The following is a 270,119-nucleotide window of genomic DNA, read 5'->3' as shown; positions in this document are numbered from 1 at the left end:
TTGCCCTGCGGCCAGTCCTGGCAGTGCCAGGCTCACGTGGACCCCGAGGTTCTCAGAGGGTCCTGGCAGTCAAGGTTCTCGGAGGGTCCTGGCAGTGCCAGGCTCACGTGGAACCCGAGGTTCTCGGAGGGTCCCGGCAGTCAAGGTTCTCGGAGGGTCCTGGCAGTGCCGGGCTCACGTGGACCCCGAGGTTCTCAGAGGGTCCTAGCAGTGCCGGGCTCACGTGGAACCCCGAGGTTCTCAGAGGGTCCTGGCAGTGCCGGGCTCACGTGCCGGGCTCACGTGGAGCCCCGAGGTTCTCAGAGGGTCCTAGCAGTGCCGGGCTCACGTGCCGGGCTCACGTGGAGCCCCGAGGTTCTCGGAGGGTCCTGAAACCTGAGCTTGGTCCGCACGGCTCCCCTCCATGGTGGGGCTGGCAGTGGCCCCAGACGTACCCCCCCTCTTCAGTGCCTTGCTGTCCCTGTGTGGGGTCAGACCTGATACCCCCAGGAGGGGCCTCTCGAGGAAGAACTTCTCCCAACTTTCTTTGAAATGGTCACCAATGCCCTAGAAGCTCGTCACCAAGAATACAGGGATGTGACAATAACAAGCAGGTCCCGGCTCCCTGCAAGCTGTCCCCGGTGCCTCCTTAGTCATTCGCAGCCTGGGGACAGGACAGGACACACCTTTGACCTGAGGTTTGCATCGGCGCAGGTGTGCAGGGGGGATAGTTGTGGGTGGACCTCCCCCTCCGCCAGCTGGTCCGTAGACCGAGTCACTGCCACTCCAGGTGCCCTTCCCCCCACAGCCAAGGTCAGGGGTCCTCGGCTCATTGGGATGTGGTCAGTGCTGAATTCGCTGAGGGAATCGGACCTTGGCTGGGGCCCCGAGCGCTCACCAGCCCCCCACCCCGCAGACCCTCCTCCCCACGCAGTTTGCCCTCAATGACGAAGACACACGCTTTTATCAGGTTAGACGCCCCCCCACCGTGGGAGATAGGAGCCATTTGGGGGGGCGGTGTCTCCGTAGGTGTGGTCTGCAGGGTAACCTTCCTCCCAGAGGGTCCCTCCGCAGGGAGCGTGCCGTCCTGGCCCTCGGAGCCCTTCCCGGTCCAGGCTTCTCCGCTGGACAGCCGCCCCCGCCCCCCACTGCCCCGCGCTGTCCTGCCCCCGGCCTGACTCCCTGGATGTTACAGACCTCCGGGCGGCTCTGCTGCGGCCAGCAGCCTTTGAAGTCTCCCTTCTTTTGAACAAAACAGACCAGAAAAAAGAGAAAGGAAAATGCAACCGAGAGGCTGGGTGATGAGAGACCCTGAGAGTGACCACCGGGCTGCTGGCCGGACGGGAGGAAGGCAGAGAGAGAGGCCCTGAGAGTGACCACCGGGCTGCTGACCGGACGGGAGGAAGGCAGAGAGAGAGGCCCTGAGAGTGACCACCGGGCTGCTGGCCGGACGGGAGGAAGGCAGACAGAGAGGCCCTGAGAGTGACCACTGGGCTGCTGGCCGGACGGGGAGGAAGGCAGACAGAGAGGCCCTGAGAGTGACCACCAGGCTGCTGGCCGGACGGGAGGAAGGCAGACAGAGAGGCCCTGAGAGTGACCACCGGGCTGCTGGCCGGACGGGGAGGAAGGCAGACAGAGAGGCCCTGAGAGTGACCACCAGGCTGCTGGCCGGACGGGAGGAAGGCAGACAGAGAGGCCCTGAGAGTGACCACCGGGCTGCTGGCCAGACGGGGAGGAAGGCAGAGAGAGAGGCCCTGAGAGTGACCACCAGGCTGCTGGCCGGACGGGAGGAAGGCAGATAGAGAGGCCCTGAGAGTGACCACCGGGCTGCTGGCCGGACGGGAGGAAGGCAGAGAGAGAGGCTCGGGATGTGTCCCCACAGCGTGTCCTCGGGGGATTTTTTTCACGGTTGTTTAGGTCTTTTTTTTTTCTTTCTGTTTTCTTAATTTTGATTTAATTTCCAGTCTCTTTCCTTAGATTTGTGCTCGCTGGGAAAAGATTCCGATACGGCTTCCAGGTGCCTTGTACACTCCGGGGCGGAGGGGGCGGGGTCTGTCTGCTTTGGGAGGGCTGTTTCCCCACATGTACAGACCACCTGCTGCGGAGGGCACTTCCCTGTGTGCACAGCTCCTGGCACCGGAGAGGCAGATGGCAGGGGAGGGGGCAGGAAGGGGAGACCCTCGTGTCCAGCGTGAGCAGCTGTTTTCTAGACAAGGGCAGGCTGTGGTCCCAGGCTTCCCAGGGAGGGGCGTTTTCAGGGCTTGAGTTTTCTCGTGAACGGCTGATGCTTCAGGCAGGTCCCCGAGTCAAGCCTGTGCCCCTGAGTGCCCAGCGCAGCCCTGGGGAAGCAGGCGGTCAACAAGGCTGCCTGCCCTCAGTCCTTGCGGAAGGGCAGACCGGTGGGGACCGGCCCCTGTCTGCAGACCCCCCGAACCCAGCCCAGATTCCTCGTGCAGTTTGGTTTGGTCATCTGCAGATAGATGGCCGTCCGGGCTGTGTCGTGGGCTCGGCAATACCAGGAGGGGACAGCCTCCATGGGACAGTTTTGAGAGCAGGGTCGTCGTGGACTTGCCGCGGGGATGACGGGTCTAACACCTGCATCCCTGCGGCCCAGGCGAGGAGGGCCGGGGACCCGTCCAGGCAGAGGCAGTGCCCACGGAGGGGAGGGCGGGACAAGTCCCGGGTCGTCCAGAGACAGGGCAGCACCCCCGGGACAAAACCTGGGGCAGGGAGCTGGGGTGGGGGGGTCCCCCAGCAGGCTGTGCTGCCGAGATGCGGGCAGGAGCTTTGGATCCGGGGTACCTTGGGGGGCCCTGTGTCTGGCACAGGGCATCTGGAGCTCCCAGGCTGTGGGTGGTGAGCCCCCTCCAAACACCAACGTGTGAGTCGAACGGGATCCGTGTTGAGAGAGGAGCACAGGGCCCGGGAGCTGGGGGACCCCCTGAGCTGGTGGGAGGACCCCTCGGGTCTCTCTGCCCACACTGCGTCCCCACTCCCGAGCCTGCCAGCCCGCTCTCTCAGGAGCCCTGGAGTGAGTGCTGTCTGGGCCCTGCTGGGCACGACACCCACGTACAGGGACACTTGAGGCCCCCGTTGGACCTGCGGGATTGGGGTCAGCTCTGCTGGGAGGCACGGAAGGAGGCAGGCCTCGGGGGCATTTCCAGAGGGGCCCAGTCCTGCTCTGACATGAGGCACAGTGATCCGGAACCTTCAGCCCACTGTCCGGTGCAGAGCTGTTGAGTTGTGGCCGTGCTGAGGTCAAGGTCTTGGGAGGCCAGTGCCCGTAGGACAAACAGGTCTCCAGACGTCCAGCCCGGGCCTGACCTCCAGAGGTGCCTCTCCATCGTAGAAACACGGCGTCTCCGTGAGATCCTGACCCTGCAGCAGGCCTGCGGTGGGTACGACGCTGACGCTGTCCCTGTTTCGCTGACGGGGAAGCCGAGGCCTGAGGGTTAAGCCACCTGTGCCAGGATCGTGGGGCCCGGGGCCCAGCACAGCCTCACACACCTCAGCGGCCCCCACGCGGAGCTGGACCTGCCGCCGACCAGTCCGGGTCTCCACTTCCCTCCCTCCCCCTCTGGCTGCGCCCAGCCCAGCAGCCCGGAGCCTTGGGCCCCAGCCCAGCACCGGGTCACACTGGCCTCCCTGTCCCACAGTCCTCCGCCCGCCGCGCCGGCCTCTGCTGCACCAACTGCCACACGACCACCACCACGCTGTGGAGGCGCAACGCCGACGGGGAGCCCGTCTGCAACGCCTGCGGGCTCTACACGAAGCTGCACGGGGTGAGTGCAGGGAGGGCAGGTGGGGGGAGAGTGCAGGGAGGGCAGGTGGGGGGTGAGTGCAGGGAGGGTGGTGGGGGGTGAGTGCAGGGAGGGCAGGTGGGGGGTGAGTGCAGGGAGGGCAGGTGGGGGGAGAGTGCAGGGAGGGCAGGTGGGGGGTGAGTGCAGGGAGGGCAGGTGGGGGGAGAGTGCAGGGAGGGCAGGTGGGGGGTGAGTGCAGGGAGGGCAGGTGGGGGGAGAGTGCAGGGAGGGCAGGTGGGGGGAGAGTGCAGGGAGAGCAGGTGGGGGGAGAGTGCAGGGAGGGCAGGTGGGGGGAGAGTGCAGGGGGGCGGTGGGGGGGAGTGGAGGGGGGCAGTGGGGGGGAGAGTGCAGGGGGGGCGGTGGGGGGGAGAGTGGAGGGGGGCGGGTGTGGGGAGAGTGGAGGGGGGCAGGTGGGGGGAGAGTGGAGGGAGGGGTGTGGGGAGAGTGGAGGGGGGCAGGTGGGGGGAGAGTGGAGGGAGGGCGGGTGGGGAGAGTGGAGGGGGGCAGGTGGGGGGTGAGTGGAGGGAGGGGTGTGGGGAGAGTGGAGGGGGGCAGGTGGGGGGAGAGTGGAGGGAGGGCGGGTGGGGAGAGTGGAGGGGGGCAGGTGGGGGGAGAGTGGAGGGAGGGCGAGTGGGGGGGAGCGTCACACACGCCACCCCACACGCTGTTACTGACAGACCCGTGCTGCAGAGGGGCCCCGAGGTTCATCACGGTGCTGTGGCTTGCCCACCGCCATTCAGACGGGGGTCAGAGGTTGGACATGTAGTCTGGCCTCTGCACCCCCAGGGTCCCCCCTCCAGTCCTGACAGCTCTGGGAGGTTGGGGTGAGACAGCTCCTCCACCCGCCTGGAGGAAAGCTCCAAGCCCAGGGGCCGGCAGTCTCCCCACCCGGCTGTGAGGACACGTGGGCTCTAGGAATGGCCAGCTCAGGGCTGGGGTCAGGGCAGGTGGCCGTGCAGGGGCCCCGGGGGTGAGCAGGGAGAGGGAGCCGCCACCTACCCCTGCCCCTCTCTGACAGGTGCCCCGGCCCCTGGCGATGAAGAAAGAAAGCATCCAGACCCGGAAACGGAAGCCTAAGAATGTCACCAAGGCCAAGGGCTCCTCAGGTGCAGGGCAGGGCCCACCAGGGTGCTGGGGGGGGCCTGGAACCCCCCAACCACTGGAATCACCCCCAGACCCTTCGGTGGGGCTCGTAACCTCCCTGTGGAGTCATGTTGAGCGTCTGACATTCCACCATTAGAGATTTACATGTTTGGCGCAAACGTTGTGCCCTGGACTACCAGTGCCCGCACTCTGTCCCGGGACAGCTCTGGTTGGAGGAGGGGCCTGAGCTCACCAGCGGTGAGGCAGGAGGGGCTGAAGAAGCCATAGCAGGCCCTGGCCGGTTGGCTCAGTGGTAGAGCGTCGGCCTGGCGTGCGGGGGACCCGGGTTCAATTCCCGGCCGGGGCACATGGGAGAAGCACCCATCTGCTTCTCCCCCCCTCCCCCCCTTCTTCCTCTCTGTCTCTCTCTTCCCCTCCCGCAGCCAAGGCTCCATTGGAGCAAAGATGGCCCGGGCGCTGGGGATGGCTCCTTGGCCTCTGCCCCAGGCGCTAGAGTGGCTCTGGTCTCGGCAGAGCGACGCCCCGGAAGGGCAGAGCATTGCCCCCTGGTGGGCGTGCCAGGTGGATCCCGGTCGGGCGCATGCGGGAGTCTGTCTGACTGTCTCTCCTCGTTTCCAGCTTCAGGAAAAAAAAAAAAAAAGCCATAGCAGCCCCCTCGCCCACCCGCCTGCCGTGTGAGAGCTTCTGTAAACACCCCACCTTCCCTCCCAGGGTCCACAGGGAACGCCACCGCCTCGCGGCCATCCTCTGTCCCCAACCCTGAGAGCTCCGCGGCCACTTTGAAACCCAAGCCCAGCCTGGCGTCCCCGACCTGCCCTGGGCCCAGTGTCACCCCCCAGGTAAGGCGGGCGGGGTGGGCTGGGTGCCCAGAGCTGCTTCCCAGGGGGCACCAGTCTCAGGAAGCCCAGACTCCCTGGCCAGGTCAGAGTCCCTGCAGGCCTCTCCTGGGAGCTCAGGGCTGGTCACACTGTCGGTCAAGGGTACCGAGAGCTGACCTGTGACAGGTGGGCGGATAGCCAACCCCGCATGTGTTATCACAGCGACACTCACGAGGGGTCCCCCCCACCCCGTTCCAGGAGTGAGGAGACTCCTCAGGGTGAGGTCACCCAGCTGTCCCCACGGTGAGGCCACTATGTGCCCGCATTCTCTCACACACGTGTACCCTGCCCTCCCTGCAGGCCTCCGGCCAGACGGACGACCCCCTGGCCCCCAGCCACCTGGAGTTCAAATTCGAGCCGGAGGACTTTGCCTTCCCTTCCATGGCCCTGGGCCCCCAAGCTGGCCTCGGAGGGGCCCTGCGCCAGGAGGCCTGGTGTGCGCTGGCCTTGGCCTAGGTCCCCGGTCACCCTCTGGACCCACCTCATTGCCTGTGTCACTCCAGCACTGGGGAGTCCACCGCCAGAAGAGACAGGAGCCGCCAGCAGTCTCGAGGCACGGGGCACCCCTCAGCGGTCAGGCCCCGGCACGGGAGGAAGGCTGCGGGGCCAGGGGCTCGAGCCCCCCACACCCAGCGAGGGGCCCCCGATGCCGCACGAGGCTCTACGCCACCCCGGCACTCCCACCGAGACTGGCCAGAGGCGCCCGCTGCCACCTTGAGTTCTGCTGTCGACCCTTGCCCTGGCCATGTTTCCAGGTTGCAACTTTTGGGGAAAAAAAGAACCTTTTGTTGTAAAACCAGGACCACAAGTGGACGGCCAAGGCCAGGCCAAAGCGACTGAACAACGGTGTGGAGGACTTTCCCCGTCTGAGCGCGGGACGAGGACGGACGGGGACCCGTGCACAGGACGCCACCCCCAGCGGCAGCCGTCCACCTCACCGTCCTCGCGGGCCTGTGCGTCTGGATGGTTTTCCCTGAGGGTCAGATAAAGGGCCTTGTCCTGATCGAGCCTGTGCGCGTGAGCCTCTCTGATGGGCAGAGGGAGGCACCTGAGCTCCCTTCTGACCCACAGGCTGCTGGTGGGGCGTGCACACATCCCGCTTGTCCCCGCGGTCACTAGCCATACCCCCTTTCTCCGGCGGAAACCCCTCACAGGTCAGACGGCAGAGTAGGTGGTCCTGCTGGCTGGACACAGCTCTGCCCTTGGGAGTTGATGGACAGCCACTCACACAGCCTGAGGGCGGGGAGGCAATAGGGAGTGGAGGGGCTTGGGGCGCGCCCTGCCCAGAGGCCACCGTCACTTCCACCGGGTTGCTGCCTGTCACCCGTAAGACCTCCTAGTTTTCCAGGGATGTCAGAAACTGGTTTTTGTTTTTGTTTTTTTATTAATGTAAAGCCTTCCCATTGAAAGTTATCCCCCCCCCCAACTCCCAGCTTGATCCAAAACTCGTTTAAACATGGTGAGCCCCCGGAGAGCTGCGTGCCCACTGCCACTGGGCCACTCTGTCCCCCCGGGCACCGGCGTGCAGAAGGGGTCCGCTCACCTGCAGCTGTCCCAGTCTCTTGTTGTTGTTTTTTGTTTTAAGACAAATGAGGCCCTAAGAAAATATGTAAAATAAAGACCCTGGATTTACCTTCCTCTCCCCCTCACCTGCGGTTTCCCGGCCTTGCAGCAACCAGCCCAACATGCAAACCGTCCCTTTCAGAAATGCGTCGTGGGGGGGGGCAGTCTGCTGGACCCCGCTGGCCACGGTGGGGCACGCCAGGGGCCCCTCGGGGCGTCTGAAGACCAAATGCTGCTCACAAACAGAATGAATGCCTTAGAGGTGGCCACCAGCCTTCTCCCTCCTCTGTGAATTGGGGGGACCCCTCCCCCCATGTGCAGAGCTGCTGCAGGACCCCCCCCCACACACACACACCAGAAGCCAGTTCATCGCAACATCTCGGGGCCGGACCAGGGATGGCCGGGACCTGGGAACCTGCATGCTCACCAGCGCCCAGGGGTCCCTGTAGGGGCCACAGAGGGAACCCCTTGGGGCCGGGCCTGTCCGGGAGTTCACAACCAGGACTTTCCGCAGTGGACCGGACAGCGAGGGGGCCAGGCCCCGGCTGTGGGGCTGTGCCCGGGTGCAGCTGCCCGGTGGCCGGATGGGGGACCTCTATTGCAGAGAGCTGGCTGCCTCCTCGTCCTTGTGTCCATGGGCTTCTTGTTCACGGTGGGGAAACTGAGGCACAGGAAGGTGAAGGGCTCACCCAGCGCCCCTTCCCCCTTCAAGGGAAGCTCCGTGCTGCCCACCCCGTGGCTTGCCCTTCCCCCTCTGACACGAGGCACCGGGCCACAGCGAGCGGAGCCCACGGGAGGCCCCTGGCGTGGAGGGCACAGCACAGCGTCTTCACCACACAGTGTCACCATCGGGGAGCCCGGTGGCTTCCGTCAGCACCTCAGTTTCTCCATCTGAGGGTGGGGGAGGGTGCCACGTGCCCGCGTCTGGGTCTGTAGCTCACACGTATGTCTGCCGTGGGGCTGGGAGTCCCCCCAGTATTGGCGAGAGTGGTTGGCGCTGACCAACCCGAGGAGGCTTCCTGGAGGCGACCACTGCGAGGTAGGCAAATGGGGCAGGGTCCCCCGCAGATGGAGGAGGTGAATTTGCCCAAGAGGGAAGAAGCCATCTCTCCCACCTTTTTCTGTCATTTTTAAGGATGTGTCCGGGATGAGGGAGGTTGAGTCCCCCCCATCCCTGGCAATGGGCGTGGCTGCTAAATTTAAACCTTTCTCTCTGAGTGCCTCTGAGTCCGGAAGCTGTCAGGACCTGCAGCCTTAATATAGCCGGCGGGCACCCCCTTCCTGCAGCTCTTCCTCCCGCCCCCCAAGGCTCTGCCTGCTGGTCACAAACAACAGGATGCGGGAGGCTGGCAGGCCCGGGTGGCCGGGACCCTTTATCAGTGACGGGGCGGAAAGGGGAGCCCGCCTGGGCCCCGCATCCCCTCCCAGCCGCCCAGGGAGCCCCTAGGGGCACCCCAACCTGCAACCGTCCCTGCCCGTCCCAGACAGTGTCCACCCAGTCCACCCTGGGCTGCGGCGTCCTGGGGAAGGAGAAAACCCTGCTGGGGAAGCCGACACATGGAACACAAGGGGAATAGAAGAGGGGGCGCCCAGGACCCCCGCCGGGGGTTCTCAAACCAGAACAATTCACAGGGCGCCCTTCTCCCCGCCGGGCGGGCCCCTCTCCACTGGTCACTTCAGTCCAGGTGCAGGGCAGCGGCCGGCCGACCGTGTCCCAGGGACAGTCCTGCCAGCTCGCGTCTCAAAGCAAAGGTAGTGCCTCCCCAACACGCACGCGTGTGCACACATACACGTGTGCGCGCACATGCACACGCATGCACGCACATACATGCACACGCGCGCACACACACGTCGGTTCTTTTTTTTTTTTTAATCACCTATGCAGCTTTTTATTTTTTATTTATTTATTTTTTTCAGAGACAGAGAGAGGGACAGATAGGGACAGAGGACAGACAGACAGGAATGGAGAGAGATGAGAAACACCAATCATTAGTTTTTCGTTGCGACACCTTAGTTGTTCATTGATTGCTTTCTCATATGTGCCTTGACCGCGGGCCTTCAGCAGACTGAGTGACCCCTTGCTGGAGCCAGTGACCTTGGGTTCAAGCTGGTGAGCTTTTGCACAAACCAGATGAGCCTGCGCTCAAGCTGGCGACCTCGGGGTCTCGAACCTGGGTCCTCCGCATCCCAGTCCGGCGCTCTATCCACTGCGCCACCGGCTGGTCAGGCTCACACGTCGGTCCTGGACGGTCAGCAGAGGCTCCCGCTGGCCGTGCCTGTCTGCCCTCTGGCCGCAGTGCCCAGCGACGCATTGGCTGGACACGGGACGCGGGTTTCCCCCCTGGGCCCTCGGACGAGCACCACCCCGCACGCCTGCACCGGCCTGGCCAGGCCGGACCCCAGAGCATCCAGGGGGCCGGGGGGAGGGTCGGTTTCCTTTCACTACAACAAGGCCCTCATCAGAGCCACGCACGCGGAGCTCCAGACCAGAAGACCCGTCACAGCAGACACCGTTGTTCTGCCACCAGACACAGGGGACAGACCCAGGGAGCGGTGTCTTCACACCCCTCACGGCTCTTCCCTCTGCCACAAGCCTGGGGGCGGTTCATGGCGACTCCCAGGGGCTGCTGTGTGGACAGGGACCCAGAAAGAGGCTGACGAGCGTCCCTCGGGGCCCAGCCCCCGTGTGGACCCGTCTGGGCAGACAGGAGGCCAGAGGGCCCGGGGCCCCCGAGGTTGGGAGGCGGCGGTGCCCTGTCCCTCACCCACATGCGTCTCGGCAGGGCCGAGCGGAGAGGGAGCCCGCAGGCCCCCTCGGAGTCAGGGTGGGGGTGGCTGGGCCTCAGTGGCCGCGTGGAGGCCATCACGGGCAGCCCCCCCTGCCGTGCCAGCGAGGCCCGCCAAGACGTTGACATGGACGGCTCCAGCCGACTTATTTATTATCTGATAAAGGGCTCTCGGCTGCTGGACGGCGTCTGGCCGCGCCGGGGCCGGGGGAGGGAGGAGGGTGGGCGGGAGACGGGAGGAGGCCAGGCCAGGCCTCCGCACTGGACTCCAGGGCAGGACGCACGGAGGAATCTGGGCTCTTCCTCCCTCGGCCAACGGCCTTTCTTCTCCGCTGCCCACTGAGCCGGCTGGCCGAGCTGCCCAGCTTCCCACACGGAGCCGTCCCGGGGGCCTCCCTGCCTGGGTGTCACACCGCGGCCGCCGGGACCTGTGCCCCCTCGCAGTGCCAGACCCCACTCATCCCTGGTCCCAGGAAAACCCCCGGTTGGGGCCTCCTCTCCACACCCACCCCTCCCACCCAATCACTGCTTGGCCCATCCCCCCTCCGCTTGGCCCGGAGCTCGGAGCTCGGACTTTCCATGATGCAAATCTAGGGTCTGCGTCTCCTTTGCTTCCAAAGGCTCTGGCCCCCCTGCCGTCCCACCAACCGCTCAGCGGGCCCCCCGCTGTGGCTGCCCGTGACCTCGGGGCTCCCCCTTCCCGTGCCCTCAGGGCTCCCCCTGCCCGTGACCTCCGGGCTCCCCCTGCCCGCGACCTCGGGGCTCCCCCTGCCCGTGACCTCGGGGCTCCCCCTGCCCGCGACCTCGGGGCTCCCCCTGCCCGTGACCTCGGGGCTCCCCCTGCCTGTGACCTCGGGGCTCCCTCTCCCTGTACCTACACTTACTCTCCACTACAAGGGACACTTGCCAGCCTCCAAACACATCCCAAGCTGTTCCCTCTGACCTGTGACACCCTTCCTGGGCTGGGCCTGACCGGTGACGCAACACTGGGAGGGGGGTTGAGACCCTCTGAGGCCGACGCCCCCCCCGGGGTCTTCCTCAGGCAGCACTGGGGGGGGGTTGCGACCCTCTGAGGCCGACGCCCCCCCCGGGGTCTTCCTCAGGCAGCACTGAGAGGGGGGGTTGCGACCCTCTGAGGCCGACGCCCCCCCCCCCGGGGTCTTCCTCAGGCAGCGCTGAGGGGGGGGGTTGAGACCCTCTGAGGCCGACCCCCCCCCGGGGTCTTCCTCAGGCAGCACTGGGAGGGGTTGAGACCCTCTGACGCCAACGCCCCCCCCCCGGGTCTTCCTCAGGCAGCACTGGGGGGGGTTGAGACCCTCTGAGGCCGACGCCCCCCCCCGGGGTCTTCCTCAGGCAGCGCTGAGAGGGGGCCACACAGACTCCCTGCAGGCCCAGCCCCTCGTCCCCCTGGGGACGTCGTCCCCCTGCATGACAGACACACGTAGCTGCCCAAGGAGAGGGCGTCCGTCCAGTGACCAGGGGAACATGTCCAGTGAGCCTTTTCCGAGATCAGCGCTCCAAGGGCGTCACACCATTCCAGCTTAGTCTGAAAGGTTTCTCCCTAAACCTTCTCGGGAGCCGGCTTTTATCACCAAGAAGGAGACGGCCAAGGGTCTCCACGGCCTGCCCCTGCCCACCGGCCTCAGCGCCTCCTCGTGAAAGGCGGGCCTTGCAGGGGAGGGGCAGGCTTGGGGGTGAGGGTGGGGCTCCAGGACAGGTGGGGGCCGCCTGGGGCTACCAGGTGACCTGGACACAACCTGATAGGTCCCTCCCCACGGGAGGGGCTTCAGGTGACCGTCACTGTCCCTTCTGCTTGGACTTTAGGAGGCCAGGGAAAGGCAATGCGGGTCCCCATTGGGAGGGCACACCCAGGCTGCCTGCACCCCCCCTGGGGGCAGGGACACCGTTTCCCCACAGGGGGCCACCTCAGCTGAAAGGTCACCTGTTCAAGCAGCCCCCCCACGTCTCCCCTGCACCCTTGGCCTGCCTGGCACCTGTCCAGCGATAACCACGGATTGGGACGCTCACGTAACCCTCCCTCGTGCCCACCAGGAAACACCTTCCCCGAGGGCAGGGCCGCGTCCTGTGTCCCCGTGACAGGCTGGTGCCTGGCTGACACGCAGGGGTGGGGACTAAGTCATGAACGAGCCATCAATCTGTTCCTGGCTGACCTGTGGGTGGGGAGGTGTGACCAGCCCCTCCCGGGACCACCCACTCCCCCCTGATGCCTGTCCCCTTGCTATGGGGGTGGTGGTGGGGACAGAGGGGGTGAGGTGAGGTCCCCAGAGGAGGGATGACTCATGAAGGCCGTGCTCTCAGAACTGGGAGAGAGAGGGAGCAGGGAACCCCTCTGGGCCGTTTCCAGCGGCACCTCCACCCCCCAGCAGATCTTGCAAGAGTGGAGGGAGCCTGTGGCTCTGAGGTTGTCCTGGCCGGCGGCACGGACGGCAGCCCTCACCCCCCACGGCAGTGCGACCCTGTGCAGTCAGTCGGGACAGGACCCAGGAAGGGGATGTCCAGCTGCTGCGCCCCTCGCCCCAGACCACGTGCCTCCCCATCGGAGCAGGACCCAGGCCAGCTCAGACGACAGAGACCCAGGCATGTCCTGGGCCAGGGGTCTATCTAGACAGGGCAGGATGTCCCCACATCTAGGAAAAGGAAGGGGGCCATTGGAGGGGCCTTCAGACCCCAGCACCCCCAGAGTGGCCACCCAGCGGGGCAGCACGGGGCCTGTGCACGCTGGCCAGGCTGAGTCTGCCGGATTCTGGTTTCTAGAAATTCGGAGCTGACTGCGTGTGGGGAGGGACGGGAGGCCCCACGCGTGGTCTGGGAGCTTCGGGGAGGGACGGGAGGCCCCACGCGTGGTCTGGGAGCTTCGGGGAGGGACGGGAGGCCCCACGCGTGGTCTGGGAGCTTCGGGGAGGGACGGGAGGCCCCACGCGTGGTCTGGGAGCTTCGGGGAGGGACGGGAGGCCCCACGCGTGGTCTGGGAGCTTCGGGGAGGGACGGGAGGCCCCACGCGTGGTCTGGGAGCTTCGGGGAGGGACGGGAGGCCCCACGCGTGGTCTGGGAGCTTCGGGGAGGGACGGGAGGCCCCACGCGTGGTCTGAGAGCTTCGCGTCTGATCTCTGAACTCATTTTTTCTGAGCCAGTCTCTGGCGTGCAGAACGGGCCAAGTTGTTCAACATAAACATTTTAGAGATTACACAACTGTCACGCCCTGTTCTGGCATGTTCTGTTGTTTGATACGCAGAGAACCTCAGAGCCTGGCCGTGGGCAGGCCCCTTGCTCCTGACCTCCCGGAGGCTCTGGTGTCCAGGCACGGGGTAGATCAAGGTAGACCTGCAGTAGGCCAGGTGCCCGGAGGGGGCAGGGGCGGGAGAGACCCAGATGGACAGAGGCAGGCAGAGAGAGACAGACAGAGGACCGAGTGTGACTTTGAGCCCCTGACCGCACTCCACCTTCGGTCTGAGAGCCAGAGCCTCCCCTTTCCTGGGGGCCTGTCCTGGGGTCTACATGTTTCCTCTCACCCTGAGATGCCTGCTGGACAAGGCCCCCAGGTGGAGGGGGAGAGGGCGCAACGCTGGGTCCAGCGAGGACCGAGGGGCAGCTGGTGGGGGTGCGGGCTGATTGGCCAGTGCCCCCCGTGGAAGACGGGCAGGTGCAGGGAGGCCGGCCGGGTGTGAGCGACACACAGCCGCAGGCGGTAGGGAAACCAGACGGGGCTTCTTCTAAAGAATTGGAAGGAAGTACCAGAAACCCTTGTTGCTGGGTTGAGTAGGACCGCTGACCCTGGGTTGAGTAGGACCGCTGACCCTGGGCCAGGACAGGCTGTGTTCCCCACACGGGAGCTTCCTTGGAGCAATTTCAAAATAGGGAGAAGTCAGGGAGGGGCCGCCACACCCCCGGGCGGGCAGTCCAGCCCGGAAGCCCCCGGCATTCCCACTGATGGGTGTGCCACCCTGGCACGTGTCCCTTGCCCTCTGTCCCCTCTCGGGCAGAGCTCAGAGGTCACCGGCCAGCTTGAGGTCACCAACATGGTCTGCCCCTGGGGCTGAGTGTGTGTGGCCTTGACCTGTCTAATAAACTGCTGGGCCTGGGCCTGGACCGGACGGAGGGTGGTGTCCCCGAGGAGAATGGGCGACGGTCCCCAGCTTGAATGTGGTACCCACCGGCCCATCGTCACCCTCGGGGTCAAGGGCTGGGGAGAAAGGGGTAGGTGGTTCTGGGTACGATGAGTGGTGCGATTTCTTCAGCTAAGCTGGACGGAACCACAGTGAATGGCTGCGGGGGGGGGGCCGGTGTGGGGAGGCCCCCCCCTCAGGAACCACCTGCCTTGGTTCCGGAAGGACCAGGTAGGGGACCATCGCCCCCACCGCGAGTCCCTCAGAGTCCCTCGGGGCAGAGCCTGGGGCACGAGGGAGAATGCAATGACTTGTCCTGATGCTTTGAAACCAAACACAGAAAATGTTTATCCCGGCCTGACCCGGCAGTGTGGCGCAGTGGATAGAGCGTCGGCCTGGGACGCAGAGGATCCAGGTTCAAAACCCCGAGGTCCCCGGCTTGAGCACGGAGTCTCTGGCTTGAGAGTGAGACCATCGACATAACCCCAACGTCGCTGGCTTGGCTTGAGCAAGGGGTCACTGGCTCTGCTGTAGCCCCCCAGTCAAGGCACATAGGAGAAAGCAATCAATAAACAACTAAGGTGTCACAACAAAGAATTGATGCTTCTCATCTCTCTCCTCCCTGTCTATCCGTATCTGTCCCTCTCTCTGTCTCTCTCTGTCACAAAACAATAAAGAAAGAAAGAAAGTGCTTAACCCAGAGCCTCCCTCAGTCCCTGGCCCTCCAGGCAGATGCGTGCCGCCGTCTGGAGCTGACGGACGCTGCTCCCTGCTCCTCGGTGGGCCGGCATTCTTCCCCGACTCTCCGGCAGGACCTTCTGGGGAAAGAGCTCTCAGGGCACGGCAGCCTGGCCAGCAACCCTCCAAACTAGCCTGTTAGGTCCAGCCGCTTCCTGCCCGTACTTGGGAGCACCCCCCCTCGGTCAGGTTCTGAGCGTGTCCTGCGCTGCGGCCCCGGGGCTGCGCAGCGCCTGCAGGAGCTCACAGCCACCCGCACATAAATCTCCCCTGTTTATTTTATGAATGAGAGGGGACATTTAAATACTCCCATAAAGCCTCTCGAACGCACTCTCGGGCCGAGAGACACTCAGAGTCACGCCAGCCCCTCTGGGAGGGTCCTCGGGGAATTCAATTCCAGGCCCGGGCGCAGGCGGCGGCCGGGGGTCTCTGAGCAGTGGACAGGGTCCCCAAACCCACGCATCGGGGCCACACAGGGCGGGTCTGCCGCTGTTGGGGAGAGAACATGGGGGTGGCACTTAGGGCTTCGCGGCCTGACCGGGTCCAGGCCTGAGTCCCAGGTGCCTCCGAGCGGGTCAGCCTGCTGTGCCCGGTTTCCCGTCGGCAGAGAGCCCGCGAGCTGGCTGTGCAGGACGTCAGTGCAGACCCCCGGCCCTGGAGGCAGCCCTGGCCGCCTGGTCTCTCCCCCCGTCTGTGTCCTCGAAGACCTTCACAGGGACCACCCAGTGCTCCGGCCACCGGAGAAAACACAGGCTGAAAACCCCGCCTCCCGGTCCCTGCCTCTCATCCACCGAGCGACCCGCCTTGGTCAACAGGCCCGGCCTGGCTCTGGGCCGAAGAAGGAGCTCCCTCCCGGGCCCTCGCTGTGTGCCCGCAGAACGGGGTGCCGCCCTTGGGAAGCCAGGAGGAGGGAGGCTGCTCACAGATCCCGGAGATGCCCGGGCCCACCCCACCCTCCCCTCCTGCCCCCTCGCATGGCTCCTACCCAGGGTGGAGCCTCCCACTCTCCTGGGGGGCTCAGCCGCTGCTCCGTCCCTGTCCCCAGCCCTCACATGCTGCCTGCCGCCTCCCTAACCACATGGGGGCTGCCTGCCGGCCTCCCTCCCACCCCCACCCCCCCGATCCCGCCTGCTCTCAGCTCAGGGGTTCAGCGGAGACTGGTCCAGAGAGAAGCCTGGCCCTCTCCCCTCTCCCATCCTGCAGGGATAGACAGAGGCTGGCCCCGTGGGCTCCCTGCTCCCCGGGGGACCCAGACCAGCTCAGGGATTCAGCGGAGAGACTGGTCCAGTGAGGGCCTGGCCTTCTCCCCTCTCCCATCCTGCAGGGATAGACAGAGGCTGACCCCGTGGGCTCCCTGCTCCCCGGGGGACCCACACCAGCTCAGGGGTTCAGCGGAGACTGGTCCAGAGAGAGGCCTGGCCCTCTCCCCTCTCCCATCCTGCAGGGATAGACAGAGGCTGACCTCGTGGGCTCCCTGCTCCCCGGGGGACCCACACCAGCTCAGGCTCCTTCCTCAGAGAGATGTCCATCCGTCTGTCCAGAAAAACCTCTGCAGGACAGACAATGGGCACTAAAAATACCCGCAGGCCGGCAGGATTTCCCAGGAACGTCTGTAAGCTCTGTCCACGGAAGTTATAAATACTAAATCACGCTAATTCGGAGCCATTCATCATCGGGGGGACAGCCGCGTCCTTTGTGGGGACAAGGGATGTTTTTCCAGATTTGTAATTTATGGCTCTTTACAGTTAAATCCAGCTCAGAGCAAAAAAAGAAGAAGAAGAAGAAGAAAAAGAAGAAGAAGAAGAAGAAGAAGAAGAAGAAGAAGAAGAAGAAGAAGAAGAGAAGAAGAAAAGAAAGAAAGAAAGAAAGAAAGAAAGAAAGAAAGAAAGAAAGAAAGAAAGAAAGAAAGAAAGAAAGAAAGAAAGAAAGAAAGAAAACAGCGCAGGGTCTCCCCTGGACCCCCCGGGAGCCAGGGGTCTGGAACAGCTGTCACCCCGCCCTGCCTCCGTCAGCACCCCAGTACAGGCAGCCGGACTCATGAGTCCCCCGACCTTGATGTCCCCCAAACAACCCCCATCGGTCCTGGGTCTGCCTCCCAAGTGACCCTGAAGCCTCTCCCACCTTCTTGGCCCACCCTGCCCGCTGCTGCTCGCTCTGTCCCCCCCCCAGGGCTCCGGGGCTCCCCAGATCCGTACTCTCGGCCCTCCCGGCAGTGGCCACTCACAGGCTGTCCCCTGCCATCCCCAGTGACAGCTCACTCCCACCTGTGTGGAGTTGTCTACACAGTTCGGGACACGGGCTGTCGACAACAGTCCACACGTGGCCTGGACCCTTGCCGGCCAGGCCTCAGGGTGGGACGGGGAAGAGCCCGCTGAGCTGAGCGGTGGGGAAAGGGGTGGCCCGCCCCGGGCGGGGCAGACAGGAGTGGATGGCCTTGGGGACGGCTGCCCCAGGCCGGCGCGCGGGGATCCCAGTGCAAAGGTCCCTGTGGGAAAAAGAAAAACAGCCATAAACCAAAGGGCAGGGTTTCCCTGAGAGGAGGCTCAGGTGGCCGGCGGAGCCCACTGGGGGCAGACGTGGGTGCTGGGAGCCTCCTGCAGGGCCCAGAGCACGGGTGCTGGGGGGGCAGGAGGTGCACCGGCCCCACGGCTGGGCCCCTCTCTCCCAGCTGCCCTGAGAGGTGGCTCACCGCGGGCCCCCTCTTTCGAGAGCAGATGGGGCCAACGTGAGCCCGGCCCCGCCTCCCGGGGTGCCTGGAGACAGGCAGGACACCCCTTGTCGGTGGGTGGGGTAGGGCGGGGTGGGGTGGGGTCCCGTTACGCCGGAGATGCTCATGCACCTTCGCTCGGTCACGCCTGAGTGACCACGTGGACGAGTGTGCTGAGTGTGACCCAGCCTGTGGTCCGCGCCCGGTGCCGTCTGCAGGAGGCAGATTGCGGTTCGGGAGCCAGAGGGCCACACCCGACTCCAAGGAGCAGGTGGGACGAGACCTAGTGCCCACTTCCTGGAGGGTTGGGGAGGAGGGAGAGAGCCCCCCTCGGTCCCTCACGACGCTCAGTGGGGGAGGAGGGGACAGCACCTCGCTGATCCCAACCCCCAGCCGACCGAGCCCCTGTGACTAGTCTTCACCCCAACGAGGAGGTTGAGCCAGTATTTGGAAACAGGGCCTCTCTGGACAGAACCCCAGGCTCCCGGACCCCCAGGCGCTGCCCCTGCCAGTGACAGGACGGGTGTTCCAGGCAGCCACTGGGCGGACACTCCAGAGTGCTGGTCACCCAGCCGGGGTGAGGCTGTGCCCATCTCCGCTGCCAGACAGAGGTGTCTGCTGATGCCCACGGTGTGTGTGGGGGGGGGGGGACAGGAACGGGACCTGGGGGGGAGCCAGCAGCCCGGGGGGGGGGGGGGGAGACTCACATTTTCCGATGAAAACATGGCCGGGCGGCTGGGGGCCTGGCTGATAAGGACGGGGAGCCACTTAATCCCCTCCTGGGTCTGCCTTTTTGAGCGGTGGTCAGAGGGGAAGGAAGGGAGGAGTTGGATGTGCCCAGAGAGGTCCCTGCCAGGAGCCACTAGAGCAGGGGTCCCCAAACTACGGCCCGCGGGCCGCATGCAGCCCCCTGAGGCCATTTATCCGGCCCCCGCTGCACTTCTGGAAGGGGCACCTCTTTCATTGGTGGTCAGTAAGAGGAGCATAGTTCCCATTGAAATACTGGTCAGTTTGTTGATTTAAATTTACTTGTTCTTTATTTTATTTTATTTTATTTATTTATTTATTTATTTTTGTATTTTTCTGAAGCTGGAAACGGGGAGAGACAGACAGACTCCCACATGCACCCGACCAGGATCCACCCGGCACGCCCACCAGGGGCGATGCTCTGCCCCTCCGGGGCGTCGCTCTGTTGCAACCAGAGCCATCCTCAGTGCCCGGGCCATCTTTGCTCCAATGGAGCCTTGGCTGCAGGAGGGGAAGAGAGAGACAGAGAGGAAGGGGGGGGGGGTGGAGAAGCAAATGGGCGCTTCTCCTATGTGCCCTGGCCGGGAATCGAACCCAGGTCCCCCGCACGCCAGGCCGACGCTCTACCGCTGAGCCAACCAGCCAGGGCTTGTTCTTTATTTTAAATATTGTATTTGTTCCCGTTTTGTTTTTTTACTATAAAATAAGATATGTGCAGTGTGCATAGGGATTTGTTCATAGTTTTTTTTATAGTACGGCCCTCCAACAGTCTGAGGGACAGTGAACTGGCCCCCTGTGTAAAAAGTTTGGGGACCCCTGCACTAGAGCATGTGTGCCACTCCCTCTGAGGGGACAGTGGCTCCCCCAGGGCCCTGGCTGGCCCCAGGCTCCAGAAAGCGGGCCCTGTTGTCCCCACACACACTGAGATGGACAGAGGGGCTCACGGCAGGGACGGACGATGCTTGAAGGGGTGAATGACTGGAGACGCTCACGCCGGGGCCTCCAGGGAAACACCTGCTCTGCTCCCACATTTCATCAACAAGACCTGCATTCCGGGCCCCGGCGTGTACCTCATCCACAGGCCAGCAACTGGACAGTGGTGTGTCCAGATCACTGGCCCTGGCTGCACGGATCCCCCCAGACAACCGGGGTGAGACCTGGATGGACGAGCCCAGACCTACACAGGCCGTGTCCTTGGGAGGGGCGGGTGCAGGCTGCTGAGGAACAGGGACCCACGGCCACCACACAAGTTCAATCCGCAGCTCCGAGCAACCCCAGCTGCGTGGCCTTGGGCAAGTCTCTCAGCCTCTCTGGACCTTGGGTGATCACAGCCCTGCTTGTCACTCCAGAGGTCGGAAGCCCTCCAAGGCTGTCAGTGGGGCGGGGGCTCGGACACGCAGGGGCCTGACCACATGGGGACGTCTCGTGGATGGTCCACTTGGCGTCAAAACCAAGCTACCAGACGGCGTTCATCGACCTCCACACCTCAGGTCTGCGTTCCTGCTGAGTTCTGCGAAGACCCCGTGGAGGAGGCAGAGCCCCCCCCCCCTTGGAGCAGTATTGGAGGGGGCAGGACAGGAGGAAATGTGGAGAACAGCAGACTGGCCGAGCACTGGCCGGGGGGCGGGGAGGGCCAGACGTGTCAAGTAGGGGCTGCGGTGGGTTTGAGGATTCAAGGGACACAGTATGCTGTTCACAGGGACCCTCTGCGGTGGTGTTGGGAACAGACTGCAGGGAGACAGCTGGGGATGACCAGGGACAGCAGTGCACCCCTCCCACTGACCACCAAGCACCAGGAGCCAGGTGGGCACAGCCTAAGGCCTCCTTCCCTCTTCCCTCCTTCATTCATCCTCTCCTCCATTGGTTCAGTCCAGCCCTGGGCTACACGGGCACAGAGGGGAGAGGGGTCCTGTCCCGTGTCCCCAGGGCTCACGGGCACAGAGGGGAGAGGGGTCCGTCCCGTCTCCCCGGGGCTCACGGGCACAGAGGGCAGAGGGGTCCGTCCCATCTCCTCAGGGCTCACGGGCACAGAGAGCAGAGGGGTCCCGTCCCGTGTCCTCAGGGCTCACGGGCACAGAGGGGAGAGGGGTCCGTCCCGTGTCCTCAGGGCTCACGGGCACAGAGGGGAGAGGGGTCCCGTCCCGTGTCCTCAGGGCTCACGGGCACAGAGGGGAGAGGGGTCCCGTCCCGTGTCCTCAGGGCTCACGGGCACAGAGGGGAGAGGGGTCCGTCCCGTGTCCTCAGGGCTCACGGGCACAGAGGGGAGAGGGGTCCGTCCCGTGTCCTCAGGGCTCACGGGCACAGAGGGGAGAGGGGTTTCGTCCCGTGTCCTCAGGGCTCACGGGCACAGAGGGCAGAGGGGTCCGTCCCGTCTCCTCAGGGCTCACGGGCACAGAGGGGAGAGGGGTCTGTCCCGTGTCCTCAGGGCTCACGGGCACAGAGGGGAGAGGGGTCCCGTCCCGTGTCCTCAGGGCTCACGGGCACAGAGGGGAGAGGGGTCCCGTCCCGTGTCCTCAGGGCTCACGGGCACAGAGGGCAGAGGGGTCCGTCCCGTCTCTTCAGGGCTCACGGGCACAGAGAGCAGAGGGGTCCCATCCCGTGTCCTCAGGGCTCACGGGCACAGAGGGGAGAGGGGTCCGTCCCGTGTCCTCAGGGCTCACGGGCACAGAGGGGAGAGGGGTTTCGTCCCGTGTCCTCAGGGCTCACGGGCACAGAGGGCAGAGGGGTCCGTCCCGTGTCCTCAGGGCTCACGGGCACAGAGGGCAGAGGGGTCCGTCCCGTGTCCCCAGGGCTCACGGGCACAGAGGGGAGAGGGGTCCCGTCCCGTGTCCTCAGGGCTCACGGGCACAGAGGGCAGAGGGGTCCGTCCCGTGTCCCCAGGGCTCACGGGCACAGAGGGGAGAGGGGTCCCGTGTTCTCAGGGCTCACGGGCACAGAGGGGAGAGGGGTCCCGTCTCCTCAGGGCTCACGGGCACAGAGGGCAGAGGGGTCCGTCCCGTGTCCCCAGGGCTCACGGGCACAGAGGGGAGAGGGGTCCCGTGTTCTCAGGGCTCACGGGCACAGAGGGGAGAGGGGTCCCGTCTCCTCAGGGCTCACGGGCACAGAGGGCAGAGGGGTCCGTCCCGTGTCCCCAGGGCTCACGGGCACAGAGGGGAGAGGGGTCCCGTGTTCTCAGGGCTCACGGGCACAGAGGGGAGAGGGGTCCCGTGTCCTCAGGGCTCACGAGCACAGAGGGGAGAGGGGTCCCGTCCCGTGTCCTCAGGGCTCACGGGCACAGAGGGCAGAGGGGTCCGTCCCGTGTCCCCAGGGCTCACGGGCACAGAGGGGAGAGGGGTCCCGTGTTCTCAGGGCTCACGGGCACAGAGGGGAGAGGGGTCCCGTCTCCTCAGGGCTCACGGGCACAGAGGGGAGAGGGGTTTGTCCCGTCTCCTCAGGGCTCACGGGCACAGAGGGCAGAGGGGTCCGTCCCGTCTCCTCAGGCCTCACGGGCACAGAGGGCAGAGGGGTCCGTCCCGTGTCCTCAGGGCTCACGGGCACAGAGGGGAGAGGGTCCGTCCCCAGGGCTCACGTGCACACAGGTACTGCTCCTGCTTCTCTTACGCTGCCCCCCGTAAATATGGGGTCCCGGTGTTTCCAAGCGCCCAGTGCACCTGCTCCTGCACACCCCACCGGTCCCCTCAGATTCCCGGGCTCTGAGCTCCAGGGGTGTAGCTGCCCTTGGGGGGAACTGTGGGCATCACCAACACCCCCACACACACCTGCTCCCAGACCCAGCGCACAGCCGGTGACCCGTGACACTTAGGAAAACCAGAGCTGACAGCCCAGACCCGCTGGGCTGGTGGCCGACTGGGACGTGTGCTCAGGTGTCCCGACACCCAGGGCTTCACACGGACACGGACACAGGACACATCTTCTGAGGCTCGTGGCGGGGTGGTCCCCTTGGGCTCTGAAGTCGTCAGCGGGACAGGCACCCAGCAGCTCACGGACGCTCACGGACCAGCTCAGACCCCGCCCAGGTGTGCACCCCGCCCAGACACCCTCTCGGGCACGGGCACAGACCTCACAGCACCGTGCGTCCTAAGAAGCATCTCCAAGCCTGTCCGCCAAGCCCCGGGGGCGCCTGCGTGGCAAACCGGACTCAGCCGACAGGCAGGGCCCGCCTTCCGGGGACCTGGAGGGGCTCTCCCCCCCCCCCCCAGAGGCCCCTTCAGTTCTGCCTTTGATCTTCCCTGAAGCTCTGTGGGTTCTGCTCCCCGTCGGCATGACATTGACAATTGTTTATTAGTTCTGAAATAGCTGAAATTCACGTCAAACATTCGCATGTTAGAAAAATGTTTATGAAGTGCTATCGCCGTTTATGTAACTGCGTGTTTGGGAGGGTGACAGGGGGGCTGTGACGGACCACACAGCCTCGGCCCTCGGCTCCAGCCAGCCAGGCAGGGTCCCCGAGCCTCAGACCCCCGCCCCGGGACCCCCGCCCCGGGACCCCCTGCTCCCCGGAGCTCCCACCGGCTCCCCAGGTCAGCGACCTGTCCCCCAGGCCACCTGGCCACTCCCCAGCACTGGGTTCAGGAAGGGAGGTGTCCACACACCTTCACCTCTAAAGTAAAAGCCAAGGAGCCCCCTCCTCCCTGTGGGGACATTAATAAAGGTTCGGAGAGTGACTCCCACCGGGTGGACTCCAGCCCCCATCTGGGGGGGGGGCACACAGTCCTGCTCACCTCCCTGGAATGTGGACGTGTCCACTCATCCCACTAGAAAGCTTTCTCCAGAGGTGGACACCCGGCTCCCTCCCTGGTGCTCTGGTGGGTGCTGAGGCCGGGGTAGAGCTGGTGGCCCTCGGGAAGAGAGCTCAGACCTGGAGGGGGGGGTCCAGGTGGTGGCACCAGAAACGCCCCCCGGTTCACTCCTGCCCCCCTGCTGAGGCCAGGCTGACCTGCAGGTGCCCCTGTGCGGCCCGGGCAGGGCCTCAGGGACAGGACAGTGTGGTTTCTGCCCTCCTGGCTTGTCCTTCCCAGCAAGACAGAAGAGAGGCAATAGGCCCCTCGCAGACATTTCAGATGCATTATTCGTGGCAGGAATGCCCAGGGGCGCAGGGAGGAGGAGGGTGCAGCCAGCCGGATGCGTGGGTAAACAACCGCGTCCTTCTGCCCGCGGCCCCGGGCTCTGCCCAGCTGAGAAGGTGACAGTGTGGGGGTGAACCGGGGCGTCCCCAGGCGCCTGGAGTCCCAGTTCTAGGAGAGAGGGCGGTGGCGGCTGCGGCAGAACCTGGACGTCTGGGGGCCGGAGCGCGCCCCGCCGGGCGAGGGGAGGCCCTGCGCTGGGACCTGGGGTCACGGGGTTGTGCGTCCCACGGAACACTCCAGATCAGGCGGGCTGAGCCAACACCTGCCGCTCGCTCGCTCGCTCGGTCTGTAGACGCTCGATTCAAGTCGTCCTGTAAGAAGCTCCACAGCAGGGGGGAGGAAAGGGGTATTCGAGCCGAGCAAGACGCCCCAAGTAATTGAACACAGACACCCAGACCCACCTGCCCGCTGCCACAGACTCACCTCTCGCCGCAGCCGCGGGTGGGAACCGCCCGCGTCCGTCGTGGACGCATCGACGGAGGAACTGTGGTCCGTCCCGACCCTGGAACGCTCCCTGGCCCTTCGGCTGGAGGGAGGTATGGACAGAGGTTGCCATAGGGACGAGCCTGGGGGGGGAGGGAATGTGGAGTGAGAGGAGCCTGGGGCGGGGGAGGGAATGTGGAGTGAGAGGAGCCTGGGGGGGGGAATGTGGAGTGAGAGGAGCCTGGGGGGGGAGGGAATGTGGAGTGAGACGAGCCTGGGGGGGGAGGGAATGTGGAGTGAGAGGAGCCTGGGGCGGGGGAGGGAATGTGGAGTGAGAGGAGCCTGGGGGGGGGAATGTGGAGTGAGAGGAGCCTGGGGGGGGAGGGAATGTGGAGTGAGAGGAGCCTGGGGCGGGGGGAGGGAATGTGGAGTGAGAGGAGCCTGGGGGGGGAGGGAATGTGGAGTGAGAGGAGCCTGGGGGGGGGAATGTGGAGTGAGAGGAGCCTGGGGGGGGAGGGAATGTGGAGTGAGAGGAGCCTGGGGCAGGGGGAGGGAATGTGGAGTGAGAGGAGCCTGGGGAGGGAGGGAATGTGGAGTGAGAGGAGCCTGGGGGGGGAGGGAATGTGGAGTGAGAGGAGCCTGGGGGGGGAGGGAATGTGGAGTGAGAGGAGCCTGGGGGGGAGGGAATGTGGAGTGAGAGGAGCCTGGGGGGGATGTGGAGTGAGAGGAGCCTGGGGCGGGGGGAGGGAATGTGGAGTGAGAGGAGCCTGGGGGGGGGAATGTGGAGTGAGAGGAGCCTGGGGGGGGAGGGAATGTGGAGTGAGAGGAGCCTGGGGGGGGAGGGAATGTGGAGTGAGAGGAGCCTGGGGCGGGGGGAATGTGGAGTGAGAGGAGCCTGGGGGGGGAGGGAATGTGGAGTGAGAGGAGCCTGGGGGGGAGGGAATGTGGAGTGAGAGGAGCCTGGGGGGGGAGGGAATGTGGAGTGAGAGGAGCCTGGGGCGGGGGAGGGAATGTGGAGTGAGAGGAGCCTGGGGGGGGAATGTGGAGTGAGAGGAGCCTGGGGGGGAGGGAATGTGGAGTGAGAGGAGCCTGGGGGGGGGAGGGAATGTGGAGTGAGAGGAGCCTGGGGCGGGGGGAATGTGGAGTGAGAGGAGCCTGGGGGGGGAGGGAATGTGGAGTGAGAGGAGCCTGGGGGGGGGAATGTGGAGTGAGAGGAGCCTGGGGCGGGGGGGAATGTGGAGTGAGAGGAGCCTGGGGGGGGGGGAATGTGGAGTGAGAGGAGCCTGGGGGGGGGGAATGTGGAGTGAGAGGAGCCTGGGGGGGGCGGGAATGTGGAGTGAGAGGAGCCTGGGGGGGGAGGGAATGTGGAGTGAGAGGAGCCTGGGGGGGGAGGGAATGTGGAGTGAGAGGAGCCTGGGGCGGGGGGAATGTGGAGTGAGAGGAGCCTGGGGGGGGCGGGAATGTGGAGTGAGAGGAGCCTGGGGGGGGAGGGAATGTGGAGTGAGAGGAGCCTGGGGCGGGGGGAATGTGGAGTGAGAGGAGCCTGGGGGGGGAGGGAATGTGGAGTGAGAGGAGCCTGGGGGGGGAGGGAATGTGGAGTGAGAGGAGCCTGGGGGGGGAATGTGGAGTGAGAGGAGCCTGGGGGGGGAGGGAATGTGGAGTGAGAGGAGCCTGGGGCAGGGGGGATGTGGAGTGAGAGGAGCCTGGGGGGGGGAGGGAATGTGGAGTGAGAGGAGTCTGGGGCGGGGGGAGGGAATGTGGAGTGAGAGGAGTCTGGGGGGGGGAATGTGGAGTGAGAGGAGCCTGGGGCAGGGGGGATGTGGAGTGAGAGGAGCCTGGGGGGGGAGGGAATGTGGAGTGAGAGGAGCCTGGGGGGGGGAGGGAATGTGGAGTGAGAGGAGCCTGGGGGGGAGGGAATGTGGAGTGAGAGGAGCCTGGGGCGGGGGGAATGTGGAGTGAGAGGAGCCTGGGGGGGGGAGGGAATGTGGAGTGAGAGGAGCCCCGGGGGGGGAGGGAATGTGGAGTGAGAGGAGCCTGGGGCGGGGGGGAATGTGGAGTGAGAGGAGCCTGGGGGGGGAGGGAATGTGGAGTGAGAGGAGCCTGGGGGGGGAATGTGGAGTGAGAGGAGCCTGGGGGGGGGGAATGTGGAGTGAGAGGAGCCTGGGGGGGGAGGGAATGTGGAGTGAGAGGAGCCTGGGGGGGAGGGAATGTGGAGTGAGAGGAGCCTGGGGGGGGAGGGAATGTGGAGTGAGAGGAGCCTGGGGGGGGGAAATGTGGAGTGAGAGGAGCCTGGGGCAGGGGGGATGTGGAGTGAGAGGAGCCTGGGGGGGGGGAGGGAATGTGGAGTGAGAGGAGCCTGGGGGGGGAATGTGGAGTGAGAGGAGCCTGGGGGGGGGGAATGTGGAGTGAGAGGAGCCTGGGGGGGGAGGGAATGTGGAGTGAGAGGAGCCTGGGGGGGGAGGGAATGTGGAGTGAGAGGAGCCTGGGGCGGGGGGAATGTGGAGTGAGAGGAGCCTGGGGGGGGGAATGTGGAGTGAGAGGAGCCTGGGGGGGGGAGGGAATGTGGAGTGAGAGGAGCCTGGGGGGGGAGGGAATGTGGAGTGAGAGGAGCCTGGGGCGGGGGGAATGTGGAGTGAGAGGAGCCTGGGGGGGGAGGGAATGTGGAGTGAGAGGAGCCTGGGGGGGGGAGGGAATGTGGAGTGAGAGGAGCCCCTGGCGGGGGGAGGGAATGTGGAGTGAGAGGAGCCTGGGGGGGGAGGGAATGTGGAGTGAGAGGAGCCTGTGGCGGGGGGAGGGAATGTGGAGTGAGAGGAGCCGGACACTGGAGACCCGTGGGGTAGGGTTCTGTTTGTAGGAAAGCTCTAGATCTGGTAAATTTATCAAGACCAAAGCAGATCGGGGTGGCCAGGGGCTGGGAGAGGTGGAGGGGGGCACGGAGTGAGTGCTTCATGGTTACGGGCCCCCTTTTAGAAGGATGAGAATGTTCAGGAACAAGATGGAGGGGGTGGTTGCACACCATGGTGAGTGTGCTCCATGCAACCTAATTGTTCACTTTTAAATGGTTTCATTTTATTTATTTAATTTTTTTATTTTTTTAGGTGAGAGGAGGCAAGATAGAGAGACAGACTCCTCCTGCACGTGCTCCAACTAGGACCCACCCTGCTTCCCCATCTGGGGCTGATGCTCAAGTATGGAGCTATTTTTAGCACCTGAGGCTTATGTGCTCCAAGGGATCTATCCTCAGTGCCCAGGGCCATGCTTAAACCAATCGAGCCACTGGCTGCAGGGGTGGGAAGAGAGAGAAGAGAAGGAGGGAGAGGGAGAGGGGGAGAGGCAGAGGGTCACTTCTCTTATGTGACCCGACTAGGAATCGAACCCGGGATGTCCATATGCCAGGTGGACGCTCTATCCACTGAGCCACTGACCAGGGCTATGGTTTCATTTTAGATTGTAGGAATTTCACCTTAATTAAAACACAAAGGCCCTGGCCGGTTGGCTCAGCGGTAGAGCGTCAGCCTGGCGTGCGGAAGTCCCGGGTTCGATTCCCGGCCAGGGCACACAGGAGAGGCGCCCATCTGCTTCTCCACCCCTCCCCCTCTCCTTCCTCTCTGTCTCTCTCTTCCCCTCCCCCAGCCAAGGCTCCATTGGAGCAAAGATGGCCCGGGCGCTGGGGATGGCTCCTTGGCCTCTGCCCCAGGCGCTAGAGTGGCTCGGGTGGCAACAGAGCGACGCCCCGGAGGGGCAGAGCATCGCCCCCTGGTGGGCAGAGCGTCGCCCCCTGGTGGGCGTGCCAGGTGGATCCCGGTCGGGCGCATGCGGGAGTCTGTCTGACTGTCTCTCCCCATTTCCAGCTTCAGAAAAATACAAAAAAAAGAAAAAAAAAAAAAAAGAAAAACACAAGAACACCCGAGCAAAGTATTGGTAAGAACCTACCCCTGGGTGGGCAGGGCCCCCGGGGAACACACAGGGGCGGCCTTCCCACTCTGGCTCGGGGTGGGGGGGGGGCTGAGAACAGAAGTCATGCACCCCTTCGACCGCAGAGCCCCACGTGGAACAAAGCCACCCAGGGAAGGGACAGCCACAGGCAGACAAGAAAAGCCGTTCGCCCAGCAAGCCCCTCCCTGGTCCTCTGGGGCTCACAAGCACCCCGGCAGGTAGCTCCCGGGGAGAACAAGGTCCCCGTCTGAGGGCTGGGGACCCCAGGGAGCCACCCGCACTCCTGTCTGCTCATCCGCAGTATCGCCTAACTTCATTCCTTTGCAACTGAGCCAGAAAATAAAGACAAGTTCTGCTCTGCAGCGGCCCGTTCCCATCTGACCAGAGGCACAGGCAGCCCAGAGCGCCTCCTCCTGGGAAGGGCTGGTTGACAGCAAAGTCGTCAGAGCATCTGGCCTGCAGCCAGGTGCCCCGGGCTTGCTGGAGGCTGGGTGCTGCCCGCCGTGGCCGGGGCCCAGGATGCACGCGTGTCCCCCTCTCCCGAGACTGAGACTGCTTGGACAGCCAGCACCCCTCCTCCTGAGACTGTGTCTTCCAAACTCTGCCCAGAGAGGCGGCCCCCAGCTGGCCCACAGGGTCACAGAGGGGCTTCCGAGGCCACCACGTCCATCAGAGACGGGCGGCCACCTCCCCGCCTGTCCTTCCAGGATGCAAGACCACCAGTGACAGATACTCTGTCTCCCTCCCCGTGTCCTCGCTGTTTAACCTCTTTTTTTTTTTTTTTTTTTTTTGGTCATAAAATTCTGACTTTTAATATTTTCAACTCTCATTTCTCATAAAACAACAATATTAGTATTTCTCGAGAGACACGAGGACCATTACGGTATCTTTACGATGTGTGTGGGATCCGCGGTGCATGCCCCGTGCCTTTCTGACATCAGCGTCCTGGCCGGGAGGCAGCGGGGACAACATCTGGGTCTGACACCATCTCCCCGCGCGCGCAGGAAGACACGGTTTTATTATCTGTGATGTGCCGACAGACAGCCCGGCTCGGGCTGGGTCGCTCCCATCGCGGACAGCTCCTCGCCCGCCCCGCCCCGCCCCCACGACCGACCGGGGACCGAGTCACCCCCACCCACCGGACAGACCATCCACGATGAGAATCCCGCTGTCAAGTTCCCGTGGCTCGCGGAAGCCGGAGGCTGTTCTCGGCAGGCACGCAGGATCTGGGAGCGCTGCCATCGGCGGTTGGAGCTGTTTATATCTGAGAACGAGTAAGCAGAAAAACAAGTTTTCAACTTCTCCGGAGTCAGGCAAGGAAGCCCAGAACTCTGGCCTGGCTCCGGCGGGGTCCCGAGGTGAGAGGCTCGCTGCCCAGTGACCAGGACACCTTCCGGGACGGCCTCGCTCACGGAGTCCACGTCCCCTCTAGCCGACAGCTGTTGACCCCCCCCCAAAAAAATGGCAACAACAACAAAAGAGTCTAAAAGTGCCCACTTGGGAGGACGTGGAGGGCTGGGCACAGACCAGCGTCCACGGGTAGATCTCTCATCTAGTCCTTACGCCCACCACGGACAGTCACCCCAGTGACCCTTATTGTCCCCAAAAAGAAACTGAGGTGGGATGTGCCCTAGGACCCGCTGGTTTCCCCTCGGGCTCTTCTGCCCCCAGCTCGGGAGCCCCCGCCCCACGGCCAGCAAGGGCTATTTCAGGAAGGTGTGAAAGATTCAACGCAACCCCCATCTGGACCCCAGCACGTTACTTCGTGGACACGGACAAACTGACTCTGAAGTCTCTGTGGAGGCGGAAGACCCAGAACAGCCAGCTGAGTGTGGAGGAGAAGGACAGAGGCGGGGTCTGCCGCCACCCGCCCTCAAGACGTCAGAGATCCAGACAATGCGGTGCTGACGGAAGAACAGACACACAGGTCTACGGAGCGGAACCCAGAGCCCAGAAACAGACCCCCGAACATACGGTGGACTGACTTTGACAATGGAGAAAGGACAGTCTCCTCCGTCAACGGTGTTGGACCACCGGGCATCCCCGGGCAAGGTAATGAGTCGACACACAGACCTCACCCTTCACAGAGTTAACTCAGGGTGGATCACGGACAGAAATGTGAAACGCAAGCTAGGAGACTCCTAGCAGATAACACGGGAGAAAACCCAGCTGACCTGGGGTTCGGTGGCGACTCTTCAGAAGCAACACCAAAGGCACCGCCCACGAAGGAGAAAATGGGTGAGCTGAACTTACTTAAAAGTTAAAAACTTCCGCTCTACGAAGGACAATATAGAGAGAACGAGAAGACCAGCCTCAGAGGGGAGAGATATTCACAAAAGACACATCTTTTTGATAACAGAACTGTTTTTTTTTTCCAAATATACACAAAGAATTCTTAAAATCAGTAAGAAAACAAACAACCCCATTAAAAATGGGCCAAAGACCCTCACAGACGGCTCACCGAAGTCCACAGGCGGCAGATAAGCAAGTGTGAAGATGCCCCCCGCCCTGCGTCATCGGGGAACTGCACATGTGACAGTGAAGAGACACCACTGCGCACCGATCAGAACGGCCAAAACCCAGAGCACTGACAACACCAAGTGCTGGCGAGAACATGGAGCAGCCGGGACTCTCGGTCGCTGCTGGTGGGAACGCAGACGGGCGGCCACTTTGGAAGACAGTCGGTGCTTTCTTACAAAACAAAGCAGACTCCTACGGTCCAGCAATGGTGCTCCCCGGTATTTACTTGAAGGAGTTGAAAACCGATGTCCACACAGAAACCTGCACACGGACGTTCACCACAGCTCTGTTCACAACCGACAGCATTTGGAAGCTGGAGAGACATCCTCCAACCGTGGTCCATCCAGACAGTGGAAGATCCTTCGGCACGAAAATAATCCCTCCCTGAGCGTGAACCCCATGCTCCCCACCCCCTAGTCCTGTCTTTCATTAAAACTTGAATTTTTTTTTAATTCATTGTGGGTTTTTCTATTGATTTTAGTCTTTGAAACTATTGCATTAGAATATTGGATTTTTTTTTTTTTTTTTTGTATTTTTCCAAAGTTAGAAGCGGGGAGACAGACAGATCTGCATGCACCTGACCGGGATCCAACCCAGCATGCCCACCAGGGGGAGATGCTCTGTCCATCTGGGGCGTCACTCTGCCACAATCAGAGCCATTCTAGCGCCTGAGGTAGAGGCCATGGAGCCATCCTCAGCGCCCGGGCCAACTTTGCTCCAATGGAGCCTCGGCTGCGGGAGGGGAAGAGAGAGACAGAGAGGAAGGAGAGGGGGAGGAGTGGAGAAGCAGATGGGCGCTTCTCCTGTGTGCCCTGGCCGGGAATCAAACCCAGGACTTCCACACGCTGGGCCGACGCTCTACCGCTGAGCCAACCGGCCAGGGCAGAATATTGGCAATTCTTTACCTACCAAATGAGCATCCACCATAGACCCCAGCGGTTGCACCTTGGACACATATCTGCAGAGACGGGACCTCCACCCACACAAAACCCTGTTCACGAATGTTGGCCACACGTTACGCGGACTCCCCTTCGGTGGGGGATGGATAAAGATGCCATGGTCCGTCTACACCGTGGAGCTCGGCTCAGCAGCCGCAAGGAAGAAGCTAGCGAACAGACACGCAACCACCGGGGAGACCTCGGGGCGTGAGGCTGAGTGGAAGAGCCAGCCCTGGACAGTCACAGGCGGTATGAGCCCACGTCTAGAATACTCTTGGAATGACGAATTTCAGAAATGGAGACAGAGCGGCAGCTGCCAGGCTTCGGGCCAGGGAGCACCGGAAGGTGGTGTGGTTACAAAAGGGCAAGGTGAAGGCCACAGAAGGGTGTTGGGAACATTCTCTGTCCCGACCTTGTTGGGAGCAAACAGAGCCGTGCAGAACTTCGTGCGCACACGTCAATGCACGTAACATGCCACCGTGGGCAGCACTTTTTGTGAAGAGGGCACACAGGACCTCACCGTGTAACTTCTTAGAGCTGCATGTGACTCCACAATTATCTCTATAAAAATGTGAATGGAGCCCTGGCTGGTCAGCTCAGTGGTAGCGCGTCGGCCCGGCATATGGAAGTCCCAGGTTCGATTCCCAGCCAGGGCACACAGGAGAAGCTCCCATCTGCTTCTCCACCCTTCCCCCTCTCCTTCCTCTCTGTCTCTCTCTCTTCCCCTCCCGCAGCCAAGGTTCCATTGGAGCAAAGTTGGCCCGGGCGCTGAGGATGGTTCCGTGGCCTCTGCCTCAGGCGCTAGAATGGCTCTGGTTGCAACAGAGCAACGCCCCAGATGGGCAGAGCATCGGCCCCTGGTGGGCATGCCGGGTGGATCCCAGTCAGGCGCATGAGGATCTGTCTGTCTGCCTCCCGCTTCTCACTTAAGAAAAATACAAAAAAATTAAAAATGTGGATGGAAGCACCCCCACACACACACAGGGTGTCACCGTATTCATCTTGACTACTGGGTTTTTGGTGCCGCCTCCAATTCTGCGCCCACCGTCCTGGCGCTGATCTCAGCCCAGGTAGATTTGCTCCTGGCCCCCTCCTCCTCTCCTCTGGCCTGGTCCCTTACTGTCTCCCTCAAGAGCCCAGCCCTCAGGCCAGGGCTGACCCCTTCTCCTCGGTCTGCCCCCACAGCCCAGGTTCTAGCAAGGACCCCCGCGACCCCGCCCTCAGCAGGCGCAGGACCCGCCACCTTGAAGACGGTGGACAGCTCTCATCGGCCAAGCAATGAAATCACCGAAGCCGTTGGCCGTGCCTCAGACAGTTAAACAGAGAGTTGCCACGTGACCCATCACGGTCACTCCTGGGTGTACACCCGAGAGAGCCGAGCGCAGGCGTTCCCCCGAAGACGTGCACGCACATGCTCGTGAGCCAGCGCCGCTCACAGCCGCCCAAAGGTGGGAACCACCCAAGGGTCCGTCAACCGGGGACGGCTGCACACGAGGTGCTCCCCCCAGACGACGGAGCGTGTCACTCAGCCTTCACAGGGGAGGGGCCACAGACTCACGCCGCCACGTGGATGACCCTCACCAGCACCTCGCTCGCTCAGGGAACAAAAGCCAGGCACGAACCACCGTGTGTCAGGAACCCACGTGCACAAAACGGCCACGAAGGGGCTGAGTGGTTGCCGTGGGCTGCGCGTTCATCGGGGGCCGCAGCCAATGAGTGGGGGGCTCCCTTGGGGACGACGACGCGTCCCCCGAATCAGACAGCGGGGATGCTTGCACACACACACACGTGAGTGGACCGAGCTCCGTGGACCATCCGCGATAGGATGGTTGAAATGCACGGGTCGGTGGCTCCGCCCGAGGAGGGCCCAGCTGGAAACGCAGGCAGATCTGAGCCGGGGAGGGATGGGGGGAGGCCCCCGTGAGAGGGGACCTGGGCCCGGCCTGTCCGGGACGTTTCAGTGCTCGGAGGTGGGCCATCCTTGCCCTGCTGTGTTTGTTATCAAAGTCGTTCTAAGAAGAGGGTCCCTAGTGCTGAGGCCACGTGGAGGGACCGTTGAGAGTGCCCCACCCTCACCCTGAGGACATCTCTGGGCCCCCCTCTCCCTCCCACTGCCCAGGCCAGGCCCCCCACACACACACACTTAGCTGCAGCTGGGTGCGCCTCTCCAGGGAAGGTGGGTACAGAGGCCCCGACATCGCAGGAGGCAGCCTCGCCCCTGGGGGCCCCCCCTCTGCAAGGCCGTATTAATAGGTGACCCATTTATCTGGGAGACAAGCTGCAGGGCTGGCCTGGCCGCTGCCCACCCCCCCCACCCCCCCATCTATCAATCCAGTAACACAAACAGCGGCAGGACAGGCCCAGCTTCCAAAGGTGTTTCAGCAGATGCCTTTGAAGGCTTATCTCCCGCCCCTCCCGGCCCAGGATAAAAGCGGAGGCCTCGCCCCTGGTCCCAGGAGACAGGCGCTGGGGGGTGGGGGGTGGCAGGGACCCCTCCCCAGGCTCCAAGCCCCAGCCCCTCACACCTGGGTGGCATGCATGGGGTGGGGCGGCTGCCTGCTCCAGAGAGGAACCCTGAGCTGGGTTCTGGAGCTGCCCCTGAACCCCTGCGGCTCCTGCAGGTGCCACCCAGCCCTCTCGGGCCTGGGTCTCTCGCTGAAGACGAAGCACGGGGCAGCCCCCCGACCCTGGGCTCTGCTGGGTCTGGGGTCTCATTCAGGCGGCTGCTGTGAGCCTGGCCGGGTGCCGCCTTCAGGGTGGGTGCTGCCTGGTCAGCGTGTCCATTTCCCAGCACCCAGCTCCCCGGGTTTCCACAGTCACAGGATGCATGTGTGCGTGCAAGAGATAATCTCGCTTAATCCTCACAGCAACTCTGCAGAGCAGGAGCCTTTGTCTTGGGGTTACAGGTGAGCAAACTGGGGCTCAGAGAGCGCCCGCTATGTGTGTCTGATTCCGCCAGCCAGGCTCCCAAACAGGAGGTCAAAATGCGTGTCCTGGTGACGACCACGCCCGTGCCCTGGTGCCGTGGGACCTCATGGGCTGGTCCCATGCCTTCCCCCACCACGTGGCACGCGGTGAACACCCGTCGCACATGCGAGTGCGTGAATGAGGATCACAGGTTCAGGGTCCGCCCGTGTCTGGGGTGGAGGGCATGCACGTGACTGGGGAGCCCCGCAGACCCCGTACATCAGGCCACGCCCACACTCGCCACATCCACAGCCCCCCCATACATCAGGCCACGCCCACACTCGCCACATCCACAGCCCCCCCCATACATCAGGCCATGCTCACACTCGCCACATCCACAGCCCCCCGCCCCGTAATCAGGCCACGCCCACACTCGCCACATCCACAGCCCCCCCCCCCGTACATCAGGCCACGCCCACACTCGACACAGCCCCCCCCACATCAGGCCACGCCCACACTCGCCACATCCGTCCCCTCGTGCAGCGCGCACACACAGACACAGCAGACACGTTCCCCATAGCACACAGACACCTCTCACAGAGAGCCCAGCCAGGCCGGGGCGGGCACTGTGCAGGGGACATCGGTAAAGTGCCAAGGCCTGGCTGACCACGGCCTCCCCCTGAGAACTCAGGGCAGGGGCCTCACGGGAGCAGGAAGCTGCTCTGGGGACCTCACCGGGGCACCTGGCCTGTAGCCCAGTCCTCCTTGGAGCCCTGGGAGCTCCTGTGCTGAGTGGGGGGCGGGCCGGGGTGGGGGGGCACGGCCGGAGGAGCTTGGGGTAGGGAGGAAGGAAGTGGGGGGGTTGGGACAGGGCGCACAGGGTGGGGGCACGTGCAGAGGGCCCTGGAGTGGAGGGTAGCAGGGAGCAGGGGCAGCAGCGTGGAGTGGCCGCAGCCCTCAGAGGCCAGCTCTGTCCTGCGTGTGTGCAGCTGCGAGGTCACCATGCGGAGAACAAACACACAGCCACCGCGCCCAGCCCCTCCCACACCTCTGGGCCCAGCCGCACCGGGCGGGCGCCCCCAAACGGCCCCGAGACCCTGAGATGCTCAGCCACCAGCCTGCCTGCTGTCTTGGGCGAGGGGCAGAGGGGGCAGTGCTGGGCAGGGCGCCCCCTAGGCCCCCTGGGGCCACTTCCCACAGCACCAGAGCAGCTCCGAGCCACCGTCCACTGAGCTCTCACGGGGACAGAACCCGCACTCAGTACCCTCGGTCTGCAGACAGGAAACCAGGGCCAGCAAGGTGAGGCCAGGGGGCCCCTGCTGCCCGGGCTGCGCCCCAGGGTGACCAGACCAGCGGTCAGCTCCCTCCCGCTCGCCCCCACCCCAGCGCCCTTCCCCGCGTCCCAGGCCCCGCTTCTCCTTGTTAACTGGCCAGAGGCCCGGGCCACGCGGTATTCCGGGGAAACAATCCCATCTCTATGTGGGCTCAGACCTGACCCGTTTTGCCACTTTCTGCGCGATGGCAGAACCCGTCGGACGGCTTTGGGCCGTCTCTGCCTCCTTTCCGCTCCCGGCAAGGAGGGCCTGGAACCTGCTGAGCCGGTTTGGCCAAAATTGTGTCTCTGCTGCCTGTGCGAGTTCACACACTGCTCCTCCTCGCTGGCTCGCAGGCGGGATGGTCCGCAGAGGTCAGCACCGGCGAGGGGCCCTGTGAGTACCTGGGGCTCCCCCGTCGGAGGCCGGGGAGGGGCCGGCGTCGCTGTGCAGGTGCTCGCTGCCCTCGCGAGGTGCCCAGGCCCCTGCTCGGCTGGGCTGGCGGAGGGTAAGGCAGACGGGCGGGAGGCGGGGTGGCCAGGCTGGAGAGAGGGGCACCCTCACCTGCTCTGGGGCACCCGGTCCAGGGAGCTGAGGTGCAGAGGGGCCCAGCGGGTCTCCCAGGCAGGGGCTGGGTGCAGAGGCGAGGCTGGGGGTGAGGGTTGGGGACACCAGGAACGGGCCGCTGGCCGGAGGCACACCATCCTGGACCTGCCCAGCAGCTGGGCCCTCATGGGGCACAGGGTGCAGCCTCAGGGGCGGGGGGGAGGGGAGGCATGCACGGTGCATGGTCCACGGCTCAGTGTTGGCACTGTGGGGTGTGGAGGCAGCCCTCGGCGTGGTGTCTCTGGGGAGGCGGTGACACATGGCTCGCGGGGGACACATGGCTCGCGGGGGACACATGGCTTGCGGGGGACACCGGTCCAGCTCAGCCCCCCCAGCCAGTCCCCTCAGGGATGCAGCGGAAACCCACCCTCTGGAAGTCGATGTGCAAGGCCCACGGTTCCCTGAGCCACAGAGCAGCCTCAGCCCAGCCGGGAGCACCCCCGCCCTGCTCCTCTGTACATGTGGGCACACGCATGTAGGGTGCAGAGCTATGTGTGCACGTGTGCATGCATGCACATGCGTGTGCAGCTCTTCCTGGGCCTGGGCAGTGCTGTGTGTGTGGCAGGGGAGGTGACTTGAATGTAGCACGTGTGTGCACATCACTCGTGCACTGGGGGTGCGCGCTAACGTGTGTTAGTATGTTGTCAGGATCCTGCTGCGTCCATATGTGAGTGTGGGCATCACATGTGTGCACGTGTGTCGTGGTTCTGTTTGTCTGGCGGATGTTAGAAACCTCCCCGGCAGTGACACATCTCTGGACGTGACCTGCCGCCCTGAACTTGCCCGGGAGGTCACTAGGAAGCCTCATTTCTGCCCTGGCTGTGCCTCTTGTGAGCTGGTGACCATGACAGGTGACATCACCGGAAGATTCAGCTTCCTCATCTATAAACAGGGTTGCCACGGCCACCCCATGGGGGAGCGTGAGACCCAGTGAGTCACTGCACGGGAAGAGCCAGCAGGTGCCTGGCATGTGGGGGCTCCCAGGCTCGCCCCTGACCACCTGTGGGTCAAATGGCCGCTGCCGCACCCACCCCGTTTGGGGAGTCCCGATAGCCTCCAACAGGTGTCAGAGGCCCTCCCTGTCCGCCTCCTGTAGCAGGGGGCGGGGCTCTCCACCTCTGCCGGCTTTCAGGACAAGGACACTGAGGCTGGGCCGGGTGACTGACCGGCCATCACCTCAGAGGTGCTCACAACGGGTGGACAGAGGCACTGAGGCTGGAATCTGTGGGGTGGGCTAGTGAGCCCCTTTTCAGAAGGCCGTGCGTGTGCTGAGCCTGGGCGCACAGTAGGCGCTCTGTAAACTCTCCTGCGACGAATGTTCCGTGGGCTCTGGTGGTGTGCCCGCCCACACGGGTCCGGCGGGAGGTGGGGGAGGCAGGTCTGGGCGCAGACAGCGTGTCAGGGGAGCTCTCCACACCCGGTTCCCACAGAGCAGCGTCGGGGTCGTCCAGGCACCCCTGCAAACGCGTAGAGCCTGGTGCCACACTGGCACAGTGGGCGCTACGGAAACAGCAGCCACTGCTGCGGTTACTGTGGCAGCAGCATGCTATTTAGTAGGTAGGCGGACAGACAGACAGACAGACCGATGGCAGAGAAGGAGCAGAGTTGCGGTCTGGCACCAAGGGTCTGCCAGAGCAGGCTTGCCCCGACCAGGGGAGGTGGCAAGGGGGTGAGGAGCCCAGTGGCCCCAGCTGGCCCAGGAGCAGGGCAAGAAGCCACACCCCTGAGGCTCTGTTGCTCAACCAGACCTTCCTTGCCTGCCTGGTCCAGACGGGGGGGGGGGGGGGCCCACAGCTGGGGCCTCGGTGTCCCCCCCCCCGTGTGGACCACGGTGACATCATTGGGAACAGTGCTAGCCTCTTGCTCAGACTGAGAGCCCACACGGGCCTCTCCCGGGCCCATGGCACCACGGGTTCCCTCAGGCGCCTCCTTTATGGGCGTGGGCCCAGCCCACAAGCCACGGCCAGGCCACCGCGGGCACTGGAGAGGAGAGCTGCCTGTCGGGCGGGTCTGGGTAGAATTTCAGGCGCTGCGGCTCGGCCCCTCCTCGGTCCTCCTCCCCGGCCCTCCTCCCCGGCCCTCCTCCTCGGCCCTCCTCCCCGGCCCTCCTCCCCGGCCCCTCCTCGGCCCTCCTCCCCGGTCCTCCTCCCCGGCCCTCCTCCCCGGCCCCTCCTCGGCCCTCCTCCCCGGTCCTCCTCCCCGGCCCTCCTCCCCGGCCCTCCTCCTCGGCCCTCCTCCTCGGCCCTCCTCCCCGGCCCTCCTCCTCGGCCCTCCTCCTCGGCCCTCCTCCTCCTCCTCGGCCCTCCTCCCCGGCCCTCCTCCTCCCCGGCCCTCCCCCTCCCCGGCCCTCCTCCCCGGCCCTCCTCCCCGGCCCTCCTCCCTGGCCCTCCTCCCTGGCCCTCCTCCCCGGCCCTCCTCCTCCCCGGCCCTCCTCCCCGGCCCCCCTCCCCGGCCCTCCTCCCCGGCCCTCCTCCCCGGCCCCCCTCCCCGGCCCTCCTCCTCCCCGGCCCCCCTCCCCGGCCCTCCTCCTCCCCGGCCCTCCTCCCCGGCCCTCCTCCTCCCCGGCCCTCCTCCCCGGCCCTCCTCCTCCCCGGCCCTCCTCCCCGGCCCTCCTCCTCCCCGGCCCTCCTCCCCGGCCCTCCTCCTCCCCGGCCCTCCTCCTCGGCCCTCCTCCTCCTCGGCCCTCCTCCTCGGCCCTCCTCCCCGGCCCTCCTCCCCGGCCCTCCTCCTCCCCGGCCCTCCTCCTCGGCCCTCCTCCTCCTCGGCCCTCCTCCTCGGCCCTCCTCCTCCCCGGCCCCCCTCCCCGGCCCCCCTCCTCGGCCCTCCTCCTCGGCCCTCCTCCTCCCCGGCCCTCCTCCTCCTCGGCCCTCCTCCTCGGCCCTCCTCCTCCCCGGCCCCCCTCCCCGGCCCCCCTCCTCGGCCCTCCTCCTCGGCCCTCCTCCTCCCCGGCCCTCCTCCTCCTCGGCCCTCCTCCTCGGCCCTCCTCCTCCCCGGCCCCCCTCCCCGGCCCCCCTCCTCGGCCCTCCTCCTCGGCCCTCCTCCTCCCCGGCCCTCCTCCTCCTCGGCCCTCCTCCTCGGCCCTCCTCCTCCCCGGCCCTCCTCCCCGGCCCTCCTCCTCGGCCCTCCTCCTCCTCGGCCCTCCTCCTCCTCGGCCCTCCTCCCCGGCCCTCCTCCTCGGCCCTCCTCCCCGGCCCTCCTCCCCGGCCCTCCTCCTCGGCCCTCCTCCCCGGCCCTCCTCCCCGGCCCTCCTCCCCGGCCCTCCTCCTCGGCCCTCCTCCCCGGCGCTCCTCCCCGGCCCTCCTCCCCGGCCCTCCTCCCTGGCCCTCCTCCCCGGCCCCCCTCCCCGGCCCCCTCCTCCCCGGCCCTCCTCCCCGGCCCTCCTCCCCGGCCCTCCTCCTCGGCCCTCCTCCCTGGCCCTCCTCCCCGGCCCCCCTCCCCGGCCCCCTCCTCCCCGGCCCTCCTCCCCGGCCCTCCTCCTCCTCGGCCCTCCTCCTCCCTGGCCCTCCTCCTCCCCGGCCCTCCTCCTCCCCGGCCCTCCTCCTCCCCGGCCCTCCTCCTCGGCCCTCCTCCCCGGCGCTCCTCCCTGGCCCTCCTCCCCGGCCCCCCTCCCCGGCCCCCTCCTCCCCGGCCCTCCTCCCCGGCCCTCCTCCTCCTCGGCCCTCCTCCTCGGCCCTCCTCCTCCTCGGCCCTCCTCCTCGGCCCTCCTCCTCCCCGGCCCCCCTCCCCGGCCCTCCTCCTCGGCCCTCCTCCTCGGCCCTCCTCCCCGGCCCTCCTCCCCGGCCCTCCTCCCCGGCCCTCCTCCCCGGCCCTCCTCCTCGGCCCTCCTCCCCGGCCCTCCTCCTCGGCCCTCCTCGCTGCCGGCTGGCCAGCAGAGGCCTGAGCCCATGGAGGCCCCAGTCTGAAGTCTGACCTTCCGGGGCCCCAGGACAGTCAGCACTGCAGGACCACCGGGACGCATCCTACTCCATGCAAGGCTGCGTCCACAGCCCACTGGGCAGCCGGGAAGGGTGACGTGTTCTCTTTGGGCCTCAGTTTCCCCGTGTGGAGAGGGGGTTCCTACCGTGTGGTCAGGGTTAGCCAGACCGCCGCGGTAGTAACAATGTGGACGGCACCCAGGAAATGGGCCGGATGGCCACTTACGCCCTGTCCACTCAAGCCCCAGCCTCCCCCAGCCTCCAGAACTCAGCACCCTGCCTCCCTCAAGACGGGGACCCTGCCCAGCCCCCCGCACTTCCAGAGCCCTCACCACCTCACGCTCAGCCACAGTCGGGCACCCCACCCCCACCCCGGTGCTCAGAGATGTCCCACAGCCCAGGCGGGTCTGATAAACAAGTTTGGGGAGCCCCATCTTCCCGCCCCTCCACCCTCCACCACACCCCCGCTGCCCTGCCCAGCCGGCTCCTCAGACCCTGCAGGGCACGATGGGACCCCGACCTGCCCTCCACGTCCAGAAGTCCAGGCTCCTCGGTACTCCGACGCTCAACCGGCTGAGCGCCAGGCTGTTTCCGGACAGGCGGCTCCAGCCCCATGCTCACCACCCATGGCTTTTCTTGGGGTCACGAGGCCTGCTCCCCTCAGGCAGAGCGGCCATTACCCCCACCCCTGGGCACCTGCCAGCCCCACTGTCGAGAGCCCGGAGCCTCCTGCATCCGAGGTGCTCAGCGGGCTGGCTTTCGGGGGTCTGCTCCGATCTTCCGTGTCACACAGTAGTGGCAGCAGGGGCTGGGTCTGGGGTCCGTCATTTCTCTGGCCACAGATACACAGCCGCTGGCATGTGAGGGTTTCCAGTTTGGGGGCTGCTGCAAAGGACGTCTTCAGGGCAACCTGTGGAAGGCCAGTGAGACCCTGTCCCCTTTGGTGGCCATGACGAGATGTCAGGCACAACCTTGTGCGATGGGCCGGGGGGGGGGGGGGTTCTGAGCAGAGGTCTCCAGGGCCTGCAGCATGCCACACAGCGTGTGTCCTGGGGGCAGGCAGAGGCGGGGAGCCAGGTGCAGCAGCCCCAGAGATGCGCCAGGGTCCCACGGCAGCGGTGGTCCCGTGGGGGCGTGGGCCTGGTGGGCGTGGCAGAAAAGGAGAGCTGGGATTCTGGGCGGTGAGTAGAAGTCCAGCCAACAGCGGCTCCTGAGGGGTCCGTGCGGGAGGCCAGCAGGAGAGGGCTCAGGAGTTACAGGAGACTGGCCGTCGGTTTGCTGGGGTCCAGCGGTGCCCCGTGGTCTCCTCGGGCTAAGGACCAGGAGGGGCTGCCCCCGCTGGACTGGAGGCCAGACACAGAATGAAAGAGGGTTGGGGTCTGGACCCAGGCGGGCAGGACGGGACTCACTCCATTCATTGTGAGACTCAGGGCTCCAGAGAACTGGCGGCAGCAGACCTCACCCCTGCAGCAGCGGTGCAGGGGGCTTGGGGCGGCCTCAGGAAATGCGGACCCAGGGTCAAAGTTAGCACCCCGAGTCCTCAGACCCGAGGTGGGCATGGGGCGTGCCGGGCCTCAGCACCCCTGACGCACACACATCCACACAGAACACGTGCACGCACACCCAGCACACAAAACACGTGCACGCATGCACACACACAGAACACGTGCACACACACACATACACACAGAACACGTGCACGCAGGCACATACACACAGAACACGCGCACGCACACCCAGCACACAGAACACGTGCACGGACGCACATACACAGAACACGTGCACGCACACACATACACACAGAACACGTGCACGCATACACATACACACAGAACACGTGCACGAACACGCATACACACAGAACACGTGCACGCACACGCACACACAGAGAACACGTGCACGCACGCACACACACACAGAACACGTGCACGCACGTACATACACACAGAACACGTGTGCGCACACCCAGCACACAGAACATGTGCACGCATGCACACACACACAGAACACGTGCACACACACCCAGCACACAGAACACGTGCACGCACACACACACAGAACACGTGCACGCACACACATACACACAGAACACGTGCACGCACGCACATACACACAGAACACGTGCACGCACGCACACACACAGAACACGTGCACGCACACACATACACACAGAACACGTGCACGCACGCACACACACAGAACACGTGCACGCACACACACACACACAGAACACGTGCACGCACACCCATACACACAGAACACGTGCACACACACACATGCACACAGAACATGTGCACGCACACCCATACACACAGAACACACGCACGCACGCACGCACACACAGAACACGTGCACACATGCACATACACACAGAACACGTGCACGCACGCACATACACACAGAACACGTGCATGCATGCACACACACAGAGAACACGTGCACGCACACCCAGCACACAGAACACGTGCACACACGCACATACACACAGAACACGTGCACGCACACACATGCACACAGAACACGTGCATGCACACCCAGCACACTGCCAGCCTGAGTGAGTGCCCCCCCTCCCCTGCACTGAGGCCTGAGCCCTGGGGGCCCGGGGGGCCCAGCAGCCAGCAGCGCCCCGACCCCTCACAGAAGGAACTGGAAGAGAGACTTCTGCAGAAGGGCTCTGCATGTTGCAACCAGCTAATGGGTTCACAGAGCAGGTCATGGGCGCCCCAAGCCACTGCCAGCCCGGCCCAGCGGAGGCTCCTGACCGGTGGCCCAGCCTCTCGCAGGCCTGGGGCCAGTCTGCAACCGCAGACTGCAGATGGGGGGGTAGGAGCTGGGAAAGAGGGGGACCTGCTTTGCGGTGAGGCCAGAATTAGGTGGTGGCGATGAAGTGGACAGGCCCCATCCCCTCTGTCCACTCCAAGTTCCCCTAGAGAATGCACGCTGAGAGCAGGACAGTGAAGGTGACCCCACTGGGTCCTCAGTGCGGACATGACCCAGTAGGGCTAGTGTGGGGTGGCCCACAGGACAGGACATCCCCACCAACACCCACAGGGCCAGCGCTCATCTCCTCTCCGGACAGTGGCCTGTGACCAGAGCCTGCAGCCCCCCAGGCCCCTTCTCAAGCCAATGCACCCCCTCTCCCCCCTTCCTGCTCCACAGGCTGGAAGCAGAGGGACGGTAGGATTGGGGTCCATCCTGCACCCCGAGCGGAGGACCTGGGCCAAGGCCATGGAGAGCTTCATGGAATCCCTAAACAGACTGAGGGACCTCCACGAGAAGGAGGTCCTGGGTGCGTGGCGTGGGGCAGGGCCTGGGAGTGGGGGGTGGCTGTGGAGAGGGACAGGAGGTGCCCGGGCTCTGGGTGCATGGCGTGGGGCAGGGCATGGGGGGGTGGCTGAGGAGAGGGACAGGAGGTGCCCCGGGCTCTGGGTGCGTGGCGTGGGGCAGAGCATGGGGGTGGCTGTGGAGAGGGACAGGAGGTGCCCCGGGCTCTGGGTGCATGGCGTGGGGCAGGGCATGGGAGTGGGGGTGGCTGTGGAGAGGGACAGGAGGTGCCCCGGGCTCTGGGTGCGTGGTGTGGGGCAGGGCATGGGAGTGGGGGTGGCTGTGGAGAGGGACAGGAGGTGCCCCGGGCTCTGGGTGCGTGGTGTGGGGCAGGGCATGGGAGTGGGGGTGGCTGTGGAGAGGGACAGGAGGTGCCCGGGCTCTGGGTGCGTGGCGTGGGGCAGGGCATGGGGGTGGGGGGTGGCTGAGGAGAGAGACAGGAGGTGCCCGGGCTCTGGGTGGGTGGTGTGGGGCAGGGCATGGGAGTGGGGGTGGCTGTGGAGAGGGACAGGAGGTGCCCCGGGCTCTGGGTGCGTGGTGTGGGGCAGGGCATGGGAGTGGGGGTGGCTGTGGAGAGGGACAGGAGGTGCCCGGGCTCTGGGTGCGTGGCGTGGGGCAGGGCATGGGAGTGGGGGGTGCTGTGGAGAGGGACAGGAGGTGCCCCGGGCTCTGGGTGCGTGGCATGGGGCATGGGAGTGGGGGGTGGCTGTGGAGAGGGACAGGGGGTGCCCCGGGCTCTGGGTGCGTGGTGTGGGGCAGGGCATGGGGGTGGGGGGTGGCTGTGGAGAGGGACAGGAGGTGCCCTGGGCTCTGGGTGTGTGGTGTGGGGCAGGGCATGGGAGTGGGGGGTGGCTGTGGAGAGGGACAGGAGGTGCCCGGGCTCTGGGTGGGTGGTGTGGGGCAGGGCATGGGAATGGGGGGTGCTGTGGAGAGGGACAGGAGGTGCCCCGGGCTCTGGGTGCGTGGCATGGGGCATGGGAGTGGAGGGTGGCTGTGGAGAGGGACAGGGGGTGCCCCGGGCTCTGGGTGCGTGGCGTGGGGCAGGGCATGGGGGTGGGGGGTGCTGTGGAGAGGGACAGGAGGTGCCCCGGGCTCTGGGTGCGTGGCATGGGGCATGGGAGTGGGGGGTGCTGTGGAGAGGGACAGGGGGTGCCCCGGGCTCTGGGTGCGTGGTTTGGGGCAGGGCATGGGAGTGGGGGTGGCTGTGGAGAGGGACAGGAGGTGCCCCGGGTTCTGGGTGCATGGTGTGGGGCAGGGCATGGGGGGTGGGGTGGCTGTGGAGAGGGACAGGAGGTGCCCCGGGTTCTGGGTGCGTGGTGTGGGGCAGGGCATGGGAGTGGGGGTGGCTGTGGAGAGGGACAGGAGGTGCCCCGGGTTCTGGGTGCGTGGTGTGGGGCAGGGCATGGGGGGTGGGGTGGCTGAGGAGAGGGACAGGAGGTGCCCCGGGCTCTGGGTGCGTGGTGTGGGGCAGGGCATGGGAGTGGGGGTGGCTGTGGAGAGGGACAGGAGGTGCCCGGGCTCTGGGTGCGTGGTGTGGGGCATGGGAGTGGGGGGTGGCTGTGGAGAGGGACAGGGGGTGCCCCGGGCTCTGGGTGCGTGGCGTGGGGCATGGGAGTGGGGGGTGGCTGTGGAGAGGGACAGGAGGTGCCCCGGGTTCTGGGTGCGTGGTGTGGGGCAGGGCATGGGGGGTGGGGTGGCTGAGGAGAGGGACAGGAGGTGCCCCGGGCTCTGGGTGCGTGGTGTGGGGCAGGGCATGGGGGTGGGGGTGGCTGTGGAGAGGGACAGGAGGTTCCCCGGGCTCTGGGTGCGTGGTGTGGGGCAGGGCATGGGAGTGGGGGTGGCTGTGGAGAGGGACAGGAGGTGCCCGGGCTCTGGGTGCATGGTGTGGGGCAGGGCATGGGAGTGGGGGTGGCTGTGGAGAGGGACAGGAGGTGCCCGGGCTCTGGGTGCGTGGTGTGGGGCATGGGAGTGGGGGTGGCTGTGGAGAGGGACAGGGGGTGCCCCGGGCTCTGGGTGCGTGGCGTGGGGCATGGGAGTGGGGGGTGGCTGTGGAGAGGGACAGGAGGTGCCCGGGCTCTGGGTGCGTGGCGTGGGGCAGGGCATGGGAATGGGGGGTGCTGTGGAGAGGGACAGGAGGTGCCCCGGGCTCTGGGTGCGTGGCGTGAGGCAGGGCATGGGGGGAGGGTTTGGCTGTGGAGAGGGACAGGAGGTGCCCCGGGCTCTGCTGCATGGTCTGACCCTCCGCCCGTCCTCCACCCCCCCAGGCCTGCAGAACAAGCTTCTAGAACTGAACTCGGAGCGGTGCCGGTGAGTCAGGACGGCCTGGCCTGGTGGGAGCAGGTGTGAAGGACGGTGGCTGGCCGGCCGCTCCCTCTGTTCTCCCGAATGCCAGGGTGCCCCCTCCCCCCTCGGATGCATGGGGGGCAGAGCAGAACCCTCACCCGGGCTCATCCTCCCACAGGGATGCCCAGAGGGTGGAGGAGCTCTGTGCCAAGAACCACCAGCTCAGGGAGCAGCAGAGGGCTCTGAAGGACAACGTCCGGGTGCTGGAGAACCGGTGAGCCCAGGAGACGGCCACCTGCTGCCGAGCTCACGGTGGGGGTGGGGCAGCAGCTCCAGGGACGAGCTGACACTGGACAGCCCCACCCCCGCCCCCTGCACTGCAGGACTTCTCAGAGCCTTAAGTCAACTGCATTTCCCAGGGTCCTCTGCAGCCTCAGTGGGTAGGAGATGGGGCGGGGCTCCCACAGTTTGGGAGAGGCGAGGGTACATCCCGGGAGGGTCTCTGCCCCTCTGTGGACCTCAGCCTCCCTCCTCAAAGCGGACCCTTGCCTCCCCCACCCCCGCAGGCTGCGGGCCGGCCTGTGTGACCGCTGCACCGTCACCCAGGAGCTGGCCAGGAAGAAGCAGCAGGAGTTTGAGAGCTCCCTCCTCCAGAACTTACAACATGTCTTCATCCTCAGTGAGCCCCACCCTGCTGCCCCTTCCTGTGGGGGCCAGTGACCTCCCCAGGGCCTTCGCGGCCTGACACGGGGTCACGGGGAGAGGGGAGAAAGCAGCCCTTCTGTCGGTGGGCACCCCACACCCCAATGTACAAATGTACAATTTACAAATCCCCCTGTTGGCCTCAGCACGTCCCTCATCTGTCTGTGCCCTGGGCTGGGATGTCCCTGTCCTCTTAGGGCCTCAACAGCTTCCTCCCTGCAATGAGGAGAAGCCCCCTGAAGCCCCCTTTTCCTTTGGGGGGGGTGCCCCAGGGAAAGCTCCTGGGAGGAGGGTCCCCACCCCTTTCCACAGCCTCAAGACTGACACTGCACACTCTGTCACATCCAACCACCCATTTGGGACAACAGGCGTTCATGGGGGCACCTGCCCTGTGCCAGGCCCGACCTGGGGGGGCCAGCACAAAGCAGGAGGCTTGTCCCGGGGGCTGTGAGGACCCCTCTGCCGTCTGTTTGTGGACCCCCTCCTCCAGCCCCACGCTAATCAGTGCCTTCTGCAGCCAACGAGATGACCCGGCTGCAGGAGGAGAATGAGTCCCTGAAGGAGGAGGTGACGAGACTGCGGGGCCTGGGGTGAGTGGGGACGGCGTCCGGGACCTGAACACCCCGGTCCTGCACACTCTGCCCACGGCGGGCACCTGGCACGTGCCCGTGGGGCACCAGGGGGGTGAGCACGGGGACCCAGGACCCCGTGGGGGACTGGCCCAGGCCTGGGGCGGGGATATCCCAGGCCATGCACCACGTGGCTGGTTCCCAGCCTTGGGTAATGAGTACAGGTGTCCTGTGAGCAGACAGGAGCCCAGTGGACCCCCGAGAAACAGGGCTGAGTCCTCAGCGCCCACTTAGGGGACCCCCCCAGGGATGCTGGTATTTGCGAGGAGCGGGGAGGACTGCTCAGCCCCTCCAGTGTGAGCCCTGGTGGTGGGGTCTCGGGCGGTGTCCAAAGAGCTCTTTCGAGATCACCTGGGTGGCTCACCCCCCAGAAGGGCACCCACCCTGGCCTTTCTGATCGTCTCTTGGGGGCACTGCCCTCGCCCCTCCCCTCGGGAGACAGGCCCAGACCCCAGGGCAGGGAAGGCGCCTTGGGCCCCGCCTCGCCCCCACTGCTCGCCTCCCCGGGTGCCCGGAAGGCCGTCACGGAGAAGCTCCCGGGAGGCTGCGAGGAGTCCGAGGACCACCCCCCAGGTGCGGGTCCCCGGGGAGCAGGTGCTGGGGGGGCGGCAGAGAAGAGGGGGCCAGACACCACAGGACGGAGGAGTCCTCCGGGCAAGGGGGCAGAGCCGCTGCCCAGCCTGTCCCATCCCCTGCTCTTCCTCCCGCAGAAAAGCTGGGGTACAGGACGTCTCCAGTGGCCAAACTCTCCCCAGGTGCCAACCTACCCGAGCCTCGGGCCCCGGACATGGTGAGGGCGGGGTCCCCGGTCGAGGCCGGTCCACTGTAGCCCCAGCCCCGCTGGTCCCCTGTCTGTCCTCTGTGAGGCCAGTCCACGGTAGCCCCAGCCCCGCTGGTCCCCTGTCTGTCCTCTGTGAGGCCGGTCCACTGTAGCCCCAGCCCCGCTGGTCCCTGTCTGTCCTCTGTGAGGCCGGTCCACTGTAGCCCCAGCACCGCTGGTCCCCTGTCTGTCCTCTGTGAGGCCGGTCCACTGTAGCCCCAGCACCGCTGGTCCCCTGTCTGTCCTCTGTGAGGCCGGTCCACTGTAGCCCCAGCACCGCTGGTCCCCTGTCTGTCCTCTGTGAGGCCAGTCCACTGTAGCCCCAGCACCGCTGGTCCCCTGTCTGTCCTCTGTGAGGCTGGTCCACTGTAGCCCCAGCCCCGCTGGTCCCCTGTCTGTCCTCTGTGAGGCCGGTCCACTGTAGCCCCAGCCCCGCTGGCCCCTGTCTGTCCTCTGTGAGGCCGGTCCACTGTAGCCCCAGCCCTGCTGGTCCCTGTCTGTCCTCTGTGAGGCCAGTCCACTGTAGCCCCAGCCCCGCTGGTCCCCCGTCTGTCCTCTGTGAGGCCAGTCCACTGTAGCCCCAGCCCCGCTGGTCCCCTGTCTGTCCTCTGTGAGGCCAGTCCACTGTAGCCCCAGCCCTGCTGGTCCCTGTCTGTCCTCTGTGAGGCCAGTCCACTGTAGCCCCAGCCCCGCTGGTCCCCTGTCTGTCCTCTGTGAGGCCGGTCCACTGTAGCCCCAGCCCCGCTGGTCCCCTGTCTGTCCTCTGTGAGGCCAGTCCACTGTAGCCCCAGCCCGGTGGTCCCCTGTCTGTCCTCTGTGAGGCCAGTCCACTGTAGCCCCAGCACCGCTGGCCCCTGTCTGTCCTCTGTGAGGCCGGTCCACGGTAGCCCCAGCCCCGCTGGTCCCCTGTCGGTCCTCTGTGCCGCACGGGGACCCCTGAGCTCCCCCTGACGCGGGCGCAGGCAAGGCTCAGAGTGGGGGCGTGACCTGCCCGAGGTCACACAGAGCGCGAGGGCTGACCGCCGTCCACTCTGTGCAGAGCCCGCAGCGAATCTCCAACCAGCTGCACGGGACCATCGCCGTGGTGCGGCCGGGGGCCTGGGTCTGCTCTGCTGACCGGGCCACCCCCAACGGGACGCCCCCTGCCGGGAGCAGCCCGCCCAGCCCGCCTCACGAGCTTGGCCTCCCCCTGAACAGGTGGGGTCCCCCCGCCCCCGCCCGCCCCCGCCACCACCAGATGTGGCCTCGGCTGCACATCCATCTCCCCTCGAGTCCCACGTTGGGGGGAAGGGTCCGGCAGCCCTCCCGTGACCCCCTGAGGGTCCTCCCAAGCTCCAGCCCTCCCGTGACCCCCTGAGGGTCCTCCCAAGCTCCAGCCCTCCCGTGACCCCCTGAGGGTCCTCCCGAGCTCCAGCCCTCCCGTGACCCCTTGAGGGTCCCCCCAAGCTCCAGCCGCCCCGTGACCCCTTGAGGGTCCCCCCGAGCTCCAGCCGCCCCGTGACCCCTTGAGGGTCCTCCCGAGCTCCAGCCCTCCCGTGACCCCCTGAGGGTCCTCCCGAGCTCCAGCCCTCCCGTGACCCCTTGAGGGTCCCCCCAAGCTCCAGCTGCCCCTGGGCTTCTCTCTCTCGGGCGCCCTGCCCTCGCAGTTCCCCCGGGAACCCCTCCTGAACAGCCAGGAGGGGGCAGGGGACAAGCGGGTAGGAGACGGGGCCGCACACCCTGGGTGAGGGCAAGCAGCTGACCCCCAGGACAGGGAGAGGCCTCAGACCCCAGGGTCCAGCTGACCACTGGCCAGGCCGCATGGCTTGGCCTCCAGTGCTGGGGACCAGGAAGCCACCATCTCCCCTCTCTGCCCTGCGGCCTGGGCAGCTCTTCTCCCCTCCCTGGGCCCTGGGTCCTCTCCTGTGAAGAGGGGGTGACCTGTGGGCCCCGGTCGTTGGTTTCTTCCTCTCCCGCCTTCTACAGCTTCCTGCGAGCCTCCCGGCCCCCCTCCCTGACCTACGAGTCCCTGAAGCACCCCCTCCAGGCCGACCCCCACCTGTCCCTGAAGCTCCGGAGCCCCCACAGAAGCCCGCGGGTCCCTGCCGCGGCCCCCGGCCGCCCCCGGCACCAAGGCCTGAAGGCTGGAGAGGAAGACGCCTGGGAGGAGCCCTTGGACCTGCTGGGCCTGCCGGGCGCCCTGGTGGACATGCGGGATCCGCGGCTGGAGGGGGCACTGAGCCTGCTCCTGGCCCAGCAGCTGCAGGCGCGGGGACAGGCGGGGGGTGCCAAGCGAAGGGGCCCCCCCAGACCGGGGGAGATGCTGCCTTCCCCTCCGGTCGGCTCGGACTCTGAGGGACCAGAGGGTGAGGCGGTCAGGGCGGCTCTGCCCGGGAGGCGGCACCCACGGCCCACAGGCCCAGGCAGCCCCAGGGGGAAGGAGGCCACAGCCACCCAGGACCACATTCCAGACAAGCCCCTGGACCTGTCAGAGCGGGGCCGGAGCAGGGACGCCCCCAAGCCCACGGGCCACCCGGGGCCGCTCAGCCCCCAGACGGCCCACACTCCCAGTCCTGAGCCACCCGGGGGAGCGGAGACACCTGCTCCGGCTGGACCTTGGGGGCGCAGCAACGACAGCCAGGGGGCCAGAGCACCAGAGGCGGAAGAGCCCCCCACTCCCGAGGTGAGGCCCAGCCCTGTCGGCCTCCGTGTCCCCAGGGAGAAAGCCTGGCTGCCCACCTCCCACCAGCAGGACACGGCCGCCCCTCCAGCGGCCGCCCCTCCAGCCGCCGCCCAGCCAGCGCCCCACGGCTGTGCCCATGGCTGGGTGGGGAGCCAGGCCGTCTCTTCAAAGGAACCCAAGTCACTTACAGAACTTGCCTTTCTCCCAGAACCCCCCACCTCCTCTCCTAGGGCCCCAGCCCAGCCTCCCGTCTCCGGGCAGGACAGGAGATGGGTCCAGAGAGAGGTCAAAACCGTCCCCACACCCACAGAGGCCTGATGCTGATATCCACCCAGGTGAGTGGGGCCACAGAAAGGGAGGGGAGTGCGGTGGTCAGCATCGGGTGGGGGTAACTGTCTCAGGGCCTGACGGGCCAAACCCCAGGGTCCGGGGCTCAGTCCCCCACAGGTAGACCTAGGAAGGAGTTAGGGTCAAGGCAGGCACATCTCTGACCACCGGCAGAGAAGGAAAGGGTCCTAGGAATGAGGGCCTAGGTGGGGGGCAGCAGGTGAGCTCCCCATTACATGGTGCCCAAGCCTGGGGGCATCGCAGCCGGCGGAAGACAGGGCCAGGGGTCGGCCCGAGGGCAGGCTGCTTGACCCTCTGGGCCTCAGTGTCCCCCTCTGCAGAGCTGCTGTCACTCGTCCTAGTCTGGCAGGTCCGTGAGACCCCCGCTTCCACGAGCCTCCCTGGCCACCAGCCCGGCCTGACCCACACCCTGTGTCCTGCAGAGCTCAGCAAGGTCGAGGGGCAGCGGCCAGCGCCAGACGAGCCGGATGAGCTGGACGCCTCGGACAGTGAGGTGGGTGGGCCCCAGGCTCAGGTGGGGCCCTCTGAACCAGGGCAGCCCCAGGCTTAGGGGGAGGGTCCCGGCCCTGACCGCACCCCGCACCCCTCAGGTGGGCCTGAGCCCCGAGGCAGAGGCCACACCAGGAGAGAGGCCCAGGTGTTTCTGCAGCAAGGAGCCCAGGCACAGCCCGCCGCAGAAGAGGAAGCGGACCTTGTCCTCTGACCTGTGGGACAAAGGTACATGGCCAGGGGCCGTGGGACGGGGGTGTTGCTGCAGCCCCAACGGCCCTACCCCACCTTTCTGGCCACCCGGGAAACGTGTCCTCAAACTGACCGGAACCCAGACCTCGGAGCTCTCCTGGGGCAGGCCCCGTAAGAGGGGGGCCCAGGGTTGGGCCTGGGTGATTCCTGACCCACTTCCTCCTGATGGCTAGCCCTGGCCTGTCCCTCCACCTGGAGGGATGGGGACTCCTGGCCCCTGCTGGCCCCTTTCAAAGAGGAGCGGGGGAGGGGGGAGTGCCGGCCAGGGAGGACGGGGTGTGTTCCCACCGGAGAAGTGGGGGTGCTCCAGTGTTTGCCGAGGGTGGCGCCTGTGGGCCCGACTCCTCCCAGCAGGGCAGCAGGATCAGGGGCCCCGGCCCGAGGGTATCAGGACACCCCCAACTTCCTGCTCCGGCCACAGAGGCAGCTCAGACCGGGCCTCCAAATGCCCGCCCAAGAGAGCCTCTGAATGCCTGAGCTAATCAGGGATACCGCCCAGGTGTTTGTCCAAGCAGGTCCGCTGCTGGGCGGGCTGGGCTGTGGCCACCACAATGCACCATTGTTGCCAGGAAGGTGACCGAGGCCTGTGTTTGCTCGGGCACCCCGTGGGGGAGGCCAGTGCACCTGTCTGGTTTTGAGGCACTTCCTGCTGAGCACTATTTGGAAACTGTGCGGCGGGCGTGGCCCACAGGGGTGTGCAGGTGTTTGCTCCACCCTGCCCTCTGAGCCGCTACCCCCCTAGCCTGTTCCTCCCACCTGGGCCGCCAGCGCAGGCAGGAGCTCCCCAGCAGACACCGGCAACCCTCATCCCAATGCCACACTGGTGGCCCCTGAGAACAGTGCCTCTGCCCAGTTTGTGGCCAGCACCGCTAATGTGCCAGACAAGGGCACCACATGGCTCAGCACCACGGGCAGCACCCTTCCAGCTTGTGCCTGTGGAGACAGCAGCCCCAGGTCACCACTGCCTCTGGGCCTCAAGAACCCTGCCTCCCATGATGGATCTTGTAGTCTTGTAGGTGGGGAAACTGAGGCACAGAGAGGTGAGGGAACTTGCCCAGGTCACAAAGTTGGTACGTGAGGTCAGGATTCCAACCTGGTTCTCACCCAGGTCTAATCCTGGTTCTGCATCAGAGACAGACCTGGGGCCCAGCACACTGGCAGGTCCTCCCTGCAACAGTCTCAGGGACCTGACGCCCTGGCCGGTGGGCCCTGCCTGAAGGCAGGCCCATGGAAGCACCCAGCCAAGAGTCTCAAGGATTCTGAGAGCATGTCCCAAAATGTGCCGGGCGCTCTCCAAAGCAGCGAGGGAGACTCCAGCGCTGGGTCAGCTTCAGGGTCACGCTCCAGGGGAGGGGCTCCAATCTCCCACCAAACCCCCAAGGGTTCACCGTCCAATCAGGTCACGGCGGCTCCAGTGCCCGTTGATGTCAGGACAAGTCCCCGCTGCCAGTGTGGGCTCTCAAATGCCCAGGCCCTCAAGCAAGGCCTTGGGAGAGACACCTGTCGTTTCATGGAAGGACACACACCACCACCGCCATGCATCTCAGCCTAACTTCAGCCCATTCCCCCCCACAGCCTCCAAGAAGCCGTCCTGAGGGAGAAGGACCCCCCAGGGGAGCCCTTGATGACAGCCGAGAGGCCCAGGACCTCAGGACCCCGAGAACAGCTGCTATTGCTGGGAGGAGACCTATCATGCTATGCCCAGGGCACCACGGCCTGCCCACCATCTGCCCAATGCCAGGACCGTCCACACCACCAGCCCAGCCTAGCTCAGGGGAAAGGGAACTGGGTCCTGGCCACATCGAGAGGTGCTGAGAAGGCCGAGAGGGAGTCCTTAGCCGGCCTTTCAAACCATTCCATCTCCACCTCTCCTGAGACTGACCTGCTGGACTCGCCACCCCTGCCCTCTCCATGGTACCTGCTCCCTCGTGGGGTGCAGGGGTTCCAAGGCACAGGAAGCAGGAATCCCCAAACCCCAGCCCAGCCCCACCCCTGTGCAGCACATGGACTGCCCTTACTGGGCAACGCCCCCAGCCCCCTCCCACCCTCCCAGACTCCAAGGGCATCCTGAACTCCAAGGGCCCCGGGCTCAGACCAGCCTTTTCAGGACCAGCACGGAGCTGCAAGCGGCGGCGGTCTTGAGCGCCCCCTTGTGGAACCCCGCAATCAGGCGCTGGGCTTTGAGGGCGCAGGAAGGCCAAGGACACACACACGGAGGGAAGGCTGGCCCGCGGGTGGGCAGGCCCATGGTGCAGCACCTTCACAGTGAGGGTCCCCCCCACCCGGGCGCTGGGAGAATAAAGGTGCAAAGAAGGATGGCGTGTGTGGCTACTGGGGTTGGGGACAGCTGGGCTGACCTCCGCCTGGGCAGGTGACTTAAAGGCCTCCAGGGTCAGAAAGATGGCTCCCTTACAGGAGGGCAGGAGCAAAAACGAGCAGAGCGTTTCAGGGAAAGGACTCCCTCTGGGGACATCCAGGAGACAGAATGGATAGTGTGCACAGTCCCCCCCACACACACATACACACAGCCCCTTCTCACTGGCACCCCAAGTCCCTGGCCCCACATCTGCCACTGACTGGTCACCTCGGCAGGGCAGCCCACCCAGGATCCCAGCTTCAGCATTCAGGTTATTGTGCCTCCTTGGCTGTCGTCACTGAGGCCTCCGGGAAAGGAGTTTAAACAGGCTCCTGGGCCCATCCCAGAGCCACCCGATCAGGGCTTGAGAAGCTCTGTGGGGCGATTTCCCTACACAGGAAGTTTGAGGACTGTCCCTTCCAGGACAAAGGCAGGACACGGGGCAATGACTGGACTGGGTGAGGCCTGGGGCAAACTGGGGTGCAGGCCTGGCACACGTGCACATGAAACCTCCCAGCTCAGGGTGGCTCTGAGTCTCCCCAAATCAAATAAAACAGGGCCTGTGTGCTCCATTCACACCCGACTTGCCGGTCTTGGTTGTGAAGGCTCAAGGGCAATGTGGAAGGGCACAGGGAAAGAGGGTAGACTGGGCACAGGCCAGCCTGCCTGTGCTGGCAAATGGTCACTAGGAGGGGACATGCCGAGCTGAAAGGTGGGCTAGCGGCCTGAAGGGGTGCGGGCCATGACTGTTCACACACCTGGTGACCAGAAACATGCCCCCCCACTGCCCCGCCTCCTCCACTCCGACGGGAGCTCTCGAGCCACCAGGCCCGTGTCAGGCAACAGCCAGCACATGCAGAAGAGCTCACTGAGCTACATAAACAGCAAATTGCCTGGCTTCCTGCAGGGGCAGACCAGCACTGGTGATGTCCCCTGCAGGCGACTTCATTCCGACAAAGCCTGAGGTTGAAATAGCTGTCCCCGCTGGAAGAATAAGTAAGCCCAGGGGGGGGGGGGGGAGCGGAGCTGCGGGGTTCCAGAGGGCAGCCCCTGAGCATGAAGCCACGGGCGCTAAAGTCAGGGGACCCAGGTACAGAAGAGGAACCGGAGGTCCAGGTCACTTGGCGGCTGAGGGCAGGACAGGGCTGCCCAAACCGCCTGCCATTCCAGACGCTTCTCCCCTCAGGCCCTCGGTCTCTTGTTCAGTCAACGGGAGAGGTCAGGTGGCACCGCCGGCCATGCATGCTGGGGAGCCTCGAAAGGACAAAGAGATGGCAGTCTGCACACTGAAGGGCCTCCCACACGGCAGGTGGCCCAGCGTCAGCTCCCGCGCGGGCACACACCCCGCGGGGAAGTGCGCTGGAGCCTAAGGACGCAGGCTCGACGGAGACTGACCACGGACGCCGCAGCCCAGCAAGAACCCAGCTTCCGAGCCGGGGACTCGAGCTGTCGCTCAGCTCCGGGTCAGGCCCTGCAGGGGCGCGGGCGAAGGAGACGCGCTGCTCCCGGTCCCTCCTGGAGCAACACAGAATCCGCCTCTAAGACCCAGGGGAGCCGCCCTCAACCCCCCCGCCCCGCCACCTCCGAACTCCGCCCCTTAACACCCCCCGAGCCCTGCGGCCCGCCCACGGTGCCGCGCTGACCAATGGGCGGCCGCGACGGCGACTTATTTGCATGAGGGCGCACCGCGGCCAATAGGCGGCGAGCGTAGGCGCCTGCGCGCGCGCGGGCGGCGGCGGCGGCGGCGGCGGGCGGCCCGCGGGCTCAGTCCGAGGATGGCCGCGGCGGCGGCGGGTGGAGCCCCGGGCCCGTCCCCCGGCCCCGGGCCCGCAGCCAGGGCCCCGGCGTCAACGCTGCGGAGGCGCGGGGACTCGCGGCGCCGCCAGGCCGCGCTCTTCTTTCTCAACAACATCTCCCTGGACGGGCGGCCCCCGAACCTGGGCCGGGTCGGCGAGAACCCCCAGCTGCCGCCGCCGCCGCCCTCCGAGGCCCGCGAGCCGCCCGCGCCGCCGCCGCCGCCGCCCCCGGGGCCCGAATCTGCGCCCCCCGCCGCGCCGGGAGCCGCGGGCCGGGCCTCGGCGCCCCAGGGTTTGCTCAGCCCCGCGCCGGCGCCCGCCGGCCTCGGCCTGGACGCGCAGCGCCAGAGGTGAGTGGGCGGGGCCCGGGGACCGGGGGCCCCTCGGCCGGGGACGTGGGGAGCAGGGTCCCCCTGCGGGTCCCGTCCGCCCATGACACCGGCTTGGGACGCCGTCAGCCAGGACTTGGGGAGCAAGAGGTGACCCTGATCCCTGCGACCCCCCCAGATGCAGAGCTGGGACGTCCTGGGCTCCGTCAGGGCCCGGCACCTGGGGCTCTCTCTGTCCACCGCTTGGACATGGGCTTTTCTCCGGCCTTGTCCGTCCCGAGACAGAGGGTCATGGCTCCCTTCATCCTGCCAGCCCCTGGGTGTGGGGTAAGGTGCTCTCAGCCTTGTCCATGCCCGTAACGGGGTTCCCGCAGCCTTCATGGGCCCCCAGATTACAAAGCCCTGTCAGCTCTGGACACACCCCCTCCTGGGCCACTGTTATCAGTGCCACGGACACCAGACTCCCAAAGGCCCCTCCCTGTCACCCTGTGGACCGGGGGCGACCCTGCACTGTGACATCTAGCCCCAGAGTCCTCTGCTCCAGGGCCACACCACCATCCCCTGCACCACCGTTACCTGTCCCTGGTGCCCTGGTACCTCCCCGTTCCCTCTGAGCTTTGCGTCCCTGGCTCTGTCCCATCCCAGGTGGGCAGTTACTCCTCTGCCCTGATTCCATCTCTTGGACTCCTCAGCCCATCCCAGCAGCCCCTGCCCACAGCCCCCGGGGAGGGGGGTAGATCCAGAGACCCTGCCTCCTTGGTCCCTACCTCTGGACCCTGGGGGACCCCTGCCCACAGCCCCCGGGGAGGGGGGTAGATCCAGAGACCCTGCCTCCTTGGTCCCTACCTCTGGACCCTGGGGGACCCCTGCCCACAGCCCCCGGGGAGGGGGGTAGATCCAGAGACCCTGCCTCCTTGGTCCCTACCTCTGGACCCTGGGGGACCCCTGCCCACAGCCCCCAGGGAGGGGGGTAGATCCAGAGACCCTGCCTCCTTGGTCCCTACCTCTGGACCCTGGGGGACCCCTGCCCACAGCCCCCGGGGAGGGGGGTAGATCCAGAGACCCTGCCTCCTTGGTCCCTACCTCTGGACCCTGGGGGACCCCTGCCAACAGCCCTCACCCTGAGGAGTGACATGTTCCTCGGCTCCTGGGCTCCCCTGTTTGGCACAGTCCCTTCTCCAAGACCACTGCTTGGCCTTGAGTCTGCAGGACAGAGGTACCAGGCAGGTGGGCAGAGGCTGAGGCCAGCCCCGGAGGTATGTGGGAGGAGCTGAGTGAGTGCAGAGCCCTGCAGAGGTGCCAGCTGTCCCCTGGAGTCCAAAGGTGGAGGTCATCCCGGCTGCCCTGAGGCCACCTCCAGCCCCGGTCCTCAGGCAGATCAGGGAGATGGGGCTCTCCAGAGGGTCTTTGGGCCGGGAGGGCTGCATCCAGAACACTTTGCGCACCTCCTCTCGAGGTGTGAGGGCTGGACAGGTCGTGTGTCGTTTTAGGTGTCTGTTCAGCAAACAGTTTGGGTGCCCATGTTGTGGGCCGTATCCTGAGCTGTGCTGGCAGGAGAGGCGCCACCACCTTTTTCTGAAGAGGGCGTGTGGAGGGCTGAGCTTGGGGACATGGGGACAGGGACAGGGACAGGGACACAGGGATGTGGTTAGAGCCGGTGCCTCGGGCCTTCCCGCCACACCCACTGCAGTCCTGCGTCCCTCCACCCTGGCCTCTCCTACTTGGCCTTCACACACCCACACAGATGCCCTTTCTGCCCTCCAGGGCTGCACCTGCCTGTGCAGAATGTGTCCCTCCTCGAGCTCTGCTGCCCAGCTCAGGCCTTGCCCTTGTGCCTGGGGGTCACTGCCCCTTGCCTGACAGATGGCAGGCCCCCAGGATGGGGACTGTCCGTGTCTCTCTGCTCCCCAGGCCTAGGCGGAGTTGCCACTGAGTGCGGGAAGGTGGCTGCTAGCTGCTAGCTTTAGACTTCAAGGATCCGTTGTTTTTTAGGAATGGAGAGAATTCTGTGGTTCTCTCCCCAGACATGGTGTCACGAGTGCGATGGTTTGGCCCAGGCTTTGGGAACAGACCTGGGTGGGCTCCTGGCTCCTCCATTCAGAGGCTGTGTGACCTTGATGTTCCTTGAGCAGATGGCACAGGCTCTCTAAGCCTTTGTTTGCTCCTCCGTGAAATGGACTTGTGTTAAGCACTACCTGCCTGAGGGGCTACTGTGAGCTCTGATTGGTGTCCAGGGCTCAGCAAGGGTGGCAGTGGCCGGGGCCAGGTGCGCGGAGACCCCGGTGACAACCAGGTTACGCAGGGAGAGTTCACAGCTCGGTCCCCTGCAGGGAGTTTGTGTCTCACATTTAGGGCTCAGTCTAGAGCAGCTTTTCCTGCTCAGTGAATGAGTCATTGGGACCCTTGTACTCCCAGGACTTTTCATTTCAGTGCTTAATATGCATGAGCAGTCTGGGTTCTGGGCTGTTAGCTGGGTCAGTACAGGCTTTCAGGAGCTCCCTGGGCCCCTCCTGCAGCATTATGTCATGATGTGCCCTTCCCCTCCCCTCCCTTTCTCTCCCCTCCCCTCCCTTTCTCTCCCCTCCCCACCCTTTCTCCCCTCTCCCCTCTCCATCCCTTCTCCCCTCTCCCTTCCCCTCCCCTCCCCTCCCCTCCCCTCCCTTTCTCTCCCCTCTCCCTTCCCCTCCCCTCCCCTCCCTTTCTCTCTTCTCCCCTCCCCTCACCTCACCTTTCCTCTCCTCTCCTCTTCTCTCTCCTGTGGGGCTGCCTAACAGAGCCCTGCACTGGACAGCTTGCAGCGCCCAGGGTCTCCTCTGTGGTCTAAGAGGTCTCAAGTCAAGTCAGGGTATGGGCAGAGCCATGCTCCCTCCAGGGGCTCCAGGGGTTCAAAGTCATTGGCACTTGCCCCTGTCAGGTACTGGATATAGAAGACTGGTCACTTCAGTGGGGGCCACCTGGTCTCAGATAATCTGACCCCATGTACAACAGCCCCTTCCCTGGACCCCTCACTCAGTCTAGGTGGTCTTGAGACCTCAGACAGGAGCCCCTCTGTGGCTGGTGTTTCTGCAGTTACAAAGTAAAGGAAGTTTATCGGACACTACAATGTCTAAACAGTGGTTTCTCTTCCTGGCCCTGAGTGCACTGCGTTCAGAAAGGGAGCCCTGAGAACTAGTGCAGGAGCCGTCGTGTGGGGAGCGGGCTGGGGGTGTCTCGGCTCCCCTCCCCCACTCTGTCCCTCCGTCTCCCCACCGTAAACTGAGATAATAGTGCTGCCCACCTGGTCGAGCTGTATCTGTGCAACACTCACAAGAAGGGAAGGTAGAAGGAAGTCACATATAAACATCTGTGAAACCAACTGGGCACAGATTTTCAGCACGGTTGACGTGGACGGCACTGTCCCTGCAGTGACCCGGAGTTAACTGGAGGAGCGAGCAGTGACCCGGAGTTAACTGGAGGAGCGAGCTGGGCAGGGGCCCGGGGGGACAGGGCGTGTGAGTGCTGCCCGTGTCACAGGGCTAGCCTCCAGCGGCCCCAGGCCTCCAGCCAGTGCCTCCTGGGGACGCTGCTGCCCCAGGTTCTACAAATGAGATCCCAGGCGTGCAGGAACGCCAGGCACCGCTGGGGAAATTACCCGAGGAAATGAGTCTGAGAGGCCTCTCAGGGCTGCTCCCTGGGCCTCTGAGCCCAGCCCTGCAGGGCGGGACTCACCACCTCTCCAGGAGTGGTCCGCTCTCCACCGGCAGCTTCCTCTCCTGGTACACATCCTGACGTCCACCTGCACCTCCTCTCAGGGCTGCCCCCTGGGCCTCTGAGCCCAGCCCTGCAGGACGGGACTCACCACCTCTCCAGGGGTGGTCCGCTCTCCACCAGGCAGCTTCCTCTCCTGGTGCAGGTCCTGACGTCCACCTGCACCTCCTCTCAGGGCAGGGCCTGCCTGTCACCCTCCGGGGCCCCTGCCCTGGGCTCAGGATGCTGATTGTCTGCTCAACAGGCCACCCCTGCTGCTCCTTCCCTCAGCACCCCCCCATCCTGGCCAGGACGGCTGCTGCAGCCGCGCCCCCTGGCCCGGTTCCTCCCGTCCGTGTCCTGAGCCCCGCTGTCCATGTCCTGAGCACTGTGCGTCCCTTTCCAGAAGGCGAGTCGCCTCCCACCGCTGCTCCCTCGAGCTCCTGGAAGACGCTGTGGGCTGTGCCTCGGTTCAAAGGTAAAGGTCCCGCCTGCCACCGCTGGAGCTCAAGGCCCCGCACACTCCAGCAGGCACTCGCCTTGGGGGCCAGAGAGCGTCTGGAGGGATGAGTGACCTGTTTCTCACCTGCAGGACCAAGCACATACCCGGGTCTCCCAGACACAAGGGCCTGAAGAAGACTCACTTCATCAAGAACATGCGACAGTATGACACCAAGAACAGCAGGTACTGGCCAGCATGGGGCTGCCCCCCGTGTCCCCCCTGGAACGTGGGGAAAGGCCATCCTTCCGCTGCGCGCTTCTGTGCAGGGGCAGCTGGTAGGTCGTTCGACTCAGGACAAACTGCCTTCTGACACTCTCAGGCCCCCAGCTCTCCAGGTGGCTAAGGGGGGGCTCCCTGCATGGACAGCCCTCTAGGCACATGTCTCTGCCTCGTGTGCCCTCAGAGCCTGACCTCCAGCCTCCACCTGCCACGTGAGGCCAGGCGAGACCCTTTCTGGGCAGCATGTCACATGCGGGGCCCAGTGAGAGCCGGGACAGCCAGACCACTGGCCCTGGCTTCGGGCCTCCTGGCCTGAGAGTGCCCTGGACGTGGGGGTCACCTGAGTCTGGGTGGGAATCCTCTCCTGGAAACACGTGCTGCCGTTCTGACCCCGCCCTCCCCACAGGATTGTGCTGATCTGCGCCAAGCGGTCCCTGTGTGCGGCCTTCTCGGTCCTGCCGTATGGAGAAGGCCTGCGGGTCAGGTGCGTGGCTGGGGGGGCACGGGCTCGGCCGCCCCACAAGGGGGTCAGTCAGCACATCCGCGTCCCCTGAAGCGTCCCAGAAGCACGCCCATGTCCTGTTCTTCGGGTCCAGGGAGGAGGGAGAACCCTTACAGCAGGCGGCCTTCACGTGTCCCTGGTGACGTTAGTGGTGTTCTTCCCAGGAGAGTGCTGTGCCCTCTGTCCAGCCAGAGGGCTGTGGCACGTGCTCTCATGTCAGGTGGGCGTCGTGGGTACAGGGGTAGGCGACCCGCTCGAGGGGCAGAGGGGGGACCCAGCAGCTCTCCTGTGCCCTGTGTTGCAGTGACCTGAGGGTGGACAGCCAGAAGCAGAGACACCCGTCTGGCGGCGTGTCCGTCGCTTCCGAGATGGTCTTTGAGTTGGAAGGTGTGGAGCTGGGAGCAGACGGAAAGGCAAGAGCTGACGGCAGCACACACGGTCACGGCGGGCGGGCAGGCGGGCGGTGGGGCGGGCACAGAGCTCAGTGACGGCAGCACACACGGTCACGGCGGGCAGACGGGTGGGGGGCGGGCACAGAGCTCAGTGACGGCAGCACACACGGTCACGGGCGGGCGGGCAGTGGGGCGGGCACAGAGCTCATTGACGACAGCACACATGGTCACGGCGGGCGGGCGGTGGGGCGGGCACAGAGCTCAGTGACGACAGCACACATGGTCACGGCGGGCGGGCGGTGGGGCGGGCACAGAGCTCAGTGACGACAGCACCCACGGTCACGGCGGGCGGGGGGCGGGCACAGAGCTCAGTGACAACAGCACACACGGTCACGGCGGGCGGTGGGGCGGGCACAGAGCTCAGTGACGACAGCACACGGTCACGGCGGGCAGTGGGACGGGCACAGAGCTCATAGTGACGACAGCACACACGGTCACGGTGGGCGGGCAGACGGGCGAGGGGCGGGCACAGAGCTCATAGTGACGACAGCACCCACGGTCACGGCGGGCGGGCGGGCGGGCGGGCACAGAGCTCATAGTGACGACAGCACCCACGGTCACGGCGGGTGGTGGGGCGGGCACAGAGCTCATAGTGACGACAGCACCCACGGTCACGGCGGGCAGTGGGGCGGGCACAGAGCTCAGTGACGACAGCACACACGGTCACGGCGGGCAGGTAGGCAGTGGGGCGGGCACAGAGCTCATGGAGAAAATGACATGTAAGGGTGTGCGTCACTTGAGTCTTCTGAAACGCACACGGCCCTGGACGAGTGCCCCTCGGCCCTGGTGGCTGGAGGTCAAGGGCATCAAAGGCAGGGAGAACCTTCCTGTGCTGCAGATCCAGGTAAGGGCTGCTGGGGTGACGTTCTAGAATGTTCTTGTCACTGAGAACACACACGTCCAGTGAGCAGCACAGCTCCGGCCCGAGCGGGCTGCGGAGGGGGTGTCTGTGTGGGCTCCCGCAGCAGCAAGGAGAAGAGGACTGAGCCGAGCTCGTGCACCTCCAGGTCGTGTCTTATGCCAAGTTCCTGTACCCTACCAACGCACTGCTGACGCAGAAGACGGACGGCCACGGCCCGACGCCCCAGCCCCGGGCCAGCGTGCCCCGCGCTCCGCCGGCATCACGACACAAACCTGCCGCTGCCAAGGCAGCGTCCACCGGCACGGAGCTAGGTACCCTGCCCGGGAGCATGGGCACAGGGCAGGCAGCCACCCTGACCAGGAACACGGGCACAGGGCGGGCAGCCACCCTGACCAGGAGCACAGGCACAGGGCGGGCAGCCACCCTGACCAGAAGCATGGGCACAGGGCGGGCAGCCACCCCAGCTGGCCAGTGACCCCAGTGGCAGCAGAACAGTGAGTCACATCTGAGCCATAGCGGTCAGTCTAGACAGGGCCGTGGCCTTTCAGAACAGGAGGGACTCGCGGTGGAGCAGACACCCAGCCAGGCAGTGGTGAGAGGCTCTGTGCAGAAAGGGGTCTGGGGGCAGAGGGCAGGGCTCTGTGCACAAAGGGGTCTGGGGGCAAAGGGCAGGGGCCCATCCTCATCAGGATGTCCTTCTTTCCCTCCTGGTCTGGAGCCCCTTTCAGACCCACTCCTCCTGGATGAGGCCCCAGCCCTGGCTGCTTCCTGGGCACTAGACAGGTTCTGCTGAGCTTGGGTTGGTGAAAACCAAGGACCAGAGCTCGGGGCTCATGGTGGGTCTGTGCTGCCTTCCGCCTGCAGGGAGCGACACAGGGGACCCCCTGGAGTACAACCCGAACCTGCTGGACGACCCGCAGTGGCCCTGCGGCAAGCACAAGCGGGTCCTCATCTTCGCATCCTACATGGTAGGTGCACCCCCACTGCTGCCCCGTGGGTGCTGGGGCACAGGACGTAGGCCAGCGGACCAGCACTGGGGAGCCCCGCAGCGCCAGGGCAGGGCCAGCATGCCTCCCCCAGGACACCAGCAGCACTGTGGGGAGGGGTGTGCAGCAGGCCAGAGAGCCGGGCTGGCTGCCCCGCCCTGAGGTCAGCCCTCGCCATCAGCCCGCGTGCCCGGCAGCCTGGTCCCACTGAGCACCCACGGCTCTGCTGCCCTCTGTCGTGAGACGTGGCGTTCCCACAGACCTTGTGCTGCTCTGAAGGCGTGATGCGTTCACCTGCGCAGGCCAGGCCGCGTGACGCTGCCTCGCAGTGGCCCGGCCCACCCTGCTGCCCTCTGTGTTGCAGACCACAGTGATTGAGTACGTGAAGCCCTCTGACCTCAAGAAGGACATGAATGAGACCTTCCGGGAAAAGTTTCCACACGTCAGACTAACGCTGAGCAAAATTAGGAGGTGAGAGAGGGCCAAGGCCGCCCCAGGGACACCCCCAAAACCCACTTCTATTGTGTGTCATCCTGTGCGGTCCTGTTGACTTCTCTTCCCATCTCCTGTGGATTCCTGAGCAGGACAGACCTGTGACCAGGCCACTGACACCGCACACAAGGACCCTCGTGCACACGGCACGTACGCCTCTGCCCGTCAGGCCAGCTCTTTGCTCCTAGCAGCTGCCCACACCCACCACGCCCTCCTCACTGATGCCCGTGGCAGCCCGTGAGGCAGGCCCCACTGTTCCCCATGCAGCAGATGAGGAGTTCGGGGCTAAGGCGGCTTGCCCAGGGCCCAAAGTGAGCCAGTGCTGGAGCTCTGGCCTGTCACGGCCCCTTGTCATGGCCTGTCGCTGGGTCCTGCCCTGTAGATCCCACCACCACCCCCAGGCCAGCAGCTCCAGGGCTACATGGGTGGTCCAGATACCACCTCAACGCCTGTGCGCAGTGGTGTCCTTCCCACACAGCCACCCGCACGCCCCTTTGCTGCCATAGGAGAGCAGGGACTCTGTCCTCTGCCGGTAGCCAGTGTGGGCCACCCCTTATGGCTCGGGGGTGCCATGGGTCGCAGCCAAGGGGTGAGTGGAGCCCAAGACCGGCATGCTGCTTGTCCACCAAGCTGTGGGGCCTGGCACTGGAGAAACAGCTGTCCCAGCGGCAAAGGCGCGTCCCTGTGTCACGGAGTGGGTGGTTGGCTCTCTGCCCCTGGAGCCCCTGACTTCCCTGTGAACCCACAGCTTAAAGCGGGAAATGAGGAACCTGTCTGAGGAGTGCAGCCTGGAGCCGGTGACCGTGTCCATGGCCTACGTGTACTTCGAGAAGCTTGTCCTGCAAGGCAAGCTCAACAAGCAGAACCGCAAGCTGTGTGCGGGCGCCTGCGTGCTGCTCGCCGCCAAGATCAGCAGCGACCTCCGCAAGAACGAAGTGAAGCAGCTCATCGATGTGAGTGCGCTTGCCCCGCCCTGCCCCGCCCCGCCCCGCCCCGCCCCGCCGCCTCTCAGGCCCCGCCCCTGCCTCCCAGCCCCACCCGGTCTCCTAGGCCCCGCCCCTATCCTCTCAACCCCGCCCACCACTTCAGGCCCCGCCCCTGCCTCAACCCCACCTCGCTGTCCTCTGGGCCTCGCCCCTCCACCTTCCAGGCCCTAGCTGGCCACCACTGCATTCCAGCCCACCCCCACCCCTACCAGAGTCACCCCAGCCAACCCTTGTAAGGCTGGGCACCACTCCTGATGGTGGGCATTGATCACCGCTTAACCTGGGTGAGGCCTACCACCACTACCAGACGGGCTGACTTGGATGGGAACCAGAGCAGGGGACCCCCTCACCCTTCTCTCTTCTTCAACACAGAAATTAGAAGAAAGGTTTCGATTCAACAGACGGGATCTGATTGGGTTTGAGTTCACAGTGCTTGTGGCCTTGGAGCTTGCTCTCTATCTTCCTGAGAGCCAGGTGTTACCTCATTACAGACGCCTCACGCAGCAGTTCTAGTTGAGGACAGTCCCCGGCACCCATCCGCTTCATGCACCCACACTGGTGGGCCCACAGCGCTGTTCCCAGGCAGGGGCCCTCCTGGCTGGGACGCGCTGGCCCTGCCTTCACACGCTTGCTTCCTCGGGGGCCACGGCGTTCATTCCATGGGGCACCGCGCCACCACGTCTGAGAAGTGCTGCGTTACTGCATGAACAGAATGTGGGCTTGGTTCCCTCGTTTCACGTGCCTGAGACTGGTCTGGCATCAGGACCCTTGACCTACGTCCAGATGCTGCTAAACACAGGCTGCTGGCGTTAACGTATGGAAGCATTCACCGTGTCGGCGTTTCTGATGTGGAAACAGTGCTGTGGAACACCCCCACACCCATGGCCTGGCTCCCGCCCAGCCCAGCGGTCCACCCCCTGCCCACATTCACAAGCAGAGCTCCGGCACCCGGTGAGGGCAAGGCTCCTGGTTTCTTTTGGTCAGTTTTTACTCTTGGACCTGTCCTCCCAACATCACGTCACTGTGAAGTCCTTATGTCCGAGTGTTGCACAGCCCAACAGGCCTTCCTGCCAACACTGGCCCCCCCGTGCAGGGACCGTGCTTTACCTCACCAGGAAACCCTGCTGGCCCACGGCACTCTGGACCTTCAGGTCCCACCGCACTGCTGGCTCTTGATCTTACTAAGCAATATTGTGACAGAACAACCTGTTTATTGTCATTTGGGAGTGTTCTGTTAGGTCCTTTTCTTCGGGATAAAAGCTGGTCAAAGAAGTGTGCATAAGTTATGACTTGAAAGCACACTTGATCCTCAAGCTGGGAGGAGACTGACCACTTCACAGCCCAGCACCCCATGGCACCAGCTCCCTGAGATCAGCTCAATGCCGGTTTCTTCCCAGGCCGGCTCAGCTGGTGCCCCATCGCACTCCACAGACCCCTGCTGGCGGAGGCTCACTCCTGTGCTGGCCTGTGCCAGCGTGTCAGCAGAGCCCGTGTTCAGCTTTTCCAGATTTGTGTCATCCTTGCACAAATTGTGACGTCCAGCTCTCCAGCATGCTGGCCCACCAAAAACACTGCAAGAACCAAGGACTGGTGAGTCAGCTGGTCTGAAAAATTGCCGTGTTGCCTGGGTCCTTCATCTGCTTCCCTGTGCTACAAACCTGTCCCTGCATCCTCTCCATGTGGACTGGTGCTTTTGCAGAAAGGCCAGTTCTGTCATCACTGCACCCAACCACCAGCAATTCAGCCTAGACCCCAGCAGAGGTGCAGGCCTGCTGCCTATAGGCCTGTTCCTTCTTCCACTCACGTGGGCTAAGGGAGACTGCAGGATGGAGGACCAAACCCACCTCCCAACCTTCATGTGGTGTGCCTCCCTCTCCAGTGTCCCCCTAAACCCAGCATGCATCCAAAGTGGAACAGAGTGTATAAGCTGCTAGGCCCTGGGCAACTTCTGAAAAGCTCCTGTCCCCTCACCGTAGCATCTCAAGGACATTTCTGTGTTACAAGCACTGTAAGGGACAGACTTTAAAAATACATGTCCTGGTTTACAACTTAGCCTCAAGGGACTTACTCTCTTCGGGAATTTCTATAGCTGTTAGATGAGCTGATAAATACAGTAATTTAAGTTTTGCATATTTATGTAGTAAGATTTAGCTGTTTTCCAATCTCATCTATAACCTTCCCGTCCATGTGTCCTTTTTAGTTATGTCCAGAGCTGCCACTGTGTGGTACTCAAAAACCGCTGCAGCAAAGCAAGTATTTAAGCCAAACCTCAGTGTGAACCCCATTCTCCAGAACACGCCTGCCATCTGAGGGGTGTCCAAGGCCTGGTGCCACTCCCTCAGAACCCGGTAGCAGTTGTGGACTTTAAATGTGCAGTAAGCAACTCTCTGACCTCAATACCAAGTCACGTGTCACTTGTATTGTTTGTATTTGTGCTTTGAAATAAAATTTGGTTTTGCAACATCTCATACATCATGTCCTTTCTGCTGGCTGGCCCCTCCTGGTCATCCATTCACAGCCAGTGTCAGCCCTGACTATGCAGCACCCCGAGGAACAGAATGAACCAACACAGAGTTTTCACCATTTATTTATGACAAATTTCTCATCTGTGATGCTCTCCAGTCAGAAGTTCCTACACAAAAGGAAGAACAATATTAAAGCCTCATCTTGGAGAGGTCCCGGCCTCCGTGCCCAAATACAAGCCCTCTTACTTTGAGACGATGCTGTCGACCTTGGCCAGGCGGAGAATGGAGTCGTCTGACTCGCCCTGGGAAAAAGGACATGGGACTGTGTGCCCTGCTGCCCCAGCTGGCAGGAGCTCCCCCAGGGACGGCCGAGCGCCAGCGGTGGGCACTCCACGCCTCCCTGGACAGGGGATAGCCTTGTAGGTGGGGGGTGGGCGCCTGTGATGACTGGGAAGCTCCAAGGTAAAGGGTGGTCAGAGTATTTTCCAAGGGTGGTCCTGCCTTGGACCTTTAAATACCCTTTTCACCTCCCCCCCAAAAAACGAGCAGCCAGCCAGCCAGCCAGCACAATCCGGTCCCATCAGCTCAAACCTATTGTGCCCACAAGCGGACTCAGGCCTGAGAAAAGGTAGAAGGCGCCGTTCCTCCCCCCCCCCCCCCCAATCAAACACCCCATCAAAGAGCCAAGGCTGGGGACACTCACCATCCTGCGAATAGCCCCGCAGATAGCATAGGTTTTAAACTGGCCGTTGAACCTGCCAGTCACTTTGTCAACCTATTGATGGAGAATGAGAATCGCCGGACATACACTCGAGCGCCTTCAGCTTTAAAATCCTGGGGTGTAACCCCCCCACCCCCACCCCACCCCGGACCAGCCCACAACCGGGCTCCCTCGGCTCCGAGGCTTCCTCCCCAGTGCAAACCCTCGCCGCCCGGCTCACCTCGGCCACGTTCATCTGGATGGACGCGTGGTCCTTGGCGCCGATGATGCGGTTGCTGGCGGAGCTGGAGGGGGAGAGCGGGGAGTGGGGTGAGCGGGAGGGATGGGGGCGAGGGGGTGGGGAGATGAGCACGGGCAGGGGGCGACGCTCACCATTTCCGCGGCACGTACAGGTCCACGAACTCGCCGGCGTCGTTCTGCATGTTGACGGCGCGCCTGCGAGACCCCGCGCGGCGCCGTGAGGACGAGCCGTGTCCGCACGCCCGTCCCCGACCCTGGCCCCCACGCCGCGGCCTCACCGCGACCTCGCGCGCCCGCCCCGGCCCCCGCCCGGAGTCCCCGCAGAGCCGGCACCCGGCCACGCGGCCTACCTGCTGCCACCACCACGAGGGCGTCCACGGAAAGAGAGCGCCGCGTGCCCCGGCAGCTCTATTGGTGGGCGGGGCGGGGCCCCGGCGAGTACTTCCGGGTCCCGGCGCGCCGCAGTGAGTCTGCGCAGAGCCCGCCTGCCCGCCCTGGTGCACTTCCGTTTCCGGCCGGCTGACCGGCTGGCTGGCGGGCGGGGCCGGGAGCGGGTCTGGGGGTGGTCGGTGGCTGGTGGGTGCCCGCGTCGGGGTCGGGCTGGCCCTGGGGAGCCGGCGGACGGCGCGCACTGGACACCTACGCCCCGAGCTGCTTGGTAGCCCGGAGAAGACAGCGCCTCGGGGGGTGCTCGTCGGAATGTCCGAGCGCAGACCCTGTCCTGGGAACGGACCCCGCGGAAATAGCCGAGGAGGAACCCTACTGGGGTGCCGTGGGGGTGATGAGAGCAGGCTGTGGACAGAGCCGGACCCGAGGGCAGGGGCGCAGGGAGGGGGCAGCGGGGCTGGTGCCGGGGTCCTCCCTGGGCCAGCCTCCCGGGAAGCCGAGGCCCCAACGGGCAGGAGCTGGGCCGGACCTGGTGTGACCCACAGCCCTTGCGCTGCACCGCCCGACCGCTCCCACCACCCCCCGCTCCGGTCCCCGAGAGCCCCCGTGGTAGAGAGGCGCCTGTGCCGGGCCCCCTTCTGGTGCCAAGACCCCTTAGTAAGAAAATGGAAAGGTCCCCGGCTGCAAAGCTGACTTCCCGGAGTCCCTGCCCCAGGCCCCTGGGAGTGTCCAGGGCGATCAGCTAAAACATCCGCTTGGGACTTATCTCCCAGATGAAACAAAAGACGCCTTGAGCCTGGGCTTGAGACCATGTACGCCCCGATAGGTCCTGCCGCCCCGATAGGGGGTACCCTAGGCAGCGCCCCAGAAACACCCCTCCTCGTCCTCGGCTACCCTCCCCTCCCCTCCCCCACCCACGTCCCCGTTCAGGCTGCCTGGGCAGGTGACAGTGGTCAGTAGCATCAGGTTGGTGTGTGTGGCCCCCTGTCCATTCTCAGCACCGTCTGCGGGCTCGCCTCACAGACAGGAGGCGCTCAAATGTGTGCCAGTGTGTCCGCTGCAGACTTCCAGGAGAGGCTCCCTCCTCCTCCCAGATCAGCTGTTTCTGGGTCAGGCAGGGTCAGGTCGGCCCCAGAAAGCATTGTGTGTGGAAGGGAACAGCTCCAAACGCGGAAACTTCCTTCCAGGCCTGGGCGGGGACCCAGGGTGAGCAGTGGGTCAGGGCCAAGGGACAGGCTTCCACCCACGCAGACCCGGACAGGAGCTGCGGCCGCTGTCCCCTGCCACCGGCCCTCCTTTCTCTTGGGAAGAGGGCTGGCTCTGGACAGAGTCCCACCCGAGGGCATTGTGAGGAGGTGAGGACACTCAGGCTTCAGTGAGCCACCCACCAAGCAGGTCCTGGGGCTGTTGCCTCTTAATGGTTATTAGGAACTAGCCTGTGGTCTTAAGGGACAGGACAGCAGGCGGTCACTGCCCTCCCCAGTGTGGGTGAGGCCTAACCGAGGGGAGCCTGGGGCCGTCAGCGGCATTACTCACTGGCCGTGGGAGCCTGGGAGCGCCCAGCCAGCGTCCTGTTGTGTTCTCTTTTACTTCAGTTCAAATATTTTACTTTGTTTTGTCATTTTATTTATTGTACTTGGTTAGGGTTTTTATTTCTTCTTCTTTTTCCATCAAAATATCATCTGCATCATAAAGAGTGCCAGGTGTAGGTGCCCCACTCCCTGGATATCCACGTCCATGTCCACCAGGCGGACAGGGTTCACTCCTGACCGCTGGCGTTGGGTCAGGGTCTGGATGGGTCAGTCCCCTTCCCCACTCAGCTCCCAAAGACCTGTCCCAGCTTACAGGTAAGGGTGCCCCAGGGCCGGGCTCCAAGTCCACGTGGATGGCCAGCCAGTGGATGACCAGCCAACGGAGACCCCCGCCTGGGCCACGCCCAGCGGAAAGACACTGTGAGGTGGGAAACACCAAGACCTTCTGGCTGCACCCTTCCCCCGGGGGACTGAGCCAAGTAGCAGGAAAGGAGGCACTTCCGTCCTAGGAGCGCACAGTGCGTCCAGCTGGCCTGTCCCAGCACAGCACCAAGGGCTCGCCTTGCTGGCCAGAGGCCAAGACAGTCCAGCCAGACCTGGTGGAGCTTCTGGTCCAAGGGGAGAAGGCTGCAGAGCATAACAGGCTCAGGCTGACCTCTACCCCAAGGCCAGCCTGGGCCCCAAGCTGACCTTGGACCCCAGACACAGACCTAACCCGGGTCCTGGCCCCAGGCTGACCCCTCACACGGTGCAGAAGAAGCCCTGACCCCCTGACCCTTCTCTCTCAACCTCAGCTTCCCCATCAGGAGGTTGAAGCTGTTCCCCCCTGATTGTGGGTGCAGCTGGAAGGTTAGCAGGAAAGGGGCAGCTGGGAGCTTTCCCGGGGAGACGAGCTGGGAGAGGCTGTGTCGTGTCTGCACCAGAGGACAGTGTCACAGGAGAGACCCAGGCCCGGCCTTTGACTGCTGCTTGCCCCAGTGGAACCAGGTCCGATGGTCTGTCTGTCTGGGAGGTGACCTGGGATGCTTCTCAGGCCCTGGTCCTGCCCATGGAGGAGTACACAGCGCTGCTGGTCAGCAAGTGGCCACCGCGCCAGGTGAGGGAACCCCAGGACACAGGGCTCATAGGAATGAGGTGTCCAGGGGCCCCGGGGAGGGTCGTGACTGCAGGCCTGGCCCTGGCACCTGGTGAGGAAGTAGTTAATGAGCCCGTTTTACAGAGCAGAAACTGAGGCTGAGAGAGAGGAAGTCGCTCCCCAGAATCACAGTGCTGGGGGCGGGGGGAGATGCAGGAGAGGATCCCATGTCCAGTGCTGAGCTGCGAGGAGGGTTAAGGGTGGAACTTCAGGCTGGCACATTCAGAAGCAGAGGTTTGGCAGCCCCATCACGTCCCCTCCCATCCCTGGTGACTCTCAGAACAGAGACTAGAGGGGTAGGCGGCCCCATTCCTCAGGCTACAGGGTGGTGGTGACAAAGCCTGCTCTCTGGGCCCCATCCAAGCACCAAGCCAGCTGGGTGTCAGCAGCTGCTGAAACACACCCAGAGGCAAAGGTTTGCACCCAAATTCCTGCCCCAGGTGAGCGGGCCTGGCCGGGCTTGTCTGGCTGGCCCCACCCTGCCCAGCTCCTCTGGCTCCAGGTGGCCTCTCCCCTCCCCACCAGCTCTGCAGGTGCTGGGACTCGCAGGCTCTGGGACATCCACACGGCCCAGCCCGCAGTGCCATTGCTCCTCCACCTGGGGTGGCCTTACGCAGATAGCTGTGGGCAGATGGCGGTGTGGCACCAGGCCCCTGTCCCCAAGGTGCTCACAGCCTGGGGCAGAGGACAGTACACACCTCAGGAGAGTCTAGGGCAGCAGGTCTCACCCGGGGGCAGTTCCCTCAGGATACACAGCAATGCTCAGCTGTCACAGCTCAGGAAGGGGACAGTGGGTGGAGGCCAGGGATGGTGTGCAACACCCCACAGTGTCCAGGACAGCCCTGCAGGGAGGCATCAGCCCAGAGGGCCAGTGGTGCCTGCTCTGAGGCTTCGGAGGGGATGACCCAGCTGAAGGCCTCTCCGAGGAGGCGACATTGTCATGCAGTGACCAGCCCTGAGAGGGAGACTGGGAGTGGCGGTGGGGCAGGTGGGGCCTGGTGCCTCTGCACCACCCCCTCCCCCAGCGTCCAGCTCCCAGCAGCCTCTGCCACGTTGGCCCCCACCCCCTGGGGTGAGGGGCACAGCACATTCCTGGTGCAGACAGGAAAGGCAGGCTGTGTCAGCCCCCTGCGGTACCAGATGGCCCCAATTCCTGGAACCAGAGCCCAAGGACCTGGCTGAGGACACTCAGGGTCAGCCTTTGGTCTAGTCTAGAGCATGTGGGTGCATGTCCAGCCACCAGCAAAGCTTTCTGGATGGGGGAGGAGTGCCTTGCAGATAAGGCCGGGACTTACCAGCCCTGGATGGTCATCCGTCCACAGGGTCACAGCCTCTCTGACCCTCGGTCACCCTGTCCGTCCATACCCTGCTCTGGGAGCATCGCAGTAAGAGGCGCACTGTGTCAGGCGCTGGCCCAGCCCAGGCAGGAGGGCACTGGGTGTTGGGCACAGAGCAGCGGGTGGCCAACGAGCCCAAGTCAGATAGATGGTGGAGGCAAGGCGGAAACAACAGCCCACTTGCTCGGGGACCCAGGGAGGCTGTGCCTCTGACTGGAGGTCACACAGTGAGCCTGGGGGAGCTGGGAGCTCTCAGATTTTAGACCCCAGACCCTCCCCCCCCACACACACACACACACACCAGGCCTGGGAGAAGCCCTCCATGTCTCTACATGTTTACATTCCCCTAGGAAGTATCTCCCCAGAAGAGTCTGGGACGATGTTTTGTAAATGTTGAAACTTGAGGCAAACAGAAGCCTGGAGCTGAGCCCACACCCACCCCCCAGGGGGTGGTGAATCCTGGAGGGGGTCACCCGGCAGGATGGGAGGCCCCCCAGGCCAGCCCAGCCTAGCTGAACCTCCCTGCCTTCCCCCACTTTTCTGGTATTCTCGAGCCTTTTATGAAATTGGGGCGACTGTAGATAGAAGTGATTAGGGTGTTACTTGTATTGGAAGCACTGGTGACAGGGGTACCCCCAGTCAGGCCTCCTGGGACATGGGTGGCTTTCACTGTCAGGATTCAGGTAACCAGGGGCCTGGTGGGCGGAGCTCCCCAAAGACAGGGCGGGAGAGGGCCATGACTCAGCCATTTCTGCATCCAGACCCCACAGAGGGCACCTGGCGCTCCAGGCTGAGTCAGTCCCCTGTTTAGGGCTGGCTGTCTTGGGTTCCCTGTGGCCCTAAACACAGGCCCACGCCTCCCCCGGTTGGTCTGGTCGTTTGGTCTGGTCGGTCACAGGAGGCAGGGACCAGCTGGTGAGCATCAGCTAGCTGTATGGGTGGTCCCCCCCAGGCACCCTGAGATGACCATCTCCACCTGAAGGCCCTAGGGCACCGCTCACTTCCGCCTAAGGCCCCACTCGGCATCCACAATCCCGTCCCAGGTGGGGATCAGCCCGCTGAGCCTCCCTCTCCACACCTGGGAGAGGTCAGTGGCCCAGGCGCACCCCAAATGCCAAGTCCCCGGGCGGCCTCCTGCAGGAACCAGCCTCCCTCAGCGTGTGTGTGTGTGTGTGTGTGTGTGTGCGCGCGTGTGTGTGTGCGTGTGTGTGTGTGTGCGTGTGTGTGTGTGCGTGTGTGTGTCAGAGAGAGTGTGTGTGTGTGTGTGCGTGTGTGTGTCAGAGAGTGTGTGTGTGTGTGTGTCAGAGAGTGTGTGTGTGCGTGTGCGTGTCAGAGTGTGTGTGCGTGTGCGTGTGTGTGTCAGAGAGTGTGTGTGTGTGTGCGTGTGTGTGTGTGTGTCAGAGAGTGTGTGTGTGCGTGTGTGTGTCAGAGAGTGTGTGTGTGTGTGTGTGCGTGTGTGTGTGTCGGAGCAGGTGCGGCAGCTCTGCCTCTTGATGGCTGACTAATAGTCCACTCCACGCGCCCGCCCTCTCACCCGCGTTGGGCCTTGATGCTGCTTCCACTCTGGTTGTTAGAGAGAGTACTTACTGCGTGAAGTGATCGTCAGGTTCTGTGCAGACACACATTCACACCTCTCCTGGGCAAGCCTGGCAGGAAGTGGCCCTGTGACCGTGATGCTGCCCTCGTCAGGGACAAGTCCCTTTTCCAAACGCTAGGAGACACAGGTGCACAGAGGCCAGACGTGGGGGTTGGGGGGCCCCAGGCCTGCCCAAGGGGCAGAGCGTTGCTAAGGCAGGGCAGCAGTGGGGACAGACAGACAGACAGAGACAGCAGGAGAGACGAGAGAGAGAATCGGAGCAGAAGGAGAGACGGAGGGTGGGGTGGGGTGGGGTGGGGGCTGGGGCAATGTGGCATACGGGGGGAGTGGAGGCCCAGCCAGAGCCCTGGGCCAGGACCCTGGTGCTGCTCTGAGGAAGGAGCCACGGCCAGGCTGGACCAGGAGGGGAGGCGACGTGCTGAGGGCTAGTGGTCTGGCTCGTTCCGGTGCAACGCAGGGGCTGCTGGACTCCGGCCAGTGGAGAGCAGGAGGCCCACACCTACTGAGCGTGTGCGTGGTTCGTGTGGTGCCGGGAGGGGCAGGCTGACCTCGAGTTGCAGCTTGTGACCACGACAGCCCAAACAGGGTCAGGCCCCAGGAGCTGCAGGCCCAGAGCTGGCCAGGGGGACAGGGCTAATCTGGCCCTCGAAGGCACTGGGGCCCAGGAGGCCGGGGCGGGGGGGCAGACAGAGGCCCTGCAGGCGGGCCTCGCTCACCCAAAGCCCATCCCTGCCCTTCCTGGGAGATCAGATTCCTCCTGGGCTTGGAGGCCTTCTGGCCATATAAGGCTGTCTGTGGGCACCTCTTGGAGAAGCTGCAGAGCCTCTACCCTGCCCCCCATGAGAACCAGAGCTTGGCCAGGCCCCCAAGGACCAGGCGGGGGAAGGGGCCTGCAGGAGCCTGGGTCCTGTGGGGGAGGAGAGAGCTGCACGCCAGACCTAGGCTAGAGCTGGAGTGGGGGGAGGGGGTCCCCAGGGCTGGGGTATGGAGCAGGGAGTGGTGAGGACCGGGTGGGGGGGGTACCGCTGTGGACACACAGTGACATGTGGGGGACTGTCCCATGTGTTCCTGACAGATCTGGAATCAGGAGGCCTGGGCCCTGACTTCACACCCCAGCAAGGTGCTGGCAGGTGACCTGAGGGGTTCCCCTCGAGGGTGGGGTCTGGGGCCGTGGTGGGACCAGCCCTCTCTTTGCTCTGGCAGAGGCGTTGTGGAGATGGGAGGCTCTCTGGGGGGGGGGGGTGCCTGTCGGTGGCCAGACAAAGGGGTATGGACCCAAAAAGGGGGTCTACAGGAGGTAACCTCCCGGGGTAAGCCGATCGTAAGTCCCTCGATGGGCAGGTGTGGCGGGTAGTCGCTCCACTGGCTTTAAAGGTTTCTCTTTGCCTTAAGCCAGCCCCATCCATGGGCCCTGTGCACATGGGTTAACACACTGAAATGCCCCTTTGACCCCTTGTTCTAAAGCGTGAGCCTCGCTTAGAGCCCATGCTCTAAACCAGGGATCCCCAAACTATGGCCCGTGGGCCACATGCAGCCCCCTGAGGCCATTTATCTGGCCCCCACCGCACTTCCGGAAGGGGCACCTCTTTCATTGGTGGTCGGTGGAGGAGCATAGTTCCCATTGAAATACTGGTCAGTTTGTTGATTTAAATTTACTTGTTATTTTAAATACTGTATTTGCTCTCATTTTGTGTTTTTACTTTAAAATAAGATATGTGCCGTGTGCATAGGGATTTGTTCATAGTTTTTTTTATAGTCTGGCCCTCCAACGGTCTGAGGGACAGTGAACTGGCCCCCTGTGTAAAAAGATTGGGGACCCCTGCTCTAAACCAATGGTTTTCAGCCGCTGGTCCACAGACCGGTGCTGCAAAAGAGTTAACCGCTAGTGGACCGTCAGCAATCTGGTAGGGATGGGCTTTGGGTGAGCGAGGCCTGCCTGCAGGGCCTCTGTCTGTCCCCCGCCCCGGCCTCCTGGGCCCCAGTGCCTTCGAGGGCCAGATTAGCCCTGACCCCTGGCCAGCTTTGGGCCTGCAGCTCCTGGGGCCTGATCCTGTTTGTGCTGTCGTGGTCACAAGCTGCGACCCTGGACCAGTGGTTCAAAAAGTACTGCTCTGGCCTGACCAGGCACTGACGCAGTGGACAGAGCATCGGACTGGGACGCAGAGGACCCAGGTTCGAAACTCCAAGGTTGCCAGATTGAGTGTAGGCTCATAGACATGACCCTGTGGTCGCTGGCTTGAAGCCCAAGGTCACTGGCTTGAACAAGGGGTCACTGGCTCTGCTGTAGCCCCCCTTCCATCAAGGCATATATGAGAAAGCAAGCAATGAACAACTAAGGTGCCGCAACAAAGAATTGATGCTTCTCATCTTTCTTCCTGTCTGTCTGTCCTCTCTCTCTCTCTCTCTGTCTAAAAAAAAAAAAAAAAAAGCACCACTCTGAACCACCCTCTGCTCCCACCCCCCCACCTGGCTTTCTCCCACCTCCCTGCAAGTTCGATGCCACAGGCATAAAAGAAGCCGCAAAACTGTCATTTCTGGGAAGCATTTGAGATCCTGTTTCCTGGCCGTGTCATCAGTTTGGCTCGAATTGAAAAGTTCTCTACAGGTTTGGACATTTCCTACGTCACGGTGGGGGGGGGGGGGCAGAGGTTCTATTGTGTTCAGGGTGGGGGTAGCCAGGCTCACTCTCAGGGAGAGGGGGCGGGGAGGGCCAGAGGATCCTAGGGAGCAGACTGACCGGAAGGGGGGTGCATAGCTGGGCTGCAGGGAGAGGGGCCTGGCTTTCATCTGAAGACAAGCAGGAGCCCTGTTTGCCGGGGGGGGGGGGGGAGAGGCGCCCCGGCTGGGCAGGCCCTCAGCCCCAGGAGCTGTTATCGTAAGGGTTCCCGCAAGGGACAGCCTCTGACAATGGGGACTTCTGATTGCTGCCACCTCACGGCCCACTTTACAAAACTGGAGTCCCCACGTCAGCCAGGGGAGGAGAAAGCTCTCGTACTCTCGGCTGAGGACACTGAGGCCGTGGGAGAAGGGCATCTCAGCTGGACCCTGCCCTCGGGACTCCCGGAGCCCAGATGGATGGACATCAGTCTGGTCACGCCATGGAGAGCCCCGTACTTCTGGGCATCTCAGGGGCCCAGCTGGCCCGCCCACGGTGCTTGTTGGGAAGCAAGCTGGGGAAGGTCGTTTGGGGAAACCTTTGCGGAGAGCCCAGGACCTGGGCAGGGCCGGCCAGCCCCAGCCTCTGGCCCCTGGGCACACCTAAGCCTGTCTGTGCCCCTCTGTGTGCAGACCAGACCACCTCCCTCCCATCAGGGTGCCTGAGGCTCAGGTCTGCAGTGGGCACCCTGGGGAGCGTGGCCTATGAGCTGGGCACACAGGGGTCAGAGGCCGGGCCTTGGCCGGACAGTGCGTGGGTCGAGCCCAGCAGTGGCCTAGTTGGGGGCTGCAGCAGGGACAGGAAGACACCAGTTCTTTCAGAGCAACAAGGGGCCTGTCCCTGGTCCCTCCTCATGCTAAAAGCACAGGGACAGCAGCCCTCAGGCAAGGGGGACAGACAGATGGCAGCCCGCTGGGTGCTCCTGGCCTGGGGAGGGGTCCCGCTGCTGCTCTGAGCCTCCTGCTGGTCCTCTGCCCACTGGCCCTGCCCCCGAGCCCCCAGGTGCTGGGCTGCCTCCCACAGTGCACTGGGCCTGCTGAGGCTCATGGGAGGGCTCCAGGCTTAGCACGGCCAACAGAAGCCACAGAAGCCAGAGCTCTGTCCTGCTGGGTTGACAGCCTCCTGACGAGGCTGCCTCCAGCTGCGAGTTCTCAGGGCGCCCAGCTGGTGCGGCCCTCCTCCCACAGACTGGGCTCGCCTCTCAGCAGCCACCCAATCAGCCCTGGGGCCTCCTCCCAGCTTCTGTGCCCCACGCCTGGTGGAGAGATGTGCTCACCCTCTGGGTTCCCTGGAAGGGCAGCAGGAAGGGGGACGGCCCCCACTGCTTTAGACCACAGCACTAGCTCCCTGCCCTCTGTTCCTGAGAGAAACATGCGCCGGCAAGCTGCAGGCCCCCCACTCAGGCTGTGCTGCAGGCCCCCCACTCAGACCGTGTGCAGAGCCCCGGGTGCAGGCCCCCCACTCAGGCCGTGCTGCAGGGCCCCGGGTGCAGGCCCCCCACTCAGGCCGTGCTGCAGGGCCCCGGGTGCAGGCCCCCCACTCAGGCCGTGCTGCAGGCCCCCGGGTGCGGGCCCCCCACTCAGGCCGTGCTGCAGGGCCCCGGGTGCAGGCCCCCACTCAGGCCGTGCTGCAGGCCCCCGGGTGCAGGCCCCCACTCAGGCCGTGCTGCAGGGCCCCGGGTGCAGGCCCCCACTCAGGCCGTGCTGCAGGCCCCCCACTCATGCCGTGCTGCAGGCCCCCAGGTGCAGGCCCCCCACTCAGGCCGTGCTGCAGGGCCCCGGGTGCAGGCCCCCCACTCAGGCCGTGCTGCAGGGCCCCGGGTGCAGGCCCCCCACTCAGGCCGTGCTGCAGGGCCCCGGGTGCAGGCCCCCCACTCAGGCCGTGCTGCAGGGCCCCGGGTGCAGGCCCCCCACTCAGGCCGTGCTGCAGGGCCCCGGGTGCAGGCCCCCCCCTCAGGCCGTGCTGCAGGGCCCTGGGTGCAGGCCCCCCACTCATGCCGTGCTGCAGGCCCCCGGGTGCAGGCCCGCAGAGTCACTTGTTGCCAGTGGCAAGCACAGGGAGGCAGTGAGTGTGGAGCAAGTGGACAGACGCCCCATGCAGCTGCTTCCTGGAGAGCCTCTGGTGGAGACAGGTGCGCCTGTGCCTGGCCCGCAGGTCCCCACACCTGCCCCGCACACAGATGGGGCAGCAGGGGCTCCCAGGGATGGTCTGCAGTGGGGTAAGGGGGAAGCAGATGGGACTCCTTGGGGCACCCACATGCCAGGACTGGGTGTGCCCACCCCCACCAGGAATTCAGGACAGAACACTGGGCTGCACGATTTGAGAAGGGTGCCCAGTAATGTGGGGGAAGGCAGTAAACGACGGGCCAGCTCCCTCCCCCTTGCTAACTTTTGCTCTTGACTGGCCCCTGGGCCTGTTGGCCTCAGTTTCCCCATTTTTAAGTAGGAAAGGTGGCTGGGTGGCCCAGGAGTCTGAGGAAGGCAGGAGACACACTCGCTGGGCCACCTGGAGATGACTTGGGCAGCAGGGATGGCAGTGGGCAGAGATGGGCCTCCCCTCCCCTGTCCAGCTCACCTCCCTCAAACCCTCCTCTCGTTCTTCATACTGTCCCCTGCCTGGCATATGGGGGGGCTGGTGCGGCCCTCCTCCCACAGACTGGGCTCGCCCAGTCTTAGAGGATGGGTACCAAATTCTCCTCGGGCCCCCACTGCACCCCACTGGCCATCACTTGCTCCCTGGGCAGCTGTCTGTGGTTACCCCTCCTCCAGCTGGGTGCTCTGGCTGACTCAGCGCATTCTCGGGCAGCCGCCCCCCCTGCCCGCCTGCTCCGTGCCCTTGGGCAGCAGAAGCCCGGCCTCTAGGGGGCTCTAAGGGTGCCCACCCACCACCTCGGTCCCCCCACCCCTGACTCCTCCAGGGGGGACCTTGAGGGGGGCCTGCCTAGATCAAGGGGAGGGTTCCCAGTCTCCAGCCCCGGAATGCCAGGGCTCCCAGCCGTCCAGGGGATGCCGGGGGCCGGAGTGTACGCTGTGGTGGGCGGGACGTGTGTGGTGGGGTCCACCTCAGGGTAGGAGGGCTGGGCGGGTCAGATCCCCCACCCGGTGCTGCTACCGCTCAGAGGCCGCTATCCTCTGCAAGAAGAGATCGTAAATCAGCTTCCGAGCCGGTCTGTCTGGTGACGCCGGATTCCTCCGCGTCTCCTGCTCCTGCCCACCCTCTGAGCCGGCCCTCCCCCACGCGGCCGCATCTTCTCCCCCTCCTCCCCCAGGTGAAAGAACTAAAAGTGCAGTTAGAGCCTTATGGAGTTAGGGAGGGAGGGAGGGTCATCCCCATCCCCAACTCCGAAGAGCGAGAAAGGCCGCCCAGCCCCGAGAGGTTCAGGGTTTGCGGGAGGCCGGGGGCAGCCAGGAGGACGCAGACAGTGGTGCGAGCTCCCCCGAGCAGCTGCTGGTGCGGGACCCCCGCCAGGACCAGCTGGACGAGGCCCCACGAGCTCGTCCCGCCCCCAGGACTGTCCAGGGGGGTCCCGTGTGGGACAGAGACCGCACTGGCCTGGTTCAGAGGAAGGGGGTGAGGGGGGAGAAGCTGCCAGCCCGGCAGCTGCGGGGCCCCACCCCCACCCGCCTCGGGCTTCCCTCGAGGCTGATTTGGGCCAGAAGCCTCCCAAACCCAGAAACAGCTGGGACAGAACCGGAGCTCTAGGTTTCGTCCCATTTCCTGGGCGTCCTCCAGCTGGGACCTTGCAGGGGAGTGGCCCCGAGCAGGAGGGCTCGGCCTGGAGGGTGAACTGGGGTCCACGTTGCCCCCCAAGCGCAGGCACCGCCTGGCTCAAGGGTGGGCTCACCTCCCCACACAGCAGGTGCTCAATACGAGTCCTCCACGGTCAGTCTTCCTGGCACCCCCCCCCCTCAGACCTTGAACACTGGGCCCCACAGTGGGCACGGGGTCCAGTCCCCCCTGGTCCATTTCCCCGTTTTAGAGTATTTTTAAACCAAACCGGAGAAAGGGTCATTTATGACTCTGACCTGGTCGCCCCAGGGAAGCGGGGGATCCCCAATTCGGGTTTCCCTGATCCCCTGAGATGGTATTCCCTCCGGGCCCCCACCCACGGCCACTCACACGGGCGGAGTGCACCTTCTCGCACACCTGCAGGACTGGGCAGACACGGGGGCGCTGTGAGGGGAATAAGACCAAAAACCGGCCTGGGGAGGGGGCGAGGCTATGTGGGGGTCTCCGGAGGGCACCCCGTCCAAGTCGGGGGTGGGGTAGCCCCAATGCCCAGGACCCCGCGCGGCGGTCGCTCAGGACGACGTGGGTTCTGAGGGGACAGGGGAGGATGCTCTGGGTCGTTGATGGACAGAACCCCAGGCCGGACGCCGGGCAAATGTGCCCGACTCCCGGCCGCCGTGCCTGCGCCCGAGCCGCCGGGGGCGCTCGGCCGCCGAGAGGTGCCCGAAGTTATGAAAACAAAGAGGGAGCCTCTAGGCTGGGACCAGCCGGGCGAGCGCGCCGAGGGCCGGGGGTGGCCAAGGGGCGCGGGGGTGCCTCCGGGGACCCGAGCCACGCCCTGAGGCGGCTCCGTGTTCCCACGGCCTGGCCCGGGGCCAGCAGGTGCCCCTCCCGGAGGCTGGCCGGTCGGGGTCCGAAGGGTTAAAGCCGCCGGCCGCCTCTCCCCCTCCCCCACCCCCTCCCCGTCCCCGGGGCGCGGGGCTCGGGCGCCCGGACGGGCTGGGCGGGGCCTGACGTCCGCGGGCGGAGCGAGCCGGCCGGCCCCGCGCTCACACCCCGCGGGACTCCCGCAGCGCACAGTCCCCGAGCGCGGAGAGCGCGGCCGGGACCTGGGAGATGGCGAGGTCGCGCCCCGCGCGGCTGCCGCCGCTGCTGCTGGTCGGGCTGGCGCTCCTGGGCGCGGCGCGCGCGGCGGCGGACGGCGACTTCAGCCTGCACCCGCCCTACTTCAATCTGGCCGAGGGCGCCCGCATCGCCGCCTCCGCCACCTGCGGCGAGGAGGCCCCGGCGCGCGGCGCCCCGCGCCCCACCGAGGACCTCTACTGCAAGCTGGTGGGCGGCCCCGTGGCCGGCGGGGACCCCAACCAGACCATCCAGGTGAGTGCGGGCGGGGGGAAGGCAGGTCGCCGCGGGCGGGGCGGGGCGGGACCGGAGGACGCGGTCCTGGGGCCCCGCGCCTGGCGTACCCGGGCTCGGACTCCGCAACTCCAGCCCGACTCGGCCCGGAGCGTCCCGGGCCGGGGGGAGCTTAGGTACCGACCAGAGCCCCTGCGTCGCGCCCCGCCTCTCCGGTTCCACATTTCGGGGAACGGAACAGGATCCCGGCTCTGCCGTTCAGGCTCCTGGGGAGCTGCGCGTCCCCACCCCCCGGGGAAGGCGGGACGCAGCGTTCCCGGCCGGGACTGCGGGCGGTGGGCGAGGAAGGGCTGGTGCCCAGCCCCCGGCGGCCCCAAGTCCCGGGATGCGAGCGAGGTGGGACTTGGCCGCCGCCGCCAACTGCCTGCGGGCAGGGGGCGGACCCGCTCCGCCTTCCCGCAGGACGAGCTAGAACCTGCCGCTGGCGTCCGGGTCGGACCGCGATGGGGCGGGAGGGGCCAGACACTGGAGGCTCCCCCTGCAAAGGGTGAAGCCATCCCCACGGGGGTGGGGGTGGGGGTGGGGGTGGGGGGGCGTGCAGGGACTTGGCGGGGCCTGCCAGGTGGGTGAGGGCGGCAAACACCGTTTTTACTTTTTTGAAACTGGGAATGGAAACTAGGGAGCTGCAATCAGGGGCGGCAACTCCACCCCACCCACAGGTGGTGAAGTCCTGCGTGGCTGTCTCCCTGGGGACAGGTGTTTTCAACTCCTGAGGGCTCTTTGGGGGCATGCCCTCCCAAGCCATGAACCTATAGGGGGGGGGAATGGACTAGATGGCTCACACACGGACCCCCCCCCCCCACACACACACACAGCCTGGGCTAGGTCCATCTTTCCTCTCCTGGGCTCCTGTAAGCTGAGCAGCCTCCTCTCGGGAGGAGAAGGTTCCAGGCCACCACCTTCCTGGTCGGAGAGGCTGGGGGAGGGGGGAGGGGAGGGGGAGGGGTGGGAAGCAGTTGGATGGTTGACTAGCTGGGGTGGGTGATCAGGGAGCCTCACCCTTCTACCCTGCCTTCTTCCGACCACCCTTGGCCCTCCAGTGACCGGAGTCCCTGAGTGGACCCAGGTGTGAGAGCCATTCCGAGACAGGGCGCTCTGGGGTTCACCTGCCTGCTCCCCTCTAAACCCCGCACAGTTTGAGGGCTAGGAGGTCTCAAGCCCACCCACCTTTCAGATGGGGAAACTAAGGCCTGAAAAATTGCAGACACGGGTGGAAGCCTCACAGCCAGACCCCGTCTGGCTGGAGTGAGCCGTGGAAACCCTGCACCTGCTCTGGCCCTTGGCACACCTGTTTGACATCAGAGGGTCACAGTCTAGGGAAGGAGCCTGTATGGGGGTTTCCAAGGCTGCCCCAGGGGCCCTGGCGGAGCCCCCACGCCCTTCCTCGCTGCTCCTGTGAGCTGAGATTTTACCCCTCAGACTGTGGAGGCCCCAGGCCACCTCTGAACCCCAGACGACCACTCCTCCTCTCTGCTCACCCATGCTTCCTGGCCCCAGATGCCAGGCCCTTAAGGAGGGCCAGCTGCATGCCTCCCTGCAGGGAGGGGCCCTTCGTTTTCCCTCCTAGGAGCAGCAGCCTGGGAGCTGCGTGGTGTTCTTCCCAGAGCCTTAGTCTCCTTGTCTGTCAAATGGGTCTGGTGTGAGGCCTTGTCTCACCTGGATCTGGAGGCTGGGAAGCCCTGTGTCCTAGGAGCAGCGGCCTGGGAGCTGCGTGGTGTTCTTCCCAGAGCCTTAGTCTCCTGGTCTGTCAAATGGGTATGGTGTGAGGCCTGGTCTCACCTGGATCTGGAGGCTGGGAAGCCATGTGTCGCACAGTGACTGCTTGGCCACCAGCGGCAGCCCTGGTGTTATGTGCCAGGGAGCTGACCCTGAATGAAAAGTGCCAGCCTGCTCACCCAGCCCAGGGTCTCTAGCAGGAGAGACCAAAGTGTGCCCTGGAAGCCTTGGAGCACATGGTGATTGACAGCCCTGCTGTGAGGCTTCTGGGGTGAGGCGTGAGCTGGACAGCCATGTGACCTTGGGAAAGTCCCCGGACTGTCTAGCACCTCCGTAGTCCTCTCCTCTGGGGGGCAGTGGGTCTGCTCAGAGCCCTGGTCCCCGAGTGGGCTGGTGTTGGGGCCTGGCCTGCCAACCCCGTCTGGAAGCAAGTGGCTGTGCGCAGGGGGTGCCGGAGGAAGGGGAAGCCCACCTTCTCTCTGTCCGTCTGGAGAGCCGGGTCCTGTGGCCGCCTGGGGGTGGGGTCGTAGAGGATGTGGGACACCAGACTACAGGCTCACACTTCCCAGGGGGAGTCCCTGGGGGGGGACAGACAGAAGCTGGTGGGGGAAGGGAGCATCCTAGTAAGGCCTGGGTCAGGTGGTCCCATGCTGGGGGTGGGGCGCCTAGCCTCAGGTGTGCACGAGAGGAACTCAGAGCTGGTCTTGGGACCCACAGGGGAAGCTGGGGGCTAGGCTGCTGGTGTGACTCACTGGGAGGGGAAGTCTTATCACCGCTCCCTGTTTCCTCATTCTGTTCCCAGCAGGACCCTCTACAGCAAAGGCGTGGGGGGTGTGTGTGTGTAGATTCCCCTGTCCACTGTGAGCCCAGGCCAGGCAGAGGGGCCAGCAGGGAGGCCTCTGTCACTGTGTGCCCCCCCCCCCGCCCCTGCTGTGGCCACATGAGGACAACTACTAGGGTCACTGCTCCCTGACTCCCTGGGTGGGCCTGAACAGAAGCTTCCCTGGGCTTTCTCAACCCAGCCCCCACGTGGTCCTCACAGGCCAGGAGGGTCTTGACCACAGGCCTCCTTCTCTGGACGGCCACCCCTCCAGCCAGAGGGTCGTGCCCACCTCCTCCGAGAAACCTCCCCACCAGCCAGGCCCCTGACAGCCCGCACCAAATGAGCAGTGCTTTTGGGGGGACACCCCTGAGCCCCAGCTCTGCTCCCCACCCTGAGAACTCCCACAGGCCCCGGGAGCTGGAGCCCCCGATTTCAAGCGAGGGGTCACCACGTGAGCTTGGCGGTACGGCCCACACGGGGCCTGCCCCTTCTCTGGGCGTCCTCCATGGCTCTGTCCCCTAGAGGCGGCAGCTCTGGGTGGCGGGCTCAGGAACACAGTTAAGAACAAGACAGGTATGTCTCTCCCCCACACACACACCTCCCCCACTGCAGTCTCAGCCTGGGGAGGCAGTAAATACAGTCGCTCAGAGGCAGACAATTCTAGGTCTGGAGATAGAATAAATAAAGTAAGGTGATGCCCGGGGGTGGGGGTGGGGGTCAGGCCAGCATCCTGGGTGGTCTACCAGGACGCTGCAGAGGAGGGGATATCTGAGCTGAGACAGAAGAGATCAGAGTGCAAAGGTCCCTGCACCAGGGTCTAGGGGCCTCTCTGCTGCCTGCTGGTCTGGTCTCCCAGGGGCAGGGTGGGAGCCTGGGGCAGACCTGTCCAGGGGGGGCAGGAGGAGTAGGGGTGGGGCATCCTACACTCCCACCTCCAACTGCTAGGATGAGGTCTGCTCCCACCCCCAGGCCCCGCCCCCAGGAGGCCGGGAGGGGTCCAGGGGCTGCCTTTCCCAGACAAGGCCTCTCGGCCTCAATCAGTGCCAAGCCCCAGAGGGCCGCCTTTGTGTGCCCAGGGATGGCAGGTCTGGTTTCCTCTGGGGTAGGGGGTGGGGCTTTACTGGGCCAGCAGCCAGGGCCCAGCCCTGCCCCCTCCCCCTACCCCAGCTCCCAGCACCTGCTCCTCCCCGACAGGGAGTGCAGGCCCTGGCCAGGATGCTGCTGGGAGTCCTCTGAACCCCCAGAGGACAGGCCCCCTGGCAGGTGTCTGGGCCAGGGCAGAAGCAGCTGCCAGGCCCGGGGTGGGATCGTTCGTCCTGGGGCAGCTGAAGCAGGTGTCGGCGTTACCCCCACTCTTCGGATGAGGACACTGAGGCTTAGCAGCTGTCGTGACTTGGCTGGGTCCCAGGGCTCGGAAGCAACTGAGCCAGGAGGTCCGGGCCTTGCTTGCTGGCTGCCCACATGCCTCCACTCTGAGGCCTGTCCCCGCAGGCCACCGGAATGGCTTAGTTCCGTCTCTCCCGAGACCCTAATCCAGATGGCCCCTGGGTGGGAGCTTGGCAGGGGTATTGTGGGAGGTGGGCTGGCTTTCCTGATGTTCCTGGCCCCTGGGACCCTGTGCCTCCAGCTGAACCGGCCTTCTGTTTGTAGGGGGCATGTGAGTTGCTCCTTGAATGGCCCCTGTCCCCCTCCCCAGCTCCAGCTCCAGTGGCTCCCTTTCTTTTTACTCTGTGGCTCTTCCTGCCCCAGGGCCTTTGCACAGGCTGCCCCCCTGCCAAGAGCACACACCTTCTGATGGCGTATGCCAGCCACCTCCTTAGAGAGGCCACCTTGATTTTCCCACCTAAAGTGGGTACCCTCTCCTTTCCCCCTCCTAGATCCTCTATAAAGGGTATGACCACTTCTCAGAGGGGCTCTATCCTGAGTCACGAGTGCGGGGTAGCTACAGCAGATGAGTGAATGGTCCCCAGATTGGGGTGGACAGTGTGATGGGTGGGAGGACGGCTGGAGGGGACAAGGGATCCCAGCCCTTCTCGACCATCTGACCGCCCCCCACCCCCTCCCTGCAGGGCCAGTACTGTGACATCTGCACAGCCGGGAACACCAACAAGGCGCACCCCGTGAGCAACGCCGTCGACGGCACGGAGCGCTGGTGGCAGAGCCCGCCGCTGTCCCGCGGCCTGGAGTACAACCAGGTCAACGTCACCCTGGACCTGGGCCAGGTAGGTAGAGGCCCTGTTTGTCCAGCAGAGCCCCCACCTCTGCATTCCTGGCCCCAGGGCCTCGAAGGTGAGGGCCTCACCTGAGCTCCGGCCCCCTGGGAGTCTGGGCACAGGCTGTCCCTTGGTGTCCGGCTCAGTGCAGACAGAGGTGTGGCAGTGGGCACCTCGTCAGTGGTGTTGCCACTTCCCTGTGGCGTGGGTGCTGACGGAGAGGTAGGGTTGGGGGGGGGTGAGGCTGTGGGCAGCGGGGAGGCAGCCAAACTCGAGCCCTGGTGTTGACTCTGAGGAATTCCACCTCGGGCAGCCAGGCTCTGGCTTGCTGGTGTGGGAGGGGCCCCAGGAATGTGGAGGAGGTGGTGGAAGTGGACATTCCTAGGATACCTGTGCTGCAGAGGCCTCCAGGCCCGTGGGGTGCGAGGTGCCCCGGGGGTGAGGTGTGCTCGCTCAGGACCGCCTGTGCAGCAGGAGGGCGAGGCCAGGTGTTTCCAAGGGACGGAAGAGTCCCCCCTTGGTGGACCCTGCTGGGTCAGACTCAGGTCCAGCGAGCATGCGTCCGCTCACTGTGTGGCTTTGCCCAGGTGCCTTGGCCTTGGGCGTCCTGGTCTGTGAAATGGGCCAGCAATCCTTTTGCCTCCTGGGACGGGAAGGGGGTCCATGAGGCTGGGGCTGTCTGGAGTTTGGGGCGACCAGGTTGATTTTGCCGGACCTCACCCTGGAGGGGGTGGGGAAGGAGTCGGGTCCAGAGGCTAGAGTCCAGGCCGGCTTTGCCCACGGTGATCCTGAGGCTGCCACAGGAGACTTGGAGTGTCTCCCAGGAGCTGCTGGGAGGGCGGCCCCACGGGCAGGGGCATGGTGGAGGCCTGCAGGCCAGGCCAGTGGCCAGGTGGGCAGCATAGGGGGAGGCCCCGGGTTGGCTGCTGTGTCCGAGCGAGAAGCAGCCGGAGGGGAGGAGAGAGGGACGGGGCCGGGCGGGTCCTCAGGAGAGGGCTACCCCTCGTGGGCTCTCTCTGCCCGGAGGTCCTAGGGCTGGTGACGCTGGTGCCCAGCCTGGGTCTGGCCGGGGCTTGACCCTGTTTCCTTTCCGCTCTCTTGTGAGGTTTCCAGTGCGTCTGGGCGCTCTCTCATCTCCGGTCACCTCAGGGGGACCTCAAAGCCCTCTGTGACCTGGGGTCCCCTTCTCTCTGTTACCGCCGGTGGGGAAGGGGAGTCGCCCCACGCAGGGTCAGGCAGAGGGAACGCGTGCTGAGCTGGTGGGTTCTCCTTGCTGCTGCTGCTCCTCCCTCTCCCCTCCCTGGGGGACAGGCCTGGCCAGGCTGGGGGAGGGGCCAGGCCCTAGCTGGGGACATAGTGGCCCAGTCTCCATGGAAACCCCCAGAGTGGCCTCGGGGCAGGTGGGTGCAGGGCCCACGCCCCCCCCCTCCCACGAGGTGCAGCAGTGGGGCTGAAGTGGAGCTCCATGACCCCTGGGCTGCCGTCTCCATGATTGTGAACCTGGCGGGAGACCTGGAGGCAGGCGGCTGGTTCACCTGCTCTGTAGACTGATCCTGGGCCAGGGAGGGGGTCACGTCGGCACATCCTGCCTCTCCAAGCCTCAGTTTCCCCAACTATAAAATGACCCGAAGGGGAAAGGGGCCGTTTCCAGGTCTGTTTGGGGAGAGGAACCCACCCATCCACCTATGGTGGTTCCTTCCCCACCCCTCCCCCTCCCCCACCCCTTCCCCTCCCCTCCCCCACCCTTCACCCTCCCCCTCTCCCCCACTTACCCACCCTCTCTCCATCTACCTGGTCCTCCCTCCTGTTTTCTCTTCCCCACTCCAATGGGCCGAGGGGCTGCTGACCTCGGTCAGGGTGGGGCACAGGCACAGGGACTTGCCCACTCACATGCCCTGAAGTTGGACCGGGTCATGTAGACCCAGGTTCCAGCCCCATGGACGAGAAGATCTCAGAACTACCGGAAACTTGGCAAATGGAGGTCATTGTCCCTCCTCCCTGAGTCACTGAGCGGCAACTGGGTCTCTAGGGTACCACTTGCTAGGGTTGGGGACAAAGGCCACATCCTGTCCTCAGTGTCCGGTCTGGACCCGGGGGGCTGGAGCCCTGGGGAGGCATTGGGAGGTATGGTCCTGGAGCTGTCCACCTGAGCTCTCACAGGGACCCTGAGGTCTAGTGACCGCAGCGGCCGGTGCCCACAGTCAGATGGAGGACGTTCCCCGCAGCGGGACCCCCACCCCCCAGCACACACCCTGGTGCAGATGAGAGGCAGGCAGGGGGGCCTGGCTGAGCTAACCCGGCCCAGGGGTCCTGACCCCCGGACTGGGGTTCTCCCGCCTTGGGCAGTCCCTCGGAGGTGAGTGTCCAGGGCGGGGCTGTGGCTTCCGTCAGGAAGTGGGTCTGAGCGGGCAGTGTCGCTGGGCACTCCCGGTGGCAGACTGCCAGCTGCCTTTGTTCTGGGATCTGGAGCGGACGCCCTGGAGAGGGGGCGGGGGGAGCCAGCACTGGGCATCGGGGAGCCTTCCCACCCCCGGGAAGACTGAGGAAGGGGCTGTGGGCGGCATCAGGGCTCCCTGGTGCCTGGTGGGTGGTCCAGGGCTGGTCCTCACACACACACACACACACACACACACACCCGCTGTCCACAGTTCCGTCTGAATCCCGTCCTGATCTTTCCCGTGCGGAGGGTGTTGGTGGAGAAACCCAGGCTCCAGGCGCCAAGTCTTGGCTGAGAGGGCGTGGAGAGGCCCGGGCCTCGGCACCCTGCCCTGCTCACTGCCTGGACCTTGGCCAGGGACCCTCAGGCCTGAGAGAGCCGTCGCTGGTCTGAGCCTCGCTGGAGGCCAGCCTCGGAAGGGGTTCTCTCCCGGATGGGGCCCGGAGGGTTCCGTGGCTGGTGTCCGAGGGGCAGTGTCCCGAGTCCCGGTGCTGTCCTGCCCGAGGTCCTCCCAGGGGCCATCTGCTCCTTGCCGGCCTTCTGTCTCCTCTCCCTGGACCCAGGGCAGGGGGGCTGCTCCTTCTGACCTCGCAGGCTCAGACCACACAGCAGGGCAGGTCCTGACCCAAGTGCCCTGCTCCCTCCCGAGGGTTCTGCCATGGGGCCTCAGGCCCTCTGTCCCTCTGTCCCTCTGCCCCTCTGCCCCTCTGCCCCTCAGGCCCTCTGTCCCTCTGTCCCTCTGTCCCTCTGCCTCTCTGCCTCTCTCCCCTCTGTCCCTCTGTCCCTCTGTCCCTCTGCCCCTCTGCCCCTCAGGCCCTCTGTCCCTCTGTCCCTCTGTCCCTCTGTCCCTCTGCCTCTCTGCCTCTCTGCCCCTCTGTCCCTCTGTCCCTCTGTCCCTCTGCCTCTCTGCCTCTCTGCCCCTCTGTCCCTCTGCCCCTCTGTCCCTCTGCCCAGTGGTTTTAACGACCTGGACAGCTGAGTTGAGGCCAGTGAGGTCCTCCGTCCCCAGATAGCTCCCCGGTGGCCCTTACCTGTGGCCGCAGCCCATATTCCCCAGATCTGGCTTCAGGTGAGCAGTGCTGGTGCCCTGTGGTGGGGGGCAGGTCCAGCCAGGGCTGCAGGGACACAGGCTGGGGGCCCGGTGGGGTGGGGGGTAGCACTGAGGGAAACCGAGCCAGCCTGACAGGCTGTGAAGCCAAAAGTGTGTGTTGGGGGCTGGAAATGCCGGGTGAGGGGTCCGTACACCAGAAGGTAAGGCTGCTGACATTGGAGGGTGAGCGAGCCCCCTGGGCACCTGGGGACACTGAATATCCGTGTGGAGGGGCCAAAATCTCAGGCTGGTCTCTGGAGGAGACGCAGGGCTTGGCCCCAGCGGGGCCATCAGAACTCCGTGCCTCAGTTTCCTCTTTTGTACACGGGGGGGGGGAGGTGAAGACACCTGGACACCTGTTTGAGGGCTTTGCACCTCAGCAAGCCCCCCCCCACACACAAATACTTTGGCTGGACCCTCAATCCGGGCAGCACGTCCTCAGAGGCCGGCCGGCTCCGTGCTCCCTGGGCAGCTTCCTGGTCCTGGCATGCCCGCTGGCCGGCGCTGCCCAGGCCCGGTTGGGCACTTGGCCACATGGCCAGCCCCCCAGTCGGGTCAGCAGGGTTATTCAAGGGGAGCGGCAGGAAGTTCGGCCGAGGCTGACCGGGCTCTGGTTACAGAGTCCAGCAGCCAGGACAGGTGTAGAGGCCAGACCAGACACAGCCCCTTAAGCTGGGCTCCTTGAGGAGGACAGTGGAGTGGCGGGGGTGGGGGGGCCCTGGGGGGCCAGTGGAGGCCCCTCCTGTTCTGGCCCAGGCCCCTCGTTCCCCGTGAGACTCGAGGGAACCCTGCCTCTGCTCCTCGGAGGACACGGGGCACAGCATGCCTGGCCCCGGGCACCCTGTCCCCACCACAGGCGCCCTCGGCAGCCGCTGCGGACCCGCCTGGGCCACGTGTCTCTGCTCCCTCTGGGTGCACAGAGGCCTCCCACTGCCTCATGCGGGACCCGCCAGGCCTGGTGACCCCCAAAGCTCCCGCTTTCCATCTGTCTTTAAACAAGCCCCACAAGTGTTGACCTCCCGCCGTACTGCTTACCAGAGACTAAACTGTTTGGGTTTGGGGTGCCCCCGGGATGAACTCCACTTCCTGTGGCCTGGGGCTGACCATCTGGCCTGACCTGGGCCACTGCAGGGGGGAGAGGAGGGGGGCGGGGAGCCCTGGGCTGGGGCTGAGACAGATGCCCACAGGGCAGGGGGCCCGAGACAGCCCCCGGCAGGTTGGGGGGGCGACTCTGAGTCCCTCCCCCGGCCCAGCTCTGGGCATTTGCCCTGCACACTAGCTGGTGAGCTCGTGCACACCCACCCTGCTCTGCACACCTGTTCGTCGGGTGCCCGCCCAGCAGAGCCAGGCCCCTGGGGCGTCTGCCTGTCCTCCCTGCCTTTCCATGTTTTATTTTTCTAGTCCCTGCCTCCCTGCAGCTGGGTCCTCCCTGATCCTGGCTGTGGAGGGTCACGCGTATTTACTCAGTTGGGGGCCTGAGTCGACAGGCCTGCCCTGCCCTGCCCTGCTGGCCTGCTGCGATGGTTATCTTTGTCCAGGCTTTCATAAGGGGTCTCTGCGGAGAGGGCGGGCATGCTGGGGGCTGGGCCAGGTGCACTCAGCACTCTGGGGTGGGGGGCCCAGAAAGCCGGTCGTCCCAGCCCCAGCCGTCCAGGTGGGGAGTCCCGGAGGCCTGGGTGCCTCCTGTTCATCCCGAGGGGAATGGCCTGGGCGCTCACCCGGACGGACGCAGGGTCTAGGAGGGGCTTCCTGCCTCCGCCCGGCCACAGCCCGGGACCCCGGCCCAGCCCTGGGAATCGGCACCGGGCCCTGCTTCCGGCAGAGCCGGGGCTGAGTCACAGGCCGCCCGGTGATTCACCAAGCCCGCCAGCGGGTGGGGGCTGGGCCCTCGCTTCTCCTAGGAAGGGCAGGCCGGCCCAGCCTGGGTCTCCCAGGCCCCGAGATGGGCCAGGGCAGAGGTGGGTGGGGCGTGCTGGCCAGACCACCTTGCACTCTGGGGGTTCCAGCCGCGGCCCTGCCCTTGGTGACGTGGGGACCTGAGCCCAGGAGGCTGCGGGCAGCTCTCACCCTCTGCACTCCTCCCGCGGGTTTCAGAGACCCGGCTGGCAAGTTGTCCAGATCACAGCCCGGGCACTGCGCGCTCCCCACCCCCACCCCGGCCTCGTGTGGTGTGGCTTCAGGTGTCCTATGCAGCATCCCGGACAGGTGACCCCGGCTTCTGCTTAGCCACCTCGGGGACAGGTGGCATCTTCCCGTGCAAGGCTCTGGGAGCTGTCACACCGTCTCGAAAGGCATTGTGCCCTGACCCCTGGTCTTTGCACCTGTGCTGGGTTTGTCTTTCTGCTGCCCCTGTGCCCAGGGAGGGGATGGGACAGGACTGCCCCCCCAGGGACACATGACCGTTAGTGACTGGAACCCACCCCGGGCCTCCTGCTCTGGCCCTGGCCCCCATCAGGCATCGGCCATGGCAGGGAGGGTGCGGATGCCCTCCTGGGGGGGCCTTGGCCCTCCGCAGCCAAGCTGGGCGTGGGGGCCAGGGGGCGGGGGGCCAGTGACCGAGAGGCGGTCCGGCTGCTGTCCTGGAGACATGCCGGCCCCAAAATAGCCAGATTGTTAAAAATAACCCGGGAGGCTTTTGTTTGGCTTTTGCTTTAAAAGACGTTCTTTCCTTCTGCAGAGGGCCCTGTAGCCGCGGGAAAGGTCAGCGGCATTGGCAGCGGAGCCGATGGCTGGTGGGGGCAGGGCCGGGTCCGAGGAGGCCGTGCCCAGTGTGGCCCTGGGAGCCGCACCCGGTCGGGGACAGATGGGGCACGCCAGGCTCGTGCCTTTTCTCCCCTCTAGCCTGGGCCTGGGCCTCGGGGCCATGCGGCCAGGGCCCCCGTGTGACAGGTAGATGACCAGGTGGACAGGCGGCAGGGGTGGAGTCTTGAATAGCGTCCCAGCATGCCAGGCGTGGAGGGAAGGTTCCTGTGACGTCCTTGTCTTGCCTGATCAGTGTCTTCGAATCAATATTTGTGCAAGTGCCCTCAGCTGGGAAAAATGCAGCCAGCCGCCCACAGGGGTGGGTGGGAGGTGGGGGGGGCAGAGCTGGCGAGAGGGGGGTGCAGCTGGTGCCTCACTCAGGGAAAGGCGGGGGTGGGCCCCAGGGGGCTCCGAGGGGGCCTTCCGTCTCCTGGGGCCTTTGGTGGGGGGCGTGCCGCCCCCCAGAGCAGCCTGTGTGGGTGACACACACCCCCTGGTTCCCCCGGGGCTCCCCGGAATGCCTGAAGGTTGGCCAAGGTGCCGGCCGGGCGCAGGGTCCGTCCTTCAGGGTCTCACGCCCCTCCCCCAACTGAGCAGCATGGGAAAGATGACCTCAGAGCCTGGACTTGGGTGAAGAGGCTACTTGGCTTGGTGTGGGCCCATCCCTGCAAACGTCAGCCCTTCCGGGAAGGGCATGGGCTCGGGACAGGCGTGTCTCTGGGGCCCGGGGACCCTGCCCCCGCCCCCCGCTGGCATTCTTAGCAGGCGAGGCGTTGAGGGGTCCACCGTCCCCCCGTGCGGTCACCATGGCAGCCTGAGGCTTTCAAGGGCTGGAGGGGTGAGGTGGTCTGGGGCCCTGATCCCAGGCCCTGAGTGGGTGGCACAGGTGCCCCCTATGAGTGGCATGTTCACCAGCGTGTCTGCCTTGTGTCTGGGCCCCCCACGCCTGAGTACAGCCTGGGGGGGCCCCTGCCCCCCTGCCCCCCTGCCCGGTTTCCCTGGAGCCCGCACACCACTCAGAGCCCAGCCCGGACAAGAACTGTCCAGCTTTGTTGTTTCCTTGGCTTTGGAGTCGAGGGGCAGGGCTTGCCTGCCCTCCGAGCTGCCTGGGAACCACTGTCCTTCCCTGGGGTGGTGGGGGCTGGGCCCAGTCCAGAGTGAGTGCCCCCGGGGGGCAGGTGGGGGCGCAGAGGGTCGGTGAGCGGCTGGGAGGGTGGAGCTTCCTTGCACACCTGCCCCCTGGGGGGCCTCAGTGCCTTGGGGCTGGTCAAGAGTGGGGGACCGGTTTGGAGTTGACTCTGAGAATGACGAGGATGAGGTGACACATCCCAGGAGGGGGTGTCACCTGCCGGCTGTGCCAGGAGGCCAGGCTTGTTTGGGAGCAGGGGGCAGTTAGTGTCTGGCCACTGGGGCTGTAGCGATGGTGTGGGTGGAAGGGAGTGAGTTCTTGTCTTCCCCTTGCCCAGCCCCACGGCCTGAAGACAGGCTGCCCCCTCCCACACGCCCGGTCTGACCCCCCAGCCCCACCCCCGCCAGGCCTGTCTCAGCTCAGAGCCTGAAGACCCAGGTGGCTATTGGGAGGGGTGGGGAGGCAGGCGGGTCTGGGCCATGGGCCAGCACGCCCCCAGACCCAGGGGGGGAGGCCTCGGAGATGGCAGTGACCCCGGTGTAGGTGTCAGCGGCCGTGGGCAGGTCAGCAAGCCCAGGGGCAGCCATGCGGGTCCGTCTGGCCCTCACAGGAGAACCCACAGATGCCCACTGCACCGTGGGGTGGGCATGGCCCTCTGGGTACGAGGGGGGGCTTCAGGGGCATCAACTCCCCCCCCCTGCAGGTTTTCCATGTGGCCTATGTGCTCATCAAGTTTGCCAACTCCCCCCGGCCGGACCTCTGGGTGCTGGAGCGGTCGACGGACTTCGGCCACACCTATCAGCCGTGGCAGTACTTTGCCTGTGAGTCTCCTGGCTGGCACATCTCGGGGTGGCTGTTATCACCCGGCTCGGGTAGGACTGCGGGGGGAGGGGAGGCGCGTCCCAAAGGCAGGTGGTGGTGAGCGGCTCCTGTCCCTGACGGGGGACATGGCTGGGTCTAGGGGCAGGTGGCACCTGGAGTCCCTGTTCTGTCCATGGCGCCCTCTGGACAGATGTCACGCTCTGGCAGCTCCTGAGGTGACAAAGGCAGCCAGCTTAGCCGCCTAGTCCTGAGAGCGAGGGAGCCCTGCACCCACGCTCAGTGCCCGGCCCCGCCGGGGGCCACCCAGACCAAGCGTGTTGAGGCGATGCCCCGACCGAGCAGGCCCGAGTCACCTGTCCCCGCTGCACCCAAGAGTGAGGGCAGGGCCGTCCCCTCCGGCCAGTACGACAGTTCCCCGAGCAGGAGGGTGAGGGCCATCCCGGGGGCCCCTGTGCTCTGCAGGCGGGACAGCTCGTGTGGCGTGGCCAGTTCCGAGACCCCAGCTTGGGCCTGGCTGGGTGGCCCCGGCCCCCCACGGCGCACTCCGGGGAGGCTGCCCCGTCAGCCAGCCTGCCGCTCGCTCGTCACTACCCAGCTCTGCGGCCGGGGCTGGGTCCACCTCACACAAGGCCGTGAGGCCACGGGAAGTCCAGGCGGGCGGTCAGGGCACGGCCGTGGGACCCGGCACCCTCACCTTCCTGCCTGTCCCCCCGCAGCCTCCAGGAGGGACTGCCTCGAGCGTTTCGGGGTGCAGACGCTGGAGCGCATCACGCGGGACGACGACGTCATCTGCACCACCGAGTACTCCCGGATCGTGCCCCTGGAGAACGGCGAGGTGGGCAGGGGGCGGCGGGGGCGGGAGGGGGTTCCCGGCCGGCGTGAGGGCGGCGGGCGGTCAGGCGCCGGCCTGACCTCCGTCCCGCCTGCAGGTGGTGGTGTCGCTGGTGAACGGGCGCCCGGGGGCCATGAACTTCTCCTACTCGCCCTTGCTGCGCGACTTCACCAAAGCCACCAACATCCGCCTGCGCTTCCTGCGCACCAACACGCTGCTGGGTCACCTGATGGGCAAGGCGCTGCGCGACCCCACCGTCACGCGCCGGGTGAGCGAGCCTGCCGCCTCCACGCGGTCACACGGGCAGGGCGGGGCCGCGCAGGGTGGGTGTGCCGACCACGCGGGGGGTCTCGGCGGGCTCTGGCACTCACGCGTGGCGCGGGGGGGCGGGTGCAGTACTATTACAGCATCAAGGACATCAGCATTGGCGGCCGCTGCGTCTGCCACGGTCACGCGGATGTCTGTGACGCCAAAGACCCCACAGACCCCTTCAGGTGAGACTTGCAGCTCCCCGTCCAGCCCGGGGCGGAGACCTGGTTCTGCTGCCCGCTGTGTCCCGGGCCCCTGGGACCTGCACTGGTCACCACCCCATGGCCTCAGTTTCCCCTTGGACATGGTGAGGTGGCGGAGCAGCACCTGGTACCCTGCTGCCAGCAGAGGTGGGGTTTTTGTCCGGACCCCAAGCCCAGGGCCCCAGGGAGGGGAGTCACTGAGGGAGACACTCAGCCCGAGCCTGCACGTCCCTGTCCTCTGGGCTGGGTGCTGTGCCCACCCACCTTCCCCCAGGACACAAATGACATGACCCAGTCCCTGCGGCCTCCACAGGCATGGACCAAGGCCTGGGAGGGGAAGCTGAGGGTGCCCCTGAGGCTCCCCCCAGTTACCCCACACAGCACAGGCAGCACCTGGGGGCCACTGAGTTGGCCAGAGAGGTCGGCCTGGGCATCAGCGCCATGTGCCCCTTACCTTCCTTGCCTCCGAATCATGCAGTCCCCATCCACACGCTGGGGTTTAGGGCCTGCTTTGTACCTTCTGCGGGGGCTGCATTGCTTTGTCCACGCCCCAGCTTGTACGGGGGGCCCGGGAAGCCCAGACAGCAGAGGCTCACCTCCGTCTCACGGTCCAGGCTCAGCCCCACCCCATCCACTGTGGCAGGCGGGTCTGAAGGAGGAAGGGCTGTGGTCACCCTAGCTGCGGGCAGGCGGCTGCCCGCTGAGGCCCTCGGGACCCACAGGGCTGTCCAGGCCAGGCGCTGCCTCGGACAAGGGTTCCTGCCTGCCAGGCCCAGGCGGAGTCACTGCTTTGGGAAACTCAGTGCCAGGCAGGGAAGGCGTGAGGGCCGGGAGGGGTGCCACTGGGTAGCCAGGCCGGTCTCGGAGGAGAGGCAGGTCGGCTCCACCCTGACTCGCCCGCACCTGGGCGTGGATGAGCTCTGCTCACCCCGCGGGGCACAGGGCTGCACGCGGTCCCCAGAGCCACAGACACCCGCACGCACCCGCGTCCCCAGTGTCCCCACGCGTCAGCCTGTCCAGTCCTCCTGCGTCTCCCGCCCACCACCTCCGCCTCTCCTCCAGGGGGGCCGCTGGTGCCTGCCCCACACCGCTCTCCTCGTGCTGCGTGTCCTCAGAAACGGCTGCTTGGCCGTGCTCTCGGGTGTGACGTGAGCTGCCTGCACACCCTGGTGGGGGGTCACGCCTCTCAATACTGCAGACACCATGTCAGGTCCCTTCGTGTCTCTAGACGCTCAGAGAGGTCCCCCACACACACCCCGCCCCCCCCAGTCCCACGCACGGTTGCCGGTGTGTCTGCTGGAAGTTTCCGCGACCCTTCCGGGCGGGCGCCCTGTGGATCCACCCTGTGGCGTCGGGGACAGGGGTGGGCGTGTTTTCTCTGGCTCAGAGACGCCTGCTCTGGGACTCGGAGACTCCGACTCTCTGTTAGTTCACGGCCGGCCTTGGCGTCGGCTGGCGTCCCCGTTGTCTGTCCCTTCTCTCTCTCTCTGGAATTTGGGCTGTGGCGCCCCCGCGTCCCAGGATGTCTGGATCCCCACCCCTGTCTTCCAGCCCGTCTCCCCGAGAGGGTTCTTCCCTTCCGCCGGGTCTGACCTGCTCCACGGCCCACCCGCTGACTCTTACACACAGTCCTTTTGTTTTTCGTTTATAGAATGAGCTCTGACAGGTTCCTTTTGTCACCTCTGCCCGTTTCTCATAGCATCCTGAGCTTTATGACGTTTTGGATTCTTTAGGTTATCTTCTTTGACTTTTTTTTTTTTTTTTTTTTTTTTTGACAGAGTCAGAGGGACAGATTGAGACAGACAGACAGGAAGGGAGAGAGAAGATGAGAAGCATTAATTGTCCACTGATTGCTTTCTCATATGTGCCTTGACGGGGGTGGGGGGGGGCTATAGCAGAGCGAGTGACCCCTGGCTCAAGCCAGTGACCTTGGGTTCAAGCCAGCAACCATGAGGTCATGTCTGTGATCCCACATTCAAGCCAGATGAGCCCGCGCTCAAGCTGGCGACCTCGGAGTCCCAGTCCGGCCCTCTTTCCACCGTACCACCGCCTGGTCGGGCTGGCTGTTCTTCTTCTACGGTTTCTACCCGGTTGCTCTGTGAGGTTCTTGGGGTCACAGTCTGTGTCTGTTGCCATGGCTGACCCCGCTCCTTAGGTGACACCCATGTGCCCAGGACCGGGAAGGAGCCTCCAGGGGGGGCTTTGTGAGGGCTTTTACCCACCGTGCCCGGGAAACACCAGCCTGACTTTCTGTGTGAAGGTCTTAGTTTAGAGGGGCCCTGACCAAGGCTACCAGCAGCTGCAGGCCTGGGACGGCCCACCTGTGGAAGGTCATGGCGTCTCCTCTCCTGCGGGCCCCCCCCCCCGATGTCCCCTGTCCCGGGCTCTGAGGGACAGCATGTTGACTTCCAAGGCCCGTGAACCCCACTCCTGGTGGGGGGACAGATGCTAGAGCTGCAGGTTTGGGGCTCTGTGTCTTATCTTCCTGTCTGGTTCTGGGGTCAGGCACAGCACTGGCCCGGGACCCGGGCACACTGAGCCCGGCATGGGGCCCATTCCTGCCCCCGCCCTGGCTGACACGCAGTCTGGGCTGGGTTGGGGCTTTGGCATGGGTGTCTGTGGTAGGTGGCTGCAGCCTCAGCTCCCAGCTGCGGCCAGCTGTCCCCCTGCCCACTGAGTCAACCAGGAGCTGCTCTCCAGGACAGCGGGCAGGGCTCCAGCCCTCCCGACGGGTGTCCACCCCTGGCTGGGAGAGGAAGCAGTTCTTGGCCACCTGCCCCTGGGGAGGTGCCCTGGACGCATGGGGGCATCTGGCTGAGCTCAGGGCTGCCCGCTGAGCGAGACCTGGTCTTCAGGTCCTGACCCCGGTGGGGACGGCCCAGCGCCAGGGCCCAGGGCTCCAGGCGGACCTGCAGGCAGGGGCCACGGCGCTGGTCATCCAGGGCCCCGCCCCCAGCCCCCGCAGCTCCCGCCCCCGCGGCCTCTGCTTCCGGGTCCCCCTGCGTCTGCGGTGGGTCTGAGCGCCCGGGCCCCTCTCCCCACAGGCTGCACTGCGCCTGCCAGCACAACACGTGTGGCAGCTCCTGTGAGCGCTGCTGCCCCGGCTTCAACCAGCAGCCGTGGAGGCCCGCCACGCCGGACAGTGCCAACGAGTGCCAGTGTGAGTGCCCGCACACGCTCACGCTCACACGCACGTGTGCTCCTGCACGCTTACCCACAGGCGGCGCTCACACGTGCTCACGTGCACACACAACGCTCATGGAGAGTCACACACACGGACATACATGCGTGCACATGCACGGTCACATGTGCTTGCTCAGCACGCACGCACACATACGTGTGCTGTGGGCACACTCGAGCGATAGAACACGCTCTGCTTCCTGAGCCAGCCCACATTGGGGGTCGTCTGTGGGATGTGGTCTGGGGCCCCAGCCTGGCGGGGTCGTGGAGGGGTGTTTGGCTGACAGCTGGGTGTCTGCCTTTCCCTCCAGCCTGCAACTGCCACGGTCACGCGGAAGACTGCTACTATGACCCCGAGGTGGACCAGCACCACGTCAGCCAGGACCGGGACCGCGTCTACCAGGGTGGGGGTGTGTGTGTCAACTGCCAGGTGGGCCTGGGCTTTGGGGCTCTGAGGAGACCTTGGCACTATTGAGGTGGGTGGGGCCGGGGGACTGTTGGGTGACTTTCTGGGTGGGAATGTCCTGGACTCAGTGGTCCTGTGCGTCCCCCCCCCCCCCCAGCATCACACCACCGGCATCAACTGTGAGCTCTGCCTGCCCGGCTTCTACCGCGCCCCCGACCACCCCCTGGACTCGCCCCACACCTGCCGTCGTGAGTGGGGAACGGCCTGGGTGGGGCGTCCTGGGAACGGGTGACCAGGAGCAGGGTTGGCCTGGGCACGGTGTCCTCGAGTCCTTCCGACCACTCCGAGAGGCCCAGCCATGGCCCCCCACCCTGCTGCCATCCTGGGCCCGACAGCCCTGGGCTCAGGGTCTCACGACTTCCCGGCCCCCCGTCCAGGCTGCGACTGTGAGTCCGACTTCACAGACGGGACCTGTGAGGACCTGACCGGCCGCTGCTACTGCCGGCCCAACTTCACGGGGGAGCGGTGTGAGGCGTGTGCAGCAGGCTTCACCGACTTCCCGCACTGCTACCGTGAGGGCGCCGGCCCAGGGGTGGGGGCCCCGGGGGGGGGGACCCGGGAGCCTTGCTGCCTCTCCTCTGCACTGAGCCCACCGGGATGACACACCCGTCTCCTTTCCCAGCCGCGTCCTCCTCCGGCAACAGCACCGGGGCCCAGGCTCTGCCAGCCGGACAGATCGTCAGTGAGTATCTCTGCGCGGTCCCCCCCAATCCTGCCCCGGGGCCCCCCTGGAGCAGTGGGGTCAGGGGTGGGCCACACGGAGGCCCAGCAGAGAAACGGGATTTTCATCTGAGTGACGTTCATTTTGGTTCTTTTCATTTGATGCAAACCGTACACATTCACGCTAGAAAAACTGTCAAAACTCTACGTAAGCGTGACGGCGAAGGAGGAAGTTACCCAGCAATCATCCCTTTACAAGTGATCCCTCTTCCCTTCCCCCCAAACCTCCGTGGGGATGCACACACGCTGGCTCCCACACACACACGGCCATGTGCTCCGCGGGCCGGTTCATAATCGCATTTTTTCCACCCGCCACGATCCTGTAAACATGTCCCTTCTCGTCCTGCCTTTGCTAGAACGATGGAGCATCTATTTAACCCAGATCCCCATTGCTGGAGATTTAGGTGCTTTCCAATTTTCTTTCTTTTCTTTTTAAATAATGCTCCAATACACATCCTTACAGTTCCAACTTCCTGTCATTCCTTAGTTCTTCTGTAGGAAGATTTCCCAGAGGAAGAGTCCAGCCAGGCCCGACGGGCTCGGGCTGAACCACTCGGGGCCGTGGGCCCGCCGACTCCCTCTCCAGAATAAAACACGATCTACCAGCGTCGGCCGCCACGCTTTAAAGCCAGTCACTGTTCCCAGGGCGCAACGAGGTTTATTCATGTCGGCTTGATTTCTCTCTGGTCCCCTAGGGGGACACGCTTCTCCTCTTGAGTGTTTCTGGAGTTGGTCACTGACATGTCAGAGTCTCTGGTCAGCAGGTGTCTTCCCTTTGTCATGGGACAGGTGGTGGCTCTTGTAAATAACACTTTTCTTTTTAAAAATTTATTGATTTTAGGCCCTGGCCGGTTGGCTCAGTGGTATAGTGTCAGCCTGGCGTGCAGGAGTCCCGGGTTCGATTCCTGGCCAGGGCACACAGGAGAAGCGCCCATCTGCTTCTCCACCCCTCTCCCTCTCCTTCCTCTCTGTCTCTCTCTTCCCCTCCCGCAGCCAAGGCTCCATTGGAGCAAAGTTGGCCCAGGCGCTGAGGATGGCTCTGTGGCCTCTGCCTCAGGCGCTAGAATGGCTCTGGTTGCAACAGAGTGACGCCCCAGATGGGCAGAGCATTGCCCCTTGGTGGGCATGCCGGGTGGATCCCGGTCAGGCGCATGTGGGAGTCTGTCTGCCTCCCCGTTTCCAACTTCAGAAAAATACAAAAAAAAAGAATATAGATCTGCTCCTGTATGTGCCCTGACTGACCAGGGATCAAACCAGCAACCTCTGTGCTTCAGGCAGATGCAATAATAACGCTTTTTCGAGCTAATGTTTCCATTTTCTTTGAATAAATGCCCCCAAAGTGGAATGCCTGAATCATAGGGCAGCTCTATTTTTTTTTTAACTTTTTGAGGGCCCTCCACACGGCTTTCCCCAGTGAAGGCACCAGTCTGCATTCCCACCAGCGGTGCACGAAGGTTCTCTTTCCACACCCTCGTCAGCACTTGTTGTTGGTGGATGTATTGATAAGAGCCACCCTGGCACGTGGGAGGTGATATCTCATTGTGGTTTTTAATTTGCATTTCTCTGACGATCAGTGGTGACGTTGAGCAATCTTTTCACATGTCTCTTGGCCATCTTGTATGTCCTCTTTGGAGAAGTGTCCATTCAGGTTCTCTGACCATTTTTAAAAGATTGGGTTTTTTTGGCTTTTTGTGTTTTATGTTGAGTTGTATGAGCTCTTTGTGTAGTTCGGATATTAACCCCTTGTGGAATGTACCACTTGCAAATATCTGCTCCAACTGAGTGGGTTCTCATGCAAGCCGTATTTCAGTTTTAATCCGATCTGTGACTTAGACGATTGATTCCGTTAAGGCCTAACCTAGCAGGGACCCGCTGGTCGGAACACCAGTGCTCCCAGTCATGAGGCTGGGCGGAAGAGTTCTTGTTTTTCTGTGTTGCCTTGTTTTGGTTTTGTGATTCACCCTGTAAAATACTTGGCGAGTGATTCATACTGGGGTTACACTCCGTATCAGTTCTTAAGATCACGGGAACTTACGAAAAGTTTGACGAAAACTCACTTATCACACCATCTGGTCCCGATGACTGCTTTTTCAGCGGAGATCTGAGATTTATGGTTTCGTGTCGTGTGGAATGTTATATGTACGGGCAGAAAGCTATACACACACAGCTTTCTGTCCTAATTTTTAAATTTCCTTTCACCCCTATTATTGTCTATTTTGGGGGGTTTTTTTTTCCCCTCTTTCTTTTCTTCCTTCATTTGACCTAATGGAAGTGCATTGAATTGATTGGTGCTTTCAAAGGACAGCCCAAGGATACAGTATTAAGATTGCTGGTTTGTTTGTTTTTTTCTCTTGCTTCACATAGGGGAGAAGGTTTGCTTCCTTATATAGAAATTTTTGAACTAAAGCCTTTGATGCCTTCTATCTCCTTCCTGGTGGTTGATTTTTATTTTGGATCGCTTCTTGAATTAATCATTACTTCCCGTCTCTGTTAGTTGTCAACAAAAAGGTTTGAAGTGGTGGTTCTCAAAAAGAGGTGATTTTTGATCCACAGGAAAATGTCTGTCTTTTTGGTTGTTATAACTGGGGAGTGCTGTTGGCATCCACCGAGTGGAGGGAGGCCAAGCGTATGCCAACTACCCTACCTACAGTGCGCATGACAGCCCCGCCCCTGCCATAGTTGTCCGGCCCAGAGTGTCGGCGGTACCCAGGTGGAGAAACCTGGGCTGATGCTATCAGTGTGCCTCAGAGTGCAGCTTTGGCTAGGCGTGTTCCTCAGAGTGGATTGTTGCATTTTCACTTAACTGCATTTTAGTTTTTATTTCCTTTCGACCCGAGTTCTGTAGGCGCGTGCTTGTCGTTCTCAGTGGTTTGATTTCCTTTCCGCCCTTGCTTTGTGGGTTCAGGCCTCGTCTTACCAAACATCATGGTCATTTTCGGTAGCCTGGCAAGTCCTGGTGTTGGTCTTGGGAATCTGACGTCTTCTCTGTTTCTCACCCTTTAAGGTTGTTCCGTGAACGTTTGACGAGACCGTGTGTTGTCTGTTGTTGGGTATGGATTTCGGTGTGTGCGCCCATTCCAGCCGAGTTTTTGTGACATTCTGAGGACAGAAACACTCAGTCATTTTCTGTAGGACTGTGGTTTTGCCAGACTCTTTGCAATTTTAATCGTTTACTTTTCTGCACCTAAGACCATGCTCTTAGGGACTTGGGATTGCCACCTCTCGTTCTGCCACACACCACCGTGTCCCCCCAAACATCGGCTTTCCCGTTTGGGGATTCTTATGGTCGTTTATTTAATTTTAAATTTTAAAAAATACTTTCAACACATTCAAGTGGACACTCAATGTTATGTTGGTCTTGGGTGGAACAGCACATTTGTGGTTTGACATTTATACACCTTAAGAGGCGATCTCCCCATAGTGCCAACCTGGCTCTTCCTTGTCTTCTAGTTGATACGAATACAAAGTACAAGTGGGAGGAAGTGAGTTTGTGGAGAAGGGAGGTTTTCCGGCGGGGAGGGCCTGGTCTGCAGGCCTCTGAGGCTCCGCCCCGCCCCCAGACTGTGACTGCAATGCCGCCGGGACTCAGGGCAACGCCTGCCGCAAGGACCCGCAGGTGGGACGCTGCGTGTGCAAACACAACTTCCAAGGAACCCACTGCGAGCTCTGCGCCCCAGGGTTCTACGGCCTGGGCTGCCAGCGTGAGTCCAGCCCCGTCCCCGTCCCTGTCCCTGTCTTCGTCACACAGACACTGGGAGCCCAGCCCTGCTCTGACCACTGGCGCCCCCTCCCCACAGCATGCCAGTGTTCCAGCCCCGGAGTGGTGGATGGTGACTGTGACCGTGACGCAGGCCAGTGCGCGTGCCGGGCAGGCTTCGAGGGGGCCGCGTGTGACCGCTGTGCCCCTGGGTACTTCCACTTCCCCCTCTGCCAGTGTGAGCAGGGCCTCCCCCGTGGGCACGGTGGTCGTGGGCTCGGGGCCTTGTCTGCTCAGCTCAGCACCCCTGTGGCCTCTCTGCCCCACAGTGTGTGGCTGCAGCCCCGCGGGGACCCTGCCCACGGGCTGTGACGAGGCTGGCCGCTGCCCGTGCCGGCCTGAGTTTGACGGCCCCCACTGTGACCGCTGTCGCCCCGGGCACCATGGCTACCCCAACTGCCGTGGTGAGCAGAGCGGGGCAAGGCTGCGGCCCGGTAGAGGGGAGAGCGGGGCTCCTGTCTGTGCCCACGGCCTGACCCCGTGTCCCTTGCAGCCTGCAGCTGTGACCCCCACGGGGCCCTGGACCAGCTGTGTGGGACCGGCGGGTCGTGCCGCTGCCGTCCTGGCTACGCAGGCGCCACGTGCCGGGAGTGCAGCCCCGGCTTCCACAGCTTCCCCGCCTGTGCCCGTGAGTGTCCCCGTGGGGGACAGGGAGGGGCAGCGTGTCCCACGGCACGCCCACACCCTGCCTCCTCCCCCAGCCTGCCAGTGCTCCGCCGACGGCTCCCTGCACGCAGCCTGCGACCCCCGCAGCGGGCAGTGCAGCTGCCGGCCCCGCGTGACAGGACTGCGGTGTGACGTGTGTGTGCCCGGCACCTACAACTTCCCCCACTGCGAAGGTGAGGTGGGCGTGGGGGCGTGTCCCGTGCGTGCGTGTCCCGTGCGTGCGTGGGGCGTGTCCCGTGCGTGCCTGCCTGCGTGGGGGCGTGTCCCGTGCGTGCCTGCGTGCGTGCCTGCTTGCAGCTTGTGCCCTGCACACCTTCCCGGGCCGGGTGTTCTGGCCACTGTCCCAGCTCTCTGTGCCCATGCGTGTGTCTGCGTGGCTGTCCTCACACATGTTTGTGTGTGTCCGTGTGCTGGGCGTGTGTCCACGCGCATCACCGTGTGGTTGTTCCTGGACATGTCTCCACGTGCTGTGCATCTGTGCGTGCTCACATGGCTGTGCACACCCAGTGTGTGTTCACACGTGTGTTCGTGTGCTTTTTGCATGTTCATAACTGTGTGCTGGGGAGGGGGAGGGCACACACCCTCAGGGGGTGGTTACCAGAGGTGGAGGTGCAGGTCTTCATGTTTGGTGACACGTGTGGGTGGGAGCCGTGGGTTCTTGGCCAGGCCTGGGTCACTGGCCGAGGAATGACCATAGCCTGATGTCTCCACAGCTGGCTCTTGCCATCCTGCTGGCCTGGCCCCAGCTGATCCCTTCCTTCCTGAGGTGAGCCCAGGTCAGCCCAGGTGGGGTTGAGACCACTGCTTCCCCGGCTAATCGGTTGCAATGGCCACCTCAGGGCTCACTGTTCCCCCGGCTGGTCGTCTGTCCCTACTCCAGGGGCGTTACAGAGATGGGTTAGGGCTCCAGGGCTGAGGGTTTGTGGGTGGGAACGTAGGGGCCACTCTGACCCTCAGTCTCATCCTCCCCCAGGCACAGGCCCCCTGTACGTGCCGGGCTCACGTGGAGGGGCCAAGTTGTGATCGCTGTAAACCCGGGTTCTGGGGGCTCAGCCCCAGCAACCCCGAGGGTTGCACGCGTGAGTCTGCCCAGAGGGGGGTGATGGGGGCTGGAGGAGATCCCTGTGAGGGGCAGGGAGGAGAAGGCTGGCTCACAATGCCCAGGCCCTCCTGGCCCCTCCACAGCTCTCAGGCCTGCTCTGCCCCTCCCCCAGGCTGCAGCTGCGACCCCAGGGGCACGCTGGGCGGAGCTGCTGAGTGCCTGCTGGTGAGTCGAGGGCCAGGCTGCTGGGGGCCTGGGGACAAGCACATTGGGGGCCCCCCCATCACACCTAATCCTACCTTCTCCCTCAACCTCCAGGGCAACGGCCAATGCTTCTGCAAGCCCCACGTGTGCGGCCAGACCTGTGCGGCGTGCAAGGATGGCTTCTTCGGGCTGGACCAGGCCAACTACTTTGGCTGCCGCAGTAAATGCCCTGTTACCAGGCCCTCAGACCATGCCCTGGGGGGCGGGCGGGGCGGGCTGAGGCCCAGGGAGGGACGGATAAGTCCAAGGCTAGCAGGAGAGGCCCAGGTGCTGGACTGGCACCCACTGAGCTGCTCCTGGATGCCCAGCCGGGCCCTGATGGGGAGGTGGGGGCAAGCTCTGCCCTCAGGCCCCCTCCCCACAGTCCTGCGCCAGGGCAGACATCAATAATCAATCCCCGTTCCCTTGCCCCCGAGCCTGGACTCGGAACCTCCCTTGTCCAGAGTCCCACGGTCTCAGCCACTGTTGTTCCTGACAGGGCGGATGGAGGCCCAGGGGCCGGTCTGTGAGCCGAGAGCAGGGTCCTGGGCCGGGGCTGTGGGGAGCCCCCTCTGGGGGGGGCGGCCTGGGCAGCACTGACCTCGCTCCCTCCTGTACAGGCTGCCGGTGTGACGTGGGCGGCGCGCTGGGCCAGGGCTGTGAGCCGAGAACAGGAGCCTGCCGCTGCCGCCCCAACACCCAGGGCTCCACCTGCAGCGAGTAGGTGCCCCGCTCCAGCTGGGGGGGGGAGCAGGGGGCCAGGGGGGGGGGAGCTGGCCCCTGGGCTGGGTCTGATGCCCCAACACCCAGGGCTCCACCTGCAGCGAGTAGGTGCCCCGCTCCAGCTGGGGTGGGGGGAGCAGGGGCCTGGGGGGGGAAGCCGGCCCCTGGGCTGCCGCCCCAACACCCAGGGCTCCACCTGCAGCGAGTAGGTGCCCCACTCCAGCTGGGGGGGGGAGCAGGGGGCCAGGGGGGGGGGAGCTGGCCCCTGGGCTGGGTCTGATGCCCCAACACCCAGGGCTCCACCTGCAGCGAGTAGGTGCCCCGCTCCAGCTGGGGGGGGGAGCAGGGGGCCAGGGGGGGGGGAGCTGGCCCCTGGGCTGGGTCTGATGCCCCAACACCCAGGGCTCCACCTGCAGCGAGTAGGTGCCCCACTCCAGCTGGGGGGGGGAGCAGGGGGCCAGGGGGGGGGGGAGCTGGCCCCTGGGCTGGGTCTGATGCCCCAACACCCAGGGCTCCACCTGCAGCGAGTAGGTGCCCCGCTCCAGCTGGGGTGGGGGGAGCAGGGGCCTGGGGGGGGAAGCCGGCCCCTGGGCTGCCGCCCCAACACCCAGGGCTCCACCTGCAGCGAGTAGGTGCCCCGCTCCAGCTGGGGTGGGGGGAGCAGGGGCCCGGAGTGGGGGGGAAGCCGGCCCCTGGGCTGGGTCTGATGCCCCAACACCCAGGGCTCCACCTGCAGCGAGTAGGTGCCCCGCTCCAGCTGGGGTGGGGGGAGCAGGGGCCTGGGGGGGGAAGCCGTCCTCTGGGCTGCCGCCCCAACACCCAGGGCTCCACCTGCAGCGAGTAGGTGCCCCGCTCCAGCTGGGGTGGGGGGAGCAGGGGCCGGGGGGAAGCCGTCCTCTGGGCTGACGCCCCAACACCCAGGGCTCCACCTGCAGCGAGTAGGTGCCCCGTTCCAGCTGGGGTGGGGGGAGCAGGGGCCCCGGGGGGGGGGAGCCGTCCTCTGGGCTGACGCCCCAACACCCAGGGCTCCACCTGCAGCGAGTAGGTGCCCCGCTCCAGCTGGGGTGGGGGGAGCAGGGGCCTGGGGTGGGGGGGAAGCCGGCCCCTGGGCTGACGCCCCAACACCCAGGGCTCCACCTGCAGCGAGTAGGTGCCCCGCTCCAGCTGGGGTGGGAGGAGCAGGGGCCCGAGGGGGGGGGAAGCCGGCCCCTGGGCTGGCGTTGACGCCCCTGCCCGGCCAGGCCGGCGCCGAACCACTACCTCCCGGACCTGCACCGCCTGCGCCTGGAGCTGGAGGAGGCGGCCACGCCCGAGGGCCACACCGTGCGCTTTGGGTTCAACCCCCTGGAGTTTGAGCACTTCAGCTGGAGGGGCTACGCCCAGATGTCCCCCATCCAGGTGGGCGTGGAGCTGCCCGTGCCCGGCGGGGGGGGGGGGGAGCAGGCCTCTGAAGCCACAGGACCGGGCTAGTGGTGACTCCGGCCGTGAAGGGGTGACCCCGGTTTCCCACGCCACGCCCCCACCAGCCCAGAATTGTAGCCAGGCTGAACGTGACCTCCCCTGACCTCTTCTGGCTCATCTTCCGATACGTCAACCGTGGGCCCACGGCCGTGAGCGGAAGGGTCTCTGTGCGGGAAGAGGGCAAGTTTGCCACCTGTGCCAACTGTGAGTGCCCTGGGGGGGCTGCTCCTCCGCCCCTTCCCCCTGACCTCGGCCCACCCCACCCCCTGCACCCCTCACACCTCCTTCCCACCCGGCCCCAGCCCCGCATTGGGGCCGTGCATTGGTGGGGACGCCAGCCCGTTCTGGGGCCCTGGCATTGGTGGGGACGCCAGCCCGTTCTGGGGCCCTGGGGCGGGTGGCGTGGGGTGGGCGGGGGGCCTGTGGGGCGTGTGCAGTCTCACTGTCCCTCCCCTCCCCCAGGCACGGAGCAGAGCCAGCCGGTGGCCTTCCCGCCCAGCACTGAGCCCGCCTTCGTCACCGTGCCCCAGAGGGGCTTAGGGGAGCCCTTCGTGCTGAACCCCGGCACCTGGGCCCTGCTCGTGGAGGCGGAAGGGGTGCTCCTGGTGAGGCGGGGGCCGAGCGGGGTGGCGGGGGCCGAGCGGGGCGGGCAGGGCCGCAGCATGGACCTGCACCCTCTCGCCTCCAGGACTACGTGGTTCTGCTGCCCAGCGCCTACTACGAGGCGGCCCTCCTGCAGCTGCGAGTGACCGAGGCCTGCACCTTCCGGCCAGCTGCCCAGAGCTCTGGGGAGAAGTGAGGGCCGGCCCGTCAGGGGTGGGGGCCTGACCCTCCCTGTGCTCAAGCCACTGGCCCTGTGCTGACCACAGACTGTGTCGCCCTCCCAACACACACAGCTGCCTCCTCTACACCCACCTGCCTCTGGACGGCTTCTCCTCCACCCCTGGGCCCGGGGCCCTGTGTCTCCGTGACAACAGTCTCCCCCGGCCCTGCCCCACGGAGCAGCTGAGTGCCTCCCACCCCCCGCTGGCTGTGTGCCAGGGCAGTGACGTGAGTCCCCTCCCCACGGAGGGGCGGGCAGGGGTCAAGGCCTGGGGGCGGGGTCCGTGTGGCGGTGACAGGGACACAGGCAGTGGGAGGGACTCGTGTGCTGAGGGTGTGACCTTGGGAGTCAGGATGTCCTGGGGCCCCAGGCCTTCAGCTCACGGTGAGCGCGTGGAGGGTCATCTGTTCACTCTGAGGTGCGGGCCAGACCTCCGGGGCACCGTGCTCAATGAGGAGGCCGGCGGGTCTCGGGTGGGCAGGGGACGCTCTGAGCGAGCAGAGGTCAGAGGGTCAAGCAGGTTCTGTGTCCTGGGAGGACACTGCCCCGTGCAGTAGGGAGCTGGGAAGGACAGGTGTCCAGGCAGCACGTGGGGTCCCGTTCTCCAGGTGGGGGCTGGGGCGGGCCTCTGAGTGCCTGTCCCCGCAGGTGGACGTCCAGCTGCAGGTAGCGGTACCCAGGCCGGGCCGCTATGCCCTCGTGGTGGAGTATGCCAACGCGGGGGCCCGCCAGGAGCTGGGCGTGGCCGCACACACCCGCCAGCGGCCCCCCCAGCACGGGAGGCTCACCCTGCACCCCTGCCTGTACAGGTGTGCCGGAGGAGACGGACAGACTCAACTCTGGGGTCCGTCCGGGTGGGAGGGTTCGGGCCCCAGGGGTGCCCACCTGCTGACCGCCCCGCCCTGCCCCGCCCCGCCCCCAGCACCCTGTGCCGCGGCACCCCTCTGGATGACCAGCACCACCTGGCGGTCTTCCACCTGGACACAGAGGCCAGCATCCGGCTCTCCGCCCAGCAGGCGCACTTCTTCCTGGTGAGGCCCTGACCCCTCACCTGCGCACCCCGCTCCGCCTGACCCCCGTGGCGCCAGATCTTTCAGACGGTTTTGAACCTACATAGAGAAGCAGAGAGAAGGGTTCAGTGAGCCCCGGTTCCCCCCCAGCACGGGACCTCTCTCGGTTCTTCCGGGACCCCTCACCTGCTGCGTTAGTGCCTCCCCGTGGGCAGATAATGTCTGTTCACCAACGACATCCGTGGCCACCTGAGGGCAGGTGCGCCGTGTTGGCGTAGGCGGGGAAGGGAAGAGGGAGTCTTCACAGAAGCCCGTGTCTGGGTAGAATTCACCAGAGCATTCCACCCCGGAGTTGGGGAGGGGTCCGTGCCCTGGGGGCCCTGGAGCTTAAGGCTCAGCCTCGTTGGTCAACTCATCGTGATTAGGTCACTGTCAACCCTCGACACTCGCCACCTCAGTCCTTCTCGTGGGGCCCGGAACCAGGCGTCAGGGCCTGGTCAACACGAGACAGACGTGTGTGGCGTGGCCCTGGGCGAAGTATTGTACCGTCCTCTGCACTGCGCTTCCCCGGGCTGCGAGAAGTTAACTAGAGCGACACAGGCTCCATTTTTATAGCTGCAGCCAGTCCTGAGGAGAGGCCGCCCGCCCGCCCGCGAGGGTGGCCTCGTGCCCGGGCGTCAGGGCTGCGGACCCCACCCTGGGCTTTTCTGTGTTGCTGACGGATACGGGCCCTGCGGCTGCGCCTGGTCTGTCTGTGGGGGGCCCTGCGGTTGTGGTTGTGTCCAGCTGTCCACACGGGAGAGCACCCACAGCTCACAGGACGCCCCGGGGGCCTCCTGGGCAGCCTACCCTCCGGCTGACAGCACCCTGACACTGCCTCTTCCGGAACTTTCCGTAATGACTCACACAGGGCGCACTTCTGCTGGCCCCGTGTGGGAGACGGCTGTGTGGGTCACTGCCGCCAGGTCTCATGTTGTCACGCATGCATCGCGGTGGGTGGCACGGGGCAGAAATGCCCGTTGTGAACCCACCCTGGGAGCTTGGGGAGAAGGCAGCCGGTCAACCCGCAGATGGCCTTGGGGGGGGGCGGGGGAGAGGAGTGGCCTTGGGGGGGACAGCTGGGAGGTGCCCCGGGCCCTAGACACTGCAGTGGAGGGCGGCTGTGCAGCTGGAGGTGGGCCCAGGAGAGCCAGGCAGGCAGTGCAGAGAGCAGGACTCGGAGGGAGAGCCAGGCAGGGACTCGGTGCAGACAGCAGGACTCGATGGACTGCATCCGCGCCCCCCCACCTGCGCCTGTCCCTCTGCCCACAGCACAGCGTCACCCTGGTGCCCGCGGAGATGTTCAGCCTGGAGTTTGTGGAGCCCCAGGTCCGCTGTGTCAGCAGCCACGGGGCCTTTGGCCCCAGCAGGTAGTGGGGCCGCGCGGGGCGGGGTGGCCGGTGCGGCCCGCTGGCCAGGAAGGCGGAGTGGCCGGTGCGGCCCGCTGGCCGGGACAGAGGCTCATCGCCCCCGCGCCCCCGCAGCGCCGCCTGCCTGCCCTCCCGCTTCCCGAAGCCGCCGCAGCCCATCGTCCTCAGGGACTGCCAGGTGCTTCCGCTGCCGCCCGGCCTCCCCCTGACCCACTCGCAGGAGCTCGCGCCGGGCGCACCCCCGTCCGGACCCCAGCCACGACCCCCCACCGCCGTGGACACGGAGGCCGAGCCCACCTTGCTGCAGCACCCCCAGGCGAGGGCCCGGGGGCACGGGCGTGAGCAGGGCGGGGCTTGCGAGAGGGCCCCCCCAGCGCCCCCACACCCCTGCCTGCTCACGGAGCCTCTTCCACCTTGCAGGGGACAGTGGTCTTCACCACCCACGTGCCCGCCCTGGGCCGCTACGCCTTTCTGCTGCACGGCTACCAGCCTGCCCACCCCACCTTCACCGTGGAGGTCCTCATCAACGGGGGCCGCGTCTGGCAGGGTGAGTGGCCATGGGACCTGGCCAGGGGACAGAGCCCTGGACCAGGAGCCGGTCAGGGGCCCCTCGTCCACACACGGCCCTGTCATGGGGCCGCCCCACGACGTGGACAGACGGAATGCTGGTTGTGTGGCTCCCGTGGCCCGTGGCAGGGCACCTGTCACCTGGCTGTGAGGGACAGGTCCACACACGCCCCCTCCTGCCGTCAGTTCTCAACCAGGTGTCCGCGGGCTCATCCGGACTCTGCCCCTCACACCCGTTTCTGAGTGAGGGGCCACCCCCCACACACTGGTGACCGAGGGTCCACTGTGGTGACGCTCACGTCCTGTGGGGGCCTCGTCTCTCCCGCGTGGGGACTCCTCGGCCGTGCCCGGCTCAGGAAGAGGCCTTGGGGCCAGCATGGCCTCTGCGTGTTGGGGGCTGACTCGCCTTTCCAACCCCTCCAGGCCAGGCCAATGCCACCTTCTGCCCCCACGGCTACGGCTGCCGTATCCTGGTGGTGTGTGAGGGCCAGACCGTCCTGGATGTGACCGACAGCGAGCTCACTGTGACCGTGCGTGTGCCCGAGGGCCGCTGGCTCTGGCTGGTGAGTCCCGAGCCTGGTGTCCCTGCATGTGGTCCTGCACCTGCTTAGCGACCAGCCCTCCCCACACCTGTCACTCCACTGTCCATCCCCCAGCCAGGGTGTGTCCCCTGCCTGCCACGGCCCAGCCCCGTGCTGGGCGCCAGGGGCTGCAGCCTCGTAGGACCTCCAGGTCTGCCTCGTAAGACTCTGGGGGGTGGGGTGTCGAAGAGCTAGGACAATGCCCACCAACCCCCAGGTCCCTGCTGGTCAGAGTGGGCTTCCTGGAGGAGGTGGGACCTAGAGGCATGGAGAGGGAGGGGCCCTGGGAGACTGGGTCCCTCCTCACACTCCCCAAGCTTCCGTTGAGCCATAGAGGCTGGGCTCCCCTCTGAACAGCCCAGGTGGGGACCCAGCACCTGCCAGTTTTGCCAGAGAGGGCCCGAGGCTGGGGTGTGATGCCACCGCGTCTTAGCTGCCCGGCCAGACCGTGGCCAGTTGCAGAGACGCCCTGAGGATGAGCTCCAGCCGGCAGGCTCCAGCATACTCCCCTGACCCCGGGCGGGCCCTCTGCTGGGCCCACGGGAGGTGACCAGATCCTGGTGCCCTAGGAGTACGTGCTGGTCGTCCCTGAGGACGTCTACAGCCCCAGCTACCTCCGGGAGGAGCCCCTGGACAAGTCCTATGACTTCATCAGCCAGTGCGCCACCCACGGCTACCACATCAGGTGGGCAAGGCTCGGGGCAGGGTAGTGGGGGTGGGGGGACAGAGACGGGGGAGCTGGCCTCATCACTTGCCCCCCGACCCCAGCCCCACCAGCTCGTCCCAGTTCTGCCGAGATGCCGCCACCTCCCTCTCTCTCTTCTACAACAACGGGGCTCGGCCTTGCGGCTGCCACGAAGTGGGCGCCACCGGCCCCACATGTGAGCCCTTCGGGGGCCAGTGTCCCTGCCGCGCCCACGTCATTGGCCGAGACTGCTCCCGCTGTGCCACCGGCTACTGGGGCTTCCCCGACTGCAGGCGTGAGTATCTCGGTCGACGGCGGCGTTGCCAACTGGAGGGGTGCCGCCTGAGCTTGGGGGGGGGCTTCCTAGTAGAGGGGGGCCCACCAAGAAGTATGGACAGTGGTCAGGAGAACATTCTGGAGCCTGGAGGACCAGCCCGGCCACCTCCAGTCTGCGGGACCTCGGGCAGCTTCTGGCCCAGGCCTTGGCAGGGTCGTCTGTAAGTCTCCAGGGACGAGATGGTGATTCTGGCCCCACGTCAGAGACCAGAGACGCTGCCTGCGACTCGGGCCCAGAGCTGGGTGGAACCCGGCCGGGAGGTGGGGCGGGGTGGGGCGTCCCTGACGGTGCCCCCAGGGCTGCGGCCGGGGGCCCCCTGCATGGGACAGAGGGGCCAGCATCCCCGTGCGTGCTCCCCGCAGCCTGCGACTGCAGCGGCCGCCTGTGTGACGAGCTCTCGGGCCGCTGCATCTGCCCGCCCCGCACCGTCCTGCCCGACTGCCTCGTCTGCCAGCCCCAGACCTTCGGCTGCCACCCCCTGGTGGGCTGCGAGGAGTGCGACTGCTCGGGCCCCGGCGTGCAGGAGCTCACCGACCCCACCTGTGACAAGGACAGCGGCCAGTGCAAGTGAGAGCCGGGGGCAGGGGCAGGTGCCACGCACCCTCGAGCTGGTCCTGGGCTCCGAGCTGGCACTTCTGGACCCACAGGGTCCTGATCCCAATCCCCCCCTCATGATCGCTCCTGGGGTTCGACAGGACCCTCTCTCTCAGCTCTGGGGGGCAGGGCGGGGGGCTGTTCACCATCTCTCACGTTCGCGTGAGGGGTCTGGGTGGAGGGGAGGCCCAGCCAGCTTCTGAACCCCCTCTGGCAGGTGCAGACCCCACGTGGCCGGGCGCCGCTGTGACACGTGTGCTCCCGGCTTCTACGGCTACCCCAGCTGCCATCCCTGCGACTGCCACCAAGCCGGCTCTGCGCCTGGCGTGTGCGACCCCCTCACGGGCCAGTGCCACTGCAAGGTGAGGGTCGGCCGGCACCCTGCCCGCCCCTCGCCCCGTCTCCTCCACTGCGGGTCGTCCTCCGGGCGGCTGGGGCTTCCTGCAGGTGTTGGGGAGAGGCGCCTGTTGGCGAGGGAGGGGTGGCAGCGAGCCAAGGTGGCGGAGGGCCCGCTCACAGCCGGCCAGCGGCCTCACCCTGTGCTCCTCCCCCAGGAGAACGTCCAGGGACCCAGATGTGACCAGTGTCGCCTCGGGACCTTCTCCCTGGACGCTGCCAACCCCAAAGGCTGCACCCGGTGCTTCTGCTTTGGGGCCACCGAGCGCTGCCGGAGCTCCATCCACGCCCGCCAGGAGGTGCACGAGGCTGCAGAGGCCACGGGGAGGGGGCGCGCTGCTGCCCAGCCAGCGGGGTCTGCCGCAAGGGGGGCCCCATGACATGCGGGGTGCTCACCGAGTGTCCCACCCATGTGGCCCGCAGTTCGTGGACATGGAGGGCTGGACGCTGGTGAGCAGTGACCGGCAGGTGGTGCCCCACCAGCTGCGGGCAGACGCGGACCTGCTCCACGCAGACCTGCGGGACCTGCCCGAGGGCTTCCCTGAGCTGTCCTGGCAGGCGCCACCCTCCTACCTGGGGGACCGGGTGAGCGGGCTCGTCGGGGCTCAGGAGGATGCCCATGCCCAGGAGGGTGGCATGCGGGTGCCAGGAGCACAGCCAGGCCCAGCCCTGGCGGTGCTCCAGAAACTCCCCAGGTGACTCTGGGCTCGAGGACAGGGTCTGGCCCGGTCACAGTCCTCTGTCCGGTCTCCAGGTGTCATCCTACGGGGGAACCCTCCGCTATGAACTGCACTCAGAGAGCCAGCGGGGGGACGTGTTCATCCCCACTGACAGCAAGCCAGACGTGGTACTGCAGGTGACCGACGCGGTGGGCGCAGCTGGGTGGACAGGTGGGAGTGGCCGAACCAGGACGAGGAGCAACCCTGACCACACACATTGTTTGCCCCCCTCCCCCCCAGGGTAACCAGATGAGCATCATGTTCCTGGAGCCTGTGTACCCAGAGCCTGGGCATGTGCACCGCGGGCAGCTGCAGCTGGTGGAGGTGAGCAGAGCTGGCCGTGAGCCCGCACCCCTTTGGACCCCGCTGTGGTCCAGGAAAGGCCAGAATGGGGCCAGGACTGCTGGGCCCACACTCGCCACACCTCACTTCTCCGGTGGCCCTTGGGGCAGGGCTCCCACACTGCTGGCTTTCAATCCCTGCTCCCTGTGGCTCCTGCTGCGACTTGCCCGAGCATGTGCCTTTGCCCCGTTTCCCTTTGGATGGTTTGTGGTCTTGATCTTTTTATTTTTTTTTATTTTTCTATTTTTTATTTATTTATTTTTTTTTTGTATTTTTCTGAAGCTGGAAACGGGAGAGACAGTCAGACAGATGCCTGCATGTGCCCGACCGGGATCCACCCGGCATGCCCACCAGGGGCACGCTCTGCCCACCAGGGGGCGATGCTCTGCCCCTCCGGGGTGTCGCTCTGCTGCGACCAGAGCCACTCTAGCGCCTGGGGCAGAGGCCAAGGAGCCATTCCCAGCGCCCGGGCCATCTTTGCTCCAATGGAGCCTTGGCTGCGGGAGGGGAAGAGAGAGACAGAGAGGAAGGAGGGGGTGGGGGGTGGAGAAGCAAATGGGCGCTTCTCCTGTGTGCCCTGGCCGGGAATCGAACCCGGGTCCCCCGCACGCCAGGCCAACGCTCTACCGCTGAGCCAACCGGCCAGGGCGGTCTTGATCTTTTTAGAGGAGTTCTGTGTCATTCCTGACACACAGGCCACACCCCGCTTTGGAGAAGTGGCCGTCTCCTCCCAGTCTGTCGCTCACTGGTCCTTCTCTAAGGTGTCTTCTGATCGACAGGCGGTTCTTACGTTTTGTGTACCCCAATTTCCAAACCTTTCATTTGCAGTTAGTGTTTCCCTGTCTCCTCTAAAAGAAAGCATCTCTCCGCGATCAGGAAGCATTCCCATTTTCTTCTAAAAGCTTTTAAACTGTCTTTGCGTGTCTGAGATCTGAACGGACCCGGAGTTGGTGTTTGTGCACGGTGTGAGGAAGGGATCCAGGTGGTTCCAGCTCAGTATAATCCTCTCCTGCTCCGTGTGACCTGAGCGCCCGCCCCCACGGGAGGGTCTGTCCTGAGCCCCTGTCTGCCCCACTGAGGACCTGTGGTGGCCCCGCAGGGCAACTTCCGGCACACAGAGACCCACAGCGCCGTGTCCCGCGAGGAGCTCATGATGGTCCTGGCTGGCCTGCAGCAGCTGCAGATTCGTGCCCCCTTCTCCAAGATCTCCTCGGCCATCTCCCTGCGCAGGGTGGCACTGGAGGTGGCCAGCGAGATGGGCAGGGGGCCTCCGGCCAGCAATGTGGAGCTGTGCATGTGCCCTGCCAATTACCTCGGGGACTCATGCCAGGTGAGGTGGGAGAGGGAGAGGGGGCGGGCACGAGGCCACAAGGCTGCCGCCCAGCATCTGTCCACCCCACCCACACCCCTCCGTGGCCCCCAGCATCCACTCATCGCCCTTGGTGTCACCCCATTCTTCTCTCCTGCCCACTGGGTGTCACCCTCCCAGCAGCCTGACCTTCCCATGTCAGGCTGAGCCATCCACTTGCTTACCTGCCTTAATCCAGTCAACCCATGCCCCTGCCGGCCCTTGAGCCACTCACTGCCCCGTCCACCCGCTGGTCTGCCCGAGTCTGACCTACAAGCAGGCCCCTGGCCCTGCCTCCTTTCCTGACCGCTGATGCCCCTACCCCCAGGAATGTGCGCCTGGCTATTACCGGGACAGCAAAGGTCTCTTTTTGGGTCGCTGCCTCCCCTGCCAATGCCATGGTCACTCAGACGTCTGCATCCCTGGCATGGGCATCTGCATGGTGAGTGGGACCTGGTGGAGAGGGAGGGCAGCCACTGGGGACATGTGTTACTCAGTAGTGGTTACGGCACAGAGGTCTGGGACGGTGCCTTGGGCAGAGTCCCCCCCAGGGCTGGGGGTGGGAAGTGGGGCCCCCGCCGTCAGTGCTGACCTGACCCGTCCACCCCAGAGCTGCCAGCACAACACGGAGGGTGAGCACTGCGAGCGCTGCCAGGCCGGCTTCGTGCGCAATGGGTTGGAGGACCCTTCGGTCCCCTGCGTCAGCTGCCCCTGCCCGGTTTCGGTGCCTTCTAACAAGTAAGCAGGTGGAGTCAGCACTGACCTCTGGAGGCCGGGACAGCTGGCAGGGGGCGGGGACCCCGACCCCTGGGGTCTGTCCCAGTCTGGACACGGGGTGCTCAGGCAGAGTGGGCAGGGGCGTGACAACCACCTCCGTTTTTGCAGCTTCGCCATGGGCTGCGTCTTTTCGGGCGGCCTCACCCAGTGTCTCTGCAAACCCGGCTACGCGGGGGCCTCCTGTGAGCGGTGAGCGTGGGGGGAGCCGGCGTGAGTGCTGCGTGGGCAGGGCCAGCACGCATGCGCATGCCGGCTGTGGGGACCCGAGCGCAGCCACGTGGGCTACTGACCCCGCCTCGCCCTCGCCGCAGGTGCGCCCCCGGCTTCTTCGGGAACCCGCTGGTGCTGGGCAGCTCCTGCCAGCCCTGCAACTGCAGCGGCAACGGGGACCCCAACCTGCTCTTCAATGACTGCGACCCCCTGACGGGCGCCTGCCGCAGCTGCCTGCGCCACACCACCGGGCCCCACTGCGAGTCTTGCGCCCCCGGATTCTACGGCAACGCTCTCCTGCCCGGCAACTGCACCCGTAGGCCCCGGGGGAGGGGTGTTCCGGCGTGGGGGCGGGGGTGCTGGGTGCCCCCCGGGAGCAGGCTGTGTCTAATTCCAGGCCCAGAAGGAAGAGGGTGGACCCGGCCAGCCCCCACCCCCACTGTCAGACCAAGGGCAGCTTTGGGACTGTCCTCTATGAAGGCGACCCTGGTTTCTGGCAGCCTGGGCGGCGTGGGGGAGGGCAAGGTGGGGCAGTGAGTGGGCTGCTGTGTGGTCAGGGCAGGAGGTGCTGGCAGCCCAGAGCCGGGCAGAGGCTGAAGGGTTCCTTCGGGGGCAGGTAGGGATCCTGGGGGAACCGGAGCGCAGGAAGCAACTGTGGGGGCGGGGGCTGGGATTGGGGGAGGGCTGCTGTCACAGCCCCACCTTCTACAGGGTGCGACTGCTCCTCATGTGGGACAGAGTCCTGTGACCCCCACAGCGGGAGGTGCTTGTGCAAGGCTGGTGTGACTGGGCCTCGCTGTGACCGCTGTCAGGTAGGGCCGCCTGGAGGGGGCGGGCCTTGGTGGGTAGAGGAGGGGCCTCTGGGCTGGCAGGGCGGGGCCTCTGGGCTAGTGGGGCGGGCCTTGGTGGGTAGAGGAGGGGCCTCTGGGCTGGCAGGGCGGGGCCTCTGGGCTAGTGGGGCGGGGCCTCTGGGCTGGCAGGGCGGGGCCTCTGGGTTAGCAGGGCGGGGCCTTGGGTGCCACCAGGGAAACTTATGGTTGAAAGAGTGGAGGCAGCTGGGTCTCGAGAACTGGGCAGAGCTCTGACCACACCTATGCCCACAGGAAGGACACTTTGGCTTCGAGGGCTGCAGGGGTTGCCACCCATGTGCCTGTGGACCAGCCTCCAAGGGCTCTGACTGCCACCCCCAGAGTGGACAATGCCACTGCCAGCCTGGGACCGGGGGGCCTCAGTGCCGAGAGTGTGCCCCTGGCCACTGGGGGCTCCCTGAGCGCGGCTGCAGGCGTGAGTGCTGTGGGCGGGGCACTGTGGGGTGGCGCACCTCAAGGTAGCAAGTGTCTGGGGACCCTCTGCCGGCCACTCACCCCATCCTACCCTTCGCCCCTCAGGCTGCCAGTGCCAGGGGGGCCACTGTGACGTGCACACGGGCCGCTGCACGTGCCCCCCTGGGCTCAGTGGGGAGCGCTGTGACACCTGTAGCCACCAGCACCAGGTGCCGGTGCCTGGCGGGCCTGGGAACCACGGCGTCCACTGTGAAGGTGCGTCCCCACACTCACCCCTGCTCCTCTGACCACACCGCCTCACCCCGGCGCTGACCTCAACTCCCAGAGGAGTCCTGTGGCCCCAGCTCTCCCTCGCACTGTTCCCAGGGTCCCCACACCGGTCCGTAGATTGACCCTAACACCCTCCCCGTGCTGACCTCTGACCCTCACCCACCTAGTCACCTGAGCCCAGCTCAACATGCCCATGTTAGCTTCAGGACCCCACGGCCCCCTCCCTGCTCCCGCGGCAACCCCACGCCCTGCGCTGAGCACCTGCCCTGCCCGCAGTGTGCGACCACTGTGTGGTCCTGCTGCTGGACGACCTGGAGAGGGCCGGCGCCCTGCTGCCCGCCATCCGGGAGCAGCTCCACGGAATCAACACCAGCTCCGTGGCCTGGGCCCGGCTGCGCAGGCTGAACGCCTCCATCGCTGACCTGAAGGTACCGAGGGGCGGCCCCCCGGGCCTTCCCGCCCCAGGTGGCAAGCCCTCAGTGTCCCCTCCCCTCCCCCTCTCCCCAGAGCCAGCTCCGGAGCCCCACGGGCCCCAGCCACCAGACGGCACGGCAGCTGGAGACATTGGAGAGACAGAGCGAGAGCCTGAGGCAGGACACGCAGCAGCTGGACAGCCAGGCAGGACCCCGAGACCCCCTAGGGGGCCCTTTCCCATAGGTCCTCCTCCCTGGGCCCCAAACCGTCCAGTTTCACTCTGACCCTCTGCTCAGGCCCAAGGCTGCTTCCTAGGCCCCCTCCAGCCAGCAGAGGCTGTGAGCTGATGGGTACCATGTCCACAACAGGCTGCCGGGGCCCGAGGCCAGGCTGGACAGCTGCTGGACAGCACAGAGACCACACTGGGCTGGGCACAGACGCTGCTGGCAACCATCCAGGCTCTGAACCGAACCCTGAGCGGTAGAGGCTGGCCCAGACGGGTGGGGGGACAGGGTCTGGATGTTTCAGGGCAGAGTCAGAGGGAGACGGGGGTGGACCCTGGAGGACGGGTCAGGGCTCCCCTTGGGGACACTCTGCCTCACTGGACAAACTCGCTGACAAGCACCTTCTGTCTAAACTGAAGTGTGTCCAGAGGGGCTGGCCAGGAGAGGAGACCAACGCAGTGGTCTGAGCAGAGGGACCGGGGCCGTGGGGCGGGGGCTATGGAGGCGAGGTGGTGTGGGCAGGAGGACCAGGAGGGGCCGGAGCCGCCCAGGGTCTGCCGGAGAGGCTCGGGGGGGGGCTCCTCGGCCTGGAAGCCGGTGGGTCGAGGTCTGCCCCGGGCCTGACGGCGCCCCCTCAAATCCTCAGAGCTCATGACGGCCCACCTGTCGCCCGCCAACGCCTCGGTCCCCTCAGGAGAGCAGCTGCGGGGGATGCTGGCCAAGGCAGAGCGACTGCTCGGGGAGATGCGGGCCCGCCGCCTGGGGGCCCCGCGGGCCGTGGCGGAGGCCGAGCTGAGCGAGGCCCAGAGACGTGAGTGGCGTCAGCCCACGGGGCCGGGCGGGGGAAGCCCCAGGACTCGGCCCCAGGGCGGAGGTCAGCGTGGGGTGGCCGGGTGGCTACCGGGAGCCAGTGCCCAAGTGACCGTGCCTGTACTGCACTCTGCCAGTCCTGGCCCGTGTGCAGGAGCAGCTGACCAGCCGCTGGGAGGGGAACCAGGCGCTGGTTGCCCAGACCCGAGACCAGCTGGCCCAGCACGAAGCCGGCCTCATGGACCTGCGAGAAGCCCTGAACCGGGCGGTGGCCACCACCAGGGAGGCCGAGGAGCTCAACAGCCGCAACCTGGAGCGCTTGGAAGAGGCCCTGGTGTGGCCCCGCCCCTCCCATGTCCCCCCTCCCGTCCCCCCCACCCCTCCTCTCCAGTGCCCTCCCCGCCCCTCCTCCCTCCCCTCTCCTCCCCTCTCCCCTCCCCTCCCCCGCTCACCTTCCCTCCCCTGTAACCCCCCCCCACCCAGTCACCCCCCTTCATCTCACATGCCTCTTTGTTTTTATCCTCTCCTGCTCGCCTCTCATCCCCTCCAGCGTGGGAAGCAGGAGCTGTCCCGTGACAATGCCACTCTGAGGGACACTCTGCAAGCCGCCAGAGACGCCCTGGCCCGGGTGTCTGAGCTTCTGCAGGGCATGGACCGGGCCAAGGAGGTGAGCCCGCTGCCCCTCCCGGGCCTGCACCCCAGACGGGCTGGGACGCTCACTTGCACGCAGAGCGTGGCCCTTGGGGTCCCGGATCCAGAGCCGTGAGTAGGGGGTGGGGAGGAGGGTCCCACTGAGCCTCTCTACCCCCAGGAGTACGAGCACCTGGCCGCCAGCCTGGACGGGGCCTGGACACCCTTGCTGGAGAAGATACGTGCCTTCTCCCCAATCAACGGCAAGGTGGACCTGGTGGAGGCCGCGGAAGCCCACGCGGCCCAGCTGGACCAGCTGGCCCACAACCTCTCCAGGTACAGGGCCCAACAAGGGGCGCCCCCAGGATGCAGCCGGGGCCCTACCGGGGCAGTCGAGGCCTCAAGGGGACACAGTTGGTCCAGTGGGTCCCGGAGGGAGAAGCCATGGTCCTCCCTGGAGACGGAGCCCCACAGACAAGCTGGCCAGCTGCTGTGATGGTGGGAGGCCCGTGTCCACCTGGGCCCCCTACTAACACACACCCTCGGGCCCCCCGTGCCTCCCCCCCCCACACAGCATCATCCGTGACGTCAACCAGGACCGCTTCATCCAGCGGGCCATCGAGGCCGCCAACGCCTACAGCAGCATCCTGAGGGCCGTGCAGGCTGCGGAGCAGGCCGCGGGCCAGGCGCTGCAGGAGGCAGGCCGCACGTGGGCGGTGAGGCCCCGGCCCCCCCCCGCGGCCCCTGCGGAGCCCCCGGCCCCCCCCCCCGCGGCCCCTGCGGAGCCCCCGGCCCCCCCCCCCCCCGCGGCCCCTGCGGAGCCCCCGGCCCCCCCCCCGCGGCCCCTGCGGAGCCCTTGGCCCCCCCCCCCCCCCCCCCCCCCCCCCCCCCCCCCCCCGCTCCCGTCGGGCGGGTGTGACCTGTGTCCTGTTCCCGTGTCTGCAGATGGTGGTGCAGCAGGGCCTGGCGCCCCGAGCCCGGGCGCTACGGGCCAACAGCAGTGCCCTGGAGGAGGCTGTTCTTGGGGAGCAGCAGAGGCTGGGCCGCGGTGAGTGCCCGGGTCTCTCTGGGCGACCTTCAGCCTCTGGCACGGGTGGGGTTTGGGCATTGTCATGGTGCTGGCTGCCCTGTGGAAACCCTGCTCCCCACTGGCTGGGCGTGTCCGTCCGTCCGTCCCCATCCCCCCTGGGAGCCCTGCACAGGCCCCCTGCCCCCCGCTTGGCTTTGTGAGGGAGCCCTGGGACTGTGGGGCGCCCAGGTCAGAGGACACGGGACCAGCTGACGGTTCTTCCCGCTGTCCTAGTGGGAGGGCTGTGTGTGTGACCGGTTGTCGGATGAGGAAGGGTGGGTGGGGGGTGGGGAGGGTCCCTCTGTTGCTAGACTCGGAGTTTCTGTGGTTTCATCCATAAAATGGGGAGCATTAAGTTTTGCTGTGGGTCCGGGAGGTGGCCCCAAGACTCGGGGTGCTCCGGTGCCTCCTCCTGAGCCGAGGGCCCTGGTGTCTGTGTGACTCCATCTGTCTGTGTGCATGTCAGCCTTGGTCTGCCCTGGTCAGGAGAGCCCAAGTGGGCTGCACCTGTGCACAGGGGGCAGGGGCCCCTCGAGACTGAGGCTGCCTCCTCCACAGTGTGGGCCACCCTCCAGGGCACCGGGACCCAACTCCGTGATGCCCGGGCCAAGAAGGAGCAGCTGGTAGCCCGAGTCCAGGAGGTGCAGGCCATGCTGGCTATGGACACAGGTGGGCTGAGCCTCCTCCCTGCCCTTGTCCTCACCGCTTGTCCCAGATGTGAGTGGACACTGGCCCTGCAGGAGGTCACTCCAGCCAGTGCTGTCCAGGAGGGACATATCCATGCCTGTGCCATCCAAAATGGTGCCCAGGGCAGCTCCAGGGAAACTCGAAGTGGGCGGCCCTGGCCCTGGGGACCCGCCACCGGTCAGGAGACAAACACCAAACAGACCCACGCAGCATATGAGGATCAGAAGGGCCCAGAAGTGTTCTGGAGGGAAATAATGGAGGGGCCGGGGGGTGTGCAGCCGGGACACGGGCACTGGGAGAGGGCGCAGTCTGTAGGCAAGCAGAGAGGTGGATGTGAACACAAGGGGACCAGTGTGACAAGCCAAGGGGCGGCCTCGGGGTGGCAGAGGGAGCCCAGTCGGGCTTGGAGCCGAGGAGCAACACGTCTGACCCAGGTTTGGAGGACTCGCTGTGGCTGTGCCCTCCAGAGTAAAACATCACCGTGACCATGGCCCTGGGGGGTGCGGGGGCGCTGGCGGGGCCATGGGAGATATGGTGGTGGCCCGGGGGTGGCAGCGGCAGCTGAGCTGAGGCATCAGGGTGACCCTGCTCTGGCCCAAGAGGCTGGCGTGGCAGAAGCCATCTGACGGGGGATGGAGGGGGCTTGGTGGTGTCCCTGATGGGAGGCGAGGCCAGAACGGCTTTGACTTGACCCTGCTGAGCCTGCCCTCTGCCCGCCACAGACGAGACGAGCAAGAAGATCGCTCACGCCAAGGCCGTGGCCACCGAAGCACAGGACACGGCCGCCCGTGTGCAGTCCCGGCTTCGGGACATGCAGAGGAACCTGGAGCTGTGGCAGGGCCAGTACACGGCCCTGCAGAGCAAGGACCTGGGCCAGGTGGTGCTCGATGCGGGCCGCTCAGGTGGGCCCCCGGCCTGGGCAGCACCCCCGAGAGCGGGCGGGCCAGTGGTGGGGAGGCCGAGGTCCTCAGGGGACGCCCGTGCACCCTCCTCCTCCCCCCCCCTGCAGTGTCCACCCTGGAGAAGACCCTGCCTCAGCTGCTGGCAAAGCTGAACCTCTTGGAGAACCGTGGGGCGCACAACGCCAGCCTGGCCCTGTCCGCCAGCATCGGCCGCGTGCGGGAGCTCATTGCTCAGGCCCGGGGAGCCGCCAGCAAGGTGGGCGCGAGGCCCAAGGGGAAGGAGGAGCCTCCGGGAGGCCGGGTGCGGACGCTGATGGGCCGTGCACCCTCCCACACAGGTCAAGGTGTCCATGAAGTTCAACGGCCGCTCAGGGGTGCAACTGCGCGCCCCACGGGACCTCACGGACCTCGCTGCCTACACCGCCCTCAAGTTCTACCTCCAGAGCCCAGAGCCGAGGCCCAGCCGGGTCTCCGAGGATCAGTTTGTGTTGTACATGGGCAGTCGCCAGGTACTGGGCGGGCTGGGCCGGCTGGGTGGAGGCGGGTATCAGGTTGGCGTGGGGGCGCCATGTTGGGTCCCTGTCCTACTGAGTTCCCCACCCCGCCCCTACAGGCCACTGGCGACTACATGGGTGTGGCTCTACGTAACCAGACGGTGCACTGGGTGTACCGCCTCGGAAGTGCAGGCCCCACCACCCTCAGCATCGATGAAAACATTGGGGAGCAATTTGCAGCCATCAGCATTGACAGGTGGGAGACCAGCCCCTCACCCGGTGCTTACCCACCCACTCCCATCTCCCCCCTGGGCAGGGTTGAATGTCCACTCCCAACACCTTGGCTCCGCCCTCAGGACCCTGCAGTTTGGCCACATGTCCGTCACAGTGGAGAAGCAGATGATGCATGAGACCAAGGGCGACACCGTGGCCCCCGGGGCGGAGGGGTTGCTCAATCTGCAGCCCCAGGACTTTGTCTTCTATGTGGGAGGCTACCCCAGAAACTTCACGGTGAGCCTGTCCAGGTCTGGGCGCGCAGCCGTTCCCCCTGCGCTTTGTTTGGTCCCAGCGACTCCTGCGGGGTGCCTGGCTTCGGTCTGTCTCCCACCCCTGTACTCTGAGGTCTGGCTCTTGGGTTTTTCCCCGGGTGGGGAGGCGCTGTAACTCTGTGCTGTGCCCACAGCCTCCAGAACCCCTCCGCTTCCCCCGCTACCGGGGCTGCATTGAGATGGACACGCTCAATGAGCAGGTGATCAGTCTCTACAACTTCGAGAGGACCTTCCAGCTCAACACAGCGGACGACAAGCCTTGTGCGCGGTATGTGCAGCCTGGGGCCCGCCCCTCCCTCACCCCGACTTGGCCCACCCACCCTCCACTTGACCCTGCGACCTCTGACCTGCAGCTCCAAATCCACTGGAGACCCGTGGCTCACGGACGGCTCCTACCTGGAAGGCTCCGGCTTTGCCCGCATCAGGGTGGAAAGTCAGATCAGCAATACCAAGCGCTTCGAACAGGAGCTGCGGCTGGTGTCCTCCAATGGGATCCTCTTCTTCCTGCAGCACGAGGCAGGCCTGCTGGCCCCGCCCCCACCTGGCCCCTCCCACAGTCCCGCCCTGGCCCCGCCCCAAGCTGGCTCCTCCCAAAGTCCCACCCCCTGAGCTGGTCCCACCTATAGGGCAGGCCCTACGCTCCCGGGCTCCACTTCCACACTGTAAGCCCCGCCCTCTATGGCCCCGCCCACAGCGCTGGCCCCGCCTTTACAACCCCACCCATGGTATAAGCCCCGCCTCCTAGGCTCCGCCCATCGTGCTGACCGCGCCCACGCCCGCAGGGCCAGTTCCTGTGCCTGGCGGTGTTGGGTGGTCGTCTCCTGCTCCTCTACGACTTTGGCGAGGGCCTGAAGGAAGCAGTCCCGCTGCAGCCCCCGCCGCCCCTGACCGCGGCCAGCAAGGCTGTAAGGATGGAGAGGAAGGGTTGAGACGGACGAGGCTGGCCAGCAGGAACACCACAGACCCTAAAGCCCCTCCCCCCCACCCATGTCTTGGCGTCCAGATCCAGGTGTTCCTGCTGGGGGGCAACCGCAAGCGCGTGCTGGTGCGCGTGGAGAGGGCCACCGTGTTCAGCGTGGAGCAGGAGAACGTACTGGACCAGGCCGAAGCCTACTACCTGGGGGGTGCGCCACCGGACCAGCTACCCCCGAGGTGAGCACCTGCGGGGCAGGCATGAGGGGTGGGGCCCAGACTGTCTCAGCCACGCCCTCCCTCCCTCCCCAATGCGGGTGTCCCAATACTGCTTGTGCCGCAGCCTGCGGCAGCTTTTTCCCTCCGGAGGCTCAGTGCGCGGTTGCGTCAAGGGCATCAAAGCTCTGGGCAAGTATGTGGATCTCAAGCGGCTGAACACCACGGGCATCAGCGCCGGCTGCACCGCAGACCTGCTGGTGAGCACACCCCTACCACACACACACACACACACACACACACTCCTGCACGCCCCAGCCAGCAGCCCCCTCTCCAGCCAGCCTGCTGGAGTCCTCGCTGTGACCTCCTCAGGTGGGACGGGCCTTGACTTTCCACGGCCATGGCTTCCTGCCCGTGGCGCTCCCGGACGTGGCGCCCCTCACCAGCAGCGTGTACTCCGGCTTCGGCTTCCGCAGCACCCAGGACAGCGGTCTGCTCTACCACAGAGCGTCCCAGGTGAGCCCCACCCAACCTCGTCTGACCTGCTGGCTTGCTCCCCACGTCTGACAGTCTGTCCCGCCCTGGATCTGACCTCCCTCCAGCCCTCCCCGGAGTCTGATCTCCTGCAGCAGCGGTGTGAAGGCCTGTGGGGTTGGAGGGAGTTCAAGTCCGAGCCCCTGGCTTGGCCTGCTGACCTGACCACTGTCCCCAGGATGGGCCATGCGAAGTGTCCCTGCAGCAGGGCCATGTGACGCTCCGGTTTGTGAAGACCGAGGTGAAAACGCCAGAACGCTTTGCTGATGGTGTCCCTCATTACGTCACTTTCTACAGCAATGCCACTGGGTGAGCCTGGAACAGGGTGGGCTGTAGCTGAGTGGGGGTCCCGTGGGGGACTTTGAGGGCAACCTGGTGCATGTGAGGGGGGGGCAGGGTGAAGAGACACTGTTCTCTCTACAGGGTCTGGCTCTATGTGGACGATCAGCTACAGCAGACAAAGTCCCACCGGCGGCCGCCCAGGCCCCAGCCCCAGCCCGGGGAGCCCCCCCAGCTCTTCCTGGGAGGCTTCCCTGAGCCCAGCAGCTTCCGGAACTTCACTGGCTGTATGAGCAACGTCTTTGTGCAGCGGTGAGCTGAGCAGGGTCGGGGGGTGGCTGCTGACCCCACCGCCCGGGGGCCTCCGGCTGCTGACCCCACCGCCCGGGGGCCTCCGGCTGCTGGCCCCACTGCCCGGGGGCCTTCGGCTGCTGGCCCCACCGCCCGGGGGCCTCCGGCTGCTGACCCCACCGCCCGGGGGCCTCCGGCTGCTGGCCCCACCGCCCGGGGGCCTCCGGCTGCTGGCCCCACCGCCCGGGGGCCTCCGGCTGCTGACCCCACCGCCCGGGGGCCTCCGGCTGCTGACCGTCCTCCCCTGCCCTGCACAGGCTGGTGGGGCCCCAGCGTGTGTTTGACCTGCAGCGGAGTGAAGGCGGCGTCAACGTGAGCTCAGGCTGTGCCTGGGCCCCAGACACCCAGACACCAGCGGAGACCCCTGCGCCTCTAGGACTACAGGCCAGAGTGGCTCAGAGGGTGGGCACTGGGGGTATTGTGGGGCGGGCGGAGCTGGGGCGGGCGGAGCTGGGGCGGGCGGAGCTGGGGTGGGCAGAAGATGGCCTCCAAGCACCCTTACGTCCCATCTAAACCCACAGACCTCCCGGTACAGCCGGCAGCCCAGCGAGGACCCTTCCTGCACACTGCCCAGGCCCCTCAAGGTCGACCAAGATGCCTACCAGTTTGGGGGTCCCCTGTCCAGTTACCTGGAGTTTACAGGCATCCCAGCATCCCCTAGACACTGGTAAGGCCTGACCAGGCGGGATGGGCGCAGAGGGGCCATCCCCAGCTAATGTCCACCCTGCTTCTAGGTCCCACCTGTCGATGCTGGTCAGCCCTCGCACCCGGAGGGGACTGCTGCTCCTGGCTGTGCCCCGGACGGCAGGCAGCCCCTCCCTGGCTGTCTTCCTGAGCCACAGATACATCGTGGCGCAGACACACGGCCCCGGGCCTGAGCTCCGCGTTCAGAGCCGCCAGCGTCTGCGGGCTAACCAGTGGCACGAGGTGAGGGACTGAGGAGAGAAGGGACGGACGGAGACGGGGCCCTGGGAGCCCCCACCCTGATGTCCCTCTTGCTGCCCCAGGTGCTCGTGCGATGGGAGAAGGCTCGGATCCAGCTGACGATGGACCGAGTCTCGGTGTGGAGCCTGGAGGAGCCGGACCAGCAGCACCAGGGGGTGGAGGGCCCCCAGCCCCACACTCTCTTTGTGGGTGGTCTTCCTGCTGACGGCCCCAAGCTCCCGGTGAGAACCGCTTCGCCCCAGCCTCCCCTACCTGGTCCCCAGCCCAGCTCACCATCCCCCGGGACCTGACCCCACGTCCCCTTCTCTGTGTCCCCACAGTCCTTCGTCAGCAGCTCCTGGTTCGGCGGTTGTGTGAAGAGGTTGAGGCTGGACGGGTCGCCCCTGACAAAACCCAGCCGCACAGTGGGGGTCACACCGTGCTTGTCAGGGCCCCTGGAGAAGGGCCTGTTCTTTGCTGGCAGCAGGGGAGCGGTCACTCTAGGTCTGTCTGCTGTGCCCCACTCCCCACACCTGCCCTGGGCTTGTGGGGTGGGAGCCATGCCCAGGGAGGAAGGGCCTGGGGCCTGGGCGGGGCCCTTCGCCCCTCACAGTGCCTCCCCGCAGACACCGTGGGGACCGCCTTGCCCAGCGTGAGCCTCACCCTGGAGGTGCGGCCCCGGAGGGCCACAGGACTCATCTTCCACCTGGGGCGGCCTCAACCCCAGGCACCCCCCTACCTACAGCTGCAGCTGCTGGAGAAGCAGGTTAGTTGGGTGGGCGCTGTGACCCAAGGGCTGAGTTGGGGTTGGCAGAGCCATCCTGACGCCTGCCCCCCACCCCAGGTCCTGCTGTGGGCAGACGATGGTGCCGGCAAGTTCTTCACGCTGGTGACGCTCTCGCGGGCGCTGTGTGATGGGCAGTGGCACCAACTCGAAGGTGAGCTGGGCCCCCTCCCCCATGACCAGACACGCCCACCAGGCCCCACCCGTTTCTGCAAAGCAGAGACCAGGAAGGCCTTGGGAGGACAGTGACAGAGACCAGTGTGGCAGAGCCCCCAGCCCTGCGGCTGGTGAGAGGGCCCCCCCAAGCCCAGCCACAAGGAGCCTGTGCCCTACAGTGACCAAACGTGGGAACACCCTCTGGCTGAAGGTGGACCACCAGAGCAACCAGACCCTGGGTCCCGTGCTGGAGGCCTCAGACAGCACCCCGATGCCTCTGCACCTGGGAGGCCTGCCCGGTGAGTGTGACCTCGACCCGGGAGTGGGAGGGTCTCCCTGCTCTTGTCCCACCCTCCCGTGGTGGGACGCCAGTTGGAAGGCAGTCGGTGCTCCAACCCGTCTCCCTTCGTCTTCCCTGGCACCCCAGAACCCCAGGACGCCCAGGCCGGGCCCCCAGGCTACCATGGCTGCATGAGGTATCTCAATGTGAACCGGTCCTTTGTCACCTTGCCTCACTCTGCGGGTGTCCAGGGGGCAGTGGGGAGCAGCTGTCCAGCCACATAGCACAGCCACCCTCTGGGACCCTAGTCCTGCAGGACGGCCACACCGAGTCCGTGGGCACGCGGCCTGGGCGGGCAGGGTGTTGCCACCTCTCAGGAGCGCCGGCACCAAACAGCATCCTGATGCCCCCTTGGCCAGTCTGAGATGGGTGTGTGTGGCCTTATCTAGACTCTACCTGCCGTGGGCAACCTCACTCCTGGAAATGTTTAAGTTATGTCTGACTTTTTAAATGAAAGGGTAAAATAAAATGGGGTTTTTATACCTTTTATCTTTTATAATTGTGATTTTTCCTTCCACCAGTTTTTCATAGTTTAATAGTTTGAGTATAAATCACTGGTCCCTTCTCTTAAAACAAAAATTAAGAAGGAGCTTATCTGACTGTTGACTTTAAGTTCAAAGAGGAAAACCATGTGACTGTGACGGGCACATCTCCCCAATCAGAGCGCCCAGCACTGCCCGAGGTCCAGCCCACAGGGGACAGCCCACAGGGGACAGGCCCTCACAGCACCTCCTGGGACAGAGCGCCCAGCCCACAGGGGACAGGCCCTCACAGCACCTCCCGGGTCACAGCGCCCAGCCCACAGGGGACAGGCCCTCACAGCACCTCCCGGGTCACAGCGCCCAGCCCACAGGGGACAGGCCCTCACAGCACCTCCTGGGACAGAGCGCCCAGCCCACAGGGGACAGGCCCTCACAGCACCTCCCGGGTCACAGCGCCCAGCCCACAGGGGACAGGCCCTCACAGCACCTCCCGGGTCACAGCGCCCAGCCCACAGGGGACAGCCCACAGGGGACAGGCCCTCACAGCACCTCCTGGGACAGAGCGCCCAGCCCACAGGGGACAGGCCCTCACAGCACCTCCTGGGACAGAGCGCCCAGCCCACAGGGGACAGGCCCTCACAGCACCTCCCGGGACAGAGCGCCCAGCCCACAGGGGACAGCCCCTCACAGCACCTCCTGGGACAGAGCGCCCAGCCCACAGGGGACAGGCCCTCACAGCACCTCCCGGGTCACAGCGCCCAGCCCACAGGGGACAGGCCCTCACAGCACCTCCTGGGACAGAGCGCCCAGCCCACAGGGGACAGGCCCTCACAGCACCTCCCGGGTCACAGCGCCCAGCCCACAGGGGACAGGCCCTCACAGCACCTCCTGGGACAGAGCGCCCAGCCCACAGGGGACAGGCCCTCACAGCACCTCCTGGGACAGAGCGCCCAGCCCACAGGGGACAGGCCCTCACAGCACCTCCTGGGACAGAGCGCCCAGCCCACAGGGGACAGGCCATCACAGCACCTCCTGGGTCAGAAAAATGAGAGTTGACAGATAAAAGAAAAGAATTTTATTTATTAGCAAGTTGGAACAGAGGTAGAGGGCGTGCGACGGACCACAATGCACTGCTCGTGCGCACAGCCGAGAACCCCGCCCCGTCGAGACAGCAAATAACTTAATCTAAGCTCATGTCCTCCTCTTCGTCCTTCTTGTCCTTCCCATCACCCTCCTTCTGCTCCGGCCTGGCGCTGTTCTGCATTGCTTTGGCAAATGCTTCCACATCTGCAACAACGCATGGACAGCCGTGAGGCCGCTGTCCTGAGCCCCGGCCTGCCAGGGCGGACACGAGGCTGTGGGGAGGCCTCCCTTTGACTGCAGGAGGGAAGCAGGTCCCGCCATGGCTGCGGGTGGAGGAGCAGGTACTCACCACCCTTGTTTGCAGCCTCCACAGCCTCCGCGGGGAGCCCAAACTGGCACATGAGGGGACCCAGCTGTCCCGAGGCCAAGGCCGCACTGAACATGCCCAAAGCCTGCAAGGAAGGAAAAGCCAGGCGCCTCTGAGCAAGGGTGGGGGTGGGGGCCCCGGGGCACGGCCCAGAGCCACTCCCGGCAGCGTCACCACGGGCTGGGCGCGTGGCGTTACCTGCTGGAACTGGGGGGAGGTCAGCGTGTTCTGGATCTCGTCTGCGGTCTGTGGGAGAGACTCCCCGGAGGGCAGGTAGGGCAGCAGGCGCTCCTGGACGTCCGCGTTGGCCAGGATGGGGGCCATGATCTCGGGCGTCAGGACACTGGCCAGGTCAACTAGGGTGCAAGCACATGCATCCGGGGCATCAGGCCGGCCCTGACACCCACTGGAGGGGGACACAGCCGTGACATGCTAGCCATGGCGTGGAGACGAGGGCAGAGCGACACACGTGCAGGGCGGCAGCGTGGCCATGCCTGGGGCCAGTGCGAGCGGGCAGGGGCAGCAGGCACCTTCACCCCCGGAGCCGAGCCCACGTTACCTTGCTGGCCGCCTCCCGGCCCGGCCGGCACGTTCATAGTGGCTAGGATGCTCTGGAGGTCGCTCAGCTGGATGGGCTGGGCTGGGCTGGCTGCCGTGCTGGCTCCATTACCTGAACTGGGCGCCGGGCTCGGGCTGGTGGCCGCGGCAGCTGCCGGAGCAGAAGGGGCAGGGGTGGCGCGGGCGGAAGAGGTGGTGGAGGACGGCGTGACCGCGGCCGACTGGCTCCGGGAGCTGGAGGAGCAGAGAAGCTGGAGCCACGGGCGCCCACACCACCCCTGTCCATGAAAGGACGCTCCCCAGACGCTCCCCAAACCCTCGTTTGATCTGGATCTCCGAAGTCCAGTCCCCTCGAGGATGGGAACTCCCGGTGACACCAAGGAGTGCAGTGTGGGCGGGGGCAAGGCTCACCTGGATGAAGAGCTGCTGGCCGGAGGCCCTCCACTCCCCAGTAAGCTGGCCAGGCCTGGCCCAGTCAGGGCCCCCAGCCCACCTACGAGAGAGCAAGGGGCACGCTCAGATTCTGCACCCCCTGGAGGGCCCCCTGCCCCACCAAAGGAGCAGAGAGGCCCGGCACTCCAGCGGAAGGCCAAGGGGAGGCGAGCTGGGCAGTGGTGCCCAGACCCAGGGCTCTGGAAGCCAGCTCTGTGAAGCCCGATGGCCTCCGTCCCGCCTGTTACTCAGGATCAGGGCAGCAGCAGTACAAACCCAGGAGAAAGAAGCAAGTGCTGCCTGGCTGTCCAAGAGACACCCCCAACCCCCAGGTGGTGGCTGGGCGGCAGGCACGGAGCACACGTCCTCAGCAGCCCAGCTCCGGGTCACAGTGGGGCCTGCCTGGGGCCCTGGAGGGCCTCAAACACCCAGCTCACTCAAAGCAGAAGGCATGTGCCCCCCCTCAGGGACAGTGGCGGGCGGTGGGGTGGGGGACACACTCACAGAGACCTCAGAGCCAGCTAGGAGCTTAAGGGGACAGACTAGAACACAGAAGGGCCCCAGCGGGAGGCGGGGACTTAGGAGGAAAGCCCCAGGGTGCAGGCGCACGTTACCCAGTCCTCCGAGGCCGGCGGGCCCGATGAGCTGCATGAGCTGGCTGTGGCTCATGTTCCCCAGCAGGCTCTGCAGGCCCCCCTCACCTGCAAGACAGGGGTGCTCAGGCTGGGGCCTGCGGCTGGCGGCCCGCCCCCCAGGAGGAGCTGCACTGCCCGGGGGCCCACCCTGAGTGCCGCCTGACCCAGCCAGCCAGGCGGGGGGGCCCTGGGCCGTCCCTCCACGTGGGGAAGGGGGTGGGGGGCTGACTCAGGAATGGCGAGGGGGCCTCTAAGTCGGACTCCGTGTCTCCACCTGGACAGCGGGCCTGCGCCTACCGCCCAGTGCAGACAGCTCGTGGCCTCCACTCCCGCTGGTCCCCAGCGCCCCGGGCATCGGAGGGTTGTTCAGGTACTCGTTCACTTTCCGGCAGTGCTCCTCGTCCTGGTCTGTCTTGGGCTCCTGTTGGAGGTGAGGACCACAGCCGCAGCTGAGCGGCCTGCCCACCACCGCCCTGGCTTACAGCGGAGGGACCTGAGGCTCTGACAGGTCAAGTCCCCTGCCCACGATCACACAGCAGCACGGAGGGAACGCAGCAGTCCCATAGACGGACAAAAGCACTCAGAGCACTCCCCACACCGGGACGAGGCCCCCCTGCAGGACCCCACACGTCGCCCGGCCCTCAAACCCACAAACCCTCCCTCCATCTCTATCACAGCCCCGCCCAGTGTGCCCTCCATCTCTATCACAGCCCCGCCCAGTGTGCCCTCCATCTCTATCACAGCCCCGCCCAGTGTGCCCTCCATCTCTATCACAGCACCGCCCAGTGTGCCCTCCATCTCTATCACAGCCCCGCCCAGTGTGCCCTCCATCTCTATCACAGCACCGCCCAGTGTGCCCTCCATCTCTATCACAGCACCGCCCAGTGTGCCCTCCATCTCTATCACAGCACCGCCCGGAGGTCCTCCTGGCCCGGGCCGTGCAGGTGTGCCCTCCATCTCTATCACAGCACCGCCCGGAGGTCCTCCTGGCCCGGGCCATGCAGGTGTGCCCTCCATCTCTATCACAGCACCGCCCAGTGTGCCCTCCATCTCTATCACAGCACCGCCCGGAGGTCCTCCTGGCCCGGGCCATGCAGGTGTGCCCTCCATCTCTATCACAGCACCGCCCAGTGTGCCCTCCATCTCTATCACAGCACCGCCCAGTGTGCCCTCCATCTCTATCACAGCACCGCCCAGTGTGCCCTCCATCTCTATCACAGCACCGCCCGGAGGTCCGCCTGCCCCGGGCCGCCCGGGTGTGTTGGCAGTCATCAGGCAGTGTCACCCTGTCAGTGCCTAGCCGCCCCAAGACTCATCTGTCCAACAGTCACCGAGCATGTGCTGGGACAGATACAAAGGGAGGGGAACCATCAAATGAGCAAAACTGGGAAGAAGAGCAAGGCCAGTGGGTGGTGAACATCTGACAAGACTTCTTGGCAAAACTGGAGGAACAAGCTCGACCCCAACGGCGAACCTCAGCCCCCCGCTGAGCCTGCAGGGAAGCCCCGCTGGGCAGAGGCGAACAGTTGGGCCCCAAGAGGAAACCCTTTCCTGCCAGCTGCAGAAAGTGCTGGGGGCCGGCGGCAGGGTCTGCCCCGGGAGAGGACAGGGCGACACCTGTCACAACTGCACACGCACGCACACACACACACACACACGCACGCACACACACACACACGTGCACGCATGCTCACGCACACACACGCACACAATGCACGCGCAAGCCACGCCCACAGACACACAGACCACCCTCACACGCTAGTGCCTGACACAAGGGCACTCTTCACCACACTGTAGCCAGGATCTGACACAGCCAGTGGCCAGCTGCCGGCAGAAAGCACAGCCCAGGCTGGTTTGACAGAAAGGCACCCACAGCTGTGGGCATGAGGGAGCCTGGTGCACTGACCCCACTGGGGGAAGGCAGGGCTCCGAAAAACTTGGCAAGGACACTGCATTTCTGCAAACCGTACAGCAGAGACTACACGCGGTCAACCCTGCTTCTGCCCGGGGGTGGGGTCCTCGTGACCCTCGTGGGGGCACTGGGAGACCAGCAACCAGAACCACGTTCCCTCCGAAACACTGAGACGGGGCCTAGCCTGGAAACCACCATCTGTCTGCCAAGGAATTCTACACCTGGGAGGCACGCAGGGCCCAGCCACAAGTGCCCGACTCTGAAAGCAGCCCCTCCACACCCCGCACCCAAGGGCACGTGGCATCCTGAGGCTCCACAGGCGCACGTTAGGCCAGCACCAGCTGGCTGCGACAGCCAGTTCCACCACACGGTGAGGTGTCTAACCTCGTTTCAGGACAAAATGTACACAAAGCCTCCCCGCACCTGCATCCAGAAGAAGAGCCGCTTGGACCCGGCCTTGAACTTGAGCACATAGACCCTGCCGCTGGGGCACTGCGGCACGCGCTTGAACTCACAGTCGTCAGGGAAGATGATCAAATCCTGCAGAGCCACGGGGGGGGGGGGGGCCGTCAGCACCACGGGATCCCATCACGGTGTCCCAGAACCATCCAGGAAGACACACCGGACCCCAGGTCTCAGTGTGGGGCGGGGAGCAGAGGGCCCAGGTCTCTGCAAGGTGGATGAGACAGGTCAGGGGCACCCCGCCAGGGAGGTGTGGGCCAGGGGCAGAGGACATGGGCTTCCCACTCCTGAAGGACGTTTTAATAGAAACACTTTGGGAACTCTGACCTACTCCTGAACTGACCAAGAACACTGGGTAGGACTGGTGGAAAAAGCTGTCTGGTGGGCTGGGACAGATCTGGACTTTTACCCGGCTACTCAGACTCTGAGCACCTCATCCTCAGAGTGCAAAGCATACAGTCAGGAGAGAAACCTAGACAACTGGGGGGACTGCGAAGACCCATGGGCCTAGGGCAGCAGACTGGCAACCCTACAGCACCAGCCCACACCCTCCAAGGCCACTGGGGCTGGACCACCGCGCTGTCCCCCAGAGGGCAAGCCCAGCAGCAGCTCCGGTGCGGCCTCGGGAGGAGGAGCCGCGGACACTCACGTCTTCCACATTCCCCGACGTCCTGTCCTTCCAGCAGAAGTGAATGAGGGAGTCATCCGTCTGCTGGATGTACACGAGCCCTTTCCTTTTATCTGGGGTGACGGTCGTCCCTTTTAACGACATCTTTCCTGCCCGGAACTCCACCAGATACTTGTTGGAGGACCCACGGGAGCCTGGCACCAGGCTTGGAAACAGAGCGCCTGAAGTCGTCATCCTGAAAGCGAGGCGGGCGGGCAGACCGGTCAACTCCCGGCTCCGGTCCAGGGAAAGCGCCCCGCTCGCTGACCCCCCGGGGGCCGGGCGTCCGGAGAGCCCGAAAGCCGCCCGACACCTGCTCGGAACCGGGGGGCGGGGGTGGTCGGGGCCTGCGGGGCCGGAGCAGCGGGGCCGGCGCGCGGCTTCTCACGTTTCCCGGGGAGCGGGATCGCGCGCGCACCCACGGGGGCCCCGCACCCACGCGGGCCCGCTCCCTGCGCTTGCTGTAAACTTGGTTCTCAGTCTGCGGCCCCCCGGGGGCCTCACGCTCGGCTGAGCGGAAACAGCGCCGTCCTCGGACGGGACGCAGGACTGTGGGCTCAGGCGCGATCTCCGCCAGACACGGGCCCGGGCGGCAGGTGTGCCGCCCCAAACACAAACCGGCCCGGCGGGCGGCCCACCCCCGTCCGCGCACCTGACGGCCCCACGCCCTCGGCTCCGCGCGGGGCGGCCCGGAGTCCGAGGGCCCCCGAGAGGCCTCTCCCCGGCCCCGCGCACGGTCCCCCGGCCCCCCGGGAGCGCCGGCCCCGCTCTCGGACCCCGGGTCCCAGGCCCCCCGGTGCCTTCCGCCCGCGGGCCCCTCTGTCCCGAACTCCAGCCCCGCTGAGCTCCGCGGACCCGGCGCCCGGCCTGAGGGGCCCCCCACGGTGCAGGGCCCGCCCCCGCTGCCCCCGTGCCCGTCCCCGCCCCCGGCCGCCCCACTCACCTGGTCCGTGCGGGGAGACTCAGCCGAGAGGCGCAGTCCGGGTTCGCTCTTCCTCCTCGGCGCCTGCCGGACCCCGCCGGAAGCCCCCGCTCGCCCCGCCCCACCCGCCGCTCTCGCCGCCGATTGGACCCCATCAGACGCGAGGTTGACCCTGACCCGCGCGCGATTGGCGAGAAAGGCTGTCCATCGTCCACCCCGGCCCGCCCCCACGCCGGGAGCTCTTTTCCGGCGGAAGCGCGGGCCGACGGCCCTCGGGCCAGAGCGTCCCCTATTGTTGCTGTGTCATAGGGGTGCGGCGGCGGCCCCTGGCGGCGACGGCCGGAAGGGCGGGGCGGGGCGCCAGGTCCCGGGACGTAGGGGAGAGAGTCACGGGGACAAGGGACTGAGGACGCGGAGGAAGGCGTCGCGTCCTCCCGGCGATGTCGGAGCGCAGCCCGGACTCGGCGCGTGGCCCGCGGTGCCCCAGCCGCACCGGTCACCGTCGGGCCCCCCGCGTCCCCCGTCCGCGGCCGCAGCTCCCAGGGCTCCCGTGTGGGGGCCAGACCAGCCAGGGGCCGCTGTCCTCCCTGAAGTCCCCCGCTGCCCCTGTCGTTAAGGTGACCGATCGTCCTCCTTTAGGGAGTATAGTCCTTCTTTTTCAAGTTCCGTCCTCCCTCGAAAAGTGTCCTCCTTTTTGTTATTGGAAGACTCATCTGTAAATATCCGTTGCGTGTGATGTGACATGTTTGTATCTAAAGGAGTACTTTTTTCTTAGTTATTACTAAAAATTAATAGGCATGTAAGCATAATGACAATATAAAGTGTTACAAATGTTTTTATTATGCATTGATCATATTACAGTGCATTCTTGTTGCAATGAATCAAATGTTTCTTTTATTGACGGTATTGTTTTCTTCCATTTATTTTTGTCCTCCTTTTCATTGTGAGAAAGTTGGTCACCTTACTGTGGTCTCCAGCCGCGCCCCTGCTGGCTCCACCTGCTGCTCCGTGACTTACTGTCTGTGCATCCGCAGAAGGTGCTTTTGGCCTTTTTATAAAAGGCAGGAAAGTGGAAAGTGTTTCCATTCACTCTTATCTTTTATTTTTTTTTTAATTTTTTTATTTGTTCATTTTAGAAAGGAGAGAGAGGGAGAGAGAGAGAAGAGAGAGAGAGACAGAGAGAGAGAAGGGGGGAGGAGCAGGAAGCATCAACTCCCATACGTGCTTTGACCAGGCAAGTCCAGGGTTTCGAACTGGCGACCTCAGCATTTCCAGGTCGATGCTTTATCCACTGCGCCACCACAGGTCAGGCGTTTTCACTCTTATCTTTAAGATGCCGGTTCACTGGGCTCCTTGTAGCACCGTGACCTACGAGGTACGGCACCCTCCTCCATTCCACTGTCTCGGGATCTCGGGTCACATTCTTGTTTTCAAAAACATAGCTGTTTTCCATTTAAAATGTCATTTATATTTGTAAGTAATGGATTTGTTCTTTTTAAGTAGTTTGTATATTTTATTTTTTCATTTAAATTTCTCATGTGGCCCTGGCTGGTTGGCTCAGTGGTAGAGCATCGGCCTGGCGTGCAGGTGTCCCGGGTTTGATTCCTGGCCAGGGCACATAGGAGAGGAGCCATCTGCTTCTCCACCCCTCCCCCTCTCCTTCCTCTTTGTCTCTCTCTTCCCCTCCCACAGCCAAGGCTCCATTGGAGCAAAGATGGCCCGGGCGCTGAGGATGGCTCCATGGCCTCTGCCTCAGGCACTAGAATGGCTCTGGTCGCAACAGAGCGACGCCCCAGACGGGCAGAGCATCACCCCCTGGTGGGCATGCCGGGTGGATCCCGGTCGGGCGCATGCGGGAGTCTGACTGCCTCCCGTTTCCAACTTGGAAAAGAAAAAAATTTTCTTGTGGTAATTTTTTTTTTTTTTTTTACAGAGACAGAGAGTCAGAGAGAGGGATAGACAGGGACAGACAGACAGAAACAGAGAGAGATGAGAAGTATCAATCATCAGTTTTTCGTTGTGGCACCTTAGTAGTTCATTGCTTTCTCATATGTGCCTTGACTGCGGGCCTTCAGCAGACCGAGTGACCCCTTGCTGGAGCCAGCAACCTTGGGCCCAAGCTGGTGGGCTTTGCTCAAACCAGATGAACCCATGCTCAAGCTGGCGACCTCGGGGTCTTGAACCTGGGTCCTCTGCATCCCAGTCTGACACTCTATCCACTGCACCACCGCCTGGTCAGGCTCATGTGGTAAATATTGATAATAACCCATTTATATCAATATATAGTATTGGCTCTTTTCTGACTGGCTTGTGTCACTGAGCATAATGTCTTCGCTGTTCCCCCTGCGCACAGGAGGCTGGGGACACGAGTGCCACTAGGAGCACTTTCCCAGAGCAGCTGTCCCGACAGGAGACTCTTGCCAGGAGTGGCGGTGGGCTCCTGGGGGCCTCCTGCTGGCCGGGCAGCATTGCCCTCGTCCTGTTCTGATTTCCTGACCTTGTGACCCAACCAGGACCCAGCAGTAGGTGGCCTGTCCTCTGCATCGTCAGTAAATGCCTCCCAGTGGGACGTCTCCACGCCCCTCAGACTGCCAGTGGCCTTTCTCCAGTGCCAGCCGGGGTCTGACCAGACCTTGTGTTTGGTCCATCTGCGGGCTCACCCTTCCTCAAGTACAAGCAGCACGAGCCTTGGGGATAGTCTGAGAGGGGACTGTGGCCAGGACAGCCTGGTGCCCTGCCTGGGCCACTCCGATCCCACGGGGACGGCTGGGACGGCTCCATCTGCGTGTGCTGCTCAGAGCCCGTGGACGTGCAGAGAAGCCGCGGGAGCTGAGCGCCCAGGTGGCGCCAGGGACCAGGACCAGCTCCACTGCCACGTCCTCGGAGCAGGGCCACAGCCTGGGAGAAGCCCCAGGAGCTGGGGACGCCCTGATGTGACCCCGTCTCGGGAGCAGGGCCACAGCCCGGGAGAAGCCCCAGGAGCTGGGGACGCCCTGACCGTGACCCCGTCTCGGGAGCAGGGCCACAGCCCGGGAGAAGCCCCAGGAGCTGGGGACGCCCTGACCGTGACCCCGTCTCGGGAGCAGGGCCACAGCCCGGGAGAAGCCCCAGGAGCTGGGGACGCCCTGACGTGACCCCGTCTGGGAGGGCAGCACCGGTTCTGACACAGCTGTCCTGACCCAGCCACCCAGACGCGACGTCCGGCCCCAACACCAGGCGGCCTATTAATCTAGGCAGCACCAGGGGGCCCCTAACATTATTTTACTTTCCCCATAAAGCCTGCCACGTGGGGTCGGGCCGTCTGTGCACAGTGGACTGTCCAGGGGCCCTCGGGAGGACAGACACTCCATGGACCGTGGCTGCGTTCAGGACTCTGTCCGAGTGCGTGGCTTCCAGCAGCCAGAGCTACAGAATCAAGTCTTCAAAGCAAGTCTTCGCTTTCAAAAGTGTTTTAATTACAAACGTGATTTTGAAGCCTGAACACACATGATGACACACTCACAGGAACTCACTGCTCCGTACACCTGCATGTGCACACGCATGTGCACAGTGTGCCCGTGTGTGTGCGGGTGCGTGTGCACCTGCCCAGCAGATTGTCTTCCATTCAGGGAGCAGAGCCGTGATCTGTGGTATTTCTACGGAGAGAGAACAGTCACCTGACAAGGAGGTGTGCTGAGACGGACACACACCTGTGTTGTTAGTAATGCTAATTCGCCTGTAAGTGGCCTCCGCTCTGACCCCCCGTGTGCACCAGGTGTGCCCACCTGCAACCCTGTGCTTCAGACATGCATGCGGGGAAGGCAAGGACACAGTGCTGTGGGGACGGGCCACGTGGTCTAATGAGGGACGCTCACTTTGTGGCGTGTGGGCTTGGCCTGCAGTGACGGTGGAGCCCCGGGGAGGAGGAGCAGGCCAGAGGCGGGGCTCCCGCGAGGCTGGGAGCCACCTGGGGACTTTGGTCAACAATTCGCAGTGTTTCTGGCTGCCCTGGGTTGTCGTGGCGAAGCTTCCTTTCGGGCGTATACAGCTGGCGATTAATGCGTGTCTAGCTCTTCAGCAAACCCTACAAGTAGTTTTAACTTAAATATTTTGAAAGTCATCTTTACATTATTGAAGATTGGCAAAAAATACGGAATCTGACAACTACTCATCTCACCAACCTGCCGCTCTGAAGATGCTCGCTCGTGCTGCAGAGACAGAGTCCGGGCCGCACCGAGCTCCCTGTCTGGACCCACCTTTCCATTCCTGGTTCCCACTGACATGGCTCTCAGCTGCCCCTGGACACTGCTTTGTAGGGAGGAGCACGGCCCCTCCGGCCCCTTCCTCTAGTTACAAACGTAGCCTTGAGGGTGCTGTCACCTAGACACGCCCAGCTCACCCTGTCGCATCACCGGAACTGAAGAACTTTCCTTCCAAACCTTAGTGAAACACGATGACCCCAAGGGAAGCTTTATGAAGAGACCGCAACAGCAGTACACGTTTGGCAATCGGAAGTTCATTAGGATCAAGTCCTCAGCCAGGACGGCACCTTCTCTGCGGACGCGGTCCTGGGGAGGCGGGCTCTGCCCAAAGCGCGGAGGAGCCGCGGGACGAGCTCCCGCCTGGCCGGCGTCCGGTCCTGGGGCGGCTCCCAGCCCTCAGTAGATGTCGGGGCAGCCCGAGAAGTCCCGCTCAAAGTAGCCCCCTGTGTACAGCCAGTCGGGGGTCCCCGTGTGTGGGTTCCTGCCCTGGCGAAACCACCTGCAACACAGAGGGCGTCAGGGCAGGGCCTGGCCCGGGGCGCACGGAGCCCGGGGCGCACGGAGCCCGCGACGGGCCTCAGTCAGCACGGCAGCGCCGTCCCTGGCCCGGGGCGCACGGAGCCCGCGACGGGCCTCAGTCAGCACGGCAGCGCCGTCCCTGGCGGTGGGACTTCACCCCAGGCTCCGGAATCCCGTCCGCACTCAGACGCTCACCCCGCAAACATCCTGGACGTCAGCCTCTCTTCCCTACAAAGCCTCACGGATTCAGAGAAAACACGCAGGCTGGCGGTCACCAGAGAGGGCGCTGAGCCCGAGGCTGCCCTGAGCCCACGGGTGAGAACACAGCGCTGCTTCCGTCCTTTCAACAGGCCGCTGTGCCCGTTCTGTGAACTGGGGAGGGGCAGGGTCCAGGGCAGAGAGAGGGGCACGGTGGCCCCCACTGCGTCCTAAAAGCCAACTCGGACACCGTCACCAGTTCCCAGCCGGCTCCCAGGGCCACAGCCACCACCCTCGGCCTCTGTGTGCCGAGTGAGAAGCACCCGTTGTGATACCGCACGGTGACAACTAAGGACGCTGCTGTTTCACCAGGAGCAGCTCGGGGGACTCACAACATAGAACTGTCTTCTCAGGACAAAAAAAATCTCATCATTTTCACAATGTATCTTTTAAATTGACTACTTAAAAAAAAATGAAGGAACATTATTTACAAGCTATCTTTTTCTAGAACAAAGCAAATCACACATATCAACTATGAAGAGCATAATATGAAATGAAACTGGAAGCCCAGCCATCCGGAGCAGTTTTCAAAAGGACAGCCACACGAAAGGCACATCCTGACTTCACTGGGCCCTGCAGACACCAACGAGGACGCATCTCACTTCGTGGAAAAAATATACCAATAAATAGTTCAAAACCACCCAGTTTTCTAAGACCAAAACTTTAACTTACATGTATTTTTTAAATTATGCTTAAGTGTTACAGCACTTAGCTGACAGAACCCTTATCAGAGGGACTGTTGCCACATGGTGACAGAGCAGCAAACAGCACTGCTGCCTGGTGGCTCCCTGGGGGTCGCGGCATCTGCGTCCCCCGCGAGGGCCCCCGCCCCAGCGGTCACGGGCAGTGCCGCAGCGTGGGGGGGTGGCAGCCTGCGCCCCACAGGGGTGTGGCCGTGGCCTCTGGGGCCCTGTGTCACGTGAGGGGTGTGGGGACAGCAGCACCAGGGGCTTCAGACGCCCAGCGCCTCCTCTCTGAGCCGTGTGTTCCCTCGGGAGCTTGGTCCCAGCCACATTTCCTTTCTAAATTTGCCCCATTAGAGAAAGGGCTCAGAGCCACTGCAGGGACCAGGACAGGAGGTCAAGGCTCAGATGGCCTGCCTCTCCCCTCGGCCCCCGTGTGCTGGGCACAGCTGCTGCCACCTCGTCACAGGAGGATGGCCTCTGCTCAGCTGCAGGGGCGTGCGTGGGTGGCCGTCCCCCGGGGTCCCCCGGGGCCCCTCGCCTCGCGGCCTCACCTCGTCTGCCACGCGGCGTCCTCCTTGGCGCGCTCCCGCCGGGCTTCCCGCTGCTTCTCCTCCAGCCGCTCCTTCTCCTGGCTCGCCAGGTCTAGGCCAAGCACACGGGTCAGGTGAGGGTCAGGGTGGACCCCACGGACAGTGGACTGTCACCGAACCCAGACGGCCCAGCCCGCGGCATCGAGGGGCAGCGAGGGGCATCGAGGGGCATCGAGGGGCAGCGAAGGGCAGCGAGGGGCAGCGAAGGGCAGCGAGGGGCAGCGAGGGACATCGAAGGGCAGCGAGGGGCATCGAGGGGCATCAAGGGGCAGCGAGGGGCATCGAGGGGCAGCGAGGGGCATGGAGGGGCAGCGAGGGGCATGGAGGGGCATGGAGGGGCAGCGAAGGGCAGTGAGGGGCATCGAGGGGCATCGAGGGGCAGCGAAGGGCATCGAGGGGCATCGAGGGGCAGCTAGGGGCATCGAGGGGCAGCAAAGGGCAGCGAAGGGCATCGAGGGGCAGTGAGGGGCAGCGAGGGGCATCGAGGGGCAGCTAGGGGCAGCGAGGGGCATCGAAGGGCAGCGGGGCCCCAACACAGCCCCGGCCCCCGGCACGTGTGAACCCCAGGGCTGTGTCACCGCAGGAGCCGAGCCTGGTCTCACCCCGGAGCACGTCCCTCCCACGGGAGCAGGACTGGAGGTGCCTTCAGCCTCAGCCCTCAGGGGGGGGGCTGTGCTGTCCCAGGGACTGAGGTGGCTCCTGACCGTGAGGCCCCTCACCTCCCGCCCTACTGACCGCGCGTGGTCACCTAGTGTGTGCTGCCCGGTGCTGGGCATGGCACTGTCTCGTCACACCTGCAGCAGGACCCCCCTCACGGGCGGCCCATTAGACTCGAATGAACAACACATCCAGTTTTTGAAATGCAACCCTGGTATCTGTGGAACCCAGTAATACAAACATGGGGACTTGACTTCTGTATGTATTCTTTTTCACTGCGTTTTTCTAGTAACTTAACTTTGTTCTAACAAAAGGATTGGTCTGCAACAGGCTAGAAGTCTGAGAACCTGCCCTGCTCTGTGCCGGGGGACCTGACCTTACCCTGTGCCTGGGAGATCTGACCCCCACTCTGTGCCTGGGAGATCTGACCCCCACTCTGTGCCTGGGGACCCAACCTTACCCTGTGCCGGGGGACCTGACCTTACCCTGTGCCTGGGAGATCTGACCCCACTCTGTGCCAGGGGACCTGACCCCCGCCCTGTGCTGAGGGACCTGACCTGCTCTCTGTGCCTGGGAGATCTGACCCCCACTCTGTGCTGGGAGATCTGACCCCCACTCTGTGCCAGGGGACCTGACCTTATCCTGTGCCTGGGAGATCTGACCCCCACTCTGTGCCAGGGGACCTGACCCCCGCCCTGTGCTGAGGGACCTGACCTTACCCTGTGCCTGGGAAATCTGACCCCCACCCTGTGCTGAGGGACTCGACACCTGTCCTGCCTTCCAGGCCCTGGCATTCCCTCTGCTCGTCTCCGGGAGCTACTCCAGAGCCCCCGGCACTGAGGCACGCACCCATGTTGCCGTCCTCCATGGCCCGGATGTCGGGGCGCAGGCGGCAGTCCGTGGGAGCCAGGGTCTTCTCCGTGTCTACCTGCAGCTCATTGAGACTAACGGTGAAACTGGTGAAGTTATACATCTGAGGGACAGACAGAAACCCGTCACTACCACGGACATCTTTTCTGCACAGCACCCTGCTCTGAAGCCACAGACAAGAAATGCTCTCTGAGCCCAGTCTAGTGTCCCCGCTCCGTGGAGACGCTCCCCTCAACGTCTGGCCTCGGTCGCCTCCGGGCCCCCCACTTGACACCGGGCTTGTAGATCTGTCTCCCCAACACCCCTGGGATGAGTGGTTTGTTTCCTTTATTCTATACGTGCTCTGCCAGGTTGTAAGACAGAATAATAAAAAGTTACGTTATATATTTATCCTGTATATAACTCGTAATGTGAAAAACATAACTTCTTATATTTATTATATGATTGTTTTTATATCATTGTATGTAGTAGATTTATTATATGTAATACAAATGGCAAGTTTAATGTTCAAAAATAAATATCAAAATGCATTTAAGCATTTTTTGTTTGTTTGTTTGTTTTTTGGGGTTTTTTTTTGTATTTTTCTGAAGCTGGAAACGGGGAGAGACAGACAGACTCCCACATGTGCCCGACCGGGATCCACCCGGCACGCCCACCAGGGGGTGATGCTCTGCCCCTCCAGGGCGTCACTCTGTTGCGACCAGAGCCACTCTAGCGCCTGGGGCAGAGGTCAAGGAGCCATCCTCAGAGCCCGGGCCATCTTTGCTCCAATGGAGCCTCGGCTGCGGGAGGGGAAGAGAGAGACAGAGAGGAAGGAGGGGTGGGGGTGGAGAGGCAGATGGGCGCTTCTCCTGTGTGCCCTGGCCGGGAATCGAACCCGGGACCCCTTGCATGCCAGGCCGACCCTCTACCACTGAGCCAGGCGGCCAGGGTGCACTTAAGCACTTAAATTTTAAGACCAGTCAGGAAAATCATCTTTGCAAACACTCTGGAAACCCCTGAGTGAGATGCAGTGGGTGTCGGCTCGTCCGGCGGGGTCGCTCAGCGGGTCAGAGCGCTGCCCCATATGTCAAGGTTGGGGGTTTGATTCCCGGCCGGGGTACATAAAGACTCAAGCAATAAATGCCTAAGTAAGTGGAACAGTTTGATCTCTCTCCCTCTCCCCCCCCTCTTTAAAATCAATATAAATCAATAAAATTTTTTCAGAAATGAGGCGGGCAGGCGGTGTTGCCAGGAGGAGCTAGGTGTGGCTGGGTGTGGCTCTGGGCACAGGTGCTGGAGGCTGGCACAACCGATACTGTCTGATTAGGTGACGGGGACCCTGGCTGCTCTGGGACCAGGGGCTGAGCTGGCTGCGAACATGGGGTCAGCCGTGAGCAGCCCAGACTCGAGGGGGGCTGTGTGCAGGGGGCACGGACCTGGGCAGAGTTGGGGGGCCGCATGTTGACCCTCCAGAGCAGCTTGCTGCCGGGAATGACCTGCACGGTCTCCTGAGCCTCGGGCACGGCGTCCACCACGTCCCTGTCGGCGTCCTTAGAGCCGTCATCCTGAAATACAGAGCATGCTGGCCGCTCGCGGGAGGGAGACTGAGGCTTCCAGACCCTGGGCGGAGCCCCTGAGCAGAGGACACCCTGTCTGCGACCTGGCTGCCCTCAGCCTCAGGAGGGCCTGGCCTCCTGCTCTGCCGTGGTCACCCCACCTTGCGGGGGCTCCCGTACTGGGCCCCCCCAAACAGGGTGTGAAGCCAGGGGGGGGGCACGGCTCTCCTACTGGGAGTGCAGGCCCTGAAGGACGCACTGCCGAGTGGGACCACCACCAGCTGGCACCGTGTGGAAGCACACTGTCCAAGCTCAGGGTGACTGACGCTCCCTCTGAGAGGGGCCTGCCCTCCATGCTGCCCTCAGTCCAGACGTGGTCCAGACTGGATGTCAGGGTGTCGCAGCACGCCCAGACCACACCCTGCCTGGAGACCGCACCTCCATAAAAAGATAGGATGCCTCCGTTTACTTTCAAAGTCAAGGGGGCCTAGGGGGGGGGAGGGCAGGGGCTGCTCATGCGGCCTTGCAGGGGAGCGTGTCCGCGTGACAGGCCAGCTCAAGGACCGGCCGCCTGGCTGCAGGCTACTCGGTGGGACAGGACTCTGTCCCTGCAGGCCACCCAGGAACAATGGAGCAGTGACCACATCAAAGGCCTCTCAGGTGGCCTCGCTCGCGTGCTGGCCTGTGCAGGCTCTGAACCCCGCATTGTTACAAAAGGCTTCACAGTGCACAGGGGATCGCGGTGAGCACCCCGGGGGCCCTGGAGGCGGGGCGCACGAATCCGCCCTTTCGCACTGCGCAGCGGAAGAAGGCCGGGCTCCTCTTTGAACTACCGCTCCGGTTTTCAGCGCAGCGTGGCCTTCAGGTCAGTGGGACTGCAAAGCTCCAGGGAGAGGCCCCTCGGACAACTGACCGCGGGGCACGCTGACACTCAGACTAAGCACGCAGACAGGACACGCACCGGCTTTCTTAGCAGGGCTAGCTAATGAGGGCCAGGAAGACAGGAGGTTTCCTGGGAGGCATCCAGAACACGGCGTGTTCGGAAGGAAAGAGAGGTGCCCTGGTCCTACCCGGCTCTCGGGGCGGGGCCGACACTGACCCCGCCCCCGCACTGCGGGGTGCGGATAAACCACGCCCACCCGGAGACCGCAGCCGGGGCACCGTCTGCGCAGGGGTCCGGACGCAGCCTCACCGCAGGTGCGTCTCTCGGGGGCTCGCTCCTCCGCTCCCGCTTCCGGAAGGACTCGAAGGCCGCGGGCTCGATGCCCCACAGACACTCTGTCCACTTGCCATAGATGATGAACAGCTTCTTCTTGCTGGAACGAGGGGGTTTAATAACCCCGTTAACAGCCACTACAAACTGCCCGTCTGGCCTGTCTCCCCGTCCCTCTCTGGCCGCGTCTGCGCATAAATGCATGGCCCGACTGACCGCTCACCACCCAAGACATGACACCCAAAGCCTATCTTCTATCTCCTGTTGTGCTCAACAATGAAATGTTTCCTCTAAATGAAGAAGATTTAGAAGCGAGTCTGATGTCTGTTACCACGAACGCGGCCACAGGTTTGACGGCACCTTCTGCAAAGTGCCCGGGCACCGTCAGGGCCATGACGCCTGGGACCTACCTTTTATCTTGAATGTAGCCTTCCACCTTGTGAAGCTCTTTCCCAAACAGCCCGCAGGGTTTGAAGTGCAGCACACACTTGTCTCCGGTTCTGCAGGAAAAGCAGACACAGGCCTGTGGTAGGGCGGGGCCTGTGGTAGGGCGGGGCCTGTGGTAGGGCGGGGCCGCGCAGGGGAGGCGAGGAGGGAGGCCAGCGGAGAGAGAGAACAAGCTCCCACACTCAGTGCCCGGGGTGGGACGGCGGCCAAGGCCACGGGAAGGTCCCCACACTGCCCAGTGGTGGTGGCTGCACACTCCAGCACGCTGACTACAAATCACTTCAGTGTCCACTTTAAACAGTAGCCATTATGGCACGTAGATTTCATCTCACGAAAGCCATGACCAAGCAGAGCTGGTCGGTCATGAACACCCAGGAAGAAGGAACAACAGACCGCACAGTGGACAGGGAAGAGGATGGTCACTGGGTTGTCACCTGGACCCACACCCGTCTTTAGTGCTGTTTAAAATTTCAAATAAGTGAATTTAGGATTAGAAAGAAAAGAACTATCAACACGGAGCATGGACGGTGCCTCATGCTGAGGACTGGGTCCCCGGGGGCCCGGGGGCCAGGAGGGCTGCTGCCCAGGGCAGCTCAAAGAGCACAGTGAGGGTCCCCGCCGCCTGGTGTGACCGCCACGTGGCACCTGGTGCGTCACCTGTGGTTGAGGATCTCCACCGTCCCGTACTGCTCTATCCAGAGCTTGCCAATAATGACATTATGCACACAGCAGGTAGGGTTGGTCCAGGTGTAGGCCTCCTTGTGTCTGTCAAACAGGCCAGAAAACATGCCAGTCAGAGCCAGCAAAGCAGACGGAAGGCGTGCCTGTGTGTGCCCACCACCCAAGAAGCAAAGGCACATAGACACTGACACAAGGCACTGTAATTGCCTCACAACCCAAGGGGGGGATTTGCTTTGAACTCCTTCCAAAAGCGGCTACTTATTTAGCATTCGTTTGAAATGTATCTCTTCTTTCCTTTGTAGCAACAACAAAGCTTTCTACTTGAATGTCAATAAACACTGAGACAAAGAGAGCTCTCCTCCCTCGTCCTCTTTGTCCTCTCCAGGACAGCCACGGCCTCCAAGGGGATGAGGGTGGCCTGCGGTTACAGCACTGCACCTTCCTTTTCTCCCGGCCTGATCCCAAGAGAAAAGGTCCCACAGCTGTGAGCACATGCAGGACTTCTGCCCCGGGAGGGAGGCTGTGTCCAAGAGCCACACCTAGTGGCGGTGCAGACGAGTCGTGACAAATATCTGCCATTTCCCAGGTGGCACCCAAACACATGACTCATGAAGGTGTTGCAACCTCTGGCCCTCCTTGCTGGTGCCAGGAAGGCCAGAGGCCCGGGCAGGTGTGTCTCCAGGAGGGGCGGCTCCCCCAGGGCCCCGTGGGCTGTGGCCACCAGCCAGGCTGGGCCACGGGGACACAGGGCCCATCCACGGCCCCCCACAGGGCTGCCTTCCCGCCCATGGCCTGGACCACTCCACAGTGGCTCTGCAGCGGCCAGGAGGTGTGGAGACTCCACTTCTGCTCCGAGGTGTCTCTGACCAACACTGGATCGGGGACATTTACATTTAGAGTGGGTGGGGGCAAGGCAGCCTCAAAGGCGGCCCCTCAAGTGTCTCCCCTCCTGTAATTCACTCTAAGCTCAGCCAGGGCTGTGTGACCAGCAGCACAGGTGGCGGGAAGGCCATAGTGGGGTCACTTCTGGGGTTAGGTCATAAAACACTGTGGCTTCCCTCTGGATGGCTTCTCCCCTTGAGGGTGCCGCCTGCCCATGGCGGGCCTGCCCCTGTGGGAGCCCGAGCCGAGCCCCTGCGCTGGTCCCCGTGGCTCAGACACACGTGCGCGGCAAACGCGGGCCGTCCCGAGCAGCTGAGCACGGTGCTGTGCAGAAGGGGCAGCTGCTATGACCAGACCAGAGCCCGTCCAGGCCGCAGAGGACGATGCAGAACCCTCTGGGGAGCACGTCAGGGCCGTCGCCTGGCTGAGGGACCTGGCAGAGGGCGTTCCCGCTGCCGAGAGGCCACCACCTCCGCAGACGGGGCCACCGCGGAGGCGGTCAGGGCAGACAGGGGGCCACCGCGGAGGCGGTCAGGGCAGGGGGCTCCCTCCCTGCTTTGGAGGAGGTGGTCAGGGCAGGGGGCTCCCTCCCTGCTTTGGAGGCGGTCAGGGAAGACGGGACCACCGCGGAGGCGGTCAGGGCAGAGGGCTCCCTCCCTGCTTTGGAGGAGGTGGTCAGGGCAGGGGGCTCCCTCCCTGCTTTGGAGGCGGTCAGGGCAGACAGGGGGCCACCGCGGAGGCGGTCAGGGCAGAGGGCTCCCTCCCTGCTTTGGAGGCGGTCAGGGCAGACAGGGGGCCACCGCGGAGGCGGTCAGGGCAGACAGGGGGCCACCGCGGAGGTGGTCAGGGCAGAGGGCTCCCTCCCTGCTTTGGAGGCAGCGAGGCGGGCGCACCTGAGCAGCTCCAGAGTGATGGTGCCCCGCGGCTCTGCCTCCACGCTCTTCCCCCAGAACTTCAGCTTCGGGTAGATGGAGCCGTGGAACAGGAAGTCCTGACAGAGGCCTTCGGAGTGAAACGCGCTCACAGGCGGGTGGTGGCTGACCTGCTCGGAGATGAACCTGAACCCCAGGTCCTCCCTGGGCACGAACAGGGGGAGAGGGGAGCCTGTGAGTGACAGCACAGCCCAGCAAGCCTGCTCAGCCTGCCGGCCAGCTCCATGGCTCGGGGGCCACACACGTGCGACTGCAGGGTCCCCGTGTGCGGGAGGCACTGGGAAGGGAGAGTCACTCCATGTGACCACCTGTGCCACACACGACACGTTCGTCCAACACTGACAACACACGCAGCCACACACACACACACGCGCACACACATGAAATGTGCTTCCACGGGGCCTCCGAGCACACAGGTCTGTAAGCGTCTCCCAGGACCAGTGACTCAGAGCCCCGTCCTCAAGGAGCACCCGCCCCCCGGCCCTGAGAGTGGCGGCTCCCAGCCTTTCGGAGAGGGGGGGCTCCACGCCAGCTCCCAAGGCTCCTGGACACTTATGACGAGATGCCTCACGTGCCCTAAGACATTTCTGCCCAGGAAACAGGGTTTTTAGTACCCTCTCTTGTTCAATAAAAATGTCATCTTTTAATTCTTCTGGAACTGTGAATACACCCACAGTTGTACTCACTGAAAATTATAAAAGTTAATCCACATAATTACTAATTTAACTGGAATCTGAATTTGCAACTGTTACAGAGGAAGGAAAGTTGAAAGAATTAGATTTTAAGAGGTTGCCTGCCGAGGTGTGTGACCTGCGGGATGAACACTGTGAGGAAAGCGGGCTGTTTCGCTTTCAGGAGCCGTCAAGGAGCTCGGGCAGAGCTCGGAGCCCAGACAAGGCCGCCTGGGTCCTGCACGCACCGTGAGCCGTGGGCACGGCACCCGGAGACCAGACTGAGACGTGACAACGAGCACAGTGGCGCCCAGGAAGAGCGTGAGCTCTGCTGTCCGTCTGCAAGACTGTGGTCCAGAGGTCGGAGGGTGAGCAGTGTCACACGCCCACTCAGCACCTGCACTGTCCTCGTCCCTTGAACCCATGCGACTTACTTCCCGCCAGCTACAACTTTGTTCACGCTACATTTTGATCTCCCTTTTCAAGGCACTTTAATGATGCTTTTGAATGAACTAAGAGCTGACCCCTGGCCAGCCTCTGATGAGGCCAGAGCCCCGACTGCGGCACTCATGCCTGTGGACGGGGCGGACACCTGCCCAGCAGAGGTGTCAGGAGGACAGCGCTAACGGACACAAAACAAAGATCTGCCAAGCAGTGACTCTGGGGCCAGTCCTCCCGCATCGGGGCCTCCGTTTCCTCATTCCTCAGAGGGAGGCAGGGGCTGCTCCCTGTCCTCCCCTCCGGTGACACACTGTGACCCAGTCACTGCTCCTCCCTCTGTCATCGCACAGCAGCCCCAGGCCGCATACACCGTGCTCCCGCCTAACGTGTCCAGCTTTCTCCATGTGGTGAGACGCCCGGACCAGCTGCGTGGTGCCAGCCATGCCAGGGAGCACGAGCCCAGAGGGCGCCTCCCCCGCCGCGTGCCAGCGACCAGCAGAAGGGCCAGGCGCAGGCGGCCTCCGCAACTCGAGCACAGGCCCCACCCTGCTGTGGGAGCGCGGGACCCGCGGCCTGCGGGGCTCCTGCACTCGGCACAGCGCCGCCCGGGATGCTCGGGTAAGTGGGCGAGCCTGCTCACCAGGACCCTCCATGCCAGCTCAGAGCTCAGAGCACGTTCCCAGACACCCCTCTCCACCTGAGCCCAACACACCAGCTTGTTTCCCACCCGCAGCGATCGACACGACACTCCCTGGACACCACCGTCCTCCCGCCTACGTGTCCTTAGTGAACCCGCCACCCAAGGGTCTGTCCTCACAGGCTGGTCCCGCTGCAGGAAGACACACGCCCGCCCCGGCGCCCGCGGGCCTGGCCTCACCTGACCAGCTCGTAGGTCTCTCCCAGGAGCGGGTTGAAGGGCTTGCCGGTCCTCTCCCACTGCGAAGCCACCGCCGACACCGCGAAGGCCGCCACGCACTGCGGACGACACACAGGCGCGAGCGAGTCCCCCAGGCCCGCCAGGCCGAGCTGGGGACGGTCCAGTCTTCCTCTGGCAGCGTGTCTGAGGTCACATCACCCCCGCAAAGTGCCTCCTGTCACCCACCACGTCCTCAAGGCCACGGGAGTGGGAGTCCCGCTGCCATCCAAGGCCAGCTCATCCTTCCTGGTGGCCCCACAGCAAGGGGGGAGGGCCGTCCCGCACGCGCACACACAGGCGCACACGCACACGCACAGGCGCACACGCACACGGGCGCACACGCACACGCACGCACACAGGTGGTGAAGCTGACCAGACCGGGAGGACCCAGGCACCAGCCCATGCACGCCTGTGGAGAACACCCCCCCGCACAAACGCCCTGCGGCTGGCAGGACAGCGACCAGGTGACCGTGAGCGGTGCTGGCCCTTCTCCATGGGGCGGTGCCTGTCCCCCTCCAGTCAGCTGGGGTCACGTCACTCGGAGCTGCGGTCCGGCCCCCCAGCCAGCACAGGGCCCCGCCCACCTGCATCCTCTCCAGGGGCTGGGGCTGGCGGGCGGCTCTGTGGATGAGGTAGACATGTTCCATGTACTCCGTGATCCGCTGCAGGAAGCTCAGGGGCTCGTTGAAAGCGATGGGCATCGTGATCTTGGACAGCTCCTGCAGGGACCCGCGAGCTCGTCACGGGCAGCCTTCCCAGGAAGCACAGCCCCGCCCGCCCGCTCTGACGGTCACCTCTTGGAGGGCAGAGGCCTGCAGGGGCGAGCTCTGAACTCCCCCCGGGCTGTGAGCTGCCTGGGAAGGGAATCCTGCCCCCGCCCAGCGAGTCCAGCTCGTCTCCCCCAGGACAGCTCCCAGTCCCTCTGCCTCTCCACACCCACCGCCCATGCTGGACCACATCGCACACCCGGATGGCAGGAGCCCTGCGCTGGCCCCCCCGTGGCCCCCCCACTGCAGGTGTTCCTGATGCTCCTCCAGCTCCATGGCCCAAAAGCGCCACTGAACGAGCCACTAGCTTCCCATCACCTCCCGGAGAACTAGGAACCCTCAGCCCAGCAAGTGACACCTCCCAACACGTGGCTTCAAGTGGCTTTGCCCAAAAGTCTTTCAAAGTCGGCAAAGGAGTCTCGCTCTGATGCCTGTTCACAGCCACACAGAGGGGACAATATCGTGGAGACAAGAGGTGACCGAGAGAGGTGCGCAGAACACCTGCGTGGTGAGTGGGGTCAGCTCAGCAGGGACAAGCACACCCAGCGCCAGGGGCTGCGTCTCAACGCCAGCGTCTACCCAGGCCACCAGGGCACACGGTGCACACAGGGCACCAGGGCACACGGGGCACCAGGGCACATGGGACACCAGGGCATACAGGGCACCAGGCCACCAGGGCACACAAGGCACACAGGGCACACAGGGCACCAGGGCACACGGGGCACACAGGGCACCAGGCCACCAGGGCAACAGGGCACACAGGGCACCAGGGCACACAGGGCACCAGGGCAACAGGGCACACAGGGCACCAGGGCACACAGGGCACACAGGGCACCAGGGCACACAGGGCACACAGGGCACCAGGCCACACGGGGCACACGGGGCACACAGGGCACCAGGCCACACGGGGCACACAGGCCACACGGGGCACCAGGCCACATGGGGCACACGGGGCACATGGGGCACACAGTGCCTGCTCAGGTCACAGCAGTGCTGCTGTGGACTGCTCTGCCGGTCACTGCCCACGGTCCCCATGGGAGATGGCGGTTGGGAAGGTCCTGAAGGGTATGCGGGGCGCACGCTGCTGTTTTGCAACTTTTTTTTTTTTTTTTTTTCTGAAGCTGGAAACAGGGAGAGACAGTCAGACAGACTCCCGCATGCGCCCGACCAGGATCCACCCGGCACGCCCACCAGGGGCGACGCTCTGCCCACCAGGGGGCGATGCTCTGCCCATCCTGGGCGTCGCCATGTTGCGACCAGAGCCACTCTAGCACTTGAGGCAGAGGCCACAGAGCCATCCCCAGCGCCCGGGCCATCTTTGCTCCAATGGAGCCTTGGCTGCGGGAGGGGAAGAGAGAGACAGAGAGGAAGGAGAGGGGGAGGGGTGGAGAAGCAAATGGGCGCTTCTCCTATGTGCCCTGGCCGGGAATCGAACCCGTGTTTTGCAACTTTCTATACAGTCTAAACTTTCCCCAAAATAAACACTTGCAAACACCGTGGACTTTCCCCTGGGGAGGGACTGAGTGGAGCAGGGTGACAGGCAGTCAGCACGAGGAAGCACCTGAGAAACAGGGCGCACGTCCCCATGGATTGCTGTGCGGGGCCGTCACCAGATGCGGCCTAGAGCGAGCCTCCTGTGCCTGGCAGCACCCTCCTGGCAGCACAGTGAGGAGTCTCCATCAGTGGGCAAGGACAGGAAAAGGCCTGTGACCTCTGGCCACCAGTTCCCTCTCTCCCGTGACAGATCTGAGCGTCTGAGCTCTGCCTGCAGCCCACATGGGCGGCTGCCACGGCTCACCCGCTGTGTGCGTCCAGGAACCCAAACTCCCCATTTCACGCCGACTGCGGGAAGGCAGCCTTCCGGGAGTGCGTCACCGCATGCTGAGGGAACGACTGGCTCGGCCTTCGGAGCCGTCTCCCTGTCCTCCAGTGGCCTCCCCCCACCCTCACGCCTGTCCAGGTCCACACCTTCGCTCCCCGCTGTCCGCCAGCGTGCAGGGTGAGCCCGCAGGGAGGTGCCAATTGCGCCCAGATGCCCACACTCACCAGGCCGATGCACTTCCTCAGAATCCCCCACACGCTGAAGTCGCTCCTGGTGAACATCGGGGCTGGCAGGGACATCCTGAAACGCAGTGACCACGGGAACGTGTTACAACCCGACATGAGGTTCATTCAGAATGGGTGGTTTTGCTCAACCACCATTTTTCTCTAATCCTATCTAAACCAGCAGTCTTCTGCTCCGGGATCCTGGGGAGAAAGACCAGCCCGCTGGCTTCGTTCCGAAGAAAGGTTCCTGTGTGGACTTGCAGGAGGGCCTCCGGGAGAGAATGACCATGACCACACAGATGACTGTTTCACAGAGCTGGGGACAGCTCATCTCGTCCCCAAGGGGCAGTGGTGTGCCTGTGGCCTGGAGCACAGCAGGACCATGGACAGAGGCTGGGCCATGAGGACCCCAAGAGGGAACCCAGCTAAGAAAACCTTTTCAGAACCAGCTGTTCAACCCTTTCAGCACGTGTTTCCTGAGGCACCCTCAGCCCAGACGACCTCCCCACGAGGAGGGGGCCCCCACAGCCAGGTTTACAGCTGACTCGAGGGGGCCTGGTCTCCCTCCTGGGAACTTGCTGGGATGAGACCTGGCTCCGTCTGGGAGGGAGGGATGTCAAGTGGGACAAAGGTCTGGACGTGGAGGAGGCACGACGTCCTGACTGAAGACTGAGCCATTGGGTCCCCGCACTGCCCCGCGCCCCTGAGTGCCCTCGGCACCGCCCTGCGCCCCAGAGTCCCCTAGGCACTGCCCTGCACCCCAGAGTGCCCTCGGCACTGCCCTGCGCCCCAGAGTCCCCTCGGCACTGCCCTGCGCCCCAGAGTCCCCTAGGCACCGCCCTGCGCCCCAGAGTCCCCTAGGCACCGCCCTGCACCCCAGAGTCCCCTAGGCACCGCCCTGCACCCCAGAGTCCCCTAGGCACTGCCCTGCGCCCCAGAGTGCCCTCGGCACTGCCCTGCGCCCCAGAGTGCCCTCGGCACTGCCCTGCGCCCCAGAGTCCCCTAGGCACTGCCCTGCGCCCCAGAGTCTCCTAGGCACTGCCCTGTGCCCCTGAATCCCCCTCAGCACTGCCCTGTGCCCCAGAATCCCCTCGGCACTGCCCCGCGCCCCAGAGTCCCCTCGGCACTGCCCCGCGCCCCAGAGTCCCCTCGGCACTGCCCCGCGCCCCAGAGTCCCCTCGGCACTGCCCCGCGCCCCAGAGTCCCCTAGGCACTGCCCCGCGCCCCAGAGTCCCCTCGGCACTGCCCCGTGCCCCAGAGTCCCCTAGGCACTGCCCCGCGCCCCTGAGTGCCCCCGGCACCGCCCCGCGCCCCTGAGTGCCCCCGGCACCACCCCGCGCCCCTGAGTGCCCCCGGCATTTCCCTGCGCCCCTGAATCCCCCTCAGCACCGCCCCGCGCCCCTGAGTGCCCCCGGCACCGCCCCGCGCCCCTGAGTGCCCCCGGCATTTCCCTGCGCCCCAGAGTGCCCTTGGCACTGCCCTGTGGCATCCGGAGTCAGGTGAGCTGCTCTCCAGTGTCTCTGAGTTCAGACGGGGGGACCAAGCTGGCCGCCCCCGCTCCACACGCTGGCTGGGACGAGACTGTGGGCTCCTGCCCAGGTGGAACCCTGAGCCTCCCTTCAGGGTGTCACCTCAGGGCCGCTGGGTTAGGGCATGCTGCTTGTTTTCAGGGACGAGAGGAAGTAGAGAGAAAGCTCTCATTTACAGAGCAGTGACCCCCGGGCTGGACAGCGAGAGGCGAGGAGGGAGAGGAGATGGCGCAGCCGGGGGGGGGGGAGGAGGGAGGAGGCAGGAGGGGCTGACGTGGGGCCTTCAGGGCCCAAGGCCCCTGCGTGGGGACCAGGGACAGCGGGAGGGCTAGAGTGGGGGCCAGGTGCTGGCCCCTCTGCCTGGGGGGGCCCTTAGAGTTCATCGTCCACACTGAGTCCTTCTGGGGGGAGGGGGTGCTGCCAGTGACGCCCGGGGGGGGCACGAGAACATCCGCTCGAGTCCTGAACAAGGGCTGGCAGTGGCCCCTTCAGACCTGTCCTCTAAAGACAGATGCCTGCAGTGGGCAGGAAGGGGTGTGGACAGGCACGGGGTGACAGGAGGCACGGGTGACAGGAGGCACGGGTGACAGGAGGCCCGAGGTGACAGGAGGCACGGGTGACAGGAGGCACGGGGTGACAGGAGGCCCGGGGTGACAGGAGGCCCGAGGTGACAGGAGGCACGGGTGACAGGAGGCACGGGGTGACAGGAGGCACGGGTGACAGGAGGCCCGGGGTGACAGGAGGCCCGGGGTGACAGGAGGCACGGGGTGACAGGAGGCCCGGGGTGACAGGAGGCACGGGTGACAGGAGGCCCGAGGTGACAGGAGGCACGGGTGACAGGAGGCACGGGTGACAGGAGGCCCGGGTGACAGGAGGCACAGGGTGACAGGAGGCCCGGGGTGACAGGAGGCACGGGTGACAGGAGGCACGGGATGACAGGAGGCACGGGTGACAGGAGGCCCGAGGTGACAGGAGGCACGGGTGACAGGAGGCACGGGATGACAGGAGGCCCGAGGTGACAGGAGGCACGGGTGACAGGAGGCACGGGTGACAGGAGGCACGGGGTGACAGGAGGCCCGGGGTGACAGGAGGCATGGGTGACAGGAGGCACGGGTGACAGGAGGCACGGGGTGACAGGAGGCCCGGGTGACAGGAGGCACAGGTGACAGGAGGCCCGGGACGGCGTGGGCTGGGCTGGGCGGGCAGCAGGTGGAAGAGCCGGAAGGACAGGCGTGTGTGGCACAGCTGCGTAACGGGCTGGGCCGGGAGGAGGAGGCGGCAGGGCTGGCTGGTTGGTGCCCGGCCCCCTTGGCACACAGGAGGTGTGGCAACACCTACCCAGCAAACGGCCGAACAAGGAGGGGCTCAAGCCCCCCAGGGAGGTGGGGGGCGTACCTGGGCCTAACGCTCAGGGCAGGTCGCGGTGAAGGTGGGGGCTCCCTGGAGCCGAGACGCAACCCAGGGCGGGGTGGACGAAGGCTGGCCGCCCACCGCCACCGTCTCCCGAGCCCCAGCTGATGGGTGTCCTCCCCTCTGTGGGTGAGCTCCCGGGGCACAGCCAGCAGACTCCTGCTTGTGGGGGAATGCCAGGGAAGAGGCAGGACCGTGGCCGCTGCTCTGACCGGAGGCCCCCCTGCAGTGCGCTGCCCTGGGCACAGCGCCAGGCCGCCGTGGCACTTGGAACTCGCAGCACTGGGGCAGGGTGCCCACAGGCATTGTACGGACGACGGGACCAGGGGTCCCACAGCGCCATCACGGATCTCTCAAGCCAAGCAGAGTGGATCGCAGCTCAAAGTCTGGCCGCAGGGGGCGCTGGGTGGGGTCCAGAGGAGACGGCCCACAGGACACGCAGGACCGGGGGCTGGGGACCACCACAGACACACAGGAAGTCTGAGACACGTGCGGGACAACATACCTGTGCTTCTGAACCCCATTCTCCTGAGGGGGCCTCTGCCCAGCCTGCCCAATGCCGTTGCTTTTGCCGGCGCCTCCGGTGACTCTCGGATTCGCCTCGGAAAACTCCCCAGAAGAGTTATCAGAGTCAAAGCCTGCAGAGAACGACAGGATGGTCACATTCGCAGGATGACAGGACGGTCACGTTCGCAGGCTGGGGGATAAAAGCCTGCCTCCAAGAAGTCTGCAGCCAAAGACCCGGAGCTCTCGACTGTTTCTAACGGACGCGTCCGGAGTGGCTAGCTCGGCCCCCCAGCACTGAGGGGAAGGCAGAAGCAGGACGCTGTGGGGAGCTTCCCAGGCGAGACTCCCCCCCACTCGGAGTTCACACACTCCAGGGCGCTCTGCGGGGCGTGCTGGACCAGGGGCGATGCCGTCATGCCCAGTGCCCCTCTCCCTGGGTTTCCAATGAGAATAAGCCAACAACCTGGGCTGCCTGCCCCCTCCTCCTCCGGGGGCAGAGGCCGCTGGGGACTGATATGCACCCCAGAGCGTGCTGACAGGGCTCCGGAGCAAAGCTTGTCCCGGGGACAGGGGCAGACAGACAGCCTTCTGCTGTGCAGCATGTCACTCTGGCAGGAACGCAGAAGTGGCCCCTCTGGCTGCACGGGCAGGACCACCACTGGAAGTCTGGCCGTGGCAGGACCTCGAGCTGCGGCTCTCACAGCCCTCTGCACACAGAGGGACACACGGGCCAGAGCCTCCTGAGTCCTGGCCACCAGCAGCCACCCCGCAAGAAGAACGACGACATCCCTGAGGCTGACTGTGAGGATGGCGGGTGGAGAGTGACCAGGTTTCGCGTGGTCACCGCGATGAGGGAAGGGGCCACTCTAAGCTCAGTGACTCGGCCCGGCCTGCCCCCTGCCCCCACACAAGCACACCTGGCCACGGGCTGGGTCCAGGCAGGCACACCACGCAGCCTTCCAACTACAGGCTGCGGGCCACGCCTAAAGTGGCCGTGGGTGACAGGAAAGTAACTGAACCTTGAGCATTTATCCCCACAGCAACTCTGAAAGACTGAACACCTCGCTGTCCTTCGTCATTACGTCCTGTGGTGCGAAGCTGAGCTTTCCTCCGTGTCTGGGAGCTAGGCCTGGGAGCACGCCTTCCTGACCACCGTCCCATCCCCCAGGACAAGTCTGAGGCCTCTGCGCTGGCATGGCGTGGGGGCCTCCTGCTCCGGGGACCGGGGAGCAAGGGTCCTGCTCTGCATGCTCACCTGTGACGGCGTCGAAGAACTCCTCGTCCCCGTTCATCCTCCGCAGCCAGGCGCCCCGCCCGATCGGCAGGCCCCTACGGAGTCATCGGGTCATCGTGCTGGGTCTGCACAGACAGGAGGGTGGCACACGGGAAGCTCGAAGGGTGAAAATCCAACAGGCAGTGAGCTCTGAGGGGGAGAAACATTCGCATTCAGAAGTTCTGTGGAGGCCCTGGCTGGTTGGCTCAGCGGTAGAGCGTCGGCCTGGCGTGCGGGGGACCCGGGTTCGATTCCCGGCCAGGGCACATAGGAGAAGCGCCCATTTGCTTCTCCACCCCCTCCCCCTCCTTCCTCTCTGTCTCCCTCTTCCCCTCCCGCAGCCAAGGCTCCATTGGAGCAAAGATGGCCCAGGTGCTGGGGATGGCTCCTTGGCCTCTGCCCCAGGCACTGGAGTGGCTCTGGTCGTGGCAGAGCGATGCCCCGGAGGGGCAGAGCATCGCCCCCTGGTGGGCAGAGCGTCGCCCCTGGTGGGCGTGCCGGGTGGATCCCAGTCGGGCGCATGCGGGAGTCTGTCTGACTGTCTCTCCCTGTTTCCAGCTTCAGAAAAATACAAAAAAAACCCCAGAAGTTCTGTGGTTTAGGAATGTTTCTCAAATACCCATTCGTCGTTTTTGAAGCCAAATCCCATCTGAGCAGAGGAGTAAAAACGATCTCATGACAAATGCATATTTTGGAAAATCTACACGAGAGGAAACATTTATAATACAGAGACCCATCAACGAACAGATCAATAAGTAGTCATTATTTGAAGTTATTTTTATTTTAAAATCATCATCCACAGTTGCACAGAAAACAATGAGATGGTGGATCTGGGACAGTCCCGGGAACAGGTAAACTTCAGTCCACGCGGCGGAGGCTCGAGCGCGGCTCGGGAACTGCGCTGAAGGTCACTGCGCGTCTCTCTCAGGAGAAGGCGGGTGGTTACACACGGAGAAATCGTGCTAGAATGTTTGTTTTACATCAACACAAAGCCAACCCTCAATTCTGGAGAAGCTGCCGTGTGAGTTAGCTGAAATCGACTGAAATCTCCTCCGGATGACTCTGGCTCGGCATTAGCTCGTGCGTGCTGACCTGTCTCATCACGAGGTGCAGCGCTTTACAAAGATCAGCCTTGTCCCCAGAGGTCCGGCTTTTATGGAAGTGGGCGGAGCCTGTCTTTAACTGTATCAGCAAGCTCAGACGGGCCCCAGGGTGCTGCCCCCGTGCTGAGAGGAGCAAGGGCAGGGACTCGCCCTGCCCTTGGAGTGGCCGTGCAGCCCTGCCTGTAACAAGGGGCCAGTCTGAACACCACCCTGTGGGCCCGACTGAAACACGAGACACATCCCTGTCCTGAGTCCGCAAGGACATTGAACAACAAAGGAGCCGGTTACCACGGAGGTGCATCCCATTGTTCTGGAAACCAGGAAACTGGGGGATCCCTCGAGCCCCTGCCCTGACTGCCCTGTGCGGGCTGCCTGCACCACGGGGTGGCCAGGTGACCGGGACAGAACACGTCACTCACACAGGTGACGACAGTGAGGGAGCGGGGTGGGGGCGCAGTGGTGCCCAGCACTGATGAGCTGACCCGCAGGCCGGCACGGGCGCCCCACAGCGCAGCGGCACTTGCTCCCCATTTCTTCACGGGGGCACCAGCCCGGGACGCCCCACCATGCCGGCCAGCTTGCTCTGAGGTGCCTGCTCCAACGGCGCCGGCCAGGACCTGGGCTCAGAACACAAAACGTCCACCGCCACTTCTCTGAATACCAGCACTCAATCAACAAATCCATCTTTACGTTTTTCTCAGAAAAGCAGACCTAGTCACTGAGGAGCAAGTCGACTGGCTGAGAGCCTGACAGCCCGTGGGGTCAGCGCCATGGCCAGCTCCCTGAAGAGCAGAGCTGTGTGTTATTTCTGTTCTCTAAAAAAGACGGGCGCGGCCACCTAGACGCCTCTTCACAGAGCACCAGAAGTTCACCAGATAGTACAAAAACTCTGCGTCCACTCTGGAGGTTAAATATAAATTCCACATTCAAGTTTGTTCAAAATAATATAAATTCTACATAATAACTTAAAAATGAATTAGCAGCCCTGGCTGGATAGCGCGGCTGGTTAGAGCATCACCCCGAAGCACAGAGGTTAGACCCCTGGCCAGAGCATCACCCCGAAGACAGAGGTTAGACCCCTGGCCAGAGCATCACCCCAAGACAGAGGTTAGATCCCTGGTCAGAGCATCACCCCGAAGCACAGAGGTTAGATCCCTGGTCAGAGCATCACCCCGAAGCACAGAGGTTAGATCCCTGGTCAGAGCATCACCCCAAGACAGAGGTTAGATCCCTGGTCAGAGCATCACCCCGAAGACAGAGGTTAGACCCCTGGTCAGAGCATCACCCCAAGACAGAGGTTAGACCCCTGGCCAGAGCATCACCCCAAGACAGAGGTTAGATCCCTGGTCAGAGCATCACCCCGAAGCACAGAGGTTAGATCCCTGGTCAGAGCATCACCCCAAGACAGAGGTTAGATCCCTGGTCAGAGCATCACCCCGAAGACAGAGGTTAGACCCCTGGTCAGAGCATCACCCCAAGACAGAGGTTAGATCCCTGGTCAGAGCATCACCTCAAGACAGAGGTTAGATCCCCCCTGGTCAGAGCATCACCCCGAAGCACAGAGGTTAGACCCCTGGTTAGAGCATCACCCCAAAGCACAGAGGTTAGACCCCTGGTTAGAGCATCACCCCAAGACAGAGGTTAGATCCCTGGTTAGAGCATCACCCCAAGACAGAGGTTAGACCCCTGGTTAGAGCATCACCCCAAGACAGAGGTTAGATCCCTGGTTAGAGCATCACCCCGAAGCACAGAGGTGAGATCCCTGGTCAGAGCATCACCCTGAAGCACAGAGGTGAGATCCCTGGTCAGAGCATCACCCCAAGACAGAGGTTAGACCCCTGGTTAGAGCATCACCCCAAGACAGAGGTTAGATCCCTGGTTAGAGCATCACCCCGAAGCACAGAGGTGAGATCCCTGGTCAGAGCATCACCCTGAAGCACAGAGGTGAGATCCCTGGTTAGAGCATCACCCCGAAGACAGAGGTTAGATCCCTGGTCAGACATCACCCCAAGACAGAGGTGAGATCCCTGGTCAGAGCATCACCCCAAGACAGAGGTTAGATCCCTGGTTAGAGCATCACCCCAAAGCACAGAGGTGAGATCCCTGGCCAGAGCATCACCCCAAGACAGAGGTTAGATCCCTGGTTAGAGCATCACCCCGAAGCACAGAGGTGAGATCCCTGGTCAGAGCATCACCCCAAAGCACAGAGGTTAGATCCCTGGTTAGAGCATCACCCCAAGACAGAGGTTAGATCCCTGGTTAGAGCATCACCCTGAAGCACAGAGGTGAGATCCCTGGTCAGAGCATCACCCCAAAGCACAGAGGTTAGATCCCTGGTTAGAGCATCACCCCGAAGACAGAGGTGAGATCCCTGGTCAGAGCATCACCCCAAGACAGAGGTTAGATCCCTGGTTAGAGCATCACCCCGAAGCACAGAGGTTAGATCCCTGGTCAGAGCATCACCCCGAAGACAGAGGTTAGATCCCTGGTCAGAGCATCACCCCAAGACAGAGGTTAGATCCCTGATCAGAGCATCACCCAGAAGCACAGAGGTTAGACCCCTGGTCAGGACACGTACAGGAATAGAGTGTGTTCCTGTCTCTCCCTCTCTCTCTAAAATCAGTAAAATAAGAATTAAAAAAATGCATCAGCAAGCAACAGCCACAGGAGATAAAGAGAGCATGTCAACAACACACTAACCCACAGACTCAACAAACGTGAGCAGCGGACACACACATTCCCCTCCAGGGCTCACAGACATCCCAGGACACGTGCGGCCACGGCTACATAGATCTCATACAGGCATCTTCTCTGCCTTACCCAAGAGGGGAGCTAGATGGGAATGAACAAAAGCAAAACTGGAAAACTCACAAAACTGGAGAAATCAAACAACATGCTCTTAAACAACCAGTGGATCAAAGAAGAAATCACAAGAGAAACTGGAAAATACTCAGAGTCAAATGTAAATGAAAACATAACAAACCAAAGCTTATGGGACACGGTCTGTAAGCAGAGCGGAGGCGGGAAGTGATCGTTACCAATACTTACATCAAAAAAAACGAAACGAGAAAGATCTCAACCCAACAACCTAACGTTACAACTAAAAGGAACAGAGCCTGACCTGTGGTGGCACAGTGGTTAAAGCGTCGACCTGGAAATGCTGAGGTCGCCGGTTCGAAACCCTGGGCTTGCCTGGTCAAGGCACATACGGGAGTTGATGCTTCCAGCTCCTCCCCCCTTCTCTCTCTCTGTCTCTCCTCTCTCTCTCTCTGTGTTTCTCCCTCTCCTCTCTAAAATGAATAAATAAATAAATAAATTTTTTTTTAAAAAAGGGAACAGAAAACGAAACAAATATTAAAACTGGCAGAAGGAAGGTAACAATACAGATTTGAACATAGATAAATGAAATAGATAACTGAAAAATCAGCAAAACCAAAAGTTGGGTCTTGGAAAAAATCTACAAAATTGACTAACCATCAGGTAGATGAACTAAAAATAAAAATAAGAGAAGACTCAAATTATTAAAATTGGAAATGAAAGTGGAGAAATTACTATCAATTCCACAGAAATAAAAAGAATTATAAGAGAGTACTGTCACAATTGTACATGCCCTGGCCTGAGAGCTCAGTTGGTTCATGTCATCCTGAAGCACAGAGGTTGCCGGTTTGATCCCCAGTCAGGGCACATACAGCAGTAGATCAACGTTCCTGTCTCTCTCTCTCCCCTCATTTTCCTCTCTCATTAAAATTAATAAATAAAAATTAAGGCCCTGGCTGGTTGGCTCAGCAGTAGAGCGTTGGCCTGGCGTGCGGGGAACCCGGGTTCGATTCCCAGCCAGGGCACATAGGAGAAGCGCCCATCTGCTTCTCCACCCCTCCCCCTCTCCTTCCTCTCTGTCTCTCTCTTCCCCTCCCGCAGCGAGGCTCCATTGGAGCAAAGATGGCCTGGGCGCTGGGGATGGCTCCTTGGCCTCTGCCCCAGGCGCTAGAGTGGCTCTGGTCGCGGCAGAGCGACGCCCCGGAGGGGCAGAGCATCACCCCCTGGTGGGCAGAGCATTGCCCCTGGTGGGCGTGCCGGGTGGATACCGGTCGGGCGCATGCGGGAGTCTGTCTGACTGTCTCTCCCCATTTCCAGCTTCAGAAAAATACCAAAAAAAAAAAAAAATCAATCCATGTAACACATCACATTCACAGAATAAAGAAAAAATCCACGTGATCATCTCAACTGATGCAGAAAAATCATTTTTCATAATAAAAACACTCAAGAAACTAGCAGTTGAAGAAGGTGACACCAGAACATAATAAAAACCCCACAGGGAACATCGTACTCAATAGTGGAAGACTGAAGCTTCTCCTCAAACTTCAGAACAAGACAAGGGTGCCCACTTTCACCAATTCTACCCACTACGGCGCTGGAAGTTCTAGCCAGAGTAATCAGGCAAGAAAAAGAAATGAAAGGCATCTGAACTGGGAAGGGGGAAGAGAAATTATGTCTGCAGTTGCTACGATCTTATACATAGAAAACCCTACAGATGCCACAAAAATACCTCTTAGAACTAACAAATCCAGCAAGGTCACAGGATACAAAGTAACACAGGAAAGTCAGTTGAATTTTTATACACTAACAATGGACACTTCGAAAAAGAACTTAAAAAGAAAAACAATTCCATTTATAACAGCACCAAAATGAATAAAATACTCAGGAATGGACCAAGGAGGTGACACAACAAAACATTGCTGAAAGAAATTAAAGAGGATGAGAGCGCACGGGAACCCGCCCCCCCCCCCCCCCCCCCCCCCGTGTGCATGGATTGGAAGGTTAATATGGGTGAGACACCAATGCTGCCTAAAGCCACGCACAGAGTTCCACGCAATCTCTACCAACATCCTGGAGGCATTTCTTGTAGAAACAGAAGAAAACCCCACCCTAAAATCCAGGGACCCTGCATAGACAAAACGATCTTGAAAAAGAAGAACGAAGCTGGAGGACTCCACTTCCTGGTTTTGAAACTCGCCGCAAAGCTGCAGCAGCACACAGAGCGGTGCAGACAGAAAGACAGACACAGGGACTGAGGAACGGAACTGAGACAGAGGAGGGATCACAGGGACCAGAGGAAAACAGGACAGAGGGAAGGGGGATGATAGGATGGGGTAAACCTGGAGGGAAGGGGGAGGGCGCTATGGGGAGGGGGGCAAGGGGGATGTTGAGGGGAATTTGGGGGAGAGGGGATGCATTCAGGGCGACACTAGAATCTATGTAAACACAATAAATTAAAATCAATATAAAAAGACAGACAGACAGACATGGATCAATGGGACAGAACACAGAACCCAGAAACACTTTCCTGCCTACAGTCGGGGGACTCGTGACCCGGGGTCAAGACCACTCCCTGGGGAAAGGACAGCCCTTGTGGCAAGTGGTGCTGGGAACACTGGACATCCACGCAGAAGGGTGAAGTTGGATGCTTATCTTACACAATAATACACAAAAATTAACTCAAAATAGGTCAAGGACCTAAATGTAAGAGCTAACGCTACAAAACTCTTTGAAGAAAACAGGACGAAAGCTTCCCAACACTGCACTTGGCAGTGGATTCTGAGATGTCACCAAAGGCCCACACAACAGAAGAAAAGATGTACAGAACGGGCTTCCTGGTCATAGTTAAACTCTGAGCACTGACATGCACTGTCAGCGGGTAGAACGGCAATCCACAGAAAGGGAGAAAATATTGGAAAATCATGCATCTGATAACAAATTAATATGCAGAATATATAGAAAACTTCTAAAACTCAACAACAAAGAAAACCAGCTTGATTCAAAAATGGACAAAGGACTTGAATCGACCTTTCGTTTCACCGAGGAAGATACACAGAGGGCCCGTAAGTCCACGGAAAGACGCCACCATCACCAATCATCAGGGCAATGCAAATCCAAGCTACACTGAGATGCCACCTCACACCCAACGGAAGTAACGAGCGCTGGCGAGGGTGTGGAGAAACGCAGCCCTGGTGCGCTGCCGGTGGGGACGCAACACGGCGCAGCCGCTGTGGAAAAGTACGGCGAGTCCTCAAGAAATTAGAAATGGAGCCAGCACATGACCCAGCCACTCCACTTCTAGACACACACGCAGAAGCGTTGAGAGCAGGGACTGAGACACTGCACAGCCGTGCCCACGGCGGCGGCGGCCACAGCAGCTAAACATGGAAGCTGCCCAAGTGCCATCGGTGGACGGCTGGGTGAGCAGAACATTCCTCAGCCTTCAAAGAAAGGCAATCCCGACACAGGCCACACACGGATGGACCTTGGGGACAGTACGCCCAGTGACATAAGCCAGTCGCTGAAGAGCGGATTCTGCTCCCACTTGCACGAGGGACCAGAGAAGTCAAATGCACGGGGACAGAAAGTAGATGGTGGGCCCCCGGGGCTGGGGGAGGGGCGGGGGGAGTGTTCAGTGGGGACCCAGCAGAGCTTTACAGGACAGAAGGCTCTGAAGGTGATGGTGGGGATGCCGCACAACCATGCGAAGGTGCTCAGACCACTGAACTGGCGCTGAAAAATGGTTACCGCGGTAAATTATATGTTATATATATTTTTTTACCACAATTTTAAAAGTCTGAAAAACCGTATCAGCAGAAAGGAACCATTCTGCCCGGAGCTCGATGCCCGCGGTGAAGTCCACAGAGCCGCACGGGACAGGGAGAGGTCCCACTATTGCCAGTGACGGGCCCTCTCTCAGAAAGGACCCAAACCCGTCTAACAGTCCAACCAAGGGGAACCTTCCTCCTGCTGACGGTTCAGAGAAGTGCAGCCCGGACTTCCAGCTCCAGGGAACACAGCGTGTGAGGGACAAGGCGGACGTGGGACGGAGGTGGGGTGAGGAAGACCCCCCAGAGAGGACCCAGGAGGCCGGTCCTGCCCCACAGAGGTCACACTCAGTGCAATCCCAGCACTGGTGCTCACAGGAACCGCAGCCGCCTGAGGCCTAAGCCAAGAAGCCTAACTGGACACTTGCTCAGGCCACCGGATGCATCAGACTGGGCTCATCGAGGACAAGTCCCAGCAGACATGAGCTGGAGCAGCCACACGGCACAGTCATGTTCCGGTTCAGCACCACGTGTGCGTCCAGAGCCCGGCTCACCGACGCTCCCACCACCCAGCAGCTCTCGAGGTCAAGACCAAACACGGTGGAGGGGACAGCACTGGACCTAAGGCCAGTGACAGAGCAAACCAAAGCCACTGTCTCACAGGAGCCTTCTGGCTCGGGGGACAGTCTGGCAGGTACCAGCCCGGCTGCGTCCCCAAGGCTGAGCTGTCAGACCGCCCCCCAAAGATGCTCCAGTGACACTTACACGTTACCAGACTGGAGAGCTACCCCCGGGTGCCCACCCGGAGTGTGAAATGTCCCTTCTGAGCGTGAAAGGGCCGCAGAGTTTAATGGGCACAGCTCGCTCTCAGTCAGAATTAAAGGACAGCCCTGGCTGGTTGGCTCAGTGGTAGAGCATCGGCCTGGCGTGCGGGGGACCCGGGTTCGATTCCCGGCCAGGGCACATAGGAGAAGCGCCCATCTGCTTCTCCACCCCTCCCCCCCTCCTTCCTCTCTGTCTCTCTCTTCCCCTCCCGCAGCCGAGGCTCCATTGGAGCAAAGATGGCCCGGGCGCTGAGGATGGCTCCATGGCCTCTGCCCCAGGCGCTGGAGTGGCTCTGGTCGCGGCAGAGCATCACCCCTGGTGGGCATGCCGGGTGGATCCCGGTCGGGCGCATGTGGGAGTCTGTCTGACTGTCTCTCCCCGTTTCCAGCTTCAGAAAAAAAAAAAAAAAAAGAATTAAAGGACAGAGGATGGGGCAGGAGAATGACAGCAGGAAGCAGGTCACTGTGCTGAGGGAGGGAGGGGGGAGGGCCTGGAGCCACCCTGTCCTGGGCCCCTTGTCCCCTCCCCACCGCAGCCAGGCCACTGCTCTGTCTCCGTGGTCACCAACTGTTCAGAGTTCTGGGTTTTGGATGCCCCTTTGCACACAAAGCCCACCTGCCACCTGGATGCCCACCGAAGCCCAAGACACCACAGTTCCCAGTTCCCACCTTTTGTGAAAAACCCAGAGATTAATGGAAGCAACAACTCCATCTACAGCGCTCCGGGGTCCCGTGGCAGAACCCCTCTCCAGCCACGAGGAAAACGCTCTCCCTGCTCGTCCCACACGCGGCCACAGGGCGCAGGCACCACGGAGCCTGGAGGTGTGGCCACGGGAGAGAGCATGGACACTCAGCCTCGTGTCCTTTTAACCAACTGAGGTTCTGCTACACGTTGCAGGTGGTGTCCACCCTGGACAGAGGGCCAGGGCCTCACTGGGTAGAGACACCATGGTAGACTTCCACACTGACTGCCCGGCGGCCCGAGAGAGTTTCAGTGTCCCCCCAAAGGGAAGAAGACTGTGGAAAGGGGCAGCAGTGGGGACCACTGCACAGACCCGGGCTGGCCCCATCCACAGCTGCCCCCACAACCGCCCCATCGGTGAGACACAGGGCAGGCGCCAGGCCAAGCCCGCTATCCAAGCTCACTGCCAAGCCCTGGACGTCGGCCCTCATCCTTGCTAACTGCTAAGGAGAGGTCAGACCTCAGGGTTGTAACTGTGTGGCAGAATCAATCAACCACATCCACGGTCACAACACAACCTCTCCAACAGCTGCGCTCGGTCTGGCTCTGGCCCTTCCACAGCACCCTTCCACACACACGCGTCACGCAGCCTCGGTGACACGGGAAGGACTTGACAGTGACCCTTGGCAGCTGGTTCCTTACCCTCGAGCAGGAGACAGTAAGGTCTGTCTACAAAGTTCCTTCCACTAGAGAGTACTTACTCTGAGGGCAAGACCAGTGTGCGTTCTCTGTCCTGCAGCCGTAACAGGGTCTTGGCCTTCAGGTTTCGATGGCCCATCTTAGCTTGGGCTCCATCCCCAGCCAGCTCCCGACCCCACGCGGAGCTGAAGGGTCCGTTTCAGCTCCTCGTTCTAACAGACCAGGCAGGCTGCAGGCACCCCAGGGACTGCCCGGCTCCGCCAGCAGCTCACGAAGGAAACAAAGTTTCTGGACTTGAGGAAGGTGAACGAGCCTACTGCTACGTCAGCAACCACACTAATCCACCACTGTTTACCGTGCTCCACGCCACCAGGGTGGCCTTGGCGGCAGGCAGGGGTGACACCAGCCCGGCCCTGGGGAGCCATAGGACCAGGACTTCCTGCCAGGCCCAACCAGTGAGGGCCTAGAGCCCCATCATCCACAAGTCCCCCCCAAGTCCCTTACCCTGCCCCTCCTTGACCAAGCTGATTATTGAACAGTGACTCCAAAGACACGTCACACACCACACGCCTCAAGGAACAGGACTGTGCAACCCAGAACAAGGTGCTTGCACACACAAGATGAACAGAAGCTCCTCCGTGAGACATGTCTGTGCCAGTCTACCCGCCGTCCCCGCCGTGACACAGGACAGCAGCTCCCCCGCAGAGAGAGAGGGAGACGCAGCAGCCCCAACCCCCAGGCACCGGGCGCCCTGGGGGCAGCACAGAAATCAGACCAGCAGGAGGGCCCCCACACCCCCGGGTCCCACGTGTCCACCTCTGATGAGCACCAGCAGGGGGCGGGTGACGCTGGAAGACCTGGCATCGATCGTCGCAGCCCTGGCGGGGGGAGTCCTGGGGGGCGCGGAGCTAGGGAGAGCCCACTGTGTCCCCAGGGCACCGCCGGCCAGCACCGCCTGCTGCCCCGCCCGCCCGGCATCCACGCAGCAGAGCAGGATGCTTCACGTGCGTCTCCACCGACACAGTCCCTCTGATGACCTCGCCCTTCCACCTGCTGCCCTTCCACCCCCACTCCCCACCCCAGGTCCTTCCTCCTCGGCTCTCGCCACCGAGTTCCACCTGCTCAGCCTTGAACCGGTTTCCCTGTGCCCACAAACCTGTCACCTAGCAGAGACCTGCCCGCCCACACCCAGCTCCCTGTCCTGAGCACGGACCAGACCGGGTGGGGCTTACACCAGGGCAGGAAATCCCTGAATCTCTACACCCCTAAAAGAGAGAGAGAAAGAGAAAGGGGGAATGACAAACTTCTGTTTGTGTTCGTTTTCCCAGGAAGATGGCTCAGACTCTTCCTCAGGTTCTGAAAGGGGTCCCTCGCCCAAAACAGGGTGGTGGCCCCACAGGGGGTCGCAAGCAGCACGGAGCCTGAGGCCACATGGCTGGAGTGCGCTGCACACCCCTGGGCCTCCCTCCCGAAGCCTCACTTCTCACAGGGTCCCCGCCAGCCAGGCTGAAAACCCCACGGCGCCCGCCAAGGTCCCCGGCCTCGCAGAGCGGCAGCGCTGGACTCCTCGCACACACGGCTGCTTAGAGACAGAGCCGCGGCCAGGCCGGGAGCCGGGGGCCCTGGGGAGCCAGCCTTCCTCCCTCCTCAGACGGCTCCGGGGCTCCGGTGTGTAACACTTCCCGCGGTGACGTCTCTGTGGGAGCCCAGCACAGGCTGGGCCTGACAAGCTGGGCCTGGTCCTGCTCCCTCAGTGTCTGACAGGCGCCCCCGTTCACACCGGTCACCACCACTGTCCTTATGTGCTCCTGCTCACTCTCCAGAGCTGCCAGCTGGACATCACACAACGCCCTGGTTTTGAGGCACTAACGGAAGTCCCGTTCTAGCCAAGCCCGCTCGCTGGTGCAGGTGCCAGGTGCCAGTTGACGTTCCTCACAACCAGCCCGTCACCGTCCCCGTCTGCTCAGCAGAACACCCGGCGTACACTCGGTGGGTCCCAGGCTGCCTCCCTGCTGGCTGCCACCGTCTCTGCTGGAGCCTGAGGTCAGGACACCCTCCCCACAGCGCGCTCCTGGGCCCTCTCTCCCCAGGCGCCCGCACCAGCCTGGAACTAGCTTCTCCCAGCACCTTGCAAGGCCAGCTGTCCTGCCCTCTGGTCAAGGAACGAGCTCAAGTCAGACAGGTCTGCCCAACCAAGAGCCACTCAGCCGGTTCCCATGCTGACACGACTCCATACGGCTCCACAGACAGACAAGCGGTGGGGGGAGACGCTCAGGTCAACAGGAGCATACCCTTCCCACTGCGCTCCTTCTCAGGCCCCCACGGGGGCAGGGGCCAGCTCAGCCAGCAGGGTCCCGGAGTCCACAGCTCGACACACAGCCCCTCGGGAGGGCAGAGACGCCCCAACGTCAGCCCACTCTGCAAACACCCCCGCTGCGCAAACAGAGTCCTGTTCCCGGCTGACTTCCGCTGCTTAGCTCACGGCAGGGGTCAGAGTACTTGCGTTACCAGAAGGTCCAGCTGAAAGAACGGTCATGCTCTCCAATTCTGCCAGGTGGCCCTAACTAAGCTCTTTCCCGAATCTGTAAGAGAAGGTAAAAGGGCACCATGCAGTCCACGGGCACGGATGGCTAAGTGACCGTTTAGTCACAGGGCTGTTCAGGAGAAGAGCTGCAGGCGTGGGCCCGTCCTCCACACCCTGTCTCCAAGGTGGGCTGACCCTGACAGTGCCAACACCTGAGGCTTACTAGCAAAAACACTTTTAAAAAAAGTAAAAATTAGAGCAGAGAGACAAGATGACCGCTGTCCCTGGGAACTGCATGGAAAGAGGCAGGCAAGACCCTGAACCAGGAGCTCTTGGGGTTCAGCTACTTCTTAGTGCTCAGTCGTGTTCAAACACTAACTTCTTCTCAGTCCCAAGAAGCTAAAAATCAACCTTGAAGCGCACCAAGTTCCAGAATCAAGCCTCACACTTGACAGCGAGCGCTCAACACTAAACGAATGCCAGCCTTCCAGGGGACGTGTGACAGGGACCACTGCTGTCTGCAGGCCATCCAGGGCCCTTGGTTGAGTGGCAGCAGGTCCTCACAGGACCAGAGACCTTTTCATAAGTACAACCTCACTTGAACACTCGTCATTGTCAAGTACTGCTGTAACAGCTAACAAAACACAAACTGGCCCACAAAGACCTCTTCCACTTCACTCCTGAAGTGCATTTGTGCCCGTCTGCGAGTCACTGTCGGGTGGGGTCAAGTTCAAGTTCTCAGGTCAGCATTGAAGGCATCCTGAGCATCTAGTACAGCACCAGACGCTCTCCCTTACATTTTCCTCACACACATTCCTCACAATAACCCAGTTTGCAGGTGAAGACCCCGGAGGCGAGAACAGATAAGTAACTTTCCTTTCCTGAGTTAGAAAGTGAGGGGGCCAGAACCTGAGAGCCCCAGGCCTGTGCTCTCCCCTCCGGCTTCTTGAGTGGCACACCTTAGTCACCTGGAGGCCCACCGCTTTCATGCAAAGACATCAGCCCCACACATGCCTCCATACGCCACAAACTCCCAGGAAAAAAAAAGGCAGCCTTGGCTTTTCAGTCACAGGAAAACCAAAGCAGACAGCGAACTCCCTGTTTGAAGATAGTGTAACAGTCAATAAAAGGTCTCAAAACTAAGAAGGGTCACTTTTCAAAGTTGAGCAACTTTTAAGTACAGATCCGAGACTCTTTGAGACTCGTTTGCTAGCCAGCATTTCCTGGAGGGCACGATCAAGAGACTCTAGGATGGAAGTCAAGTGGCACTTTGCAAACACTGAAGTAGCACTGTGCTTCAAAATGTCAAACAGACAAGAGCCCGACCCCTAAACGCAGATGAGAGGGGAAAGGGGTGCCCTCGGAGTACACTGCACGGCCGCCTGCATTAAGTTCGGTCAGAGCCAAATCCCAGTGACAACTTCGTCCCTTACAGTGCAGACATCCATCAGCACCCCTGCCCCTCCAACTCCACCACTCACACCAGACAAACAGCAGCAACTTCGCTACTAAACCAGGCAAGGGGCTTCGGCTAAACCCGGGATAGCCCGACGGAGAATTATGTTATCATAGAAGAAATAAAATGGTTTTATTAACATCTGTGCTCATTACACACACACACACACACACACACACACACACACGCATGCACACAAACGAAAATCTATTATCTATGCAGCGAAAGACAAAATTCTGACACATTGTAATGCAGCACAATGAGAATGTTCTAAAGCAAAGTGTTTAGGGGACACTGTAGATGAAAATTTTGGTTTCCAAAGGCAGTCTAGAGAGGCACTTCAGAGTGTGGGCTCTGGAGCCAGACTGCGTCCCCGCTGCCTAGCTCGCTGCTGTGTGACGTGGAGTCAGTGAGCTCTCTGCTCCTCAGCTTCCACACGAGGGAACAAGAATCCTGTCAGCACTGGGCCTGTAGGTTGCTGTGACAACCACAGGGACAAAGCAACTGGGGGGCTTCTAGCCATGCCGGAGCAACCTAGGCCATGTCATCGTCGCCTTGGGTAAGGTCTGCGGACGGGTTAATCCTCGTCATGCTTTCAATGACAACACCGGGCCAGGCACTGTGGGGGAGGGACGAGGAGGAAGTGCAGCAGACAAGGGTGCCTTCCTCATCAAAGGGAAAGGGAACTAACATATTGGGAGCAGCTGCCATGTGCCAGAGACCGCTGCAGATGATCACACACGTCACCTGCTCCTCTGAGGGCCCTGCCAGGTGCCCGGTACCTGCCACAGACGAAGAAACCCAGGCCAGGAGGGATGGGAAAACACCGCCCAGCCCAGCCAGGGACCACGTGGACGGACCCGTCTCCACATGTGTGCACAGGCAGTCCCCAGGAAAGGGACCACGGCAAGAGCTGCTGGCTCCTGGCCCAGAGCTTGTCCTAGGAGGCGGACCCTTCAGCCTGAGAGCCCCCAGAACATGATGAGCACAGCTACCTGGGAGGGGCCCTCACACTCAGGAGCGCCCCCCTCCCCAAAGACGGAACCACTTAGCTTCTTGTCTCCGTAAACTGGGAACTCTGGATGTGCGATTACCCGGTTGTCTTTCTGGATCTGGGCTCATAAACTTAACAAACTCCATCGCCTGGTGTTTGAGCGACTGTTGAAACGTAAGGGTGGAGAAGGAAGGACCCTCTGGACGTCAGTCCTGGCCAGCGATCAGGAGAGTCCCTAAGTCCTGCTGCTCTCCTGGTTACCGGCACCTAACTACGGAGAGGGAAGGAACCTTGCGAACCCTGACGACTTACCTACCTACTCTGAGCTAACTAACCTGTGTGTCCGGGGAGACCTCCCCATTAGTACCTGTGCTCCGCTGAGGTTGACGAATCAAAAAGAAAACAAAGCCCGGGTGGGGGAGGGGTGCACACACCTCCCCCAAGGGGGTCGCCCCCGGGGGACGGGCTAGGTGGCCAGTGCCATCGCGGACGCCACCGCCAAGACACAGGTGAAGCCAAGGGTCCGAGCGCCCCGCGCCCCACCGCCGGTAAGCACCGCACCGACGAACCCTGTGCGCGGACCGGGACCGGCAGGCGCCCCGGCCCCGAGTTCACCCCGATCCCGACTTCCGGCCGCGACGGCAGGGCGGGGGCCGGGGCCGCAGTTGCCGGGGCGACGCGGGGTCTCGGAGGCCGCCCGGGACCCAGGCCCGCCGCCCGCCGCCAACTTTGCTCTCAAGTTCCCTCGGCGTCGGGGCTCCTGGGCCGGGACTGCGGGCCGGGAACGGGTCGGATCGGATCGGGGCCTGGTCGCCGGGCGGTGGGTGCGAGGCTCTGGTTCCCCCCGGGCTCGGCCTCCCCGCCGCCCGCCCGCCCGCCCGAAGCCAGGAGCCTATCGTCGGCGACGCGAGATCCGGGCCGGGGTCCGGGGTCCGGGCCGGGGTCACTCACCTGGACCGCAGAGTCCGTCTGGCGCCCGCGCCTCGCTGCCCGCCCCGCCCCCGCCCCGCAGGCCCGCGACCCACTGACACCGAGGCGGAAGTGCGGCCGGCCGCCTGCCGACTGACAGCCCGCGCCAGCCACTCCAGGCGCCCCGCGCCGCTGCGTCGACCGCCGTCTGCCCAATCAGCACTCGACCCGAGCACCGCTCCGGGAGGTGGGACTATGCTAATCACTTCTCCGGAGCGGCACCTTTCTCCGCCCCTCTTGGGGTCCCGCCCACGTGGAAGAGTGATGACACCGAAAGCCAATCATAGTACGAGGAGGTGGTTGTGTGTGGGGATCATGCAGATATTCTACCCAAAGGGGGCGGGAGGGAGGTAGGAAGGGGCGTGGCTTGGAGAGCTGAGTTTACAAACACCGAGTCAGGTGGCTGGGCTGCGGACTCTCCGCCGGCCAATGGACGTGGCTTCGTGCCAAAGGCTCTCAGCCCCGGAGGGCGGGCAGACGCAGCCGGAGGCGGGACTCGTCCGCTCAAAGCTGCCTCCCTCGGCTCAAGCAACCTGCAGGGCTCCCCACAGCCCGTCCTCCTTGGCATGGCTTTCACCATTCGCCAAAACCCGGCGGCGATTTTGCTCTGGCTGCATTCCCTGACCGCTCACTTCTCTGTTTAAAATCCTCTGGGGCGGGGCGGGGGGGAGGTCCAAAAATAATAAAATAAGAAAATCGTTGAGGGTCCCCACTGACCTGCAGTGGCTCCATAGTTAAGCCCAGAAGCTCAGACCCCGAGCTAGCTATGTGGCCTCGAGTCTATGAGCACCAAGATGTTCCTTCGCAAATCAGAAGTCTTCCACCTTCCTCCCCCATTTGCGCCTCGGGTCTGGTTTGGGGTGGGTGGAGTAACATGAACCAGGCTGGGTCAGGGTCAAGGGTGAGCAGGCGACCCAGTAAGTGTCAGCCCTGGGACTTTTGCTGAGGGTCAGAAAACTCAGGCCAGAGGAATGGCTGAGGTCAAATGACTCCCAGCTGCTCACAGACCTTCCAAGAACTGGGGTAGGTGAGAGAAAGATGTAAGTGTGGGGCCTACCAATGGCATCTTGCCTCCATGCATGGAGGAGGCACCTAAGGATGAAGTCAACCCGGAGGAAAGCAAGACCTTGAGTCACCTGGGGCCAGCCGCACCTTAAGCAAGCGCTCTTCTAGACTTTTCAGTTATCTGGCCGGCCACTTTTTCCTTCCTGCTGAAGCCAGGGAAGGGGAACCACAGGTCACTGATGGATCCTGTGATCACAGAGCTGGCTCACTGCTGCCTCTTTTTTTTTTTTTTTGACAGAGACAGAGAGAGTCAGAGAGAGGGACAGATAGGGACAGACAGGGAGAGAGATGAGAAGCATCAATTCTTTTGTTGTGGCATCTTATTTGTTCATTGATTGCTTGTTCACTGATTACTTTTTCATATGTGCCTTGACGGGGGGGGGGGGGATGGGGGGGCTACAGCAGAACAAGTGACCCCTTGCTCAAGACAACGACCTTGGGCTTAAGCCAGCGACCCCGTGCTCAAGCCCCAACCTCGGGGTTTTGAACCTGGTCCTCCGCATCCAAGTTCGATGCTCTATCCACTGCGCCACCGCCTGGCCAGGCTCATTGCTACCTCTTTGACAAGGCCAGCCCCTCTGCAGTCCCTCCTCAGAATGTGTTGTTCCCCCATTTCCAGCAGCGGGATACTGACACACAGGTCACCCCCAGCAGGATGTGGGTGCCTTGAGGTCAGAGGCAGGCCTTGGCTGCGGAGGGAATGCTGGTGTCCCCTATGAACAGCAGGGCATACGTGGGTGGACAGGGCCTCTGTAGAAGGGGGGAGGGGCCCAGGCTGGGCCAGCTCTCTGGTGGGGTGCTGGCAACGAACAAACGTGCAGGGACTGAGAAGGATCTCTCCCAGCCTCTCCTGCTGCCGATAGAAACCAGAGGGAGGTGGGGCCAGGCCTCAGAAACAAAGGCGTTGCCATAGTTACCCCTGAAGAAGCCGACTTCAGCAGGAAAGGGCAGGGTGTAGAATGCATGCAGCCCCCAATTTTGGACAAGGACTAGGCCGGTTGCCATGGAGATGCCTCCAGCTTCCCTCCTGGCCGGGCCTGGCCCAAGTCCGGTGCAACTTCCTAGAGACCCACCACCCTCTACAACCCTCACCCTGAGAACTTCCGAAGACTCTGACCCCCATGCAAAGGACAGGCGCTGAAGAGGCTTAACCTACCAACCCCGCCCTTGTCCATGAACTTCAGGGTGAGAGAGCTGGGGCCAGAGCAGAGGCCGGGGTCCGGTGAGCCTCTGGTCTGCCTGTGGACCACCCTGTGTTACCCCCTTTAAACAGAAGAAACAAGCTGGGCCTCCACCGCTGCTGCCTTCTCCTGGCCCCAAGGCTGGGATTGGGGCAGAACCCTCCCTCAGCTGGTGGCTGGAGGGAAGGTTTCTTGAGACCAACTCAGGAGTGATTTCCTGATCTTCGCTAGGTGAAGAGGCTAATTCCAGAAGCAATTAGAATGAAGGGCGGGTGCACCTGACCAAGCAGATACTACGCATCACCATTCCCTCTTCTCTGTTCAGATGAGAAGACGGAGCCTAAGGCAAGCCCAGGGCCGACCGACCCAGCCCGCCGTGAGGGAGTGGCCCCCACACCCTGAGGTCTTGCAGCCCAGCAGCCTGGCCGGGCCCAAGAGCTTGTCAGGAAGGTCGAGATCCCTGCCCACACGTCCCCGAGCAGGATCCGCACCTGAACAAGGTGCCCAGGTGTCCCTGGGTGGCTGGGACATCAGAAGGCTCATGGGTCATGCTATCAACTGACCGACTACCATGGTGGAGGGATCTCACAGTGGTCACACTCCACCCCGAGCATCAGGGCTCTGCTCAGGGCCTAGAGTCCTCTCCGGACCCCAGGGGGCCATCCATGTGTGGCTCACAGAGCTGAAAACATGCTGGCCTAATAGATCGTCTTGGGGTGACTGCTCTCAGACCAGGTCAACCTCAAGAGTCAACCCCACAGTCAGATCTGTCTGTGACTCCCCAGGCAGGGGTCACCAGAGCCTTCCCGTCGCAGCTCCTTCTGAATCAGAACCAGCAGGTATCATGGCCTGTGACCCCTCCCCCACCCCGGAAGGCAGCCCTGCCTCCCCTTGGCTGCCAGCAGACACCCTGTGGGCACAAAGCCTGGCGTGCTGGGGTCAGAGGTCCCAGCTGCGTGGGAGCGCATGCCCTGGCTTTGCCCTGAGCAAGCAGATTCGTGTACAATGTACATCGTGCTCAAGGAAGCAGAGCAGAGGCTGTCACTCCCGGCTTCAGAGGGGGACCCTGAGCCTCAGAGAGAGGAGGCTCCAGGAGGCTCCCTGCTGCCCAGGGCTCCACAGCAGAGCGGGTCAGCGATGCCAGCGCTGCCTGCAACCCACTGCCCTTTCCCCGACTCCACTCTTACCTCCCCAGCAGGTTTCTGGGCCTGGGCTGATCTCTTATCTCCATCTGTGGCTGAAGCTGCCTCCTGAGCTCCCGCAGGGCTGGGCATCCAAGAATGCTGGGGCCCAGCATTGATGAGCTGGCCGTGGCCCAGGGGGAGCCCAGCCTGAGGCCCGCTCCTCTCTCTGCCCCCACCTCCACTCCCTTCTCCGGACTGCTGAGGAGTCTTCTCCCTGATGCAGCCCCGGGGGGGGGGGGGGCGGCCACAAGGCAGTGGCCCCTGAGGCCTGGCTCCTGTCCTCACATGGCCCAAGCGGATCCCCACCCCACCCCACCCCCCTGTGAAATTTTCCAACCGCCTCTGCAACGTGACAGTGCTTGGTGGCCTGTCGTCAGGGAAGAGTATTTTTAGTGTGGAACCCACCACCTAAAGAGAGGCAAGTTATCAATAGCAGCTTCAAAGGGCTCTTTCTTTTTTTTTTTTTTTTTTTTTTTCTCTCCCATGGCTCCAGGACCTGAGCAATCTGTGCCCGTTAAATTCTGCCAACATTTTCATCATCGCCCCGCAGCTCGGCCTCTGGAGGAGACCAACCTGGCCAGGAAGGAGTGGGCAGGAGCCCGCAGACCCACCAAGGCAGAGGGAAAGGGTGCGGAAGAGGCCCCGCCCCAGCATTAGCAGGAATGAGGGGTGAGGGGGCGGGGACTTCCGAGCGCACAGCATTGGCGTGGGCCCCTACTTCCGCCTCTAGTAGCAGCCCCGGTGTTTGCTGAGAACTCGCCGTGTGCCAGCCGGCGCCGGGCTGCCTGCCTCTCAGGGCGTTGGGGCGTTGTCTGCATTAGATGCTTCCGTCAGCCTCCAAAAAGTTCCTCATTCTGGCTGTTAGGTGTTTCTGGAGGGAGGGGTTCCATGGTCAAGTGGGTCTGGGAAAGCTTTTTTTGGGGGGGGCGTATTTTTGTGAAGTGAGAAGCAGGGAGGCAGACAGACAGACCCCCGCATGCGCCCGACCGGTATCCACCTGACATGCCCACCAGGGGGCAATGCTCTGCCCATCTGGGGCATCGCTCTGTTGCAACCAGAGCCATTCTAGCGCCTGAGGCAGAGGCCATGGAGCCATCCTCAGCACCCAGGCCAACTTTGCTCCAATGGAGCCTCGGCTGCAGAAGGGGAAGAGAGAGACAGAGAGGAAGGAGAGGGGGAGGGGTGGAGAAGCAGATGGGCGCTTCTCCTGTGTGCCCTGGCCGGGAATCAAACCTGGGACTCCTGCACGCCAGGCTGACGCTCTACCACTGAGCCAACCGGCCAAGGCCTCTATGGAATGTCTTATAGGGAGCTGGAGTGGCCATCTACCTTGCTTTGGGGGCATTTGGCTGCTTGCCCTTTTAGAATTCGTTAGAGCTACAAGGCAGGCAGGGTGCCAGGCATCACTAGGGACCCGGTTCCTACGTTATGATGCCACGCTTCTAGTGCTGGCTCCCCTACTCGTTGTCACCTCGTGGCCCAGCGTGGCTGCTGTGCTCCAGCCATCGCATGCCTATTTGACCAGGAAGAAAGAGGGAGGGGAAGAAAAGGGTGGAGGTGCTGCCCTACCAGGTAAGTCAGCTTCCTTTGAGGGTCTGGCCCTGAGGACACACCAGGCACTTCTGCTGACACCTCAGTGGCCAGAGCATCATCCCACGCCGCCCTTGGTGTGACAGCAGCATTTCAGCTGAGGGCACTGCCAGCCTGAGTAAAACAGAGGACCCGGGGGACAAGATCTTGGGCGGCCATTTGTCAGAAGACTTGCACAGAGCCCTGAAGCCACCCAGAGCCCTGTGGCCGGGCTTGCCTTTGGCCTTCCCGGTGTCCTCCGGCTTCCGCCAGTGCAGGGCCCAGAGTTGCAGGCCCTTGCGCCGTGTGGATTCACGGTCACTGCCTGGAAGGAAGGGCAGTGCCCGGCACTGGGCAGAACTCTCAGCTCTCAGGCCTGGAACACCCTCGCCACATCCAGGCTGGGCCCCAGCAGCGTGCGGGCAGGCGGGAGCCACGGCGTTGCACGGAGGCCCTAGCGGGCTCTGGTTTCTCTGCCTCCCTGGCTGTGCCCCGGGGGCTGGCAGCTGGCTTCCTCTCGCGGTGCCTGCTGAGGACCTGCTGCCCTGCGGGCCTCGGACAGGTCGGCAGCGAGCAGGCCGGGTCCTCCTCTCTGCACCCTTCCCAGGGGCTCCCAGATGGCTGTGGGCCGATCTGTGCACAGGGCCCAGTGGAAGCGGGAGGGGTTAAGTTTAATTCCCCGGAGCCACCCCAGTGCCTGCGGAGCTGCCGGGGCGCACAGGGTGGGAGAGGAAGAGCTGGAACCTGCCTAAGGAGTGGGAATGGGGCATGCAAGGCTGTGTGATCCGTTTCTCTTCCACCAGCAGGGAGGGGGCTGGTGGCAGCCCCCCTCCCGCCCCAGCACACCCCACCTCCATTCCTGGCAGGATCGCCGTGTTTTGGAGAGCATTGGGTAAGAGACAGAGGGCACTTGGGTTCTTCTGAAAATAGGTGTCCTACCCCACTCATCCTGGCATCTGCTCCATCGGTAGAACAAGCAAGCAGGGGGGGGGATGCGGGGACAACCAGGGACAACCAAGTCCCAGTGATTGCCAGGCACGCCCCTGGCCTGCCTTCATGGCTCCCAGTAAAGGAGTGGGAGGGGCCCCTGCAGACTGGACTGTGGGCTGGGAGTGTCACAGCGGACAGGGGTACAGTCTGGGCGGTCCTGTGGGGGGCTCCACACCCTAATGACGGCTCTCCTGTGATTTCAAATTCTTAATTGGGAAAGAGGGGTCCATGTTTTTATTTTGCACTGGGCCCCACCAATTCTGTAGCCATCCTAAGTGAGGAGAGAGGGTTCAGTGCAGGGGTCGGGACCCCGCGGAGGGCTGCTGCTCAGTTTCAGGGCTTTGGAAGCTGCACACCTCCAGCTAAGTGGCTCTGTCCGCTCCAGGCAAGGTGGTGGCAGGCTAGCAAGCAGGCTCCACTGATAAGAGGCCTCACAGCGGGCAGTTTGCCAGCACTGCCCAGGCCAGGGAAGGCAGTCTACCCAGGATTCCCACAGCCCGGCCTGGGCTCAGGGGACCCTAAGGGCTGGGTCCTCTCCAAGGCACCCCCTGGAGACAAGGCTAGCCTGGCACCTCCAATCACTTACTGGCTTCAATAACAAAGAGCCCTTCCAGGGGTCGGGATCCCCCATAGAGCACTCAGCGCCCAGGCCCACCGCCCCCCAGAACCATGCCTGCGCTCCTCAGCACTGCCATCAAAGACACCTCACAGGACCCCCCAGGGGCAGTGGCTGGGGGTGACCGTGGCTCTGCCCAGCTGACACCTCTTCCTCTCCAGGCTTCCTCTACCTTCCACAGGGGGTTCAAACGATTTGATCTGGGGCAGGGGGAGCCATGACCCACAGCGCTGCACCCTCAGCCTAGCTCCCGGGGTTGTCTGAGCCAGGCCAACAGGGACGGGGGGCTAATCCTGGGGTGCTTCGGGCAGTTCCCTCCCCCTCCTGGGGAGCGAAGGAGAGAGTGCAGGAGGGCAGCAGCGGAGGTGCAGGGAGAATGCTCAGGGCGGCAGTCCCTGCCAAGAATGAGGCAAACGAGGCTGGGGTGAGAAGCAGCTGTGGTCTGAGCTCCTGGATGCAGCTGTGGTCTGAGCTCCTGGATGCAGCTGTGGTCTGAGCTCCTGGATGCAGCTGTGGTCTGAGCTCCTGGATGCAGCTGTGGTCTGAGCTCCTGGATGCAGCTGAGTCTGCAGCCCACCTCCCGGACTGGCCAGCCAACAGTAAACACTCCTTTCCCGAGGCCTCTTTCACTTGTAGCCGAACCATAGCAACTGTATCCCTGGTTCTCCCTGTCCTCTCTGCTTTCCTGCCGCTGGGGCCCTGGGCCCAATTCAGCCCTGTCCCCTCAAGGCAGAGTAACCAGACTTGGTGTTTATTCCAAATCAGTGGCCTCGGGGAACATCTGATCGCACCTGGGCCCTGGCTCATCAGGATGCACCGGGAGCTGGCTCAGAAAGTCAGCAGGAGAAAAATAAATATAAAAGACAAGGGCCCTGGCTGGTTGGCTCAGTGGTAGAGTGTCGGCCTGGCGTGCAGAAGTCCCGGGTTTGATTCCCGGCCAGGGCACACAGGAGAAGCGCCCATCTGCTTCTCCACCCCTCCCCCTCTCCTTCCTCTCTGTCTCTCTCTTCCCCTCCCGCAGCCGAGGCTCCATTGGAGCAAAGATGGCCCTGGCGCTGGGGATAGCTCCTTGGCCTCCGCCCCAGGCGCTAGAGTGGCTCTGGTCGTGGCAGAGTGATGCCCCGGAGGGGCAGAGCATAGCCCTCTGGTGGGCAGAGCGTCGCCCCCTGGTGGGCGTGCCGGGTGGATCCCGGTCAGGCGCATGCGGGAGTCTGTCTGTCTCTCCCCGTTTCCAGCTTCAGAAAAATACAAAAAACATAAATAAATAAGACAAGGAACAAAAAAACAACAAAAAAAAGGAAAAATCTGCATTTCTGTACTCCAATGAGCTCCTGCAGAAGCAGAAAGCCAATATTAGTTCCTGCAGAGGGGTCACAGCGCTGGCCCTCTGGATTCGTGCCTTTGGCCATCAGGACTGGCAGGACAATTGCCCGGCAGCTGGCCTTGGCTGCCCGTCTCCCCTAATTATTTCTCATTAGAGGGCCGTGTCCCCACGCGCAGGGGCAGAGCTCTGTGGCGACAGCGTTGGGCCTGCCATTGGTTGAAATAGAAAGGTTTTTCCAGCAAAGCCAGAGCGGGGGAGGCAGAGCCTGCTGGCAGCACCGGACACACTGGACAGCGTCCTGCGGGCCTGACGCTGGTGACCCCAACTCTGTGTCTCCAGCAGGGAACTCTCTCTCACACTGCCCTCCTCACTGGAGGGGACATCGGTGCGGTGCACCCCGACGTGCCGTGGGCGCTGTCCCCTGCCTGTGGGGGCTCCTGCGGGCGTGCCCCAGCCTCTCTTCCTGGGTGAGGTGCAGAAGGAAGAGACAGGTGGGTGAGGCCTGTCGCTCAGCTGGGGTTCGTCCTCTCCCTCCTCCACCCTCCAGCGGACACCCCACCTCAGCTGTCCCCTCTGCAGGTCCCCAGGGCTGGAGGGGGGACGACTCAGGAGGGGACCCCTGCTCTCATTCCTTTGGAGTCTGAGCCCTGGTTACTACTGTTCTTTCTCAGGTGCGGGGGCTGTACTGTCCTTTCACTGTAAGAGTCCCTCGGGGCACCGTGGCGACAATAGGGCCCCGATTTCCACACGTGCGCCCCGGTCACTTGGAGTGCCAGCAGCCCCGCCACCTCCTGTTGATGGGGATGGTCAGCCCCGATGGACTCGACAGACTCGGGCCTCCTCTGTCCGCTGCTCCCTGGGCCCGAGGGGTTTAAAACGCCCACCCGGGAGGCAGCAGTAGCTGAGTTCAGTGAGACCCTGGTGAGAGAGCACCCCTTGGGGAGGGGACTTCTCACCTGACAGAGCCCAGAGAGGTGGAGGTACAGTTTCCCCAGTGGGTCACTGGGACGGGGACCAGTGGGGCCAGGCCAGCTTCCTCCCTGGCCCCGAATGCTTGGCTCGTGTTGTTGGGGAGAAGGTGCTGTGTATGTGTCCCGTTCCTTAGTGTCCAGCAGGGTGTCCTCCATCTTTACTGGTGCGGCCTGGGGAGGCTGCCCCCGTGTCCTGTGAAGCAGGCGGCTCCAGGACGGTATGGAGGGTGATATGACCAGTGCGTCCTCGTCTGGGAAATGGGCACCAGGCTGGGCGCGGGGCAGCGTGGGGCCCACACCTGTGGGGATCGGGCCTCCATGAGCCCCTGGGTGGTGGTGCAGCCTCCGTGGGCGAGGGGTCAAGCCCACACCTGAGCAGGTGTGTGAGGACTGTCCAGGGCAGAGGGACCCAGTGTGGTCAACTCGCCACCAGGTGGCGATTTCTTCTCCTGGACGATGTGCCACATAGGGTGCTCAGGACGGTCTGTGTGGCTGGTAGGGTGGACATTCAGAGGTGGCTGTAGCCAGAGCACCTGGGCAGATGGAAGTCCATGCTCTTGGTCTCAGAATGGCCTCTGGCGTGACCACTTCATGCCAGTTCCAGGTGGCCTGTGCCAGGGGCTTGCTAAGCCACCTTTTCCTGATGACTGTTTCCTGGTGGCTGTTTGCATGTGACACAAGGGCCTTCACGCTGATGCCCACAATCACATGTCCACCCACATGGCTCCAGCCCTGAGCCTCTTGTCCCCACCCGGCCCTGCCCAGCCCTCCAGGACATTGACTCCTACCCTGAGTCTGTAGGTTTTCTTTCTTTCTTTCTTTCTTTTTTTTTTTTGTATTTTTCCAAAGCTGGAAACAGGGAGGCAGTCAGACAGACTCCTGCATGTGCCCGACCGGGATCCACCTGGCACACCCACCAGGGGCCGATGCTCTGCCCCTCCGGGGCATCGCTCTGTCGCGACCAGAGCCATTTTAGCACCTGAGGCAGAGGCCACAGAGCCATCCTCAGCGCCCGGGCCAACTTTGCTCCAATGGAGCCTTGGCTGCGGGAGGGGAAGAGAGAGACAGAGAGGAAGGAGAGGGGGAGGGGTGGAGAAGCAGATGGGCGCTTCTCCTGTGTGCCCTGGCTGGGAATCGAACCCAGGACTCCTGCACGCCAGGCCGACGCTCTGCCACTGAGCCAACTGGCCAGGGCCTGTAGGTATTCTTTTTTTTTTTTTTTTTTGTATTTTTCTGAAGCTGGAAACAGGGAGAGACAGTCAGACAGACTCCTGCATGCGCCCGACCAGGATCCACCCGGCACGCCCACCAGGGGCGAAGCTCTGCCCACCAGGGGGCGATGCTCTGCCCCTCCGGGATGTCGCTCTGCCGTGACCAGAGCCACTCTAGCGCCTGGGGCAGAGGCCACAGAGCCATCCCCAGTGCCCGGGCCATCTTTGCTCCAATGGACCCTTGGCTGCGGGAGGGGAAGAGAGAGACAGAGAGGAAGGAGAGGGGGAGGGGTGGAGAAGCAGATGGGCGCTTCTCCTATGTGCCCTGGCCGGGAATCAAACCCAGGACTCCTGCACGCCAGGCCGACGCTCTACCACTGAGCCAACCGGCCAGGGCCTGTAGGTATTCTTGTATGTACTACATTCCCACTCACACAGGATACATGACCAGGAGCTTGAAGTCACCCCCTCCCACCCTGCACTGAGCAGATGGGTCCCTCACCTCCGCTTCAGCTCAGCAGCAGACCCCAAAGGCACTGCCACCAGGAGCTGCCAGCTCAACGCAACCCCCGTGGCAGGCTCTCTCTCGAGGGGAGAGCTGAGGGGTATGCCTGGCACTGTGCCCGACACTCTCTGTCCCCAGCCTCACGGCCGTCCTCCCACCAGATGCAGGGCCTGCACATGCGTCACTTATGGCCGCGTCCGCTGCCTCACTCCATCACAGCGACAGCAGGGTGTCCAGTGTGTAGCAGGTGCTCAGTAAGACCTGTGGGTGGGTGGATGGATGGATGGATGGATGGGCGGGCCACTCAGTCAGTGGGTGAGCTCCCTCCTGGGAGAGGGGTGACAGGCTCTGGTTTTGCTAACTGACTAGGGTTTGTGTGAATGGGGCATTCGCCCAATGGCCTCCTTGGACCGGCCATATTGCACCCAAATGCTAGGTGCTTCACCAGTGGAAAAATCGGAGCCCCAGGCCACTCCCTCTTCAGGAGTGGGTCTGTGGGAGCTGAGAGTCAGAGCCTGTACTCTACCCCAACTCTCAGCTAGCTTTTCCCTGGGTTCCCTGCCATCCTGGGGCCTGGACACTCACTCCTTGGAACTCCAGAGCAAGATGACCTCTGGAGAGCCACACGGGGACCTGCCTTATTCACCCTGAATTGCCTTGGCTGGTTTGGGCCTCACCTAGAAGACACTAGGCCCCAAGGGTTGGTAGATTTGTTGACCTCAAGGGCCTTGACCTCAGGGCTCGGCTAAGAGTGTGGTCATTAAGAGAAGGGTGTCTGGCCTTGTGTGACCTTGGGTGGTAGTGTCCAGCTCTGTACAGGGCTCACTGGTCCTACCCACCTCATAGGGTGAATAGGGGCCATTGCGTCAGGCTTGTACATGTTGAAAGGGGGCACTCACCATGTGGGCCACGGCCATCCTCACAACTCTGGCCCAGCCCTGGCCCTTCCTCTTCTGAAGGCTTCGACTTACAGAAGGAGCTCTCCCAGCTCAGAGAAGGTCAGTAAGTCCCCTAAGTCTTATAGCCAGGTATAGCTCAGTGCCTGGGTCTGACTCAGCCCGCCCCCCCCCCCACTGCAGCCCCTGGTGGCAGGGGTTAGGGGAGAGACCACTGGGGAGAAAGCTCTAGAATATTGACAGCCACAAGGGTGACTGAGACTTTAAAGGGGCCATCGCTCCACAGGCTCTCCACCCTGGATGGTAAGCAACACACGTTCCCTAAGATGGGACACTGAGGCTGGGGAGGGGACTCCCAGCCAGAGCCTCCTCTGAACTCCTGTTCGACTCCATCCCCTCAGGCTGGAGAGGGAGCAGGCACCTGTGAGAGAGAGCTCCCTCTGGCCAGAGCGGACGTCAGGATGGTTGGGGAGGAGCAGGGACTGGTGGAGGGTACTCTACAGGGAGCATGGTGGACACTGAGCCCTGCGCCAGCGTCAGGGGCACAGGAAGGCATTCCTAATGAGAGCACTGGGGTGGAGCAGCCCTCACTGACCACTCCCAGAACTCTTCTCCTTGGCTCGTCTCACCACCAACTAGGCGCCCAGTGCTGCCCGCCAGTCAAGTTGGGGGGCAGCGAGGATGGGTCAGCTGGGGGAGCCCATAGAGGAGGAGCAGGTCCTGCTGGTGGACAGAAGGGGGTATAGCCAGGTACTCAGAGAAGGCTTCCAGGAAGGTGAGCTCCATCCCCCAACACGGGCTGCAAGAAGTCATGGAATAGTGGGGTTCACCATGGCGAGGGTCTGGGGTCTCCACCTTGCAACCAGCTCTGAGGAGGGGGTAGAGGGAGCCCAGCACCTCACTCCCCCAAAAGTTACTGAAGCACCTCTTTAGGCCAGTGGGAGGGGTGGTCCCAGATGGGTCCAGAAACTGCTGTAAGTACAGGAGTGCCCGTGTGTGCCGGTTGCCTGGGGTCCCATCTTGCAGCCTCTGCTTGGGTCTCATAGCTCCGCCCTTGGCGCGGACATGGGCGTTTCTGTCCTCTCTGTGGCCTCCGCAGACGTGCCATGTGCCACAAAAGACTGGCGAGTTCCCGCTCCCCCCCTCCCTCTGTCCCTGTTCCCTTCGCTGTCGCTGTCAGATGCGGTCTAACTGCCGTTTTGAGGCCCCAGACTGACGCTGGGTGGCTGTCTCCCTGGTCTGTGGGTGTCTGTGTGTCTGCCTGTGGGCGTGTCTGTCTGCCTGTGTCTCTCGCTGAATCTGTCCTTGACCGTGTCTGTCTGAACGTGCCTGGTGGGGGAGGGCCCCTTCGCCTCTCCTCTCTCCTCTCCCATCCCCTCCTGCCGGCGCTAACGCAACCGCCGCTGCCTTGGCTGCGCCGGGAACGGGAGCGCAGTGGCCTCCTCTGTCCATGCAGCCGTGACCGCTCCACCGCGCTGCCCGCCAGAGGGTCCTTCTCTGGGCTCTTAGCTGCTGGCCGCTCCTCCTTCAGCCTGGGGCCCCGCCCTAGCCCCGGGTGGGTGCGCTCCCCTCCCGGCGGCGGGGTCCGCGGGCTCCCCATCTTTCCTTATGTAACTCCACATCTGGCGGCGCTTTGCAGGTCACCCTGGGCCCTCTGCTGGGACCTGCTCACGGGGAGACTGAGACCCTGAGTCCCACACAGATCGAGGGGGGGGGGGAGCCGACCCCTGGCCAGGGCGCGGCTCTCAGTGACCCTTCCTATCTTTTCTCTGTAAGACGTTCTTTCCCGCGGACTCGCTTGCCCCAAGGATGAAGGAGAAGGGGTTCCGGGGTGCTAGTGCCCCTGAACGCGGGTGAGGGAGTTTTCCCCACCTCCACTCCAGGTCCCCACAGGCGACCCGGTTCCCGACGAAGGCTGGTCAGGGATCACCCGGCCGAGGGCGCAGGGCCAGCCGAGTGGTCGAGAGACGGGCTCCGGTGCTCACGTGCCGGCTGACTGCAGGCGAGCCCCCAGCCCCGCCCCCGCCAGCCCCGGGCCGGGCTCCCCGCCAGCCGCGCTGCGCACACGGGCTGGGCTCCGGCGGCCGGCGGGCACGCGGCGCTGTCCGTGGTGCTGCCGGCGCCGGGCGGGGCGGGACCGGGGCGGGGCGAGCGTTGCAGCCAATGGAGGGGGCGCTGCGCGGGGCGCGGGGGGCGGCGGGCTGGGCGCGGGGCGCACTTGGCGGCGCGCTGCACTCGGGGCGCACAGACGCTGAGGCAGCGGCTCGGGTCCGGGTTCCGCTCGGGCTGCAGCAGTCGTGCCACTGGCCCCATCCGGCTCGGAGTCCGGCCTGGGACCCCACGGCGCCGTCCGCCCCGGCCTCGGCGCCCGCGGACCATGCGCCGGGCACCCCCTGGGGAACCCGTCTGGGCTGAAAGCCCGCACACATCAGGCTCCTGGGCCGGGGTCCATCCCGGTCACCCGGCCGGCTGTTCGCGCCCCGCTCCGCGCCCCGGCGCCGCGTGAGCCGGCGGGGCCATGGAGCGCACGCCACCCGACGGGCCGCTGAACGCGTCGGGAGCGCTGGCTGGAGAGGCGGCGGCGGCGGCGGCGGGCGGGGCGCGCGGCTTCTCCGCCGCTTGGACCGCGGTGCTGGCCGCGCTCATGGCGCTCCTCATTGTGGCCACGGTGCTGGGAAACGCGCTGGTCATGCTCGCCTTCGTGGCCGACTCGAGCCTCCGCACCCAGAACAACTTCTTTCTGCTCAATCTCGCCATCTCCGATTTCCTCGTGGGTAAAGCCCCCAGCCCCAGCCCAAGTCCGGGAGCGCTCGGCCCGCCTCACCAGAGGGTATCGGAGCGCGGAACTAGTGTGTCTTTTGCTCCGGCACACGCGCCCCAGCGGGGACCCGGCCGAGGGAGGGGACATTAGGGACTCCTGGGGCGGTGGGCGCGGACGAAGTTCCCTGCCTCCCCGCCGCGGTACGCGGGCTGGGGAGAGTGATGTGCCTGCGTAAGGGGCCCGGAGCGGGCGGGCGCTTGGCGAGGCGCAAGGCGCGGCGGCTGCGGGTGCAGTACTGGCTCCTGTGGTAGCCAAACAAAGGCTGCGCGGACTCAGGACGCGCGGAGGGCGGCGGGGGAAGGTTTGGGGGAGTCTTGGGGGGAGGGACATGGAATGGGGGTTTTGGAGCCGTGTTGGGGGAAGGGGCCGTGGGGAAGGCGCGGCAGAGGTGGGGGAGATGCTCCCAGGAGCGCGCTCTCACGTGTTCACGAGCTGCTGCCGGCTGGGGGGGCGGGGCGTGCGGTGGGGACCGGAGCGCCAGACACCTGTTGGGGCTGCGTGGAGCGTCTGGTGGACACTCCCGAGCGGGGCCTGGTGGTGGCAGCGGGGCTTGGCGGCAGGAGCGGCTGGCGCGGCGGTGGCTGAGTGCCCTTCGAGTCAGGAGAAAGGCTTTCTTGGTTTCTGAGCTGAAGAGGAAAGGCTGTCCAAAGCCAGGAGAGAGGCTGGGGTCCTGCTAGCCAGAGGAGAGAGAGGAAATTCTCCTTCTCCCTCCCTTGGGGGACTGGGAGGGGGCTGGGCAGAAAAAAACCCTGGGAACTACCAGTCCAGGAGCAGGGCTCACTGTGTGTGCCCAGAGGTCCCCACACAGAATCGTCCCTCAGGAACCCAGGGGGAGGACAGAGGTCGAAGGGCAGATGGTGTGCAGCGGGGACAGGGTAGAGTGGGTGGGTGAGGTAAGGGTTGCTGCCATGCCCTGCGGTGGTGGGTCCGACCCCAGGCCCGGGTCCAGCGCTGGCCCACCCTGGCCCTGCTCTCTCACAGGAGCCTTCTGCATCCCACTGTATGTGCCCTACGTGTTGACCGGGCGCTGGCCCTTCAGCCGGGGCCTCTGCAAGCTGTGGCTGGTCGTGGACTATCTGCTCTGCACGTCTTCCGTCTTCAACATCGTGCTCATCAGCTATGACCGCTTCCTGTCGGTCACTCGTGCTGTGAGTCTGGGATGCAGGTGCCCACGCTCAGTCCTGGGCCGGGGGGGGGGAGAGGTGGTCAGGGGTGGCCCCAGGAGGTGCCTGGCAGGGAGTCGTGGGCAGTGCCAGGTGAGATTGGAGCCTGCTAGCCTCACACCTGAGGTGCCAGGCTCCCCACTCAGTAGCCATTTGCTGCCAGTAGGATTGGTCCCGGAACAGGGGAGAGGCACTGTCTGGGCCTGGCATCAGACAATCTGGAAGGAAGGGGGCCACTTCAGGCTCCTCTTCGGGGCAGGTCTCCTGTCTTTGGAACTGAGGGCGGATCTGGGCCAGAGGCCCTTGGTGGCACTGCCCCGTTCCTTGTCTGTGTGTGTGTGTGTGTGTGTGTGTGTGTGTGTGTCCCAGGGAGACAGGCATCAGCTGCTGGCTCCACAGGTTTCCCTTGGCGTGAGTGGCCACCATGAGTTGGGGACCCAGACTGCTTCCCATGTCAGTGCCACATGGGCATGTGGTTGGCAGCACTGGGGCCGAGGTCTCTCCCTGCCCTCTTGATGGCTTTATCTGGCACCCCCAAGGGCTCTCTGCTGGAGGGCCACACTTGCCCTGTCCAGAGAGACATGAGACAGAGTGCAAACAGACGGGTTTGCGGTCAGTAGGCCTGGGTCGAACCCCAGCTCTGCCTCCCTTAGCCGGTCCACCTGGCTTATCCCTCCCTCCATCCCTGAGTGAGAAAGTGGGGAGTTATGGGGCTGTTGTGAAGGTTACGGGAGACGATACACAGAGGTGTCAAGCACAGAGCCTGCCACCCTGCGGGGACTCGAGAGACAGGGACAATGACAAGCCCCTTGGGGGAGCTCACAGTAAACATGCAGTCTGGCTATAGGACAGCATGATGGGGCCTCAGCCAGCCCAGGATTCGCTGGGGGAGGAGGAAGGGAAGGGGGTCGGGGTAGGAAGGAGAGGTACCTCTGCCCGGGGCACAGAGGCCTAGAGGCCACCGGGAGCTCCCAGTCCTGTCGTCCTGCTGCAGCTGGTGGCAGCCGGCTGTCCCGGCTCCGTCCCCTTCCCTCCTGACCCAGCGTGTCCCACGTGTCCCACGGCAGGTCTCTTACCGGGCCCAGCAGGGCAACACGCGGCGGGCGGTGCAGAAGATGGTGCTGGTGTGGGTGCTGGCCTTCCTGCTGTACGGGCCGGCCATCCTGAGCTGGGAGTACCTGTCTGGCGGCAGCTCCATCCCCGAGGGCCAGTGCTACGCCGAGTTCTTCTACAACTGGTACTTCCTCATGACAGCCTCCACGCTCGAGTTCTTCACGCCCTTCCTCAGCGTCACCTTCTTCAACCTCAGCATCTACCTGAACATCCAGAGACGCACCCGCGACCGGCTGGACGGGGCGCGCGAGACGGCCGGCCCCGAGCCCGCGCCCGAGGCCCCGCCCACGCCGCCCGCGGCGCCCGGCTGCTGGGGCTGCTGGCCGAGGGGGCGCGGGGAGACCGTGCCTCTGCACAGGTTCGGGGTCAGGGTCGGCGAGGCGGCCCCCGGCACCGAGGCCGGGGAGGCGGCCCTGGGGGGCAGCGGCGGAGGCACCGCAGGCTCGCCCACCTCCAGCTCGGGCAGCTCCTCGCGGGGCACAGAGCGGCCTCGCTCGCTCAAGAGGGGCTCCAAGCCCTCGGCGTCCTCCGCGTCCCTGGAGAAGCGCATGAAGATGGTGTCCCAGAGCATCACCCAGCGGTTCCGGCTGTCCCGGGACAAGAAGGTGGCCAAGTCGCTGGCCGTCATCGTGAGCATCTTCGGGCTCTGCTGGGCCCCGTACACCCTCCTGATGATCATCCGGGCCGCCTGCCACGGCCACTGCGTCCCCAGCTACTGGTACGAGACGTCCTTCTGGCTGCTGTGGGCCAACTCGGCGGTGAACCCGGTCCTCTACCCGCTGTGCCACCACAGTTTCCGCCGCGCCTTCACCAAGCTGCTCTGCCCGCACAAGCTCAAGGTGCAGGCCCACAGCTCCCTGGAGCACTGCTGGAAGTGAGCTGGCCCCTCACGGCCACTGGGGACCCAGGCAGGGCCCTCGACGGCCACTCCGCCCCGACGCCCTCCTTTCCTGGGCGGCCGCCTCCGACTTCACCCCACTACATGCCGTGGTGGCTTCTCGGAGACCCCCGGTCTGCAGTGGAGGCCGCTCAGTGGGCTAGCCCAGGGGCCCACGCAGCCTGAACTGCATGAATGTGCGTGGCCGGCCCTGCCACCCAGATCTCAGCTCCACCCCAGAAGGAACAGTCCAGGGGTCTCAGCCGTGATGTGCACCCCACATGGGCACTGGGACAGCCAGTGGTGTCCACCCTTCGCACAAGTAATGCTTGGCTGTTCTTCCCAAAGCAAGCGCTCGGTGTGTGCTCTGGGCCCCCTGACCCGGCAGTTGGCCCCCTCGCGTGTGCACACCTGCCCACCTGCCCCTGCTCCACCTGCCCACCTGCCCCTGCACACCTGCCCCTGCACACCTGCCCATCTGCACACCTGCCCCTGCACACCTGCCCACCTGCACACCTACCCCTGCACACCTGCCCATCTGCACACCTGCCCCTGCTCCACCTGCACACCTGCCCACCTGCCCATCTGCACACCTGCCCACCTGCCCCTGCTCCACTTGCACACCTGCACACCTGCCCATCTGCACACCTGCCCATCTGCACACCTGCCCCTGCTCCACTTGCACACCTGTACACCTGCCCACCTGCACACCTGCACACCTGCCCCTGCTCCACCTGCACACCTGCCCACCTGCCCCTGCTCCACCTGCCCACCTGCACACCTGCCCATTTGCACACCTGCCCCTGCTCCAGACCGCCGGGCGGCCGTCTGTCTCCTGCTGAAACCCTCCTTCCTCCCTCCATCTCTCTCTGCCCGCAAAGTGCCAGCTGCCTCCCCCCCACCCCCCGAGAACTTCACCGCGGCTGTTCTCTGCTTTTCCATTCTGGGCGTTTCGGGAAGACAAAGAAGAAGAAAACGTGTCCGTGAACTCGATGTTCTTTGGATGTTTAATCAAGAGAGACAAGATTGCAGAGGAGCCCGGGGCAGATTGGCAGGTGTGGGCTCCCACGCCCTCACTCCTCGCGCTGCCATTTCCGGCTGCGCCGCGCCAGCTGTTCCTTCTGCCCACCCTGCCCCCTGGCTTGGGCGCTGGGCCCGCCTGGCGGCTCTGCGAGTAGCCAAAGCCCGAGACTGATGCCTGTCCAGCCAGTGGGCAGCCACCCCTCTCCCTCTGCTCAGCCAGCGTGTCCAGGGGCTGACGGGTCACAGGGTCCCCGGCTCTGCCCTGAGGTCCCCGAGGCTCGCAGGGCAGGCAGAGGGGACCAGGGCCAGCGGGTGCCCAGTGGACGGGCTGCTTCGCCATATCCCCTGCACCCGTGGGTGCCCTGCATGCTCCGCCTCCCCGGCACCTGCCGCACCAGCCCTGCAGACCCTGAGGCCCTCAGTAAAGTGTATTTTTTTATTGGTGCTGAATCCTGAGGACTTTGTGGAGGGGGGTGGACTTCAGTGGGGCTTTAGGGTGGACTTCAGGGGGGCTTTAGGGTGGACTTCAGTGAGGGGGGCTTTAGGGTGGACTTCAGTGGGGGGGGCTTTAGGGTGGACTTCAGTGGGGCTTTAGGGTGGACTTCAGTGAGGGGGGCTTTAGGGTGGACTTCAGTGGGGGGGCTTTAGGGTGGACTTCAGTGGGGCATTAGGGAGACACAAGACTGCTTAGCCAACATGAGGCACAGCCCCGCCCACCCCTGGCCTCAGTCTTCTCTTCTAAGTTGGGGGGGGGGGCTGCCGTGGGGAGAAAAGACCAGGCTGGCTGGCACACCAGGGGTCAGTCCTAGTAAGGACCCGAGTCACCTGTTCAGGGGAGCTCACTTCAGCCTTGAGAATACAGCCCACGGGCCCCCGCCCCCCGATGCAGCCTGTGGCCTTTGGGATGGGGTTCTCATCTTTCTTGGCCGTGATCTGTCTGGGGAACTCCGGGAGCTTCCCCGGGTTGGGGGGCATGAGGGCTGGAGCTGAGCCTGGGTGGGGGGAGGGGGAGTGAAGGGAAGGGAACTGTCTCTGGTAGAGGAGCCGTCCTGGGCAGAGGCCCTGAGCCAGGCAGGACCGAGGGGGCCGGATGGAGAGAGAGACCTGATGTGGGCCCAGCAGGCTCCTTGGAGGGGCGGACGCTGGTCTCACCCCAGGAAGGGGGGCGAGACCCGCCCAACTCAGGGGAGGTCCAGACTCCGGTGGGTGGGATGCCGCGTCCTCCTTCCCGGCCGGAGGGCCTGCCTCTCCGTGCCCTTGTGGACAGCCTCTCCTCTGTCCCCACGGTGCTGGCCCTGCCTCGCTCCACTGCTGACCACACCCTCACTTTCCACGCAGAGATTCGGTCACGGTTGTCGCCACGGGTCCCCTGGTGCCTCCTGCGGTGGGCTGCAGGTCGGTGTGCCGACCCTGTTCCCATCAACATTCAAAACGACAGCCCCCCCCTCTCCGGACGTCATGTCACCCCAGCTGGACTGCACCTGTATGTCCCAAGAACCTCAGGAAACCCTCTAGCTCCTCAGCGGGCACCCTGCCCCTGCCCCTTACCCTGCACCCCCTGGACCCACTGGTCCAGGCAGGCACCTCCTCGGTGACCAGAGGGAGCGGCTGCCCTGGAGACTAGGTGTCATCATGAGTGGAGGCTGGAGCGGGGCCGCAGGAGGAGATGCTGCAAGACCAGTGGGCAGCACCGTCCGCAGGGCCCAGGACCCAGGAACGCTGTGTGCTGCCTGTGTCCACTAGCCACTGGACGCCCTGCTGACCCCGCACGGCCCAGCCTGAACCTCCCTGCGGGCCTCTGTCCAGCAGCCCAGAGCGGCGTCTGAGCAAGGACAAAGGACCTGCTTGCCCGCTCTCTGCAGCAGCGGCGGCGGCCGCCTCGGGGGACGCAGTCCAGCGGAGCCCTCCCTGCCCCTCCGCCCAGCCCTGCTAACTGGCTACAAATTAGAGGATAAAAGCACAGGCTTTCAAAAAAAAAAAAGCACAGGCTTTCAAGCAATTTTGCCTTCAATCTCCCAGAAGTGCCGCTTGTCGGCTCCTGCAAAGGGGACGGAGGAGGAGAGAAAGTCACCTAAGGGACTGGGCCTGGTCCTGCAGCAAACAGACACGCCAGGGGGCCGTTCTCCTTGAACCCCACACTGGGCCAGACACAGAGCCTACACCCCTCCTCCCCTCCACTCACACACACACACACACACACACACACACACACACACACACACACAGAGACCGTGGGCCGGGCCAGCTGCTAGGTGGCACCTGAACAAACAACTCGGGTGGAGAAGTGGGGCCACGCCCCCGGGGTCAGGCCGGCAGGGGCGGGGAAACAGGGCAGAGGACACGGAGGAAGGGGTGGCCCCGTTCACCAGCCAAGGGAGGCTTTCTGAGGTGGTGACATCGCATCCATCCATCCATCCATCCCGCACTCACTGAGCAGGGGGGCTGGCTCCCAGGGAGGCCCAGGCTGCAAAGGAGGCACGCCGAGGGACTCAGCAATGCCAGGGGTGCGGAAGATGGGCTGGCACCCAGCAGAGCCACCTGCCAGCACCCCCCCCTCGTGTAGGAGGGGCCGTGGCCAGGCTGCTGGGCCGTAGGGCCAGCCCATACGGCACAGAGAGCCTCAGGAACAGCAGGGCCTGCAGGGTCCTCTTGACTGGGCCCCTCGGGCCGGCACTGGCTGTGTGCGCCTGGCGCTGGCTCTGGAGGGAGGTGCCCTAGGAACAGCTTCTGGGCACACGTGCTGGGTGAGGGTCCTTCCCAGCCTGGAATAAAGACCCTAAGTTCTCAGGGAGCAGCCCAACAGGCAACCCCTGACCCTTCCAAAAAAAGGCCCAATTAAATCCTCGCTTCCCTTGGGGACCCTGTCCAGGATGATGAAGGGCTGGGCTCGCCCTGCTGGGGTTTCTGGAGCTCTGTGAGGCTGGGATGGGGGTACCACGTGGCTCTCTGGCCACTACCGCCTGCACCCCCCCATCCCAGCCTGACTCTCATGACTGGTTTTGGGTGGAGGGTTGCAAAGAATCTTTCCACCAACATCTACCGGAGCACGCACCACGTCCTGAGAGCCGCCCCACGAGGGGTGCTCCTCCTCTTCACTCTGCAGACACAAGAACTGGGGCTCCAGAGAGGGGGTGGCATGCCCACGCCCCACACTCAGCGGTCAGTGGGGCCAGGACTTCACGTGACCACTCTGCTCGGTCCTCCTCGGGGCAGCACAGGGCAGCAGCATGTGCACTGGTTCCCGCAGCACTGTGCCCTCCCGGGGGGCCATCTCGGTGCTCCCTGGGAATATGGGGGCCCAGTGGGGGGACGTGTGTCCTGGAGGCCCATCCTGGAGGGCTCCTGGGAGCCTGGGAGCCGGACCTCGGCTCTGGTCTGACGTGCGAGGTCCCTGCCTCTGGAGAGACGGGCATTGTGTCCACCGGTGATGCTTCAGTTTGAAGTTTGTCAGGCAGATCTTGGAGGGGCACAAAAATACCTTCAAAAGAGGAAGAAGAAAGGAAAAGAGAGAGAGACACGGCTGGCTCTGTGCATGCAAGGAGGAGGGGGTGGTGACATTGTGGGAACAGCTCTGGGCTAAAAATGCGCCTGTGACCCCAAAGTTACACCCGTGTCCAAATTCAAACATGCCAACTTGATGATCTTTAAATGCTGGCACCTCAAATCCTGGACGATCTCTTTTTTTTTTTTTTTTTTTTTTTGGTATTTTTCCTAAGTGAGAAGCAGGAAGACAGACAGACTCCCGCATACGCCTGACCAGGATCCAACCAGCTCTGCCCATCTGGGGTGTTGCTCTGTTGCAATTGGAGTCATTCTAGTGCCTGAGGGGGAGGCCATGGAGCCGTCCTCAGAGCAAACCCAAGTTTGCTCCAATGGAGCCTTGGCTGCGGGAGGGGAAGAGAGAGACAGAGAGGAAGGAGGGGGGGAGGGGTGGAGAAGCAGATGGGTGCCTCTCCTGTGTGCCCTGGCCAGGAATTGAACCCGGGACTCCCACACGCCAGGTCGACGCTCTACCGCTGAGCCAGCCGGCCAGGGCAATGGTGGATGATCTTTAAAGAGTCCAGAGGGCCTGGCCGGTTGGCTCAGCGGTAGAGCGTCGGCCTGGCGTGCGGGAGTCCTGGGTTAGATTCCTGGCCAGGGCACACAAGAGAGGCACCCATCTGCTTCTCACCCCTCCCCCTCTCCTTCCTCTCTGTCTCTCTCTTCCCCTCCCGCAGCCGAGGCTCCACTGGAGCAAAGTTTGCTCGGGCGCTGAGGGTGGCTCTGTGGCCTCTGCCTCAGGCGCTAGAATGGCTCTGGACGCAACAGAGCAACGTCCCAGATGGGCAGAGCATCACCCTCTGGTAGGCATGCTGGGTAGATCCCGGTTGGGCGCATGCGGGAGTCTGTCTGACTGCCTCCCTGTTTCCTGCTTCGGAAAAAAAAAAAAAAAAAAAAAAAAGAGCCCAGCAAACCCTGGCTGGAGCCGAGCTGCAGCTGTGAGGGGAAGCTCTCTGCCCTCCTCCCTGGGCCCTGGCCTGGGCGGACTCCTCAGCGTAGCAGAACCTCAGATTCCCGAGGAGCCAGGAGGGCAGGCAGGTGGGCAGTGGTTCCCTGCTGGCCCCTCGCCAGAGCCCCTCAGGGTCCACAGGCTTCCTCTGGATGGTGTCAACAAACTGCCCTGGCCCTCAGCACCGTCGCCCCGGGAGACAGCACAGGCGGGGTCACATGCCCGGTGCGGGAGAGGCAAGCAGGAAGCTGCAGTGCCCAGCGGCTTCAGTGGACACTGCTGTCACTGCCCGCACCCTGTACATCAGGACAGGTCCCGGACCAGCCCAGGCAGAAGGCCGGGGCTGACCCACGTCATCCGGGAGGGAGGGGCGGAGCTGTGACCACTGTGATTATGCAGATGGGTCATCCGTGCTTATAACTTGCTGAAGTAGAAGTGCTCTCCAAGTTGGATTTCTAGTTCAGAGAGAGAGCAGGTCGGTCTTCCTTGCTTTTTCCCAGGCCCTTACCACACCTGGAAACAGGCGCGTGTCCACCTGCTCCCGCCTGAGGCCCCACTGTGACAGAAAAGGAAGGAGGAAGGGACGAGTCTTTGCAAACACCAAGGGAGGAACAAGGCAGCTTTCCACAGAGGCTGCGGGGCGGGGCGCCTGTGGAGGGGTGTGGGGAGGGCAGGGGCAGCTGCCCGGCACCCCAGGTCCCTCCTGCACCCGGAGAGCCCTGCAGGTGTGAGCGTGAGGACTCTGGGGGTGGGGGCGGGGCGCGAGGCCTCAGGCTGAAAGCTGAGGAATTCAGGAAGTCCTGCATCCCGAAGCCCAGGTTCCCATCCTCAGACCCGCTCTCAGAGAACCTGAGCAGCCAGGTGACGGCCACTGGATGGTGACGCCAACAAGAGGAGAGGGTGCAGGAAGGGGGGAGGCAGGCGCATGCCAGGGAGCTCCTGCGGGAATAGGAGCCGAGGATGGCCGCTGACCGCTGACCGCTGCAGCACCGGGGGGCAGACCAGCAGGGGAGGGGAGGGGAGGGGCGGGTACGACGAGGAGAGTCACCGAGTCAGTGCGGGGTGGACGCCCGCTCCCGGAACTGGTCTGCACCCTGCCGCACCACGCACACGCTGCCAGCCTCACAGGCCAACCCAGGTCACCGGACGGGCCACGGACAGGAAGGACGCGAGGAAGCCACGTCCCCGTCCACAGACAAGAGGGGAATGGGTGGGGCCCACTGATCCACGAGGCAGCACCTGAACGAGCTTCAGGCAAGACGGCCGGAACGGGCAGAGGGGCGGCAGCTGGGACTGGGGCGGCGGCGGCACCGGATGGGCACTTCTGCCGTGAGCGACGTGGCACCTGCCGCCTGCCTTCCACAAATATCCTCAGCGTAGAGGGAACCCAGATGCACCGAACACTGGCCAGCTTGATGGCACGAACACCTGTCCCGCCTCCTCCGCGTCTGGTCCTGAGGCTGTGGGGACACAGCCCGGAACAGGATGGAGACCCTGCCCCTCGGGTGGGGAGGCAGCCTGCATGTTTTCCTCCACAGGGTGTGCGTGTGCGTGGGGGGTACAACCACTAAGATGAAAGGCGCTGGGCCCTGGCCGGGAGGCTCCGCTGGTTAGAGCGTCGTCCTGACCTGCTGAGGTTGTGGGTTCAGTTCCCCGGCCGGGGTACATACAAGAATCAACCAACGAGCCTAACTGGTGGTGGCACAGTGGATAGAGCATCCCGAGACAATGACTCCCAGGTTCAAATTCCCAAGGTCACCAGCCTGAGAATGGGCTCACCAGCTTCAGCACAGGGTCGCCAGCTTGAGTGTAGGTCATAGACCTGACCCCATGGTCGCTGGCTTAAGCCCATAGGTCACTGGCTTGAGCCTAAGGTCACAGGCTTAAGCAAGGGGTCACTCACTCTGCTGTAAGCTCCCTGGTCAAGGCATATATGAGAAAGTATTCAAAACAACTAAGAAGCTACAATGAAGAATTAATGCTTCTCATTTCTCTCCCTTCCTGTCTCTCTCTAAAGAAAAAAAAATCAGTGAATGAGTGCATAAATAAGTGCAACAACAAATCAATACTTCTCTCTCCTTCTCTAAATGAATAAAAAAAGTAAAAAAAAAAAAAGGCCTTGGACAGTTTGTGGACCTCAGACCTGGCTTCCTGTGAACGCCTTTGTGGGCCGAGAGTGACCAGACGCGGACACCATCTCTGGTCCCAGGACACAGGACCTCTGACCTTGCAGGACAGAGCTAAGGGGAGGGACTTGTGTCCCGGCTGCGACGTGGAGTCAGAGCACATGTGAGCGCCACCCACGGAGCGCTGACCACCACGTAGACACAGGACGCCCGGGGACCCTGCGGCTCGCCCCCAGGGCCCAGGCCCCTCTCCCGAGTCCTGTCCCCTCCACCTCCTCCCTGCAGGGCCTCAGGGACGGGGCAGAGCATTAGACTTTATTGGGGGAAGCCGTGGTTGTGGAGTATTTTGCTGCGTGAGCATCTGGGCAGCACTGAGCCGTCCTCGCCGGGCCCCTGGCAGTCAGTGGGGGGCTGACTTGGCTGCCGTCACTCCAGCCAAGACAGAATCTGCCCCGGCCCAGCTGGCCTGTCCCCAGCTGGTTCTCTGAGCTGACTATGAGGCTGGTGGCCAGAGTGGGCCCAGGGGGCGCTCCCGTCCCTGCAGCCGCAGTGCCGTGGGGACCCAGCCCGTGTCCACGCAGACGGGGCCGCGTCCCCTCTCGGAGCCCGGCTGCCTCAGCTCGTGCCTCGCTGCACAGACGAGGTGTCAGAAGCCGCGTCCCCGGGCCGGATATTGGGTGCACTCAGTCGTGAAGCCAGAGCCGTGCCCGGCTCCCAGAGCGCGGCGCAGTCTGGGGACAACAGCCAGGGTGCCCACAGCTCCCTCAGACAGCTGCACCAGAGCAGAGCCTCTCCCTGACTGCTGGGGGGGGGGGGGCGGCCGAGAACAGTCGCAGGTCCCCTTGTGACAGCTGCTCACGTGTGGCGGGTGATTAGGACCCGACTGGCGGCTCTGGCCCCGGTCCCGCTGTGCTGTCTCCTGGCACACGCACGTGGTCCCCACTGCTCAGGACACTGACCGCAGGGACGAGCCCCTCTCAGCCGGTCGATGTGGGAGGCCTGGGGCGGGCGTGCGGGCTCTCAGGGGCACGGGCGTCCCCCGCACGAGGGGCCTGGCCCGGGGCGCTGGATGATGACCCGAGCTGAGTGGCAGGTGGCACCTGCAGCTCCTGGCCCTCGAGGGCTCCACAGTGGCTCCCGTCCAGGGCTGCCCGCTACCACCTGAGTGGCTGGCGACCCCGCGCCAGCTCGGAGGCCACGTGGTCGTCATGGAGCTCCTTGAGACGCAGCAGCAGCTCCTCCAGGTTCTCGCCCGTGGCCGCCGAGAGGGCGATGGCCCCCCCGCCCAGGCGGGCCTGCAGTGTGGGCAGGCTGGCTCGCGCCTGAGGCAAGTCGATCTTGTTGGCGACGATGGCGTGGGGTCGCTTGGACAGGCCTCTCTCGTACTTCTCCAGTTCATACTTGAGGTCCTCGACCTGCGTCCAGGGCTCGGGCAACGCCAGGTCCACCACGAACAGGAGGACGCCACAGCGCTCGATGTGCCGGAGGAAGGCCAGCCCCAGGCCCCGGTTCCGGTGCGCACCTCGGACGATGCCCGGCACGTCGGCCACTGAGGGAGACAAGAGCAGGGGACCCCAGGACCTGGCCAGTTGGCTCAGTGGTAGAGCATCGGCCCAGTGTGTGAAAGTCTCAGGTTTGATTCCCGGCCAGGGCACACAGGAGAAGCACCCATCTGCTTCTCCACTCCTCCCCCTCTCCTTCCTCTCTCTCTCTCTCTCTTCCCCTCCCGCAGCCGAGGCTCCATTGGAGCAAAGTTTGCCTGGGCGCTGAGGATGGCTCTGTGGCCTCTGCCCCAGGCGCTAGAATGGCTCTGATTGCAGCAGAGCGACGCCCCAGATGGGCAGAGCATCGCCCCCTGGTGGGCATGCCGGGTGGATCCTGGTCGGGCACATGTCTGACTGTTTCCCTGCTTCTAACTTCAGAAAAATACCAAAAAAAAAAAAAAAAAAAGGAAAAAGAGCAGGGGACCGGGCAGCCCCCGCCTGTCCCCTGAGGGCCAGGGAACAGCTTATCCTGAAGTCTTTGATTTCCTGCCTCGCTGACTCATCAGGCTGATTGCCACGGTGCCGTGCCAGCTCTGACTTTCACAGAACGCCTGGAAATATTTGGGTGACAGGCACGGTGACGGAGCCATCTAATAAGGAATATTTATGCTCTGGATTGACACCTACCAGGCTTTCTGGCTTCAAAAATGATTTTAAAACGGGGGGAGGGGACCAGCCTCCCGAAACCCACTAACAGTTTGATCACTGACAGATGTCATCACTGTGAGCCCGGCGAACAGACAGTGCCTGCCCCGGAACCAGGGCCGCGACGCATGGCGTGCTGTTTTTCACGGGCACACTGTCTCCCGGGAGAGTCCCCTGCCCTCAGCACGGCCCCGGGAAGCCGGAAAGTCGCTGGACCCGGGGCGGGGGGCGGGGCGAGGGGTGGGGCGGGGCGAGGGGTGGGGCGGGGCGAGGAGGGCGGGGGGCGGGGCGGGGCGAGGGGCGGGGGCGGGGCGAGGGGCGGGGGCGGGGCGAGGGGCGGGGGCGGGGCGAGGGGCGGGGGCGGGGCGAGGGGCGGGGGCGGGGCGAGGAGGGAGTGTGACCTCAACGCAGCCGCAGAGCCACAGCGTTAACTCTGAGCCGGGCTCTCTGCACTGCAGACCGGACGCTGCCTGCGCGGCCCCGCGTGGCCCCTCCGTGAACCCCGCCTTCCCAGGGGGCCCTGCCGCGTGGCCCCCTCCGTGAACCCCACCTTCCCAGAGGGCCCCGCGTCTACCTGCGACCTGCTGGTGGTCCTCGTAGTGCACGATGCCGACGTGGGGGTTCAAGGTCGTGAACGGGTAGGCCGCCACGGCGGGCTTCGCGTTGGAAATGGCCCGGAGGAGCGAGGACTTGCCCGCATTGGGGAAGCCGACCTGCAAGGCAGGGGGACCCTCCACCATCTCCTCTGTCTCCGAGTCCAGGGTCGAGGGCACACAGGTGGGGGCACAGCTCCCGTTAGGGTCACAGGACGCCAGCCAGGGAAAGGTGAGCTGTCCCTCTCCCGATGGCCGGCAGTATGTCCACCACCAGAAACCGACTTCCCACGGCTAAGAGTGGCAGGTGCCCCTCCGCCCCCTGGGGCTGGCTTTCGGGGACACCTACCAGGCCAGCGTGCGCCACGGTCTTGAGCTCCAGGAAGAGAACCCGCTCCTGCCCGGGCTCGCCGGGGGTGCAGGTGACGGGCGCGCGGTTGTCGTTGGCCAGGAAGAAGCGGTTGCCCTTCCCTCCTGCCCCGCCCAGAGCGGCGACGTACTCGTCCCCCGGGTGCGACAGGTCAGCCACGACTTCCTTTCCCTCCTTCACCAAGGTGCCCACGGGGACCTGAAAAACGACGCAGGGGCTGCTGGGTGGCAGAGGACCACCGGGTCGGGTCGGTGGCGGCCTGGGCGTGTTCTCCCAGCTGTGGGCACGGTGCCGGGACGCACAAAGCCGCGGAGTCCCAGGAGAGAGGCCTCAGCCCTCCGAGGATTTCACAGGGCTGGTGACACCCTGCCGACCCCACGGATGGCCTTTCTAACACACGGGGTGAGATCAGCAGCAGAAACCTCGGCTCAGGGGCCCCGAGAGGGTGGCCGCAGAGGGCAGAGGGTGCCTCCTGGGCCAAGGTGAGAGGGACAGGGACCCTATGGGTTCCCTCCGTGTAAAAAGTAACAATCTTTTTGGAACAGGTCGCACCCGCACGTGGTGTAAGATCAGTGTGCAGTCCGGACCGGTGTTTGCTCTGTGGGAGACGGCTCATGACTCAGGCCACGGGCCCTGGACCACAGCGCGGACCCCAAGGAGCCTGAAGGTCCCGGGTCGGGAGGTAGGGTGGGCTCTGCCGCTGGGGCTTACCTGGATGTAGAGGAGAGCGCCACTTCGCCCAAAGCAGTTTTTTCTGCCACCGTGCTCCCCGTCAAAGCCCTGGTACCGGGACAGGACCGAGGACAGTGACTTGACCTGCCGATCTACTGCAAGTTCGAGAGCGAGAACCTTCAGGTCCCTTTGTGGTAAAAACATAATGGGCAGCACCCTGCGAACACCCTTCTGCCCCCGGTAGGAACGCTGAGCGTGCACACGGAAACGGGAACGAAGTTGGGGTGCAAACGCTGGGGTGGAAGTTACTGAGGCAGCCAAGGGCGGTGTTACTTTAAAAAGCTAAATTCTTCTCTTCTTTCAAAAAAATACTACAATCTCTGAAAAATTCAAAACGACCCAGTAATGCCATCAATTCAAAAATAGCTACCCTTTATCACGTTGTCAATGTTGACAACTTACAAATAGCTACATTTTAGGGCTGCCATGATTACTAAGTTTCCAGTTTTCCTGAGCATCTGAGCTCCTAATGTGCCGAGTCCCTGGTGCCCTCTAGGCACTTACAGAGACAGTGACACGCTTCTCCTGCGACTACCTTATTATAATAGTAGCTCTCCTGATCATAAGGTACCTCTGTGTACCTGAAATTAAACAAAACAAAACAAACAGGCCACTCTCAGAGTGGGGCTCTGCTGCATCATTTCAACGTATACATCCAAATAATCTGAGAAAAATGATGCCCGCAGAGCAATGTTTGAATTCAAGTTCCCGTTAGGGTAGAAGGTAAAGGCTTCCTCCCCCAAGATATGCAGACACAGCGATCTTGCCCGAGCTGCCTGCCCCCCCCCCCCTCCGTCTGGGCACCTGCCTCTGAGGATGACGTGGCCGCCGCTGCCTCCGTCGCCACCATCGGGGCCCCCAAACTCCTTCCGGGGCTCGCTGTGGAAGCAGCTGGCCCCGTCACCTCCGCGCCCCCCTCGGATGAGCACCCGGCGCTGGTCCACAAAGTGCCTTTTCTGCAGAGAGCACACACAGCACGGCCCAGGGCCGTTACCCGGGCTGCCGAAGAGCCAAGCAGCTGTCTGCTACGGGCCTCTCCTCCCTACAGCGGGCTTCAGAATGAGAAGCGAAGGGAAGGACTATTGCTGACCTCTCCTAAAGCGCAGATGTGGGAGACGCTGCCCACGCAGAGGTGGACAGTGGTCAGCTGGGACACACGGTTCAGTGACTCGCTCAACACCCCCCACTTGGAGAAACAAGGAGTGTTGACAAAACAGTCCTTAAATAAAGCCTCTTTTCAGTTTTGTTTTCTTTCTTTCTTTTTTTTTTTTCCAAACAGAAACATGTCACAGGACGTTCTTGTTTGTAAACGCAGCAATGGGGAGGGATGGTAGGTTTCTCTCCAAGCGGCTAAGGGAGGCACACTCCAGCTAAAAAACTGAAACAAAGCAGGTTACTATGTAACCACCTGAGAAGCTGGGTGTGTGGCACGGAGGTACCGCCCTCGCCACACCGCCACGTCCTGTCCTGGGAGCCCCCTTCGTCCTGACCTAGGCTGTGTGCGCAGACAGACCCGCCAGCCCCCGGCCCCTCCCCCAGACCTGGGGTATCTGCCTCTCCACCCACGACTACATACGCTTTTTTTTTAAAAAAAAAGAAAAAACACAACTATTTAAGAGTGTCTGGCGCCACCACCTGGAAAAACCATGAATTGCTATTTTAAAAACTTGATGTTCTCTGTGCGTCAACATCATCAGAACAACCTGCTGAGACGGCGCAGGGACAGCATCGCACGTGCCATCGGGGTAAACGGAGACCCGGTGACGAGGGGGAAGCTCAGGACCAGGTCCTTCCCGCAGAAGCCTCACCAGCTTTTTCTCAGAGAGCAGCTTCTTCCTGTTGGGCTCCTGGGCGCAGTCCGCCACGTTGTGGAGGGACAGCCGCCTGGGGGTGGTGCGCTGTGGGCGGGGCCGGCCCGGGACTGCCCGTGGGGACAGAACCCAGCGCCCCAGGCCCTCAAACGCGCCCCGATGTCCCGCCAAGAAGAGCCTCCACGGCATGCTGGCTCCCTGACGGAAGTCAAATTGGAAGAATAAGTCACCTGGTTTAAACGTACACATCAAACCAACTAACATCTCGATGTCTGTTTTGGGGACAAATAAGTCCACTGATGACTGGAACCCTCTCTCGTCCCTCACCACACTGGACCCTGAGTCATGAAGGGCCATCTGCCCCTGTCAGCTAGAGGCCACTAGGGGGCGAGGAGGGGGAGGAGATGGAATATCAAATATCTGCTAAATGAAACTAGTATAAAGGAAACCTGAGCTTCAAATCAATAAGGGAAAGCACTCATTTACTCAGACACTACGGTGTGACCTTGTGCCTTTTACACATCAGACTGAAAATGAAACAATGCTTCTAAATAATCCAATAGGTAAAAGAAGACATCAAAACAAATCAGAGGCCCGACCAGGTGGTGGCCCAGTGGATAGAGCATCGGACTGGGACGCAGAGGACCCGGGTTTGAGACCCTGAGCTCGCCAGCTTGAGCACGGGCTCATTGGGTTTGAGCAAAGCTCACCAGCTTGAGCCCAAGGTCCCTGGCTCGAGCAAGGGGTCACTCGGTCTGCTGTAGCCCCCTGGTCAAGGCACATATGAGAAATCAATCAATGGACAACTAAGGAGCCGCAAGGAAGAATTGATGTTTCTCATCTCTCTCCCTTCCTGTCTGTCTGTCCCTCTCTCTGACTCTCTCTGGCTCTGCCACAAAAAAACAAAAACAAAACAGAAATCAGAAAACACTTAGAGCTGAGTGATCATGACGGTACAGCATACTCAAGTTTATGGGATGCAGCCAAGGCAGTGCTCAGAGGGGAACTTACACAGTCGTCCCAGGCCGCCCCGTGGCAACTGATTCCCCGGAGGGTAACAAACCCTATAGATGCTATGTTACTTCCTGTACACACATCCCCAGGAGAAAGTTCACTCTATAAATTAGTGTGATACGGTGCTATCAAATTGCAAAAATTGTTAATATTAGTATTTTATTTTTTAATTTTTTTTATTTATTCATTTTAGAGAGATGGCAGGGGAGAGAGAGAGAGAGAGAGAGAAGGGGGTAGGAACAGGAACCATCAACTCCCATATGTGCCTTGACCGGGCAAGCCCAGGGTTTCAAACCCACGACCTCAGCATTCCAGGTTAACATTTTATCCACCGCGCCACCACAGGCCAGGGCAATATTAGTATTTTAAAAGGAAGAGTCAGGCCCCTTACCCCTCCCTTCTGAGGAGAGGAAAACCCAAGAGAAAGAGATTAAAGGGGCAAAAGTTAGTAGTTAATCATAATTTAACTATAGTTCTCTGGAAGGACTGAGGCCACTACTTGCTAGACAAAGCAAAGAAGGTAAAACTTATCTAAAAACTTCCTCTTCCCCTTCGTTAAGAGCCTTTAGGAGACAATGTTTACATATCTTAATTAAAAATTCCTGTAATTCTTCCTCCCCTCCTGGAGTCATGAGTGACCTATTCCTTTAGACAAATGGATCAGGAGCCCACTCCCTTTGCTTGAAAAACCTGCATTCTGTAACATTTTATTTTATATGCTTTCTTATAATCATTCCTTTTGAAATTCTTTATATGTATAAAACTTGTAAACTAAGCAAGTGGAGACTAGATTATAAGTTAGTCCCAACACTTTTAGCAAAGGTAATTTCATTTAGTTTCTCTCCTTTTATCCTAAGCTAAACATTTCATTTCCCACAGGGATGGGTTGTAAACCCTAAAACAGTGGTCTCCAACCTTTTTTGGGCCACGGACCGGTTTAATGTCAGAAAATATTTTCACGGACAGGCCTTTAGGGTGGGACGGATAAATGCATCACATGACCGAGACAAGCATCAAGAGCGAGTCTTAGACAGATGTAACAGAGGGAATCTGGTCATTTTTAAAAAATAAAACATTGTTCAGACTTAAATATAAATAAAACGAAAATAATGTAAGTTATTTATTCTTTCTCTGGGGATCGGTACCAAATGGCCCACAGATCGGTACCGGTCGCCCGGGAGTTGGGGACCACTGCCCTAGAAGATTTGGGAATATCTTTGATATGTAAAACATTTATCGCTACTCTGTTGAAATGTAAAATGACATTTACTGCTACTGTGTTGGTATGTAAAACATTCATCACTACTGTGTTATCTTGTGGTCTTGATGTGTAGGAGTGCTCTTCCTTTTAATAGATCCTATAGATAAATGTTGTAACCTTATCAGTAAATGACTTTTGTATCATGCTCCCCCTCCTTTCTCCCCAACCAGTATGTGATCATGTCTATATAACCAACCTCAGAGCTATGATCTGGGCTGCACGATTTGGGTTAGCTATACCCCATGTAAAGTCATATGTAGCCGGCTTATTAATAAACCTCCTCCTAAAATTTCTTCTGTATCCTGCCTTGGTGTCTCTATGTAACCTGCGGATTAAAGTGTAGAATTTTGTAACATTAGACACAGAAGAGATTAACAACAACAAAGTAGAACCATTGTAACAACATGCTGACGGTAGTCCGTCTCTCTCTCTCCCGCTCTCTGATCACTGAGTTGCCTACTAAGTGACGAACATGCGAGGAGCGTGGAGACAGAGGGATGACACATGTCCCAGCTGGGTGGAAAGGCACAGCAAGAGATGGCACCCCGCTGCTCAGAACAGCGCACCGTGTCAAACTTATGAATTGTTTATTCCTGGAATTTTCCGTGTAACATTTCTGAATGTCAGGTGACTGTGGGTAACTGAAACCGTGGGAAAGAGTGGGGGGGAACAACTGTAGCTCTAAATGTATTAGTAAAGAAGAAAGATCTGGCCCTGGCCGGTTGGCTCAGCGGTAGAGCGTCGGCCTAGCGTGCGGAGGACCCGGGTTCGATTCCCGGCCAGGACACACAGGAGAAGCGCCCATTTGCTTCTCCACCCCTCCGCCGCGCTTTCCTCTCTGTCTCTCTCTTCCCCTCCCGCAGCCAAGGCTCCATTGGAGCAAAGATGGCCCGGGCGCTGGGGATGGCTCCTTGGCCTCTGCCCCAGGCGCTAGAGTGGCTCTGGTCGCAATATGGCGACACCCAGGATGGGCAGAGCATCGCCCCCTGGTGGGCAGAGCGCCGCCCCATGGTGGGCGTGCCGGGTGGATCCCGGTCGGGCGCATGCGGGAGTCTGTCTGACTGTCTCTCCCTGTTTCCAGCTTCAGAAAAATGAAAAAAAAAAAAAAGAAAAAGAAAAAAGATCTAACATCAGTGACATAAGGCTTCAAGTCAGGGAACCAGGAAGAGAAAAGCAAAGTAAGTATAGAAGAAAGGACACCATCAAGACCAGCAATAGGCCCTGGCTGGTTGGCTCAGTGGTAGAGCGTCGGCCTGGCGTGCAGGAGTCCTGGGTTCAATTCCTGGCCAGGGCACACAGGAGAAGCACCCATCTGCTTCTCCACCCCTCCCCCTCTCCTTCCTCTCTGTCTCTCTCTTCCCCTCCCACAGCCGAGGTTCCATTGGAGCAAAGTTGGCCCAGGCGCTGAGGATGGCTCCATGGCCTCTGCCTCAGGCGCTAGAATGGCTCTGGTTGCAACAGAGCAACACCCCAGATGGGCAGAGCATCGCCCCCTGGTGGGCGTGCCGGGTGGATCCCGGTTAGGCGCATGCGGGAGTCTGTCTGACTGCCTCCCTGTTTCCAACTTCAGAAAAATCGAAAAAAAAATAAAAAAAGGACAGGAGAACACGAGGAACAACTTGTGCCACAGAGTCAGCAACTTCCACCAAATGCACACATTCCTGAAATATGCACCTTACTGCATAGACAGAAGAAGAAACAGAAATCAAAATAAGTAAGTAAATAAATAAATAGAAAAGGACAGAGGGAAAAAAAAAGACATGGACAATGTCCACCACCTTGGAACTACTAAAAGAATTGAATTTGTTAGAACAGAACATTCTCTAAAATGAAAACTCTGGACTCGGGCTGCTTTACTGAAACATTCTATCCACCATTCAAAGAAGCCATCTCACATGAAAAACCTTTTCAGGAAACCGAGGATGTGAGACCACACCCAACCCAGGTCACGAGGCCAGAGAAGCCCCAGCACCCCTCATCTGATGTCCACGGAAAAGGTGACGACAGCCTAGCAGCCCTCATGCATACAGACATGCACAATCCGGACAAAACGATGTCCAACAGCGTCCAGCAGACCACATCCCGGGTCCAAGCAGGACGACTGACCCCTGGGACGCCGGTGTCATCAGCAGTCAGACCCCCCACCGGCCGTCTGGCAGAGGTCACACCCACTCATGAGTCAGGTGAGTCAGGAAATGAAACATAACTGGTCCTGGAAGGGGACAGTAGTCAGCCTGACCGAGGGCCCACAGCTGACACCATGCTGACTGCAGGAAGACAGCACTGCTGCCTCCTCCCCCCCGGGGACGGGGACAGGGAAGGAGAGGCAAGGATGCTCCGCCCACCACTACTGTGCACCACTCTTTTTTTTTCCCTTTGTATTTTTCTGTAGTTAGAAACAGGGAGGCAGTCAGACAGACTCCCGCATGCGCCCGACCGGGATCCACCCAGCACGCCCACCAGGAGGCGATGCTCTGCCCATCTGGGTGTTGCTCCGTTGCAACTGGAGCCATTCTAGTGCCTGAGGCAGAGGCCATGGAGCCATCCTCAGCGCCCGGGCCAACTTTGCTCCAATGGAGCCTCGGCTGCGGGAGGGGAAGAGAGAGACAGAGAGGGAAGAGAGGGGGAGGGGTGGAGAAGCAGATGGGCACTTCTCCTGTGTGCCCTAGCTGGGAATCGAACCCGGGACATCCACATGCTGGGCTGACCCTCTACCGCTGAGCCAATCGGCCAGGGCCTGTGCACCACTCTTACAGACACTGCAGCCAACAATGACAAAAGCCCAAGGTCTGAGAGCATCCAGAGAAATCTATGGAACTTGATTAGACTAAACGAACCACGCAACGCTGCCTATGACACAGTTAATGCACAAAAATGTCAACTGTATTCATATATATACATATATATATGTATGTATATATATATGAGCCGTGAAGAGCTGCACTGGCAGTAACACCAGTTAGTTACAAAATGTTCCTGGACAGAAGTTTAACGAGAAAACACTTGGAACCTCCGCCGCCCCATCTGCAGGACACTGTTCTCAGTATCTTTCAGGGATTAGGTCACTTAGCGCCTCATAACAACTCTGTAAAGACAACGAGGACACTGAGGCACGAGAGGTCGAGTGACCTTCCCAGGGTCATGGAGCTGTGAGATGGGACAGGCAGGGGTGGGTGTGAAAACAGGTTGTCCAAGGGAGAGAAAAAAAACCAACTCATTGACCGCCAACGCCACAGCGAAGCCCGGGGTCCCGACAGTGGTGCTGGAGGCCAAGCTTCCCCGCCCTCGTGACGTGAAAGCTGAAGGTGGACCCCAGAGGTGACCATGGAAAGCCGGCCCGGGACCTGACCTGGCCACCGCATCTGGAGTTCTTCGCCCGTCACCCTTGCGATGTGTTTGGGGAACCTACTGAATGCACACCAGGGGGACGCGGCTTCCCCTTGCGAGTGAACGCATTCAGCTGTGTGTGTCTGTCTCACACACACTGCTGTGTCGTCTTCACTTTCCTTCTCACGCTGAACCTGCGTTGTCCTGTAAGGTCAACCACTAGCCACATGGGGCTACTAAGTTTAAATCGATTAAGAATTTTAAAAAAAAGCCCTGGCCGGTTGGCTCAGTGGTAGAGCATCGACCTGGCGTGCAGAAGTCCCGGGTTCGATTCCCGGCCAGGGCACACAGGAGAGGCACCCATCTGCTTCTCCACCCCTCCCCCTCTCCTTCCTCTCTGTCTCTCTCTTCCCCTCCCGCAGCGAGGCTCAATTGCAGCAAAGATGGCCTGGGCGCTGGGGATGGCTCCTTGGCCTCTGCCCCAGGCGCTAGAGTGTCTCTGGTCGCAACAGAGCGACGCCCCGGAGGGGCAGAGCATCGCCACCTGGTGGGCAGAGCGTCGCCCCTGGTGGGCGTGCCGGGTGGATCCTGGTTGGGAGCATGCGGGAGTCTGACTGATTGTCTCTCCCTGTTTCTGGCTTCAGAAAAATACAGAAAAAAAAAAAAAGAATTTTAAAAAGGTAGAAACTCTGTCGCTCGGTCACCCGAGCCACATTTCAAGTACTCGCAGCCACACAGGGCCAGTGGCTACCCAACTGGACAGCAGAGATGGGACTGTGTCTGCCGCCACAGAAATTTCTCCTGGACAGCGCTGGTCTACACTGATGGTCTACACCAGGGTCCCCAAACTTTTTACTCAGGGGGCCAGTTCACTGTCCCTCAGACTGTTGGAGGGCCGGACTATAAAAAAAACTATGAACAAATCCCTATGCACACTGCACATATACTATTTTAAAGTAAAAAAACAAAACAGGAATACAATATTTAAAAATAAAGAACAAGTAAATTTAAATCAACAAACTGACCAGTATTTCAATGGAAACTATGGGCCTGCTTTTGGCTAATGAGATGGTCAATGTGCTCCTCTTACTGACCACCAATGAAAGAGGTGCCCCCTCCGGAGGTGTGGCGGGGGCCGGATAAATGGCCTCAGGGGGCCGCATGCGGCCCGCGGGCCGTAGTTTGGGGACCCCTGGTCTACACTGTGCAATGTGAACTCAGAACTGTGAATGCAAATCCCTCCCCGGACAGCCATTTACCCAGCCGGGTAAGCGGAATGCAAAAGCCCTGGTCAGTCAAACCAACTTTTTTTTTTTTTTTTTCTGTATTTTTCTGAAGCTGGAAACGGGGAGAGACAGTCAGACAGACTCCCACATGCGCCCGACCGGGATCCACCCGGCACGCCCACCAGGGGCGATGCTCTGCCCACCAGGGGGCGTCGCTCTGCCGCGACCAGAGCCACTCTAGCGCCTGGGGCAGAAGCCAAGGAGCCGTCCCCAGCGCCCGGGCCATCTTTGCTCCAATGGAGCCTCGGCTGCAGGAGGGGAAGAGAGAGACAGAGAGGAAGGGGGGGGGGGGGGTGGAGAAGCAAATGTGCGCTTCTCCTGTGTGCCCTGGCCGGGAATCGAACCCGGGTCTCCCGCTCACCAGGCCGACGCTCTACCGCTGAGCCAACTGGCCAGGGCCCCAACTTTTTTTTTTTTTTATGTGTATTTTATTGATTTTAGAGAGAAGAAGGGAGAGAGCAGGAGAGAGACAGGAACATCTGTTTCTGTATGTGCCCCGACTGGGGATCGAACTGGCAACCTCTGTGCTTCAGGACCAGGCTCTCTAACCGACAGAGCTATACAGCCAGGTCAGAGTCAGCCGAACTTTGCCTCCAGAATGGGGCTGTAAAGACTAGAGAGCACTTGCTTGTCACACGGCAAGGGCTGCACTTGAGATGTTACCACTTTGTCCATAAAGTGGGAATCTCAGTTCTCCTGGCTATGGGAGTTATTGTTATTAGCCAGGAACCTCTGCTAAACCTTGTATGGAAAAAACCTTAATTTTATTCCCTACAAAACTGTACAAGGGGGTGGCAGTGCACATGGGAATTTTGTTTGTTTTTCCAGACCGACTGCTGCTTCAGGAGTAAGGGACTGCCCTGCCTGACTCCCCTAGGCGACCGTGCCTTCTGGCAGAGACTGGAGGGAGGAGCAGGAGGCGGGGAGAGTGACTTCCCTGGAGGGAAGGGGCGCCCTCTCGGCACCGCTGTCTCCTGATTGCTCCTCCCCTTATGCTTTGGAGTCTAGGGGTGGAAGCCGCTCCACTGTCACCCCTTCAGGTTAAAAACACAGCCTCTGTAGACCGTTTCCGTACACCCTCCCTTTTAAAACCTTCCTTAAAAGTATCCTCTGGCGCTGGCTCCGTGGATAGAGAGAGTGGTCCCAGCACGTGGGTTCCATCCCCCGTCAGGGCACCTATGAGAAGTGGCCAGTGACTGCACAACTAAGGAGCTAAGTGGAACAACCGAGCTGATGCTTCTTTCTCTTTCCCAAATCAATGAAAAAAAAAAAAAAAAAAAAAGCCGTGGCAAGTGACCTCCCTGGGAAACACCCCACCGATGGCCAGCTGCCTTTGCAACAGAACTTTGCTTTTGTTGCACGAAGCGTTTGATCCAAACCTGCGTGCGCTTACGTTGTTCTGTGTCACTCACAGCTACCAGGCAAGACTCCGGAAGACAATGTCCGGTACCGAAGACCTGTCTGATCTCCCTCAGTGTGGGTGCACGCACGTGGGGCGGGCGGAGCTGGGAGCCGGCACGCGGGCCCCGCGGACGGGTCGCTCATGCGCATGCGCAGATGGCTGGACACCCATGACACGCAGAACCGCGATGGCGGGTCAGTCGATCAGCGCCGTTGGGCTCGTTCCCGGCCTCCCTCCCATCGCCCGCCGGCCCCCGAGGTATCGAACCCTTCGTCCACCACTCACCCACTAGGCCGGGCACATCACTTCCGGGGCCTCGACGGATTACTTCCGGGGGGGCGTGTCCTGTCGCGCATGCTCACTAGGAGCCCCCTCCGGCGCGCAGACGCAGAAAGGCGGCTGAAGCCGGGCCGTGTGATGGATGAGTCTGCGCCCAACGGGGTGTCTGGACGGCACCTCGCGGGGCGCGGGGCCGGGGACCAGGCGAGAACGACGGAGGCCAGGCCGGGTCTGGCCGTCCAGGACCCCCCCGGCTCGTATCCCTGCCGCGTCCCCGTCCGGGGCTGTGGTCCCCGGTGACCGCGTCGGCCCCGCCCCGTCCGCCGTGGGCGGGACTCCCGGGGAGGGAGGGGTCCACGTGGGTCCGGACAGCACCTGTGCGGGGGTCAGCGCCTTGCCACCCCCGTGGGAGGTCCAGTCTCCGCAGGACAGGTGGCCCGTCGGACACGGCCCAGGTGACAGCCCCCCTCCCCCGGGGAAGGGGACGACTCCGTGGAGACAGTCACTTGGGTCCAGGTACAAACCACGAACGCACGGAGTATCCCACGAACGTCACCAGAACTCAAAACTTGGTAGGATGACTTTTGAAGAACCAGTTTATTCATTACACTAAAAGCATGAACAATTTGTACTCCAAACTCTCTCGCTGGGGAGGATAAAAGAAAAAAAGTGAACCAACAAAGATGATCTTCAAAAAATAAAAAGTCCTGTGCTCACCGCTAAGACGAAGTTGACCTGTTCCATCCATAGAAATGAAGTGATGGCTTAAAAACAAACAAAAACTGAAACGGAAATGGTCTTCCACATCGTACCATTCCGAGCTGATGCCAGTATTCAAACCCACATATATAAAAACGGACAAAATCAGCGGCCCAACTGTACGCGGGTATTAAGGCTTCTGTGGAGGTCCCCGGAGATATGTCCACCTCGGTGCCATTCCTGTGGCCCTCGACACGAGTTCTGAGTACTTTGGACCGGCCACAGTCAGGGGGGTGATGATGAGCGTTTTGCACTCCGATATGAATTTGTCAGCACTTCGGAAATCTCTGGTGGTCTTTTTTTTTTTTTTTTTTTCAAATTCAGGACCCCCGCTGGGCGTCAGGGACAACCAGGAGGAAGGACGGATGGGCATGACTTTCCAAGTCTTTGCATCTGCACTGGCCTTCCGTAGAAGTAGTCATAAAAGCAAAAAAAAACCAAACAAATAAAAAGCACCACCCACCACACTGCACAGATAGTTCATTTTAGCCTAAGCTTTTGGGAACAATCAGATTACGGAAGAGAAAATAAAATACAGTCAATGACAAGGAGTCGCTGGCATTACATTCCCCCCACCCCACAATGTCACATAAAAATGGACAACACGTTAAATAAGTATTCTGTTATTCGTCCTTAAATATATTAACACCAAAAATCATGTATAAATTAGGAAATAAATGTACAAACTATTTCACAAAGTGCTTTTTTTCTTTTTTTTTAAATATATACATGACATTCAAGAAATTCTTAATGTAAGACATTTCAGATTGAAGTTTCGGGATAACTTTCAAGTGTCCTTTCAAAAAGTATTCGTACAGCACTTTAAAAAAAACACACACACAAAATACCCAACACATAAAAGGTACATTCCCAGGATGGCAAGGAATAAAAATAAACTTGAGTTTCACAGTTGTCTAAAAAGATTTAACGTTTTCAATGGGCAACTTTAGTCCCTGATTGAGTGCGAATTAGTTCTATGAAAAGTGTCAGGAAATAACAACAAAATCAAGGGAGATGACGTTGCTAATGTCTGTGGCATTTAGCAATTAGAACTCCTGTCTCAGTAATTTAATAAAGATATGTACTTTCAAGCCCTTACCAATGTTAGGGGTTTTTAAAACCCATGTACCTACAAAATAAAAGCTTCTATCTCAAAGTAGACCTGGTATATAAAAAAAATCAAATATATTTTTTTTGTACTTTCTTGGTTGTTTTTGGAAACGACATCAGCATTTATCCAAAGGTGTTTTTGTTTTTTTTTAAAGAATTCACAGTAAAAGTGGATATTATCCAAGTAAAGACTGATCAAATGTCCGTATTACTTAAGTGAAATGCAGTATTTCCCCCTCTGACCAGACTTTTCCAAGTTAGCTTGTCTTTAACGTCCGCACAGAATTCAGATGGGATTTAATGTCCTGGGAATGTGAAAATTACTCAAGTTTCTCTAATGATAAACCCTTTCCTTTTCATGAGGAAGAACACCATAAACTCAATGGGGTTCTTTGTAAAAACGAGATGTGAATTTCAGATATCCCTACAAGAAAAGGAAATGCTTGCTTGGAGATCTAAACCAGCAGGTACTGGAAGAAATAACATAAAATGAATAACTTGCCAACTGTGTGAAAAATTTGGCGTGGCTACTTTGAGCTATTAATTTAGAAGGGGGCATATTATAATTACTCAAATCCCAAAAATGACCATCAGATAAACAAGGGCCGGAGCCCAAGCAATGTCAGAGAACTTCCCTGTCAGCCAGTCAGTACCACGCCTCTCTGGGTTAGGCTAAAGATCCGCCACCTTCCTTCCTGGACTCGTATTTGCAACATTGTCATTGATCCCTCTTCACTTCTTAAAACAAGAACATGTGACTTTTCTGGATTAATGGAACTGGCTATAGACACAGGTCATGAGCAGGCTCTGGAAACCACCGGACAGTTCACAAACTCTCCATGTGAAATGTGTTTATCCTTGAACAGAAACAGACCCAAAACAAAGACAAAGCCCATCTCTCTGCGTGCCCCAGAGGCACAGGAAGAGGCTGCGCCCAGGGCTGTGCCAGCTGGTCCAGCTGTGGGGTCGCCCACGAGAGACGAGAGTACAACCCCCATGACAGCTGCGTGGGGAGAGCCGGACCTAAGGTCTGTCTAAATGGATATACCCACTATGGCATCTTGTAGATGTCCCCCCGCTGGGCACAGACTACTCAAGCTAGCGAGAAACACTGAGCGGAGGACAAAAAAAAAAAAAAAAAAAAAAAGGGCAACCTCTCCATTCACAGCATGGACAGACGATACTATACACAGCACCAGACACGTCACACCATCGGAGCGCTGTCCCGCGCCTCGGTGCACGCTCGGTGCCACACCCCGCGTGAAATGTGCACGCCTCACGTGCGACGCGCGTCCATCAGAACCGCCACGGGCCCATCCACGCCGGACAGACACGCCACTGCACGTCTCCATCAAGAACACCTGTCCCTTTACTGCTGGTAATTTCCATACTGGCCCTGCAAGAGACCAGGACACAGAGGTTACAGCCCCGTCACTGCAAGAGACCAGGACACAGAGGTTACAGCCCCGTCACTGCAAGAGACCAGGACACAGAGATTATAGTCTGTCATGAGGAGACCAGGACACAGAGATTACAGCCCGTCATGAGGAGACGGTCCTGTCCTAGCCAACAAGCGGAATGAGGCTCGGAAGGAGGTGTAAACAGGTGAACAAGCAGACAGCCTCCTGCCCAGATGTACGCACCGGGCAGTCACTGGCTTTCTCAGCAGAGAGGGTCCCCACGCTGGTCTAAGCCAGCCCAACCACCCACTGCTCTGTCCCTTGGCCCCTCTGGGTCCTGTTCCCAGAACTACCCACCTGGCTGCATCCCAGCACCCGGGAAACACCCCACTGTCAGCCGAGACCTGAACTGTGAAAGGGTGGCCACCTGTGTCCAGCCACGTGTCCATGGCACGCACAGAGAGGGCACATGTGAACCTCTGTGGCAGGACAGAGTGCCCGACTGCGTTTAGGATGTGAAAACCTGCTCTGACCAAGGTGAGATACACATCGAGGTCAAATTTTTTTTTTTTTTTTTTGTATTTTTCTGAAGCTGGAAACGGGGAGAGACAGTCAGACAGACTCCCGCATGCGCCCGACCGGGATCCACCCGGCACGCCCACCAGGGGGCGATGCTCTGCCTCTCCGGGGTGTCGCTCTGTTGTGACCAGAGCCACTCTAGCGCCTGGGGCAGAGGCCAAGGAGCCATCCCCAGCACCTGGGCCATCTTTGCTCCAATGGAGCCTCGGCTGCGGGAGGGGAGGAGAGAGACAGAGAGGAAGGAGGGGGTGGGGGTGGAGAAGCAGATGGACGCTTCTCCTGTGTGCCCTGGCCGGGAATCGAACCCGGGACTTCTGCACGCCAGGCCGACGCTCTACCACTGAGCCAACCGGCCAGGGCCGAGGTCAAGTCTTTAAAAACCTACAGGTCAGAGAATAACATGCTGGGGGGCTGGAAGCCAGCTGGCTCGTCTCATCCGCAGAGGAAACCTGGGTTGACAGACTCGTGGACCCGAGCTTGGGGAGACCCCGGGAAGCTTGCCTGCTCGTAGCCGTAGGGCCGCTGCTGCTGCGCGGACGGACCTGTCTGCGAAGCCCTGTAGCTCCCGTACTGCTGGCCTTGTCCTTGCTGGTAGCTGGAGTACTGCGAGGGGGCTCCCTGGGCCGGCCCTGGGGACACACCAGTGTGAGGCCACCCCGTGCTCCGTCCCCTGGGAGGTCCCGGGCAGCAGACCCACGGGCTCCGGGGGGGAGTCCACGAAGCGCGAGCGCTCACTGGGCCGAGCCGCTGCCCGGCACCCCCACCTGCTGCCCAGAGCGCTCACATCACTGACGGGAGTCCCTGTGACCACCTGCTGCCCAGAGCGCTCACATCACTGACGGGAGTCACTGTGACCACGGGAGTGCACAGCAACCAGTGAGCACACACACAAAGGGCAGGTGGTGACCCTCCTGCGGACACCACGCTGAAGGCTCTGGGTAAAAACCGGAAAGGCCGAGTACGTTCCCAAAAAAGACGCTGCTTAGTCAGCTGTGGTTGTCAGAACCTTCAACGGCCTTTCCTTCCTCACCGGGCGTCCCCACCACCTGTGGGCGTAGGAAGAAGCCTCACACATGCGGCCACCTGGACACCAATTTCTCAAGGCGTCCCAAGCTGATGCCAGGTGCCGGGAAGGCGACGTGGTAGCCTCGGCGAGCTTCCCCGGAGGCAGCCTCCCTCGGCACTGAATTCCGTCCGGTATGGGCGGATGGATTTTATTTATTAATTTATTTATTTTTTACAGAGATAGAGAGTGAGTCAGAGAGAGGGATAGACAGGGACAGACAGACAGAAATGGAGAGAGATGAGAAGCATCAATCATTAGTTTTTCATTGCACGTTGCGACACCTTAGTTGTTCATTGATTGCTTTCTCACATGTGCCTTGACGGTGGGCCTTCAGCAGACCAAGTAACCCCTTGCTGGAGCCAGCGACCTTGGGTCCAAGCTGGTGAGCTTTTGCTCAAACCAGATGAGCCCGCGCTCAAGCTGGCGACCTTGGGGTCTCGAACCTGGGTCCTCTGCGTCCCAGTCCGATGCTCTACCCACTGCGCCACCGCCTGGTCAGGCAGCGGATGGACTTTAGGGACGCTCACTGAACTCACTCTTTTCATGAACTCGTCACCTAAAGTCATTCAGGTCCCATCTGGTTGGACCTTGTGCTGTGTGTTTACAGTGTTAAGTCTGCACGGCCGACACATGGTGGCAATGTCAGGACGTCGCCCTGTGCCGCAGCGGCACGATGAGGGGCACCAGGTTCTGAAGGGGGCGGCCTAGGTGCACCGCGGAGTGGGTCAGGACCCCTGGCACAGCCTCCTGTGGCCTGGGGCTCTCAGCAGACACAGCCCACCGAGGAGAGGCAAGGGTTGTGCTGCCCAGGGGGACCTGCCCAGGGGGACAAGGCCCCCAGGGCTCCCTGGCCAGACTCAGGGGTTACGATCCCGGCAGAGCCCTCTGCTCTGCTGGGCAGCCTGAGCTCAGTGTGACTGGGCCTGCACCCTCGTCTCCTCTGGGGACAGGGCTTCGGCCTTGGTTGCCGCTGCTGCCCACCTTTCTGCCGACAGGCCCAGGGCAGTGCCTGCCTGTCACACTTCAGCTGGTCCTCAGGCCGCGAAGGGGGCAGTGCTTCTGGAACCCGCTGCCACACGGACCTTCCCGTGGGCCCTCTCAGGAGGAAGTCGAGCGGAACTGGCTCAGAAACGCCTGCCGCACTCGGATCTCGGTTTTGAACCCATTCTCTAAGAAAAGGAAGTGGCTCCCTGGAGCAATGGTGGCTCCTCGCTGGGGCGGGACAGTGTGAACCAGTGTGTGAACTCAACATCCACTCGGCCCGGAATAAATAATCATGAATAACTGCAGGAGACAAACCTTCCGAACAGAATCCCAAAGAGTCTATGTAGACAGCCCCCCCTCCGAGTAGGAATATGAATCGGGACTCAGGGACTCGCTCCCAAAGATTAGAGGACAGGGAGGGAGAAACTAACGGGAGAAGACACCCCCGGACCAAGTGACCAACGTCAACGCCACCTCTGGGCTCTTCTTTCTCAAGCCCGTGACCCAGTCTCATCCCGAGGAAAACATCAGACAAGGCCAACCTGAGGGACAACCTACAGTGTCCCTGCCCGGCCCTCACAACTGCCCACGTCAAGAAAGACGAGGCAAGTCCGAGTGGCTGTCCCAGCCCAGAGGAGGCCGAGGAGACGGGAGACTGAGCTCCCAGACGGTCCCAGGACAGAGAACGGCCTTCGTGGAAAACGAGAGAGGTCTGACTCCCCTGTGGGTTTAGGCCACAGCGATCGCTGCCCAGACGCTGGCTTCTCAGCTGTGACGGCCGCACCACGGACAAGGCTGACCACAGCACTGGACCGGCCCACGGCTTTCCTGCACACCTCCCACCGTTGCCCGGGCGCCCGGACGCAGTGCGGAGGGGTCTGCGCGGGCCGCGTCCCGCTTACCGTAGCCCGGCTGCTGGCCCGGGTAGCTCTGCTGGTTGGGGTACTGCTGCTGGTACCCCGCCTGCTGCTGGGCCGCGCCCTGCTGGTACCCCGCCTGCTGCTGGCTGTACTGGGAGCTGCCTGCGGGGGGGAGGGGGGAGACACAGCGTCGGTTTCTGCCGTGTGACAGTAAACGTGGCTGCAAACCAGCCACCGGGAACAGAAGAGCGAGCGACGGGCGTGCTCTACAGGCCACCGCCCTCCGCGCCCGGTGCCCACAGGGACACGTGGGGGCCGCTTCCAGGAGGAGGCCGCCCTGCTGCTCCCCGTGTCCACCCCCAGACAGGGGCGCCGTCGCCGTGGGCGAGTCCCCGAGAACAGCCCGGGACGTGGGGTGTGTGGGAGCGTCCCGCAGCCTCCGGCCCAGGCTCTCTGATCTCAGGGACAGCCAGCAGGGCCGACACTGCCAGGCGTAACTTCCGAACCCGAGGATACATTCATGTGATTCGGGAATGTCAGGAAGAACCGGGTGCCACTCCAGCCCTGCCCAGCCGCCCGTCCCCGACCCGTCCCCACCCACAGCCACCCATGAGCGTGAACATGGTCTTCATCTCGCTTTGACTTCACACAGAAGGACAGCAACCCGCACAGCTGCCCTGGCCCTCGGCTTGGCCGGGAGACTCTGCCCGGCAGCCCACAGGCAGCAGTGCCCCATGCACGCTTCGTGGCGGGCACCGGCTCTGTCCAGCCTCGGCCACTGCGAGTCTCAGTGACAGGAGACAACAGGCTGCCTGGCTGCCCCACAGTGCCCTGCAGGGGCCCTGGCGGTGACCATACTCCCACCTGTCACCCACAGTCCCACCTCCCCCCAGCTCTGCCCTGGCCCCTTCCTGATGTGGGGTCCTCTGTTACATCAGTGCTTCTCACTCTGTCGGACCCCACAGGACTCCCAACAGACACTGCCTCCTGGGGACAACCCAGGCCCAGCTCCCCACACCCGGCGGGTCCTCACCCCGCTGCGCACAGATCCAGTTACTGGAAAGTTCTTTGTGTTGGCTTCCTATGTGACTGCGCTCGCACGGGACCCCCTAGAGCAGCGGTTTCCAACCCTTCTCACCTCACGGCACAAACGCATTACTAAAATTCCACGGCACACCAAAAAATACTTATTTTTTGCCGATCTGACAAGAAAAAAAAAACAAAAAACAGGTACAGCTCTGTCCATTCACACTGGACGGCCACTGTTGCGTTGCCTGTTGACATTTTTCTATTTGATAATCTAAGGGAGAAGAGGAGGTCAGTGCCCCCAACTCAGCAGTCGGGTGGTGCACTGTCAGCCCACCGGATGGAAACCGCTGGCCTGAGTATCAAACCCACAGAGACAGAGTCGGCGGTGGGAGCCCACAGGGGGTGGGCGGTGGGGATCAGTGTCTGCCTGTGGGACAGCTCCAGGATGAGAACATGAACAGTTCCAGAGACGGACCAGGCTGACAGCCACACAGCAGTGTGAATGTCCCAAGGCCACTGAGCCGTATACTTAAAAACGGGCGAGGGAAACTTTTTACTGCAATTTTTTTAAAAAGCCACCAAACCATGGGTGTTGACGAGTCCTTGTTCCTATCTGCTGCTCTTCCCTCGCCAGGAGCCGCGTCGTGGCCTCACTTCCCACCTCTGACTCCCAGAGCAGGCAGCCCGGCACCTGACCCCCGAGACCTCACCACCCCAGGAGCCGACGGCTGCTCCTCTGGGGAGTGAGGGCAGCAGCTGGACCTTCCCTCCGTGGGCCAGGCAGCTGGCCCCCTCCCGAGAGCCAACTGCAGGTATTTCTTCCCAGCTCCCCGTCTGGGTGGCTGCAGGCAGCCGGGTGAGGGACCGCAGCAGAGAACAGGCAGCTGCTACAACCCGGGGCTTTCTGTCCGGAGCGCCTGCCTCGCGCACGTCCCCTCCTCACCCTGACAGGTGGCCATGCAGGGGCTGCAGGCCCCCTCGCTGTCCACCTCTGAGGTCACCCTGGCACCAGGGCCTCTGTGATCTGGCCTCCTGGCTCCGTGACTGCCCCCCGTTCCTGGCAGTGGGGGCATCTCTAGGGGCATAAGCGTGGGTGGTCTGGGGGTGACACGTGCCGAGACCTGCACGTCCTGCAGGCGGCCAGGACCCCCTTCTGCGTGTGGCTCCCTGTGAAGCCCACTGACCCACAAGCTGGACTTTTCTGTCTCCTCCTCGGGTCTCTCGGCAAAGTGGGCATTCGGGGTCCACTCTGCACACACAGTTTTGTCGTGGAGCAGAGTCTGGACCCTGTGACCTTCACGTGGCCAACTGTCCCGTTTCATGAATTCAGCAGGCGCATGGGGCCCGGGCCCAGCCTGACCACCCGCTCCCAGAAGCCCTGCCCTCTATTCCGAGCGTGTCCAGGGCCTGCGAGATGGCCTCTGGGTCAGGGCCCGTGCCCCCGGCCCCCGCCACGGCGCTCCTTACCCCCCTCGTAGTAGTGCTGCGTGGACTCCTCGAAGGAGCGGTCATAGCTCTGCTCCGAGTAGGACGACTGCTGGTAGGCGTAATCACCGTGCCCTGCAGACAGACAGGACAGCTGTCAGGGGCCTGACCTCCAGACCCGGGGACGGCCGTGAGCCAGACGGGCATTGCTTGGGGTCGGGCGAGGGCCAGAGCTGGGCATGGACTGGTTTCCCCACAGATGGGGCCGACAAGGAACCCACCGTGGGTCCCCTTAAATAAAACGCAGACAGCCAGGCTGCCCTCGGGTTCCTGAGTGGACGACTCGGTGCCCGGCACAGGAGAAGCACTAGTGGCCATCGGCTGTCAGTGTTGCTGCACGATGACCCTCTCGCTGTCTGCTCGGGGGGTGACCCATGGCGGGTCCAGGCCATCACGTGGCCACGCTGGGCTCAGCCTCCCCCCCAACCCGGCCACGGTTCCCCATCCGGGGAGCCCCTCTCCGCCCGGGCCATCCCCTCCGACCACTGTCAGTGCCGCCTCCAAACATCCCGGGCTGTTGAAGATGACCGCGGGGTGACAACTGAGTAAAACCTGCTGCGGGGACGACTGAGCAGCAGGCCGGGTGTGCCACCTTCCTGAGGGCGTGTCACAGCCGCGGTGTCCCTCCCGTACAGGACCCACGGCCACCTGCTCTGTTCAGAGGGCGGTGCAGCCTGGCCTGGACTCCACTGCCTCTCGGGGGGAGAGACGAGCAGCCCAAGGAGGTGAGTGGCTGCGTTCAGTGCCGGAAGCTTCTCTGGGCAGAGACCGGGCTTCAGCCCCAGATGCACCCGGGCACAGAGTCCGGTGCTGCCGGCGTCAGGGGTGGGAGGCGGTGGCCCCCAGCCTCACCGTCGGCGTAGTACTGCTGGCCGAGCGGCTCCGAGGTGGCCTGGCCGTGGCCGTACTGCTCGCCCCCGTAGTAGTCCTCCTGGCCCAGGTACTGCTGGGACGCGCCTGTGGGTGGCGGGCCATGCGGCCGGGTGAGCCTGGGGCCTCCGTCCCACAAACACCCCCTCGATGAGCCACATGCCACACGCCCCGCCACGCCACCCCAGAGACACCAGCTCTCAGTACCCCGGACCGTCCGCGCAGACCCAGCTGTCGCCCCAACGAGGCCGTGCTCCTGCCAGCGAGGTCACAGCAGGCTCCGCCCTCGCCCGCCCCCCGGGAAGGCCCCGGCCTCACACATCAACCTGCCGTGGCCCCGTGGCCCCGTGGCTTCAGCCCCCAGCGTCCTCGCACAAGGACAGCACTCCGCGGGCTGCGGGCGCAGGGCAGTACCTTGCTGGGAGGGCCGGTAGGGCGCCAGGGGCCGCTGCCCCATCATGCTGCTCCCCTGCCCGCTCTGGCCCATCATGGCGATGGGCGGCTGGCCCTGGTAGTGCTGGCTCCCGCCCTGCGCCGAGTTGTAGTGGGACGAGGCGGCCTGCTGATGCATCATGGACACTGGGCGACACGACAGACCCGAGTAACCCCAGGGAGCTCCTAGGGCGGCCCCTCGCCCGGACCCGACCGCGCCCTTCTCCCAGGCGGGCCTTCCTGTGGTCCTGCAGGTCCCCCGAGACTGTCCCCTCCCGTCCCCGTCACACTTCCCACCAGCGAGCCTCTGCCCGACTCGCACAACGGGTGACACTCGGGAAACGCGGCCCGGCCGGCTCCCAGGCCACCCCGGCACCCCCAGCCACCTGGCCTGTCCCCTCAAGTCACCCTGGGCAGAACCCGCGAGCTCAGTGGGGCGTGAGCCGCCTCAGAGGACGGAGAAGGGTGAGTTCCGTCTGCATGATACACTTTATCTCTGATGTATCCACAATGTGACCGTTTCCAACGTGGAGTTAACGCTGAACCTTGAGGAGACGCCGCACGCCTTTTCTGCGCTAAGCCTCTGAAACCCGCGTGTCTGACAACCGTGGGGCGTCTCATTCTGGACCTGGTGCTCCCCAAGTGCTCAGCACCGCGTGAGGCCACGTGGTGGACGGCCTCGCTCTCGGAGCCCGCCTCAGGGAGACCGGCCAGCCCCCTCGGCCGCCCTGCACCCTCTCACCTCTGACCTCAGCCCCGTCCTCTCAGCAGGGGACAGGCAGGCAGCAGCCTCCGCCCCCCACGCTGGGCCCCACCCGGCCTGTCCCCACCCACCTCAGCCCCGGGGACGCTCCCGGATGAGGGTGGCCCTGGGAACCTGTCCTCAGCCTAGGTGTGACCCGCGTGCTTCAGGGGGTCGCGCAAGCTCAGGCCAGGGGGGGCGTTACCTGGGTTGGACTGCATGTTGATGTTGGCCCGGGACACGTAGTTGCTGATGGCCCCCTGGCCCTGCAGGGGCACACTCTGCGAGGTGGGTCCCGAGTGGCTGTAGCCGGGCCCTGAACCGTGGCCGCTGCCCGACATGCTCATGGAGGTCGTGGGCAGCGTGCTCTGGGCCGTCTGCTGCATGGACACGTGGTTCGGACCTGCCAGGAGGGACAGGTGAGGGCGCCTGACCCATCGAGAGCCACCTGTGACGGTGGGCCTGCGCTCCTCAAGTACATGATTTATCTGTGCTATCAACATGTCCAACGGCCACCAACAGCTTTCGACCTGCAGAGAGGAGCGTCTCCCTCTGGTCAGAAAGTCCCCAGGCTTTGATTCGAAGCGGCCCCAAGAGGGGGTGTTGAGCCGCGGCGGGAGATCAGGAAGAGGACTTGACTCTTCACGTCACCCCCACCCCAGGCTCCTGCACCGGCCGGCCTGTAGCCAGGCCCTCGAAAAGGAGAGGGGTCTCCCACGCTCAGCCCTGCAGGGTCACCGGGGGCCTGCGCTGGTGACACTGTTGCAGGAACAGGCCCTGGTGACACTGTTGCGGGAACAGGCCCTGGTGACACTGTTGCGGGAACAGGCCCTGGTGACACTTGCAGCAGCAGGCCCTGGTGACACTGTTGCGGGAACAGGCCCTGGTGACACTGTTGCAGCAGCAGGCCCTGGTGACACTGTTGCGGGAACAGGCCCTGGTGACACTGTTGCGGGAACAGGCCCTGGTGACACTGTTGCAGGAACAGGCCCTGGTGACACTGTTGCGGGAACAGGCCCTGGTGACACTGTTGCAGGAACAGGCCCTGGTGACATTGTTGCGGGAACAGGCCCTGGTGACACTGTTGCAGCAGCAGGCCCTGGTGACACTGTTGCGGGAACAGGCCCTGGTGACACTGTTGCGGCAACAGGCCCTGGTGACACTGTTGCAGGAACAGGCCCTGGTGACATTGTTGCGGGAACCAGCTGCAGCCCCGGCGCCCCTGCACCCCGACTGCTCACCGTTGCCGATCTGGCCCTGCATGAGAGAGGAGGGGGGCAGGCCGGTGCCGATGGCGTCGCTGAGGCTGCCCTGGGAGTGCAGGCCCTGGCTGGAGCCGCTCTGGGTCAGCGCTGCAGGGCCCAAGTTCATGTTCTGGGTGGGCGGCTGTGGGCAACAGGAGGTGACGGGGCGGAGGTCAGCCCCAGGACAGCCACCAACCAGCAGCCTCTCCGGGGACTCGTCCAACCGACTTCCCTGGTGACGGGAGGACCGGCCCCGTCCCCTGCCCTGTTGGTGACCCTGGCTGTGCCCGATGAGGCCTCAGACCTCTGCTCCCGCCCTGGCAGTCGGAGGCAGTGCCTGACTGTGCTGGGCGAGGCGCCCCCCGCCCCCCAGGACTCACGGCAGGGAGCAGAGACTGGGCAAGGCGCCCCCCGCCCCCCGGGACTCACGGCAGGGAGCAGTGACTGCATGTTCTGGTTGGAGTCCGCGATCGTGGCCAGGTAGACCAGGTTCCGGTGCAGGATCTGCTGATACCTGTGGGCAAGGGGCGTGTGATGAGCGGGAGTGCCCATGTGTCACAGGCAGTGTTCACCCAAGACAGCCCGGGGGACGCTGACCCCAGAGGACACACGGGGACAGGGCCAGCAGCAGGGTGCTCTTAAGCCCAGACGGGCCAGGTGGGGCGCGGGCTCCGTCCAATGATAAAATGCTGCAGAGACCCCAAGGTGGTGGCCAGGGGGAGGTGTCACCCAGACTCTTCAGAGAGGGGGTCCGGGTTACCCTAGCTAACTCTAACCCCCCGCCCCCCTGAGGAGGCGCTGGAGGGAAATGACAAAGCCCAGGTTGATGTGAGAACCCCCCAGGTGGGTGATGGCTGCTCACATGTCACTTCCAGATGGCTCTGACGCCCAGCGTGGGCACCTACTCTGTGTCTGGCTCTGGAGGTCCTACCTGGATGGCGCTCTCGGTCCCCTGGCCTGTCTGCCAGCTGCTCACAGAGCCACCGGCAGCGTCCAGCCTGGGCCTCCCGGCAGTCCTCTCTCCTCCCACACTTCCCACTCCTCCCCGGGGAGTGGCCTGGGGGGCCCTGGGCCATCCCACCAAGAGACGAGCTTGACCAGTGCGCCCAGGCCACTCAGTGCGCCCAGGGCAGGCCCCCCAGCGCGGGGCGAAAGCGGGTTCTGCAGTGCCCGGCCGGCCCCCCCAGCGCGGGGCAAAAGCGGGGTCTGCAGTGCCCCCAGGGCCGGCCCCCCCAGCTGGGCGAAAGCGGGGTCTGCAGTGCCCAGCCGGCCCCCCAGCTGGGCGAAAGCAGAGTCTGCAGTGCCCCCAGGGCCGGCCCCCCAGCTGGGCAAAAGCGGGGTCTGCAGTGCCCCCAGGGCCGGCCCCCCAGCTGGGCAAAAGCGGGGTCTGCAGTGCCCCCAGGGCCGGCCCCCCGGCTGGGCGAAAGCGGAGTCTGCAGTGCCCCCAGGGCCGGCCCCCCGGCTGGGCGAAAGCGGGGTCTGCAGTGCCCGGCCGGCCCCCCAGCTGGGCGAAAGCGGGGTCTGCAGTGCCCAGCCGGCCCCCCAGCTGGGCGAAAGCAGAGTCTGCAGTGCCCCCAGGGCCGGCCCCCCAGCTGGGCAAAAGCGGGGTCTGCAGTGCCCCCAGGGCCGGCCCCCCGGCTGGGCGAAAGCGGGGTCTGCAGTGCCCCCAGGGCCGGCCCCCCGGCTGGGCGAAAGCGGGGTCTGCAGTGCCCCCAGGGCCGGCCCCCCGGCTGGGCGAAAGCGGGGTCTGCAGTGCCCCCAGGGCCGGCCCCCCGGCTGGGCGAAAGCGGAGTCTGCAGTGCCCCCAGGGCCGGCCCCCCGGCTGGGCGAAAGCGGGGTCTGCAGTGCCCGGCCGGCCCCCCAGCTGGGCGAAAGCGGGGTCTGCAGTGCCCAGCCGGCCCCTCAGCTGGGCGAAAGCAGGGTCTGCAGTGCCCCCAGGGCTGGCCCCCCGGCTGGGCGAAAGCGGAGTCTGCAGTGCCCCCAGGGCCGGCCCCCCGGCTGGGCGAAAGCGGAGTCTGCAGTGCCCCCAGGGCTGGCCCCCCGGCTGGGCGAAAGCGGGGTCTGCAGTGCCCCCAGGGCCGGCCCCCCAGCTGGGCAAAAGCGGGGTCTGCAGTGCCCCCAGGGCCGGCCCCCCGGCTGGGCGAAAGCGGGGTCTGCAGTGCCCCCAGGGCCGGCCCCCCGGCTGGGCGAAAGCGGAGTCTGCAGTGCCCCCAGGGCTGGCCCCCCGGCTGGGCGAAAGCGGGGTCTGCAGTGCCCCCAGGGCCGGCCCCCCAGCTGGGCAAAAGCGGGGTCTGCAGTGCCCCCAGGGCCGGCCCCCCGGCTGGGCGAAAGCGGGGTCTGCAGTGCCCCCAGGGCCGGCCCCCCGGCTGGGCGAAAGCGGAGTCTGCAGTGCTCCCAGGGCCGGCCCCCCAGCGGCACTCACTGGGCACACTCGGCGGTCTTGCCCTTGCTCTGATGGTCCAGGATGCACTGGATCAGGTGGTGGTTCTCGTCCAGCATCTGAGGGGGAAGCAGACGTGAGTGCAGGGCACAGGTGTGTCCACGGTGCCCTGCTGGAGGTCAGGGGGCACGGGATCCGCCAGCCACTCGCTCCACACCACAATACTGCCATCAGCGGTGGGCGTTCCGCGTATGAGCTCCTCCCCCAGGACCGAGCTCCTCCCCCAGGACCGAGCTCCTCCCACAGCCCCCCCCCAGGGGCAGGTCCCAAGTCCTCACACCTTTAGAGGGGGTCCCAGGGCCCCCGAGCATCTGCCCAGCTTTGCCCTCTTCCTCCTGGGCCTCTCCCTCCACCAGGCTGTGCTCAGCTCTGCCGGCCCGAGCGGGGGAGGGAGGCCCTGGCAGCAAGGGGACAGAGGGGCCGCCTACCCACCCCCGTGCCGGCACCCCCGTGGCTCTGGGTCCCGCTCCTAGGGAGCCCTGAGCCCAAACCTGCCCACAGAGGAGAGACCGGGCACGGAGGGCCTGGCCCTGCCCGCCCTCTGCCCCTCAGCCTCCGCGCCCCCAGGGCTGGTCCCTTCTGCTCTGAGTTTTATTAACAGTCGACTTCCTGCTCCCCATGCTCCCCCACTCTGCCCACCATGGAGGTCACGTCCCGAGTGGAGGAATTCCCACCTCGTCGGAGGAGCCGGGGAGAGCCACCAGGGGGCACTGTGAGCCCAAAGCTGCTCTCCGGCTCACCTGGGGACAGGGGACCAGGGACAGGTGAAGGGCACTCAGACCACCCCAGGAGAGGGCCTTGCAGTCACTCCCCGCTTGGGACTGTCTCCTCCAGACTAGTTAACGAAGGAAAACTAGGACAGAGCGTCCTCTCCCAGGGGGGCTGCCCCTGGAAGGCAGCGGGACTCCCACTCCCCTGACCCGTAATCAGGGCAGGAACGCTCTCCCGAGGACACAAGGACGCACTGATACATTTCTGCACGGGATGTTCACTTCAGTATCATCCCCCTAAAGCTCCAAAAGGGAGGAGGGTACGGGGGCAGTGCCAGGAGACGCATGCACGTTCCGGCTGAGCCGCCTGAGGGGCCGAGCAGCCTCACCAACGGGCTTTGTAGACTTTTATCAGCCTGAGAAAAACGTTACAAGGTTTACCAGCACGGGAAAACGTTACAAAACCTGTCAGCCTGAGAAAATATAAAATGTTAAAAAAAGGAAGATATTAAAGTAGGACACAGAGTACTGACTGTCCCCGCTGAGGTAAAAACACTCAACTCAGGAAAAAAGGCAAGGACTTGTGGGGACAAGGCCACGGGGATGCTGGCCGAGCCGCTGACCCCTCGCAGACCCACCCCCGGCCAGCGAGGGATGGAAAAGGCAACCGCTCCCAGGGACGAACGGGAACAGCCACGCCTCCAGCAGGATTCTAGCACATGGCCCGGTGGGCGAGGACTGGATTAGCAGACCCCAGGGTGCTGAATGTGACACTGAGCGGGAGGGGGAGGCTGAGATCCCTGGACCGTCCCCACGGCTCTCCTGGCAGGAAACGGGGAAGAGGGGACTCAGGGGGCAGGGAAGGCGTCTCCAGAGAAAACAAGAGCCCGGGAGGACACACAGGCAGAACAGACAGCACACGCCCTGCCCAGCTCTGTGCAACACGTGAGGGCAGTGGGGGGAGTGGGCGCCACCACCGAGAACCAAGCCTGTGGGCCCCATGGCTCGGACTCCAGCCTCCAGCACCGCGGCAGGAGCGCCTGACTTGACGCGCCCCGTCTGCAGCAGCCGGAGCCAGCCGAGACAACAGACGACGTCCAGGGGCAGCCACTTGGTTTAGCGATGAAACGGGCAAGAGAGTGACGCTGGGACAGGGAGCAGAGCAGGGGGCGGAAGAAACACCCCACTAGAAGCACACCCCACTAGAAGCACACCCCACTAGAAGCACACCCCACAGCACTGCCCGACTCCCCGTGTGCACGCACAGACTCGATGGGGACAGAATCTGACTGGGACACGAGCAGTGGCAGCAGGGAAAGCTGGCTCTCTCGGGGCCACCACCCAGCTAGGGGGCCCGTCCCTACCCACCCCAGACCCTGGGGAGAAAGCGCTTTCAGGAACAACTGCCTGCCGACAATCAGGTGGCCGAGTGAAGGGAGGCTCCAAGTCCCCAGGCCGTTTGCTGTTGTGGGGACAGCTCTCATTTTTGAAAATGGCCAGTGTGCCTTCCTTTACTAAATTAGCCACATTCTTGAAGACGACGAGGTCCGGAGCTGCGAGAGCACAGGGTGCCCACGCCCCACCCAGACGGCCATCTACCCCTCCCCCCTCCCTCCCCCCCCTGGGCCCCTCTTCCTGGGCATGAACAGCGGGCCGGTTTTGACCGCTCCCTGGCCCTCAGACCCTGGGCATGGCACCTGCCCTAGCTGGTCTCACTTTCCTATTCCAGACCCACGTGGCAAACACCCCTGAGGCCTGCTCGCCTGTCAGCTCTGTCCTGTACCCACGCAGCTTGTCTGCCCCTGGACAAGGTGCTGGAGTGGGGGGAGGGGCAGAACAAGAACCATCCCCCCTCCCGCTGAGAAAACCAATCAGGAACCCCTATGCCAACAGTGACTAAGCCACTACCAGTGCCAAGCTGCAAGGAGGCACAAGCGTGCCAGGTAAGGTCTGGTATCCAGGGGTCCCCTCCAAGGAGTCCAGGCCGGCCATACAGTTCATGGAGATGGCTGCAACCCCACCGCTGGCGGTGTCTGGACAGCACTGGGCAGCAGGGACTCCCTGGTCCCCAACCCGTGGAGAGCCACACAGGGCAGGTCTCGGCCTGCAGGCTAGCTAGCTAGGTCCAAAGGCCCACAGGACTTTGCTGGGACACTGTCTGTCTCCACCTCAGGGGCCCCTGAAGCTCTCCCCAAAGCTCATTCCCTTGTCTGGAACACCCCTCCCCACACATCCTCTGTTATGGGTTACATGGTGTCCCTCAAACTATGTTCCGTCCTAACTCCTGGCAGCTGTGAATACCCCGTTATTTTGAAATAAGGTCTCTGCAAACGTAGCGAAGTTAAGATAAGGTCAGACCGCACTTAAGGTGGGCTCGAACTCCTACGACTGGTATCCTTACGAGAAGAGGGAAATCTGGACAGAGAGACACAGAGAGGAGAGGCCACACGAGGCAGAAGAGGTGGAGATGGAGTGTGCTGGATCTACAAGCCACGGCACACTGAGGACTGCCAGGAACCCCGAGGGGCTCAGGGGGAAGCACGGTCCAGAGCTTCCCTCCAGAACACCAAAAAGGAACCCGCCCTGACAACAACTTGACGGTGGACTTCCAACTCCAGAACCAAGAGAATACAGGTCTTCTGTTTTAAACCACCCAGTCTGGCGATGCCCAAAGGAAACGAATGCGTCTACCTGGCCCGAACACTTCTGCTGACTTATCGACCGTCACAAGACTCCGGCGTGTACTGGGCACTGACTGTGCCAGGCTGGGACACAGCAGACATCAGTGACTTGCAAATCTGGGAGCCCAAGCCATACGTCAAAACGCCACCCTCAGCACATGGCTGTCAAGGAAGAATGAGGGAGGGGACATTTGCATGGGGCCTTGAAGGTTGCGTAGGAGTTTGCCTGGCAGAATCCTACCCAGATATGCTCTGAGGACAAGCTGCATTCTTCCTGCTCCCTCGCTACCAAGCAGCTTCTGAAAAAGCCTGGCTTTTGTCAATGCTGTCAGCCTGAGCACACGTCCACGCCCTCCACAGAGCCCCAGCAGAAGAGCCTGGGTACCTAACTCCACTGTCAAATCACCGCGCCCATACACAGCTCACTAGTTGAACCAGGTGAAATCAGATGACAGCTTCAACCAAAGACCCGTTTCCAATGGTCAGCAGGTTTCCCGGTCTGATGTCTGGGTGCTGCTCTTTTGCCTGGAAAATTCGGGGGGCTTCACTAAAAGGGAGGATGCAAAGTGCAAACAACTGGGCGAATGCTGCAGGCAGAAGTGGCTTCCCGCACAGCAACTCTGCTCTTCACACTTAACGCCCTTAAAAGCCAGGGTGCCCGGAGACCCCCAAGATCGCCAACGTGTGTCTCCAAGCCAAATGCTGGACCCTCTGCCTTGCCAGGTGCTCCCCCACGGACAGACCCTGGAGCCACTGCCTGGGTTTGGCTCCTGGCTCCACCACGAACCAGCAGGGGCGTAGCGTCCCTCCGCCCCGGTTTCCTGATCTATAAAAATGACACCGATAGCAGCTGCGACAAGGAATTAACAGCCGTGAAGCCCGTCGAACAGTGCCCGGTATGCGGTCAGCACCACGTCCGTGTTTATGAGCAAATAAAAACGCCCCGCTTTCCAAGTCCGGCTTTTGCTGCTTCTCTCGACTGGCCTCTGCTCTTGGGAGTTTACCGAGGCTCCTCATTTGTCAAAACCAGACACAGCAAAGGTCGTCTCTAAATAGACAAGGTCCGCAAGGCCCTGGCATCACCAAGGAAGAGGAGGCACAGTCATGGGGGCGACTCCCGGGAACCAAGGAATACTGCCGTCAACCCCGCTAACGGAGCTTAGAAACCAGCAAAGCGACCCAAAACGTGGAGAAGATCCCATCGGAAAGGCTCACACCATTTTTCCTTCTGAACTTGTAGAGAGAATCAGCTGAAAAATTTAAATCTCAACTTCAAAACAAGGTTTTGGCCCAGGCAGGATAGCTCCATTGGTTAGAGCCGGGGGTGGACGTACAGAGGTTGCTGGTTTGATTCCCCCACTGTCAGGGCACATACAGGAACAGATCCATGTTCCTGCGCGCAAGCGTGTGTGTGTGTGTGTGTGTGTGTGTGTGTGTGTGTGTGTCTCCCTTCCCCACTCTAAAATCAATAAAATAAACATGAAAAGAAGACAAACAAAAAAACCTTAAGGATTGTGTTGAAGGTGCCTCCAATCCATGCACACGTTACCTCCAGAAAACCACAGGGCCAAACTTACAGGCGCCAGGAAAGTGGGGTAAAGCGAATCTGTCAAGTTTCTGTTAGGTCAGGAGGCTGGCCCTGGTGTCAGGCTGGAAAACAATTTGACACGCGCTTAAGCGCAGCGAATCTTGGCCAGCAGGTCGACCCCGCAGGGTGTTGCGCGCTTCTCAAAGGATAGCGGATAAGCAGGAAAGGCCTTGCACACTCAGGACGCGCCCCTTTGTGCCTTACTGAGAGGAGAGCGTAGGCGGCTGCAGGGCCGGGTCCCCATCGCCCCCTGTGCCCCCTCCACTCTCCAAGCTGTGCGCTGGGACCAGGGGCCGCCACCACACTGCGCCACTGCCCCTGCGCCTGGCGTGGCCTGTTTCAGCCTTGGCCCACAGCCCCCAACACGCAGACACCACCCACGGGCACCATCTCTAGGGTGTCCAGCCCCGCGGCGCAGAGTACCTCAAGGCAACAGGTCTCCACTGCGCCCGGCTTGGCCCACTGACACGACCTCTTGGCACACCATCCCGAGGGCGCGCGGCCCAACGTCCTGCATCCCGGCCCGCGCCCCCCGACCCCGAAGGCGGCAGGTCCACTGCGCCCGGCTTGGCCCGCGGACACCATCGCGAGGGCGCCTGGCCCCGCCGCCCCGCTCCCCGGCCTGCGACCGCCAAAAGGTGGGCGGGGGCCCGACTTGGTGCGGACTGGCGGCAGGGCGTTCGCGGGGCCCCCGGGGTCACGGCCGTCAGCTGCGCCCCGGCTTTGTTCGCGCCCCGCGCCCGCCGGCTCCCGCGCCCCAGCCCCGCGCGCGCCCGCCCGCACCCCGTGTCGCCCCCAGCCCGCGGGCTCCCGCCCACCTTCTGGATCGTTTGCTGCGTAACCTCCCCTTTGCCTCTCGGCCGGGCAGACGCGAAGGCCACCGACATGGTCGCAGCGCGGGCTTAGCCCGAGATCATCGGGGTTTCTTCTCCCGCTGCGCTCCGCCGCCCGAGGTGTTCATTCTCCGCAGTCACAAGGGGGCGGGGGCACGGGGGGACCCGCCGTGGGCTCGTCCGCCCCGCCGCTCCGCCGCGCTGTCCCCGGGCCCACCGCTGCGCTGCCACGCGCGCTGCCAGCCCCTGACATCCAGCTTTGCGCGTCGCACCCAGGTGGCCGCGCCGCGTCCCGCGCCCGGCCCACCGCCGCTACGGCGACCCCCGCGTCTGGCCGCCGGTGGTTCGGCCCGGCCCCGCCCCGGCGCGCGCACGTCCTCCCGGGGACGACGACGCTGCTCGGCGCCGCCTGACGCCAGCAGCGCAGTGGGCGGTGTCGGGGGCGGGCGCGGCGCGGGCGCAGCTGGGTTTGGAGTCGTGGTTCGTGCGGTGGTGAGTGTGCGTTTTTGCCGGGCCCGGCCGCGCCGCTCGCCGGCATGAGCTACGACCGTGCAATCACCGTCTTCTCGCCCGATGGCCACCTCTTCCAAGTGGAGTACGCGCAGGAGGCCGTGAAAAAGGGCTCGACCGCGGTGAGAGGCGAACTCTGCGCCGGGGCAGGCCCAGGGCGGCCGGAAGCTGAGCGGGCCTGAGGGCGCTGCTGGGGCGCGGGGCGGCCGGGAGGTGCGGGGAGCTGGACGGGGCCCGGCCTAGGGGGCAGGGGCGGCTCCACGACGTGGGGGCGCCTACGAACCCGCGAGGCCCCGACACGGGGGGCGGTGGCGCCCCTGGTCGAGCGGGGCGGCAGCAGCGGCCGTGGGCCTGGCGCTGCTTTGGATAGCGGGAGTATCTGGGGGAGCGCGTCTTTCTCGGTCCCGGAGGCCTGGAGCGCGGCGCCTTGCAGCCGGCCGGGCGGGGCCCGCGCGCGTCCTTCTGCCGAGCGCCAGCCAGGTGGCGGTGCTGACAGCCTCCTCTTTGTAGTCGGATGCTTCTTGACCGATCGACCTTTCGGAATTAGCACCGTGGCGTTGGTGTTGCTGAAGGCAGTGGAAAGGGGCATATTGTGCACAATGGGTTCCGGGTAGGGGAGCCCGCGGGAGAGGAGTCCGATGGGACCGCCCTCCAAATACTGAATGCTCGCCAAGGGCGGTTGAAGTGGGTGTTTGCTGGTGACCGACAAGTGCTTTGCAGACCAGCGAGTAGGGTGTGAGTGGCGAGCTTCAAAGTGCCAGTTTCCTTTTCCTCCTAGTAGGACAGAGCGGTAGGCGCGCTTGGGTGGTGACGGCCATCTTGGCGGCCAACTCTGCCCCGGGAGAGCCGGTGTGGGTGCGGTATGCGCTGTGCTGAGACACGACCGGCCAGCAGAGACGCCAGGCACCGGCCAGCAGGGCTGGCTGCTCCCTGGTTCTGTGAGTGTTAAGTAACCAGGTGACTTAGGTGAAGTGCCCCCAGACAGGTCTAGGTTAGGGGACTTCCCCCACGAGGGAGAGCACTTGTCCCTCCAGGTGCAAGTGGCTTCAAGAACAAAGGCGGAAGTTCCTGCAATGACCTGTCCAGTTCCCACTGACAGACCACCCCCCCGGGGGGGGGGGGGAGGCTGGTCGCCCTGCTCAGGGAGCCTCCCTGAGGTGGGCAGTGCACCATCCCGTTGTCCTGTTGACATCTAGCGGGTACTGCCAGTTTTGACCACTACTTGAAACTTAAATTCGTGATGTCTTTGAGACTTCTGTTTGCTTTACTGGTCAGGTATTTTTGTTATTTTTTTTTTATTTAAATATTACCTGCTATTTCAGAGGTTTGAGCCAGCAGGAAAAATAAGCACACAAAATTTTCTGATTTTTGGTGTTTTCATTTCCTGAAATGTCCTTTGAAATTAAGGTCCAAAATGCACCTGTGGTCTAATTCAGCTTAAGATAGCACTGGAGGAAGAGTCCGCTGACCGGCTCCCCTTCCACCCATGGACCCTCAGGCCTGTTGAGGTTGCTGGCTTTGATGAACCCACCTAGCCTCTCCAGGCCGGCTGCTCTCCCTGGGGAACTCCAAAGATCATGTGAGACAGTGGGTGGGAAGCGCCCTGAAACCTGACACCGCGGACTGGCAGGGGGGGGGGTCCCACTCCCCAGGGGCCGCTTGGCATTTTGTGCAGATGTGGTCTGTTGTCCCAGACAGAGCGCCTCGGGGTAATCAGATAGCCTAGCCTCTACATCAAGGAGTTAGGCAGCCCAGTGCCCACAGTGCCCAGGTCAAGGAGCCCTGCTCTGAACTAAGCCTGTTAGTCCCCTCTCTGTGGGATTGACCATATGTGTCTGCACCTTTCCTGGAGGTAACTGGTGGTGGTGATCTTCTGTTTTTGTTTGTTTTGTTTTTAATTTTCATTTATTGATTTTAGCCAGAGAGGAAGGGCAGGAGAGAGAGACAGGGACATGAATCCGTTCCTGTATGTGCTCTGACCAGGGATCAACCTCTGTGCTTGAGGCAGATGCTCTACTGGAGCTATCCGGCCAGGGCGATCTTTCTGGTTTATTTATTTATTTATTATTTATTTTTGAATTGAGAAGCGGGGAGGCAGTCAGACAGACTCCCGCATGCGCCCAACCGGGATCCACCCGGCATGCCCACCAGAGGGCGATGCTCTGCCCATCTGGGGCGTCGCTCTGTTGCAACCAGAGCCATTCTAGCACCTGAGGCAGAGGCCACAGAGCCATCCTCAGCGCCCGGGCCAACTTTGCTCCAATGGAGCCTCAGCTGCGGGAGGGGAAGAGAGAGACAGAGAGGAAGGAGAGGGGGAGGGGTGGAGAAGCAGATGGGCACTTCTCCTGTGTGCCCTGGCCGGGAATTGAACTTGGGACTTTCACATGCCGGGCTGACACTCGACCGCTGAGCCAACCGGCCAGGGCCCTGATCTTTGTTTTTGGTGCAGCCCTCTCCCCTGTCCGTTGTCAGTCCATAGGCAGCACTGACCTCCCAGGACACAGGTTCCTTTCCCACAGCTGTGCACGTTAGTGGGCTGGGTGGAGGTGGTCACGCCACAGAAGCCTGGCTTTCGGAACACCTGGTTTGAACGCCGGGTCTCGCTCAGTGCAGTGGGTTGAGATGACACACTAGCGACTCACACATGGTGTCGTCACCGAAGCCGCGAGTTGGCATTGTAAAGCCAGGCAGACGCCTGGGGGAGCCGTGCGGCAGCAGGCCAGTGCCCGCGCTTGGCCAGGGGCTGCCCAGGACCCTGCGCGCCGCCCGCTCTCAGAGCTCCCTGTCTGTGTAGACCTGCAGGTCGCTGTCCTAAGGACTGTCCCACTTTCTCCTGAAGGTTGGCGTTCGAGGAAAAGACATTGTTGTTCTTGGCGTGGAGAAGAAGTCAGTGGCCAAACTGCAGGATGAAAGGACGGTGCGGAAGATCTGTGCTCTGGACGACAACGTCTGCATGGCATTTGCCGGTGAGCCGGCCGGCGGGGTTTTGGGAGATGTGTGACCCAGTGACCCCCAGGCCTCTTTTTTTTTTTTTTTTTTTAATTTTTATTTATTTATTTATTTTTTACAGAGACAGAGAGTGAGTCAGAGAGAGGGATATATAGGGACAGACAGACAGGAACAGAGAGAGATGAGAAGCATCAATTATTAGTTTTTCATTGCACGTTGCAACACCTTAGTTGTTCATTGATTGCTTTCTCATATGTGCCTTGACCGCCGGCCTTCAGCAGACCGAGTAACCCCTTGCTGGAGCCAGCGACCTTGGGTTCAAGCTGGTGGGCTTTTCCTCAAACCAGATGAGCCCACACTCAAGCTGGTGACCTTGGGGGTCTCGAACCCAGGTCCTCTGCTTCCCAGTCTGACGCTCTATCCACTGCACCACCGCCTGGTCAGGCCCCAGGCCTCTTTTAAAGCACTGGATTTGGGCCTCTAAGTCAAGGGTTGGCCACAGTCTCTTGGTGGGGAGGCTCCCTGCCCCTCGTGGCTGGGCCATAGACCTGCAGGAGCGGCCACCCAGGACACAGGGCACTGCTGTCCCCTTGGCGTCCTCATCCTCAGCGTGTCCCTTATCATAGTTGCCATCTGGAGAGAGGTCAGGCTGTCCACACAGCGCCTGTGAAGTGGGCCAGTGGGTGCCGTGTTCTCAGCGCTCCCTTCCCTCCGCGGGCTGCGCACTGACCTCAGGCTTACTCCAGGTTTTATGCGGCCCGACACATACAACCCTTCACGAGCCCAGTGCACTCACGGAAGCTGGCCAGTCCACGCGGTCAGTCTGGGGCTGGTCCCTCAGGTGGACCCCAGTGCTGGGCTTCGTAAATATGTTTTTTTATTTATTGGGTTTAGAAAGAGAGAGAAACACCTGTTTGTTCCATTTATTTACGCATTCCTTGGTTGACTCTTCTATGTGTCCTGACTGAGGATCGAACCGAAAACCATGGCGTGCTGGGACAGCTCTCTGACTGAGCTCCTCGGCCAGGGCCCGGTGCTGGGCTTTCAGAACCCTTGCTGTGTGTCTGCCCGATGTGTTCGATGGTGCCGACATGGTGACGCCCTCTGCTGTCGCTGTAGGTCTGACCGCAGACGCCAGGATAGTCATCAACAGGGCCCGGGTGGAGTGCCAGAGCCACCGGCTGACGGTGGAGGACCCAGTCACCGTGGAGTACATCACCCGCTACATCGCCAGCCTGAAGCAGGTGGGCCCCTCCCGTGGCGGTCACTGCTTTGTCCTGGACGGTGTTCCACTGTGTACTGTGGGGACCTGCTCTTTCCTTGTACACGTGCTTGCCCATGTCGGTGACATCGTCCCCGTTGACTGGCACGGGGCCATCCGGCTGCCGATGGTTTTATCTTGTTCTGACCGACAGTAACTGAGGAGTTGGGAGGGGCTGAAGCTACCCCCACCCTAAGGTGAAACACTAGTCATCTTTAAAACCAACCGTGTAGCCAGGTGCATGTCTGCTGTCACACCTGTGGCCTCAGCGGTGTTCCGAGGGGCAGTCACAGACACAGGCATGGCTGGCTGAGTGGACATGCAGGAAAGAACGGAGGGGCGCTGGCAGCGATCGGTAACCTCACTCGCCTTTGAACTGAAGGCACATGAGGGGCGCAGCGGGGACGTCCGCCGGGCCCGGGGTCGCCGTGCCGGGACATCCGCCGGGCCGAGGGTCGCCGTGCCGGGACAGCATGGTGATGCGTTCTTTTGCCACCAGCGCTACACGCAGAGCAACGGGCGCAGACCGTTCGGCATCTCCGCCCTTATTGTGGGTTTTGACTTTGACGGCACCCCCAGACTCTACCAGACGGACCCGTCGGGCACGTACCACGCCTGGAAGGTGAGTCCCTGACAGAGCGGCGGCTGTGGGCCATGTTGCCACAGCCTAGGGGATGGGAAGCCACAGGGGGCTGTGCCCCCTGAGGTTTAAGTTGGCCTCACCCTACACGTATGCGCACACACGCCACGCCATCTGTCCCACGACACTGCCACTCATGTGGGAGCAAGGGATCCCCTCAGCATGCTCTCTGGGAGAACAGGGCAGCGAGCTCTAGAGATGCATGGCTAACGTGTGAGCCAGCCAGGAGTGTCAGTTAGGAAATAGAGTCTGTCACTGGTGAGAATCTGCGTGGCTCCACACAGCTCTTGGCCACAGAAAGGCTCAGGAAAGGGTCTGGGGCCCAGGGTGCCTCTCAGGGTGGCGGGGGCGGGGGGGCCATGCTGTTGGGCTGGCTCTGGATCGGCACATTCTGTACCATGTAACACTCACTCACTCACCCCTTTTAGGCCAATGCTATCGGCCGGGGCGCCAAGTCCGTGCGTGAATTTCTAGAGAAGAATTACACGGACGAAGCCATCGAAACAGACGACCTGACCATTAAACTGGTCATCAAGGCCCTTCTGGAAGTAGGTTTGCCTCTGAACTCTGGGCAGCCACTGTGGTGATGTCCTCGGGCCGGGTGGGGTGGTCAGCACAGGCTGGGCAACAGGCACGAAGGCTGCGAGGGCCGGTACAGCCCGGACACGGCCCACTCCCTTCACAGCCTTCCTGCCGAGGCATCAGGACTGGGAACTGCTGGTTGGGTGGGAGTCATGGGGTCCGGGGCTCTAAGACCTTGGGGATACTGCAGGCAGAGGGGCCCTGGTAGCAGGGCTCTTTGTCTGCTGTGAGGGACCAGGGACCCAGCCCAAGCCTGCCGGCAGGAGGAAACACAGAAGCCTGGCTGCTGGGACCTCCCTGGGTCTGGCCTGTGCCCTGTGTGGCTGTGCTGGGTTTGGGTGCACAGGTGATCGTTTAAGGAACTGGCCAGAGCGGTCGGACTCTCTCCCTCCCTCTCCCCCTCCTCCAAGGTGGTTCAGTCAGGCGGCAAAAACATGGAGCTGGCGGTCATGAGGCGAGAGCAGCCCCTCAAGGTAATGGTAACTGCCACCTGTCGCAGTTTGAGGAGCACGCCCGGGGGGGGGGGGCACTCCCGTGCTGAGCTGTGGTCACAGGTGGGACCTGGGTGTCTGGCACTCGGACAAGCCGTCAGCAGCTGTGCAGGTGGCTCCTGCTTCACCAATCCCCCCACACAGGCCCCCCCAGCAGCCAGCGGGACGGCCTCGTTTCCCCGCAGAGGCAGCTGGAGCCCCGTCCTCACCGCGGGGGTGGGAGGAAGGGGCGCTGGCCGGTAGGCACTGGGGCGGCTCCTGGGAGGGGCGGGGGCTGACCCAGAACTCTCCCTCTGGTAGATTTTAAATCCTGAAGAAATTGAGAAGTATGTTGCTGAGATCGAAAAGGAAAAGGAAGAAAGTGAAAAGAAAAAACAGAAGAAAGCGTCGTGATGGATGGCGATCTTGCTGGGAGTGATTTTTAAATTCAAATCAAGGGTGAATCTCGAAATGACGTGCAGGCAGTTTCATTCCATTTGTCCGTACTGTCCAAGTGTCCTAACAATAAACTAATGTGTTTTTTAACCTTGTCCTTTTCACGGCCCGTGCATCTTTTGGGAGGAATTGGGGGACAGCTCCTGAGAAAAGGGAGCTGTCCCCTTGCGGTCCGTTGAGTGCTTTTCTGGGTGTGAGTGCTTCTGCTTGCCGCTTGTCACTCGGCTCCCAGACAACAGGCCGCTGATGGGAGTGGGGGCTCCTCCCTGGAGGTCTGTGGGGGCTCTGAGCAGTCCAGGCCAGGCACCTGGTACCAAGGGTGCCCACGTGGCTGCTGGAGGTGGGGCGCCTGGCCCTTCTGGTTGAGGTGAAACTTGTGTTCCCTGCTTTGAGGTTCCAGACGGGCCATTTCGTTTCTTGGACCTTTGTTCAAGCTTCTGATTAATAGTAAGGTCGACGACACAGGCACAACTAGCACTGAGTTGAAGTGTTGAACCCCAAGTGTTGCAGAGCTGCGGTGGTGTCCAGAGCTAGCTGTGCGTTCTGGTTTGAGAGGACTGGCTGAAGGTTCCTTGCGGTTTCCCCCTAAAGACCTCTGGTGCCTGCCCTCTGCCCTCCAGGTCGCGGCCGTGCAAGCGAGTCTGTACAGAAAACACTGCTGACAAGCTCTTGAGCTTGGTCGTTCTGCTGCACCCAAGGCCCTGCTGCCTGCTCTGGTGACAGGTGGCCTTTGGGTCCCTGGGCTGGCAGCCCTTTTAGGGTTCCAAGGCCCCACTTTCTGCCTCATTCTGCAGCTTCTTTCTCCGTGAACCTCTCGAGGACACAGCTCTAGTTTACCTAAGAAAAAGGAGTCAAGGGGCCCAGATACGTCAGTTCAGCGTAAAACAGGTGCTTGTCAGGATGGTTTTCAGGTCAGGACTCTCTAACAGCAAGTTGAGTCACAGGTGGGAACTAGGACTGACCTATGTTCAGACTCTTTAAAGAAAATACCTGTTTAATCCAACTGCCGAATCACCTAACTAGTTTCAGATCCATGCTCTGGCTGCCTGAACGTAACATGTACACCGTGGACGGTTGTTTTATTGGTTGAGGATGTTAGTTGACAAGAAAATGGAAGGCTGCCAAGAATTTGTGAAATGGTGAATGCCAGCCAAGCCAGATATCCGAAGCCTGCTGCCTGGTGTTGCTCTGACCGGATCACAGGCAAGATACCAAGAGAGGACATACACAGCTGACCAATGGGCTTCATCCTCTGAAGTCACTTCCCAAGTCACCCAGAAAGCCGGCGCAGTGGAGGGGATGCTCTGGAATCTGAAGCCAGCCCTGTCTGCTCTGTGTGGTCCCTGGGCCCAGACCTGTAAAAAGCTTCTGAGGAGAAGAATATGGACACACACCCAGAGCCTGCGGTTAGGGGTCCGTGGGCCAAGGGGCCATTTCTGAAGCAGGTTCACCGGTGGACCGAATTCTGAGGATCTGCACCAGGAAAGCAGAGTTGCTCCTGCCAGGAGGGCCCAGTGACCGGCCGCTGGCTGACCAGTTCGAGGCCTGCCAGCAGCTGTGCAGGGACACCATGGCAGACGGGAGGGGATGCAGGCAGAGAAGTTGGAAAGTTTGCGTGTTTATTTTAATTACAATTTACATTACTCCAACAGAGCGGCCCCGTTGCTACGTTCTAATTCTCAGCCATCAAGTCTACAAAAATAAACCCAAGCTTTTACAGTAACTTAATATGTAATCGAAGTCTTTACAGCTACTTAGGGGTGTAGTTACCAAGGCGCTATGTCCACCGCGATGCTCTGTCATTAGAGGGGCGCATGCGTGCACTAAGGTGACCCCCTTACTCATGCAACAATTTATAGCCCACCTCCCGCCACCCACCTAAAAAATAAATATTTACAACTCAAGAGGAAAATGCTCTCTGTCAGCTGAGTTTGCAAAAAAGACTGGCTCATTTCCAAGTAGGTGAGGTGCAAACAGTGGCCAGAGTCCAACAGTGACTGGCCAGGTCAGGGGCAGACAGGGCAGAGGACAGGGACACCGCCTGCACCCCAGCTCCTGTGGAAGCCAGGCTCTGAGCAACAACTGGCTCCCTTGCTGCTGGTGTTCAGGGCCCTCTTGTGCTTCTGAGAGTGCCCCAACCTCAACACAGTCACTCGGACATCAGGTGGTCTGTCTGCTCGTACAACATGATCTGTGGGACCCCCCCTTTCCCTGCCTGGGCCCCTCCAACCCCACACCCCCCCAGGGCTGGCCCTGCCTGGCCCCTGAGACCCTATCAGTGGCAGTGGAGGTACCAGGCCAGCAACACCAGAGCCAGCTGGGTGACAGAGCTGTACCTGGCAGCCACACGGCCAAAGGAAATTTGGTTCCATTTTAAAGTCAAAGTTGTCAAAAAAAAAAAAGAAAAAGGGAAAACAAAAAACTGAGGATCAAGCCTCCACTCTAGAAACCTTTCTGCAAAACACCAAAACCTTAGACTAGACAGCATAACTGAGCAGGAAAGATTTAGACCTCAGAGGTCGCCCTAAACAACTCTCCGAAAACAAGCGGTTCTAACTCAGACCACATCCAAATTCTGACGTCCAAAACAAAAGCAGTGACCAGTGACCGATGCCCGTCTGCCGGGAAGTGCAGCGTCCTCACTCAGCGCCCGTCTGCTGCTGTCTCGGCAGGAGCCTGCAGGAGGGCACACCACCACGTGAGCGCCGTGCGCACCCCCAGGTCAGGCCAGGGCTCCCCAGACCGCCCGTCTCAGCCCACCAGGGAAGTCACTTGCATACATGCCACAGGAGGCAGCTCCGAGCCCCACCCACCAGCTGGGACAGTCGGCATCACCCACTCACTACCCAGACCCTGAAGGGCACACCAGTCACCAGGAGCCTTGTCAGGAAGGCAGGGCCACCCTGTGTCAAGACCTTGGCTTGTCACAAGCTGTCCTGCTGGCCCCACTGGAGTGACAAGCACCAAGCCCTCCCGCACAGAAACCACTTTGATGGCCCTAAGAGCCCCCCGGTGAGTCGGGCGGTCAGGGCCCTCAGCTACAAGCTCTTCCTGATAAAGTTCCCTGGCTGGGTCCCTGTGTCCCCCCACCCTCCCTCAGAGGACCTGAGGGGACCCGCTCACCTCTGGCTGCTCCTCACACCCTGCCAGTCCCGGCTCTGTGGGCAGCTGGGTTGCGCCGGGTGGAGCCGCTGCCCCTACCCCCTCGTAACCCACCCCGGAATCCACGGCCACGAAGAAACCTTCCTGAGACCCCAAAGGTCTCCGTGTTGAGCTTCCTCTCCTCGGCCCAGGTGGTCCGCCTGGAACTGAACCAGACAAAGGCTGGAGACTGACTGCACAGGCCCCCACCACACATTCCCCAGCCCAGAAGGGCAGCTGGTCACCATGTTCCTGGAGCCCTTCAGGGGTGACCCAAGCCAGCTTGCCGCCCGAGGACACCCAGCACTACAGGTGCTCCCAGCCACGTTTCCAACCAGCCCTCTTCCTCCCTGGACTGGGCGCTGGGCACACACCTCACACCTCTGTCACCTACACACGGGGAGCAAACGACACTAGTGTGCCCCAAAGAAGCCTCCCTCCCTGCTTGCTAGGCCCAGGGCCAAGACTGGAAGCGGATTACGGATCCCACCATACAGGCTTCTACCAGGTGAGGAAGGGCCGGGACTAGGTGGGCAGGCCCACCCCCTAAAAGCACCTCTGGCTTCTGCTTCGGGGAGGGGGCAGCGGCAGGCACTGCCCTGGCCCTACTGCTCCCCTGGGCACCCAGCGAGGACCACTAGGACCATGTCTGTTCACAACCCTCCTTTAAAGAACAGCAGCAGGGCCTGACCAGGCGGTGCAGTGGATAGAACGTCGGACTGGGATGCGGAGGACTCAGGTTCAAGACCCCGAGGTCACCAGCTTGGACCCAAGGTCACTGGCTTGAGCAAGGGGCTACTCGGTCTGCTGAAGGCCTCTGGTCAAGGCACACATGAGAAAGCAATCAATGAACAACTAAGGTGTTGCAATGAAAAACTAATGATTGATGCTTCTCGTCTCTCTCTGTTCCTGTTTGTCCCTGTCTATCCCTCTCTCTGACTCTGTCACCAGAAAAAATAAAAGAGAAACAGCAGCTGCGGCTCAGCTGTGCGTGGAGGCCAACAGCTGGCTCTCCTCACACCTGCCAGCCCGTTTTCACACCAGTTCTGAAGCCACGCCCCCCCAGGAACCTGGAAGACTGGGAGGTGGCTACCTGCAGGAACAATCACCCAAAACCCACATGGTATCTACGGTTGGCTGGAGCCTGGGCTCCCAGCCTGGCAGCTCCCGGCAGCACTGAGTAAAAGCCAGCGTGACCTACAAACCCTGTGAGGGCGACCCCATCTTTGTCGTTTCTCTCTGAACCGCTGCGGTCACTGAGCCTGAGACAGCTGGGAGGCCTCAGCACTAGCTCGTCCCCAGCCCGCCGGCCACCCCTCTTCTCCCCGATGCACTATCTCCCGTGTGTGTCTCTTCCTGCTCACCCACCTCCTCTGCCCCCAGCTTGCTATGTGGCATGCCCTGTGCTCAGCAGTGTGCCGCGCAGTTTGCAGAGTAGACGGACCTCGGTTTCTATAGCCTGCCTGCTCTGGACACTGCGATGGTCTAGCTCGCTAACAGGGTAACACCAGAGCACCAGCTGCCCAGCGCTACAGACAAGAGGACACGCAGGTCCGGCCTCGAGCCCTCAGATGAAAAGCACCCACAGCGCCTCACGCCCGACACTTGGGCCAGCTGTCTCAGGGTGTCCCCTGGGGACCAGCTAGCCGTAACGGGGAGGGTGGAGGAGCCGGGAGGGCAGTGGGGAGGGGCCTCGAGAAGGCCCCTCAGGTGCCGTGGCTGCCAGGCCTCCCATGCGGCCCCCACTCTGACAAAAGACTGGAGCAGGACCCTCAGAGATCTCCCCAACCTTGAGATCGAGTGTGGCCCCAAGATAGAGCCCCAGTCCCGGAAATTTGAGACAGTGTGCGTGTGTGTGACTTCCCACCAGCTGACCAGGGCCCTGCCCAGTCTCTCTGGCCTCCCAACCTGGTCTTGAGTTCAGAGGAGATGTTGTCGAAGAAGGACTTGGACTTGTCATAGTAGCAGTTAGGCCCCAGGTGGTCCTCCTCGGCAGGGGCCTCGTCACTCTGGGTCCCGACCGCGGGGTCCTCCTCCCCCTTCTCGGCTCGCTCATCTGCACAGAGACAGGTCCCTGAGCGGCTGGAGGCAGACACAGCTCGTGTCCTGGGGGTCCTCCCCCGCCACCAGCAGCTGACGGCTCTGCACCGAGTTCCAGTCCAGCCTGCTGGTCTTGCCTGCATGAGCCGCACTGTCCCCGACAGGACACGTTTCACTACCCACAGGTGGCCCGGCTCCCACGCCAGCCCTCACCCCACCCCACCTGACAGCACCAGCTGTCCTGCCTTCCACCCCTTCTGTGGACACTTCTTGGCAAACGGAGCAATTTCCACATGACTCAAACCTTTGAAATTCAGTTTCTTCTTAAACTCTTTGTCCAGCTCCTCTCGGTTGAACTGGGCGTTTGCACTCTCGAAATCGAAGTCGCCCTCAAACTTGATCGTGTTCTCCTTGACGTTTGTTGGGCGGCTCTGCCCTCGGGAGCGATTCCTCGTCCGCCTGTTCCCTGTGAGGAGAAGCCACAGTCATGGCTGACGAGCCACAGACGACAGAGGTCTGGACAGAGCGCCCCAGAGCCCCTGGAACCGCTCCCACAGAGCAGACGGCGAGGGGCGGGCGGAGCGCGGGGCCGGCTGGGGGCCCAGCAGGGGCAGCGCTGTTACCTGATCTCCTCCTCGGGGGCCTCCTGTTCTCGTCGTTGACCTGCCCGGCCGTCTGCACAGCAGCCGCCTGAGCAACATCTAAGTGCAAAGGGGGACAGTAAGGCAAGCGCCTGCGAGGACAGAAGCTGGGGACAGAAGCAGGCGGCACCACTCAGGGGACCAGCCGCAGGGGCTGCCCTGAGAAGCACGCGGGGTGTGTGGGGGGGGTGCCTGTTTACAAAGCCCCCTGCGGCAGGGAGCGAGGGCGAGAGTGAGGGGAGCGAGAGCGAGGGGAGGGAGGGCGCCGCCCCCGGGGGGCTTCCAGTACCGCTGGCGCTCTTGCCGCTGGTCGGGGCCGGACGCCCATTGAGCTGCACCCCCACGGGACCCTTGCTGCCGGGTAACAGCTTTTTGGTACTCAGGTTATCGAGAGAGCCCGTCTGAACAGCCTGCTCCACCATGGGGCTCTTGCCGACAGAGACAGATGGGAAAGCAGCTCCTGTGTTGGGGAGGAAAGGCGGTTGGAAATAGAAAAGGAAGAGCTCCCCACCCCCGCAGACATCTCTCTTCGGGCAGCACATCCGGCGGGGAGAGGCAACCACCCAGAGAGGGTCTACCTAACCCAGGCAAAGCCCCTCAGCAGGCCACCCCCTCTGCGCAACAGCCCAACAGGAAGGCCAGCTCAGCCCAGGGAGTCCTGAGCCCCAGGCTCCGTGTCAGGAAACCCTACGGAGGAAAAACACCTAGCCACAGCGGGCGCCTCCTGGGAGGTCTAGAAATGACTTCCCGAAAGCCACACACACTCTGACCCCATGGGGGCTTGGCAGTCCCAAGTAGGGGTGCATTCTCGGTCTGAAAATTTGTTCCACGCTGGTCTGTGCCGAGCATGAACCAATCCAGCCTGAGACTGTCCAGAGAATGCCGCAGGAACAAGCCACTCACGTCAGGGTCTAGAGTGCTGTCGTGTCTGTGTAAGACGTGATAAAAGCGGAAACGAGGAAAGAGCGCTGACCACAGAGCAGCCCAGCCGCAGAGCCCTCTGGAGGACAGGCTCAGAGGGAGACACAGAGGCTTCCCAGCCTGCCCTTGGCAACGGGCTGCGCTCCCAACCCCAACGGAGCAGAGCACAGGACACGAACACTCAGAAACCCAGCCTCACAGAGAGTCCTCTGAAACCAGAAGGGGCCAGAGGGCTGTGGGTCTACTCCCCTCCTGCCCAGTCCTGGGACTGTGGGTGGACATACACGGAGGTCTGAGACAGAAGAGGCCAGCCCTAACCTTGGGGCAGCCCAGGACGAGTGGAGATCGCGAATTTCAGCTGCAATAGAAATTGTGGTGACAAATTCCTCGTAACCAGACGAAAGTACTCCCAGGACCGACTGAACAGCCTTGTCACTGGCACCTGCAGTGTCCCCATGATGGGCACTGCCCCAAAGCACTTCCTTGGCCTGTCACCTCACCCAGCACAGTCTTCCCTGAGCATCACAGCTCCTGACTGCTTCCACCGAGTAATGACATGGGACAAGAACCTTGGACCCATCTGCTGTCTGACACTTGCCCAAGCCCTTAAACCACCTTGCCTGAGAGTGGCTTTTCAGGGTCCTAGGAAAAACGGAGTGTCTAGAGCAGGGTGCTTCAACTGAAGGTCTGCAAAGGAGCTAACCACCTTGATGTTGTACGCTATTCACAGACTCAATAATTACAGCCGCTACCGCCTTCATACAACATCAAGGCGCTTAACTCTTCCGTGGACAGGCCACTGAAAAACACTGGTCTAGAGTCACAGGTGAGTGGAAGAAAGCATCCCTCCTTGGTAACTCAGCTCACTGGTGCACATGCAGGAAACATGCAAAGCGCAGACTGACCAGCGCTATCCTGGACCGATCCTCCACCACGGTGCAGGCAGACCTGTCTCCAGTCACACACAGGATCTCAGACCTCGGGCAGTGGGTGAAGAAGCAACGCCAGGCAAGCACCAGAAACCCCAGGGGCCACCACGGGCAGACAGGTGGAGCACGCCAACACTAATGAGCCGGTTATCAGGCCCGCCCTGCTCACCTGTCAACAGCTTGTACCAACCACCCGAGGCCCATGTGGACGGGGGAGGAGTGTGCCACAGGCCAGAGCGGCATGCGAGCTGCCCAGCAGGCTCCCCCCGGGGGTCTTCCCCAGCGTCCAGACCACACCAGAACCCGAAAACGCAGGGGCACGGCCCTCTGTGCAGAGGACACTGCCCGCGTGTGGCAGTCACAGAACAGGTCAAAGCAGACCCCGGGCCCAGCAACAGCAAACGAGCACTCCCTGGTCTCGCTAACCCTCCTTTAGAATGGGCGCTGCGGAGTCAGGACCGTGTGCCCCGCCAGAGACTCGGCTCAGCAGGGCCGGCGGCAGCACTGTCACTCTGATCTGCAGTCGACCCCCTCGCTCTCCACACGGCAGACAGTGTGCAGCTCTCCCAGACTGCCGTTACCCTTGGAAGTGAGCTGGTGTGGCTCTGAGGACATGTCAGGCTCTGACACGGGCTGTGGAGATGGAGAGGAGCTAGGGCTGGAGGCTGCGGCTGAGGCCGGAGGGCTCACCAGCTTCTCTAGAAGGAGAGAGAGAAGAAAGAGCATACAGGAAGGGCGCAGATGAGTACCAGGAAACTGGCCGTGTGTTCAGCAGGCGTGGAAAGAGCCAGGCGTCTCCAGGACACTCTGCTCACACACACCTAGTCTGGAAACGGAGCCAGGCTGAGGAGGGCACCACCACCCCAGAAGCAGCAGAGACAGCAGGACTTTCAGAAGCAAGGCCCCCACAGCACCGCTGAGGGCCTGATCACACCCCATCGCCAGAGCAGGAGCCAGGTGGGCTAAGGCGGCCACTCCACGGTCTGACTGCGTCGCAAACTCTGGCCCGCACCAGGCGGACCCTCGCTCTACGTGTGTGGGGTAGTCTCCTTCCAGGGCTATTCCCCCTGGAGAACACTGGGTTTCTGAGCAAGGCCCGGGCAGGACACTGAAGGAGGAGCCGCCTGTGGGGCTGCTGCCTTCAAACTCCACGTTCACAGGCTCAGGCATGTGCAGCGGTCAGACACACTGGGAGCACACCTGGCACTAACCAGGGCTTTGAAGCAAAGGGACCCCGGCCTCCCCCCAGACCTAGACAGACACCCCAATGAACGTGGATTTGGGTCCATCTGCTGTAAAACTCAGACCGCTGCCCCCCTTACTTAGTGAGTAGTCACTGCACGTTCCAGCATGTGAAGCTGCACTGGGTCTTGTACTGAGTGTGCCCTACAGGCTGGATTTGACAAGAACACAGTATCCCCCACCAGGAGCTGAGGCCCACTTCCTGGAGGTCACAGCGCAACCTCGCAGACAGGGTTACTCACCTAGACCCAGGGAAGCGGCGTACTGCTGGCTGAGCAGAGAGCTGGCGGCCAGCTGGCTGTAGGGCGGCATCCCTCTGAAGGGGCTGTAAGGCACGTGGGGCTGGAAGGAGGAGCCCGAGCCCAGGGAGGACTGCGCACGGGGACAGACACACGGGTGAGAGCAGCACAGGGCCTTCCGGTCGCCCTGACCAGAGCGCCCTGTTCAGAGCGCACCTGCCGGCCTGGCGCTCAGGGGGGTGAGCTCCCAGCTGCCTCTTCCACATTCCGCCCCCGCTCCACCTGTTCAGATAATTCTCACTTGAACTTCTTCTAACTAATGAAGCCTTTGGGTGGCTCCCCACGGCCTGTCAGCAGGTAGCACAGGCTCTGCAAGAGGCCAGACGAGCCACCCTGGGCGCAGCCCTGTCCTCGACAGGAGGGACCAGAGCAGTGGCGGGGAATGACCGAAGGTCCCCAGGCACCCCGTTTCCTCAGGTGCACTCGGAGGCTTCTCCTCCTGCAGTGTGAGCTCCAGAGGAGCCTAACTCTTAGTTTACAAGTCAAGAAAGCATTATTCTGGGCAAAACACACTATAACAGAGCAGGCAGACTTAGTGTCCTATATACCACTGCAATCTAACATCTGGGCAGAGTTAAGAGAATAATCTCTACTACTGTCCCTGCTAGCACCACATGCCACTCACACCACACCACTGGGACTTTAGACTGACCCAACCAGAAACTACGGATAATGCAATTCCCAGAGTGCACCTACCCCCTTGTGTCTGTCCACTCATCTCTTCCTCTCTCCCTCGCCATCTGACACTGACACACACACAGTGTCTCACTCTAAACACACTACTGTGTGCTGTGGGAACTAAAACTTTCCACAGCAATACCAACAGCCTGGATAAAAATTAAACAACTTTTATTAAAAAGTCATTTCTCGAGTTGGTCACTCTGGCCACACAGGGGACAGCAGCAGGAGGGGCCACACACTCACTTGGACAATGGCGGGGTCCTGAGGGAGTGCGTGCTGAGCTTTGGGAGGTTCACACACTGTGATATCTTTGATGTCACTTCCCCGGAAAATGATGTACTCATAAATCTCCTCTCTTGGAGGAGCAGGCCTATCTGTGGGACGGTCTTCAGTACCAAAGGATCTCACTTAAAGCAAGAAAAACCCACATTAGTTGTCATCCTTACCCAAGTGCACTCAATAATTTAACCCTCTGGTGCTGCAGCCCCTGCCCTGGGTGCCACCCACAACCCAGTGCTGGGCTTGACCTTTCCCCTATCCCCCCCCAATTTTCAATGGAAAACACCCACAAGACCCTAGTTGGCAAAGCTCCAAAAAAGTTCTGGGTCACAAAGAACACAAGGCACAAGCCCTGTGCCTGGCGGTCCCCCGAAGCTCGGTGTTCCCAGGGGTGAGGACTGAAGGCAGTCTGCTTGCAGAACCCCCCCAACCCTTCACATCTAACTCGGCAGATTAAAAGCACCACAGCTGATTTTACCGGGAACCTCACAGCACTGTCACCCTGGGCACCCCGTTTTCTTAGGAGAGAAACTAATAGACTGACAGCCTCCTCGGCCCCTCTACCCACGAGCAGCCTGGGAGGAGGCCTCACAGAAACAATAGAAAAAGGGGACCGGCTTCAGTCTTGGGAGGAACTCCTTGACTCCACGCAGCAGGAGACCACTCAAGCCTCTCCTCCTCAGCTCTCTGGGGCACCCGCTACCTAACCTGAGCACAACTCCTGCTGCGGGCCAGGGGCTACTCTGGATCTCAGTTTCTCCAACACGGGTGTCATGTCACATGTAGTCCACTGCCCCGGATACAGAAGAGCATGAACCGCCTTCCCCAGGAAGCGCAGACTACCAGAAAACCCGAGCACCAGGCTTTACAAGGAGACGAGCCCGTAACCCTGGGGTCCCCGCGACGCCGCCTGTGGTCTGCCTTGACCAAGGCCTAGCGTGGTACCCCTGCCCTAGCGAGACCCATCACACAAGCAGGGCTTCTGCAGACCCCGCCGCGCTCAGCACTTCTGCACTTCCCTGGAAGAGGCAGAGAAAGGACACTCGCGTCTCCCCTGGAGCGTGTACTCGAGACAAAGAAAACTTTGCGGCCACCTCCTGCCACCTTCCCGAGTGTCCCAGAGCCTCGGGGTGGCTCCCAGCGCGCACCGGGAGTGTCCCTTCACTAAGGGGGTACACCCCAGACTGGACGTCCGGGCTCGGGTCGGCCCGCGCTTTAACCGGGGTCACCCGGCTGCCGGCGCCGCTACCCTGGCTGGCAGGCAGGCGGCTCGGCCGCCAAGACGCGGTGTTTGTTCAGGCTCAAGGCCCCCGGCTGCCTAATAGATTCCAGAAAGGCTCGCGGGAGCCGGGTTTTCTCGCCCCCCCCCCCAGCCTTCTGGGGAGGCCCCTCTGGAGCCTCAAGCCCCTCGCCCCTCGCCCCGCCCCGCCCCCGCAGGGACCAGGCTCCCGGCGCCAGCTGTGCCCCCTCCAGCAGGTGGGGAGGAGGAAGCAGCCCAGCCACGACCCCCACCTGCAGAGACGGGCTCCGCCGGGGCGGGGGGCGGGGCGGCGCCGCCGCGGGACCCGGACCCGCCCCACCTCCATCCACACCCCAAGGCGGGGGCCGGGCGCACACAATAAGGCCGGGGCTGGGGGAGACCATTGTCCCGGGAGAGCCCGGGGGGCGGGGTGGAGACCGGAGAAGGAGAAAGAAGGTTCCCGCGGGTGGGGCCGACGAGGGGCGCCTGGGGGTGGAAGCGCAGGGAGGGGGCCGGCGGGGGCCCCGAGTGGGGGCGCAGAGAGGGGGCCGGCGGGGGTCCCGAGTGGGGGCGCAGGGAGGGGACCGGCGGGGACCCCGAGTGGGGGCGCAGGGAGGGGGCCGGCGGGGGCCTCGAGTGGGGGCGCAGGGAGGGGGCCGGCGGGGGGCGCCTGGGGGTGGAAGCGCAGGGAGGGGGCTGGCGGGGACCCCGGTGGGGGTGGGGCGCAGGGAGGGGGCCGGCGGGGACCCCGGTGGGGGTGGGGCGCAGGGAGGGGGCCGGCGGGGACCCCGGTGGGGGCGGGGGCGCAGGGAGGGGGCCCCCGGTGGGGGTGGGGGTGGGGGTGGGGCGGCGCGCCAGCGGGCGGGGCCGCTACCTTTGGCGAGCGCCACGGTGGAGTTGTCCGTGTCGATCGTGTACAGGATGCCCTCGTAACGGATCTGCGCCTTGGAGATGAGGCTGATCTTGCTGCCCAAGTACGGAGTGCCCGACGAGCCGCTCATGGCGACGGCCGCCCGTCCGGCCGGGCCTGGCCTGGCCCGCTGGCCTCCGGCGCTGTCGCCGCGCGGTCGCCTGGCCGTCCGCTCCGCCTCCGCGCCTCCTTACCGCCGCCCGCGGGGGGCCGGCGCGAGGACCAGCGAGAGCGAAAGGCGGCGTGCGTCCGGGGTCTCCGAGGGAAGCGCGGGGGAGGAGGGGCCGCAGCAGCCTCATCCGGGGCCTGGGCCGCCACGCCCCGCCCGGCACGCTCGTCGCCCATTGGCTCACTGCGCTGGCCTTCCTTTAAATATGTTTGCGTCACCGCCCCGGAGGCGGGCCCACGCTCCGCGCCTGCGCAGCGAAGCCCCAGCAGCCCGAGCAGGTTTTTTCCCTCTCCCCCTCCTCAACTCTCCGCCTCCTCCTAGGTCGGCTCCCGGCGGGCCCCGCGCGGGATGGGAGCACGAGACCTGGCGGGCGGGGCTGGAGGAGGGGTGGGAATCGGGCGGGGCGGAGCGCGCGTGCGCCGGGCGGGGACGGAGCTCTAAACCCCGCCCCCCACGCGTGCCGGCTCCGCCCCGACCCAGCGTCTTGAGTTTCCAGATTCGGTGCCCCCTGCCTCAGTTTCCCTTCTGCAGAAGCTTGCCCATCCAGTTTCCCCCTCCCTGGCCCGGAAGGTCGTCCAGCTGGGGTGCATCCCGACCCTCCCGTCCCCCAGTAACGGCAGGCCGGGGTTTCTGTCCTAGGGGTTGTAGCCTGGGTTGGGGGGGGCGGGGGGTCCTTGTCCCGCTGGGTCAGTTAGGGCTGGGGCTGGGTCCCTGTCCTGGGGAGTTATGCCAGGGTGGGGGTGGTCCCTGTCCTGACGAGTGACTCGTTGGGTGGGATGGGTTTTACCCTGCGAGGGGGCCAAGGAGAGAGGCGGCGTCCGAGTCCTGGGCGTGTATGGAGGCGGGCGCCCTTGGGGCGTGGGGACGGGGGCGGTGCAGCAGTTGCTGCTGGTAACGAGCACTTCCGGCGTGTCAAATCACTAAATATAAGGAGCTGAGCGCGTCTTCTTTAACCCTGACCCTCCTCCAAACCTGCTGTGGCGTTCCCTGTCCTTAAAATAAATTCCACCCGCCACCAGGGCCTCAAAGCCCCGCCTGACCTGACCTGGCCGGCCTGCCAGCCGCCTTGCCCGGCTGCCCCGAGGCCAGGCCGGGCCCCGGGATGTGAAGTGGAGGACGGGGCCGCCGCGGGTCAGCACCGACCGTCTTCCCCGCCCCGCGCTCGGCTCCGTTACTGACTGTGTGTGTGTGTGTGTGTGTGTGTGTGTGTGTGTGTGTGTCTGCTTCTCTCTTGACCGTGCACGTCAGATCAGGGACCACTGTTGGGTCCTGGAAAAAAACAACTTAGTGAGCGGTGACCAGTATCTTATAAAAATAAAACAATGAAATTTAAAACATCCGAGTCTCCCGCCTAGAAGAGTGCCTTGTGAAGTGAAGTGGTTCTTTTACTTAAACATAGTATTTAAGTGGGTACTTGCTCAAGATGTGAAATGTATTTCTTTTTTCTTTTTAGATTTTATTTATTGATCTGAGAGAGAGAGAGAGAGAGAGAGAGAAAGAAGCAGGGAGGGGGAGCCGGAAGCAACAACTCGGTAGTGGTTGTTAGTAGTAGTCGTCGTTGTTGCTTCTCATATGTGCTGGGCTTGCCAGGGCCTCAAAGCTATGGCCTCAGCATGCCAGGTTCACACTTGATCCACTGTGCCATCACAGGTTAGGTGTGAAATGTATTTCTTTGTGTCACTGCCAGAGAGAAAAGGGAAAGCCGCTGGCAGAGAACTTACCCACCAAGCAAGGTAGGCATTCTGCCTCCCCCTTTTCCAGGACAGTGGGGGGAGGGCTGGCGCCTGCCCTTTGTGGGCCCCTGCTCCCACCAGCACCCAGCGACATCCAGGAAGAGAACAGTAATGGGTTTGAGAAAAGGGAGAATTAGAAGAGAAAATGGAAAAGTCTGCAAAATTTATCTGCCCAAAAGGGACTTGTACATTCCAGAATCACTTCTTGGCTCCAGGGAAATCATGCTGGCAGGCATGGGGGTGGGGGGCTGCATAGTTAGCCCTGTGCCAACAACAGAGATCAGTGACCTGCGACCTCCCTCTGCACACAGCACAACCTCCCCCAGGGGCATGTGTCTGGAGTAGGTAGGAGCTGCCCCAGGTCTCCCCAGCAACTCACATCCACCTTACTGCCCCCACGTTCAGGTCCAGAGCACGACTTGCCCAAGGTCAAGGAATCTCTGCCTCCTCACACCTCGGGCGTCTGAAGACACACCCGCTAGTGTGTGTTAGGGGTAGGGCTGTATCCACTAACAGAAGCTGATCCAGAGCCCCAGGACCAGGGTGGGATAGGTACAGTTCCCAGAGACCTCCCAGAGCTCACTGGGCTCTTGGGTGGGGGTGCAGCTGGGTGGCTCCCTGAGGACATTAACCGCAGTGCAAATACCTAAGCAGAACAGGGGCTAAAAATACCCACGGTGCACAGGTCCAGGAATGCCAGCCCTGCCTGCCGTTCATTCCGTGGTGTCCTGCCCAGAGTGGAGGACTCTTGCGAAAGGTCTGAAAACGGGAACAGTTGGGCCAGGACCTAAACTTGACCCAGGAGCCAGTTGGTGTGGCCTGTGTTCCAAGCAGGGGGACACCTGCCTGGCACCTCCACCTTAAACAGCTCTTCTGGGCCCTGGCCAGATAACTCAAGTTTATGAGAGCATCGTTCTGATAACTGGAAGGTTGTGGTTTCAATCCCCAGTCAGGGCTCACCCATGAAGGCATGGACAAGTGGAACAACAAACCGATCGACATTTCTCTCTCTCTCTCTCTCTCTCTCTCTCTCTCTCTAAAGTCACTAAGTAAATTTTAAAAAAGGAAAAAGTAGTTGTGCCTGCGTGGACCCGGGACCCCGCCCTGGCTGCCACCATTAGTAGCTGGGGTCACATGGCCCGTGTCCTGCAGGTGAGGGGCACATCACAGGAAACCATTCTGTGGACAACTTCAGAAGGAAGAACCATCTGACCATTGATTTCACAGGTATCATTGCTTAGTCGTAGCGAAACAGAACCGGCCAGTTGATTCGAAGAAACATTCATAGTAAGTGGTATGCAAACGGCACAAATCAAGGCCGTGGTCTGAAGTGTAGGAAAAACTGAGCTAGTGAGGCGGGACCTGGCCTGTCACCTCCTCTCCTCCGGAACCTGGCATGAGGAGGGGCAGACGTCCAGCTGGGAGGCTTGGGAGGGAGCAAAGGGATTTACAGTGGGCGGGGCTGGGAGGTCAGGGCTAGCTTTGAAGGTGTCGGAAGGAGGTCAGCAGGCTGGGAAAGAGGTTGGGAGGCCCAGGGACGGTGGTTCAGGGCCTCTGACCTAAGCTGCCTGTGGCCCTGGGTCAAGACAGGAAGGAGGGCGGAGCTGGCCTCACGGGGCAGGAATGGTCCCCCAGGTCCGACCTGTTTTCTGAATCCTGCTGAGATCCACCTGCTGCAGCACAGGGCCTGCAGCTTCCTGCCCCTCAGATCCCGTCCTCTTTCTTTCCCTCCCCCCTTCTCGGCTTTTCTCTCTCTACTTCCTCTCTCTCTCTTTCCTATCCCCTTCTCCTCCCTCCCCCCTTCTCGGCTTTTCTCTCTCTACTTCCTCTTTCTCTTTCCTATCCCCTTCTCCTCCCTCCTCCCTTTGTCCTCCCCTGCTCTCCCCACCCCACCCCTCCTCTGTGCTTGTCCCCCACGTGGCTTCTCCTGGGCGGGGTGCAGCTGGCAGCTGGGATGTGGGAGGCCAGCAGCTCAGGGTGTCTCCAGCCCACCCCCACCACCCTGTGATCTCCTCCACCACCGGCCTCAGGTTCTGGCACGGAGCCACCTCCTGGACCTTGCCTCCTGGTGGTCCCCAAGTGGAGAAGGGAAAGGATGACAGTAGTCACCACAGCCACAGTGAGCACTGGGGAGGAAGTGGGATGGGGTGGGGGTATGCGCACCAGGAATGTGGGGCCCTGAGTGTTGCCCCCGAGCACACTGCCCCGCCCACTTGGGGTTGTTTTTATTTATCAATAAAAGATCATTCTGAAGACCGAAGGGCGATTTGGATGGTTCCTGCACCGTGGGCCCCAATGGAAAGTTCTGGGGCCACTGTGCGAGTGAGTAGACCTCAGCAGCACAGAGGGTGGCGGGAATCCCAGGGTGGCCGGCACAGGCAGCCTGTTCGATGTCAGGATGGCAGTCCCCTGGGCCTGATGGCTGGGAGGGGCTTGGGGTGGGGGGCTTGGGGCCAGCCGTGGGTGCTGGTTACTCAGGTGCACACATTCCATTTGGGAAGGTCCATCAAGCCAAACACTCATGGGCTGAGCGCTTTTATGCACCTGCACATTAGTTACACTTGGAGCCAATTGTTTCATTCTTGCTAAGTAGCGATGACAGCCAGTGTGTACCGAGCTCCACTCCGTGCCGGCCCCAGTGTAGCCGGGCCACACCAAACCCCTTTCCAGTCCTGGGAGGCGGGTTCTGCACTTCACAGGTGAGGCAGCCAGCAGGTGCTCACTCAAGGCTACACAGCCGGCAAGTAGCAGGGCCAGGGCTCTAAGGAGAGTTTCTGCCTGCTGACCTGGACACCCGGGCCAGGGCTCTTAGGGGAGTTTTTGCCTGCTGACTTGGACACCCGGCCTTGCAGCACTCAGCACTTTGGGACCAGCAGCGACGGTGGCCCCAGACACAAATGGTCCTGAGGCTGGAGCTGGGCACTGAGGGAGGCAGTGAGTGGAGAGCCTCCTTCCTTGCATTCTGTCCTCTCTCAACCCCATGCAAAGGATGCAGGATGCGTCCTAGGGAGTTGCCATGGGAACCCGGAGGATGCAAACTCCCAGGCTGGGCACCTGTCTTGGTGCCTGTCCAGTGGTATGTGAGTGCCTGTCCAGCGGAGCTGCAACCCCAGAGTGAAGTCCTCGACATAAAGTAGTGGTGGAGGCCAGGAGGAACGGCCCAGGTCCCCTAGAGCCTGTCCTCACCTGACTGTCCAGTCCCACAGGTAGGTACCCCCTTTTCCATTTTGGTGGTCTATGCTGGCTGAACCTGTTAGCTCCTCTGGGGGTACAGCCCCTCTCCTCCCGGATTGGCCCGTCTGTGTGGTGACTTCACTCGGGTTACAAGTCCGCTTGCCTGGGCAGGGTGTGGGGACAGCTCCAGAGATGCACCTGTTGTCTGGTGGGGGAGAGAATGTTACATTGTTCCCCCAGGGAGGCGTGGGCGGCTCTTGACGGGGAGGTGCCGGCCCGTCTACAGGCTCAGACGGTTCAGAGGTGTCCGAGGAGGAGTCCGACTCTGCACACACATGCTCAAGTCCCCGTCCCCTGGGGGTCCCGGGCTCCCAATGAGGACGCTGACAGTTGGCGTGTAACTAACTGTCAAATGCAGCTGAGCACTCAACAGTCTTTGAAGTTCAGCCGCTGTGGCTCTTGCATCTGGATTTGAACTTGAGTTTTCCTGCTCTTGCGCCTACAGATGAGGGCCCCTTTGAAGCGGCTGCTGAGACTTGGGGCTCTCCTCTCAGTTTTCAATTGCTTGTTAATTGCCCTCCGCTGGCCAGCCTGTCATTCTCGTCTGGATATCAATGGGGCTCAGTTAACACCTCCAGGCCATTATCCCTCCCTCTTCGACTTTCTAAACAACTGCCCTCTCCGCTGTCTCCTCCACCAGCGCCTGCCTGTCCTAAGTCATCCCCAGGGAGGGTGTCAGCGACCGGGCCTGGCCCGCCAGACTGTGGGCACTCCTTCCGTCGGGCTCTGGGTCTCCTCACTGACCTGGCACAAACCCATTTACTGCTTGCTTGCTTGGACCACCTGACTCCTTGGACCCCTCAGCTCCTTCTGTCTCCGAGAAGCAGGTGCTGAGGTGGAAGTTGGGAAGGCAAAAGTTTTCTTGAAGAGTCACACCTTCTAGAGGTAAAAAAAAAAAAAGTGGGAGCGGGAGCATGATTGGGCAAGAAAGACCATGACCAATGAAGTGTGCCAGTCCAGCAGGCATCTCCAGAGTGCACAACGGGGGAGAGAAAGAGAGAGAAAGAGAGAGAGAGAGAGAGAGAGAGAGACATAGATTTGTTGTTCCACTTATTTATGCTCTTGTTGGTCGATTCTTGCGTGTGCCCTGACTGGGGATCGCACCTAAAACTTGGGTGTATGGGGACGATGCTCTAACCAACCGAACGAGGGCTGTAACCCACACATTTTTATGTTGCATTTTCAGTGACATGGTGTTCCAAATACTTTCAGATTTCCCTTTGATGTTCTTGGCTCGCGGGTTATTTAGCTATTTCCAAATAATTGGGATTTTCATAGGTATCTTGTTGATTTTCATTTAATTGCAAACATAGCCAAAGAACATATTTTGTGTGATTTCTGTCTTTTCACATTTACTGAGAACTGTTTTATTTGTGTTTTTATTTTTTTCCTGAGAGAGAGAGAGAGAGACAGGAAAGGAGAGAAACGAGAAGCATCAACTTGTAACTGCGTCATTTTAGTTGTTCATTGATTGCTTTTCCTATGTGCTGTGACTGGAAGGAGGCCCCAAGCAGAGCCAGTGACCCCTTGTTCAAGCCAGCAACCTGGGGCTTCAAGCCGGTGACCATGGGATTATGTTGATGGTCCCACGCTCAAACTGGTGACCCTACCTCAAGCTGGTGAGCCTGCGCTCAAGCCAGCAACCTTGGTATTTTGAACCTGGGACCTCAGCATCCCAGGTCGATGCTCTTATCCACTGCGTCACCACCAGTCAGGCCAACGAAAACTGGTTTTATGGCCTAGCACTTTGTCCTGCTGAATGTACTATGTGCACCGGACAAGGATGTCTGTCTTGTTTGGAAAACACGAGGTCAAACAGATTGTAGTGTTATTCACATCGTTTGTGTCCTGACTTTTTTTTTCTTTTTTGCCATTGTTGAGAGATGGCTGTTAAAAATCTCCCAACAATGGTTGTTGAATTATCCATTTCGCTGTTTAATTCTGTCCATTTTTGCTTCATGTATCTGAAAACGGTTAGGGTTTCTGTCTTCTTGATGAGTTACCATGCTTCATGATAGTGTTCTGTGTGGAAAGGCGGTTGTATCCGATGTTAATATAGTCTCTCCAGCCTTCTTAGGCTCACTGTTTGCATAATGAGGTTAGTTCGAGCTAAAGTGCCATCCTGATATCCCGAGGTTGCGGGTTCCGTGTAAGAATCAATCAGTGGCCTGACCTGTGGTGGCGCAGTGGATAAAGCGTCGACCTGGAAACGCTGAGGTTGCCGGTTCAAAACCCTGGGCTTGCCCGGTCAAGGCACATATGGGAGTTGATGCTTCCTGTTCCTCCCCCTCCTTCTCTCTCTTTCTCTCTCTCCTCTCTCTAAAATGAATAAATAATTTAAAAAATAAAATGTCATTATTCACCCTCATTTCTCGAGATAGTTGGGCACTCTACACATGGGTCGACGCCTTCCACACTTTGAGGATGTTGTCCCACTACCTCTGGCCTGCACCGTTTCTGGCGAGAAGCTCAGTGATGGGTACCTCGTTCCCTGCAGGGCCTGTGCTGTTTTTCTGTGGCTGCTTTTAATATTCTTTTCTCTTTATATGTGGTTTCCACAATCTGACTTTGATGTGCCTATGCATGAGTTTCTTTCTCTCTCTCTTTCTCTCTTTTTCTTTCTTTCTTTCTTTCTTTTTGGATTAAAATTTTTTTTCCCCATTGATTTCAGAGAGAGAGAGAGAGAGAGAAGCATCAACTCACTGTTCTACTTAGTTGTGTACTTAGTGACTGCTTCTCACGCGTGCCCTGATGGACTGGGGATTGAACTCGCAGCCTTTACGCACTGGGATGGGGCTGTATCCGAGGCACCAACCTGCCCAGGCTGTGTACCTCTTTGAATATATCTTCATGGAGGGTCTGGGTCTTCTTAGGTATGTAAATGTATGTCTTGCACCCATTATAGCCAACTCCAGCCATTATTTCTTTGAATACTTTTTCCTGCCTCATTCTCCGTTCTTTCCCTTTGCCCGTTTTGTGCTGTCAAGCGCACAGATGTAGATATTTTCATGTTGGCCCAGAACCCCCTCGGAATCTCTCTTTTTTATGTGTGTATTTTTCCGAAGTGAGAAGCAAGGAAGCAGTCAGACAGACTCCCGTCTGCGCCGACCGGGATCCACCCAGCATGCCCACCAGGGGGCAGTGCTCTGCCCATCTGGGTCGTTGCTCCGTTGCAACCGGAGCCATTCTAGTGCCTGAGGCAGAGGCCATGGAGCCATCCCCAGCGCCCAGGCCAACTTTGCTCCAATGGAGCATCGGCTGCGGGAGGGGAAGAGAGAGACAGAGAGGAAGGAGGGGGGGAAGAGTGGAGAACCAGATGGGCGCTTCTCCTGTGTGCCCTGGCTGGGAATCGAACCCGGGACTTCCACAATCAAACCTGGTGGCTGATGCTCTGCAGCTGAGCCAACCGGCCAGGGTCCTCCTCAGGCTCTCTTATTGTATCCTGCACTTTCTTTTTCCGATGGACATATCTTCAAGTTCATTTTTTTTTCCTCCCTCTGTCATTCCACTCTTCTATTAGGCCCATTCAGTTAACTTTATTATTATTATTTTAAATTTTTTTTCAGGCTTGGCCGTTTTTTTTTTTTTATAGGGACAGAGAGTCAGAGAGAGGGACAGACAGACAGGAACAGAGAGAGATGAGAAGCATTAATTATCAGTTTCTTGTTGCAACACCTTAGTTGTTCATTGATTGCTTTCTCATATGTGCCTTGACCGCGGGCCTTCAGCAGACCGAGTAACTCCTTGCTCAAGCCAGCGACCTTGGGTCCAAGCTGGTGAGCTTTGCTCAAACCAGATGAGCCCGTGCTCAAGCTGGCGACCTCGGGGTCTTGAACCTGCGTCCTTCCTCATCCCAGTCTAATGCTCTATCCGCTGCGCCACCGCCTGGTCAGGCTTTTTTTATATTTTAATTCATTTTGGAGGGGGAGAGAGAGAGAGAGAGAGAGAGAGTGAGAGAGAGAGAGGAGGCATCAACTCCTATATGTGCCTTGACCAGACAAGTGCAGGGTTTCAAACTGGTGACCTCTGTTCCAGGTTGATGCTTCATCCACTGAGCCACCACAGGTCAGACCTTAACTTTATATTTATAATACTCTAATTTTTAGCCCTGGATGGATAGCTAAGTTGGTTACAGCACTGTCCTGAAGTACAGAGGTTGCTGGTTCGATCCCCGGTCAGGGCACTTACAGGAACAGATCAATGTTTCTGTCTCTCTCCGCCGCCCCTTCCACTCTCACTAAAATCAATAAATAAAATTAAAAACAGCCTGACCAGGCGGTGGCACAGTGGATAGAGCGTCGGACTGGGATGCAGAAGACCCGGGTTCGAGACCCCGAGGTCGCCAGCTTGAGCGTGGGCTCATCTGGTTTGAGCAAAAAGCCCACCAGCTTGAACCCAAGATCGCTGGCTCCAGGAAGGGGTTACTCGGTCTGCTGAAGGCCCACAGTCAAGGCACATATGAGAAAGCAATCAATGAACAACTAAGGTGTCGCAACGAAAAACTGATGATTGATGCTTCTCATCTCTCTCTGTTCCTGTCTATCTATCCCTCTCTCTGACTCACTCTCTGTCTCTGTAAAAAATAAATAAATTAAAAAAAATTAAAAACAAATACTCTAATTTTTAGCACTAGAATTTCCACTTCTTAAGAGATAGTTTCTAGTTCTCTGTTGTGATTTCTTAAAAATCTTTTTACCTGTTAAAGGCATATTTCCCTTTACATGAGTAATTATAGCTATAATAATTACAAGCTTTATTTGCTAATTTCATCATCTGGGTTATGTTAGGGATTCTTCTCTATTACTTTTTTCTTTCTTTTGATAATGGCTTTTATTTTTTTGTATACTAAGTAATCTTGAATTGTATCCTGAGTGTTGTGTTATATTGTGTCGATGTTGGATTCTCTAATATGAACTCAGAGAATGCTGATTTTATTATCTTTGTGTTCCTGTTAGCACAAGGCAGCTGACTTGGGGCTCAGGCTGTAAACGCTGTCCCTTGTACGGGAGCTCAGCTCTTTACCAGGATTCTTTATTCTTTTTTTTAATTATTTTATTGATTTTAGAGAGAGGAGAGAAAGAGAGAAGGGGAGAGGTAGAACAGGATGCACCATCTCATAGTGGTTACTTGTCAAAGGTGCCTTGACGGGGCAAGCCCAGGGTTTCGAACTGGCAACTTTAGCGTTCCAGGTCGACGCTTTATCCACTGTGCCACCACAGGTCAGGCTCACCAGAGTTCTTTTTGGAGGTGTAGGCCTAGTTTACAAACAGAACTTGGGGCTCCCCTTCTCCAACTGGTCCCCTCTGAGATACTCCCTTCCTTTCCAGAGGGTGTCATTGCCCCAACTGAGTCTCTCTAGCTCTTAGGGCCAGAGGGTGGCAGAGGATGTTTGCTTGGTGGATGTAGCGTCTGCCCTTTGTGGTAGGAGTGTGGCTGTGAGGACAGGCAGCTCCCCAGCGGCCCCTGCCTCCAGGTGCTGACTCCGCCGGTCACCCACCTGCCTGTGCTTACCCTGGCCGCGGCAAGGGCTGTCTTGGATTTTGTCCAGAGTTCACAGTCTCTCTGGGGACGGGCAGCTCCACAGCAGTTTACACCCCGCACTGGAAACGGAAGCCCACCTCGTTGATTTCTGTAAAAAAATATCAACACTGCCTGACCTGTGGTGGCACAGTGGATAAAAGCATCGACCTGGAACGCTGAGGTCGCTGGTTCAAAACCCCGGGCTTGCCTGGTCAAGGCACATATGGGAGTTGATGATTCCATGATTCCTGCTCCTTCCCCCTTCTCTCTCTCCTCTCTCTCTAAAAAAAAAAAAAAGAAAAAAAAAAAAAAAAGAAAAAAAAAAAATCAACACCAAAAACCCCTTTGGGATCTTAAAATCCCTGTTGCACTGAACTTGTAGGTTGTGCTGGGAGAAGCGACATTGTTACAATATTGAATCCTCTGAATCTTGGCCTTGGGATACCCTTCCATGTGTTTATATTTTCTGTAATTTCTCTGAATCACATTTTACGGTTTTGTGTCTATAGATCTTATGCGCTTGTTAGTCTTATACCAAGCTGTTTTTTTTTAAAAAATGATTTTAATTATTTCTTTTAGAGAGAGGCAGGAAACAAGAGACAGAGAGCTAGGAATATCAAGCCGTTCCTGTATGTAGTCTGACTGGGGATTGAACTGGCAACCTCTGTGCTGAGTTATCCAGCTGGGCCAAATGGCGTCATTTTAAAAGTTTAAATTTGGGCCCTGGCCGGTTGGCTCAGTGGTAGAGCGTCAGCCTGGTGTGCAGAAGTCCCGGGTTCAATTCCCGGCCAGGGCACACAGGAGAAGCGCCCATCTGCTTCTCCACCCCTCCCCCTCTCCTTCCTCTCTGTCTCTCTCTTCCCCTCCCGCAGCCAAGGCTCCATTGGAGCAAAGATGGCCCGGGCGCTGGGGATAGCTCTGTGGCCTCTGCCTCAGGTGCTAGAGTGGCTCTGGTCGCAACAGAGCGAAGTCCGGGATGGGCAGAGCATCGCCCCCCTGGTGGGCGTGCCAGGTGGATCCCGGTCAGGCGCATGCGGGTGTCTGTCTGACTGTCTCCCCGTTTCCAGCTTCAGAAAAATACAAAAAAAAAAAAAAAAAAAAGTTTAAATTTGTACATCCGAACTGCCATCAAATGGTCCATGCCTATTATTTTAGATTTAGATATTCTCTCCAAATTACTGATGCTAACTAACCATACAAACGTTACCGGCGATAAACTAATGACGGTTGGTACGTTTCCCCGGGCCACCGGCAAGAAAGCTGAAGGTTTTTGGGGACAGGGGCTTGGGTTTATAGTAACTGAGCACTGTAGCTGAGTGAGGGGCCATCTACGTTAGGCATTCACCATAGCAACAAGCAATTCTAAGAAACCCACACGAGGAGCGTCACGGCTTTGAAAAGTGGAGCCTGGCGGTCTCACGCCTTTCCCGGTAAGGGTGGGGGGGGGAGAGGGGGGCTCAAGATGTCATCAGGTCGTGAGAGGACTCACTTTGTAGCAAGCATCTGGCTTGCACGTGGGGTGGTCAGGGAGACATCACGAGAAAGCTGGCCTGTCGGAGTGACATCAGGAGAAGGAAGTTCCCACCCGAGCTTTGAAGTAAGCTCTTCTCTGAGCTAAACTAGTAAAAGCTCTCTACACAAGGACTCTAGTCATCCCTCTGTGGGAGTCAGCCAGGGACTGTTGTAAGTGAGTCACTTGAGAGCTGCAGACAGCCAACCCCCAGCCAGGAGATCTGGGTCAGACTTGCAGAGCCGCTGCCGGCCGGATTCCGATTGTAATTTAGCAGCGGACATCTCATCAGTGGGGTTCTGCTGTCCAAGGGGCTGTGTAGTCGGGGGGGGGGGGCGGTAAACCGTGGCAGCCTGGTGTCTGTCAGCTTTAAGTTTGAGTCATGACTTTGTCCCGCCCACAGGCGAGACCTCGGGCCATTGACTTGACCTTCCCATGATTCAGTTCCCTCTTGTCCAATGCAGGCTCCGCCTGGCACAGAAGGGGAACAGGGTGCATCAATCTGGCTATCATGGTGGCCACCTGAGCAGATCTGAGTGTTGTCACTTTCTTGTCAAGGCAGAATAGAGAGGGACTGTCTTGACCAGTAGACTTCACTCCAGACCTGTCAAGTCACAGGCTAATTAATGTCTCAGCCTCTCCTAGCCATGTCTTGGGGCAGAGGGCTGTCTTGGGGTAGGTCAGGCTGAAGAACGCCTCCTGATTTATGTGATAGGTCTTCTTTTCACAAGTGGACCAACTGAGCATGTGGTATATCAGGTTGAATAGTGTCCCTGCAGATTCATGTCCACCCAGGACCTCATGTGTGACATTATTTGGAAATAGGGTTTCCGCACATGTGATTAGTTATGGAACTTGAGATGAAATAATTTTGGGTGCGAGAGAGACCCTAAAACCAATGACTGGCGTCCTCATAAAATGAAAGGACCAAAGAGAAGCCATGCACCCTGATCGGGTAGCTCAGTTGGTTAGAGCACCATCACCACACGCCAAGGTTGCAGGCTTGACCCCCTCCCCCCCGGGTCGAGGGCACGCACAATGCATGTACAGATTGGTGGAGCAAAAGAATGGTGTTTCTCTCGCTCTCTCTCCCCCTTCCTCCCTCTCTCTAAAGTCAATCAATACATAAAAGAGAAAAAAGCCATGTGACTAGAATAAGATGTCTGTGAAGTCCCCAAGTCTTTGATAATGTTCTGAAGGCCCTAAGAAATGCAGGTGTGGGCATTTACAGATTATTTCTGTGTGTTCATGAGCTTGTCTCCCCGGGGATGTGGATCTATGCTTGACCAAGCACTGCTGGCTGGGTAGGGTGAGGAAGTCACCCAGGTGAACAGGAGTCTAGGGACTGGTGCCCCCAGCTGCCGTCTAGATGCGTGTCTCTTTTTTTTTTTTAAGTTGTTTTGTTCTGTAGTATTTCAGGAGGCAGACAGCTAAAAGCACAGGTAATAGAAGGAACACTGCATACCGTTCACAGAGCCAGAGCAAGTGAGAGGACTCGCTGGATACCAAGGCTGCATATGTTTCTTCTTATATTTAAGTGAGTGTGTCTGGTGCTTTCTTTACTTTATTGAAAAGACAATCAACTTAATAAACATCAACGGCCCACACAGCTGCTGGCCTGGGAGACTGCCTTGTGCCCTTGGCCTAGCCCATCTACAGTGTGGCAGGGGGCAGGGTGTGTACTGTTTTGAGTTCCACGGTTCTCACAGTAAAACGATCCCATGTTTAAACCTGGTGGTTATATTCACACTCGTTTTCATTCCCCCCTTTTCATGTTCAGTGTTGAGTTGACTTACAAGCCAGAGACGTCCTAACTGCTCGTGGCAACAAATGAAACCATACAGAGATATTGAAAGAAAAGACCTTTCGTCCCCAGGGTGACCGAGGTGGAAA

The 270,119-nt window shown here is 62.4% G+C and overlaps 12 protein-coding genes, 1 long non-coding RNA gene and 1 other non-coding gene across 21 annotated transcripts in view; 6 read left to right on the top strand and 8 right to left on the bottom strand.

The window, feature by feature from the left end:
• The window catches only part of GATA5 (GATA binding protein 5), an 11,890-nt gene extending 4,502 nt beyond the window's left edge, over positions 1-7,388 (top strand). The window contains exons 4-7 of the mRNA XM_066386350.1: positions 3,636-3,761; positions 4,798-4,885; positions 5,595-5,722; positions 6,062-7,388. Coding sequence (XP_066242447.1) covers positions 3,636-3,761; positions 4,798-4,885; positions 5,595-5,722; positions 6,062-6,217 — 498 coding nt within the window. The 3' untranslated portion in view covers positions 6,218-7,388. The remainder of the gene's footprint in view (positions 1-3,635; positions 3,762-4,797; positions 4,886-5,594; positions 5,723-6,061) is intronic.
• Positions 7,389-35,809: 28,421 nt separating this feature from the next.
• Positions 35,810-54,533, top strand: RBBP8NL (RBBP8 N-terminal like). Of its 2 annotated transcripts, none has more exons than XM_066384337.1 (14): positions 35,810-35,985; positions 43,269-43,398; positions 45,698-45,740; positions 45,895-45,990; positions 46,283-46,395; positions 46,936-47,008; positions 47,490-47,620; positions 47,758-47,837; positions 48,907-49,064; positions 49,833-50,529; positions 50,738-50,864; positions 51,300-51,370; positions 51,468-51,594; positions 53,194-54,533. In XM_066384337.1, exons 2-14 carry the CDS (start codon positions 43,338-43,340, stop codon positions 53,211-53,213), a joined length of 1,797 nt encoding a protein of 598 aa, XP_066240434.1. In that variant the 5' UTR covers positions 35,810-35,985; positions 43,269-43,337; the 3' UTR covers positions 53,214-54,533. The 2 variants fall into 2 exon arrangements, with proteins under 2 accessions (XP_066240434.1, XP_066240435.1); XM_066384338.1 differs by lacking the exon at positions 35,810-35,985 and adding an exon at positions 36,079-36,097.
• A 1,164-nt stretch (positions 54,534-55,697) lies between these two features.
• Positions 55,698-67,312, top strand: CABLES2 (Cdk5 and Abl enzyme substrate 2). The gene is made up of 10 exons (XM_066384335.1): positions 55,698-56,120; positions 60,232-60,303; positions 60,418-60,510; positions 60,953-61,030; positions 61,353-61,461; positions 62,508-62,673; positions 63,227-63,330; positions 63,713-63,819; positions 64,589-64,793; positions 65,199-67,312. Exons 1-10 carry the CDS (start codon positions 55,750-55,752, stop codon positions 65,337-65,339), a joined length of 1,446 nt encoding a protein of 481 aa, XP_066240432.1. The 5' UTR covers positions 55,698-55,749; the 3' UTR covers positions 65,340-67,312.
• A 73-nt stretch (positions 67,313-67,385) lies between these two features.
• Positions 67,386-68,752, bottom strand: RPS21 (ribosomal protein S21). Its single transcript, XM_066384336.1, has 6 exons — positions 68,603-68,752; positions 68,385-68,447; positions 68,233-68,296; positions 67,995-68,066; positions 67,538-67,593; positions 67,386-67,458 (listed from the first exon to the last, which is right to left on the bottom strand). The coding sequence occupies exons 2-6, from the start codon at positions 68,432-68,434 to the stop codon at positions 67,449-67,451; spliced, it is 252 nt and encodes an 83-aa protein (XP_066240433.1). The 5' UTR covers positions 68,435-68,447; positions 68,603-68,752; the 3' UTR covers positions 67,386-67,448.
• Positions 68,753-81,657: 12,905 nt separating this feature from the next.
• Positions 81,658-130,704, top strand: LAMA5 (laminin subunit alpha 5). 2 transcript variants are annotated; one of them, XM_066384332.1, is made up of 80 exons: positions 81,658-82,002; positions 86,650-86,802; positions 94,895-95,012; positions 95,730-95,848; positions 95,943-96,113; positions 96,242-96,339; positions 99,402-99,517; positions 99,849-99,967; positions 100,101-100,191; positions 100,381-100,515; positions 100,626-100,685; positions 104,284-104,424; positions 104,521-104,658; positions 104,750-104,884; positions 104,974-105,108; positions 105,182-105,319; positions 105,860-105,912; positions 106,120-106,225; positions 106,361-106,413; positions 106,507-106,612; positions 107,052-107,151; positions 108,396-108,552; positions 108,681-108,819; positions 109,078-109,220; positions 109,304-109,410; positions 109,512-109,665; positions 110,087-110,247; positions 110,361-110,469; positions 111,760-111,857; positions 111,972-112,173; positions 112,278-112,404; positions 112,848-112,987; positions 113,575-113,690; positions 113,774-113,985; positions 114,390-114,594; positions 114,839-114,983; positions 115,176-115,316; positions 115,441-115,602; positions 115,772-115,873; positions 115,977-116,060; positions 117,178-117,408; positions 117,755-117,868; positions 118,037-118,164; positions 118,312-118,392; positions 118,515-118,729; positions 119,125-119,225; positions 119,517-119,697; positions 119,802-119,951; positions 120,243-120,394; positions 120,474-120,584; positions 120,749-120,860; positions 121,251-121,415; positions 121,552-121,748; positions 121,965-122,081; positions 122,226-122,380; positions 122,619-122,760; positions 122,990-123,092; positions 123,672-123,782; positions 124,523-124,702; positions 124,810-124,958; positions 125,041-125,211; positions 125,316-125,452; positions 125,553-125,706; positions 125,879-126,012; positions 126,098-126,260; positions 126,527-126,649; positions 126,748-126,896; positions 127,000-127,132; positions 127,245-127,388; positions 127,585-127,715; positions 127,830-127,997; positions 128,294-128,438; positions 128,558-128,703; positions 128,771-128,963; positions 129,044-129,202; positions 129,302-129,464; positions 129,587-129,726; positions 129,805-129,898; positions 130,080-130,199; positions 130,328-130,704. In XM_066384332.1, exons 1-80 carry the CDS (start codon positions 81,742-81,744, stop codon positions 130,462-130,464), a joined length of 11,049 nt encoding a protein of 3,682 aa, XP_066240429.1. In that variant the 5' UTR covers positions 81,658-81,741; the 3' UTR covers positions 130,465-130,704. The 2 variants fall into 2 exon arrangements, with proteins under 2 accessions (XP_066240429.1, XP_066240431.1); XM_066384334.1 differs by lacking the exon at positions 81,658-82,002 and adding an exon at positions 86,160-86,237.
• Positions 130,705-131,774: 1,070 nt separating this feature from the next.
• ADRM1 (ADRM1 26S proteasome ubiquitin receptor) lies at positions 131,775-137,860 on the bottom strand. Of its 2 annotated transcripts, none has more exons than XM_066384330.1 (10): positions 137,782-137,860; positions 136,821-137,034; positions 136,133-136,249; positions 134,095-134,218; positions 133,777-133,863; positions 133,142-133,223; positions 132,732-132,964; positions 132,371-132,528; positions 132,155-132,257; positions 131,775-132,009 (listed from the first exon to the last, which is right to left on the bottom strand). In XM_066384330.1, exons 2-10 carry the CDS (start codon positions 137,031-137,033, stop codon positions 131,903-131,905), a joined length of 1,224 nt encoding a protein of 407 aa, XP_066240427.1. In that variant the 5' UTR covers position 137,034; positions 137,782-137,860; the 3' UTR covers positions 131,775-131,902. The 2 variants fall into 2 exon arrangements, with proteins under 2 accessions (XP_066240427.1, XP_066240428.1); XM_066384331.1 differs by having other exon boundaries at positions 132,843-132,964.
• Positions 137,861-141,193: 3,333 nt separating this feature from the next.
• OSBPL2 (oxysterol binding protein like 2) lies at positions 141,194-176,767 on the bottom strand. 2 transcript variants are annotated; one of them, XM_066384317.1, is made up of 14 exons: positions 176,652-176,767; positions 160,817-160,984; positions 159,560-159,692; positions 156,116-156,191; positions 153,887-154,021; positions 153,264-153,361; positions 151,236-151,418; positions 149,437-149,544; positions 148,743-148,832; positions 148,312-148,435; positions 147,000-147,128; positions 145,561-145,684; positions 144,016-144,106; positions 141,194-142,500 (listed from the first exon to the last, which is right to left on the bottom strand). In XM_066384317.1, exons 2-14 carry the CDS (start codon positions 160,851-160,853, stop codon positions 142,398-142,400), a joined length of 1,431 nt encoding a protein of 476 aa, XP_066240414.1. In that variant the 5' UTR covers positions 160,854-160,984; positions 176,652-176,767; the 3' UTR covers positions 141,194-142,397. The 2 variants fall into 2 exon arrangements, with proteins under 2 accessions (XP_066240414.1, XP_066240415.1); XM_066384318.1 differs by lacking the exon at positions 176,652-176,767 and adding an exon at positions 173,018-173,274.
• On the bottom strand, positions 141,194-198,623 carry LOC136405207 (uncharacterized). The gene is made up of 2 exons (XR_010751481.1): positions 198,559-198,623; positions 141,194-141,981 (listed from the first exon to the last, which is right to left on the bottom strand). It is a non-coding gene; the product is annotated as an uncharacterized lncRNA (long non-coding RNA).
• HRH3 (histamine receptor H3) lies at positions 190,700-194,549 on the top strand. The gene is made up of 3 exons (XM_066386348.1): positions 190,700-190,955; positions 191,984-192,150; positions 193,233-194,549. The coding sequence occupies exons 1-3, from the start codon at positions 190,700-190,702 to the stop codon at positions 194,154-194,156; spliced, it is 1,347 nt and encodes a 448-aa protein (XP_066242445.1). The 3' UTR covers positions 194,157-194,549.
• A 3,471-nt stretch (positions 198,624-202,094) lies between the features above and the next one.
• MTG2 (mitochondrial ribosome associated GTPase 2) lies at positions 202,095-216,305 on the bottom strand. 2 transcript variants are annotated; one of them, XM_066384325.1, is made up of 7 exons: positions 216,064-216,305; positions 207,486-207,686; positions 206,486-206,633; positions 205,657-205,772; positions 204,925-205,143; positions 204,557-204,695; positions 202,095-203,342 (listed from the first exon to the last, which is right to left on the bottom strand). In XM_066384325.1, exons 2-7 carry the CDS (start codon positions 207,675-207,677, stop codon positions 202,948-202,950), a joined length of 1,209 nt encoding a protein of 402 aa, XP_066240422.1. In that variant the 5' UTR covers positions 207,678-207,686; positions 216,064-216,305; the 3' UTR covers positions 202,095-202,947. The 2 variants fall into 2 exon arrangements, with proteins under 2 accessions (XP_066240422.1, XP_066240421.1); XM_066384324.1 differs by having other exon boundaries at positions 215,770-216,075.
• Positions 214,700-214,775, bottom strand: TRNAT-GGU (transfer RNA threonine (anticodon GGU)). Its single transcript has one exon. It is a non-coding gene; the product is annotated as a tRNA-Thr (tRNA).
• Positions 216,306-216,635: 330 nt separating the features above from the next.
• Positions 216,636-237,204, bottom strand: SS18L1 (SS18L1 subunit of BAF chromatin remodeling complex). 2 transcript variants are annotated; one of them, XM_066384313.1, is made up of 11 exons: positions 236,855-237,204; positions 231,040-231,116; positions 229,047-229,131; positions 228,615-228,759; positions 227,579-227,776; positions 226,614-226,778; positions 226,182-226,286; positions 225,312-225,404; positions 222,858-222,977; positions 220,407-220,534; positions 216,636-219,322 (listed from the first exon to the last, which is right to left on the bottom strand). In XM_066384313.1, the coding sequence occupies exons 1-11, from the start codon at positions 236,921-236,923 to the stop codon at positions 219,296-219,298; spliced, it is 1,212 nt and encodes a 403-aa protein (XP_066240410.1). In that variant the 5' UTR covers positions 236,924-237,204; the 3' UTR covers positions 216,636-219,295. The 2 variants fall into 2 exon arrangements, with proteins under 2 accessions (XP_066240410.1, XP_066240411.1); XM_066384314.1 differs by lacking the exons at positions 229,047-229,131; positions 231,040-231,116; positions 236,855-237,204 and adding an exon at positions 228,998-229,009.
• Positions 237,205-237,299: 95 nt separating this feature from the next.
• Positions 237,300-243,832, top strand: PSMA7 (proteasome 20S subunit alpha 7). The gene is made up of 7 exons (XM_066384311.1): positions 237,300-237,501; positions 240,219-240,345; positions 241,448-241,572; positions 242,089-242,211; positions 242,658-242,777; positions 243,222-243,284; positions 243,603-243,832. The coding sequence occupies exons 1-7, from the start codon at positions 237,406-237,408 to the stop codon at positions 243,693-243,695; spliced, it is 747 nt and encodes a 248-aa protein (XP_066240408.1). The 5' UTR covers positions 237,300-237,405; the 3' UTR covers positions 243,696-243,832.
• Positions 243,833-245,335: 1,503 nt separating this feature from the next.
• Positions 245,336-256,359, bottom strand: LSM14B (LSM family member 14B). 2 transcript variants are annotated; one of them, XM_066384309.1, is made up of 10 exons: positions 256,025-256,359; positions 253,875-254,038; positions 252,894-253,023; positions 251,991-252,107; positions 249,849-250,019; positions 249,542-249,619; positions 249,223-249,384; positions 248,787-248,934; positions 246,861-247,045; positions 245,336-246,413 (listed from the first exon to the last, which is right to left on the bottom strand). In XM_066384309.1, the coding sequence occupies exons 1-9, from the start codon at positions 256,149-256,151 to the stop codon at positions 246,874-246,876; spliced, it is 1,269 nt and encodes a 422-aa protein (XP_066240406.1). In that variant the 5' UTR covers positions 256,152-256,359; the 3' UTR covers positions 245,336-246,413; positions 246,861-246,873. The 2 variants fall into 2 exon arrangements, with proteins under 2 accessions (XP_066240406.1, XP_066240407.1); XM_066384310.1 differs by lacking the exon at positions 251,991-252,107.
• Positions 256,360-270,119: the final 13,760 nt, after the last annotated feature.

This window comes from Saccopteryx leptura, chromosome 5 (assembly GCF_036850995.1).
Source record: "Saccopteryx leptura isolate mSacLep1 chromosome 5, mSacLep1_pri_phased_curated, whole genome shotgun sequence".
In the NCBI taxonomy this organism is placed as follows: Eukaryota; Metazoa; Chordata; class Mammalia; order Chiroptera; family Emballonuridae; genus Saccopteryx; species Saccopteryx leptura.
Note: the sequence above shows the minus strand (reverse complement) of the source record. Positions and strands in the feature narration are given on the sequence as shown.

Excerpts from the sequence above, each read along its gene's own strand:
- LSM14B (XM_066384309.1), bottom strand. The coding sequence starts at position 256,151 with ATGAGCGGCTCGTCGGGCACTCCGTACTTGGGCAGCAAGATCAGCCTC. Across the intron at positions 250,020-251,990 it reads ACACCAGCTCACTTCCAAGG|GAGCTGCTTTCCCATCTGTC; the intron begins GTAACGGCAGTC and ends TCCCCAACACAG. Across the intron at positions 249,620-249,848 it reads CAGCGGCAAGAGCGCCAGCG|ATGTTGCTCAGGCGGCTGCT; the intron begins GTACTGGAAGCC and ends CTTTGCACTTAG.
- ADRM1 (XM_066384330.1), bottom strand. The coding sequence starts at position 137,033 with ATGACGACTTCAGGCGCTCTGTTTCCAAGCCTGGTGCCAGGCTCCCGT. Across the intron at positions 132,258-132,370 it reads CCTCCCCCCAGTTCCAGCAG|GCTTTGGGCATGTTCAGTGC; the intron begins GTAACGCCACGC and ends CCTTCCTTGCAG. Across the intron at positions 132,010-132,154 it reads GGAGGCTGCAAACAAGGGTG|ATGTGGAAGCATTTGCCAAA; the intron begins GTGAGTACCTGC and ends GCGTTGTTGCAG.
- SS18L1 (XM_066384313.1), bottom strand. The coding sequence starts at position 236,923 with ATGTCGGTGGCCTTCGCGTCTGCCCGGCCGAGAGGCAAAGGGGAGGTT. Across the intron at positions 229,132-231,039 it reads AAGACCGCCGAGTGTGCCCA|GTATCAGCAGATCCTGCACC; the intron begins GTGAGTGCCGCT and ends CCTTGCCCACAG. Across the intron at positions 228,760-229,046 it reads TGCAGTCACTGCTCCCTGCC|CCGCCCACCCAGAACATGAA; the intron begins GTGAGTCCCGGG and ends TGTTGCCCACAG.
- LAMA5 (XM_066384332.1), top strand. The coding sequence starts at position 81,742 with ATGGCGAGGTCGCGCCCCGCGCGGCTGCCGCCGCTGCTGCTGGTCGGG. Across the intron at positions 109,666-110,086 it reads CTGTGTGCCAGGGCAGTGAC|GTGGACGTCCAGCTGCAGGT; the intron begins GTGAGTCCCCTC and ends CTGTCCCCGCAG. Across the intron at positions 121,749-121,964 it reads AGCGCTTGGAAGAGGCCCTG|CGTGGGAAGCAGGAGCTGTC; the intron begins GTGTGGCCCCGC and ends CATCCCCTCCAG.
- PSMA7 (XM_066384311.1), top strand. The coding sequence starts at position 237,406 with ATGAGCTACGACCGTGCAATCACCGTCTTCTCGCCCGATGGCCACCTC. Across the intron at positions 237,502-240,218 it reads TGAAAAAGGGCTCGACCGCG|GTTGGCGTTCGAGGAAAAGA; the intron begins GTGAGAGGCGAA and ends TTTCTCCTGAAG. Across the intron at positions 241,573-242,088 it reads ACATCGCCAGCCTGAAGCAG|CGCTACACGCAGAGCAACGG; the intron begins GTGGGCCCCTCC and ends TTTTGCCACCAG.
- HRH3 (XM_066386348.1), top strand. The coding sequence starts at position 190,700 with ATGGAGCGCACGCCACCCGACGGGCCGCTGAACGCGTCGGGAGCGCTG. Across the intron at positions 190,956-191,983 it reads CATCTCCGATTTCCTCGTGG|GAGCCTTCTGCATCCCACTG; the intron begins GTAAAGCCCCCA and ends GCTCTCTCACAG. Across the intron at positions 192,151-193,232 it reads TCCTGTCGGTCACTCGTGCT|GTCTCTTACCGGGCCCAGCA; the intron begins GTGAGTCTGGGA and ends GTCCCACGGCAG.
- MTG2 (XM_066384325.1), bottom strand. The coding sequence starts at position 207,677 with ATGCCGTGGAGGCTCTTCTTGGCGGGACATCGGGGCGCGTTTGAGGGC. Across the intron at positions 205,144-205,656 it reads GCGCTCTCCTCTACATCCAG|GTCCCCGTGGGCACCTTGGT; the intron begins GTAAGCCCCAGC and ends GTCGTTTTTCAG. Across the intron at positions 203,343-204,556 it reads GGACCACCAGCAGGTCGCAG|TGGCCGACGTGCCGGGCATC; the intron begins GTAGACGCGGGG and ends TGTCTCCCTCAG.
- OSBPL2 (XM_066384317.1), bottom strand. The coding sequence starts at position 160,853 with ATGAACGGGGACGAGGAGTTCTTCGACGCCGTCACAG. Across the intron at positions 159,693-160,816 it reads GTTCTTCGACGCCGTCACAG|GCTTTGACTCTGATAACTCT; the intron begins GTGAGCATGCAG and ends CGTTCTCTGCAG. Across the intron at positions 154,022-156,115 it reads TGAGGAAGTGCATCGGCCTG|GAGCTGTCCAAGATCACGAT; the intron begins GTGAGTGTGGGC and ends GGGTCCCTGCAG.
- RPS21 (XM_066384336.1), bottom strand. The coding sequence starts at position 68,434 with ATGCAGAACGACGCCGGCGAGTTCGTGGACCTGTACGTGCCGCGGAAA. Across the intron at positions 68,067-68,232 it reads TCCAGATGAACGTGGCCGAG|GTTGACAAAGTGACTGGCAG; the intron begins GTGAGCCGGGCG and ends CTCCATCAATAG. Across the intron at positions 67,594-67,994 it reads GCGGGGCTATTCGCAGGATG|GGCGAGTCAGACGACTCCAT; the intron begins GTGAGTGTCCCC and ends CCTTTTTCCCAG.
- CABLES2 (XM_066384335.1), top strand. The coding sequence starts at position 55,750 with ATGGCCGCGGCGGCGGCGGGTGGAGCCCCGGGCCCGTCCCCCGGCCCC. Across the intron at positions 56,121-60,231 it reads CTGGACGCGCAGCGCCAGAG|AAGGCGAGTCGCCTCCCACC; the intron begins GTGAGTGGGCGG and ends GTCCCTTTCCAG. Across the intron at positions 63,820-64,588 it reads ACGCTGAGCAAAATTAGGAG|CTTAAAGCGGGAAATGAGGA; the intron begins GTGAGAGAGGGC and ends GTGAACCCACAG.
- RBBP8NL (XM_066384337.1), top strand. The coding sequence starts at position 43,338 with ATGGAGAGCTTCATGGAATCCCTAAACAGACTGAGGGACCTCCACGAG. Across the intron at positions 47,621-47,757 it reads GTCCGAGGACCACCCCCCAG|AAAAGCTGGGGTACAGGACG; the intron begins GTGCGGGTCCCC and ends TTCCTCCCGCAG. Across the intron at positions 49,065-49,832 it reads CTTGGCCTCCCCCTGAACAG|CTTCCTGCGAGCCTCCCGGC; the intron begins GTGGGGTCCCCC and ends CGCCTTCTACAG.